At 49.5% G+C, this 227,798-nt stretch overlaps 7 protein-coding genes and 3 pseudogenes across 31 annotated transcripts; 7 read left to right on the forward strand and 3 right to left on the reverse strand.

Annotated features, from left to right (window-relative positions):
- Positions 1 to 2,675: 2,675 nt before the first annotated feature.
- On the forward strand, positions 2,676 to 10,922 carry Fdxr (ferredoxin reductase). Of its 4 annotated transcripts, XM_004860611.4 has the most exons (12): positions 2,676 to 2,857; positions 3,530 to 3,630; positions 6,871 to 6,966; positions 7,129 to 7,251; positions 7,361 to 7,474; positions 7,764 to 7,865; positions 8,641 to 8,748; positions 8,953 to 9,037; positions 9,161 to 9,360; positions 9,442 to 9,613; positions 10,165 to 10,335; positions 10,461 to 10,922. In XM_004860611.4, the coding sequence occupies exons 1-12, from the start codon at positions 2,779 to 2,781 to the stop codon at positions 10,589 to 10,591; spliced, it is 1,482 nt and encodes a 493-aa protein (XP_004860668.2). In that variant the 5' UTR covers positions 2,676 to 2,778; the 3' UTR covers positions 10,592 to 10,922. The 4 variants fall into 4 exon arrangements, with proteins under 4 accessions (XP_004860668.2, XP_004860671.2, XP_021096675.2 ...); XM_004860614.4 differs by lacking the exon at positions 7,129 to 7,251; XM_021241014.2 differs by lacking the exons at positions 2,676 to 2,857; positions 3,530 to 3,630 and adding an exon at positions 5,886 to 6,518.
- A 472-nt stretch (positions 10,923 to 11,394) lies between these two features.
- Positions 11,395 to 27,379, forward strand: Grin2c (glutamate ionotropic receptor NMDA type subunit 2C). 14 transcript variants are annotated; one of them, XM_087208525.1, is made up of 15 exons: positions 11,395 to 11,936; positions 12,988 to 13,207; positions 16,057 to 16,215; positions 16,581 to 16,682; positions 18,431 to 19,029; positions 19,538 to 19,652; positions 20,391 to 20,602; positions 20,767 to 20,932; positions 21,202 to 21,355; positions 22,244 to 22,369; positions 22,706 to 22,935; positions 23,319 to 23,479; positions 23,972 to 24,159; positions 25,294 to 25,526; positions 25,815 to 27,379. In XM_087208525.1, exons 1-15 carry the CDS (start codon positions 11,557 to 11,559, stop codon positions 26,949 to 26,951), a joined length of 4,182 nt encoding a protein of 1,393 aa, XP_087064651.1. In that variant the 5' UTR covers positions 11,395 to 11,556; the 3' UTR covers positions 26,952 to 27,379. The 14 variants fall into 14 exon arrangements, with proteins under 14 accessions (XP_087064651.1, XP_021096671.2, XP_087064652.1 ...); XM_087208524.1 differs by having other exon boundaries at positions 11,754 to 11,936; positions 15,802 to 16,215; positions 20,770 to 20,932; XM_087208523.1 differs by having other exon boundaries at positions 11,755 to 11,936; positions 15,802 to 16,215.
- A 2,301-nt stretch (positions 27,380 to 29,680) lies between these two features.
- Positions 29,681 to 84,032, reverse strand: Slc38a12 (solute carrier family 38 member 12). Of its 2 annotated transcripts, none has more exons than XM_021241121.2 (9): positions 83,925 to 84,032; positions 77,028 to 77,149; positions 74,271 to 74,352; positions 73,775 to 73,871; positions 72,959 to 73,039; positions 69,219 to 69,318; positions 68,764 to 68,869; positions 46,870 to 46,963; positions 29,681 to 33,257 (listed from the first exon to the last, which is right to left on the reverse strand). In XM_021241121.2, exons 1-9 carry the CDS (start codon positions 83,967 to 83,969, stop codon positions 32,497 to 32,499), a joined length of 1,488 nt encoding a protein of 495 aa, XP_021096780.1. In that variant the 5' UTR covers positions 83,970 to 84,032; the 3' UTR covers positions 29,681 to 32,496. The 2 variants fall into 2 exon arrangements, with proteins under 2 accessions (XP_021096780.1, XP_004860657.1); XM_004860600.4 differs by having other exon boundaries at positions 68,764 to 68,872.
- An 826-nt stretch (positions 84,033 to 84,858) lies between these two features.
- Nat9 (N-acetyltransferase 9) lies at positions 84,859 to 97,454 on the forward strand. Of its 2 annotated transcripts, none has more exons than XM_021241006.2 (7): positions 84,859 to 84,879; positions 85,464 to 85,633; positions 90,533 to 90,642; positions 91,340 to 91,483; positions 92,100 to 92,159; positions 92,314 to 92,408; positions 92,506 to 97,454. In XM_021241006.2, exons 2-7 carry the CDS (start codon positions 85,557 to 85,559, stop codon positions 92,635 to 92,637), a joined length of 618 nt encoding a protein of 205 aa, XP_021096665.1. In that variant the 5' UTR covers positions 84,859 to 84,879; positions 85,464 to 85,556; the 3' UTR covers positions 92,638 to 97,454. The 2 variants fall into 2 exon arrangements, with proteins under 2 accessions (XP_021096665.1, XP_004860654.1); XM_004860597.3 differs by lacking the exon at positions 84,859 to 84,879 and adding an exon at positions 84,886 to 84,981.
- Positions 94,899 to 112,509, reverse strand: Nherf1 (NHERF family PDZ scaffold protein 1). The gene is made up of 6 exons (XM_004860598.3): positions 111,828 to 112,509; positions 100,080 to 100,241; positions 99,166 to 99,319; positions 97,126 to 97,166; positions 95,984 to 96,073; positions 94,899 to 95,756 (listed from the first exon to the last, which is right to left on the reverse strand). The coding sequence occupies exons 1-6, from the start codon at positions 112,266 to 112,268 to the stop codon at positions 95,568 to 95,570; spliced, it is 1,077 nt and encodes a 358-aa protein (XP_004860655.1). The 5' UTR covers positions 112,269 to 112,509; the 3' UTR covers positions 94,899 to 95,567.
- A 169-nt stretch (positions 112,510 to 112,678) lies between these two features.
- On the reverse strand, positions 112,679 to 171,428 carry Rab37 (RAB37, member RAS oncogene family). Of its 4 annotated transcripts, XM_087208537.1 has the most exons (10): positions 171,083 to 171,428; positions 127,938 to 128,048; positions 118,867 to 118,977; positions 117,559 to 117,600; positions 116,991 to 117,057; positions 116,846 to 116,898; positions 115,947 to 116,012; positions 115,412 to 115,468; positions 115,258 to 115,334; positions 112,679 to 115,070 (listed from the first exon to the last, which is right to left on the reverse strand). In XM_087208537.1, the coding sequence occupies exons 1-10, from the start codon at positions 171,152 to 171,154 to the stop codon at positions 114,965 to 114,967; spliced, it is 762 nt and encodes a 253-aa protein (XP_087064663.1). In that variant the 5' UTR covers positions 171,155 to 171,428; the 3' UTR covers positions 112,679 to 114,964. The 4 variants fall into 4 exon arrangements, with proteins under 4 accessions (XP_087064663.1, XP_004860651.1, XP_012933694.1 ...); XM_004860594.3 differs by lacking the exon at positions 118,867 to 118,977; XM_013078240.3 differs by lacking the exons at positions 127,938 to 128,048; positions 171,083 to 171,428 and adding an exon at positions 121,959 to 122,126.
- On the forward strand, positions 137,698 to 152,352 carry Cd300lf (CD300 molecule like family member f). Of its 4 annotated transcripts, none has more exons than XM_087208519.1 (7): positions 137,698 to 137,899; positions 143,383 to 143,724; positions 145,341 to 145,482; positions 148,795 to 148,895; positions 150,511 to 150,533; positions 150,863 to 150,988; positions 151,477 to 152,352. In XM_087208519.1, exons 1-7 carry the CDS (start codon positions 137,857 to 137,859, stop codon positions 151,618 to 151,620), a joined length of 921 nt encoding a protein of 306 aa, XP_087064645.1. In that variant the 5' UTR covers positions 137,698 to 137,856; the 3' UTR covers positions 151,621 to 152,352. The 4 variants fall into 4 exon arrangements, with proteins under 4 accessions (XP_087064645.1, XP_087064646.1, XP_012933693.2 ...); XM_087208520.1 differs by having other exon boundaries at positions 145,353 to 145,482; XM_013078239.3 differs by having other exon boundaries at positions 145,365 to 145,482.
- Positions 171,429 to 175,547: 4,119 nt separating the features above from the next.
- Positions 175,548 to 176,566, forward strand: LOC106010728 (putative G protein-coupled receptor 160; annotated as a pseudogene).
- A 34,531-nt stretch (positions 176,567 to 211,097) lies between these two features.
- Positions 211,098 to 212,472, forward strand: LOC101725349 (S-adenosylmethionine decarboxylase proenzyme pseudogene; annotated as a pseudogene).
- A 3,299-nt stretch (positions 212,473 to 215,771) lies between these two features.
- Positions 215,772 to 216,077, forward strand: LOC101724969 (transcription and mRNA export factor ENY2 pseudogene; annotated as a pseudogene).
- Positions 216,078 to 227,798: the final 11,721 nt, after the last annotated feature.

Below are 227,798 nucleotides of genomic sequence, written 5' to 3' on the forward strand. Positions count from 1 at the left end.
GGTGGCCTCCGAGGCTCTTTGGAGTGGTAATTTATACAGCAAAATTACAACGTGGGTACAATGTAGATTCAACTATAATCAACCTATAGGATTACAAGTATAGCTGCTTAGCTAATATTGATTCATCAGGGAAATGAGTCATATGGCAAGGATACATGGAAAGAACAAAAACATTTTTGGGAAGTGATGGGTCCAGATGTCCTGGTCACCCACCTGGGGTACAGATGGCTATCTGGACTTACTGGACCAGGTGGTACTAATCACAATATAATCTCAAGTTATTGTTTACCCCTTAGGGAGCTATGTAGGCATGGCCACTCCATCTTTATTTTGAGGCCTGGCCTGCTTCAGATTTGTCTCCAACCACAATACCAATGTCTTTATTTTTGTGCTGACTTCCTTGAGAGCCCAGTCCCTCTCTGGCTGTATATTGATTTCTATTTCACTTAGCTGCCTGTAGTGCCCCATCATCCCCTGCTCATGTCACAATATACTTAAAATTATTTTTGCCATTAAAAAAATATAAGAACCAATCTTGTAGGTTGTACAAAATAAGCCTATGGGCAGCATTTGTCTTGCAAGCCATCCTTTGCCTACTCCTGATTCTGTAGGACAGGGATGAAACACAAGGGGATATTAGACAGCAGAGCAGTATTTACTTCTCAGTAGGAGGAAAGAGTGACTAGTAAGGTACAGGGGACTCTTGGGATACTGGGGATGTTCTATTTCTCAGTCTGGGTAATTATATGATTACATCTCATCAGCTCTATCTTATGATTTGTGAACCTTTTGTATGTTATATGTTACTTTTAAAAATCACTAAAAATGACAAGGAATAATTAAGATGTGTTATGTACATGTACCAACTCCCCATGATGAATGTAATCATTATGTATTGCAAACATATACTAATAAAAATTTTTAAGTAAACAAAAAAAATTTTTTTAATGACAAGGAGAGTAACAAATGTTAAACATTACAGGGGCCATTGCTTTGGACTAAACTCCTGCACTGGGCCTCAACAGACCAGGATAAAAGTTAAAAGAGTCACTCACTTTGAAGTTCACCAAGGTGAAACTAAGCTGTTTAGGGCCGGGGATTTAGCTCAGTGGTTCTGCCGCCTGCCTCGAAAGTGGAAGGACCCGAGTTCGATCCTTGGTACCAAAAAAAACCAAACCAAACCAAAAAAACCCAACAAAACTAAGCTGTTTATGAGACATTCTGAGAAATCAGCCAATTTCCTAGTCAGGCTAGTTTCAATTGGCATGAAAATAACATTCTCCTTTAATCCTTACACAAAAGAAGTAACCTGAGATAATCTGATGTTACCTAATCAGTTATTTTCCTATTATTCTGTTGTGTCCCCTCTTCCTCCCTCACAAGAAATCTCAATTTGGTTGTTGTTTTCCCTTTCAAGCCCTTGTCTGTCTATAAAAACAACCTTCTTCACTTAAACCAACCATCAGAACACGTTTTCTATTTTACAGAATTGTACTGTCCAAGTCTAAGAATCAAAAATAAAGCCAAGGGTTGAGTGTGTGTGTGTGTAGCTCAGTGGTTAAGACTGAGTGATTAGTATGTGTATGGGCTGGTGATAAGTATGTGTAAGGCCCTGGGTTCAATCCTCCCCCAGCAAAAAAAAAGCTAAATTAAGATAAGCTAAACTGTTGAGATTCTGACCTTTGATACAATAATAAAGTAAGGTTAGGTACTGAGGGGATGACAGGCCCCTAACTCCTTAGAGCTTGAAAGAGGATGGATTAGAGGTTTCTCTAAGGAACTGAATAGTTGACAAAACACCTTGGGAAAAGCAAAGAGGCAACATGTGTATTGTATCAGAGGTGAGCATGAATCCTGTACTTACTGCTTTTAATTTTTTGTTCATAAATTTTTGGCATTATTTTTTATCTTTTCAGACAGGTACACTAAAATATATAGTTTTTTTTAGTGTTATTTTTCTTGGTTACTGAATTTTTGGTGACCCCTAAATTCTGTACCCCAGGCGAATGTCTTGTCCAGGACAAGAGTTGGGGGTCGAGCTCTGCTCTCAGTACCTGGGCAATCCACTCCCCCCGTTTCCTCACCTATAATGGGGAAGGGGGTGAAACTGGACAAGATTTTCAGTGTATAATACTCTCCCTGGCAGGACAAAGACAGCATCTAACCGGGGCCACACCAATACAGCACCAGAGGTTGGAGCAAGCGTGAGTAGTGTCCGGACAGAGCTTCTTTCTCCAGACTTCCGGGTTCTGGGGCTATTACCCAACGGGCAGGGAGGCGCCCATAGAGATTGACTTCTGATTGGCTGGAATGAAACTACGCAGGCAGTGGGATAGGTTATCAAAAGGTGAAGGACTATTTTGTCATTAGTAAGCGACGGGAGCCCCTGAGAGGCTAAGTAAAATAAGCTCCTTTCTAATTGGCTCCCTTCTTCGCGAGCGACTGAAACAGCGATGGAGATTCGCTCTCCTCCAACTCTAGTCTTCCGGTATTTGGAGGGAGGGTGAAGATGGGAGCAATTTATTCTCTCAGGACTCGGAAGTTCTGGGAGGCGGGGCTTTAGCAGTACGGGGTGGTTCCAAAGGCGGGGTTCTTGGGGGCGGTATTCCTTCGAGGCTGGGATGGAGACGCTACACTACCGCTTTCCCAGAGCGAGGGGCGGGGATTGGAGGCGGGACTAGGACGGTGGGGCGGGTCCAGAACCCGGGCAGGGCCGGAGCTGAGCAGGGCTGCAACACGGGTAGTCACAGGGTCTCTTGTTGGTCGCTTTTCCCAGCCATGGCTCCACGCTGCTGGCGCTGGGGGCAGTGGTTGGTGTGGCCTCGGACATGGCCACCTCCCTCTAGGAACACCCTGAGTAGGAGAGGGCCCTTCGGACTGGATGGGAGCGCGGGGAGGCCTGCGAGCGTCAAGTGGAGGGAGTCGGAGCGGAGCTAGGGTTGGGCTGGAGAGGGGCAAGCCTGGAAGGGTGTACAGTATTCATGAGAACGAGTCGGGGGTGGTGTGGGGGACAGGTGGGGACCTGTGCGGTGAGGTTGAGGCCTCTAGGGTGAGACAGATCAGCAAAGGAGGTGGAAAGAGACCATGAAGTCCATGTGTGAGGGTGGCTGGGACAACATTCTGGGGACAATAGGGACATCATCTGGGGTGGAAAGGGGTGTTGAGGGGAGATCCAAAGGGGTGGGGTTGGGATGATAGGCAACCTGTGGGAAGATGCAGAATAACAGCAGTTAGGATAGGGAACTCCATAAATAGAAGAAAGATGTGCTCGGAGGGCTACGGGGTTCGTGGGCAGGCCATCCGCGGCAGTGTAGCGGGTTCATGGATGAAGTGTGGGGCTCTGGACGAAGACCAAGCCTTTAGGGGTTCAGGTGAAGTAAGAGACCCTGAAAATGCCAAAGCTTTGAGGCACAAGAGAAGGAAGGTGAAGGTGGGGTGAAACTTGGGGAGCTCCATCCCGTGTTGGATGCTGAAGTTGGGTTGGGATCGGGGAGAGGGTGTCGGTTTGACCTTGATCCCCTCTGTGCAGCCCCGGCCTTCTACCAGCGGTTCTCCACTCAGACGACCCCCCAGATCTGTGTGGTGGGCAGTGGCCCCGCTGGCTTCTACACAGCCCAACACTTGCTAAAGGTAAGCCACTTCCTCCAGCCTCCTCCTCCCTTCTCATTCACCTGCTGCTCCACTCCAGTCCTAAGGGCAAGCCTCACGCTCTTTGGGTTGCCTGATGAGGAAGGGGTCCCCACCCCATCTAGCTGCGTACTTCCTTCCTACGCCTGGGCCCCCATTGTGCGGTCAGTGGCAGAAGGGCAGCTATACCTTCTTGGCCAAGCAGTCCAGCAGCTTATGCAGACCTGCAGGATGACTTTGCCCTCCCCTTATCAGCCCTTCTTTCTCCTCTGAGCCCAACATCCCACATCTTGGGGCTAGCCCTTTCCTAGCTTCCTGTAACTTTACCTAGCTCCTGTGTCCTCTTCACCCACAGGCCCCTCAGCCTCCTCCTTTCCCACATTAAAGGCCAAGGTCTCCAAGCTTTCAGTTTTGGCCGTGGTAGGCAGATAGGCAGGGCTCCAAGGCTGCCTGATATACTGAGACCTTGAGAAGGAGGGGGAAGAGGAGACCTAGGTTGACAGAGATGATACAGTGGCCTCTCTTTGGAGGAGCTTGGAATGTCTGTTGAGACAGGTGAATGAATATATTACTGATACACACATAGAGGTACTCAAAGGTTGGCATAACCCACTGTCCTGGTTTACCTGGGTCACGGGGCTTTTAGTGCTGAAACTAGGAAGGTCTCATGGAGACAGGGATGGTTTGGTCACTGTTGAAAAGTGACATATGAATGCCTCCCAAGCAACACAAGGGACAGAGCTAAGTATAATGATGCAAGCAGAGTGAGTTGAGACAGGTGGAGATGAATCAGAAACTGTTTTCTGGAGAAAGTGCATTTGAACTGCACTGAAGGCCACGGGTTTGGCAAGGGGCTCTCTCTCTCTCTCACGTTGGGAGTTAGCCTGAATGCAAGGCCGCAGACATGGAAGGACAGCCTGGGCTCTGGGATGAGGCCTGGAGGGCCCTGTGTTTTGGGAGGGGGAGAGCAGGCCTTCCAGACAAGGTTCTTAGCGTTCCTCTGCAGGCAAGCCAGGCCCCTGGGCTGTAGACACATGCATGTGCTTTCCCTGTAGGCTGGGCTGGGCATGGACCCAGAGGCCAGTTATGACTTGACCTTTGCCCCCTGGGAGCTCCAAGCTATGGACACGTTTGGGGCAGAACCATTTAGCTTGAGTCAGGCACTGAGTACCATCTCATAGCATCTTCATGTCAACCTGTGAGGCGGTGTCATGACTCGCAGGTGAGGACACAAAGACAGAGGGAGGCTGTCTGAGGTCTCACCACTGTGCATGGAAGGTACTGGCATCTGACTTAGCCATTTGTCATCATCATCCAGTGGCCACTCACTGGACACCTACGTGTTCCAGGCACAGGCTGCACTAGGAGCAGGAGGTGAGGAGGACAGGTGTGGCCCCTGTGTTTAAGGGCCTCACATTCCAGTGTGAAGAGGAGATTAGTGGGTTACAAGGTAGCTTAAGGCTCATCCTGGGGGTGCAGAGAGGGATGCCTAAGCCAGAGGGAGAGAACTTGTAGTTTGAAGGGCGGTGGAGATGTCAGGTCAAGGGGTGGAATGGCAGGAATATCCCAGGCACAGAGAACCAATGGACAAAGGCTGGAGAAAGAAGAGGGTAGCCCTCCAAGGAAAGGACAAGTTTCAGAAGGAAGGCGTCTGCAGGAGGGGTGGAGAGAGAAAGCTAGGCCGGGGAAGAGGTGCAATCTAGAGCCAGGGGGCTTGGAAGCCACTGCCCAGGCTGTGGCCTTGGGTGACTTTCTCCGGTTGTCACCCCCTCCTCCCATCAGAGTCCTCTGGGAAAGGTGCGGCCCACACGTGTAAGCCCAGTTACTTGGGAGGCTGAGGCTGGAGGATCAAAAGTTCAAGGCCAGCCTGGGTAATTTAGTGAGACCCTGTCTCCAAAAAACAAACAAATAACAACAAAAATAAATAAAGAAAGCATTCTGACTTGATCAAACTCTGTGACTGGGGTTCTGGAATGGGCAACTTTAAACCAGTCCCCTCGGAGATTCTAATGCTCACTGCCGTGGGAAGATGGGTTCCCTGAAGAGTTTTAGACCAGACCCCAGCTGCCCCCATCTTTTTTCAGTGCTGGGGATGGAACCCAGGGCCTTGCACATACTAGGCAAGTGCTCTACCACTGAGGTACTCTCTAGCCAAGGGGCCCATTTAAAAAATTTGGAATGTTCTGTCTGCAGGGTGGACACAGGCGGGGCTGCTGGCCTGGAGCGCAGTGGGGAAGGGGGAGGGGGAAAGGTGTGCGTTTGATGGGGCAGGACGAGATGGGTAAGCAAGGAGCCCCAGGCTTGGGGTTGGGCTCTGAGCGGGATGGGTGGGAGCACAGGAGCACAAGGGGAGAGGTTTGGGGGACAAGGCCTTGGTTTTATCAGGATGGATTTGAGGTGTCTGGGTGAGGATGTCCTGTGGTCTCAGGTTTGGAGCTTGGGGAGAGGAGTGGATAGGAAGGATGGGGGCAGGAAGGGTGGGAGAAAGAGAGAGACGGACAGACAGACAGTCACAGAGACAGAGACAGACCCAGGGAATATAGGAAAAGAGCCCTGAGAAGGAACAGCTGGAGGCTAAGGAAGGAGGTGAGGGACGAGAGGTCAGTATGTGCACTGAAGGCTGTTACGATGGAGGCGGCCTTGGAGGGAGCCATGTGACCCGGAGTGAAAGGCACATAGCTGGAAAGAATGAAAGATAAAGACCGCAGGGTCAGGTTGTGTTAGGAACTGACCGCCTGCTGAGCAGTTTGAACTGGGTCCTGTAGCAAGGAAAGATTTTAAAGCAAGAAAAGAAGATGGTTTTCCTAGGACTAGGAATAGCCCTTTGCCACCTCCCTCCCGGTCTTGCTGGTCCCTGTTGCAATGGGACGATCTTGGAGATAAGACCTAAGGTGGCTTTGACTTTCAAAGAATGGCCTACAGGTTATCAGCCCAGCTGGGCCTTTCTAGAAAGTGTGGGTGGGTTGGAGGGGAGGGCTGTGGGTCTGGTCTAACCTGAGCAGATGAAGCTCCCCCGACACCCAGATCCAGGGCAGAGGAACTGTGAGCCTCTTTCACTGGCCAGGTCTCTCACATTCTCACACCTGGTAGTCTTGAGGCCTGACCTCAGCTCCTGCTGCCCCGTGTCCGGCTGTCTGGGCAGAGGTGCTCTTTGTCCTCACAGACGGTGGAGGCCTCTGTGTCCCCAGCCCACTGCTCTGTCTGGGGAAGGCAGGACCCCACCAGCTGTGCCCTTTCCCCCAGCACCACAACCAGGCCCAAGTGGACATCTACGAGAAGCAGCTCGTGCCCTTTGGCCTGGTGCGCTTTGGGGTGGCGCCTGACCATCCTGAGGTGAAGGTGGGTCTCTGAGCATGGAGGGTGGTGTTTGGAGCCATTGGGCAAAATGAGGGTGGGTAGAATGACCCTGGGGACATTGTGGGAGAAGGGGCGAAGGTGGCACTGACGTGGTCCCTGGACATCCCGCCCTCTAACCCCTCGCTCTCTGGGGCTGCCCTGCAGAATGTCATCAACACATTTACCCAGACAGCCCACTCTGAGCGCTGTGCCTTCCGGGGTAACGTGGCAGTGGGCAGGGATGTGACTGTGTCCGAGCTGCGGGAGGCCTACCATGCCGTGGTGCTGGTGAGAGCAGATGATGGAAGTTGCTGGGAGGGGACACTGGGAACCAGGAGGGGCTAGGAACCAGTCCCCCATGCTCGGTGCTAAGACTCTGGGCTCTGGTTTTCCTCAGAGCTATGGGGCGGAGGACCACCAGGCCCTGGGGATCCCCGGCGAGGAGCTCCCTGGCGTGTGCTCAGCCCGGGCCTTTGTGGGCTGGTACAATGGGCTTCCTGAGAACCAAGCGGTGAGTTTGGGGAGCACTCCTGCTGCCTCTTCCTCCCCACTCCTCTGCCTGGGCCAGGGCAGCCTGGATCCCAGAGAGAGCAGAAGAGGTGGTGAGAAACTAGAAGAAGAGACGGATGCAGGGCCAACTGAGGCTGGAGGTCAGCCATGGAAGGCCTCTGGGGCGGGGCTGGGTGGGCAGGGACAGATGGCTCCGGGAGGCTGACCAGGACTGGGCACAGGACATTTGCAGACAAGGTCAGGCTGATGGGAGCACTAGCTGGGGGTCTTTCAAGGCCTTTCTCCTCCAGCTGGCACCGGACCTGAGCTGTGACACTGCTGTGATTCTGGGACAGGGGAACGTGGCTCTGGATGTGGCCCGGATCCTGCTGACCCCACCTGAGCACCTGGAGGTGAGTGGTAGGTCAGAGGCTGGAGGTGGGGAGCTCAGTGCCTGTTTCTCCAGGGTGCCAGGCCAGGCAGAGGCTTCGAGACGGCAGCCCTGCGAGCCTCAACCCACACCATGTCTCCCTTTACTTTGGCATGCCAGCTGCATGGGCCTTTTTTGTTTGTTTGTTTTTGGGTTTTTTTTTTCCTACCGGGGATCGAACTTGGGTCCTTGTGCTTGTGGGGCAGGGGGCGGAACACTGAGCTAAATCCCCGGCCTACATGGGCCTTTTAAAAAAAAACTTCATTGTACCACAGGATCTTTGCACACACCATTCCACCTGCTCGGAACATTTTCATTTGACTCCTGCCAGTTAAAGTTGGCTCAGTTATTCCTTCTGCCAGGAAGCATTGCAGGGATGCCCTGAATAGGTCCATTTCCCCTGTAATACCGTTGTTTAACAGACCTGTCTACTTCTATTTCATGCATAGCAGGTTACAGCCCTGCAATTTTGCTCATTAATGAGATCCGATGAGTATCCTTCCACACCGATAAGAAGCTTTGTGAGGGCCAGGCACATGGTAGATGCTCGGTAAATACTCATCATCGGTGAAAGAGTCAGGGCCTAGTTTGCTACTTGTTGGAGCCCTTTGCTGAGTTGGCAGCAGTGCCCCGTCTGACCACTGGGGGTGGGGGTAGTAGTGCAGTTTCGAGCTACCAGCCTTCTGGCTCAGGGTAGAGACACCACTAGAGTCCCTAGGTCAGTGTTCCATGATTTCAAGGACTTCCTTTTGTACCAGAAAACGGACATCACGGAGGCTGCCTTAGGGTTGCTGAGGCAGAGTCAGGTGAAGACGGTGTGGATAGTGGGCAGGCGCGGGCCCCTGCAAGTGGCTTTCACCATTAAGGTACTGGGGTGGCAGTGGGTGGGAGGTGTCCCAAGGAGAGGGTGTCCCATGGAGGAGGCAGAGCCTCTGGGAGGAGCTGCTGCTGGGATGGAAGGGGGAGCAGGCCCCAGGGCCCTGTGCCTTCCATGTTGGTATCTTCACCGGGCTGGACTCTGGTGGACTGTGTTCAGAGCCTGACCTTCCCACTCCCCACCCCACCACAAGGAGCTTCGGGAGATGATCCAGTTACCAGGAACCCGAACCATTTTAGATCCTGCAGATTTCTTGGGCCTCCAGGACAGAATCAAGGGTGAGGTGCCGAAGCCTGGCTCCCGGCTCACAGGGAGGGGCTGACCTAGAAGAAGGCTCACAGAAGGCTTGGGGGAGGGCTTGTGGGGCAGGGACAGCCTGAGATGTTCTGCACTGCTGACAGAGGTCCCCCGTCCAAGGAAGCGGCTGTCGGAACTGCTGCTTCGCACAGCCATAGAGAAGCTGGGGCCGGAGGAGGCTTCCCGCCAGGCCTCTGCCTCCCGTGCCTGGGGTCTCCGCTTTTTCCGAAGCCCCCAGCAGGTGCTGCCCTCTCCAGATGGGCAGCAGGCAGCAGGCATCCGCCTGGCAGTTACCAGACTGGAGGTGAGTCTCATGTTACCCAAAGACACCCCTGTTCCCAGCCTCTCCCACCCAGCCTGGTGTTGCCCATCCTCTCCCCAACAGGGTGTGGGTGAAGCCACCCGGGCAGTGCCCACGGGAGAGACAGAGGACCTTCCTTGTGGGCTGGTGCTGAACAGTGTTGGGTATAAGAGCCTTCCCATTGACCCCAGCGTGCCCTTTGACCCGAAACTTGGGGTCATCCCCAATACAGAAGGCCGGGTTGTGGATGTGCCAGGTGAGAGGATATGACAAAGCTGAACATCTGGTTATGGTGGGAGGCTGGAAGGCTGGTGCTCCTGGGGCCATTCTTTTATTCTTTCCTCTAGTGGCATACACTGAGCAGGTATTCTAGGCAGGACCAGTCCTAGGACCCAAACCATCTTCCTTCTAGCACTAGAGGGGAGTCCCCAGGCTAGACGGAATATGTAGGACATATGTCTAATCATTAAGTCATTCAGTAAGCTCTGGGCTAGCCCTTCTGCTCACTGCTGGGGTTGGATATAAGGCAGCCCCTGTCCTAGGGAGCTTCCAGTCTGATTAAGTACCTAGGCACCTGTTATTCATTCATTCAGTAGATTTTGCTAAGGGGCTGCTGAATTTGAAGCAGGGACATTATGGTAAAACAAGTTGGGAAGAATCTGGGACAGCAGCCAGTGGACGTAAGGGGCCCAGGTGATGGGATCTGCTGTGAGACTGGGGTGTACGTCTGTGTGTGCACGTGTGCAGACTGGCACAGGATAGCCAGTCAGTGTGCAGTCACCTCTCTTCTCTTTGTTGCCCCCTAAGGCCTCTACTGCAGTGGCTGGGTGAAGAGGGGACCCACAGGTGTCATTGCTACCACCATGACCGACAGCTTCCTTACCAGCGAGGTGCTGCTGCAGGACCTGAAGGCCGGGCTGCTCCCCTCTGGCCCCAGGCCTGGCTACACAGCCATCCAGGCCCTGCTCAGCAGCCGAGGTCTGGGCCCTGAGGCCAAGGTTCTGGGAGGTGGGATGGGAGTCACATTTGGGAGTTGGGGGATGGTACTGGAAGGGGGATGAAGGAGAAGGTGGCAGCATTGACTTATCTCCCCTCTGCTTCAGGGATCCGGCCAGTCTCTTTCTCAGACTGGGAGAAGCTGGATGCTGAGGAAGTGTCTCGGGGCCAGGGTGCTGGAAAGCCTCGGGAGAAGCTGGTGGATTCTCAGGAGATGCTGCGGCTGCTCGGGTGCTGAGCCTGGATCCCAGCCCTGTCAGGGAAGGGAAGAATGCTGAGCAGGGGAGGGGTCTGGGTCAGTCTGAGCTGCACTCAGCCCCAGCTATGGTGTGCCTGCCCTGGCTCTGGCGGGCTTGGTTGCCACTCTTCTCCAGGAACCTCTCAGCACTGCCTCCTCCTGCAAGAAGGTTGCCCTTGCTACTGTGGTTTAGCCCAAGGAGGTGACCTTAAGTTAGGGAGGGCTGGAGGCACAGGCTGGCCCTACCCCCTTTCACCTCTCTCCTACTGGTCTTTGGAGGGAGGAGTCAGTGGAGTCAGGAATATTTTGGAAATAAAACAGCTGAAACCAAGGGCCATGGTGGATGCGCTTCTTTTAGAGCCCCAGGTCACCTTCTGGCTGCAGCTTGCCTGTGGTCACCAGGTGGCGCTGCAGAACCAGCTCCCGGATCTTGGGCCTCTTGGGGGTTTGAGGGGGGTTTGGCAGTCAGGCCTGGCAAGCACCACCCTCCCTCTCCTCTTGGCTCTCTTGCTGTGGCTTGCCCCTCTCCTGTCCACACTACAGTCACCTCTGACAGGTCCCCCAGCCTTCCTGCCCTGCTGCCCCTCTGGCCGGTGTCAATCAAAACAATGCAAAAAGGAAAAGGGTGGGAGCGGAATGACTGGACAGCAGCTTGCCCCCTGTCCCTCTCAGCGGCCTGGCAGGACTGGCCGGTGTCGCCTCTCTGCGCTCCCAATCCCTTCCGGTCTCCATCCGTTTCCAGCCAGATCTACAAGCCTTTTAAAAATAGTACCTCAATCTGTTGCAGTTTACAGTCTTATGGCAGCTCCGAGATGCTGCCTCACTTTATTAACTGATGGATCCTCGAAATTAACTGGCCCAAGGTCACACGGCTAGTGAACTGAGGGCTGGAACCCAGGGCACCTAGAAAGCTGGTGTTTCCTCCTAGGTCGAACTTGCCTCTGAGTGTTGGCTCTGGGGACACCATGCTGAAGACGGGAGAGGGGACCCGGACCTTCGGCCTTCGGGCCAGCAGGGAGGGGCCTGAAGGGGCGCGGGCGGCCCGCCGGCCGGGGCGGGGCGGAGGCGTCGGCGAGCGCTCCGCCACAGGCTGGCGAGCCCTGAGAGCCGGAGGCGCACAGCCCAGCCCGGGACCTAGAGGGGCGCTGGGTGGCTCCTGGGCCGGGCGCAGGGGCGGGCGGGACCCAGGCCGCGGCTCGGGCACTGGCCCCGCGGTGTCGGGTTCAGGCTCCCGCCGAGCAGGGAGCGAGCGCGCCAGCGCGCCCGGCCGAGGCGCCTGGACATGCAGCGCGCGGGAGGCTACGGGCGCGGGCTCCAGACGCGGGCGCAGAGCCCTTTCCCCCCGGTGAGTGCGGCTGGGGGCGCTCGGCCATCCGGGAGCGCCGACTTCGTCGCCAACTTGGGGCTGGGCTGGGGCGCCGCGCAGGAAAGAACGGCGCAGACAGACGCGGGATACCCGGGGAGAGTCTGGCCCGCGTACGGAGCCAGGGAGGGGCCGGCCCGGGGACCTGGGCCCTTGGGAACCCGGCCTGGGGTTTGGCCCCCGGCTGATGGAGGCGAGGAAGAGAGGCCGGGGAGACAGACTCGCGGCGGACACGCGGGAAGGACGCGGGGGAAGCGTCCAAGGCGTTTGTCCCCCGGGTCGCCGAGCCCTCCTCGTCCCCTTCGCACGGCTGAGCGACCCTGCTGGGCAGGGGGGGACGCGGGAGTCTGGGATGCCGGGGCCCTCAACTGTTGCTGTAGGAAGCTGCTGGGGTGAGGAGCGGGGCGGGGGCCGCGACCTGGAGCTGGGCATGGAGAGGGCACGGAGCCAGAGGGCGAAAGGCGGCTGTGGGCGCGCCGGGATCCCGGGCGCCGTGTTCTCTCCGCATCTGCGGCTCGCATCTGCCATCCCCGACCCCCGTCACCGGCAATGAGTCCCCCAGGGCCTCTCCTCCGGCTCCCATTCCTCTCTGAGTCTCGTAAAAGGATCCCGCCTCTGGCCTCAGGAAATCAAGGTGGACTTCTGGCGTGGCGGGGTCTTCCAGAGGCTGCTCCAAGCCCCGGGGGACCCAGGCTCGGAGGGCTGGAGAGGAGGGATGGGCGGGGCGGGCTGGCGACGCCTGAGCCTCTGCTCCGGGGCCCGGGGCCCGGGGCGGCACCAGCGGGGCACCCTGATTTCCTGGGCTTGGACCAGGATCCCCGACGGCTGGGAGCAGCGGCCGGCGTCTCCTGCTGCCGAGCGCGTTTTATGCCAAGGCCTCGGTGGGCAGCACTGGGAGGCGACAGCAAAGGTGCCCTGCAGCCTGAAGTCCCCCAGGGTGCTCCCGGCGACCCTTTGAAGTTCCTGCTGTGTGGCGAGGGGCGAATTCCCGCTGGGCCTGAAGCTCGTCCCCTTTGTCCACCGTGTTTCCCAGCCCTGCTCGCCCACCGGGACTTCTGACCCTGGCCCCCAGCCCTCGGATGGTGGCCCCGTCCTGGCTCGAGCACAGACCCCCGGCCGCGGGAAAATCGAGGAGAGCTTATCTGGACAGGGTGCCCTCGCGCTGGATATATCTTGGAGCGGGCCCAGGACGTGGCGGCCGTGGCTCTGAGCCTGTTTCTAAACTCGGAAGAAGAAGAGCGCGAAAGGGACAGGTAGGCAGGAAACTGCACTCCTGGGTTCGCTCCGGCACGGCACGAGGGTGTCCTGGGCTGAGACTTGGCCTGCAGCGCCTCCTGCCAGGCGAGCTCGGCCATCCCGCCGCGGGGCTGGAGGTGGAGACCCAGCTTGGGCGCGTGTGCGTGCGTACGTGCGTGCGTGTGTGTGTGTGTGTGTGTGTGTGTGTGTGTGTGTGTGTAAGGGCGGGGCCTCCGGTGAGGCGGGGGGCGCGGAGCGCGTGGTGCCCAGTTTGGCCACCAGGAGGCGTGGCGCGGGTCCCCGCACCCCGAGTCGCCTCTGCCGCCGCCGCCGCCGCCGCCGCCGCCGCCGCCGCCGCATCGCGAGTGTCCTTGAGCCGCGGGTGACGGTGGCTTTCGCCGCTCGCGCCCCCTCCTCCTGCAGGGGCAGCCTGATGCCACGTTCCCTATGAATTATTTATCGCCGGCCTAAAAATACCCCGAACTTCACAGCCCGAGTGTAAGAGATTCCTGCGGAGGGGAGGGGCCCCGAGCGGGATCCGCCGGGAGGGGGGCAGTTGGTCTTGGAGGAGCTAGAACTCAGGGCCGCCACTTGTGGGGCAAGATGGAGGGGCAGGCAGTGTCTCTCCTGGCGCCTGGGTTCAGGTTTTAGCTGGGCAGGGGAGAGGGAGGGAGGGAGGGAGGAAAACCCGACGGCAGAGGAGGGGCCACTCGCTAAGCGCAGTGGGTCCAGGCCCTCGGCTCCGGCTTCTGTTGCCAAGGGGCAGGGGTGGCCCCTGGGACCAGAGCTCCAGATCTGGGAGAGGGGGTCGATCAGCGTCCCACATTCAAGGTGTGGTGCCATCCCTGCCTGGGAGCCTGCCTGAGATGTGTGGAACCCCGGGGAAAGAAGGGTCCTAGGCGCGTGGAGGTCTGAGGCCCTTCAGCATGCAGTGTCCCTGGGGACTGACCACTTTGACCCTCTCCCCAGTCTTTGGGACCCGGGTATTTAGCCAACATTTCTTTACTGGCCACTGGTGAAAGGAACAAGGCCAGAATGGGTGAGCAGGGGGCTCCAAGACAACAGTGCTGCTCTCAAGGAGGTCCAGTCGGGTGAGGGAGGGGACATCTTGGTGGGTAACTTCCTGCCACGTGGCACAGTGGAGAGGTCACTGCAGGGGTCCAGCTCAGAGCTCCCAACCTGCAAGAGAAAAGGGGCTGTGGAACTGGGGGACCAGGGCTGGTCAGGGTGGGAGCCTAGGAAGGGATTTAGGTTGGACTCTAGAGGACAGTAGAATTTTGTTGGGAAGAGTGCTCGAGCCAGGGGACAGATCTGAACCGGGCTCTGCAGGTGATGGTGTGGGCCTGTGTGGCCCCTGGCCAGGCAGGGCTGGAGGTCTATGAAAAAGACAGTAGGTCAGGGCAGTGTGGGGGCCCTGTACCTGGGACTGCGGTGTCTGGACTTCGTTCTGAGTGTCAGAGAGCAGCTGTCCTGCTTGTGGAGGGGCCCAGGGAGCAGAGGAACGTTTCAGCAGCCCAGTGGGACAGGTGGCTGGGCAGGAGGGAGGGGGAGATGGGAGATGAGGTGGAGGAGACCAGGGGAAGGAGTGGCTGGGCCAGGGGCTGCGGGACACCTGGTGACCTGGTGAGACTCGAGCCCAAGTCCTAGTCTCTCTCTCTCCCTCCTTCCTGTAGTGGGGATTGAACCCAAAGCCCTCACACTGAGCCATTTCCCTAGCCCTTTTGATTTATTTTATTCTCTGATATTAGGTTAGAAAGATCCCGGGTACCCGTGATGGACTGGGAAGCGGCTCAGGGTTTCAGGTGCCCCGGGCCCTGGACAGGTCAGCGCTGCCTCGCTGCTGGGGAGAGCTGCTCCTAACTGAGCCAGCGGGAAGGGGGGCAGTGATGTCCAGTGTCCAGGAGGATGCAGGACAGTGTCTGCCCAGTGGAGCCACACAGGGGAGGGTCCTGGAGTTGGCTGTGTGGCATAGGTTCTGGTGAGGGACACATGGAAGATCAGTAGAGATGGCTGGGTGGGGCGTGGGGGTGTCACAGTGCTGCCTTCCTTCACCTGGTTGAGGGGCTGTCACCTACAGGAAAAGGCTGTGGATGACAGCAGGGAGTGTCTCTGCTGTGGGATAGAAAACCTGGCTCAGAGGGGCTAGGTGACTGCCTCAGGAGCACACAGGTGGCCTATCACATCTGGGACGTGCATTCAGGTCTGGCTGACCTTGAACACTATGCCATGCACCACACCTTGCATGCTGTGCACTTGAACACCGAGCTGGCATGTTCAGTGCCCCTTGCTAGGGCACAGCCTGGGAGGCTGGGTTTCCAAAGGCTGGGCCTTTCTCGCTGAGCATACTGTTTAGTGGTAGGCTGGAGGGTGGTGAGCTGCTGTCCCGGCCCCCATTCTCCCCCATCCCTTTCCCCTCGGGTGTCTTAGGGACACGCAGCTAACCTCTGTTTCCTTCTCTGTCTCTGTGTCTGTCTGTCTGCACTTCTCCTTGTGGAGGGAGGTGTCCCCCCTTTTCTGTCCCTCTCTGGATATGTGTCCTCTGACCCTTGCCCTCATCTCTTGTTTGTCTGTCCGTCTGCCTCTCTCTGTGTCTGTCTTGGTGTTTCCGCAGGACCCTCCGTTGGACATGGGTGGGGCCCTGGGGCCAGCCCTGCTGCTGGCCTCGCTCCTGGGTGCCTGGGCAGGGCCGGGCCCAGGGCAAGGTGACCAGGCTGTGACAGTGGCCATGGTGTTTGGTAGCTCAGGGCCACCACAGACCCAGGCCCGTGCCCGCCTCATCCCCCCGAGCTTCCGGGACCTGCCCCTGAACATCCAGCCACTCACTGTGGGAGTCAACGATACCGACCCCAGCAGTCTCCTCACCCAGATCTGCGGACTCCTGGGAGCTGCCCGTGTCCACGGCATCGTCTTTGAGGACAACGTGGGCACCGAGGCGGTGGCCCAGCTCCTGGACTTCGTCTCCTCCCAGACTCATGTGCCCATCCTCAGCATCAGCGGGGGCTCTGCTGTGGTCCTTACCCCCAAGGTGCCTGTCCAAAATATGCCCCCTCCTCCCTTGGGCTCAGAAATGGGCTGGGACTGGGGGTCAGGGCTGAGTCTGGCCTAGAGAGTGGCTTGGGGTCTGGGAAGCGGGGACTGGGTGGGACTAGCAGGAAGGTGGAGGTGAAGGTGTGACCCGGGAGGGTGTGGGAGCATGTTCCCAGGCCCCAGGAGACCAACTTTCTGGGCTGCTATGGAATTTGTCTGTGGATGCACTCCCCACACCCTCCTGCAGTGCTCAGGGCTCTGCCCTCTGCTTCTCCAGGCTTCCTCAGTCAGTCAGGCTGTAGACCCAGGGTACAGGGTCAACTGGGGATGGGAGCTGATGCAAGGCCTTCTGGGCAATTAAAGTTCATCCATAGGAGCCAGGCATGGTGGTGCACCTCTGTAATCCCAGCACATGGGAGGCTGAGGCAGGAAGATTGCAAGTTCACGGCCAACCTGGACTACATAGTGAGTTCAAGGCCAACCTGATCCGCACAGGGAGACCCTGTTTCAAAAAAAAAAAAAAAATTCACCTATAGGGGACAGCACTCCAGGGGAAGTCACTGTTCCCAGCAGGTGGGAGGCTGAGGTGACCTTCCAGGTACTTGCAGTCTCCTGGGGAGAACATTCTCAACAGATCACCTGCAGTTCCAAATTGGGAAGTGTACTCAGAAGGAAAAACCCAGGAGGCCACAGGGCAGTCTCACGGGGCTCCTGTTTGGATAGAGATCTCCAGAAATAATGTCCATGTTGAGACCTGGAGTATAAGAGGCAGGAGTCAGGGAGGGTGAGGGCTGGGAGGCTTCCAGACCAGGAGCAGGTAGCGATGTTAGAAGTGTTAGAGTAGAGAGAGTCTGGAGGAGGAGGTGAGTCCCAACCACATGGGAGGCACTGGACATTTCTTAAGTGGCAGCCAGGGAAGGTTTGGAGGGAAGAGGCTGATCTGATTTGCCTTTATTTATTTATTTGGCACTGGGGATTTAACATTCCCAGCCCCATCTGCCCTCTTTTTTGAGACAGGATCTTGCTAAGTTGTCCAGGTAGGAATCCACCTTGTGATCCTCCTGCCTCCACCACTGTACTTGGCTTGATTTGATTCATTTCACTACTACTTTATCATGGAGAATTTTGAGCCTAAAAGACTATAATGAATCCCCACCTACCTCCCACTCTCCTTGGCCAAGAACCCCATCTTCATGCCCACCTACTTCTCCCTCTTCTGTGCTCAACTGAAGCAAAGGTCAGTCATCCCACTGCTGCACCTAGAACTATTTCAGTACGTATCTTCAGCAGATAAGGGCTTTAAAAAGTAAAGCTACCATATGTTATCATGTCTAAATAATAAAAATTCCTTAACATTACCAGATACCCAGCCAGTGCTCACGTCTCCCCATTGTCTCATAAATCCCACAGATGTTTATTTTTAAGTCCACTCAAATCACGTAGGTCCACATGGAGCAGCTGGTGGATATGGTTGCTAAGTCTCAACTTGTAGGCTTCCCCTTTATCTCTTTCTCTTTTAACTGCAAGTTGCTTATTGAAGAAACTGGGTTGCTCGGCCTGTATTGCTTCTCTCATTGGCTTTTCAGAAAGACTGGAAGGTGGCAGTGTAGTGACATTTCTGAGGCGCTACAGTGCCACCGTTAGAGGACACTGTGGCTTCCGGCTGCCAGGGTCTTGGGCTTCCGAGGTGGCAGAGGCAATGGGCGAGTGGGAGGACCATTCTCACCCCTCCCAGTTATCTTTGCACCTCGGGGATCAGCTCTCAGGACAGTGGTTCTCAGCCCTCACAGTGCTTGCAGAAAAATACAGATCCCCCTCGTCCCCCGTCACACCTCTGAAACCCAGATTCAGTAGGTCTGGGGAAGCACTTCTCAAATTAGCGGGCTCAAGAGAAAGCAGAAGAGCTTTTAAAAGGCAGATTCTGATCCAGTCTGGGGTGCGGCCCGAGAATATGCATTTCTAACAAGTTCTTCCGTGCTGCTGTGTGTGGCCAGGAACGGTCGCATGGGGGCCGGGCGTGCATAGTTTACAGAGGTCCACAGGTGATTCCTATGGGCAGCCGGACAAGGAGCTTCGTGGAGCGGGGCACTGCGCTTCGGTGCAGGCGTCCGGAACCCAGAGCATCCTGCTAGGCAGGGGCTTCTGGAGCGGATGGAGGGGCTGGCGGGAGGGGGGGGCGGGGCGGGGCTCACGTCGCCCCGCCCCGCCCCCAGGAGCCAGGCTCCGCCTTCCTGCAGCTGGGCGTGTCCCTGGAGCAGCAGCTGCAGGTGCTGTTCAAGGTGCTGGAGGAGTACGACTGGAGCGCGTTCGCCGTCATCACCAGCCTGCACCCGGGCCACGCGCTCTTCCTCGAGGGCGTGCGCGCCGTCGCCGACGCCAGCTACCTGAGCTGGCGGCTGCTGGACGTACTCACGCTGGAGCTGGGCCCGGGCGGGCCACGCGCGCGCACCCAGCGCCTGCTGCGCCAGCTCGACGCGCCCGTGCTGGTGGCCTACTGCTCGCGCGAGGAGGCCGAGGTGCTCTTCGCCGAGGCGGCGCAGGCCGGCCTGGTGGGGCCGGGCCACGTGTGGCTGGTGCCCAGCCTGGCGCTGGGCAGCACCGACGTGCCGCCCGCCGCCTTCCCCGTGGGCCTCATCAGCGTCGTCACCGAGAGCTGGCGCCTCAGCCTACGCCAGAAGGTCCGCAATGGCGTGGCCATCCTGGCCCTGGGCGCCCACGGCTACCTGCGTCAGCACGGCGCCCTGCCCGCCCCTGCCGGGGACTGCCACAGCCACCCCGGGCCCGTCAGTCCTGCCCGGGAGGCCTTCTACAGGTGGGCACCGGCACAGGCATCAGGGAGAGAGGTGGAGGCCCTTCAGGGGGTCGCTGAGCTTGGGCTAAGCCCCACCTCCCACTAGCTGTGTGCCTCGGGTCCGGTCATGCACGGCGCCTCTTCTGGCCTTAGTGTTCTCATCTGAAAACACAGTAGGTGGCCGGGTTTGGCCAGGATGGTGGAGTGAATACAGGGAAACAGAACAGAAAGCCTGGTTTAGAGGCTTTAGAGGCATGTGCCTGTAATCCCAGCACCCTAGGAGGCTGAGGCAGGAGGATTGCAAGTTATAGCCTAGCCAGGTCAGTTTAGCGACTTAGAGAGATGTTGTCTCAAGGAGGGGGGGGGCACTGGGGATGTAGCTCAGTGCAGAGGTCCTGGGTTCCATTGCTAGTATGGCAAGAAAAAAGTACACAACAAATGTGTCTTGTTGCTTTGGGTGGTGATGGGGTCCTGGGCAGAGCCACAGGCTGGGGTGTGAAGACATCCTGGCCTCTCTTCCCCCTCACAGGCACCTGCTGAACGTCACCTGGGAGGGCCGAGACTTCTCCTTCAGCCCCGGTGGGTACCTGGTCCAGCCCACCATGGTTGTGATTGCCCTCAACCGGCACCGCCTTTGGGAGATGGTGAGAAGGGGGTGAGCCCTAGGGTCCTTGGTTCCTCTCATCCATCCCGAGTCCCGCTTGAGCCCACAGCTGAGCAGAGCCCTTGTGTCCCTTACCCAACCCCCGCCTTCCAGGTCTCAGCTGGAACCTCTCCCACTGGGAGGCCTTCCAGGGCCCCAGGGTGAGTGAGGCCCTCAGCTCCCCTCCACTGCAGAGCTCACGGAGCACACAGTCCTGGCCCTGGACGAGTAGCCTGCTCCGTGCGAGCCAGACAGACATGCAAACAAGTAGGGCATGGAGAGATCAGTGCTAGAGTGGAGATGTGTGCAAGATTCTTTGGGGCATGGAGAGGAGGAGCAGGAATTAGTTCCTCCTTCAAAGAAGGGAACTTGGGGATACTTCACAGAAGATAGGACATTTGAAGTAGGCTGTGGAGGGTGAGTAGGAGCCCCCCGGGAAAGGGTGCCAGCCTGCTATAGAGAGAGGAGCATTTTAAAGTGTGTGGCAGGTTGTTTGAGGAAACAGAAGTTGAGGAACAAGGCTGGGCTGAGCGTGAAGGGCCTTGAGGCCACACGGGCCACCCTTCTGACCCATGCTTAGCATGTGCTCTGTTCTCCAAATGCCCCTGCCCCTGGCCTCCCTCTGTCTGCCCCAGGTGTCCCTAGGTGACAGGGAGGATTCCTGGCCCTGGCAGACTGCATCTAGAGGCTGGGGTAGCAAGGCTACAGGTCCCGAGCTGAGGCTTTGTGTCCTCTGCAGGTGGGGCGGTGGGATCATGGTGTCCTCTATATGAAGTACCCGGTGTGGCCTCGATACAGTGCCTCTCTGCAGCCCGTGGTGGACAGCCGGCACCTGACAGTGGCCACACTGGAAGAGCGGCCCTTTGTCATTGTGGAGACCCCTGACCCCGGGACGGGTGGCTGTGTACCCAACACTGTGCCCTGCCGAAGGCAGAGCAACCACACCTTCAGGTCTGGTGTGATCTGGGTGCTACTGTGTGAGGGGCGGCTGTTGTGTGTCTGTGCCTCATGCATGGACTCTGGGGCAGGGTCTGCATGTCAGGTTGGGAGGAGCTGCTGGGGTTGCAGGTGACAGTGGGCTCTGACTCCTGTGATCTCTTGGGGTGGTGGCTCAGCAGCGGCGATGCAGCACCCTACACCAAGCTCTGTTGTAAGGGGTTCTGCATTGACATCCTCAAGAAGCTGGCCAAGGTGGTCAAGTTCTCCTACGACCTGTACCTGGTGACCAATGGCAAGCATGGCAAGCGAGTGCTCGGCGTGTGGAATGGCATGATCGGGGAGGTAGGACCTCCTCAGGCTGGCCCTGGGCCGCTTTGCCTGCTGCCAGGCCCCATGCCTGTCTCAGTCGCGCCTAGGGGTGGGAAGAACTGGGCTGTCACCAGTGATAACGCTCACCCGGGCTGTCAGTCCTGGAAGGTGAGCTCTGAGCACCCCAGGTGGGAACGACGGACTCTGCTGGTGGGTGCTGGCAGGGAGCGGTGCTGGGAGGGGACGGGAGAGAAGGCTGCGGCCCTGGGGAGCCCCTTCTCTCATCCCCACGGGGTCCCCAGGTCTACTATAAGCGGGCAGACATGGCCATCGGCTCCCTCACCATCAACGAGGAGCGATCTGAAATCGTGGACTTCTCCGTGCCCTTCGTGGAGACGGGCATCAGTGTGATGGTGGCGCGCAGCAATGGCACCGTCTCTCCTTCAGCCTTCCTGGGTGAGGCTGGGGGGCAGGATGGCTCCTGGGGAGAGCGCCAAGGGGGTGGGCAGAGGGGGGCTTTGGGGCGGCCCTGGGGCCGAGCAAGAAGCCTGGGAGATGGGGGGCATCGGGGGAGGGTGGATTGGAGAAGGAAGATGGGAAGTTGGAGCCGGGCTTTGAGCCTGGGCCGGCTTCTGGCTGTGCCATGGGCGGGAGCGTGGGCGGGGAGGAGCACGGAGGGAGTCGCGGAAGACAGGCGTTTCTCACTCAGTTGGGACCTCAGCGTTGTGCACTCAGCCTGCTGTGCCAGGCGGCCCCTAGGTGTGGGAGACCCAGCCACCATCCTGGCCTTCCTGGGGCGCCCAGTTGGGAGGCCAGGTGGGACTTGCAGTGGGAGGTGGCACAGCGAGCTGTGAGGACAGGTGGGGTGCTGAGAACAGGTGAGAGGCCCCTTCTCGCTGGGTGGCCTTAGGCAAGTCACGGACCCCCTCGGAGTGAGTTCCTCAGTCACAGGGAAAAGAGCAAGTCCCGATTTCTAGGGTGGCCTTCACAGTGCGGGCGCAAGTGCTCATGGCAGCAATGATCTCCTCCTCTGGGGGCCCTGAGACCTGGGGCCTCAGTTTCCACGTCCGCAGGATGAGGAGTAAGACCTGACCTCAGAGGCTCTGACTCCAGGCAGCGGGGCCCAGGCTAGGGTGCAAAGAGGAAGGAAGTCTCAGGGTGGGGCGTGTTCCTGCCCCTGGGCACGGGGGAGGCAGGAGACCTCCCTGGGCTTTCTGCTGCTCTGCTACCAGAGGCCCCCTTGGCTCCACCCACAGCCTGGCAGCCCCTCGTTTGACCTAGTGTCACCAGTCTCCACCGCGTGATGCTGGGCTGGTGGGCTCCAAGGTCTCCCTCTGTCTCCAGAGCCCTACAGCCCAGCAGTGTGGGTGATGATGTTTGTCATGTGCCTCACCGTGGTGGCTATCACAGTCTTCATGTTCGAGTACTTCAGCCCTGTCAGCTATAACCAGACCCTCACCAAGGGCAAGAGTAAGCTGTCACCTGGGCCAGAGGGCAGGGCAGGGGTGGAGATGGCCACTGATGGGGTCCCCGCCTAGGCTAGGGCTGGAACAAGAGCCTTCTTGTGGGCAAGAAGAGCCCAAGCAGTTGGGTGTGGTGCTGCATGCCTATAATCCCAGAAGTCTGGGAGGCTGAGGAAGGAGGATCACAAGGTCTAGCCCAGCCTGGGCAACTTAGTGACTGAGTGAGAGCCTGTCTCATATAAAAAAGGGCCAGGGATGTAGCTCAGTGTGAAGGCCCTGGGTTCAATCCCCAGCACTGAAAAAACAAATCAGAGCTTGAGCATCACCCCCTTTCACATCCCAGAGCCTGGGGGCCCATCCTTCACCATTGGCAAGTCTGTGTGGCTGCTGTGGGCTCTGGTCTTCAACAACTCGGTGCCCATCGAGAACCCCCGGGGTACCACCAGCAAGATCATGGTTCTGGTCTGGGCCTTCTTTGCTGTCATCTTCCTCGCCAGCTACACCGCCAACCTGGCTGCCTTCATGATCCAGGAGCAGTACATTGACACAGTGTCAGGCCTCAGTGACAAGAAGGTGCCAGGGCCACGGCTGGTGGAGGCTGGGAGGGGTCACTGAGAGTGGGGGACAGGCCTTGGGTGGGCAGACAGGGAGCAGTCGGAACCTGGGGAATTTGAGTTGGAGGCTGGAGCGGGAAGAAGCCGTGGGGCCTGGCAAGGAAGGGGCTGGAGGCAGCACACTGCTCAGGTCTACTGACGGAGTGGCCTTGGGTAAGTGCTCTCCTGTCTTGGGCCTGAAGGTCCCCATTTGCAAAACACAAGGGCAGCCAGGGCAGTAAGATGTTTCTACTGTGATGATGCAAGTCCGGGGCCTGGGCTCAGGCTCTGGGGTGCGCTTCGAGGCTCAGGTACATGGAAGACGGCACGAAGGTGACAAATGGTTGTTGCTCTCACCTGCAGTTTCAGCGGCCTCAAGATCAGTACCCGCCCTTCCGCTTTGGCACGGTGCCCAACGGCAGCACAGAACGGAACATCCGAAGCAACTACCGAGACATGCACACCCACATGGTCAAGTTCAACCAGCGCTCGGTGGAGGATGCTCTCACCAGCCTCAAGATGGGGTAGGTCCTCTGTCTCTGGCCACGGGTCTCCCCAGTGACCAGCCTTAGTTTTGTCCTTCTGGAGACACCCCAGGTGGGGACAGTGGCGCTGGGCTGTCCTGCACAACTCGTGGAGAGGGTGTGACAAGGTCTTGGGGCAGAGTGGAGCTTGAAGTGCAAACAGATGCCCGCCATGCATTCCAGAAACTCAGCCGTGGTGTTGATCAGAGGGAGGTGGTGGCTGTGACCTTCTCTTGGCCTTAGGGACTCAGAGAGGCAGGGAGAAGGGGACATTTGTCCTCTGGAGGCAGAGTCGCTGGCCTCTCTGAGGAGGAGGAGGATGGGAGGGTCCTGGCTACATTAGGACCCAAGGGCCCCAGGGAAGGCTCTGCCCACTTGTCCCTCTGCAGCAGTGCCCAGCAGGGTCATGTGTTCAGATCCCTGGCAGGCTCCAGGCTTGGTTTCCCCCTCTCTTCCTCATGGTCCCTGGCCCTGAGGACTGCGTGTCCCCAGGAAGCTGGACGCCTTCATCTATGACGCTGCTGTCCTTAACTACATGGCGGGCAAGGATGAGGGCTGCAAGCTGGTCACCATTGGGTCTGGAAAGGTCTTCGCCACCACTGGCTATGGCATCGCCTTGCAGAAGGACTCCCACTGGAAGCGGGCCATAGACCTGGCGCTCCTGCAGTTCCTGGGTGACGGTGGGTGCTGCCACTGCTGGGGACCATGGGGTTTCCATGGTGAGCCCCAGACACCAAGGTCATCAGGGTCTCCCCTTCTTGGTGTCCAGGGCATGTGGGTAGGGAGAGGTCTCTGCGCGTGAAGCTGGGCAGGGGTGTGTGTGTGTGGGAGGAAGTAAGAGCAACTGGATGGAGACCAGGGGAAGGGATTGGCTTGTCAGGGGGAGCAAGAACTGGAGCCGGGGAGTCCCCAGAGGGACGACAGGAAGGAACTCAGGCCACACAGTGGCTGAACACCTTTGCCCAGTATGGTCCCCCCATTTCCGCCTTGCGATTAGCTGGTATAGTGCCAAGGACCTGGGTAGTCCGGATCTGAGGGTCAGGCTTGCCCTGGCAGCAGGGGGCTCACAGTGTGAGTGGTCCGGCTCAGCCTGCCCCTAAACTTGAATGTAGAGGAGCTCCCCCCTGGTTAGGTAAAGCCCTGTCTGAATTCCCAATGGCAAGTAACAAAGAGAGCAGACAATGCGGGCGCTGTGGTCTCTGTGGCCCAGCTCCATTCGTGGCATGTAGATGGTCAGTAAGTGAATGAATAAATGAATGGATGCTGAAATTTACCCAGTCATCAAGCCTTTACTGGGCACACAGGTGCACTTCGCTGGGGGCGGGCAGGCAGGCAGAGGACCCAGAGGCTGGCTTACCCTACTCCATCCCACTCCCCATTCTCCTTTCTGCTTTTCTTTCTCTTCCTCCTCCTCCTCCCTGTCCTTCCTCCTCCTTCCCCTTCTCCACCCCTTCCTTTTTGGCAGTACAGAGCATTGAATAAGGGCCTTTGAACTGGGCAACATCCCCAACCCGTTTTTAAATATCTCTTAAAGACAGGGTATCACTAAGTTGCTAAATTGGGCTTCAGTTTGCAGTCCTCCTGCCTCAGCCGCGTAGAGTGCCGGGATTACAGGTGCGCATCGCCACACCTGTCCTTTTCCTTTCTTCTTGCTTGTTGTCTGCCCCCTTCCATCCTGGCTCTACTGGGCTGCGACCCTGGGTGGTCCCACTTGAGAAACGAGGAGGTGGCACACTGGCTGCAGACCCCTCCTCCGTCCAGGATTGTGGGCATTGTTATGGGGTCTCCTGAGCAGATATGTCCCCCTGCCCCAGGAGAGACCCAGAAACTGGAGACGGTGTGGCTCTCGGGGATCTGCCAGAACGAGAAGAATGAGGTGATGAGCAGCAAGTTGGACATTGACAACATGGCCGGGGTCTTCTACATGCTGCTGGTGGCCATGGGGTTGGCCCTGCTGGTCTTCGCCTGGGAGCACGTGGTCTACTGGAAGCTGCGCCACTCGGTACACAGCACGTCCCAGTTGGACTTTCTGCTGGCTCTCAGCAGGGTAGGTGACCACCAGTGCCCCAGAGCCCAGGCTGGGCAGAGCTGGCCACAGTCCCATTTGCCACGTACAGACTGAGGTCCGGAGGGTGGCATGACTGGGGTTGGGGTCCTCACTCTGATTAGGAGTTCGTCAGCCTGCAGAGGCTCAGATACCTCCTTCGTCTGCAAAGCAGCCCGGTGCCTGGCACCTAGGACTTCTCACCAGGAGTTGCTTCTAGGACTTAGAAGGCTGAGGTTTTGGACAGGGCGGGCCGCTCACGGCCCCTCTCCCTCTCCCTCTCCCACCCAGGGCATCTACAGCTGCTTCGGCGGGGTGCAGAGCCTCGCCAGCCCCCCGCGGCAGCCCAGCCCCGACCTCACTGCCGGCTCGGCCCAGGCCAGCGTGCTCAAGATGCTGCAGGCGGCGCGTGACATGGTGACCACGGCGGGCGTGACCGACTCCCTGGACCGCGCCACGCGCACCATCGAGAGCTGGGGCAGCATCCGCCGCGCGCCCCCGCCCGCCTGTGCCGGCTCGGACACGCGCCCGCCCACCCCCGGCCCGCCGCCCGAGCCCAGCCCCCAAAGCTGGGGGCTGTCGTCCGGGGCCCGCGCCACGCTGGTGTGCAGGGCCCCGGAGCCCCCGGCCCGCTCCCCGACGCCCAGGACGCCGCTGCCCGATGTCTCCCGGGTGTGGGGGCGGCCCCCTTGGGAGGCGTGGTGGCCCGTGCGGGCTGTGCCCCCGGGGCGGCACCTCTCGGTCTCCGAGCGGCGCGCGCTCCCAGAGCGCCCCCTGTCGCCCACACCCGGTCACTACAGCTCCTTCCCTCGAGCCGACAGAGCCAGGCGCCCCTTCCTCCCGCTCTTCCCCGAGGAGCCGGAGCCGGACAACCTGCCGCTGCTGGGGCCGGAGCAGCTGGCCCGGCGGGAGGCTCTGTTGCGCGCAGCCTGGGCCCAGGGTCCGCGCCCGCGCCCGCGCCACGCTTCCCTGCCCAGCTCAGTGGCCGATGCGTTTGCTCACTCTGGCTCGCTGCCCGCCGGGTGTACCGGCCACGCCTGCGCCTGTCCAGACGCCCGGCCGGCCTGCAGACTCGTGGCACAGGCACAGTCCAGGCGGCTCTTGTCCCACCGGGAGGCCTGCTGGGAGGGCGTGCCCGCCGGGGCCCGGGCCTGGCAGCCGAGGCAGCACATCTGCCTGCACACCCAGGCCCACCTACCTTTTTGCTGGGGGGCCGTCTGCCCTCACCTCCCACCCTGTGCCAGTCAAAGTCCCTGGCTCACTGAGGCCTGGGGCCCTCCAGCGCACAGGGGCAGGACCATGGGGCTGAGCACAGGCTACAGGGGCGGTGGGGTGTTGGAAGAGGTCAGCAGGGGAGCCTGTGGGACCCAAGGCTTTCTGGGACCTTGCACCTGGAGGCGGATCTCCAGCCTGGAGTCAGAAGTGTGAGGCGCCAGGTGCTCCGTTCCTGCTGCTCTGGATTCTCTGCCTGGCACTGCCAAGGGTAGGGGGCAGGCAAGATGGGTCTTTTTTTCTTTGCTTCGACTGTGAAATCCTGGCCACGGGACCCGATTGGCAGGCGATGGCTTCCACAGCCACCTCTGTGACCTCAGCAGGCTCAGGTCCTAGAGTGGGCTGGGCTGTTGCTGCCTCCATAATCACACGAAGTCCTGCCCACCCAGCCTGAGTCACGGGAGCAGAAGGAGTAAGACCCCAGAGGGTGACCCTGCCCTGATATTAGCCAATCCCTGGTCATGGCTGCTGTGGCCTTGGGTTGGGGGCGTGGAGGCTGGAACTTGGGGCTGGGACAGGGCCATCCTGCTTCTTGCTCCATCTAGGTGGTGTTTCCTCTGGGACATTAAACTGGCCTTTTCCAATTCACTGGTCCTGGCTGCCTCATTCTGCATCCCGGAGGGGGCACCATAGCCTGTAGGCAACAGGAGCATCATGGGAGTATCCTAGGTGGGCTGACTCTCTGGGGTAGCTGGGCAGCTTCCTCTGGGAGACAGTCTCAGGAGTGTGAGGGAGGGATGTGGGGAGTAGGTGAAGCTGAGGAAGGGGCTCCAGGCAGCAGAAGTCACATGTGCCGGGGCTGTGGCTGTCACTCCCTGCCAAGGACCCCTTGGGAGCCTGACACTGTCGAGGTGGGAAAGGCTGTGGAAGGTCTGCTGTGGGGAGCCTGCTGGACTGGCCTGTGCCCTGACTGGCTGCATTTGCCCAGTGGGCTCTGGATCTTTGCCAAGCACCATTAGGATCAGGTGAGGCTCAGGTGGGAGAATCCACCCATCATTCCAACCCTCTAACTTCTCTCTGGGGCTCCCGGCCAATCTCCTTTTGCTGTTACATGTCACTGGCCCTGCACCAGCTCGAAAGACAATTCTTGCTTAGAGTATGAAATGTTTTCACATGTGCAACTACATCTGTCCCCCACAGTAACTGTGAAGTGAAAAGGCATTCATGTGGCCATCCAGTCCACGCACACAGGAGCACTGTCAAATGTCAGAGCCTTCCCCAGCTGCTGAGGGTGTAAGGTGGAGGCCTGGCCATCCTCTGAGGTTGTGGGAAGCTGGGCAGATATTAATTCCATGGACATAGTCGAGAGGAGGAAGGGCCGAATGCAAAGACCACTGGAGTCTCTGGCCAGTGCCCTCTCCCACAGCTCCTTGCTGGTGCCCAAGAAGCTAGGGATACTTTTCATTTCCCAGAGACCCCACTGCTTGGGTGAAAGTCATGAGAACTGGACCTTTGTGTATTGGTTTAGGGATGAAATGGTAGGATGGGCTATACCTCCATTCATGGTGAGCCTGATAGCCCCAAGAACAGGTGACAGCCCCCGCCCCCATCCATTATGGTCAAGTTCACCTCTGCCATATGAATTTTCTTGGCTGGAGCAAGGTCCAGGATCAGAGGCTCAACAACAGGTGGGGAGTGTGAATCTAGGTGCGTGCTGTGGCCAGGGCTCTGGAAGGGAGCTTGACCTTGGGCACAGTCACAATGTGATAGAGTTAAGCGCTAGCCACTAGGCCCTGGACCTGCCCCCTTATCCTCCCTGAGCCAGGTTTGCAGTGTAGCTCTGGGGTGAAAGCTGAAGCAGGTGAGGGTGGGAGGAGTCATGAGGTCTAGGCTGCTCCGCTTGCTGCCCAAGATTATTAATAACCAAGAACTGGAAAGCTAATTAAGAGCCAAATGTGGAGCTGAGCCTACTGCTGGCTTTAAGGAGGGGCAGCTTCTGCTCACTGGGCCAGGCTCTGGCTGCCGTGTTCCTTCTCTAGGAATAGATGGGAGGGGTGAGCCTGGGCAAAGGAGAGACAAGAAGGACACTGACGTGGTTTGGAGATGGGGAGCGTCCTGGCTTCCTTCCCAGAGGGACAGCACCCTGGCTATCCTGAATCTCCCAGGGAGTCAGAGAGCCTAGCAGGGGAGAAGGAAGTGATGCCATGGATGTGACAGCATCCTAAAGAAGGGCCTGAAGGACGGGACACCCCAGGGCTATTGTTTATTTTGGTGGGACGTTGGGAGAGACCCTGTCACTACCCTGGCAGTAGGATCATCTTATAGTCTTAGCAGGTTCCCTGCTGCTACTTCCCTAGCTGTTTTCTCTCATCTGTCTTTAGCCAAAATCTTGCATCCACTCCAGCTTTTCCCAGGGAGCTAGGTTGGGGGGAAGAGGGCAGAGGTTCAGAAAAGGGCCAGTATGATGTCCTCTACCAGGACCCAGCCTCTCCTGCTTTGGCCTGTTCCCCTCCCCCCGATATTGGGGATCGAACACAGGGGCACTCTACCACTGACTGCTACATCCCCAGCCCTTTGTAATTTTGAGATAGGGCCTCACTAAGTTCCCTGGGCTGGTGTTGAGCTTTCGATCATTCTGCTTCAGTCTCCTGCGTAGCTGGGATTATAGGTGTGCACCACAATGCCTGGCTCTGCCTTGTTCTTTGAAAGGGGAGGGCTCTCCAAGTTTGCAGGGGGTTGGGGAACTAGAGCCAACCCATCTCCCCCAAAAGCTGTCTAGACCCTGAAGAATTCTGATCAGTTTCCTGCTTGTGAATTGCAGTAAGCAGTGGCTACAATCCTCCTCTCATTAGAAGACTATGAAACCACTTAGGTGTCTGGAGTCTTGAGTGAGTTCTAGGTCTTGGGCTACAAGCAAAGTTATGGTTGGCGAGTGACAAGGGAAATAAGCATCAGTAAATAGCTTTATTGAGCACTTCTATGCCAGGCACTAAGCTCACTCCTTTAATTCCCATGATGGCCAGCCATATAGGTGCTGTTACCCCACTTCACAAAGGAAGAAGAGACCCTGGAGGCTTGTGCAGGCTGTGCCCGGCACACAGAATGCCCTCCTTACAGGCTACTTCTTCAGTGTGCAGTTGACACTGCAGGCCCCAGGCTCAAGGGGGGAGACGGCAGGGCTCTCCTGCAGCCTGAATCTGGTCTCTAAGAGCCAGCTTTTCTGTGGCCCTTGATGGGAGTGAGCCTTGTTTGGGACTCTGATTCTGGGCAGGCTGAAGTCTCAGCCTTCTACTCTCCCAGGCCTGGCACTGCCAGTCACTTCCCCTGGGCAGCAGAGCAGCTCTGACATCAGCCTGTTGCTGAGGCTGCTCCTGACCTGTGTGGGGAGCACAGCTGTGTGGCCCCGGGCCTGGCCCTGTGCCCACGAACACCTTCCAACACTCAGCAGTGCCTCCCAGCCTGTCACCTGCCACCTGCCCTAACTCCAGGCCTCTGCCACCTCTCTAGCCTTGGGTGAAGAACACCTAGGGCTGCTGGCACCAGGTTCCAGTGCTCAGGTGGGCTTGGTGCTTTGGCAGGGAGTGAAATGAAGAACATTACGCCCACCTTGACCTTGCCGGCCCTTGGGACTGGTCCAGGTGGATGACATCACTGGAGGATGCTGGGTTTAATGTCTTTTCCACAGTGACACCTGTACCCGGGGCCAGGCTGGGCTGGCATCCTCTGGTTCCTCCCCATCACTGATCCCCAGGCCCCTCTGGAAATGGAAATCATGACCTAACTTGCCCACCTCACAGAGTTGACAGAAAACCTTGTAGCTGACTAGGTCTAATGTACATAGTGAGCATCACCCTAATATCTAGCTATTAGGGTCTTCTATTTCCTCCAGCCTGCCTGGCTGTCAGCGGCAGAGGCCTGGTGGTGTAGAAAAAGGTGACCTCTAGCAGAACAGACAGCAGGTGGAGATAGAGGAGCAAAGAAACCAGACAGTGGTAGTGGGAAGGGCCCCAGCTTGGCATCAGCCATGCAGTCACCTTGGGCCAACTGCCTCCAGGGCTAGGGCTGCCCTGGCTTGGAGGTGGAGGGGAACACAGCTACCAGACTCTACCGTGTGTGGCTCCAGATTGTCACATAAATCAACCTGGGCTTTATGATGCCAATAAATTTGCGCCCAAAATTTGGTTTGGAGCCTGAGGCAGCAGGATGATTTAATTTGCTTTGTCCTTAAGCAAGAGGGAATGTAATTGGAGAAGGGTAAGTACAGATGTTTTAACTGAGTTCTCAGAAAATAGCTGGGCAGCTTCAGGGAAAGCCCAAGCACACGGCGACTAGCAGGTCTTTGTCATTCCTGGCTTCCCCACCATGGTGCTGGCCTCTTGGTACAATCCGGGGCAAGGCCTCCTGGGAAGGTGCCACTATGGCAGATGGGGAAGGAGTGTTTCTTTTCACATGGATGGAAGCTGATGACATGTGGGGAAAGCTGTGAGAACTGCAGGCAGGCAACAGCGGTGAGAAAGCAGACTGAGGCCAGTTATGACCTAGGACTCTCAGAGACAGGGGTGCCAAGTCAGAGGTGGAGGGGTGCTACCTGCAGAAGCCCATTCCCTGCAACTCCTGCCCTGGGCCCCAGGACACCTGGCATCATCCCACTATCCAAGCTTTAAAGATGGTGAGACACAGAAGGGAGGAGGCGGGGAAGGCTCCCACACAGGGCTGGGCAAGGCACTGAAATCAAGAGGGAGGGGCAGGAACTTGAGCCCCCAGATCCTCCAGAGGCAAGATGCTCTGGGCTCCAGGATGGATGCGACCAGGCCCAGTGTCGGGGGAAGCCAGGGTCAGGAAAGACCCCCAGGCCTGAAGCAGAAGGCACATGGAAAATGCAGTTCACTGGAGTCACCTGTTTCCAAAGTGGCCAGCCCAGCAGGAGTATGTGTGATGGAGAGCAAGAGGTGACTGGGAACCTGGCCTCCTGCCACAGAAATGGTGGCAGGTGCTCTATCCAGCCTATGGCACCCAGGAATACAGAGGGAGTGACTGCCGAGCACTCACGGCCAGACTCCAAGGGGGCCGCCTTAGTGTTGGAGCAGAGCATCGTGGTGAGCTGGGCTGATGCTCAGGAGGCCGGACCTCCCCCAGCTTCAAACCCAGCTTACAGGCTGCTGTGTGCCCTGCGGAAGGCCTGTTCCATCTTCCTGCCGCCCAGAGCTGGCACCCACAGCGAGGGTCCTCACAGCTCTGGACTGGGGACCCTGATGCCAACTAACACTTTCTGTTCTTGTCACTGGGGCTAGCCAGGCTTACCCCTAGGAGTGCCACTTTGCAACTCTCAGGTGTAGCAGGAAGGTGGGCCTTGCCTGTCACGGGCAGGCTGAGTTAGGGTGGCTATGGCCTGGGATCGGCCCCTGAAGTGGCAGCAGTTGCTAGTGGACAGGCAAGGACGAAGGAGGGGCTGAGGAGGGAGGAGGAGGGACACAGGGTCTGGTATAAATAGTGGCAGTGCCAGCACTGCCTCTTCCACCCCAGAGGGAGGAGCCCACCTCCAGGGGTAGGGGTGGAGTGTAAAACAGAGGGGTACCTTCTAGAACCTGGGAGCAGCCACATGCTGCCCCAGTGGGCAACGCCAGGTGCAGATCAGGCAGATCCTGGCAGAGACCCCCAGCTGAGGAGGTCCCCTTGGGAGCCCCTGCCTTGCCTGCCCACGAAGGCCTGGTGGCAACTAAATCTTGCCCCCAGCCCTCTTGTCACCAGGAATGTCCTGCCATCAGAGCTTGGTCTCGCTGAGGACAATGTTGGCTGTGACGAAAATGAAGCAGGAGAAGGCCCAGAGGAGCACGAAGCCCACCCAGAATGTGTGGCGGAATGGGGACCTGTGCTTGTTGACAGTCCCGTAGCCGAAGGCCAGCTGAGTGTCCTTGCGGCAGAGGTACACCAGGAAGGCAGGGATAACGTACTGGATGCCAGTACCCGCATAGGCCCCTGTGATGCCCACCAGGGACTCCAGGTCATGGGTGCAGAAGGCCACCAGCACAGGGGGCACCAGGGTGATGGTGGGGAACACCACGCGGTCCACCACCCACGGGTACGTGCCGCCCTCTCGGTGGAAGAGTGTCTTCCAGTTGTTGCGTAGAGTCACGGCAATGATGGGGAAGTTGGTGCTGATGGTGAAGACAGGGAAGAGGCCCAGGAAGAAGCGGATGGCAGCCAGGCCTACGACATCACAGCGAGCAAAGTTGAGTGTGTACATGTCCATGAGGCTGTCACCACGGAAGCAGAAGATGGCAGTGAAGGACAGGAGGCCATAGAAGGCCAGGATCAGCACGTAGTCCAGGAACACCAGGTGTGTGAGGTGGCGCTTGGAGGACACAGGGGTGATGAGGGACGGCAGGGAGTGCTGGCACATGAAGGAGTACACGCACACCCCAAACAGGTTCCGGACCCCTGAGAAGTCGGCCAGGGGCGGGTGCCCCTCCCCTTGGCCCTTCCCGATTCGGACCAGGGCCAGGACGATCATGATGGTGAAAGCTGGAAAACAAGATAGGGCAGTCAGCCAGTGTGGATGGAATCACCCTGCCCCAAGCAGTTTTGCTGGGGGGTGGGGGGCAGCAAGAAAGAATCTTTAAATGTAGTTTCATGCAATCCCAAATCCATGTTCTTGGGCAGGTCAACAGTGGTTGAACTTAATGTTCCATGCATCCCTCTCCCTGTCCTGTTCTCCTTCCTTCCTTCTCCAGTGGAGGGGGAGTTTGGGCATGTTCCAGAGCAGGGAGGTGATCAGCACAGTGAACCAGCCCTAGCCAGCACTACCAGCTCCCTACCCCCAGTGCCAAGGGCCCTCTCGAGGGCTCTCTGCCAGCTCCTGGGTCTGCATGAATGCTCCTCCTTCCTCCCTTGGTTTAAAAGATTTCTGTCCGGGTGCTGGTGGGGTGCGGAAGGCAGAAGGGCACAGAGCATTTGGAAGAAGGTGTCCTCCTGGGCCGAGAGCATCTGCCAGATTTGCTGAGGGTAAAAAAGCAGGAATGCTGTGCACAGGTGGATGCCCAGGTCTAGAGCAGGCAGGAAGTGGCCACTGGCCACTCCAGGGAAGAAATGGCATGGAGGGGAAGTGCTGAGGACTGTGGAGTGCTGAACTGCTGCCAGTAAGGCTGGAGGCCAATGGCACCTGGCTCTGTTCTCCTGAGCCTGGTGGAAGTTGGGGGACGGGGGATATGCTGCAGAAGCAGAAGACGGCCTGGGACATTACTCAGAGCAGTCAGGCTTCCACTGTGGATGGAGACGGGGCTGGCTTGTAGAACGGCCTTCCTCTTGGGCCCACCATCAGGACACTGGCCCGCCAGCCTGTCCTCCAGAAGTGCTCTCTGAAGGTAGCTGAGTGAAACAGCAGGCTGCCTGCACACAGTGGTGTTCAGGAAGAGCTGAGCAACCTATGCATAAGAATCCCTGGCAGTCGGAGAAGATGGTACTTCTAGATCCTTCTGTGGCTCTCTGGCCTCTGTATCTGCTACCCTGCTTACCCAGAACTGTCACTGTTAGGGACTCAGCACACACAGAGACCATCAGTATCCCCATCTCCATTGTGGAGATTACAAACCCCTGCTGTCTCTGTTCAGAACAGATCTTGCAGCCCCTCCAGCCTGTGCCCTGGTCCCCGAGCCAAAGTCACGGGAAGATGTGACACTTCTTGGTGGGCACTGCAGCGAGCGTGAAGAACAGTGCGCCAGCAGAGCCCAGCAGGCAGCTCCTGCCAGTCCCAGCAGAGGCTCAGGGCTCTTCCTGGGGAAGAAGGCTGGGGACCTCCTCTGTCTCCTTCAGGACCCAACATGGCAGGGAGAGGTCATTCTGCCGGGACCCACAGGAAGCCAGGCTGATGTCTTCCCACAATGACAATGGAGAGGAGGGCAGAATCATCTATTACTTTTAATCAGAACTGCATGACACTGTCGGGGATAGGAAGGGAGTGAGGGAACAGCCCTGTGAAAATTGCCAATAAAAAAGATGATTTGTTTCCACCCTTCACAGCTGGCTCCATCCCACTACTCCTGTTGCTCCAGGGCGTCACAAATCTTCCCAGTCCTGGCTAGTCAAGGGGAAGCAGCGACCCAGTTCCTTGTGTCTTAGTCTAGGCCCTGGGGAATGTGGCTCATCCCAGTGATTCCTGGGGAGGCTGCAGGAGGATTGTGCTTGGCAGAGGTCTGTGAGGAAGACCTGGCCTGCAAGATGTGGGAGAATGGGCAAAGGCTAGTGGGGAGGGGAGTCTTGGGTGCCAGGGTTACAAAGCCACTGAGCAGGGACAGGTAATGGATCGGGGTAGGGCTACCTGGTAGACAGTTATCTAGGAGGCTGAAGCAGGCAGTTGTGCCACTACAGGCAGGGCACTCAGCCCAGGCCAAGGGGGCAGCTGCTGCCAGGTAAGATGCACATGCTGCTCTGCCTCTACCACACATGGCCCTGCTCCAGGACCTTGGCAAAGCTGACATGGATTTGGGAAGAGGCCAGTGGAGAAATCCTCGAGCTGTCTCTCTGCTGCTTGACCTCAGCCTTGGACTCTGGGTCCTGTGAGCAGGCAAGAAGGCAGGGAGGAGCTGGCTGTCTAGATGCACACATCTCCATCACTGCTTTCAGCCAGGCTGCCAGCTAGTGCTTCTCTGTCTACCTTCCTCCTCAACCCTAAATCTCCAAGAAGTTGGAGGAGATATGGGCAGAAACTGGCTTGCTTATTCAGGGAAGCTTTCTGGACAGCCCTGACTGGGTGTTCTTTATGAAGTTATGACGTAAGCTTCCAGAGCAATGAAACTGTCTTTATAAAGCACACAGCCTATGCATCGCCCCCCCCCGAACAGGAGGGATCTCCAAAGTAGCTGCCGTGGGGGGCTACATCTTTATGTCAATGATGATGTGGCATATCTTCTAGAACTTTCAGGATGGCCTACATCCTATGGTGATAAAATGGGTGATAAAATGCATTTCAGCTTCGAGTGGTGGCATACCTGTAATCGCAGCACTCGGGCAGGAAGATCACAACTTTGAGGCCAGCCAGGGCTACACAAGGAGACTCTAAAAAAAACCGTATCTGACAATCTTTTGATTAATGCTACTACCTAGATTAGGCTCCCAATGGGTTCTCTCAATTCTCATCAAAAAGTCTATTTCCAAAAACCAAATCTGCCCTTGAGGGCTTGATGCCCACAGCCATCCAGGAGTGAAAAGAAGATGCACTGAAAAACGACCACTTCATGGACTGGCGGCTCTGGGATAAGGACCTGGAGGGGACAGGCTCATCAGGGAGGGCAGGTCTAGAAGAACAAGGTCAGAACATCTGCTCTGTGTCGGCCAGAAAGGCTGGTGAGGCCTGAGGGTGACCCCAGCCAACCCGAGCAGAGGCACATGGCAGGCAGCACTGGCTGTCCCCAGGGTGTGGAGAGGGAAGGGAGGTATTCTTGCCTGGCCTCCAAACAGGCAAGTTCCAAGGAAACCTGTACACCCTTACCCCAGATTCTGCTGGATGGACAGAGAAAAGGAACAGAAAGGAAGTGAGAGGGCGGGAGCTGTGGACCTGCAGGGCTCCTGAGATGAGGGGCACAGGTCTAACCCCACTGCCACTGGCACCTTATCCCTTTCCCTGTCATCTTCCCCCCGCCCCGGCTGTTGGAGGAGCAGGGCTCAACAGCTACCTCCTAGATTGATCGCCCCAAACCTGGGAGGCAGCTGTTCCAAAAACTCATCAGGTCTGCTCATAAATCAAGGTGAAATGAGGGTGACAGACCGTGAGCGACAGACGCCACCACAAGGCGCAGCAGGGAGTGTGGCTCTGAGTGCACACTGGTGCCTGGCGCTCAGACGCCCACACACCGGCTCATGCCTGGCTTGGAGGCTGCGCAGGAGGCACAGAGGGGCATGGAGATGGGACAGAGCACTAAGCGATCCCCAGACATCCTGGGCTTCTCTGCCAGATGTGTCAGGGTCCGACCCTGAGCACAGCTAGCAGTCCCTCGAGGGCAAGGCTGGTCCTACTAATTCTCTGCCCTATCACATCTACCTGCGTTCCACACGGGAAGTCACACTCCAAGGGGTGAGGAGCCAGGGAGGACGCAGAGGTGAGAAGCTGGTGAGGCCTGACATCATGTCACATGAGGACTGCTGGGCCTGGGCAGGCTCAGCTGGAGGGTGACGAGGGGACGGGAGACTTCTAGTACCTGATGAGGAGCAGCCTACATAGACAGCTGTGGTGGCTCTGTGTAACCTGAGGCTCAATCAGGACCACCCACTCACTCATCCCCTCCATTCAACAAAGATGTACTGTGTGTCAGCTGGGTGCTGGCACTATTCTGGTCACCTGGGGACAGCTCATGAAGACAGCCATGGGCCCCTTCCTTCTGGGAACTACAGTCCAGGGAGACAACAGTAGAAGACACAGAACACAATTCTAACAAAACAAAGAACTGGCTAGTGGTCACAGCTATAGGATGATGACATGCTCATGGGGGGCCATGTCCAAACCAAAGGGCAGAAGATCGCCTGTTCTGGGGGTCACAGAAGAGAGCCCGAGTCAGAAGGGACCGAGAGGACCTTTCAGCTGTTCCACTCCCTGAGTCTGTGGTGGTCTCAACCTGCTCTGGCTTTAGGGGAGGAGCTCACTGCAGGGCAGCAACAAGAAGTCAGGTGCCCCCTCCAGGTCTTCCCCCAGTCTCTGGGCTGTTAAGTCCATGTGATGCTGTTCGCTGCTTGCACACAGACTTCCAACAGGTGATCTAAGCTCTACAAGCTGGCCTCGCCATACTGATTCACCTTGAGGCACAGCTTTCCCCTTGGGAGGGAGGAAGAAAGACAGGTGCAGAAGGCAAGTCATTATCTCGGGAGCTGAGAGAAAAACAGGTACAGATCCTGGGCCGGAGCAGCAGCTCAGTCAGAAGAGGCACCTCCCTTCCCTTTCGGGAGACATCAGGGTAAAAGCAAAATTCGCATGAGGGCTGTGTGCCCACTGCAAGACCGGGATGGCTTCCATCCCTCGGCAAAAGCCCATCCAGTTCCGGGTGGGTGTGGAGACCAGACAAGGAAGGCGGTGGCTTCCTGTGAACATCGGCTTCCACGCTCTAGGGGACAGCAACTTCCAGGGCGGTGGTCACGATGGCATCTCACATCAGGATTTATCTCACCACATTCAGCAGAGCCGTCGTTTCTCAAAGCGATGAGGAGAAGTGCTGCTCTCTGGAGAACCCCCACCCCTTCTTTTGCAGGATAAGTGGCCCTGGGAATTGTTTGTCTGTCCTCAGGGCCTTCTTGGCAGAGAGAGCATCCTTCTGATTGCCTGCCATAGGCGATGCTGACTTATAAGAGGCTGAGAGTAAACAAACACTCACATCTCTCCTGAACCTCTTGTTTCCTGAGCAGCCCCAGAACTTGGATGCTCACTTTTGGGGAGTCCAACAAGCACTCCTGTAATATACATGTTTCTGCCTACAGCACCCGGCTCATAAGTCCCTCCTTAAGGCAGGCCTGGAAACTAGAATCGGTCTTCCCAAGGCAGGTCCATATGCCCCTGCCTCTGGGTCTTGCAGCTGTCATAAAGCTTGTCTGACAGAGCATAAGACCCTCTTTTCCCAAGGGGTCCTGTCCCAAACCTGGGAAAATCCAACCAGCTGGTCCCCAGCATCCGTGGCCCAGCTTCTCCACAAGCCCATTGCTGCACTGGGCCTCTCCTTGGCAGGGCTGCTTCCTGGAGGCTGCGCCCTCAACTTTCTCACCTCTGACCCTGGCCCCTGGTGTCTCCGGGGCTGGGAACGGACCTCATGCTGTTCTCCAAGCCCTGTTTGTGGCTCTAGCTCCAGCCCTGGCACATGCCAAAGGAGGCCATCTGTCACGGTGGCTGTTGGCAGGGATGATGCTCTCTTCTCTGAGCAGAGAATCAACACGCCAAGGCTAATGATAACAAATGGCGGGTGTGTGCCCATTACCAGCTTGGGTACTGGTGCTCCAGACAGCAAGCTGGATCTGGGGAAGGACTTGGCACCGAATCTGTCCTTCGCTGCTGTATGGCCCTCACACAGTGCAAGGCACAGATCGGTCTCCACCTTAAGCTGGGTCGTCAGGAGGGCTGGGTGAGGCTGACTGGGGAACATCAGCTTGAGCTGAGAACCCTTGAAGACCACAGTTTCTCAGCACTAACACAGGAACAGCTGAGTGGGCATTTGTCCCTTAAATAATCAGAACAAATAGCTGAGAAATAAGAGACAGGAGGGGCAGACAGTAGCCTGCAGGTAGAGGTGTGAGTGAAGCCCTGGAAGTTGTCATGTCTTGGAAATGGCCAAAGGAAAGGAGGATTTTTTTTTTTTTTGCCCAAAACAAGTTCAAGTTCTCAAGTTACACTGGCTTCAACTCCTGACTGCCTTTTTTCTTTTCGTTCTCTATCCTCCCTTGTCTCTCTCCCTCTCTTCCTTTTTCTTTTCTTGTTTTCAGTATGGCGGATCAAATCCAGGGGCACTCTACTACTGAGCTACATCCCCAGCCCTTTTTTATTCTGAGATAGAGTCTTGCTAAGTTGCTCAGGTTTGCCTCAAATGAGATCCTCCTGCTTCAGCTTCCCAACTAGCTAGGATTATAAGCTTGTGCCACTGAGCCCAGTGATGGCTTTTAAGTGTGCAATCATGGCGTGGACTGTTACATTGCCTTTAAAAACGGAACTGACAGAGCTGGGTACCGTGATGCATGCCTGGAACCCCAGCACTGTAACCCTTGGAGGCTGAGGCGGAGGACTGTGAGTTCAAGGTTGGGCCTGCACTACATAGCGAGATGCTGTCTTCAAAAACCAAAACGAAAACCAAAATCAAACCAAACCAAGACAGAACAAAGTGAAACAAAACAAAGAAAGGTGATGATATGGGGGTGCCGAGGCGAGAAAACAAGCAGGCGCAGCGACTGATGTGGGCAGCTGGGCCCACAGCAACTGCTCAGACACGAGGCAGCTCTTATTACAATCTTGGGGCCTCATTTCCGGTTCCGAAGCACCCCATCAGTCCCAAGTCCTTGTCTGCCCTTCTTGGTCTAAGCAGGGGATCGGGTTCACACTGGTGACCTCACCCTCCCACTGGGTCGAGCCAGGGTCAGAACCCTCCCCGGGAGTCCTTGGCACTGGTGTCAGCTAACCTTTGGGCTTCTGCGGGGCTGAGGTGGGGAGCGGCCGAGGAGGACCCCAGACAGGCTGCTCACATCTGCTCTGTGGGCAGAATGACCCTCAGTTCTCGATCTTGCCCCTCCCAGTGTTCCTAAAGACACACCAGGTCTGGTGTCCCCCCAGTGTCGCCTGGGTGCATGCTCTCTCTGGACAGGTTTTTTGGTGCCTGAGTTGGTCCATCCTTCCTGGTCACTGGCCTTGCACCCAAGCACAGGCCGTGGGTGCCCGGGTATGTCCTCAGGACACCCTTGGGCTCTGCCTGGGAGGAGGTCCCCCTGCCTCTTCCCTCAGGCCTGCGTGATGAGCTGTCTGTGCTGGCCTTGCCTGTAACCACCTCCGGAAGTCACTGTGATTTCTGCTCAAAGGAGGGAATCTCTCCCATGCCTGTCGGCCCTTGTGCTTTCCAGAGGATTCAAGTTCAGGAGTAGAAGGGTGTTGAAATCATCCACTTCACAGGTCTAGGTTCAGCCCCACGGCGAAGTGATTCTCCCTGAGGGACTCGGAGCAGAGCTGGCTCCTCTCCCTGTGAGGGGAGGTGGGCAGTAGTGCGGGGCAGGCACGAGACTCTGAAGCGACCAAGTCGCAGCAGGAAATCAAGAGTTCTGGCTTTGTCATCCTTCACCTTTTCCCACCCCTGGAGCACGCAGGCGGTGCCTGGGAGGCCCGGTCTCAATTTTTTCATTCCTAAGCTGTCAGAGCAGCTCAGTTTGTAACCATGGGGAAGTCAGAGCTAGGGCCTCTGCTGCTGGCCGATTAATCTCCTTCCCGGAGATCGAAAACATAAAATTTCAGACACTGTCACTTTCTTTCCCTGAAAGCTGCTCGGCCCCTTCCTCCTGAGCAGACAGCTCGATGCACAGAAAGCCCGGGAAGGAGAGAAGACAGAGGAGGTGGAGGAGGAGGACAGGCGATACCAAGACAAGGATATCTGGATCCCAGTCTCAGCGTGAGCGCTGGAGCTCTGGAGCTGCTGTGGCTCACAGTGGCTCTGCAGGTGTGTGTGACCGCCAGACTGCCCTGGGCCCCTTGAGAGGCCCAATTCTTCACTGAAGCCAGGCCTGTAACATCACTGGGCCAGGCACCTTGATCCACTGAACACAGGTGACCTGGGGCTTATCCTCCCTTGCCACATCAGTGTCCACGGGGCTCCTGGGCAGAACAGGAGTCCCCATCTGGTGGCCAGATTGGCATATGTCTTGGCCACATGCAGGTCAGAGCTGCTGCCAATGAGTGCTGCTCAGAGGGGAGGTGTGGCCGCAGGAGCAAGAGTGGTGCCCAGCAGCCCGTCCGGGTTGGTCCTGCTGATCCCAATGGAGTGTGATCTGCAGGCGCTCGGCTGCCTAGGCTCCAGCAAAGGTCAATTAAGCGCCCCCTTAACTTAACAGCCTCAGCGCAGAAACTCTGCTTTTCTCTTATGAACTGACCTCTGCGTTTGCAGAGAACATTTCTAGAAAAGCAAGAATAAAGACCAAAATGAAACATGCCCAGGTTTCTCTGGATTCCTTTCACTCGAAGGGGTAAAAGCGGGGTCCTGAAAAGCCCCAGAGAACCCCGGAGAGCAGCTCAAAGGCTGGTGGGTAGCACTGCAGACACGGGAGGGCTGGCTGCTTGTGCGAGGGATGGGGTCAGCCCACCTGCAGCAGGGAGGCAGGGTCCTTCCCGGACCTCTGAGAAGCACCAGTTGAGTGGCTGTGAAAGAATTCAAATGGCAGTTGGCAGTAGTGAGCAACAGATGGCCAAGGCTCACAAGACCCCTGGCTGCTGGTGGTGACAGATCGCAGGCCCCCTGCAGGAACCAGACAGGGACCAGGGCACAGGTAAGAACCAGAGAGCCTGCTGTTCCCAGGTGATGGTCTCCTCCTGGGGACCTCTGCCTTGCCATCCACCACTGCCAAGTCCCACCTCTCCCTGTGGTTTGGAAAACAATCTGGGGCACTTGGGGGTGGGGTGGGGAGCCAGCTTCACAGGCAGCCTCCAGCTTCTCCACGGATGCCTGGAGAGGACGGTGTCTGACCCACTTTGAGGGGAACACAAAGACAGAAGAATGCTCGGTGTCTGCTCTGAATCCACAAACAGAGAGGGGGCGGCGGCCTGTGGGTCCTCAACAGCACAGACCTGAGCAGGGCGGCTGTGTTCCACAGCAGCCTTTATTAGAAAGAATCGGGTTTTGATAACACCAAATGGGCACCCTGAGCTGAGGCAGCTGTTTAGGTATGAGCCTGAGGGGATATACATAATGGGACTGAAGTGATGATGCCTCTGTGGCCTCTTCCAGGCTGACAGCCCCACACTGGGCATCCAGGGTGGGAGCAGCCGACTGGCATGGGTCTGGCTGCTTAAGGCTCAGGATCTGAGGCCATGGCTGCTGGACCTGTGGGCATGAAGTATGGTGTTTTGGTTGCCTCTCTCCTGTGTCCTGGTCCACTTGCTGCTGCTAGCTGGGGCCTCTAAGGGAGCCCTCTGCCTCCCAGGAGATGGCCTGCTTCTCATATCCTGGAGGCTTCCCTGAAGGTGGTGGGGGTGGAGGCTGGGGGTCGAGGGAGGGTTTCCCTCCCTGTGTGCACCAAGGAACCACAGTGGGGGCGAGGTGAGGCTGTGCAGATTTCAGCGTGGCCACCCAGTATGGAGACCCTGCACCACCACAGTTTCTGGACATGGCTGAGGTTGTGTCCCCGATCTCCTGGCCAACCTCTAGAGAGGCTCACCGTGAGGCTTCTCTCAGGCTGCAGCAGCCAGCTGAGTTGATAATGATTGAGATGCTCACTGTGGCTCCCACCGCAGCCTCAAACTGCTCGATGGGGCTTGTTCTCTTACATGGCATAGACCCTGCCTGACCCACATCAAAGGGAACAAGGTGAGGGGTGCAGTGTGACAACCTGGAGGTGCAGCACCCATCACCACAGCCAGAGCCCTCTGCTCAGACATGTGGGGCTGACCTGGAGTGGGTGCCTGGGGAGCTCACTGAAAGACCAGGAGGCTGGCCAGACACCTGAGCCGCTAATGCTCTCACTTGCTGGGGAAAGCAAAGTGAGACTTGCCTTGCACATGTGAATTCAGAGGCATCTGCAATCCAGGAATCCCAAACTGACCAGCCTGGTATCCTCAGACTTATTTGGGGCACATCAGAATCAACACTGACACTTGTCATTCACATTCTGACATTTTCTCTGGACAAGTGGCTATTTGCAAAGTCCCTTAACCTATTAAGTTCCATTCTGGCCGCTCAAGGGGGCTAGCCTGGGGCTCCTCGGGAGAGCTGGGGGCGGGGGCTGCAGTCTCCCCGGCCTCATTTCAACAGATTCCTAATTAGGTGCGGGAAAGTTTCCGGCTCAGCACATTCATTCATGATTTTCCGGTCCCTTTGCTGCTCATTCTTCCCCTTTGTCTTCCTGGCACCCCAGCCAGCTCATTGCCACCCTGAGCTCTCTGCTTGGCTCTCGGAAAGGCACAGCCCTCATCTGGGGAGAGGGAGGAGGAAGGGCGTGTGGCAGGTGGGGGTGTGGAAGGGAGGGTCGTGGCGGGACAGGCCACACAGCTGCTTCTCGGAGGCAAAATGAGAAGGGAGTTCGCTGCTTACTGACAACTTGGCAGAGGCTTGAGAAGACAAGTGAGGCTTCCGAGATCATTGTCTACGGAGTATTCCAGAAAAACTGCGGGGTGAGCTCGGGCCAGGGAGGGACAGCCTTGGTGGGGTCCAGCCCCTGTTCTGAGTTGGCCTGCAAATGTCCAGCAGGCAGACTGAGGAGGCTTCCACCAACAGGGCTGCTCACTTGGTGTTACTTGGTGGCCCAGGGAGGAGTCCATGACCTCCCTTCCCTTCCTCCCCTGCTGATGTGCCACAGAAGACGCCCACATCCGGTCTAAAAGAGAAAGGCCCCAGTGGTGCCACTACCCCAGCTGGGAACCGAGCCCTGGTTCAGTTTACTGAACTGAGCAGTCTTCCTTTTTCCCAAGAGGCTGTGCTACTGGGTGGCTCAAGGGTCTGAGTTTCTCATGGGGAAAAGTGACTGCTCGTACTGTCACCCACAGCAGTGCCCTGGCAAGGCTCCTGACACTTATCTCTCAGATCAAAGGGAGAGAAGAGGCAAACAGCTGCAAAGGCCACATGTCAAGACAGCCACAGCACCACCAAAAGACAAGTGCCTATGACCTTCATGAGCTGGTCTCTGCCCAGGCACCCGATTCACCCAAAGCCTCCCTCAGGGCCACAGGAACCCCAGGTGGGGGTGGGATCTCTTCCCAGGGAAGCGGGGGCCATGGACACAGTCCAACTGTAGTGCCAGGGCTGTCCTGTGGGGCCAGAGAAGGCCAAAGAGCATCACATCACGAGTGGATGGGCAGCCCACTGTCAGGGAATAGCAGCAGTGAATTTTCTAAGGCTCTTGCACTGCTGATTCCACCCAAGCCAGACTCTGGGGCAAGAGAGGATGGAAAGGGGGCAGGGGCTGTTGGAAGTCATCCTCTAGGACTCTGGGCCTGCTGGAATCTCTGACTCAAGTCTGGGCACAAGTGGGGACCTTTATTTGCCATCAGCTACCTCTTTTCCCTTTCACAAACTTCCACTTGAAGACAATGAATGTATCACTTGCCAGATGCAGAGAGGAACTGGTTGCACTCAACATTGCTTCTAAAGTCACAGCCATTATCTGCTGGTCACCCCCTCACAGCCTGACAGGTGCATCCATCACTCCAGTGAAGGCACGTGCATCCCTCCACCTCCCTGGTCCTCCAGGGCCAGGGAAGGGGAATAGAAAAGACCTCAGCTTTTGGGCCAGGGCTTACTCAGCTCCTTCTTATCACTGACAAAGTGAGCAGGGCAGGGGCCAAGTTTTCAGGGCTGCAGACCTGGCTGCAGGGACTGCCAGGCGCTGGCCAGGGAGGTGAGGATGGCGAACATCCTTCTCCAGATTCTGCTCACCCAGAAAACTCCTGGAGATCACCAGCGCTCAAAAATACTTCACATAAGCAGAGAAAAAGGGGGAGGATGCTCTGTGTTCCTCATCCCTGCTGACCTCAACTTCTGGACACAACGCCTCCTAGCACTTGGTGTGTGTGTGTGTGGGGGGTCTATCCATGCAGCTCACGTGACCCTTGTGCTCCAAGTAACAAGTTTTCGTTTCTTCCCAGGCGGTTGTGTTAACTTACCCTGGGGCTTTGGAGCCTGGGATGAAATGGGAGAGCCCCTGTTGGTGACTATGTAATCAGACCCTGTGGATGGGGTCGATCAGGAATCCGGCTCCATCCAGGTCCCCAGACCTGGAGCTGGGGCTCATCAATGGCTCAGAGCTGATCTTGGTCCTGCTCTTGTGTCCTTATGAGGACAGACCAAGAGCGGGAAGAAGGCACTGGCTGGTGAGTGGCTCGAGACAAGGACATGTGGCCTCATGGTGGAGTGGGAGCCTCATGGCACCCTGAGCTCCTGGCCTGGGGGCTGCATGGAAAGGTGGGTCAGCTGCCTGCTTGGATGGTCCCCTCCAACCAAGGATGCCAGGGCTCCAGTGTGTTCAGCTGCAATTCACACTGGGGACTGGAGAGGCCAGAGGTCATTTGGGTGGACACTGTCCTCAGCACATCATCATCTGCTCCAGGCCCTACAGGGAGGGAACCAGGGCAGCGGGCACCTGGTCCTGAGGAGGGAAATGGGCAACTGCGGTGGGAAGGGAGGCTGGGGATGACAGGAAGGTTCCCCTGGACTCTCCATGCCAGGGGGCAGGGCAGCTCTGGTGGCTGAACATACCCACCGGGTCCAGGCCCCTCTATCTGAACAGTAAAGGTCTCCTTTGCTTTTATTATTTAGTATTTATTTATTTATTTAAAAAAATTTTTTTTTTTTGGTACCAGAGATCGAACTCGGGTCCTTGCGCTTGTGCAGCAGGCAGTGAAACCACTGAGCTAAATCCCCGCCCCCTGTTATTTAGTATTTTTTTTAAATGGTAGGATAGGCTTTACACTTTTATCCTGACCTCTTCCCCGTTTTTGAGACAAGCTCTGGTGAAGTTGCTCAGGTGGCCTCAAACTTATAATCCTCCTGCCTACCTTATAAGTGCTGGGATTACAGGTGTGCACTACCTCAGCTGGTCGGTCAGTCGGTCTGCCTTTCTTTTTATTTTTGAGATGGGGTCTCCCTGTGTTTTCCTGGCTGGCCTTGAACTCTCAAGCTCAAGGAATCCTCCTGCCTCAGCCTCCTGCTGTGACTACGGGTGTGTACCACAATGCCCAGCCAGCCTTCTTTGCTTTTAAATACAACAAAATAAGTGTCCAACAGATGCCCAGCCCACACGCTGGCCAATGGAGGAGTAGGAACCCCACACCCTCTTGTCCTCGGGCCAGTTGCATAAGCAGCTGGCTCCTTTCCTCAGGTGGCTGGCAAGATGGCATGGCAGAAGTGAACCTACGACCACCCTGCTTTTGGGAGAAGAGACCTTCAACTGCAGCTGAGGATGACAGTGTTGTTTCTCAGCGTGCACTGCCTGGTCAGTGGAACCTGCTGCAGATGGGGCGGCTGTTCAGGCCTGACACTGGGAGGCAGTGGGTGGCTGTCGCCACAGCTCACTGGGCTTCATAGCTGTGCCGTATAGTGTACCCACAAGAAGACAGAGCACTGTTGCTCCCGTGCCCTCCAGGGCGCACGGCCCAACCCAGGCCAACCTGTGGGTTGGTGGGAACCCAGCGTGGTGTACGAACGAGTCTGGCCACAGAATCAGTAGATGGGATTCTAGCCCGGCTCCATCTATGCAACATGACCTTGAAAAAGCCACTTATCTTCTTTCGGTACTAAGTTTCCTCACCAGCAAAGGGCAGGCAGAGCACCTTGTCTCGGCCCCTGCCCTCTGGCAAGGTTGGAGGCCCAGGCAGGCCATGTCAACAATACCCAGCCAGCCTCGCTGGGAGCTTGCTCAGCCTCTGGAAAGACCGTGGAGGAAGGGACGAAGGCAGAAGGATGAGAACAGCGACGTTTCTCAGACTCACCGATCCATCTCATCAAAGAGGTCAGGATCTGCAGGTACTTGGTCTTCTGGACATCAAAGAAGGTGAACGGTCCCAGGAGGAGAGTGAAGGCAGCCTGGGGGAGGAACGCAGCGGTGAGAGGACACAGGGGCAGCTGCCCACAGGAAAGGAGGCCCCACCCTAACCCCAGTGCACACCTGGCCAGGCAGAGGCTCCCTGGGGTCCAACCGCATCACCATGGCCAAGTGCTAAGTGCCAGCGTGGGACCGGAGGTCCAGAGCCCTGCCTCTCTGCCACAGTTCATGCTTGCTGATCAGATGTTACTGCACTTCCTGGGCAAGGCCCAGGCATCCCCCTCTACTCTGTTCTCTGGCGGGCACTGGTAGAGGAGCCTGGGGTCCAGCACAGGACTGGCTGTGAGTGCAGATTAGGTACAAAATAGCAACAAGATGAGGAGCCAAAAAGAACACCAGCCATGCCCTCACCACTACTGGGGGGAAAGGACACGGTGAGGAGGGCACACGGGGGCTCTGAAAAGGCAGCGAGGGAGAGAGGATGCCCCTTCTGAAGGGCTTGGAGAAAGCTTTAATCAGGGTGCCACTCATCAGTCACATTTTCAGCTTAAATGGAAGGGGAGCCTAGAGAACAAGAGCCAGTGACTTCCAGGGTGACTCACGCAGGCACGTGTCCTGGATTAAGAGAAAAAGTGCTACACCTAGAGACTGAGACTGATGAGGCCTGAGCAAGGGGATGGGAGCCAGGCAGGGAGATGGGTGCCTGCACCCTGGTCCTCCTCAGTTTGATGCTCTGGAAACAAGAGGGGAAAGTGTTTACTTTAAAAAACCTGGCAGCAAATCCTGTCTTAGAAAACTGGTCTGTGGGAAGTGTGGACCATCTCTGCAGAAGAAATCAGGGTGAACGTGCTACAGTTAATGGGAGAGGAGTGGGGGGCAGGCTTTCCATGCCCAATCGGTTGCTCAGGGAGCAGAGGAATTAAAAGCTGCTTGCTGGAGCTAAGACGATGGTACCATTTCCAATCTGCTACTTGGAAGCAGACGAGGCGTTAGACCTTATTAACATTTACACTGTGCCATTTTATCACGTTAATGCTGATGACACTCACCAGAGATGCGGCAGGCGGCACAGAAGCCTGGAGGCGGGGAGAGGGACCTACTGTGGGGAGACCAGCTCTGGCCTTGTGCTTTGGGTGAATTCATCACAGCTGCCGAGCCTGGGGCCAGTCCCGTGACAGGCAGGCCAGCGGCGGGGGCGGGCAGGAGTTCTGAAGAAGGGGGTGAGCCTGCCCTGCCCCCAGCACCAGGAGCGCTGGAAGAAGCTGTGACCTCTTATCCAAGTCCATTATCACTGTGAGTTGAATGACAGAAGGACTCAAGTGCCGCTTAAGGAAAAGGCTCTAATTAGCTGGGGTGGGTGAAGGTGCCCTGGCAGCCACCAGGGCCAGGAGATTTCTGGAAAGAGATTTCTGCTGGGGTCCTCGGAACCAGACCCCCTCCATTCAGGAGAGGGGGAAGGAGAAGCGTTTCCTTTAAGCTGGGGTGACAGGGAAAGGCGGCGGGGGGGGGGCTCTTGTGGGTAAAGGATGGGAAGCCCCTCTCTGGTCTCTCAGGCCCAGGGAGCAGATCTGGGACTCAGTAGTAACTAACACCACCTCTGGCCCAGCCTGTCTGTATGCAGCACCATTGGTAAGTCATTTAGGAAAATTACCACTTCAGGGGAACTTTCCACTGATGAATTTCTCTTTTGAAGGATGGAGAAGGGGATGTCAGGTGGAAGGATAAATTCAAAGTCACTCACCACAACTATTTCCAGACAACTGTGGCCTGCTGGAAACCAGACTCCTGTTGTGCCCAGGGGGTTCACCTTTGACCTATGACCATTTGAAAACTCTAGCTTTGGGACGCATTTCCTGATGGTTTCTGCAGGAGTCAGATCCCCTCTGAGAAACCTAGTAACTACTGGTCTTTAGAGGATTCCATGACATAAGAAGGGTAGGAGTAGTAGAACTGTCCCCAAGGTCAGCAGAGAATCCTGCAACTGCAGCCCTCCAGGGTCGCTTGTTAGAGGCCTGGTCTATTTCCACCCTCCTCCTCAGTGCATGCTTGTCAAAACCCCAGGACAAGGAGACCCCACTGTGTAGCAGCCTGAGGGAGGGACTCCTGGCTGCTGAGGGCGTTCCTGAGTAAGAGGCCGGGCACACACTCCTCTAAGACACTGATCAAGAGACAGGGAACTGCAATCTAGAGTCGGAATGAGGGTCCACCCTCACTTAGTGTTCTCATATCCATCCTGGGGACAGCAGGTGGCAAAGGGCTTTTTGGAAGATTTGATCAACAGCAGTGACACCCACAGGGTCACCCACAGTGGCTGGGTTGCTTCCTTTTCATATCGAGGAGCACAAACCGGGCACTCCACTCAGGGCCCACCATGTCTCAGCCAACAGACAGACAGATGGCTAAACAGCAGCCTTGCACGGGCTGCGACCTCATGCACCAGAGGGAGCCCAGATGAAGACACAGACCCAGGGCTGGGGCTAATTAAGGAACAGGTGTCCTCTGCAAATTAGCTAGAGCCAGAACCCAGCAACTGCGGGAGCGGGCATCAGAGTGACAAAGGACAAAAGGCAGGAGTGGCGGAGGCTGCCCAGGGCTTTGGGAAGAGAGGGGCTTGGGCTGAAGGATAAGCCCCAGTGTCTTGATGGTCTGGCGGGGGTAGGTCCATCTCTGAATGCTCCTGAGCCAAATGTGGCACTTTGTGTTTTCTTTTTCCTTCTTAGAAAAGATGAAATAAAAAGCCAAGAGACAGCCTATCCTCTTGGGTCCTCCAGTCTAGCCCATATGACATTATAAATTAGCTGGCTCTGGAGCAATTCTCCAACCCCCAATGCCACTGATCAGTTGAAATTCAGTCTCTGTTCAAGGACTCTTGTCACCCAGCTCATTACGGGAGGCAGGGGCACCAGTCGCTGCACCCAAATGTGTTTTTAAAAAGAGAATGACTCTTTGATTTCTAATGAAATCTTCGAACAAGTCTCTGGGAGTCAAGTCTGGGACAGACCTGGGAAATGGAAATGGGGCCACTCAAACCTCTCTCTTTCTGGGCCAGTGAGTTTAGCTGTGGACCAAAGGCCCTGTGGCTGCCTTGCCGGCATCTTGATGGACAGCAGCACCTCATGTTCCCAAGGTGCTGCATGCAGCACTTGCACTTCAGCTCGCCAGGGCTGCCTGCCCTCCTGGGCTCCCCATGCAGATGGACAGCACCACCTTCTCCAGCTGCTCAGGCTCTGAAACTCCAGTTCCTTCCTTCCTCTCTGTGTTAGGTTTCTGTGGTTGCTGTAACAAATTACCACAAACTGAGTGTCTTCAAATCCCAGAATTTAGCTGGCTGTGGTGGCACATGCCTGTAATCTTAGTACTTGAGAGGCCAAGGCAGGAGGATCGCTGCAAGTTTGAGGCCAGCCTGGGCTACATAGTGAATTCAAGGCAAGCCTGGACCATGTAGTGAGATTTTATCTCAAAAACAAACCGACCAACCCCGGGATTTTCTCTCTGAGGCCAGACGTCTGGAAGCTAGCAGAACAAGGATCCCAACAGCACCATACCCTGCTCCCCCACCCCATGGAGACCTATGCCGCGCACACACTGAGGATGGAGCTGGCAGGAGCCACATTTCTCCAGCTTCTGCCAGCACTGAGACTAATGGACCCAGTAGAGGGCAGAAAACTCCTGATTTGCAGCTTAGCCTCTGCCCACCGGAGACAGGGGGGACACCCAGTCTTTAGAACCAAGGACTGAGGGCTGGGGATTTAGCTCAGTGGTTCTGTCGCCTGCCTCGAAAGCACAAGGTCCCGAGTTTGATCCCCGGTACCAAAACAAATATGACAGAACCAGGGACTGAAAGGGACTGGGGTGGGCTGAGCACACAGATGCCCTGGACAGCATTTGGCTTTGCTGAGACCCGGAAGTACTGAACCTCACGGCTGCTTGGGACGGCAGCATCTGGGTACTGGGGACTCAGCTGCTAACCGCAGCCTCCACTTTCCTTTTGGAGTGGTCTGGACTCAGCTGCTCCATTCTGGAATGGGAGAAAGGAATGCTGTCCCACTTCTGACAGCAGATCTCTAAATCTAGAACTCTTGATTCAGGTCTGCTGACCTGATCCGTGACACTCACAGAAGGAAGGCTCCAGCTCAACTCAACCCTGGCTGGATATAAAATGTGCCCGGCAGTGGCAACATGTGGTGTCCTTTGTGTAGCTGTCCCAACAAGGAACCATGAGCAAGTGTGGACACGAGAACGGAAAAGTAAAGCAGCTTGATACCTAACTCCCTGTCCCCAAATTTCTCTGCATATTTAGCTGGCCAGGAAAACAAAATGAAAATTTAAATTTGGTGCCAATACTACATTAAACACCCTAGTTTAAGAGGCTGCAAAATCTCAGGGTACCATCACCTGTCTGGTTCCCATCTCTGGTACTCTCAACCCTGTCATCCTAGCTGTTGGTATTTTTCAGTGCCTTATCCTCTCAAAGTCGTCCTGTGATAACATCACCACGCAAGGCCACGGGCCCCTTTGCATCCACAAAACCCTCACACCCAGATTCATTTGGTTCTTATGCCCGTCTACATGGTGACCAGGGCAGTGACAATGCATTCCCTTCCCAAAGAGGAGGCAGAGGTACTGGAGAGGTCCAGTGCCAGAGCAAACAAAAAAAGCAGCAGAACAGGTGGCTCCTGATCCCAGCTCTCTTTGCAGTGCAAGCTCTGTACAACTCATCTGTCCTGTTCCTCTCTGGATACCTCCTGTCCCCGTCAAGCTAATTCCCACTCTCATGTCTCTACCCTCCTGACTCCTCCTCTTGGCAGAGAATCTCTCTCTTTACTTTCCTTAGCCCCTGCCTTCTATGGCCTGCTCAAGTGCCAACTCCTTTGGAGTTATTTTCGTCCTCCCTGGGGGCTTTCGCCTGAAATACCAAGTAGATAGTCAGTGCCACATGGCTTCACTTTGGTAGAGAACAGGGAGCTGCTCCTTTTCCATGATTGTGCACCCCCAGCACAGCACCCGTACCGTGAGGGCAAGGACTGTATCCTCTTGTGTCCCAGCACCCAGGAAGGGCTCCATGCACAGATGCATACGCACCAATAAGTACTATATGTGCAGAATGTGTTGGGCAGTTCCTGGGGGAAAGGTGTTATCCTGGAATGAGGGAAGGGGCACCCCGGTCTTGCAGACTTTCTCTGTACCCCCTAGCATCTTCCTACCATAGCCAGTGCCTGAGCTGGCAGAGTAAACAGCACGCAGCTACACAGAAGTACTCCTGCTCTGCCTGAAACAGTTTACTCTGTTGTGGAAAATACTCCCACAATAGCTGAGAGGGTTAGGGGTATGGCTCAGTGGTGGAGTGCTTGCCTAGCGTGCACTAGGCCAGAGGTGGTGAACCCATGGCACGAGTGCCACAGGGGGCTGCTTGTATCAGTGAAACCTCTAAAAGGTTCACTAGCACTGCACTAGGGCCTGGCTTCTCCCCAGCGAAACACAGACACACACACACACACACACACACACACACACACACACACACCCCAACATGCTTTGATTTAGCAAGAGCAAATCAAATGAAAACAGCATTGCTCTCAATTTATGCCCTCTGGGGAGTGTCATATTCACTTGTCATGAGGAGTGAGGGGCACGTGACTGCTGCCATGAGGGTGCGCACAAAGGAAGGAATTCCTCATGGACTGGGACCACGCTGTGAATCTGCTTGGCCCCCAGAAGAGGCGACAGCTAAGAAAAAGAAAGGAAGAGCCAAAAGGTCTTCAAAGGGGGAGTTCTTTCACACCCACTCTTTGGAGACAATGGATTTACAGTCAAGAGCAGCCATTATTTCTTCTCCCAAGAAACAAAAAGAAAATCCCAAAGCCTGTCTTTCATCGTCTCTCTGCCGCTTAGTAGAGGTGGAGGGGCCTGCAGCTCCTAATGCGAACTTAAACTTTAGTGAAGTTCAACACACTGTTCTTTCTTGCTCTTCTCAAAAAAGGAGAAGAGAGAGGGATCCCATTCTTGGAGGAAAGGGGAGACAGGATGAAGTGCTGGCCACAATGTAGGACAAACATCCTAAGACCCTTCTGAGCAATGACACATCCACGCCAATCCCTGGAACAAAGCGGAACCCACCAGTCACCCCCTGCAACAAGTGACAGTGGTAAACCCCTGAGAGGGAGGCAGAACAGGCAGCACCCTGCTGATCCAGCCAGGGAAGGGCCCTCTGTCCCTCCCAGTTCTGCATCCCAGGCCAGTGGCTGGGGAGACGAATGCCAGACGGTGGAAGAAGTCCAAAGCTGTGTTTACACTGTCCTTCATCCCCGGAGCTGGGAGGAGGCTCAGGACTGAAGGAGACTGCACCTGTCCTTGCAGGCCACTCTGAACAATAACACCTGGGCAGTGGACTACTTCCTCATCAGGTGGGCAGTTCTCCAAATGAGAGTTTAAAGGTGAGTGTTGTGGGCCGGGGATTTAGCTCAGTGGTGCTGCTGCCTGCCTCACAAGCGCAAGGTCCTGAGTTTGATCCCTGGTACCAAAAAAACCAAACCAAAACAAAAGTGATTGTTGTTAGAATAGTGAAACAGAGCCTCTAAGAGCCGAGAATTCAGGCATCAGCAGCTTTTTCCACTCCATCTGTCAGCTCCCAGTGTTGAAAAACAACAGGCCAGCAGCCCCACTCAGAAGCTTCTAGCTCCAGGGCTGTGGTGAGGGAGTGACTTGGATTTCTCTTTAATTTAGCAGGGGTGACAAAGGCACCTGTTGTAAGGCAACAAGTCTTGGAAGGCTGAGTGGAGCTACCCTAAACATGGGATCTGGGGGTGCTGACGACAGGATACTCCAGCTTGGAGCTCAAGAGATCCAGGGGCGCAGGTTCAGGTGGAGATGGCCACATGCTAACCACACAGCTGAGCTCCCTGGACTGACCCTGGAGGGTATTCCACATGACAAGGAGGAATGCCTAGCCTATGAGGCTGCTTTTACTGGGCGCTAAAGGTTAAGAGCTAATTGGGGTTAATGGCAACTCAGCATGAACCATCACTAAATGGGAGCTGAACTTGCAATGTGTCTGTCCTTGAAGTGCAATAAAGAAGTGTTCAAAGATTCTATTTTTATTTCTCAAGTAGCTGTGAACATTTTGGTTTGGGAGTTTTAATTTTCCTAACTCGAATTACAGCTTCTGGGGATTCATCCTCCTAAAGGGGGTGTGTGTGAGCTCTGAGGCAGCATGGGATGGAAGGGCCACAGCTTTGGATCACGCAGACAGGGTGGGGTTACATCCTGATGTCCCCTCTAACTGTGATCCCTGTTGAGTTGCTGACCTTCTCAAAGCACATTTTGTACACACAGACAATAGATATTCAGCAGACACAGCTGCCTGACCCCAATAAGCATCAGCACACATGAGGCAATCATATCCTAGCCCATCTATCTGGGAACACTGCACTACTGAAGCCAAGCAAGACCTCTATGCAAAGAATTATAAGTGAATACTATTCTCTCACTCCTTTTTTGGTACCGGGGATCAAACTCAGGACCTTGCGCTTGTGAAGCAGGCAGCGGAACCACTGAGCTAAATCCCCAGCCCTCACTCCTTTTTTTTGAGGGATGTGATCTTGCTACATTGCCCAGACTGGCCTCAAACTCCTAGGCTCCAGTGCTCTTTCTGCCTAAGCCTCCCGAGTAGCTGGGACTACAGGTGTGTCTGACTAGGCCTGGCTAATATACCATTCTTATTTGATATCCATTACCTCCACCCACATTCAGCAATGGCCCAGACACCTTTTTAGCAGAGTTCAAAGTGTTCCTGACTAAACAGCATGCAGAAGATGGCTGCCAGAGGACGAGAACAGGGCTGCCTCAGAAACTGTGTCCAAGTTGTGTGTAACAACTCCAGAGAACCATTATCATTGGACTGAACCTTATTTACCCAAATGCCCCATAAGATTGAATCCTTTATACCCAAAATGCAGGCCAAGGGGCCTTATGCCACACAGAGGATATCTAGCTCTGCAGAAGGATTGTCTATTTACAGATAACCATTTTCAGAAACTCCCTTCCCAAGTCAAGAGAAGAGCAGTGACCCTTCTGAAGCCCCATCCAGTGACAGGCTCACCCAGAGAACTGGAGAAGCCTTGTCACGGGAGAGGGAACTTGTTCCAGGACAGGCTGTCAGGGTATAGACACCAGCCTGACCACGATGGAGATGCTGCCCAGCTTTCCTTTGCCAATTGTCAAATTGTATTTATCTGGTACAGAAACATTAATGGGGAAAGACAGAGGCTGGGGTCCCTCTTTTAGCACACTGACCCTCTCTACAGCAGTGACTAGTGTCTGCCCAACATCTGCCAAAATGTGCTGCCAGAAGGGGACTCAATGTCCCTGGTTCCAGCCCACCCTCCCAAACACCACACTTAGCTGGGGATTTAGCTCAGTGGTTCCGCCACCTGCCTCGAAAGCGCAAGGTCCCAAGTTTGATCCCCAGTACCAAAAAACCCCCCCAAAACAAACAAACAAACAAACAAACCGAACTCCACACTTAGAAGGTACCAGGGAGATGCCTGATGAACAGAGTAAGAGATTGAAAGATTCAGACAATAAAACCCAACAGCTGATATGTAGGCTATTTTAAAGAAGTATATGCTTCTTGAGCATTAGAAGTCTAGAAGTCTTGCTTTGATCTCACCACATTCTTCAAGAGAAAAGCATGTCTACTGCTGAACCACTCAGCCCCACTTTGAGTGGCACATGGTGGGGGGGAGTCTGCAGTGTTCATCAAAGGCGAGTCTGTATCGCTGGAGGATGCTGAGGGCCAAGCAGAGAGAATGATAAGCTGCCAGGTGAAGATTCCAGCAGGAAGTCCTCCAGCTAAAGCCCAGCTGCCTAACGGAGGAAAGAAACCAAAGCCACCAAGGACGAGTCCCACAACCTGGAGGGGACCTGTGCCTCCACCTGGGTAACTGAGACTTAGAGATGCTGGGTATTTGGTGCCCGAGGTCCAGATGCAGACTTGCCCATGTGGGGAGGCTGCAGCAACCTCCGCCGAGCTGCCAGTGAAAACGTTACTCCTCTCTGATGCTGGGGAGCCTGAGAAGACGACTGTGGAGGGCAAGCCAGGCAGGGCTGCTGCTTTCATGTTGATGCTGGGGACCTGACTCGGGGGGGCAGGGCTCCAGCTGCTGCAAGCCCAGAAGACCACCCCAGGATGCAAATCCAGTCTTGTGGCTGGGAAGGGGTCGGCACGGATGAGAACAGATGGGCCTCCTGTGTGTGCTGAGGGAGCTGGCAGGCCTGGGACTGTGCAGGACAGAGCTCCCTGGACTCCACCACGTCAGCTCCTCCGTGTCAGCTCCAAGAAGGGAGCGGGGCAGCTGACAGGAAGTCCAGCGCCACAGAGCACCGCCCACCGACTTCTGGCAAACTGGAGCACGGTGGTGCTCCTTGGAGAGAGTAGACAGGAGGTCCCTGGAAGGCAGTTCTTGAGTTTAGGCTTGTTACTCCTGAACACAGTGACTGAAAAGCCACCTCTGAATGTCTGACATTTGAAAACATCCCTAGGTCCCTTCCTTAAATCTTCTGCTTCCCCTTCTTCAAGGCAGCTGAAAGTGGGTCTAAGAAAGAACCCATGGAGGGCCGGGGATTTAGCTCAGTGGCGCCACGCCTGCCTCACAAGCACAAGGTCCTGAGTTCAATCCCTGGTACCGAAGGGAAAAAAAAAAAGAAAAAAGAACCCATGGAACTTTCTTTTCTGAACCAGCTTCTTGGAACACCCCCTTGTCCCACTCAGATCAGGCACTGGACTTCCTAGTTAGGGGTCTTGGGTTTGTGGCCTGTCTTTACGGGTGTTTTGGGAGGCAAAACAAAAAGCATCTGTTTTCCTCACCCCTCCATGGGGAAAAAGTGGAGAAAGACAGGAAACTCACCCCAAACCTCTCCATCAGGCAGAGTGGCAGAGAAGGAGGTGCCTGGCAGGGGCCCAGGGTCACTACACACTGAGGGCTACTGCAGCCCAGGAGGGTGATCTGCCTAGAAACCCCCGTGCATGTCCCCTGCCAGCAGGAGCCTGTGGCTGCTCAGGACACAAGCCACTGCCCCAGGGCAGCTGACCTGTCCACCATGTCACCATCTCCTCTATGCCCATAACTTTCGGAATCAGGGCAAGTCCCACACCTGGTACAGGTGTTGCCTAATACAGCACCCATCCCCAGACCTCCAGCTGGAAGTTGGTTGGGGGCTACATTCTGAGGCCGTGCTGTTGGCAGGGAGGGAGAGCTCTGCCCACTCTTCTCTACCTCGTGCTTCTCCCAAGCTCTCCAGGCTTCCTGAGACTCCCCGCATGGCTGACATCCCGCACTCCAGAGGAGCTTGGCTGTGGGAAGCAGGAAGAAAGGGCTGAGAATCAGCAGAGTGCAGGAACAGGTAAGACCTTTCCTGAATCCCAACGTCCTGCGAACTGACTTTAGAAAACTGTGATTAAGGGCGGGGAGTTAGCTCAGTGGTGCCGCCGCCTGCCTCACAAGCACAAAGTCCTGAGTTTGATCCCCAGTAGCAAAAAAAAAAAAAGAAAAAGAAAAAGAAAACTGTGATTGAGAGGAATAAAACACGTTGTTCAAAGTTTTTCAACCACTTAGACAGCAAGATTAGAGCTCAGGTTGTCTATATCCAAAGCCCTCCCTCTTTAGAACACTCAACTGCCTCCCATCATCATGCCCCAGAGAAAGGGCTGCCTCTTCCACTGTCCACTCTGTGGCCCCCTTGGAAATGGCTCCCTTGAGGTCGGAGGGCAGGGCCGGTCTGATCTGCTGGGCCTAGGCTGAGATGGCCACTGCTTCTCTTACTCTGTCATTGGAGGACACACCAACCTGTGAAGTCTCTTTCTTAGCTGAAAAGATAGATGGTGCCCGGTGGTGGGCCGAGTTCCAAGTATTTGATGCCAGAGCTGCAACTCTTGTGGTTTGGGGGAAAAGATAAATATTGTGGAAAACCCACATAGTCATTTGCTTAATGATTATAAGCCAACAGGGTTTCTAAAGGATGCCTGGGTCTTCATAAGCATGATGAGGAGAGATGGAATCCAGAACCCGCCAATTCAGGTGAGAAGACAGAACAGGAAGGCTTGGACACACGGAGTGGGAGTGGGCAAGGGGGTGTGCATGGAGTTGGTTCTGCTGGGGTAGTGGTCAACAACTTTCAGGAGGCCCAAGGTACAAGGGAGGGATTTGTGCTGATGTGTGCCCAGCTGAAAGTGGACTCATCACGCAAATACTTATGGAACTTCGATGGCTCTGGGTATAAGATAAAGGAGCCACAGCCCCTCCTGCAAGGAGCACCTGCCTCGAGGCCAAGTAACTGAATGATTCCATACAGCAGGGGATGGGAGCAGAGCAAGGGTGGGCCACAGCAGTGTCTCAGAGGAGGGGACCCCTGAACCCAGTGCGAACCAGGGGGCTTGTGGGACCGAAGGGAGGCCAAGGCACACTAAGGGCCAAGAGCTGTGAAGGTGGAAGACCCGAGGCAGTGAGGGTGGGCAGTGGAAGAGGGAGGGCTGCAGAAGGAGCCTGGGGCAGTCCACGCCACATGAGGAGTTCAGACTTGGCCTCACAGAGAGATGCTTCTGAGGGGCTGCAGGTAGGGCACGGGCAGTCAGGTTCACCTGAAGCCAGGCTTGAATGACTGGAATGACAGGAAGAGACCACCTCCATGACCTGGGGCAATGTTCATGCTGCAAGGTGGCTGGGCTGGACATGTACTCCCCGGGCTTAGGTCACAGGACCCAGGAGAACTGCTCTCTGTGACTTTGGAGCTCAACAGTAGAGCACTTGCCTAGCATGTGATGCCCTGGATTGGATCCCCAGCATTAAAATACAAGGGATTTTAATCATATGGATTGAGCATGGGGAGGAGCAGGGATATTCATCTCAGTCCTGTAGGACAGAGCAGTGAAAATATCGTCCCAGGCACTCCCAGGAGCCTGGTGAAAGGTAGCTCAGTGCGTGCGCACTGCCCAGTACAGGCTCCAGAAGACCCACTATGGCCAGCAGAAGACAGGATGTAGGGGAGGTGGGACTTCCGGAAGAGGTCAGGGTTTGGGAGCTCCAGAAGGGAGAAGCAGCCCCGCTCTTCCTGGCTATCCTGGGCCAAGGTAACAGGTGCAAAGACCAAAGTTCTTCAGCACCACAGGTTTGGGTTAATGGTCTCACTTTTTAGCTACTGGAGTCTTTCTACAGAAGCAGCTCTTAGCCTTGTTCATTCACGCTGTGCATCAAGGAGGGGGAGAGGATGTGATCTCACCCACATGAGAAAGTGGGCCACGTCTGCAGGGCCTGGGCGGGAGGGCATCTTGGTCCTCACAGGTCCAAAGAACAAGAGGACTCCAGAGGAAGAGGTGGGCTGTTTTGTGAGCGATGGAGGGATGGGGACCCTCTGGATCATTAATCCAGTCCTGCAGCTCCCTGAAGAGAAGGCACACAGCCCATGCACCCAACTGTCAAGGATGAACCCGCTCAGATACAGGGGCCAGTGGGCGGTGCAGGTGCCCTCGGGCCTGCACGGCTATTCACAGATCCCTGACAATGGGACTGCCCCCTTGCTCCTCTGCCCTGGAACAGCAGGGCTCTGCTGCCTCACCGGCCTGGCACTGGTGCTGCGCTCCCTGAGAGGCACCAGGTGATCACCTGAGAGGCTCCTGGCTTCCTCCCTTCCTCACTCCAAGCTCCTTGAGCAGGAAGAGTGGTGGAGGTGAGAACGCTCCGTGCTGGAGCTGGAGGGAGGCAGGGAGGGAAGTCAGGTGCCCAGAGTGCAGGAGCCCCGCAGAGGAGTACACAGGCCAAGCTGGCTCCACCTCTTCGCTGCTGACGTCTGACCTCGAAATAGATGGGGAATTGAGTAACCTTGGAGGCGGGGTAGGAGGAGAGACTGCACATCAAGCTGGCTGATAAATGAGCTCTGTCCAACTGGGTATAACAAATTATACTAACAACCCCTACCTTCTTCCCTACCTAGTGGTCAGCGAGAGAGCCCTCCATGGGGAGCCGGCCTGCTGTGCGATCTGCAGCCCACAAGCAGCGGATTCACAGGAAGCTATGGGGAAGCCGAGGGCACCATCTGGTAGGGACACAGGAGGTACCTGTGGGCTTCAGGTGACAGAGCAGCCACTGGCAAGTAGATACTGCAGTGCCCCTTTTCTTCTGAGGACAGAGACCGAAAAAGCCTGTGTGGGGATAGGTACTGCTGTTTCCTGTCTGCCCAGGAGCACCTTAGGTGTTGATCCCAGCTTGTCACCAATGGCACCAGGCTGGAGACCTGTGGATGGCCTGGCCACCTCCTTTTTCCTAGAAGTCGCTGACTGCTGCCTCCACAGTGCTGCTTTGGGAAGTGGTTCTATCAAGAAGACCACAGTGGCCTCTCCCTGGGCAACTGGGTACAAGACCGTTACCACTATGAAACAGATTCCTGGGCCTCCTAGCCTTAGACTCTGCTACATGAGGCCTGGTATGGGACCCAGGAATCTGTATGCTTAATGAAGGCCTAAGGGATCAGACAGTAAGAACCACTGCTAAGGCTCTTGCTCCTGATATAGGGAAGGGGAGCAGCTGGGAAGGGCTCCTAGACAGTTTACCTACCCCTCAAGCGAGCACAGCAACCCTGTAGCAGAGGGCGAAGGAGGCCGACCTGCGTGGCCACCACAGGCCAGAGGGGCCTTCTAGCCACAGGCAGGACTTGGTGTCCAACACCGGACCCTGCCTGCTTGTCCCCTGCTGTGGCTTCCAGAGACTGTCTCAATCTGTGGCTAAGGACGTTCTTGTCACAGCCAAACTAAACATGCCCTCAGTGGCTCGTGACGCGTCCTTCTAGATTCACACTGTCATAGCAATTGCTCGGCGACACCTCCCTCTGCACTTGGAGGCTTATTAAGATGTACCTTGGTCTCCTCTCAGCTAATCCACAAGACTTCCTGAGCTCATGCTAATTAATCACATGGCTTTATTAATATGCATCATAATTGTTTAGCTCTGCTTCACGCCCTTCATCCCCATGTTCCACACATCTTTCTGCTGTCTGCACACCCTCTGGGGCTCTGGGGCTCCTGGTTCCTCAGGGATGGGGACACTTCAGATGTGTGCACAGCTAGGTCTTCTCTGCACACCTGTGTGGCTTTCCATACTGTGCAGGATCAGTGTCACTGGCTAGGACACTGGCTACCCAGAAGAGCACGGTTATTACTTTAGAGTGAGTGCTCTACTTAATTAAACATTACTGTCAGGTTCTTTAGAAAGACACCAGGTTCTGCTTAGAATCTACACCCTGAAGCAGACAGCAAGCATCGTTCAGGGAGCAGTCAGCTTCCCCAAACCCAGAAGGGCCACCAGGTGCTATGGGCTAATCTGTGGGACAGAAGGAGCAGAGTGGAAGGAGAAAAGAGTTTGGCACATGGTTTTCACCCTACTCGCAACAAAATACTTAGGACTACTGGAAGTTTGTCCTGGACCACATTACCCGAGGACTACAGGAAGGTTCCTGGGTTCCAGAGACTGTAGTTTTAGCTGCATTTTTTTTAATAAAGAAAGAAAGAAAAAAAGAAGAAAAAAAACCAAACCATGAAGGAGAGAGATCTGAAATCAACAGCCAGGACATTTCCTTAGAGAATCTAAAGTCCTTGTTAGCTCTTGGCCCAGAAATAGGAGTTTTGGAAGCAGAGGGGGATGCAGAACATGGTGTGGCCTGGGCTACTGAGTTTTGGGGACCTGTCTGTGGCCCAATTTCTGGAGGCGAATGATCAGAAACACGTGTGTACTTGTACATACACACACACAGACATGGGGCAGAGGTAGAGGTCAGGCTGGTGGTGTGGGGAGCAAGGCAACCAGGTTTTTATCCCTATTGGGCTGCTCTCAAACAAGGAGGCCTCGTGCTTCAAGCCCGGGGTCTGACAGGGATCAGTGTGAAATGTGTATAAAAATGGTCCTGAAAGAGCACGGTGCAGAAGGTTCCCAGCAGGGATGAGCACTTCCCACGGAGACCTATTTGGAAGCTTCCCAACCAAACTGGCCCTGCGTGTGAGTGCAGGCCATGAGTAGATGCTACAGCTCCAGGATGTGTCCCAGTTCAGGAGCACATGTGCAGGGTGGGCCAAGGATGTTCCTGGCTACTGCTCTCAGGTGGGCTGCTCACGAAGCCCACCCAAATGCTGCCTCTGCCTGTTTCTCCGGCACCGGAACTGGGCTTTGGGCTTCTGCACTCAGGCACACGAATCCATGGATGCCTCCCTGTACACAAGGGATGGGCTCCTGAAGTTCTACTTATAAATGCTTAGTTTTCACAGAATAATATTTTAAACGCTGGAGGGAAATGGAGTACTTAAGGGAGACCTGCAGTGAGTCCTTCTGGGAAGGAAGCGATCGCTTTGTGACAATAATTCCCCCCTGCGCTTGTTTCACATATTTGGATTTTCAAATAATGGGGTTTCGTAAGGATGAGAGTGCTGTGGGTATCTGGGGTGGTGAAGGTTAGGACACATGAGATCACTTTTCTGTCTCCGTTTGTCTCCCTGGGTGAGGTGGGGGATCACATCGAGGAAGAGGATGACCAACCAGGGAAGTCCCACTGCGTCTCCCCGAGAGTGAGGTGGCTTGCTTTGGGTGCATGGGGTTTCCCAGGCTGTACCTGTCATTCCCAGGCATAGAGGAGGGGGCAGGGCCATGCTGACAGGGCTGGCAAGACACCATGCCAAGTAAGCATGGGCTCTGAGCAGATCACCTGGCCTGGGAGCTAGAATGCAAGTCCCTTTTATACCAAGGGACCCTGACCAGTCCCAACAAGTAGCTTCTGAGGCCGAGGGAGGGAGCAGTGAGGACAGCCCAGAAAGCACCACAGATTGCTGTCTTGTGATCCGAGTCCCAGAACCGACCTCTTTACCAAGACCGTGGAGGTGGCAGCACTGGGCCTGAGCATTGTCCTCTAATCTGGCGGGTCAGGCACTGCCCATGGCAGAGGCAGGATGTGGGGTATGATGGATGGTGGGCTTAATGCCAGGTGACAGGACCCATGTCCCTGAGAGTGTCATTAAAAATAAAAACAACAGTTCTCTCTCTCACTGAGAGGGAGGAGGAGGCCTGGGCCAAATACCTAAAGGGCAATGGGGAGGGAAGGGAGGCAGTCTCAGCGTGGCTCAGGGAAGCGTCACCCAGCAGTCCTGGAAAGGTGAGGGGAGGGTCTGGGGCACTGCTGCTGTACAAGGAGGACTGGAGGCTGCAGTGTGTGTGTGTGGTGGGGCTCAGGAGGTCCCTGGGAAGGGTTGGCAAGACAAGACAAGCCATAATGTTGGAGCGGGAGACAGGTAGCCTGAATTTCATTTAGAGAGGGCTGGGTGTAGAGGGGAAGGTAAGCAAACAAGAGGCTGCTCCCATAAGAGAAGCACAGACAGCTCTGGGAGCCCTGGGGAACAAAAGAGAAAAATACAGGCCTGTCCCTGAGTTACTGATTTCCTTGAAAAAGAGACAGGCTGATCCTTCCAAGTCTGTCGGTCAATCTGCTGGGGGCTGGGAGTATTCAGCATCAGGACCCAGCCGCTCTCTGAGCAGAGGGCGCCCACCTTTCTGGGAGTGGGGCAGAAACTCATTCTTCCTAAAGACTTCAGTTCTGGGACAAAAGCAGAGGGCTCAGCACGAGCGGGGACGAGCTGGACTCAGGGACCCGCATCCTCCCAGAAGCTGAGGAACACACCCTGAGGACACTGCCGCCCTCTGCCCCCGCTGGGTGGCGGTCTGTCTCAGCTGGGTCAAACCACTCCGCTCTCTGCACCTTGGGGGATGCTGGTCGTGACAGGCACCCTAACTGGGGAACAGTACAACAAACCCTACTTCCCAAAGCCTCAGAGGCATGCTGGGAAGGAGAAGAAAAGGATAGAAGATGAGCGTCCCTGGTAGTGAGTCCCCAAAGTTACCAACTTTTAAGGTGTCACTCACAGGCCCCAGATCCTGTAACATCCTCCCCACTCCAGGCACCAGGAATGCCCTCCTGACTTGTTCTGGGTTGGAGCTGGACTCAGTCCTAACTCACGGGGGTCGGACGGGAGAAAGGAAGCGCTCGCCAGACTGCCTGATCTCCAGCCTGATCTCCACTCTCTCGGTTTCCAGCAGGATCCCCCACCCCTCCAACTCCTCCACAGGCAGCTCCTTTGCCGAGTCCTCCTGAGGGTGCCCCTGTCCTACCTTGCCATGTCCCACTGCCATCCAGGTTCTGAACCTGCACAAATCGGGGCAGCAGTCACCTGTCTTCTCCTGCGGCTGTGCTCTGGGGGCACCAACCCGGGAGCAAACAACCCGGGTGTGCGACACATGACCCTGCCCGCGTCCTGAGGTCACTGCTGCTCCCGAGACTTGTTGCTTCACCTTAATTTTCCCTCCTCGCTGGTCCTGAAGGGCTCTAGGCCACCTCCTGCCCCAGACGAGGTAAGAAGAAATATTCAAGTGATGGCAGCGGTGACCCACTTATTAGCAGATGCCACAGCCCCGGGGCACAGTAGCTGATGCTGAAAGTACAGAGACCAAAGTGGGGGAGAAGGAAATGTCCTCGGGAAGAACACTCAATTCCAACCCTACCTAAGAGAGGTACTGGAAGTACGTGGTGACAAGAAAGACATGCCAGTCGGCGGGTGGGACGCGCAAGGACAGACCGCTTGCTGGACACACACTGGGGTGGTGTCACCTCAACCCCCCACAAAGGCCAGGCTCCAAGGGCGGACAAACGGGTGCTCCCCACCCCCAACCTGTGTGCCGTAGCCAGGGCCACCCTACGAGTGGAGTGCGTGGACCTGGGTGTTAGGCGAGCCCAGCAAGTCCGTCTGCAAGGCAAGAAGACTGGGCTTCTGCTCCAGCTCAGGGACCATCAGGGAGCCATCATCTCCAAGTCTGTTTTCTCTGCTGTAGGATGAGATGGTGCCACACACTATACTGAGTGGCTGGAAGACCTACACCAGAAACGAGCGAGTTACTAGTAACAAGCTGTGATGACATGCGAGGAACCTAGGCGGGGAGGTGTGTTTGGTTCTGGGCACAGCCATGGGGGTATGCTGCTCCTTCCCACACCCCCTCACCAAGAGGGTACTTTCCCCTTAGAAAGAAGCCATTCAGTTCATGAAGGGGGCTGCATGCCGTTTTAAGTGTTGCAGAGTTGGGAGCCAAGGGGGAATCAGGAAACACGGTCTTTTGATGGAGTGAGACCACAGAGCCTGAGCCTCAGGGCAACCTACACCACTAGGAAGTGGCCAGCCCTCCCACCTTTTTAATGGGGGTGTGTGAAGCGAAAGCAGGAGAGAGAGTAGCACGGTACCTAGAGACTGGATCTCTCTTCAGAGTCACCTGTGCTCCAACTCCTGAGTCCAAGGCAGGGAAGCAAACAGGGTGACCTTGTCCTATTCCAAAGCAGCCGACAAGGGGCCCCCTGCTCAATGCGGTCAGTTTGTGGCTGGGTCTCCAGCCAGGATAAGCTCAGCTGCACCATCTGTGCTCTGTGCTCTGTTGGGCCGGTGCCTGCTGGGCTGCCTGTGACCCAGCAGCATCTGCTCACCTGTAAGTGGCGGATGCTGCCCCCTTTCTGAACAGTGAAAAGCTTTCAGCATGCAGGGAGTCCCCGTGTCCTCTCAGGTCTTCCCTCTGACACCCTCTGGGAGGAGGGAAGGATCCTGCACAGGGATGGAATGATGGGCTGAGAGGTGCTATGGGAATGAGAAAGGGTGATAAGAGAGCAGCACCCAGCACCACCACCCCACCAGGGGTCCCTGGCTCCTTTGCAGTGTAGCACAGGAAGGAACGAAGTGCCCAATTCTGACTGTCCCTAGCAAAACCAGAGAAGCTTTGTGGAAAGAATCCCAAGATGCTCCTCAGCTTGGAGGCAATGTTACACATTTGAAAGAGCTGGGGTGCCCGACACTTTCCCATTTCATTCTTCAAAGGACCCCAAGGATGCAAGGTCAGGTGAAAGTGGATCCTGATAACCCTCATGGGCCCCAATCGAAGGGCCGGGTCACTGTTGGCTCCAGCTGTGGGGACACCTGAGAGCTCATGTGAAGCAGCAAGCGATTCAGGGAAGCCTCTGCCCACAGCACCCTGCTCTGTGGCTACCACAGGAAGGAGGAACTGACTCATACCAGCTGCGCTGGGAGTCACAGGATGTGGACAGGGGTCGAGGACGTGGGGCAAGGAGGAAGAGGAATTTTCCATTCGTTGAGGTCAAGGGCACAGGGAGGCAACTGGTAGCTACTGGTGGAGAAAGCTCCTTTCCTAGATGTAATCATGATGCTATACACAGGCTGGCCTCAGAGATGTTAGTATCTCAGAGATTCTTATTCTGTATGTGCTTCTCAGGAGCTTTCCTGGGAAGAAACAGAAGAGAAGGTTTCCACAGGACTTTCTGAAAATTAAGCCACAATATAAAAGCCTGTATCTTTATTCTACAGAACATACTGTGCCAGAATAGCAATGAAGACATGGTTATTACTAAGCCCTTCTAAAAATGCAGGCCGCGTAGGGGCATCATTCACCTGAGACCAAGAGATGATCTGTGCAGGGGGTGGGAATGTGCTTAAATCCACCCCACCTGCACCCTGCTCTGTGCCTGGAACATTTGAACAGAGCCCAGCCACTGGCAAAATCAGAAACAGCTGGTGGTGAGGGCCACCATGGAGTTGCTACAAGAGATGGGTGATCTGAACCTGAATCACCAGGGGCAAGGAGAAAGGGTGCCCCTCCTGGGATCCGAAGAGGCCACTTGCTGGAATCCAGCTCCCTGGACTTGGGAGGAGACCAGACCTGCAAGAGGGCTCCAGTCGGAAGGAAACCTGCAGCCTTGCCCCTCCCCCAAGTCACTAAAGGAGGGCGGGGCTTCAGAGAGACGAAAGCACGGGCATTTGGGGTCAGGAGGCCCTGGGGTTCTGCAAGACCACAGACCCTGGAAGCCACATGCAAAACTGTAAAGCAACTTTGGAAATGCAGACAGAAGCCCCACAATGGAAAGGGGTGAGGGCGGCAAAGGGGTGAGGGGAGCAATGGCCTGAAGAGAAGCCTTCTTGCTCCTTTTCTGCAGCTCCAGATCACTCTCAGGTCTGGAGTGTTTGCAGGCATTAGGACAATTAGTTCCATGAGTTATACATGCAATATCTGGGAGATGAAGGCAGTAATTAATGCCCGTCTGCCTTCCTGAGGGCTTCCTCCTGTTTGGTCAGAATTACTGAGACGGGGGAGGGAGGCTTCCATCACGAGGAAGGTTTATAGGAATAAGTGAAGGCACAATTTAACAAGGCAATAATAATGCTGCTGAATAATTTCCCAAGCAAATGACAGCAGCCGATTCTTGCAGTGCTTGGTCTCCATTCTGCTGGCAGTTGGGGGAGTGTGCCAGGCAGGGGCTGCAGACTCCGGGGGTTTCCCCGAAAAGACCCTGGAGTGACTCTGCAGCTGTTGCTGCTCCTCTCTGGACCCTCTCAGATTCCTCCCTCCCTCTCCTCCCCCTGCCACAATGAAGGGGAGAGATCTGGGAGGGCCTTACACTTACAGATACCCTGAGTAATTCCACCAATCATAGTGTGTTGAAATGCTAAGAGGTCAACAAGGCCTCCGTCCCTCCGCTCTCCTGGCTGCCATGCCGGTTCCTGTGCCACCATCCAGGCTGGGGGGTGGGTGGAGCAGGGCACCGGACAGTCTGAGCTGTGCCACATTCCCACCAGACCTGCCATGGGAGGGTCAGAGACCTAATTCTAAGACAAGACAAATGCTCAGCTGTGGCTGGATGTGCAAGAGGGAAACACAGACCACTGCCAACTGCTCCTAAATGCGGACAAGACATCGCTCCTGTGGTCTATGCCACAAGGCTCCTTTCATAGGGTTGTAAGTCCGGACTGGGGGCGCATAAAAAAACCATCCGGTGGTCTTTGGGGTTAACAAATCTGGACCCAAATAACACAGCTGACAGGGCTTGTGGAAGTCTCTGCCAGGATAGGGATGACGGAGTGGAGAGGCCAGCTCCTGAAAGGCTGGGCTCCCTCCTGGCCCCTGCCTCCCCCTTCGAATCAGCTAAGTGCCCACATGGCAAACTGTGGTCAACCTAGCACACCTGAATTTGTGCCAGGGCTGAGGAGAGCCAAGGGGAGCAGAAAATATTAACAGATGCTGCAAAAGCGGAAGGGAAACATTTGTGAGCCCCGCCCACGAAGCAGGCAGAGATAAATAGCTGCCTCTGGTCCGTGTCTTATTACCAGAGGCCTGACTGGCACAACGTTCAGTTCCACCCCCCACTCCACCATGGCCCAAAGCAATCAAAAATGAGCCTGGAGATTCATCTTCTTCCTCTGTCCACAGGGAGGCAAGCAGACAGGAAGATGGCTGCACCGTGCCTTCCCTGTCTGAAGAGCCTGACTGGTCAGGGTCAACTGTGAGACAGATCAGTCCTGCACACCCATTCAGGAGACCCAGCTTCGACCCGTGTGCTCTGCTCCAGGCTGGTGCAGGGTAAGATCAAAGCATGGAAAGCCCGGAGTGTGAGATCTGAGACTCTCAAAGCGCTTTTTGAAGAGCAGCCCTCAAACCCCGAGCTAAGTCCGTGACAGTTCACATGGCCCTGGAGCTGCCAGGGACCCGGATGACAACTCTAAACCACGTCTGACTTGAGGCCTGGTCCTCAGGACACTCGGGCTGGAGTCTTAAGTGACATGATCCATTTTATGCTGAAGCCTAGACTACAGTTTAGCTGCAGTACAGAGATGTGTAGGTGCTTCCTCTCGGTGTTCTCCCAGAAGGGAAGGTGGTTCAGAGCCCTCAGCCACTCAGGACAGCCCTAGCACCTCAGGCTGGGCGAGGACACTCACCAGGTAGATGCGGTAGGCGTCCACTCGGCGCAGGGGACCCCAGCACCGGTCAGTGTCGTTGTGCTTGGTGTCTGCCTCCATGCTGCAGGAGTCGTTGCCAGAGGCACTGCTGGGAGAATAACACCAGGCCCAGGTTCGGTTTGCCCTCCCCACCCTTGTTTTGGGATGAGACAGACACTCCCCCACTCCATAATCTGACTTTTCGTAAACCATCTTTTAGCATTTGCCCCACTTGTCCCCAAAGACTCAGGGGCCCTTGGTGGAATCTGAACCATTTTCCCAAAGGGGCAGGGTGGGGATAGCAGTGCAGAGTGTGTCTCCCAGGGACAGAGGGCGTGCAGGGCCTCAGGGATCTATCCTTTTCAGGTGCCATGGACTTGCTTGGCACTGAGCTTCTCTGATGGCTACCGCCATGGCTGGCTGGAGAGGCCCAGTGGGCTGATGGGGATACTCACCAGGTCACCTGCATGAGGGAAAAGGGCACAGCTGCAGCATAGATGGCCAGGTCCCCATACAGGTAAATGATGATGCAGAAATAGAACAAGTTGACCCCCACTGAAAACAACAAAGCCACCTGTCAGGGAGCCAGAGAGAGATGGCAGCATTTCTTCCTGACGACTAAATGTCTACCTCTTCTGTACCTTTTAGCTCCCAAGCAATTTACTTCCTACAAAAAGTGGAAAAATGACCCCCAAGTCCTGTTTGTTGATCTGGCTGGCTACACCATAGCTAGGAGACACATCAGCTGGGCACCTGCACTGGGAGGGCTCTGTGAGGCCCAGGCATGTGAGGATTCTGAATCTGGACCAGGGCAAGGAGTGTGAGGAATGGCTGCCCCAGAGGAATCGCTGGCCTCAGGTCCTTCGTGCTGGGGACAGGCCAGCGGGGCCGGGGAGGAGACGTCCTGAGTCAGGAGAATGAACCCCCTAGTGCACGGGGCCAGGGTCTCCTCTGCAGCCCACCCAGCTCTAGGACAAGCGACCACCACTGAAGAGTCAAAGCACACAGAAGTCGATGGAAAATGGTCCAGTTCTCCAAAGCCGAAATTGAGGGCATGGAAAGCCCTGCATTTCCAAAGACCTGGTGCCTCTTTCTGAATCTGATCAATCAGCCAGCACCGGGTGGCCCGGTGATGCTGATGTACTGGGGGAGACCGGGGTCACCGCAGGCTCCCTTTCCTTCTTGCAGGGGGTAGGGCTGACTCTGGAAGGTGCCTGACATTGGTGCCCCCCTCACTGCAGAAGGAGCCTGAACCAGAAGTTGGGAATGCAGGGCTCTCGTCTTAATCTCATCAGATTTCTTTCTCAATCCTGGCAAGTCCCTGACATGTCTTATCTTGTACGGTGAAAAGAATTCCACCCATGTTACCTTCCACATATAATTCCAGCTGTAAAAATCGGGGGCAGAGGGCTGAGGATTTAGCTCAGTGGTTTTGCCGCCTGCTGCACAAGCGCAAGGACCCGAGTTTGATCTCCAGTACCCCCCCCCCCCCATCAGGGGCAGAAGCCCTGGAGAAAGCAGTCAGGGCTCTATAACATACAATCCGTATGGTCCTTGACCACCAGTCTCAAACAGGCTCAGGCTAATTGCTCAGGTTTTTGATGTCACCAGTCTCAAGCTGCTGGCTTCTTGAAGAACGAGAAAAAAAAAAAAAATGAAGTGACAATTCCCTTCTAATCCTGGTGGCTCAAAAGAACCTGCAGTGTCCCCAGGGAAAAGCCTAGGACATGTTACTCCTCGGCTATGTAAGGTCAGCTCTGTTCCTACAAATCGAGGGGAAAAACAACAGCAAAACACACATTTTGCGGGGGAGGGATACTGGGGATTGGGGTTACCTAAGGCCTTTACACTGAGCTACACTTGTCCACTGCCTCCTTTGGAGACAGGGTCTTACTAAGTTGCTGAGTTGCCCAGGTTGGACTCAGATGCTTAAACGTATAATTCTTCTGCTTCAGTCTCCCAGAGTGTTGGGATTACAGGCCTGCACCACCACATCTGGCTGCACACACACGTGTTTTTTTTTTTTTTTTTTTTGCAGTACTGGGGATTGAACTCAGGACCTTGTACTTTCGAGGCAGGGTAGGCACCACTGAGCTAAATCTCCGGCTTTGCAGACACAAGTTTTTAAAGGACCCATTTAAGGTCTGGCACCTGCTTTTGAACACACCAGTTGGCATGTCCTTCCCTGACATGTCAGAGATGGCCCTGACTTCCAAACTCAGTGGCCACTGGGGCTGCCTGTCACTTACACCCACAGCCCATTTCAGCTTGCCTTTCTGCTCTGACACCAATGTTCTCAGGAAAGAGGCACTGTGCCCTCCCTGCCCCTTTCCCGCCAGCAGCTCTGTGCTGGCAGTTTTCTGGCTGTTTATAAACTGCCATGGGCTCTCTCTGATCAATAAAATTTCATTACTAGACACAAAGTGGGAGGATCAATGAGCTTCCTCAGAGGACATCAATGATGAGGCCTGGCGTTTTGAATCACGATAAATGAGTGGAGACCCCGAGGGAGCACTGGGGAGGGTGGCAGCCCTGCCAAAGGTGAGGGTGACAACGGAACAGTCTGTGAGCTATGAATAGAGAAGAGTAGGGGTGATTGTGTACCCCACGGCCCACTGGGGACATCTATCTGGAGACAGTGTTGACTGTCACAGCTGGGAGGTACTCTGAGCACCTAGATGCCTAGGATGCTGCTGAACATCGGCAATGCCCAGGACAGGTCCCCGTGACACAGTCATTGGCCCATCGCCAACAGTGCCGAGCTTGACACCTGCAGGAGATGGTAAGGGGGCTCCTCTGGGCATGGGGCTGCCTCCCCACCAGCATGGTGCTTTCTGTTAGACGTAGGTAAAGGGAAAGTCTGATCTACTGTGGGGAGGGGGGTAACAAAATGAGCCACTCATTCCTAGAATTCTTACAGAAATGGGGGCAGATGCAGAACATGAAAATGAGAGAGGAGGCTTAGAAAGATACACATTCTCCCTCTGATGTGCATTTTACTTTGAAAGCTTCCGTTTGGAAGAGGACTGTGACTGCCAGGGGGGAATGGTGAGGCTTTCTCAGATTGGTGCGATGGAGAGGGACAGAAATGGAACAAAGGAAGAGCACAGAAGTGGGTTGGACACGGCCAAATAGGTTTTGATGAATTCTGGGAACCCTCTCGGAGGCCCATCCAGAAGCCAGGCTGGATCCAGGCCTTGGGCAAATTTGTGCGGATAATCACCGCCTCCCGGACACACTGTCAAGCTGCACTGCCCCTGATAAAGCGAGTGCTGAGTGTCCCGAGGAGCAGTCAAGAAGACCCCATTCTATGGTCCTTACTCTACTCTAGACAGGCCGGATGGAGCCGCCCCACTCCAGAGGCTTCCACAGAGAGAAAATCTTCCAAGACAGCTGCAAAGGTGAGGGACTTACTGAGACTGCGCCTGACTCTCACGGAAGTGGAAATGTACAGGTTTACCTTAAAAACGAAACTCTTTCAATAGCTCTTCTTCTCAGAGCTCAAGAGGTATACTGCTGGAGTTGGATGGATCCCGGCACGAGTGCGTAGCCAAGTACCCCTGAGGAGCAGGCAGCTGGGAGGGGAGCACAGCACCTCTTCCCTCCAGGGCAACCCGGGCATGGGCTCTGAGCGCCCTCTGCTGGCCACCTGGAGGACAGGCCCAGGCAAGCATGTGGCAGATCCTCCTGCCAGAGGGTGTTGTCCCAGACAAAAGAGGCTACAAATCAGAAGATGCAATGGAGAGCACGTCTGTAATCCTAGCACTTGGGAGGCTGAGGTAGGAGGACTGCTGCATGTTCGAGGCCAGGCTGGGCTATGCAGCGAGACCCTGGCCCAAAAAACCAAACCAAACCAAACAACACAGTAGAGCAAACAAGAACCACAAAACTACCAGGTGGCCTCCTCCACCAGCTTTCTTTGTTGGAAAGCTGCTGAGGATTCCTGACCTCCATTAGGGTAGTTGCTTCTTTGTTCGAGTTGATGGGACAGGCAGGAATTTATGTAAACAGCTGGAAGCAGGACAGGGAGCCTCTTGACAAGGTGTCCGCTCAGGTGTCTTGCAGCAAGCGAACAATCTGTTCCACCCCATGGCCTAACCCATCCCTAGTCAAGGTGGAGTCTTCATTAGAAGGTCCAGGTCTGCAGCGAAGGACTTTCTCTATGCCCCACCCAACACCCCAAAGGAGCTGTTACCTTTATTGAAGAACATGGAGGCCATCTGTCCCATTTCCACCCGGTCTGTGATTTCAAACAGGTTGGGAGGTACACGTCTCTCTGTAGAGCCAAGAGGACAAGGCAGGGTGGTGGTTCTCCATTGGAAGAGCTCCATGAGGGGTCACTGAGCTCAGTGAAGTCTCCGGGATAAGGAAATCCCCAAGCATCTCAAACTCGAGAAAAACTTTTCCTAATGTTTCCTGCTTGACGCAGCTTATAAGTCGTGTTCCCCCCACCACTACTGGGGTGGAACCCAGAGCTTTGCGTATTATAGGCAAGAGTCCTACCACTGAGGCACACTCCGAGCCTCATGTCTGTATTTTGGTACCGGGGAAGCAAACGCGGGTCCTCATGCATGCGCAGAAGGCGGTGAAACCACTGAGCTAAATCCCCGGCCTCATGTCTGTATTTTTGAGTTCAGGGATGCACCTCATGGGGTCAGAGGGAGAAGGAGGACTCTCGGCTCTGGCCGGTGGGAGTGGGGATGAGATGGTGCGGCAAGAGCCTGTGCACAAGGGGTGAGGTGGGAAGCTGGAGCCAGAGACTCCTATTCACTCAGGCTCCCAGCAGGCACGAGGCACAGGGCTCAAATACTGTGCCAAGCTGCAAACGTCAGGAAGAGGTAGAGCCAAAGTCTGTGCTCTGCTTACTGTACCGTGGTGCCTTCCTAGGAACCAGCCTGAGGCAGGAAACAGCAGAGGAGGTCTGTGGGGGAGAATCCCCAGGGCCCTCTCCACCCAATCGAGCCCTGTGAAGCAGGGGAGCATGGGGCCTGCCCAGAATCCCAAGACTTACGCACAGACAGGATGGGCTGCTTCTCTGCCTTCACATAGCTGTCCTGAGTGAGAACATCACTGTCTGAGGCTGTGGAGGAGTCGTCATCTTCCTCCTCCTGGGAGGAGGTGTTGGGATGGATGAGGAGGAAGAGGAAAGACAAGGTAAAAGGATGAGTATGTAGCGCTAAAGAAACCCCAGGCAACAACGGGGAATGTACTTCCTTTGTTCTCTCTTTCCAGAAGGTATCTGATTGGGAACTTTCACACATCCTCACTGTCACATTAGAAGGTGAAGATATACCATACATAGTTCTTGGGGACAGAGCTTCAGAATGACTGTGAGGGACCAACGCTGTAAGGCTAAGGCAGCAGACGCTGCGCTCTTGCCTTTGCATGGTTATTAGGCTGCAGCTCTGGGGCTTGGGACCGGGTTCCTCACTGGGAGAAGAGCGGGCTGCTGCTGTCTCTTGGGCATACAACTGAGGAGAGGCCTGGGGAGGAGGCAACACACATACCTTGTGGGTTTCCATTCTCTTCCAGCGGAGCTGTGCATTGGCTGCGGCCATGGCCTCCACTACAAAGGTAGTGGTCACGAAGCTGAGGGGGGAGAGCGGAATGCTAACGACAGGGAGGAGGTCAAGAAGGTACACAGTGACCCAACCAGCAGGCTCACAGTGGCCTCTCTGAGCCATTCTGAGCTGGGTCTTTCCTGGTCAAAAATGTGCATGTGCACACCGGACACCCATCTGCTTGCTTCAGTAGCATTTCTGATGCCTAGGCAAGGGGGCAGGAACTAAGTGATGGGAGGGAGGGGGTTCACTCGAGAGAGTAGGGGCTGAGGTGGAGGTGATGCTGGGGGGCCAACGTGGCACGCACACCTGCAAGGGGCCTGCTGGGGCAGATGGTAAATCGGAGTTGGGGGGAGGAGGATGCACAGAGGGGTACTCAGAGCTGGAGGCACAGCAGGCAGCTTTACCTCTCCTTGCGACGACGTCACAGATGAGCAGTTAGCACCTAATTACATACACAGGTGCAAGAGGTTAAAGTGCGGCACGAGAATCCACCCCTTTTTACTCTTGGAATCATCTGGCTAATATTGAAATAAGCTTTCACTACTATGGCCTGCATCTATCTTTTTTTTTTTTTTCTTTTGGTATGGGGGATCGAACTCAGGACCTTGTGCTTGCGAGGCAGGCGGCGGAACCACTGAGCTAAATCCCCGGCCCAATGGTCTGCATCTAAAGGGGTTCTGGGCGGAAGTGGCAGACACTCACCAAGAAGTCAGAGTATAGCAGAGAAATCATCTCTTCTTTGCCACTTACAGAAACTCAGAGCCTAGGTGGGCACTGGAGCACACTGGAGTGTTCTTGTTAACAGGGGATGCAGGGTGCATCCTGCATCCGGTGGGTAAAACCTGAGGCGTGAATCCTTCTTTGCAACTCAGTAACTTAGGGCAAACTTAGGGCGGGTCTGGCTCTGGCCCTGTGTGGTCAGGGGCTGGGGACAGAGGGCTGTGACCGCTCAGCCTTGCAGGCGGGCAGCTGGTGGCAGAGGAGCTGCAGGGCCGAGAGCACCTCCCACATCCCTTTACCTCGGTGAGCCAGGAGGGAGGGGCAGCCAGGCTTTGGGGCTCCCATTCCCATGGCCTCAGCACCTCGGAGAAAGGTTTCCCATTATCTTGCCTAACTGACCATTTTAAGAGCTTTACAATTTCTCTTCTTTTTGAAAGTGAAACTAAAATCAATCTTAATTAAGGCATAAAGAGACTTCTCAAGGTTGTACAAAGCCAATTCATTGATCATGCTCAAACATAAATGGGTTTAGCAAAGAGGGGGCATGTCCCCCAATAATCAGTTCCCATTTAGACGGCTGCCTGTGCTGCAGGTCCTTCGAAGGGGACAGAGTAACGTTAGGACAAGGACTTCTACAGCTCCTGCCAGCCAGAGCTTGAAGTGCGTGACGAGCCAGTAGTACTCCGAGGTTCATCTCAGAACTCCCCAAAAGAGAAGCATAAAGAAACCGAAAAACCTGGACCCTTTTCTATCCCTTTGGGGTTCTGGGTCTCAGTGTGCTTCAACTACTCAGTTCTGCTTCATTCTTCCCACAGTGCCTTCTCCCTCCTCCTTCAAACCTGGGCTTTAGTGCTGGCCTCCGTGACCCCTATTTAAACCTGCAGTCCCCGACCCCCCCTCACCCTGCTGGGCTTTGCCATTTTTCCACACCATTCATTCCTCTGCAGTGTAAACACTTATCATCATCGCTACCCAGTCTGCCCCGTGAGTTACGGCCAAGCCTGTGAGGGCTGGGGTCTCTATTTCCCACACAGAGAATGGTGCCTGCTGTGGAGAGATGGGGTGTCACTTCTCAGAGACATGCTCTTTGGGGGGGGCCTCCCCAAGTACTCCTTCCCACCTCCTTTTATGTGGACGCCTAGCCATGCTCAGTCCTAAATCCCTTAGCAGCCTGGGCCTCTTGCGAAATGACTTCAGACTGCAAGCGGGGTCCCCAAGAACACCTCAGGTGGACTCTGCACACTCTCAAGCCCCAGCTGGGGTTCCCACACACCTGGCTGGTGGAGCAGGCGCCCTGAAGGCCTGAGAAGAACAAGGCAGGTCACTTAACTGACCGAAAAGTGAGTACCTTGCCTATTCGTCGCTTTCTTGGTGAATTATCTTTTTTTTTTTTTTTTGGTACCAGGGATCGAACTCGGGTCCTTGTGCTTGCAAGGCAAGCAACGGAACCACTGAGCTAAATCCCTGGCCCATGGTGAATTATCTTAAGCAAATTCTGAGTTTCACACCTGTTTTCCAGGTCACCTTAATGTGCGTGGGATGCCTTTTCTGTGGCTAGCTGGTATTTTCTGAGAGAGTAACAGTTATGGCAACAGTAACAAAGTATAGAAGAGGACGGGCAGGCTGCGGAATGCATGAGACTTTTCCAAGCTAGTCTGGTGTCTCAACTTTTGTTTTTTGGTACCAAGGATCGGACTTAGGACCTTGCGCTTACGCGGCAGGCGGCGGCAACACTGAGCTAAATCCCCGGCCTGTCAACTTTTAACTCATTAGGCTGTGCAACTGCTCCATACCCAGGAGGCACCTGAGAGACCTTTGTCCTTCCTCTCTCCAGGCCACCCTGCTCAGGACTCAGCTACAGGTAGACAGCTGCTTCCCACCCTGAAACCGCCTTCCTGTTAACTGAGGGACGTTCAGGCACCCTGGGCAGCCACTCTCCTGCTCCAGCCCAGGCCCGGGACAGCCTCCTGCAGCTCTTACCTCATCAAGCCCAGGAACACCAGGAGGATGAGACTGACGAGCCAGCCGGCGGTGGCAAAGGCCTTGGGCATGGTGAGTGCGCCTGTGCCCACAATGAGGTTGAACATGTACACCAGGCCCACCTGGAACCACAGGGGTGACAGTCAAGCCCAGGCGTTAGACTCTTCCCAAATGGCCCCCGAGGATCATCAGCCTTCCCAGGCTGCAGACAGGAGGCAGGCAAGAAGGGAGAGGGATACTGGGTCCTGAGGAGCCAGCTCTGTTCCCAGGTGTCAGGGAGCCAGAAGTTTAACACCCCAAGGACAAAACCCCCATGGTCCATCAGATCTTTTCAGAATGTATCTGAGCAACAGTTTGTTTATCTTTGAGACATAGTCTCGCTATGTGGTTCAGGCTGGCCTTGAACTTGCAGTGATCCCCCTGCCTCAGCCTCCCGAGTGCTGAGATTACAGGAGTGTGCCACCATGCCCAGCCTGAGCGAGTTTCATCTCTACTCTTGCTGTCATTTTAGCCAGCACTCGGCCAGCTGGACACTCTCCTCTGCATCCTGAGCCAAGCTGCTAAAGGCTCCTGGAGGTGTTTCCTTGAAATCACAATAGGTCCTACACAACAAAGGAGAGGTTCCTTTCCCTCAAGTCTGGCAGCAGCAGATTTTCCTTATTTCTTCTGGTGTTTCCCACAGCAACAGCTCTCGGACCCATGACCCATCTCTCTCTCCCTTTCCTGCTTTGTGCAGGGGAACGAGGCCATGTGGCATGTGTTCCCAAAGGCCCACTCCTTCCTGACTCAAAAGATCGCAGGGCCTATCTCTTCCCTGCCCGCCTTTGAGGAACATGTTGCTCCTCCTTGCTGAGGCCAAGGTAGCATCTCAGCTTCTCGGCTCATCCCGGCCTGGAATCCTCTCTTCCCACTGGCTCTTCCCCTTGGCCTACAGACTTTCTTGACGTCTTTAAAACATGACTCATCTCACTTTCCCTATACCGCACTCATCGAGGAGCTACGCTATCTCCTCTGCTTTCATTTCCCAGTCCCTGTAATCCCAGCACTTGGGAGGCTGAGGCACGAGGATTGCCTTGAGTTTGAGGCCAGCCGGGAGGTACACAGTGAGTGTCTCAAACAAACCAACACAAACATCGCATCTCTAGGAACCCCGTTCAATTCTCATTGTCACTTCTCCCTCTTAAAAAGATGTACCTTCCTATATCTATTTTTAAGATTTTCTGAGATAGCTCTGGCCTGGGGGCCGGGGATTGAGCTCAGTGGTACTGCACCTGCCTCACAAGCGCAAGGTCCTGAGTTTGATCCCAGGTACCATTAAAAAAAAAAAAAAAGAGAGAGAGATGGCTCTGGCTGGGGATGAAGCTCAGCAGTGCCACGCCTACCTGGCAAGCGCAAGGTCCTGAGTTCAACTCCCAGTATGGGGGGTGGGGACTAAGATATCTATGTATGAAAATTGATCAGAAATAGAGAAATCAGAACCATCTTCCCAGGCTCAGTCAGATTTTTTTTTAAGCATAAAGAGATAAGACAGAGATTGCTGGGCTGGGGATTTAGCTCAGTGGTGCCACTGCCTGCCTTGCAAGCACTCCTGAGTTCGATCCCTGGTACCAGAAAAAAAAAAAAAAAATAAATAAATTGAAAGCAAATAATTACACACACACACAAAAGACAGAGATTGTCAAGTACCACCATGGGCTCCTGGGCTGAGGGAGGGGTGAAAGTGGTTGGGGAGTGGTTAAGCAGGGATAGGCTTCCCAGCAAGTGTCAACTGGACAGCTGGGTGCTGGACAAATGGGTGGACGGACGTCCTAACCAGAGGAAAGAGCCCCATTGACAGTACATTTATACTCAGCACCAGGTACCAAACCCTCTTGTGCTTTCTCCTAGCTCCTTGGTTCCTACTTAGCTTCTGGGGCCAAATTCCACCACAAAGCCTTTCCCAGTCTCCCAAATTCATTTTTTTTTTTTTTTTTTGATTTTTTGAGACAGGGTCTCACAATGTAGTCCATGCTGGCCTTGAACTCACTATGTCGCCCAGGTTGGCCTCAAACTTGAGGCAATCCTCCTGCCACAGCCTCCCGAGTGCTGGGATTACAAGTGTGAGCCACCACACTCAGCTCCCAAATTCATCTTGCTTTCTACTTTTCTTTTTTGAGATAGGGTCTTGCTACATAGTTCAGGCTAGCCTTCAACTCACTATGGAGCCCAGGCTGGCTTTGAACTCATGGTGATCCTCCTGCCTCAGGCTCCCAAGTGCTGGGATTACAGCTGTGACCACCATACCTGGCTTGCTTTCCGCCTCTGAGTCCTTGAAACAGTAAGGCTTCTTATACCTTATCCTGGATTTCAGATACTGGTGTATTCATCTTTGCCCAACTAGTAATCGCTGGCTGTGGCAGTGGCCTGGGTCTTCTCAATCCATATTCTCAGGGTGCCTGTCACACAATCTCCACATGGGACCTCGACTGACTTCTCCAGGCACTGCACAGGTGACCTTGGCATGACAGCCCATTGTTGGCTTCCGGAATGGGAAGTGCTGGCTTTGTGCAAGTGACTGTGAATGTCGACAGCAAATGAATTTTTACTTTTGCTGGGGTTCATTTTATGCCTGGCACTTTGAGGCTAGTGTGTCCAGGCTAGAACAGATCGTCTAGCCAGCTCAGTGACACTCACTCATGCATGTATTCAGACTACCAAGAGGCTCCTGTGGGCCAGGCCCCGGGCTGGCCCATCTTAGGCCATGACCTCTGACGTGCTGGAGCTGTATCCACAGGAGGAGAGACACAAGAACAAAACAACATGTACAGCTTGAGAGGAGCCTAAAGAAGAAAAGAATCAGGGCATTGCAACAAAGAATAATGGGCAAACACTTGGAAGGGCTTGGAAGGACATTTAAGTCAGGTTCTGGTTTTTTTGGGTTTTTGTGGTACCAGGGAAGACCTGTACGGCAGGCAGTGGCACCACTGAGCTAAATCCCTGGTCCTTAAGTCGGATTCTGAAAGATGGCACTGACTAGGCAAGGGGCCAGGAAGAGTCTTCCAGGTACAAAGACCTCTGGTGGAAATGAGGAGAGGATGTGGGAAGAACCTTCCGGAGGCCAGGGTGGCTGAGGCACGGGAAGCTAGGCAGTAGGAGGCTGGAGGAGGCTGGAATCAGATTGTGCAACTCTTTTTTATTTTAATTTTTTTCTTTTGAGACAGGGTCTCCCTGTGTAGTTCAGGCTGGCCTTGAATTATGTAGCCCAGGCTGCCTTAAATTCTCAGCAATCCTCCTGCCTCAGCCTCCTGAGTACTGTGATTACAGGTATGCATCACCACACCCAGGTTGCACTGCCCTTTTGTAAGCATGGGAGTTTGATGTTTTGGAGGGTTTTAAGAATGACACTAACAGAACAGACCCAAACCGACCTTCTGGCCTCTGAACTTCCTATAGCTTGGTTCTCTGTAGTGAAAAACTGCTGCTGAAGATAGAGATGTAATGACACATGCATGTGCCGACAGAGACTTCAAATAAATCTCAGTGAAAAAAGAAGCTTTAACAACTTTATACAGGAGTGAATTAGGCAGTTAGGAGCAGAAGTGGGTAGTTATGTTTGTCTTGCTCTTTTGCTATTATGGTTTATATCTAGATGTCCCCCAAAGCCTCAAGTGCTCATAGGTGGGGCTTTTGGGAGGTGACTGGATCGTGGCGGCCGGGGGGACCAGCCACCTGTCCACTGATGAGCTTATAGCGAAATGTGACGTTGGGAGGTGAAACCTGCTCAAGCAGCTGGGTTGCTGGGGGTGTAGCCTGGAAGGGTCTCTCTCCCTCCCTCCTCCCCAGAATTCTCTCTCTGCTTCCTGCCTGCCAGGCCATGAGCAATCCTTGCTTTCCATGCTGCATGCCTTGAAGCCATGTGACTATGGATTGAAACCTCCATGAACCGTTAGCCAAAAATAAGCCTCTCCTCATTTAAGTTGTGGGTGTCAGATATTTTGTCCTAGCAATGAGGAAAGTAACGCAGATAGTTACTTTATTTTAGTTCCAAAGCAAGTGCTGTGCCCCTAGCAGGGGCTCAGGGAATCCTGCAAGACAAAGCAGGACTTCCCTGCCTTCTGAGGGCCTCAGCAGCAGTCCTGGCAAGCATTCATCCTTTTTACCGTCAGTAAAGGTAATCAGTAAAGACCAGTCACAAGGAGCGGACAAATGGAGGCGAGAAGCGGCTCTGAGCTGAGCCACAGGCTGTCAGGAGGAGTTGTGGGGAAGGAGGGAAAGGAAGGGTACGTTCTCTTCTGCTGGCCATGTGACAATTCTACAGGGCCAGCCTCCCAGGAAGGAGGGCATAAAGCAGAGGAATAAGACCCTCCAAAGGCAAGGCCCACATGTGCAGGTTAAACCAAGCCTCCTCTAACTCCCTTCTCAGTGGTAGACCTGGAGGAGGTGCAGGCCCACTCCCAGGATTGCTGACTGTGTTCTGTGCTCTGGGGACCTCAGTGCAGCATGACATCTGCCTCACCTCCACCCCAGCAGCATCACCCATGACTTGCAGGAGGCAGTGGTCACCTGTGCCTTTCAATGGCTTCCCCTCTGACAACTGTCAAAGGAAACAGGCAGCAACGATGTGCAAGAGCTGACTTGGATTGAAGACTGATATCAGGGTCCTCTCCTTCAAATGCAAGAGCGAAAACCTTCAGCAAGAATCAGCTAGCTGATGGGTGTGGTGGCACATGCCTGTAATGCTGGCACTTGGGAGGCTGAGGCAGGAGGATCACTAGGAGTTCAAGACCAGCCTGGGCTGCATAGTGAGTTCAGGGCCAGCCTAAACTACATAGCCACACCTTGTCTCAAAAAAAATTTTTTTTAAACCAGAATGAAATTTAGCTAAAGCAAATCTACCCCTGAACTGGAAAAGCACAACTCAACTCAATTGGAAAAGAATGGGCAATACAGGGCTAAAAGGAGGCCAGGTCTTGGGAATGAGCATGGGCTGATAGTTTTATGAACTATGTGCCTAGTATCCTGGTTTCCCTAGGCAGCAAGGACAGACTTCTGCTCACACTGAGCCAAGGCCTACAGGAGTCTCAGAGCAGCTTTGGCAGTCAAGGTGGTTCTACAGTTGATTTGGGCTCAGTGGATGACAAACCCTTCTTTTGGTCTTACAGGGAATGAAGACTCATCCTCCCAGGATGGTGGAGAGAAGGTGTTTTCTTCCCTGAAAGATAGAGATGACCACTATCTCCTGGTCACCACCACCTCATCCCACCACTGCCCATCTTTCTCCTACATCTCTCTTTACCGTAGGATAAGAGAAAACAGCACTTGTTTATGGCAACTGTCCAGTCCTGGCCCTCAAAGAAAGACGCTGAATAAAATAAAGCACACAGGAAATGGAGGCAAAAGAAAAAAGCAGTAGACTGGGCATGGTGGTACGCATGTTAATCCCAGCGCTCAGGAGGCTGAGGCAGGAGGATCACAAGTTTGAGGTCAGCCTGGGCTACCTAGTGAGTTCAAGACCAGTGTGATACAACAGAGCAAGTACCTATGTTAGCGCATGTGTGAGAGAGAGACAGAGAGAGAGAGAGAGACAGAAAGAGAGAGAGAGAAGCTTGTAGGCCTAACTTCTCAGTCTCCTATGGGCACATGCTGACACTTGAAATGATGACTCGAACAAGAAATGGGGGCATCTTAAATCCTTCCAAAACTCGGTTACAGAAATGACTCATTTTCTTACATCTAAGTTTAAGGACACTGTAAGAAAAAGCAGGAAGTGTGGGACTTTTAGGCATGGCCATGTCACTGCTGACATGGGAGACTGGCAACTATTACATAATTCCACATACAAGAGGGACACTATTCATTCCATTCCAGGGTTCACAGAAGACTTCCCTGGGTAAACTATAGAGGTGAAGGAGGCTCCTGTATGGCAGCATGCCAATGGTGCAGGCCCAACAGGAAGACCCTGAAGTGAGGAAGGTTTCTTCTGGTTCATAGACACGCTTCCTTATCCATCACACTGCAATGCTAGTGTCTGTGACAGGAGCAGAAACAGTGCACAGGTCCCCAGGGTAGAAAGGTGTGTGTAAAGCAGGCCAGCAGCTTAAGGCAGGTAATTTCTAGAAAGAAGGCCCTGGCTACTTATAGGAATGTTGCTTTTCCCTGGGATACTTGGTAGCAACAAGAGCCAATCGTCTGATTATTCAAGTGATTACCTGCCAGCTACTGATCCAAGCAAGAGGTTCTGTGATGTAACTACCATGACCAGTGGACCTTACACACAGAAGACTGAGTGTGGGGGGGAGTGAGGAGTAGCAGAGACTCATGACAGGTATCAATCATTCTAACTGTCCTAATTGCAGACTCCAACTAACTACAACTTGAAGCCTCTGACTCTTTCGCCATCCAAGGCCATACAAGTTGTGCAACTTAAAAGTTAGCTGAAGACCAAAGCATGTTCAAATCGCTGAGATGAATAAAACCCAAAGTCAACAACTGTCAATCACTGTCCATCTGAAGGGCTGCACCATATGCAAGTGGTGGTGGTAGCCCAGCAATAAATATAAAGAGTTAGCAAGGTAATTTTGTTGGGCTTGACAATCTCTGATACTCATCTAAAAAGGGAATAAACCCAATTCAATATTCTGAGCTAGAACAGAGGCAATGTGGCTCCTGCTTGCTATATTGGGCTCCTACTGTCTTCATCAGGGTCTTTCTTTCTTTCTTTTTTTTTTTTTGTCCTGGTACCAGGAATTGAACTCAGGACCTGTGTTTGCCAGGCAGGCACCACACCACTGAGCGACATCCCTGCCAATCAGGGTCTTCTTAAACAATCACTAGTATAACCCACAGGAAGTGGTGTGTGCTTCTGTACAGGCCAAAAGCATTGTGCTGAGCAAAACAGATTTCAGGAGGAAAACTCACATAGGGAGAATAGAGTTCTCCAGTCTCTGTGATTTCACCTGCCATCTTCAAAAATCGAGGAAGGGTAGTCAGCAAAGGCTGCTTCTGTTCAGGGGTGGTGGTCGCTGCAGGTCCCTAAGGCAAGAGAATAGACTTCAGCTTTCTGATAGACCAATATGGGGATGGGAGATATGCAGTCAATTCCCCTCTCCCTTGCACTTCAATAACAGACACTTTGGGCTTCAAGACTCAGCCTAGAGGGAAGGGTCTCGCAGAATGGGAGAAACCGGGCAGTTTCATTTAACTGGCCAATCTGTTCATGGCACTGCTCTGTGGATAGATGCTGTTCCGATCCTAAGTGACATAAGGGGCTTCTAAAGCCGCTAAGTCTCACCCACCACCACAACCCCCTTTACATACTCTAAGGTGCTTATGCCTACTTAATTCCAGGAACTGGGAGCTCACCACCACACAGGGCAGCTCACGGAATTGGGCCTCATGGTAGGGATCTGGGGCTTCCCAGGTCGCCCCTCCAACCCAACTCCTCGTCCCAAAGCCTCTCCTTTTTAACGGGGCCTCTACTCCTCAGCTCCCATCTGTCATCTGCCCTGCTTTTCGATTCCTCACTCTCAAATCTGCCTCTCTTCTCAAAAGCTCCTATCCGAGCCTCTCCTTCGTCCTCTCTCCTGAGGGAGCTCCTAGTCTGCCACCCCACTCCGTCCCATCCCACCGTCCCACCTGGCCTGGCACCTGCAGCACAGCTAGCTCGGGATCGCCGGGCCGCTGCTTGTAGCCACTCTGCCACTGCCGGGGCCAGCTGTCTCACACCAGTGCCCAGAGGGCGCATGCGCCGGCTCTCCAGCCCACCTTCCCGGCCCGGGCCTCGGGCGGGGCGCGGCACGCTGATTGGGCCCCTCGCAGGGGCGGAGCAGGGGTTGGACCTACGGGCTACCGTCTGCGTGGCGGAAGTGAGAAGGTGAGCGCATGCGGAAGGTGCACCGCCGGCCTGGCGGGGAAGCGTGGCGGGCTGGGAGAGGCGGGTCGCGGGTTCGCCTGGGGACGCTTTCCTCGGCTGGGGGTGGGTGTGTGCTTGGCACTTCCGGGATCTGGGTGGTTGGAGGGTCGTGGAGAGGAGCTTGTAGCGCCATCCAAAGGAGAGGGACCTGGGAGTTTAGAGTGGGCTGGGAGGCCAGGTTTAGGGGCGGGGAGGAGAGGGCCCAGACCTGGGTGGCGTGGACGCTGGAATGAGATACTGGAAATAGGTTTGACGCAGGGCTGGAGGTTGATTCTGGACTGAAATCCTGGGACTGGGGCAAGCGATAGGAGCATTGAGGATAAACTTTGGTATTTGGTGCTTGGGTTTGATGAATCAAAATCCTAAAGAGTAGACCAAAAGGACGGAAGGAACGGCAGCCCAGGCTTGGCTCTTCTGAGATGCGAGCCAATGATTGCTTAATTATTCCTCGTCAGCTCGACTTTCTTTCTTGCAAGAGTTTTGAGTGCACTTTCTCTTAAGTGTTTGGAAGGAAAGAAGGTCTAGAGGCCCTTCTGTCAATTTAGGTTCACCCCAGCAGGAGAGCCGGAGCTCCCGCCCCAAGTGAGAAGAAACAGCGTCCGGCAGACTCTGCTGTCCCCCACCTGCAGCCTGCTGCCATGAGGTTGAATCAGAACACCATGTTGCTGGGGAAGAAGGTGGTCTTGGTGCCCTACACCTCAGAGCACGTACCTAGGTAACTGTTCACCTGACTTGGGGTACACTTGTAAGTGCATGTGAGGTTGAGTGGGTCAACTCTCCATGGCACAGCCAAGAGCCTTCCTTAGCGCCATCTCAGAGTTATTTCCCTTGAGAAGAACAAACACTGGTTGTGAAAAGTAATTACATACAGGAAAAATAAAGCTGAAGTGAAGAACTGCAACTTCCCTGGAAGAAGTTGACCATTCCCTTGATTTTCTCTTTCCCCATTTCAACTTCCTTTTCACTTTTCAGTAAGGAATTATTTTGTCAACTAAATGCATGTAAGAAAGAAAAAGAAATGATATTCTTGCCCAGTTGTAAACTGACTTTCCTTGGTGTCAGCAAATATAGCAGTTCTTGGAGACTTACCCTTTATTTGTACTAAAATCTTCAGCTGATGGAATTAGGTGTTTATTGTTGTTTTTGAGAGAGAGGGATTTGCTATATAGTCCAGGCTTGTCTTGAACTCACTATGGAGCCCAGGTTGGCCTCGAACTTTCAGCAGTCCTTCTGCCTCTGCCTCCCAAGTGCTGGGATTACAGGGGTGCACCACCACAGTTCTGATGGACTGTTTTGATGTCGACTGCTTGAAAGGCTAGAACTATGCCATAGGATGAACTTTTGTAGGGGCAGTGGGCAGATGTCTTGTAACTGTGAAAGTGGTAATTATGGAAGTGTCCTCTACTTGCAGTTTTCCTTTGGGAGTCCCTGGTATCCTGCCTTTGTAGGGATTTGTCAGGCCGTCATTGCTGAGGTTGACTTGCCATATATTTCCCATCAGTAATTTGAGGAATGTTTGGTTTCAGACTGCTCCAAATGGAACCCTGAGCCAGGTTGGGAAACTGAGCAGATAGAACATCCCCTACCTGCTGTTCTTTTGTGGGTCTGGCTGCTAGGGGGTCATTTTCTGTGACCTTCTGTCCTAGGAACAAACATAACCCTCTTTGGGTCTTCTGTGACCCTGTAGGGGTCTCCTCCCTACCATCCACTTTTTTTGTTGTTGTTTTTATGGAGATTAAACTCAAGGCCTTTGCACTTAGCTACATCTCCAGTCTTTTTTTTTTTTTTTTTTTTGATTTTTTTTCCCCATTAAGTTTATTGGTACATTTTAGGTATAAAATACAGTTACATTCATCATTGGGATCTTGTACCATTACGTGAGTATCTTGGTTCTTATTTTTTCCCCTTCCCCTGCCCTCCCTTCACCCCCTCCACCCTTCCCTATTTGCAAAGGCTTTGTTTCCATTTTTTCCTTTTCTCATATTTTTTCTTTTCCCTTTTTTCCTTTCCCCTACCCCTCCCACTTCCCCTGCTTCTTTAGACCTTTTCTTCTTGTTACACAATATCAGTTATACATTTTTTTTTTGGTACCAGAAATCGAACTCGGGTCCTTCCGCCTGCAAGGCAGGAGTCAGAACCACTGAGCTAAATCCCTGGCCCATTTTTTAAATTGCAATATCAAGATCTAGGAGACATTACCACAGATTTTACAGAATTTAAAAGGATATAGCAAACATATTACAAGAATCTTTTTTGAAATAAATTTGACAACTTCTAAGAAGTACCTTGGAAGACAAATTAATGAAATTAACTCTGGTGGAAATATAAAATTTGAATAGCACCTATTAAAGAAAGTATATTCCTAGCTTGAAAACCTACCTATAAAACAGCAGGCTCATATACATTTTAACTGATAAATTATATCAAAGCAGAAAAAAGAAGGAACACTTCTCCCCTCATTTTAGGAACTTAACATTGTGCTAATCCTAAAATTGGATAAAGATAATAGAAGAAAAAAGTATGAACATAGATAGAAATTTGTTTAACAAAACAAACTATTAGAAGTCAGATCTGGCAGTATGTAGAAAGTGGTTTTGTTATAGGGATGGCAGTGTTGGTTCAGCATTGGAAGATCCACCCTCAAAAGTCATCATTTTAACAGAGGAGAGGAAAAAGTCATATGATTCTGTCACTAGTTGGAGTAAAAGTATTGGACTAAATTCCACAGCTGTTCATGGTAAAAGCTATCAGGAGTCTAGAAGTAGAACAGAACCTTCTCAACAGATTAAAGACATGTACTCCATACTTCCAGCGAGAATGCCTTACATGAATGGAGAAGATACAATGCTTTCTCCTTAAGGTGGGGAAAAGGGCAGATATGCTTACTCTTTATCTGACCATTAAACTTTGAAACCTAGGCCCCACCAAAATAGCCTGGCAATAAAATGACACGATTAGAATAGGATTGGCAAGGTAGAAGCAAAATCTTTATATGTAGATGAAATGATCATCTACAGAGAAAATACTAAGAAATCTCTAGGAGCCCCTAGAACTTGTATTTGAATTTAGCAGGATTAGAAAACACAAGATAGATATAAAAATTCAGGTCTGTGTATACTTGCTATAAATGAAGAATTGGATATTGAAATTTAAAAGTTATGTAGGAGTACAAAGGACCTAGAAAAGTAAAAACAAAAAGCAAAAAACAAAAACAAAAACAGTGTTGGAAGACGTTTAGTACCTAATTTTAAGACTTCTTCTAAAGCTACAGTAATCAAGGCAGTGTTGGTGTAAGGAAAGACGTATAGATCGTTGGAATAAAACAGAGAATCCAGAAATAAAACCACACATATATGGTCCACTGAGTTTTGAAAGATTATTTAACATTAGCATTTTATAGAATATAAACTCAATTCAAGAGCCGAGGAAGAGATAGTGTTTTCAGGAAACAGGACTAGAACACCTGGTATCCATATATAAAAAATTAACCTCAACCCTTTATTTCCATACATGAAAATAACTTGAAGGTATCTATGAACCTAAATATGAAAGCCTAAAAGTATAAAACTTTAAGAAGAAATTATAAGGGAAAATGTTTATGAATTTAGGGTAGGCAAGAACTACCTAGGGTACAAAAGACATGATGTATAAAAGAAAAAAATTGATAAATGCGATTCCATCAAAATTTAGAACTTTAAATGACATCATTAAAATGAAAAGTCCTTAACTAGACCATATTTACAATGCATATAACCTATGACCAGAATATATAAAGAATTCTTGGGCCGGGGATTTAGCTCAGTGGTTTCGCCGCCTGCTGTGCAAGTACAAGGACCCAAGTTCGATCCCCGGTACCAAAAAAAAAAAAGAGTTGTCTCTATAAAAGCTCAAGGACCCAAGTTCGATCCCCGGTACCAGAAAAAAAAAAAAATTCTTAGAGCTCATTAATAGACAACCCAATTAAAAAGTAGACATAAGATGATAAATAGTATAGCACAAGGAAAAGTGTGCAACTCTAGAATCAGAAAAATACTAATCAGTACAATAACAAAATTGACTTATACACTCAGTAGGGAGATGAAGTTAAAAGTTTTAAAAGCCGTGTCATGACTTTTTCTTTTTGTTGGATTCTCCCCCTTTGTGTTTAATTTGTCACGCCCAGTGGATTCATTCTGCTGGTTTCCTGGGGTTGTGATCCTCATTGTCTTTTCCTAGGGTATTGTCTAAAATTTTTTGGAGTGCCGGTTTGGTATTCATGAAGTTCCTGAGGTGCTCTTTATCATGAAAGTATCTTATTTCCCCATCAATTTTGCAAGATAGTTTTGCAGGGTACATCAGTCTGGGTTGGAGGCTGTTTTCCTTTAGGGCTTGAAATACATCACTCCAAGCTCTTCTTGTCTTGAGGGTTTGCATTGAGAAGTCTGCTATGATACTGACAGGCTTTCCTTTGTATGTGATTTGTTTCTTTTGTCTCACTGCTTGTAGAATATTGTTCTTCTATTGGGTTTCTGGAATCTTATTATATGCCTATGTATAGATTATTTTTGATCAAGGCTAGTTGGAGTCCTATATGCCTCACTTATCTGTATGTCAGGTTCTTTTCCCCTGCTTGGGAAGTTTTCTGCTGTCACTTCTATGAACAGTTTTTTTATGTCATCTGCACTCTCTCCTGTTTCTTCATTGACTCCAATCAGTCTTATGTTATTCTTCTTTGCATCGTCTAGCAGCTGCTGGATTAATTTCTCGTGGTCCCTTACAATTTTAAAACAAATTTTCTTTTCCTGGTCACTAATTGCAATCTTTTCTTCTTTATCTGAAATTCTATCCTCCCATTGGTTCATTCTGCTGTGTAGACTTTTGATGGAGTTTTTAATCTCCTGGAAATCTGTTTGCATCTGTTTTATGGATTCCATTTGTTTCCTATGTTGGGATTCCATCATGTTCCTCAGATCCTCTATTTTTTTTATCTGTGTCCTCTCTAGATTTATTAATCATGTCTTGCACCATGAGCAAAATCTTTGCTGTTATCTGAGTAATTATTTCTGATTTCATTTTTCCCAGATCCTCTTTTGTTGCCAGTTCAGGGAGTCCAGGTCGTTCAGTATCAGATTGTTCCATCTCGTTTCCCTTTGGGGTTGCTGCAGATGACCCAGAAGTCTGTTTTTGAGGCTTGTTTATGTGTTTTCTCATTTCCACAGAGTGTGTGTGTGGGGGGGCGTGCTCCTGGCGCCCGAGTGGCTCAGCTTCTCTGCCCCAGGAGCTTGGGATGGCGGTGGGGGAGCTTCCTTCCAGGTGCTGGGACTGGCTCAGCTTCTCTGCCCCAGGAGCTTGGGATGGCGGCGGGGGAGCCTCCTTCCAGGTGCTGGGACCAGCTCAGCTTCTCTGCCCTAGGAGCCTACATCTCCAGTCTTTAAAAATTATTATTTTATTTTTTTTATTTTGAGTCAGGGTCTCACCAAGTCCCTGTGTTGCCCAGGCTGTACTTGAAGCTGTATTCTCCTGCTTCAGTCTACCAAGTAGCTGGGATTACAGACACTTCTTCATCTTATAAAGCGTGAGCCCAATGCTTTTGAATCAGTCCTGCATGTCTAAGGCCATCCGTTTGTCCCTGCAGGTACCATGAGTGGATGAAATCAGAGGAACTGCAGCGTTTGACAGCCTCAGAGCCACTGACTCTGGAGCAGGAGTATGCAATGCAGTGCAGCTGGCGGGAGGATGCTGACAGTGAGGAATGAAGGCCCTGGACCTGCTCATGAGTGGGCTGAATCCAGAGGGAGTCTCTGTGTTCCCACCCTTTTCCATCCCTACTCTTAACCCTATAGGGGCCAGAAAAGCTTTATGAAAAGCTTGGAAGCTGGGTGCAGTGGTACATGCCTGTGTAATGCCAGCTACTTGGGAGGCTGAGGCAGGAGGATCACAAGGTTGGGGTCAGCCAGGAACCAGATGGAGATGTAGTTTAGTGCAAGGCCTTGAGTCCAATCCCCAGTGGGGGGGGCCGCTGGAAGGTGCTAGAAACCCTATCCTCATGCCTGGTCCCAGTGGTTGATCCTTCTGTCCTCTTTTCCACTCACTGCACCAGGCTTAGGATTTACAGAAAGTAAAGGATTTTGGGCTTTAGCTGTAGATTTAGGCCCTGCCCTCTTGGCCCTTGCCACAGCCTAATATGGTTACCATCTTCCTTTGGGTCTTCTGCTCTTTTAGAGTACAGTTGCTATTTGGAGAAGGCTATTTTTTTCTTTCGATTTAAGGCAGCTTTGGAGCTTTGTAATGAGCTGCATGAAGCTCTAGACCCCCTTACGCCAGCCAGGTAGAGAGAGAGAGATATTCTGTAATTTCTGGCTTGGGCACAGACACCCTCTATATCTTTCTTTCTTCTCTGGGGTAGGTAGCTGTAGATGGTAACTATCACCTCTTCCCTTAGAGTGCACCTTCATTGTGCTGGACACAGAGAAGTGGCGGGCCCAGCCAGGCCCTTCTGAAGAGAGCTGCATGGTGGGCGATGTGAACCTCTTCCTCACGGATCTGGAAGACCCCACCTTGGGGGAGATTGAGGTCATGATCGCAGGTTTGTTCCATGTGGCCCAGTCTCCTTTCCCTCCCGGCCCTCAGACCTGCTTAACTCAGAGAGCTCGGTGGGAGGCCGGCACCTGGCTGGGGCAGACTGCCCTCCTGAGTTCCCTCCAGCCTGCTGGTTCACCCCAGCATTCATCACTTTCTTCGTTATGCTTTAGGGTTTTAAATTTAGTCAGTCCTATCCTTGAGGTAGACAGGGGACCCTTGAAAAATAATTTCCAGAGTGTTTTCCTACCCGAGGAACCCTCCTCTTTATTTCAAGATAGGGCCTCACTGTGTAGTCTCAGACTCATGGCAAGCCTCCTGCCTCAGCCTTCCGAGTGCTGAGATTATAGGTGTACACCACCACACCCAGCTGCCTGTCCTGTTTCTGCATACCTGGTTCCTCAGCTTTCCCCAGGTACCCTGATTGTTCCCTCAAAGTAGTGTGCTAAGGTAAGGGGGTCGGCTTTGGAGTCAGATTGCTGGGTTGCAAGCAGGGACACTTGGCTGTGTTCTTTCACTTCTGCCTCTCTTCCTGGTGTGCAGAATGTGAACAGCACCAACCTCACATGTCACACACTGGAGCCTGGCCCTGGTGTCAGCCACTGTGTTGCTCTTTGTCCTAGAGCCCAGCTGCAGGGGCCGGGGCTTTGGCACTGAGGCTGCTCTCCTGATGCTGTCCTACGGTAAGATGGTCTGAGTGGGCCACGTGGGGAAAAGTGGCCAGGCCCCTGGGGGGAGGCAGATGACAGGTGCCTCCCCTGCAAATAGGGAGGAAGTATGGAGGTTTTAGTGGGAGCTTCACCCTGCCGGTTGCCCCTCTCCCTGTTATATCTGGAGGAGTAACCAAGCTAGGTCTGACCAAGTTTGAGGCAAAAATCGGGCAAGGAAATGAACCCAGCATCCGGATGTTCCAGAAGCTTCACTTTGAGCAGGTGAGGAGGTTGATGGGCAGGCCTAGTTCTGGGTGGTGGAGCCAGTGGTGTAGAACTCATGAGTAACTTGGTGAGCCCTGCCCTCTGGCTCGTGCAGGTGGCTGTGAGCAGCGTCTTCCAGGAGATGACACTTAGACTGACAGTGAGTGAGCCTGAGCGGCAGTGGCTTCTGGATCAGACCAGCCACGTGGAGGAGAAGGCTTATAGAGATGGGTCAGCAGAGCACTGATGCCAGCCAGGCCTTGGCAGCCACTCTGCAGGAGCTGGGGCGTTGGGGCCACCCGCTCCAAGGACCAGAGTTCTTCGCAGGAGATAATGTATGGTGCCTTTGGTCTCTGCTCCAAACTGGGAGTCACCTTCAGGGACCTCCAGACTTGGCCTGAGTTTGCCTGGACCTAAGCAGACTCCCCTTCCCTCTCTGCCAGACTGACTCAGATGCCCTTGGAGTGGATGGCAAGTATCTCCTGGGAAGGGCACGGTGGAAATGGGGATGGACAGGCCTCTCCAAGGCCAGAGGCACCACCCAGGGGCACCAGCCTGACTTGGAGTAAAGCACTGGGCTGGCCAGTTCCCGTTTTCATTTGGCCTGCCTGAGGTACCGGGACCTGTCTCCGTACCCATCCTGGGAAGGGCTAGCTCATTTCCATTGTTAGCAGCAGGCCAATGTGACCCTGGAGGCAGGACAGGCGGCTTGGTGAGGGAGTGGTCCAGCCCCTCCCTCGCCCAGTGCCTTTCCTCCTGCTTCCTTTTTTAGAGCCAGATAGCCCTGAATGTAGAGGAAGGAGTTTTGTCTGCAGCTCCTATGGCTGGAGAATACCCTGTTAATGAGCCTTCCACTCAGCTGCTGGCTGCCAGAGGAAAGCCACTCAAGCCCAATCCTGGATGACCAGTCTCCTGTCCCTGCAGCTCTCCCACTTCAGCCCTATAGCTGCTGCTGAGGCAGCTGCACCTGGCCTGCCCATGAGGGGGCAGTGGAGGCACAGGTTTGGGATGGCCAGGCTGCTGGCAACTGCAGTTTAGGAGTCACACCAGGTCCCTCGGGAACCCTTTACTCCTAACTGTCCCTCATGCCTCATCATCTGGGGTGCCCATCGAGGAAGGCTAGGCATGTTTCCAAAACAGCCGTAGAAGGCAGCTTGTGGGGGACCTTTGAGAGGGGAACCAATACCAGATACTTGAGGTCCCCTGGCTCCTGTCACCTCTCCCCAGATTGCAGTTGAAATTCTGTAGAAGCTAAAATATGCCTGAATCTAAAGGGAAAGGTTCCCTTTGCACCTTGCTCCAACCCCTTAGGGCCAGGAGTTTCCTCTGTGTCACCTTCCTGTCCTTGTCTCCAGCCTAATCAGTCAAAGGTTCCCCAGGCTTCTCCACCTAGCAGTTGAGAGGTAGGGAAGGGCCCTTCCAAGTCTTATGGGGCAATCCATCGGCCTGCTCTGGGGGAGGGGGCCCTCCACCAGGGGTCAGAGGGCCAGCCAAGGGTGGGGTAAGGGTAAAGGGAGGCCGGGCCCTGTTAAGCAGGGCACAGAACAAAAGTGCTGTGAGAAGGGTTCTGGATGGTTCCATTTAAGGCTAGTGGAATCCAAACCCTAAAGAACCAGACAGCCAGATAGACTGGCCCTTCTCTCAACCCTGGGGTCCCCCCCAGGTCCCCTTCCTGTTTTACTATCTTCTTGCCTATCTCGTTCCCCTCAGTCCAGGAACCTGGTTCCAAGTGAGTTCCCTGTGGGTTGAGTGGAGAGGAAGTAGCCCAGGGCCAGCTTCCCTTCCTTCTCTCTGAGCACTGCCCTGACCCTCACCCTCCAGCCTGGGTCACCCTGGTGGACTTATAGGATGTGGCCTCAGGCGCCACAGGTGTAAGGGACCTGGGCTTGACCTGCATTTTGCCCTTGGAAATTTCCCTCCATCCCACTTTGCCCCACAGCATGTTCTGGGGCTCAGTGGACCAGTTTGTTTTCCCCCAGTGCTGGACAAATGCCCTCCAATCAGGCTCGTGGCCAGATAAGATAAAGAGTATCTGGCGCCAGCTCAGCCTGCTCCTGGGAATCCTGTGGCCCATGGGCTCCTCGAAGAGTCAAGCCCAGTGCTCCAGCTCCCGAGCCCAGCTTCATCTTAGGCTTTATACTTGTAGCACTCTTGGAACGAGAGGAACCTCAGAAGCCTCTTAACATGTGGGCCTCAGGTGTTCCCTCCCATGCTCTCCATAGCCCTCACTGATCCCCCCCATACACTGACACAGTGACACCAAACTAAGCATGTGGGGCTGAGTGGGTCTTACTCCCTATGGGGTTCCTGAGCAGCTACAGAATCCAGGCCCTCTGGTTAAAGTCACCTGGGCTTGGGGCTGCAGGGAGCCTTTACGTGGTCCTTCCTCCAGTTGTGTCCTAACCTCAGCCAAAGGCCAGTCGGCTACACTTTCGCCACTTCCTACTTTCCATCTGGACAGTGTGAGGCTGAAGGACAAAGCTTCAAAGGAAGACACAGACGCTGACGCAGTAGAGGAGGAAGCTTGATTTCTGAAGCAGTTTCTTTACAGTGGTGGTGCCTGGCCTGGCTCAGGGATGGGCAGGGGGGAGCCGGATCCTTCCTATGCTGCCCAGGTCTCCAAGGGTGGGACTAGAAACAAAACTTTAAGGCTGAGGCTGCTGCTATGCCTCAGATGTTAATGACCAGGAAAATCAAGGAAACAAAAATCTCTCTGAACTCTGTCAGACTGCACTCTTGGGGCAAAAAAAAAAAAACCCAAAAAAACAAAAAACTGCCCGAGCCACAACTCTCAGGATGAAAGGTACCCTGTCCACTGTGAGTGGTGGCTGCTGAAATCAGTTTCCTGATCAGTTTTGGCCCAGTGATGACACATGAGGGTCTGACTCCAGGATCCTTGCTTGCTGTGGGTCCCAGTGATGTCCCAGGCTGGGTGGCAAGGGGTCACCTGGTAGGAGGAAGCCCTCAGGGAGGAGGGAAAGTATGCTTTTTGATTGGAAAAGGACAGAAAAACACCTTAAGGGAAGAACGAAGTGTCTAGGAAAATCAGATTCATCAAGAAGGGGGATGCTGGTGCTGATTGGAATGTCGATTGGTGGGTGGAGGGGCTGGGGGTGGCTAAGACTGGTAGGCTGCTGGCTAGAACCTTCCAGCCTTGGACAGCTGGTGGATGGGCCCTTAGAGGTTGCTGAAGAGTTCATTTTTCTTGCTCCAGTCCATCTGTGGGGCCCGTTTGCTGCCACGCTTCTGATGGGCCCTCTCTTTGGCCACGGCCAGGGAGATATTGAAGTCCAGGATGGGGTCAGAGGAGGAGGTAGACAAGGGCTCTGTGGAGTCCTGTTTCTTGGGGCTGTCTTGGGAACTGAACTGTAAAGAGAAAGGGGAGGCAGATAGTTGGGAGTCAGTGCCTGGGAGGCTCCCTGGTTCTCAGCCTGGGTAAGGTGGCTCCCTTGAGGCTGTGCCCAGGGAAGCTGGGTCACAAGAACAATGCACTTCAGCATGTGACATCAGAGGCAGGCTGGTGTGCCAGGAACCAGAGTGGCCTGGGAATCGGCTTCCCGTAACCCAGTCCCAACCCCTGCCAGGAGGCCTACCTCCTCGCTGGTATCGCTTGAGGCGGATCTTGCCAGGGCTGGCCTGGGGCTGTCCAAGGCTCTCTCACCCGGGGCTTCACCACTGTTCTCCTGGCACAGAGAAAAGGGGTGTGGGCTGGCAGGGAAGGGGGTAGGAAACTCCTGATTAGGAAACCTGGAGGCCCCAGTCTGAGAAGTGTCACGCCTTGGTCACCCACCCAAATTCCAGCTTCACATTTCTACATTCCTTAAAGGATCAGAGAGCAGCCTGGTCCCATCCATTACCTGGGTGGGAGGGTTGCAGACAGTGGGATTAGCTAAATCACTGTTTTCCCTGCCTTCCCTGATGTGGCTTTCATGGAACTGACTTGTCTTTTGGCCTGCTTTGGTGGGTAGGGTGGGGGGGTGTGCTGCTTGGAGCTTGGGGATACCAGGGCCCTCTCTGATAGTCATGGGGGACCATGTGCTCCCAAACCTTCTGCAGCCCTATCTGAACATTAAATCCAAAGCAGCCAAGCAGAGCCTTGAAGGAGTAAGATGGAAGGAGTGTTCTAGACCCACAGTTGGGGTGACAGAAGATTCATATTGGGCTTAGGGACCCTCCCCCTGGGGGTCCCCTGGTACAAACCCCTGGGGAAAGAGGAGACCCTGTGGACTCCTGCTCCGAGTGGGCTTGTTCAGGAGTGAAGGCTTTGGCTGGGGGCATCAGCTTGGCACTCAGCCTCTTCCTGGGTCCCTCCGTGGATCTGGCTGGCACCCTGCCTGCCATCTCTTCCTTTCTGCCAGGGGAGGAGGGGCTTTGTTCTTCCAACCCAGACTGGAAGTAGCAGGGCTGGCAGTGCACAGCCAGACACTAGAGCTCTGTTCTTGGGGGGAAGAATGGCCTCTTCTGTATGGTGGGGAGTTGGAGGTGGGGGCCTGTCACCCAGGATGGCGGGCTGCAGACGGGCCTGGCCAGGCCTCTCCAGTGTGACAGTCTTGGCCCTCAGCAGGGGTCAGGGGTGCGTTGTTAGTTCTGTATCTTGGAGCTCAGAAAGGAGCTGGAACCTGGCCCTGAGGTTTCAGCCCGAGCGGGAGGCTGACCCTCTCATTACACCACCGTAGGACAGCTCCCTCCCCCTATGCCATTGGGGCCAGAGGCGCAGTTACAGGACCACCCTTACCTTCTGTATCTCCCCATTGGTCAAGGGCTCAGGCAGGGGACCTAGGGTGGGGGAGAGCAGAGGTGAGGCGAGAGCTTTGGGAAGAGTAGTGCCAGGTGCAGCCTGCAGAGGCGGCCAGAAATGTTGCTTCTGGGGAGTTCATCAGATCTTGCACCCAAGGTCAGAGGTTAAAACTTTTTTGACTGCAATCCGTTGTAAGGACGCCTGACATTTTCACAACCCAGCACACACAAAAGACTGTGTGTATGACAAAATTTCATGAAACAATACTTACCCTTACAGCAGTGCAATGCTCTTTGATATTTTCTATTAAATTTTATTTTTAACAATGTGCTGGTTTCTGCTAAAGGGATCTCAAGAGGTATTGGTGGGTCACAAGTGGCTTGAAAAAACCCATACTAGACAGAGTGAAGTTCTAGGGTGGCTGCCTGACTCAAAACAGACTCCTGGGACAGGCCTGGGCCATGACATCTTTCACATGCATCCCAGGTGACAGTGGTATGACTGCAGAATTAGGGCCACACCCAAGATTATGGTTGGCAGCTGCCTCTGCTGAGAGAAAACAAGCCCAGCCCTACTTGCTATCTGGAACTGAAGGGACAGGAAGGCTCAAGGGCAGTGTCCTGGGTGTCCTCCCCAACCAGCTGGTGGGGCAGGAGGTGCCAGAGGGAGAGACGCTGGGCCTGGGTCATCCCCCATGGCTACCATGGGGCTGCTCCACTTCCAGGGACTGGGCGGGGAGGGGGGGTGTTGTTTCTCCTGAACCCTGAGCTTATATTCGTGTATCTTTTCTCTTACTCATCCCTGGTCCAGGCACCCCTGATTTACCTTTTCCTCCCTTTTGACATCTCCAGCCCTCCCGTGGCCATGGCGCAGGGGACTTGGAGGACACTGGGACACTCATTTTCCCCCTCCCTCTGGGGCTCTCCCTTGCCAGATCCTCTGGCTGGAGACTGTATGCTGCCAGCCAGAGAGGCATTTAAGGGGGATGACTTCCAGGGTGGAGAGGTGAGGAAGAGTGAGGGAAGAGGCAGGGCACAGTTCTGGGGAGCTGAGCGGACTCCAAGTTTCAGCTATGGTCCTCATACCAGGTCCCCAAGAGCAAGTCTGGGGCTTCTCTGGGCCTCAGTGTCCTCACCGAGGAAGGGGATTAGCTGAGTTACAGGGTTTCCATGAACCTGGAGAAGAGGTAAGAGGGAACCTGCACCTCCCATGCCCAGAGGCTAAGGATTTTCAGGAGCCACCCCCTCTTCTAGGAGTGCCCAGGACCCTGGATCAGGTCTGATGGAGACAGGATGGCCCACTGAGTTCCTCCAGTTAAGGGGAAGTCATGTGGACCTCCCACAAATAAAACCCTGACCTTCAGGGAGGCCGGACCCAATGCAAAGTCCAAAGGCATTCCACCCTCAGGATGGCCCAGGGGCACCCCACACCCTGAGCCATCTTCACAAGGAGAAAGTCCAGCCCAGGGAACAGAGGCTGTTGAACCCCTCCCTATTCTGGTATAGCAGCCCTGGGGCCCCCTTTTGGCTCTGCTTGGGTAGGGGGAGGTGCCAGGCTTGGCAGGGGTAAAGTGGGGGAGGGCAGGGGCCCAGAGACTGAAGGAGACCCAGGGCTCTCCGAGCTGTTTCCAAGGCAACCTGACAGAAGGGAAGGGAGGTTCCAGCCCCTGTCATTGGACTCTGATCTGCCCAGCAAAAGCTGAAGCCTGCCCCAGAATTAACCCTTGCGTGGCAGAGGCACAGGCACTGCCCTGAGAGTATAAGGGGAGCTTGGACTGCCCCCTTGGGCACTGCAGCGTAGGCTGGGGACCCTGAAGCTCTGTCCCATCCCTCCTGCCAGCCGAGCCCCGCCCCCCCGTCACGTGCCGCCTTGGAACCCCCCCCTCCCTGCTCCGTCTCCCCACTCTCAGCCCACCCGGAGGAGGGGGAGGGACAGTCAAGGCCGGGAAGTTGCCCACCCCACAGCTGGGACACAGTGACGCCGGCAGCACCGGCTGTGTCCCCAACGTGGGGGCAGCCCGCTGTACCGGTCACTCACCATCCAGATGCTCCTGAGATGGAATCACCTTGCACTTCTTGAAGAACTCATCGGTTTCCCTGTCTACCACCAGCAGCTTGGCCTGGTCCCCTCCAGCCTTGATGGCAGACACCACGTCCCCGTGCTGCTTGCCCTCCATGCAGATCCCGTTCACCTGTGGGATGGGTAGGAGTGGGGGTCACGGGCACAGGTCTCAGCTGTGTGGAGGGCAGGAGGAAGGATTTGGGGCCTCCCTTGCCTGCATAGTTCTGAACTAGGCCAGTGGTCCTCCCACGGGACAGCGGGGAGGCAGGACACGTGGGGAGAGCCAAAGCAAATATCCAGAGAAAGACTAAGCAAACACAGCTGTGAGGGACGGGGTGGAGAGGTTCGGAAAGCCAGGGCTGGGTGCCCCTCTGACTTCCCCCCTTTTCTCCTGTGTTAAATGAGACGTCCCGCGAGAGCTGATCTCCGGTGCTAAGGTTCTCAGACTGTGGGAGCAGCCCCAGCATTTACTTCACGCTTCCTCTCTCCTGAGCACAGCTCAAGAGCAGAAGTTATCTGAAGCCTAACTCAGGAGGGGGAGCTCCTCCCCAGCCCTGTGCCTGGCTCGTGTAGTGCTCGGGCAGCAGGGAAGCTTTGGGGTGGCATCTACCTGGATGAATGGGTGAATCATCGCTGTAGAGTGCTTGCTCAGGGTAGAAGGTCTCAGAGGAGAAAAGTTAACCAGCTTGTCTGTCCCTCTACTACCCACCCTTCTTCCTCCTCCTTCCCTTTCTCCTACCCACCTATGTACCCAATCACCCATTCAGTGTGTCTGGGTTGTTATACCCCATGGGCTAACCAAGCAGTAGGTGGTATGATGGTTGCCTGAGGAGCTAAAGGCCAGGAAGGAAGAGCAAGGAAGAGTCTGGGAAAGAGGGCGAGAACATCACCTCCACAATGCGGTCTTGGGCCCGGAGCCCAGAGGCCTCTGCTGGGGAGCCTGGGTCCACCGCTCGGATGAACTGGCCTGGCTTGGACTTGTCACTGTGCAGGTTGAAGCCGTAGCCGTTGGCACCCTTCTTCATGAAACAGATCCGAGGCCGAAGCTCGCGCTGTGGGGATAAAGGAGAGGTCATTCCACAATGCCCCTGTCCTCCCCCGCCCTCTGCCCGACCCTGCCTCCTCCAGCAAGCAAGGTTTGGAATAATGCAACTATGCTTGGATCCCACAGGGAATTCTGACTGGGGGTGCAGATGAGCTGGGGGCGGCCCTGGAGTAAATCCCTTCCCCCATGACATTCTAAGGTGAATCACAAGTCAGTTTAGTTCTACCCGGCCTCATCAACGACGCACTGTGGCCCTGGGATAGGAGGGACAGTGCGGCATCTGTCAGCCTGACTGGGAACCTGAGGGCTATGCGCCAGGACCCCAGCCCTTTTGTACCTGTTCTCCACCTAGGGAGGAAGGGGCAGGTGTTTACTGAAAGCCAGCCAGCGTATTTATAGTAAAGCCTTTCCTCACCCATGCAGGCTCCTTTCTGGTCCTCACCAAGCCAAATGGTCCAGTTCAAAGGGAGCTGGGAGGAGCCAGATAACTAGGAAGTGTGGGTTGCACAGTGGGATAGACAGGTGACAGAACCCAGAAAGCCTGTCACCAATCCCAAGGAGCCATAACAGGTGGCTGTGAAAAGCAGGGCTGGGCCCAAGGAAGTACGTGTGGTTGAGTCCTGGGGAAGAGTGACCTCTTAATAAGGCATGCGACAGTCTTCTCACGTCCGGACTGGAAGTGTTTTCACTATCCTCTCTCCGGCTTAATTAAGGCAGCTCAGTTTCACAGCTCCAGGACTCAAGCATGGCGGATGGACTGGTGTGTGGATGGAAGCCAGAGCTTAAGTCCCTTCCCCGTAGGCGTGGGGCAGGACTTGGCTGCTGTCCAGCCTGGTAGCCCTGGGTTATCACCTTGACCATCAGGCAATGAGCTCCCCTGCTTACTAGCTGTGTGACCCGGGGCATGTCATTTCCTCCTCCAAGCCTCAGGGTTCTCCTTTACAGGCCGTTCTCACTGCTACCTACCTCTCAGCGTTGCTGCGAGGCCCAAGGAGCTAATTATGTACGTGGGAACCCTCTCTAGCTGTAAGTCCCTGTGCTACCTGGACTTTATCTTTCTCCTTAACACTGCGGAACAGTCATGTGAAGCTGAGCAGTGGACTGGGTGGGAGAGGGTGGTGTGCCAGGTTGATCTGAAACCCAAATCTGCAGCTGGGAGTGGAGGACGCAAGGGAGGGGTGGGAAGGCATGAAGGGGAGGCCTCAAGGGCCTCCTGTCCCAACCTGCCAGCCCCAGGAGGTAGCTGCCATATGCAGAGCTGTGATCCCACCTCTTCCCGCTTGGGCTAGGGGCTAGAGGGAAGATTTTTCTCTTCCCTTAAATGCTTAGGCAGGTCTTTTGCATTGTTTCAAGATGGTGGGGGTACGGAGCCCAAGAGAGGAAGAAAGCACGTGACAGCAGGGACTTGCCCTAGCAGCCACTTACCCAAGTCTGGGCTAGGGGCTCCTCACCCAGACAACCATGGAGGCAACTAAGTGCTCAGCAGAAAGGAGGCACCCACAGAAGCACCAGTTCTTCTTAGCCACCCTGTTCCTCACCCCTCCCACACCCTTGCTGTCCAAGATCTTGTTCTGGGAGGGAGCAAGTCTCTTCTCCCCTGCAGCTAATCCAGCCGCGAGGCTGCCAGCTGGCCCTCCCCCAGGCTGCCTAGGTGAGGCGGGAACAGGTCTGACCAGTCGATACCCCCAGGATGGCTCAGCTTTCTGCCTCAGCCACACTGAGCTGCATAATCCGCAATCTGGTCCTTCACCCCAGAAAGGGGGAGGGTGAATCCCAGGGATGGGGAGGGGGCAGCTCCAATGCTCTGTCCCTCCCCACCTTCCCCTGAAGTCCCTCGCTCCAGAGAGTCTTCCCATAGCAACATGGCTGAGGCTTGTCAGCTGTTTCTGAGATGGGGAAACCAAGGCTCGGAGAAATCAAGCCCACTTCCTGACATTACACAGTCAGAACTGCAACCCCTGTCTGATTTGAGACCTACCCTCCTTACACCATACTGTGGGTTGATCTTTAAGGATCGAACTTCAGAATGGGGCAACCCATTTGGAGCTGAGGCCCCAGCAGGAGTTGCAGTGAAGGGCAGCCGGCACTGGTTGCCACCCCTGCAGGGAGGTGGCCTGGGAGGTGATGAAACCACAGCCTTCCTTCCGGGTATCAGGCCTCTTGCAGCTGGAGCTGCAGCCTGCGCAGAGGTATAAGGTTGGCCAGGGTGACGGGCAGTAAGCATGCCTGGGCTGGAGCTGTGGTTGCCAACAGGCCAGGGGACAGGCAGCTCTGGTGCTCCCTGACTGGCGGAGCTGGGCTCACTAACTCTGTGATACCCACCTTCCTATCTAGGTCTCTCTGCTACAGGTTTCCCTGTCTGTGCCTCAGCAAATCATAACAGTACCCCTTGCTTACTAACAAGTCATCAAAGCTCCAGGGCCTGCCTGAACCTTGTTCCCTCCTGCCATCCAGAGGATGAGGGATACAAGGGAGACCTGGCCCGAGAGGCTCAAGGCACTTATTGCTCCTTTCCCTCTGCACTGGGACCTGCTCCACTGGCCCCTGGCTGACTCTGTGGAAGCTTCAGGACCCGAATTTGGCAGGGCAGGAGGACTGGAAGCCTCAGGTAGCCCCTAACGTCATATGCAGCCGTTAGGTAACAGAGCCTTAGCTAGTCCCTTCTTCCCAAGTCGCTGGAGACTCCGACTTCAGAAAGGGTGATGGGGGCTTCCCACACTTCCAGGGAGACTGGCCTGTACCGCACTCCCCCTGGGGACACCAGGCGGTGTCACTGCAGCTGCTGATTCAGCCCATCAGGTGGCCCATTCTAGCCTGGGTGGAGCCAGGAGTCCCCTGGGGCAGCCCCCCGGGGTGCGGGGCCTGGCACTGAGAAGTGAGATGGGCAAGCACGGAGCAACTGGTGCAGCTGGTCCATCACTGCTGGGTTCTGCTTCTGCGGGAAGGGGAGAAACAGTGGCAAAGTTCAAGCCAACTTGGGTTTGCTGAGTGGCTCCAGGGGCTAACAAGGAGACTTGTGCCCTGGTGCCAGGTGGAGGGGTACAGAGCACTGGATGTTATGGGGAACGCAGCCCCAGACTCTGTGCGGAGCTTGGGTCTCCTAAGGAGACCCAAAAGGGCCAGAAGTAACCAGGATGTGCTCAGAGCTCCAGGCAGGAGGAGGAGCACAACGCAAGGGCTGAGTGGTGAGGGTCGGCCTGAAACTCACTTGCACACAATGCTGGACAGCTTTCCAGAAAGGGCCTGGCCAGAAGCGCTGTCTCCAGGCCCTGCTTACCCGGCCTTCCCTACCCTTGGGTTTTCAGGCTGCCCCTTCATCTCCTCCACCCTTAGTCGCCGCCCCATCACCTCCACCCACACAGGACAGTGGGCATGGAATTTAATAGGCGCCAGCAGCAGCCACCTGGAAAGCTGGGGAAAGTCGATACCCTAATCCCAGTGTGGTCTCTGGGGAGCTGGCCGCTCCCTGCTCCTCCTTGGGGGGAGGGCTGCGGGCAGCTGGGGGCCAACGCCCCACTGGGCCCAGCCCCTCCCTGGGTGATGCCATGGCGATGGGGCAGACAAACAGCCAGGCAGCTTCCACTGGGTTGGCCTGCATCAGTTCCCAAAGGCCAGCCCTCTCTAGGCCCCAGAGGGGTGGGCTGGGGGAACAGGAAGACCATCAGGGAGGCTAGGGAATAACAGAAGTGACCCCCACCTCCCACAAGACTGCCCTTCCCTCAGCCCAGCCCAGCCCAGGCCTGAGCTCTTATGTAAATAAGGCTGGTGCCCTGCTGCCCCATACAGGAAAAGCAGCCCAGCAACAGAGGGGCTGGGGAGAAAGTGGGGACCCTAGAGGGAGGAAGTGAGTTTGGGGTAAGAGCCATGGCTGCTCTGGGAGGCAGCTTAGTTTGTTACAGTCTCTGGGGACAGGGGCTTGGGCCTGGTGCTGTGCACTGGGCGGCATGGGACATTATCCTTCAGGCAGACAGGGAAGGTGCTTAAGCACTGGTCCAATGTCCAGATCTGCAGGCCGAAAGTGTCCTCATCCCAGGTGAGACACAGTGGGCTTGGCTAATACTGGCCTGAGCCCCGCGGCCCTGATGTCACCTCATGTTCCCTACAGGACACCCTCCCCTTGTTTCTATACAGGCCAAGGAAAGTAGGGCACCTCTGTTTGCAAAGAAGGTTGCTACCCCTAGTCCTTGATCTTGTACTTCCTGTTTCCCAGTGGGAAGGTTTTTTCCTGGAGCCAGGCAGGGGGAACCAGGAGAGTGACATAAGCTGAAGGACAGGGGCCCTGAGCCAGTCCTGCCTCTGGCTAGTAGTGTCTTTTCCTAGTGCCAGCCAATGCGGTGGAGGAGAATTTGGCTCACGTCTTCCCAGGGCTGGTCAAGCTTAGGATGGAGCAGGCCGGTACCTGGGCTGCTGCCTGGCCGGGCACCACTCAGAGCTGGCCTCCTCGTGCCTTCCTGCCTGGCCTGCAGACACCCTCCCATTATCCCTCAATAAGGACCTTCAGAGAGCTTGTAAACACAGGGCTCAACAATGAAGCATTTACTGAACAGTTACTATGTGCCAAGTGCTCCCTAGAGGCTTTATGTTTCTTTTTAAAAACCCAATTATAACTTTGCAAGGGAAGTATTATTCGCTGTATTTCACAGATGAGGAAACTCAGGTTTAAAGACACGGCGTAAACTGCTCAAGTATGCACAGCTGACAGAAGGTAGCATTTGAACTTAGATCCAAACCAGCACTGTGCAGTAGAAATATGTCAGCCATGTGTGAAATTTCAAAGTTTCTGATAGCCACATTAAAAAGGGCCATGGTTAGAGGTGTAGCTCCGTGGTAAAGCACAAGGCCCTGGGTTCAATCCTCAGCACCGAAAGTAAATTTAATACCTTATTTAACACAATGTACCCAAAATGTTACATTTCCACATGTAATCTATTTTTAAAAATTGAAATATCTGTTAGGTATCCCAATCTGAAAAACTGAAATCCAAAAGGCTCCAAACTGAAAGTTTTGGGGCATAGATGACACCACAATAGAAAATTATATATTATGGGCTGGGGATTTAGCTCAGTGGTTCCACCACCTGCCTCGAAAGCGCGAGGTCCCGAGTTCGATCCCCAGTACCAAAATAAAAAAAGAAAATTATATATTATGAAACTTTGTTTCCTACATTAAATTATTAAGATATTGTATGAAGGGGGGAGGGGGGACAAGTTTGGGTAGGAAAGAAGCATAAATGAACGTGACCCTAAGGTGAAGGGGTATATGAACAGCCTTTGCAATGTACAAAAACCAAAAACACACCACAAAAAAAACATCGAAAAACCAAAAAAATTGAGCAAGTGAAACCAAAAATGATGTTCTTGGTATTTTTCGCTAATGTAGTCTTGTTAGCTTTTTTGGTACCGGGGATCAAACTCGGGTCCTTGTGCTTGCGAGGCAGGCGGCAACACCGCTGAGCTAAATTCCCGGTCCTTGTTAGCTTTTTTGTTACTGCAACAATGCTGATCTTGAACTGCAGCAAAATACATGGAGAGTAACAAACAGAACCACATGGAACTTTCAAACTGAAAAAAGAAATCTGCCACAAAAACTTTGTCATAGTTGATTGTAGATGGTAAGTGAATATACTCCTTTGAAATATTTCATCAAGTATGTTTCCTGCTCATTGTGATACATTAAAAAAAATATGAGCAACAACAAAAAAAGATATTGTATGAAACTGCTTCCAGGCTATATGGATAAGGTGTATAGAAATCATACATGAATTCTGTGTTTAAACTTGCATCCCATCCTTGAGATATATATATATATTTATATATTTATGGAAATGTTCCAAAATACAAAAAAGAAAGAAGGGTGAAAAAAAAGAAGGCTTAAAAAAAAGGGGGGGGGGCTGGGGATTTAGCTCAGTGGTTTCAGTGCCTGCCTCACAAGCACAAGGATCCCAGTTCGATCCTAGGTACCAAAAAAAAAAAAAAAAAAAAAAAGGCTGAAAAGAAAGAAGGGTGTGGTGGTACATGTCTGTAATCCCAGCACTCTGGGAGGCTGAGGAAGGAGGATCAGAAGTTTGGGCCCAACCTGGGTAACTCTGAGAGATAAAATTTTAAAAAGGGGGGATGTAGCTTAGTACGAAGGCTCTAGGTTCAGTCCTTAGTAGCACCAAACAAAACCAAGAACCCCCCCAACAAAACCGATATCCAAAACACCTGGTCCCAAGCATTTTGGGTGAGTGAGACTCAATCAGTACTAAGCTCTCAGAATGGGCGACGGAGAGCCTTACGTGTCCAGTGGCAGCCACAATGGACAGCATACATCTACCAGTGTCAACTTTAACCACTCTGCTGTCAGAGTCAGCCCCAAACTCTGCTCTGGGCATTGGGTCCCTATGATCTGACAACAAGCAGAGTAGGCTGAGCCTTTGTGACTAAGTTAGAGCTCTAGCCTCAGTCGCTGAGCGGTGAGTGGGACTTGAACCCGGCAAATGTTTTTTGCTTGTTACTGTGCTGCTCTAAGGTGACCTGATCTCAGGAGAGAGACAGCACTTGTCCTTTTCCAGGACACAGCAACCTAAACATTGCCTAGGCATCTGGGGACACGGAGCGTTGTCCTACCCCAGTGGAAGGCTCAGGTGGCAGTCAAGGCCTCCGGGGGGCTCTTGGTGCACAGGTGACCCCAAGAACCAGCCAGCAAGGGCCAGAGACTTGGTTCCCAAGCTCCAGGCACAGCCCATGAGAAAGGATGGGAACATGAGCCTGCCCGTGTGGCAAAGCCTTCTCATCAGGGCTGAGGTACTGCTGGGGTCAGAGCATCTAGAATCCCTGGCCTCTTGTACTTACTTTAGCAGCACATATACTAGAATCTCTGGCCCCAGTAAGGGTCCAGCGACCTGGATCCCTATAGGAAACTGGTTCAGGCAGCCTGAATTCCATGTTTATTTTCCCCCGTGCTGGGGGTTGAACCCAGGGGGCCTGTGCATGCTAGGCAAGAGCTCTGAGCTACTACTCTGTGCCCTGAGTAGCCTGAATGTATGCTCTTGTCATGGTCCTGGTGTGCTTCAGAATGTAACGGATAGAGAGCCGAGTATGGGGCGCACACCTGTGATCCCAGCACTTGGGAGGCTGAGGCAGGAGGTCACCTCAAATTTGAGTACACAGTGAGTTCAAGGCCAGTGAGAACTCATCTCATAGCAAACTACATAGCGAGACCGTCTCAAAAAATAAAGTACAGCGGGCAGAGAGATTCTGCTGGAAGGCCAGGCACAACCTGTGCAGCTGAAGGATGTGCACACACTGGAATCAGGACTAAAACCCAAGATATCTGGCTTTGCCGGAGGGTTTCCTAGCTGAGATTCCTGGTGCTGGTCACCTAACCTGACTTAGCCTCGGTCTCCACAGGTAGAGAATGGGACTAATACCTGCTTGGGGTGGGAGTCATGTGCATTTGATGACATAAGGCCTGCTTATTTAGTACTTAGCACATCACCAGACTCAAATTAACACCTGTCCCGTATGAAACACTATCAACTTACAAAATGGAGAAAATGATACCTAATTTGCAGGGTTGCTGTGGGGGAAATCAAGGAAAGGCACATCTCTGTCCTCATGGCACAGGCTGGCCAGCAGCAGGCGTGCTGAGCGTCCTTCCCAGGTGGGCACTCTACCTCAGAAAGGCAGAGCACAGGAACACCTGTTACGGGGTCTAGAGCTCCGGTTTGGTTTCTGTGGGTAAAGAGACTGCAAAGCATTGACAGACCTTGGGCTTCGTTCCCTGTCCCTCTAATCCCTAAGTGGGAATTCCCCTCTTTCCCATGGACGCCTGGGATGGGAAGTTTGGGGAAGGACCCTTATCTTCCTGGGGTTCCAGAGAAGGAAGCCACTTTCTGTCTCCAAGAGAATAATTTCCCGAATGACTGATCTGACTTAACAAGAGCCTGAAGGTAAGAACCAAGGGTTCTGCTGCTTTATCAGTGGACTTGTGACTTAGGAGAATGAACAACACACAACTGCCATGGAAGCCTGCCCATTTCAAATCCAAGCACTCATAGATAGGGCTGGGGATTTAGCTCAGTGGAACTGCGCCTGTCTCTTAAGTGCAAGGTCCAGAGTTTGATCCTCGGTAACCCCCGCCCCCCCCCAAGCCTCAAATCCAAGCACCGAGCAGCTCAAACCCTGCTCTGTCTACTGGAGCTCCAACCTGGTTGTTTGGAAAAGACGGAGGCAGCCTGTCAACTAATTGTGCCCACCCACCTCCCTACCTGGTGTGCCTGCAGTCAGCCTGCCTCTGGGATCAAGTTTAGTGTCAAGGCTGGGGAACCCTCCTCAAGCTGAGAACTTTCACATTCCTGCCTATCATCTCAGGCAATCTTCTCAGCAACCATGAGCTGGGTAGGTGTTGGTGTTCCCATTTTACAGATGTGGAAGCGGAGGCCTGTAGGGAATAATGAACTCCCAGGGTCCCAGAGGCAGTAATCAGCAGAGCTGGTATTCAAACACGGATCTGGCCAGCCCGAAAGCCTAGACCTGGCTTCCTAGTTTTGAAATGGAAGCTGTTAGCAGGCAAGAAAGAGTAAGTGGGTAGGTTCTATCTGGCATTCCAATCCTGGGTGTGCTGGAAGCACAAACAAGCCCAGGTGTGCTGGACTGAGATGAACCAGGACAAAGGTCCCTTACAGCTGTTATGTGTTCATTCATTCATTAAAATATATTTATTGAGAACATCCCTACCTTGGGCCTGGCACAGCACTGGGGCTATCCACACAAATAAACCTCAGTTGCCCTGGGGTTTACCACATAGTGGAGGAGGTGGTCATGAACAGATGACTGAAATACTACCAGCGACAGAAGGACAAAGAGCAGGAGGAATGGAAAAGCTACCTCTGCCCCTGGGATCAAGGAAATGTTCCATGGAGCTTAGTAGTTGAGGAGCATAGGCCTGGTACAGAAGAGGACAGAAGATTGCCAGGTGTGATGGCTCAGAGGCCAGAAGGGAATTTGGACCTTTGGTGTGGTTTAGGTGGTCAGCAAGGGCGGCCAGATGGGGAAGGGCATGGAACAGCAGGTGATATTAAACAGTGACTATTGGGCACTTCTGAGCACTGCGTCTATGATCCTGACAACCCTGTGAGGTCACTGCCATCAGCCTCAACTTACACAAGAGGAAAGGGAAGCACAGGGAAATGAAATAACTTGGCCAAGGCAGCCCGGCCAGTGCAGCTCAGCTGGTTCAGACCTGCCCAGCCCTCACTTTGGTCCCAAGCTCAAGGGTTTGGGACTCCTCCTATACTGATGGGGGATGGGAGGAGGGCTTTAAGCAGGGGAGCAGCAGGGCAGGTGTTTTTGCTTCTCCCAGTCCGCAGGTGGTGGGGAAAGCAGCTGGGGAGGGCTGGAAGCCCACCTCCACCTCCTTGGGCCTACACAGGCCAGAGGGATGGCCAGTGCTCCAGGTACCTCTCACTTTCTCTTTGTGTCATTCCTGACTTGGGCTGGTCCCCTAAACAAGATGCCACCCAGCCAAGCAATCTCTGTCCGGCACCTTTCCACTCATACCTTCTTCACTTACGAGTACTGATGAAGGTACTAGAACTGACCCACTCTACAAATTCTGGGTGAAACTAATTAGTGAATCTCAATTAGATACCTTAGGCGGGAAAGGAATGTGTTTATTTATTTATTTATGTGAGACAGGGTCTCCCTATGTAGTCCAGGCTGGCCTTGAACTCATGGTGATCCTCCTGCCTCAGCCTCCTAAGTGCTGGGATTACAGTCGTGTGTCATCATGCCCAGCCCTGGAATGCATTTTAGAAAGAGAAAAAAAAAAACCCAACGTCATGTTTATGGACATTTTTTGCAGATCGGGGCGGGTCACCTGCAAGCTCACGCTATGAGAATATGGCAGTTTTCTACCAGAGGGGCTTAGCATTGCTGGCTGGCTATGAATAAAGCTGAAGGAGTTGGTTGCACAGAGCTGGGATCCAAATGCCTAGCATAAATGTGCCCAATTTAGCATTGAGTAGGGGCACCAGTACTTCCAATACTTCTAAAATTCTCGAGAAGCCAAGCATCTCATTGTCCAATGCTCCCAATGGGTGGATGGGAGGATCAAATCTCAGAGAATGTCTGACTTGCACGGTGATGGTGTTCCTGTGTCCTGGCCTAATGAACACACAGAAATGCAGGTGTCACCCCACCATCTGGGGGAGCCTGACTCTGGGGTCACCTAGAGCAGAAGACCAAAGCCCACTGCCTTTTTGGATGGCATGGTGAAGCGTGTGTGCTCTACATTCACCTCCCCAGGGCCCTCTGGCGCCCAGCAGCTGAACCAAAAGGGCAAAGGGAGGAGCTGAACACGACTGTAACTTGGTGGTGATGATGGGGATATTGTGTGGGTGCCAAGGTCCAACAGAGGAAAAAAGAGAATGACAAATCGATGGACTCAGCTCAAAGTTCAAACTGGGTTAATGCCTGGGAACAGAGGTCGTAGGTTGCAACCCCGCAGTGTCAACTCCCTGCCAGGGGTCCTGGAACTTCTCTCCTACCCCTTGCCAATGCCAAGTTGGCAGTGGAAGTGGGAGCAGAGTGACTGTGGCATTCCCAGCACCTGGTTCTGGCTGGACAAGGCTCCTGGTGACCTCACGTCCGCCAAACCAGTTGGTCCTCTCAGTATCCACCTTCTTTCTACCTTCATGCTCCACCCTGCCCTTTCTCTATCCAGGGACGATCCTCCTGGCCCCAGACAGCCTGCCACAAGCTGCCATCAGGTAGAGAAATGGTGCACCATTAAGAGGCCTCGGTCCCACAGCCTGCATCCCAACCCTCCCCGCCTTGCTCTCTGGGGACAGGAGGCTCAGCACAACAGCTCCTGTTTTGCCAGCTGCCCCTCCTGCAGCCGTTCCAAACACGGGCAAAAGCACCCAGCCTGCTGGGTGTCCAGGCACTGGAGTACGCAATGACAACACCAGGGCAAGGCCACCTGCCCTTGGTGGGCTCTGCTGGCCGCTGCCTGGCCATGTGCCCACTCCCTCCCCCAGCGTTCCTCCTCCTCCCTGATACAAGCGAGTGCTTACTCCTCACATTCCTGAGAATCATAAATCCTCCTGGGTGGCAGGGCCACCACCCCCAAGACGCCTCTGCCTCTCCTCCCAGCACCCCACCCCCACACCTCGCTCAGAGACGCTGGGGCTTCCTCTCTTTTTAGAAGTCACACTGGATCTCACGAGGCTAAAGTCCAGCCCCGGTGAAGTTAATGATACACACACCAAGAGGCTGAGGGAGATGCGGGCCAGCCTCCCAGGGACCCATCCCCACCGGGGGCGCGCGGGGGGGGGGAGGTCGGCACAGAAAATGGGTCGTTATTCTTCCAGCTTTCTCGTGTCGGGACTCGCTCGCTGCAAAGTTGCTCAGGCTCCCGGGCCAGGCCGGGCAGGGGGATGGGGTCCCGGGACGCAGCCCCAAGCCTGTCCAGGAACCGCCGGGGCGCTGGGTCGGCAGGCGAAAGCAGACTCCCTCTCCCGCGGGGCTCGAGTTTCAGAAGGGGCTGGACGTGCAGGGCGCCGGGGTCTCTCTGCGATCCCCCAGCCCGGGCCCCGGCCCACACTTACCCGCTCCGAGTGGCTCTTCTCGGCCTCGCGCGGCTCATTTTCATTTCCGTCCGTCTGCGACTCGTCGGCGGCCGGCGGCTCGGCCTGTCCCGGCTCTTCCTGGGCGCGCAGCAGCTCCTCCCCGACCTGGACGCCGAGCTTCTTCAGCTGCTCGTCGGTTTCGGGGTCGACCACCAGCAGGCGCACGGCGTTGGGCGAAGCGCGGATGCGGCTCACCACCTGCTGGTGGGTCTCCTTCTCCACGTTCTCGCCGTTCACCCCCACCAGCCGGTCCCCGGCCAGCAGCCCCGCCTTCTCGGCCGGAGAGCCGGGCTCCACCAGCCGGATGAACTGGCCCACCTTGCCCTTCTCCCCGTGCAAGTGGAAGCCGTAGCCGTTCGGACCCTTCTCCAGGCAGCAGAGCCGGGGCAGAGGGGCCCCGGCCGCCGCGTCCGCGCTCATCTCGCCCTGCGACGGCTCAGAGGCGCGAAGCGAGGTCCCGTCGAGGGTCCGGGACGCGACAGCCCAGCTTTTCTCCCCGCCCAACGAACCGGAGGGCGAGAAGGAACGCAGCAGGAATCCCCACGCCTGCAGAGGGCGCAGGTGTCCCGGGAACGCCGACTGCGAACCGCGGAGGCCGTACGGAGGAACACGAACTAAATCCCGCCCCGCGCGGCGACTGAGCTGCCCAGAAGCCCTCCGGCCTCTAATCCCGGGGGCGGGACCGCGCCGAGGGTGTGGACCATCATGGACCAATCAGAGACCACGGGCGGGGACGTTCGGGCCGGGTGAACAGCGAGAGCCAATGGAAAGACTCGAGGGCGGAGCCTGTGCTCGGCTCGCGGTCCCGCGGCGAGAAAGAGGGCTCAGGAAGTGGAAGTGTTTGTTACCAAGTGCCGGAGTTGAGCCAGGCGGGGCGGGGCCCAGAGCGAGTTCCAGGTATTGAGCAGGGTTCACAGACCGCAGTCCGGTTTACCAGCTGTGACCAGGGTTGATAGGAGGCATAGGACCCTCACGTCTTAAAGCCTTTAGCCAAAGCCTGGTGTACAGCTCCGTTTGACTGTAGCGACTGTTACCAGGGAAACCGCCCCCGCACTGGGGGCCTCGAGGGCCGGCAGTCTTAAGAACTGCACCGAGGTCCTCCTTGGACACAACGCAGTTGTTTGAATAACAATGTTTCCGTTTGTGGAGTCACTTTGTGCTGTCCCAGTACCTGAGTATTGGGCGCGGGCTCTGATCCCTGCTGGGAAGGCGAGTGGGCTCAGTAGAGAGCCTGAGGGTTCTCAAAGCCCACGCTGGACTGGACACCTAGGGCACTGGCGTCAGCGTTTGGTTAGGGAGGTGCGGTGAGGCGAAGCAGAAAGTCAGGTAATCAATCTCAGGGTACACTCCCCCAGGAAAGGAGCCCTGGATTTTTTCAACAGGGAAAGAAAAATGACTAGGAAGGTAAGATAAGCATTGTAGCTCTCTTGCCAGATATCTCAGAGGGGGGCGGTCACTTAAGGGCGAGGTGACCCTTTGAAGACACTGAAGAATGAAGATCCAAGGGTTCTGGCAGTCAAGGACAGTTGCCCCAACATGCAGTAACAACCCCTTTAACATGATCCCTCCTCCCATGCCCACTTCAAACAAACAGTGGACAGGGTGTACTTTCCAAAATACTGCAATTTAATTTTGAAAAACACAAATGGTAGAAGCCCAGAGCTGCCTATGTGCCCCTATCTTTTGCAACCTGCCCTGGTCCCAGAGGAGACCTGCAAGATCAGGCCTCTCCCTGCTCCACCTGGGAGATCCTAGGGAGAGTTTTGTTATCTTCCTTATCTGCCCAAGTGAGAGCTCAGAGACCAAGATTCCTGCCTTTAAAGCAAATGCAGTAGCCTCATAGGTGCCTTGAGTCCTTTCCTATCCTTTCTCAGCCCCTGGGCTGCAGGGCTGGAGGTGCCTCAAGGTCATGACCTGCACGTCTTGGGTTCACTTTCAAGGACTGAGATGAGGGCTTTGAGAAAAATGTGACCCTTGGCCTACACAGACTCTTTCTGGCCCCTCTCCTCACCCTAGGCTTGCCCACTTGTTCTTACAATCCTTTGCATTGGTTCACCCAGAAATGGATGACTCCACTCCCTAACTCCTGTCTCAGCAGGAGTGGAAATAAAGTAGTTTTGGCCCTGGTGTCTGAGAAGTTAAAGCAAAGGGCAAGGTAGTCAGATTGGAGGAAGAGCTTGGGTTTAGGGAGATAGACTTGGGGGCAGGTTTGCTCAGTTCTGCCTCCCACTTGCTCCAGGATCCAGGAGTTTCTCTTTATCTGGCTCTTAACACAGGGGAGCTAAGCACCTCTGCTCCTTGAAGTAGCCGTGCGGTTGCTCACCCTCCAAAGTATTGGAAAGGAAGAGAAATTTTTTCCTAGCTCTGACCTCAGGTGTCTAGGGACACGCGAAGAGAGGCAGAGAAGACAGGGATTCAGGGAGGGGTTCCTCGGATCTGAGGTCTAGGAGCCAATGTTTCCAGGTGCCCCAGGGAGCTTGTGTGCTGGAGGGGAGGGGTTGCACCTCCAGGAAGGGCTCAGGAAGGCCAGAGGTAGCCGGAGGACAGACCCTAGTCTCTACTACCCCTGCTGTCCGTCCCAGGAAGCAGGCCCTTTTGGTCTAGATCCCAGTGCAACTTACTGGGGAAGAGTGTTCCCTGGGGAGCTGGAAGACATGAAAGCCAGGGCTGTTTAGCCTTTCCAGGTGAAGGGAGGATGGCGATGGAGTCACTAGCAGCTCTCTCAGGGGCCACAGAGTCCCCTGACACCAAGCTGGGGCAATGCCAGCCTTGTTGCTAGGAGGGAGGCCAAGCCTCTCAGGTCCTAGTCCTAAATTCCAGAAGGCAAAAGGACTACCAGGTCTCTATCTCAGTTTTCTGGGCATCCTGTTGCCTTTTTCTTTTTCTTTTTGGTATTATGTTTCATTAAGATAAAGTGCAAGTATTTTACCCTCCCCCAGGATACAGGAAGCTACAGGAAAGAGGGTGGGACCTAAAATACAGCTGCCTGGGGGAAAGGGCTGTGTACTGGACCTCCCAACTCTCTCCCCATTGGCTCAGCCGCCCAGAATAAACCAGTGTAGGGAAGACAGCTATGTCCTGAGGGCCTCTGGGACTGCTTCTCAGCCCCTTGGAAGTCACACAAAGGAGCAACAGCTGGGCCGTTTCTTCTGGGACTCCACATAATCTCGGATCTGGAAGCTGGGCTCATTAGCCTGCCGCCCTGCCCGATGTTTCAGCTCCCTAGAAGAGGAGGCGCAGAGGGCTGGGTAGGGTGTGCTGCGCTGAGCATTCCCACCCCCATTGCCAGGGCTGGGGACAAACAAGAAGCTAAGAATGCAGAATGCATGTGGGCCTAGGGGCTGGACCAGGAGCTTGGACCCACTGGGTTCCCTGCCCTGCTCGGTCCCCTTCCCTGCTCAGCGCTCACTTGGCAATGGCCAGGAAGGCTAACTCCACGTTCATGCCGGTCTTGGCGCTGGTCTCCATGAAGGGAACGCCGTATTCCTGCCCGAGAGAGAGCGTCCTCAGGGCCAGCCTCTGGCTGCCCCGCCCCTTATCCCGCCCTACTGGGAGTCACTTACCCTGGCCAGAGTCTCTCCGTCCTCCGAACGGATCACCCTCTCGCTGCTCACATCCGCCTGTCAAGCCCATGTGGGTCACTCTGGGGAGGGGACCCTTGACCCCAGCTGGCGGTCTTTTGCCCCGGGAGCATGTACTGCCTGCCCTCTGCTGGTGGCCTGAGGGACTGCTGACAGGTGTGATTGGCTAGGGGCCAGGATGTCTCCCTGTTTTAGGTAGGTAACTCTTGTTGGCCAAGGTGTGGTGACCTACCTGTAGGGACGGGGGTGGTGACAGTACTAGCCCCTGACCCCACTCCCTATGATCTAAGGTGGGCCGGCACTGGGGGAACCCTCCCAGGCAGCAGCTTGGGGTTTCTCTGGGCGGGGCTATTTCCAAAGCTTTAAGAGGGCTCTGGGAGAGCATGTGTCTGACTCCCGAAGTGGAGACCAGGGGGTCCTCTATGAAAGGACGTCTAACTATTCTTGGCTGAGCCTGATGCCTAGGCAATGGGAGAGGAGGGGCAGGGGGGGCGGACCCTGCCACACAGCCACGCACCTTGTTGCCTAGCAGCACGATCACCACGTCCCTCTGGGCGTATTCATGAATCTCGGTGAGCCAGGCCTGAAGGAGAGACGGAGCTGAGCCAGGCAGAGGCCAGGCCATCCTCCTGGTGTGACCTATGGAGGGTTCTAAGCCCACACAGGGCTCAGTGACCAAAGATACTGTAATCTGATTGGTGATATCTGCCTTGAGCATGGGGTTGGAGGAGGCAGTATGACTGTCCTGGGCATCAAGGGGCCTCCAAAACCTAAAACAATGTTGTGTACAGAGTCAGCGCTTACATTTCTTTATGTATTGTACGGCTAAGAGTTGAACCCAGGCCAAGTGCTCTACTATGGAGCTATATCCCCAGCTCTTTTTGCAATTTGATTTTGAGGTAGAGTCTTGCTAAGTTGCCCCATCTGGGCTGGAACTTGTATCTTTCTGCCTCAGCCTGCCTAGCTGGGATTACAGGCGTAAGATCAGCTTAGTCTTTATATTTAATGAATTAGTGTCTCTATGCTCTAATGGTTTGGTTGTGAGGACACAGACACTCACTGTCTGCTAGAGCTGCAACTAAGGCTGGATGTACACGTAGACTTTCCTGGATGCCCCCCCACCCCAGGTCTCTATGGTTAATTGTCCAGGTTAGTGCTGGGGCTACTCTGAACTCTCTGACATGAAAACACACTCATGAATCATGGTGGCAGCTATGCAGGCAGCATGGGGGCACAATAGCCTGCTTGGATTCCATGGCCATATGACTATCAGATGCCTGGTGACAGCTAGGTGCTCCTTAGCAGGTGGCAGAATACTGTGGTCTGCCCCATTTCCAGGGCAGGAAGCAACCAGCTGGCACAGGCCCTGCCTTAGCTGTTTATGGGCGGGAGGGCATCTGGGGAAGGGGGACCTACCCTGATGTTGTCGAAGGAAGATTTGTTGGTGATGTCATACAGCAGGAGCAAGGCTGGAGGGGGAGAGAGACACAGAGGGGCTCAGAGCAGCAGCATGGGTGCTACAGAGGGGCTGGAGGAGGGGCCGGAGGGCACAGAGCCTTACCCTGGGCATCTCGGTAGTAGGCGTGGGTGACACTGCGGAAGCGCTCCTGCCCTGCGGTGTCCCAGATCTAGGAAGGGATGGAGAAAAGGTCAGAAGGAGGCAGGGCCTAGGGACTGCTGGCAAGAGGGACACACTGAGGGGTGACATGTGTGGGGAGGGGTCTGTTTCCTTCTGTAGGTTCTGCTGGGCATCTTAGGTCTGGTGACGTCCTGGACGGTAGTAGTTAATGGCTTCTCAAACCCACTCAGTGGTGTCTCCTCTTCCCCAGCCTGGGGTAGGGTGACCAGCCTCCTACGTTAACTGATGCCCAGGAGATGGGGAAGAGATGAAGGGAGGAAGGCTACACTCCTCTGAAGAAATTTTGAGCTACCTCTGATAGAAGAGAGGGTGCCTGGGAACTGCTTTTGCTGCAGACATCAAAGAAACAAAAGCTGTTTCCTCTTGTGGGCCCCACAGGAAATGACCCCAGGCTGAGGGCAGGACTGCAGGCCTCCCATGGTTCTTGGTTCAGGGTGAGGAGCAGGCAGACTCCAGCATCCTCCTTCCCCTCCCCAGCCTCCAGGCTCACCTGTAACTTCACCCTTGCACCATCCACCGTCACCACCTTGTTCTGAAAGAGAAAAGGGCAGAGGGTGGGCAGGGCAGGAGAAGCTCTGCCAACATCCTGTCCTGGTCCCTTTCTAGGACTAGAGGCGGTGTGGAGAGCCCCAGCGTGGTCTTCAGCCAGATCACTGCATCGGGGCAGTGGGAGCCCTGTCCCCAGACACCTGCACTGCAGAGTCCTCTTTTCCGGGGGCTCCATCTCCCTTCTCACAACACGGTAGGGCAAGGGAGCCTGAGAACCTGTCTGGCACTGTGCAGGGCTCACCTGGCAGCACAGAGTGGTGCCCCTGTCCCTACTTCAGTCTTCCTCCCCGAGACCTCAGCTCCATGACTGTCACCAAGCCCTTAGAGATGAAATGCCTGAACTGGGCATGGTAGCAGCATGTAATCTGTGATCCCAGCACTCTGGGAGGCTGAGGCAGGAGGATTGAAAGTTTGAGCCCAGCCTGGGCAATTTAGCAAGACTTCATCTCAGAAGAAAAAAAGGGGTGGGGATATAGTTGAGTGCAAAGGCTCTGATTCAATCCCCACTGCTGAGGGAAGAGGGGAGGGAAGGAGGGGAGGGGTCATGGAGAAAGAGAGCAAGAGCACACGGCCCTCCAGCATTCTAGGGCTCTTAGGGGCTAGACCTGCATGGCCACCTTCCCTCCAGCTACCCACAGACCTCTCAGTGCAGCTTCAGCATCTGCCCACTTGGAGGAGGCTCCAAACTTCTGTGTGGACCACCTGCCAGGGTCAGACGGTCCCTAGCCCAGACCCTCTGGTGGGTGGTGCTTAGCAGCTCAGAGGCCACTTGGTAAAGAGGGAGTCCTCAAGGCAGAGGGATGGCCTTGGCCAGCTGCTGTGTCCCCACCTGGCCAGCCCAGTGATGAAGCCTGGTTCGTGGCAACTCCAGGAGACTGACTGATCTTGGAAGCCCAGCCAGTGGGCATGGCTCACAGGGCCATGAGCAAGGGTCCTTTGGGGCTAAGAAACTCAGCTCACACAGTGGGACAGACCTGCTCTGCTCTGGGGCAACCCCCCACCCCCAGCAGCAGAGGACAGGAAGACCTAGTCTTGTTTTTCTTGTCCTGTAGGTGGAAAAGGTGCCAGCCCTGTCCAGACTCCTCCAGCCTGGCCATCTTCATGCTCCCCAGGGGCAGCTGCCCTGGTGCCCTCCAGTCAGTGAGACGGAGGAGTTTTCAGGAGCCAGGAGAGGACAATTCCCCTGAGCCTGAGCTGCCACGGGCTGGCCCAGCTCACTGCTTGGAGGAGGAACCTATAGCCACCTCACCCTGAAGTCTATGCCGACCGTGGCTATGAAGGTCCCGGACAGGAAGGCCCCGTCTTTGAATTGAATCAGGAAACAGGTTTTGCCGACACCCGAGTCTCCCAGAAGCATCACCTAGGAGATGGGGCAGAGGCAGTTAATGGAGACTGGGGGATGCAGGGGGTTCTGGGATTCCAGGGAGAGACAATCTGGAAAGAGGATCAGAGGAGAGGAGAGGCCAGACAGCAAAGGATGCCCACAGCACCTTGTGGCACCTGCCTCTGGGGAGCCTGCTGCTGTCCTCTCCCTGTCTCTCCATGATTCCTGGCTCACCTGACCCTCCTGGCCCTGTCCAATATCCTGGAAGCCCAAGTTGAGACCTCTAAATGTCCTCAGGGGCCCCAGAGAGCCTCATATTTGAATGACTATGGCCACATGTGACTAGCCACATTTATGTGTCACAGCATGCTGCAGGGATTCCCTCCCTTCTGTGTGTTTACCACTCAGGTGTACACGTGTGGGCGGGGCTACAGGGCTGGGAAGGGGAAACAATGCCTTGGCCAGGATGCCCACCCAAGGGAGCCTATCAGGACCCCACGGGGGCAGGGCACTGGCGCTGGCACAGGCATATGCTAAAATTACTGTTGTTTGGGTTTCGTTTTGAGTCACAGCATTTACTTGGAAGTATCTAAAGAGGGATTTTGTTTATAGAAGGGTTGCATGGAGGAGGGAAGGTTGAAATTTGTACTGTGATGGGGAGACTGAAGTTCTTTTGGCAGAAACCTTCCACACACACTCATGGGACAAATGTCACAAATTGACATGGCTGGGTTGCTGCAGGTAAGGAGGGCAGCGGCTCCAGGGAAGGGGTCTGGGGGTGGGCAATGACCTCCCCTTCGCCATCTGCCAGCCTGGTGCTGCTTCTCCAGAGAAAAGGTAGGGATGGGGGAAGCGCCCTTCACTCAGGCACTCCTCAGGCTGGGGGGAGTCCAGACTCAGTTCTGGGTGTTCCCAGTGCCCAGTTAGACTGTTCAGTGGGCCGAGCAGGGAGTAGGTTTGAATGAGTTTTGAGGCTCTGAATCTGACCATGGATCCAGAAGCTTCCCTGCCCCGGGGTGCAGTGTATTGGGATTGGCTAACTTTGTGGAGAGATGGGGGCCGAGCAGAAGCGTGGAAGGCTGTAGTCCTGGCTTATAAATGGCTGCCTGTGTGACTGTAGGAAGATATCCTAGCCTTTCTGCGGCATGGTCTCCACAGTAGATAGAAGGGAAGAGGGACCATTTCCTGGGGGCCATTCTAGAATCTGTCAGTGGCTAGGGCAATGTGGCACAGACCCCTTGGACTCAGAAGAGTGGTCGGGTAGGTACCGCCGGCCTGTGAGCCCCATCTCTCAAAGGAGCTCCCACCAGGCCAGGCTCCTCCCAGACTCTGTCCCCTGGGACAGACCTGGGCAAGGCAGTGGGTGGGGGTGGGGGGAGCCTACGACACCTTACAGATGCTGCCTGGCCAGGGGACAGATGGAGGGATGGGGGATGGGGCCCTCTGGAGCCAGGGAGGGAGGGAGGCAGGGCCACTGCCCGTGTACTTTACACATCACAGCTGCCTCGGGCAAATGATGCAGCCAATCACCCAGCCGGGCTTGTCCACCAAACACAAACAGCTGCTCGGCCTCGACACCTCCTAGGCAAACAGCTCAGCTGGCTTGTAGGGCAAGGAGGTCAGGAGGTCCGCATCAGCCTGGGGGCTGGCCATCAGCAGCTCCCCCTCCTCTGAGAGATCAGGGGCCCATTTCCTGCCACAAACCCACACAGGATGCCTATCTCAATGGCCCTGGGCGGGTGGCTGGTACAGTAGCTTCCCCAGCACTCTGGGGTGGAGGCCCAGTGCTCCCAGTGAGAGTGAGACTTGGTGTGGGAGAGGAGCCAGGGGAAAGAAAGAGGCAGGTGTCCTTCAAGGCCACTCAAGATCCAGCCCCCTCATTTCTCCCTCACCTGGCAGCGGCAGAGTGTGAGCTCTGGGCCTGCTTTTAGCATCTCTTTCAGCATTCCTTTTCTTTTGAGACAGGGTCTCACTATGTAGTTCAGGCTGGCCATGAACGCACTATGTAGCGCAGGCTGCCTCCAACTCCCAGCGGTCCTCCTGTATCAGCCTCCTGAGCGCTGGGATTACAGGTGTGTGCCACTGCGCCTGGCTTCTTTCAGCATTCTTGTACTTGCTCACTCACTCCAAGGACACATCGTGGGGGAGGCAACCTAGTGACCGTGCTGTCCCCACCTGCTTCCACACAGGGCACCTTGCAGAGCAAACGTGCCCTAGAGAGCAGCCTTACAGCTTTCCCAGGTGGGGCACCTGGTGACTAACTGCTGAGATCTTCCTCAGGTTCTAAACATTCCTGGGGGGCCGGGGATTTAGCTCAGTGGTGCCGCCTCCTGCCTCGCAAGTACAAGGTCCTGAGTTTGATACCCCGTACCAAAAAAAACCCCCCCAAACCCTAAACATTCCTGGGCCTGCAAGCTAGCAACCGCCTCCTGGAAAGAGGGGCTTGTCCTACTGCTGCGGGGGAGGGGTGGCAGTGCCTGGAGCCCTGGCAGGAAAGGGGGTAGGACTTGGAAGCCACCGACTGGGGACCTAAAGAGCTTCAAGCTTAAGGCCTTGACTGAAGAAGATAGCCTAGCTAAAGAAGGGTGCTAACCAGGAGCTGTCCCGCAGACAGGCGGCATCCTTTCTGGGTCTCCAAGGGTCCCCCATCTCCTGGCTTTTCCTAGCCTGTGCCCAGGAGGGCAATGAGCTTCACCTTTACCAAAAGCCATGGAGTTCCCGAGGCCTTTGTTGGCCAAAGCGTGGCAGAAGAAAATGGGCTGGGGTCTGCGGGGGGGAAGTTAGTCGATCGTCCTTTCCCTGTGGCCGCCCAGCCAGCCCATATCCCTGGAGGCTGAGCTGGGGCCCGGGCTCTATCTTGATCCTTCCTCCCTCCTCTGGGGGACCAGGCTGCCTGGGGATCGGCTGAGTCCCATCTGGATGCAGCCAGAGAGGGGCGTGGGCCGGAGAGGGTGCAGGGAGGGGTGCCCGTCAGAACCGGCAAGGAGACCCCAGCGCTGGGCGCAGCGCCCACCCACCTTGCCCGTGAGATCGTAGCTCGGACTGCAGGGCGGGGAGTGCAGGGAGGCCTCGCCATCTCCGGCGGCAGCGGCGGCGGGCGTGCAGGTCATCGCTCAGGACTAGAGGTGAGCGGGGCCGGCGGGCGAGCGACGGAGAGCGCGAGCCGCCCCGCCCAGGCTCCACCCACTCCTTCCTCCCCGCCACCCACCCGCAGGACCCCGATTGGCTCCTCCCTTCATCCCGCTACCGCCCCGACGGCTCGGGCCGCAGCTTCTGTCCGGCCGGGGCGCACGGGAGCGCGGGGTCTGCATCCGAGGCGCGGCCAGGCCGTCTGAGCAACACTGGGCCGGACTTCATGCTCTTAGGGCACCGGCCAAATCCAGCCCAGGAACCGTACCCCGAGGTCGCCAACCGTGCAGTTAGGGCCCGCGGGTTTACGCAGCGGCCCGGGAGACCCCGCCAGCTGCAGTAAAAGGTCGGGCCTTGGAGGCGCGCCGGGTTCCCGCTGCCGCTGTTCAGCGCGGCCGGCAGGTGGCGCCCGAGCTCCGGCTAAGCTGCGGGCCACAGTTAGCTGCGGGCGGCGAGGCTGGGGACCTCGCGGGACGCCGTGGGCGGCGATGCCAGTGAGGCGTGCATTCTGCGGATAGCACCGAGGCAGTTTCACTTTTGCTAATGCACCCCAGCCCGAGCTCATCTAAATATAGTTTTGTTTACTGACCGATATTCACCTAGTTGCACGTTTGCGCAGCAGGATTGTGGCGAGGACTTTGACCTTTACTTTAGTATGGATCGTGTCTCACTTTCCCCTGCGTTGTTGGGCTGCGCCCAAGGGAAATACTTAGCACGTGGGTTTTGGAGCACATCCTCCCGATTAGGGGTGGGGGTCGCGGCTCCTGAAGGCAGCGCCGGCCTTATTCGCGCGGGGCTCTCAACTTGCCACGGAGAAGGTGCCAGATGAATTAATAGATCTTGTTTTTGGTGGATGCGCGGTACTGGGGATTGAACCCAGGGCATTTGTGCTGAGTTACATCCCCAGACCGTATTTATTTATTTAGAGAGAAGTTCTTGCTGTGTCGCTAAGTTGACCATGCTGGGTTTGAACTTGCAACCCTCCTGCCTCAGCCTCCCTTGAGTGCTGGGATTAAAGGCATGCACCACAGAACCTGGCTAATGCATGTTTGAATGTAGAGTTTACAGTTCATCCTAGGGCCCTGCAGCTCCTGTTGAGGAAGGATAGATTGTCCCTAGTGGGGTTCAGGGCCTTGTGGCCTGGGCCAGCCATTCAGTTGCTCTTTTCCCAACGCACTGGGGGGACCATTTGAGGGGCATATAGGGAGGGGAGGGGGCACTGTGGGGCCCAGGGCGAGGGTGAGGACTCGACACTGACTGTATACACAACCCCACACACACCCGACATACTTGCCATCACAGAAACACATCATATCACTGCACAGATGAACCCCACACCCCACCGTACCCCCATGTGAGTCTCCTGCCAAATAAAACACCTTGTATTACTCCCCCTGTCATCACCCCCAGACCTGCATTGCATGCATACCCCTTGCTACCCCCCAAACACACCCCTGCCCTCCTGTGCCACAGGCCACACCCCACACAGTCACATAGCCCTCCCGGCAGAGTGGGCACTGAGCGGCACATGGCCCCTCATGCTGGGACGAGAAGGCCACCAGCGAGGCCTCCCTGACATCCAGGTGAAGGAGGGAAACCCCAGCGCTGGGGATCGGTGCAGTCAGCAAGTGCGGGGGTCAGGGTGTGGAGGGAGACCAGGCCAGGGCCTGGGAGTAGGGAGAGGCCTGGACTCAGGCTCTGTAAACCGTGGTGCATGGACCACCTGCCTGGGAGCCTGGGTGCTTGGTCCCCAGCCTGGCCCTGCTCAGGCAACTTGTCTGTAGGTGAGCTTGGAGGCTACATTTCAGACACGCCTCCCTGGAGGTCTTTCCTTTCCTTTCTTTTTCCTTTTTCTTTTCTTTTTTGTTATTGAGGATTGAATCCATGACACAGGACTGAGTTTTATCTCCAGTCTTTTTATCTCATTTTAAAATTTTGAAATGGAGTATTACTAAATTGCTAAATTGCCCCACCTGGGCTCAAATTTGTTACCCTCCTGCCTCAGCCTCCCAGAGTGCTGGGATTACAGGTGTGGACTACCAGACCCACCTGCCTTGGAGACATTTATGTACACTTAACAAGTGTTTGAAAATTACCAGCCTAAACTGTGTAGCACCTTGACCAGCACATGAAAAATAGAGGCTTTTTGGAAGGCAGTAATGAGCCACTGAAGGTTTCAGGTGGGGGATGAGCAGACTGTGACCTTTTCTTTTGAGTCAGAGTCTTGCTAAATTGCCTGAAACTTGTGATTCTCCTACCTCAGTCTCCTGAGTGCTGGGGTTATAAGAGTGTGCCACCATGCCTGGCAGAGCAAGGGTTTTGGAGATGAATTTTACCAACAGGAGACTTTGAGGAATGTTGGGGGAAGAAGTAAAAAGGAGGACCTGACCTAGGGCAGGACAGGGGCTGGGTGGAAGGCTAATGTTTGAACCCCACTGACAGGACCCCAGTAAATCCATCAGCAGGAGTCTGTAGCCAGTGCGACAGAGTTGGTGATGGAGGACTGGGTGAAGACCTGGATTTCATAGGCATCTACAGAAAACCTGTGCAGGGCTTTCTTCCAGAAGATGAAAGGTCTGGAAGTTTCTGGGTAAGGTATGCCCTGGGGAGTCACTCCACTCCCTCTGTGCCCCTGCCCTCCTGCTCAGGCTGCACTTGGCCCCCTGAGCTGGGCTGGTGGGAGCTGCTTTGGTTATTGTTACACCAGAGGTCTAGATACAGCTAGGCACAGACCCAAGGCACTTGCAAATTGCCAGCTCTGTGCTGTATTTAAAATCTCTGTGTGAGGGCTAAGAGACAACCTACAATGTGGGAAAAATATTTTAGCAGCTGTACCTGAGACAAAGGTCTACTATCTAGAATATATAAAGAACTGAAAAAAGGCAGACCCTCCAAATTCAAAGACCCAATTCAAAAATGGGCATCTGAAATGAACAGATATTTCTCAGACAAAGAAGTAAAAGCAGCAAATAAATATTTGAAAAAATGTTCAACATCACTGGTCATTTGAGAGACAGCAGATGAAAACAACACTGAGATTCCACCTCACCCCAGAAAGAATGGCTGCTATCATGAAATCAACAAATAACAAATTCTGGCAGGGGTGTGGGGAGAAAGGAACCCTTCTCCATTGTGGGTGGGAGTGCAGACTGGTGAAACCACTGTGGAAATCAGTATGGAGATACCTCAAGGAACTAGGGCTAGAGGTCCCATTTGACCCAGCTATTCCTCTGCTGGGGATCTTCCCCAAAGAATTAAAAGAATCATACCACAGTGATATATGTGCACCCATGTTCATAGCAGCACAATTTGTAATAGCTAAAACTTGGAAGCAGCCCAAGTGCCCGTCAACTGGAAACTGGATAAAGAAGATGTGGTTTTTTTTTTTTTTAATAAAATGGAGTACTACTCAGCCATAAAGAATGAGAAACTAGAGACATTTATAGCTAAATGGATGCATATTGAGGCCATACTCTTAAGTGAAATAAATAGGACATGTGTAAATACCGAATAGTTTCTCTAGTGTGAGAAACTGAAAGTGTGAATAAGCATTAAAATGAATAATTCATAATTTGAAATAGGAAAAGGTCCAAAGGTGTAGGAGTGGTGGGAGGGGAAAGGGAAGAAGGGAAAGGAAAAATTATGAGAAAAGAAAAAAAAAATGGAAACAAAATCTATGTAAATAGGGAAGGGTGGAGGGGGTGCAGGGTGCACAGGTAATGGGGAAAAAAATAAGAACTAAGATACATCACGTACAGGTACAAGCACCCAATGATAAATGTAAATGCATTGTATACCTAAAATGTACCAATAAAAGAATAAAAACAAAATCTCTGTGTGAGCTGGGTGTGGTAGTGCAACCCTGAAAGTCTAGCTACTTGGAAGACCAAGGCAGGAGGACTTCGAGTTTGAGGCCAGCATTGGCGAGACCCCGTCCAAATCAAACCAAAACAGACCAAACCAGACCAAACCAAATCCCTGCCTGTGAATGACAGATTGATAAGCAAGAGTCTTGTAGCCTGGTTGTGTGGGAGCCCTAGACTGTGGATATTTGAAGGGATCCCAATGTCATCCAGCCTTGTTGCTCAGCAGGACATGGGAGACTCACTGCTGTGAGGACCGGGTGTTCTGAATGGCAGGATGGGCTAAAAGGAAAGGAGGGTCCCTAGCACTGGGCAGAGGGACAGGAAAGGAGCCTAGGGGTACAGACACTGTTGTAGCCAGAGCTGGAGCTTTCTGTATGTGGGTGAGGGCTGTGGCTGGGCCTGCTGTGTGTCCTCCATGGGGTTCCTGACACACACTGTTACACAGCCTGCCACAGCCAGTGTGTGGGGTCCCCATGGATTTGTTTCACAGCTGTGGGCAGGCTTACACCTGTTTGTGGCCCTGGTCATGCCCTTGATCCGGTGTTGTCAGGCTCAGGCCTCACTCAACATAAGCCGCCAATTGTCAGGAGACTGGAAGAAGAGTCAGGAAGGCCATCCCAAGGACACCGGGGTGTCCCTGTCCTGGCTCAGGCTGCTTCGGACCCTCGATCCGATCACACACTCTCCTCTTTCTCATAGGAGCTTTGGCTCAGTTTTCTTTCCAAACTAGTGGCAGAATTCAGAGCTCTCACCCCTGCAGTCTGTGGAGTTCACAGACACACCCGTGTCTCTGGCCTCCCAGATAGGCAAAGGGACAGGAGACGGGGTGGGACTGTGAGGGCAGACTGGTTGAGGCCTGGGCTGGGAGGCCCCTGGCACCAGGACATCCTGTTCACTTCCCCGCAGCCCGGTCCAAGGCCTCAGGGATTCCTTGGCGGCTTGGGCCTCCTGGAACTAACCTCCGCCCTGTCCTGCCAGGCCTCAGCGTGTCCCAGTCTCCAGGGTGCTGGGATGCAGCAGTTTCAGGACAGATTCCAGGCCCTGGCTCACACTTACTAACAGTCTACACGAGGCCCAGTGCAGCCTGGACCCTTGTCTCCCTCACTGTGACTCAAGGGACAAGTCTATTTTCTGCTTTTCCCTCTTTCTTCCCATCAGTGTGGCATGCTGTGTCCCATCCCCAAGGGTGACCTCGAAGGCCCCATGCTCTGATTTGTCCCACAGATTCGCTCACAAATACCCACGCTGTCCAAGAAATAATGTCTGCTCTTCTCTCTCTCTCTTTTGTTTTTCTGAGATACTAGGATTCCATGGACCCAGCATCGTGAGAGAGGAGCGAACCCCCTTCCCCCATCTCCTTCTGGAACTCCCATGGGGTAACCATAGCTAGAAGCGGAAAGCAAAGGGGTGTCTTGATAGATTGCTCTGGTCAGCCACCTGGCCAAGAAGAATCTGGAGAGACACAGAAATGACAAAACTAGAAGCAAACTCAGCACTGTCACTTGTGTCCTCAGGAGTTGGCAGGCCAAAGATTAAAGTCTGGATTTTGGGGGCCGGGGATTTAGCTCAGTGGTTTTGATGCTTGCCACGCAAGTGCAAGGACTGAATTCCATCGCTGGTACCAAAAAGAATAAGTCTAGATTTTAGCCCTGCCTCTACCTGGGCATAGGATAGCGGCAGCTTCGATTAGGGTGATTAGGGTGCACTCCTATATTCCCCCAGGCACAGCCTTCTGTGCACTCCCCCCTTCATTGTGCCTGCAGCTTCCTTTGGGTTCCCTTGAATTCCAGTAATCTTTGGGCTTGAAGTGGAATGCACTCCCCTCCCTCCACACCACCCAGGGTGCTGCCCGCCCCCCCACCGGTTGCTAGCACCTGCCTGCACCTCAGAAAATAGTCTTTTCATCCGGCTTCCTTGAATGGCCCCACTGCAGAGCCCACCTATTCTGCTGGTGCCCAGGTAGAGACACGCGGGAGCCCCAAAGTGCCAGTGAGTGCTTACTGTGAATCCAATGCCCACAGTGGCTGAGAAGGAGCCCGGAATGAACTTGCCCTGGTCGAATTGAACCAGCAGAGATGTCTTCCCCACGCCACTGTCACCCACCAGGATGGTCTGGAAGGGAGCAACAGGAAGGGGAGTGAGGACTGTGGCTGGCTTGGCCCTCGAAATGCAGTTGTGGCTGTAAGAGCCAGTTCTTTCTAAACACACACACAGGCTCAAAGGCCCACATGGACCCACACGCATGCACAGATGCCCAGTCAGAGATGCCAGCCCCAACTCTTGACTTTCTACTGAAGTCACCGAAAAGCCGCAGAGCCATAGAGAAAATCTTCTAACCAAAGTTAGTGAGCATCTGAGTGACACCGAGAATGGGCCCTTCAGACTCCTAACCCCAGCTGACCCGCGGTCCCTGCCATGTGCCAAAATCCACCATTGCTGTGTCTGCAGAGGGGCCGTGCTTCCCGTGGGGAATTCCCAAGCAGAGGCAGAGTGTGGCAGGGACACTGAGGCAGAGCTGTCCTGGGGGACATGGGGCTCCTCTCCTGGCTGAGGATCCTCCCAGGTGGTATCTGACTTGCACTGTGGTCTGGGTCCCTTGGCCTCGCTGCTCTTACTTCATCCCTCTCATAGGTAATTTCTTTAATAAAATCTGTATCCATTCGCTTCACTTTTGACATCTTCTCCTTGGAAGACCAGAATGAACAGGATGTCCATGGATCTCGTGTATGTGCTGGCCAAAACAGCCGGTCTACGGAATCAAACAAAACCAAGATGTCTGGTGTGTGCTTGAGCCTGGAACACGGCTTGGAGAGGACAACATTTCAAAGAGAAATGGCTTTCGGGGAAGAGGAGAAAGGGCGACTTTGGGATGTCTGTACTGGGAGCAGTGAGGGGTGAGAATTAGCCCGGAAACTCAGGTGACATAATGAAAAGAAAATCCTGAGCAACAGAGAGAAGATATCTGTGCATTCAGGGGCTGCACCTGTCTGCCCTCTGTGAAGGGGTGAGCAAGTAAATGGCTTGGTTTCCAGGTGGGCAGTGGCCACTTTCCAAAGACAAGCATTGGAGGTCACTGGAAAGGCTGAGGAGGTGCAAACGTTAGTTGGATTCGTCAAGACGTAAAAGCATAAAGACTGTCAGGGCCTCTTTGGGTCAAGCCCATGGGCCCCAGCCGCTGTTGGGCTCTGAGTGTGGCATTGTAAAGAGTTGGTATTAGAACAGGTTGAACATAAGCTTGTCCATGATGTTGACTTTGGCCATTCTCCAACTGTACCATCCCTACCACCTGAACCAAATTGTTTGCTTTCATTTCCTCCTGGGCTACAGAGAACCACTGTATCTTATGAACAGTGGCTTTATTCATTTACATCTCAAATCTAACTTTTTTTTTTTTGGTACCGGGGATCGAACTCGGGACCTTACACTCGATAGGCAGGTGGTGGCACCACTGAGCTAAATCCTCAGTCCTCAAATCTAACTTCTTTAGGCTGTAAGAAGTACTTCCTAGAGAGAATATTTCAGAAGGTGAGGAATAAATCATGCATACTTACCTCATTCACTTCCTAAAGGGTATAGCAGATTCTTTCCCTTTACGCTTTTCCCTTTCAGGGTGAAGAATTCCCATCCCTTTCTGTGCTCATCATAGGAAATAGTCCCATCTGGGGAACTTTGCTGGCTCAGTGGGACTGGTCTAGGGGCCCAGGGGTGTGGACAAGGTTCGCTTCAGCACTTTAGATCCTACAGAGGGCGGGGCAGGATGATGCTTTCATTATTGGTTTTTCTGGCAGTGTTAGGAATCTATTGGCATTGATCCCAGCAGGTTTTTTTTTTTTTCTTTCTTTCTTTTTTTGGTCTGGGCCATCATGGAGAATTCAGAGCTGGTCAAATTATAAGCACCGCTAAATTATTTCCCCCCTAAATCCAAGACCTCCTGTTTTGTCTTCAGATTTTTCACTGTGCTTTCTCTCTTCCAGCTCATTTAAGAACATTTAATTGATTAATTAAAAGTTAATCATGGTTCTGACCATGTCAGCATCTCTGGGTCAGCATCATGAAGACTTGTGATTTGTAAAAGTGTCCCTGTTTGCTCTGCTTAAGTTCTTTTGCTTATGTCTGTGTTTGTGCACTTCCACTGTCAAAGGGGATTTGAGGTCATTCAAACTAAAACCCACTTTTACAAGACAAAGCCAAAGAGAGGGTGTCAGAAAGTGTGGAAAAGAAAGAGGGGCATGTGGTGTGGGGTCAGGTACGTCTCCCACCCACAGCGAGGTTGCTTATCTACGGTGTTTGAGCATTATGTTTGAGTCTAGGTTTCCTGGCAGCCAAAACAAAATGGGGAATTAGATGGTGTCTGTGACACTTGTACCACAAAGAATGCCTGCATTCTTTTGACGGTGTTCTCCTGACATGCCATCCTAAGAGGAATCAATTACATGGACTCCTGTATAAGGGACCTCAAGTAACAAAATGGGCAATTGCCTTTTTGGAGCAGATGCAAAGCTTTTCCTACAGCTGTTCTATCAACCATTGATAAAAGCAGGGGCCTCACGGTACATTGTCCTTCAGTGGAAGGCTTTTCTTAGGAGCCAGGCTAGTGCTAAGTGCATTGCTTTCTAGCATTTGGAAAACCTTGATGAACGGGTGATTCCCATGGCCCCTAAAGTGATTCAGAGTGACATTCTTAACCAGGCAGGAAATTCAGATATCATCAAGAAAAACATAAGTAGATCTGCTGGATAGAAATAAAAATCTTGGGACCAGGGATTTAGCTCAGTGGTTCTGCTGCCTGCCTCACAAGTGCAAGGTCCTGAGTTTGATTCCCAGTACCTCCCCCCACCAAAAAAATCTTGTAGTGGACAGATGATATTAGAAACAAAATTAAATGAGAAATGACATAGAAAAAACAGTTGGAAGACATGTAACAATGTAACAAAGTGTTAATATCTCTCACAAGAAGAAAACCTCAACAGAAAATGAACAAAAGATGAATAGGTATATTTTCTATGTGTGTATCTCTGATTGTCAACCTGGCTGGGCTCTGGACCTAGCTGTGCAATCCAACACTAATATTGATGCTGCTGTGGAGGTATTTTGTTGATGTGGTAAACATCTACAAAGAAGATCTTAAGTCTTCAATAATCTGGATGGTCCTTACCTGGTTACCTGAAAAGACTTTAAGAATGAAACTGAAGTTTTCCAGAGGAAGAAGAAGTTCTGCCTCAAGACTGCGGCATCTGCTCCCATTGGAGAGTTTCTAGCCGCCTGGCTTTCCTTCTAGAGTTTGGACTTGGCCCGACTTGACCGTAGTGTAAGCCAATTCCTTGGCAACAAATCAGTCTCTTCCCTCATTATCTGTCCGCCAGTCCGCCAGGCTATCATCTATCTATCTATCTATCTATCTATCTATCTATCTATCTATTTCCTACTATTTGTATTTCATTGGAGAACCCTTGCAGATACAGATACAAACAGGAAATTCATGGTTTTGGAGGATGGCTGGAAGTCCAAGCTCTTCTGCAGAGAGCCCTCCTTCTCGCTATATCCTTAAGTGGTAGAAGGGCCAAGGCGGTGCTTCTACAAGAGCACTTGCCTCATTCTCCAGGGCTCCACCCTTATGACCTAGTCACCCCCAAAGGCCCAAACCTCTTAATACCATCACATTGGCCATTACGTTTCAGCATATGAATTTTAGGGGAACACAATGTAGAATATGGTGGTTTTGATGGGAGTTTGATGATGGTCAATATTGGCATAGTTTTGGGGAGCAGGTACTCATGTGTATCCCATTAGTGGGAATGTGCAGCTTTTCTGGAGAGCAATTAACAATATCTATCAGAGTCAGTAATGAAAATTCCTTTGCCTTTCCTAGCAAAAGTCCACTCAGATATTTGCTGTAGGGCTGGGGATTTAGCTCAGTGGTGGCACCACCTGCCTTGCAAGTGCAAGGTCCTGAGTTTGATCCCCAGTACCAAAAAAAAAAAAAAAAGAAAGACTATTCACTGTAACACTCATAAAAGCAAATAATCCAAGTAGGGATTAGAGGAAAAAACTCTAGAATATGCATACCGTGCCGTACTGTGGAAATTACAAAAGGACAGGGTAGCTGTGTCTGTGACATTTGGGAGAAACATGTCATTCAGTGATGGAGGTTGGAGCAGGATGATGTGCTAGTACCTTGTTTGGGTAAATATGGTGTAGTCTGTACAAACGTTTTTCATAGTGGTCTTAGAGACCAGTAAGAGTTAACTTGATGCTCTGGAGTGATAGGTGGTTAATACAGAGATTTTTATTTTATCTGTTTCTATTTTTTAAAAAGTCACTTGCTTGTATTGCTCTTTTTTTTGTTTTTTTTTTGGTACCGGGGCGGGGGATCAAACTCAGGACCTTGTGCTTGAGAGGCAGGCGCAGTGCCACTGAGCTAAATCCCCGGCCCTCTCAACATGTATTACTTTTGTAATTGGAAAAATGCCTGGGGAAGCATGTTGTGCCAGGACAACACCAGAAGAAGCAAAGAGGAATGCCAATGTGAACCTAACTCCTGCTGAACAAATGCTTGTTTTATTTTTCCAAATAAAGCTAGCCCATTAATTGATGCTTTACAAAAAGATCAGGCTTTCTAGGCAGATGGAGCCTGAATCACAGTTACTCCACTTTGCCAATGTTGGCAAGTATTATACACCTTAGGTAGGAGAGGAGCTGTGGCAAAAATGACAGATCCTCTGTCCTGAAAACCAAGAGCACTTTTACTTTCTCATCCTTGCAGCCTTAACTCACTGTCTTATCCCTTCAGGCTGCTATAATAAAAGACCATAGACTGGATGGGTTATCGGCAACAGAAAGAAACTGATTTTGCGCCGCCATCCTGGAAGCTGGAAGTCCGTGCTCTTTTGCAGAAGGGCTCCACTCCCATGACTATGTTCTCCCAAAGGCCCCACCTTTTACCACTGGATGTTACGTTTCAGCATATGAGCTTTAGGGGGACACAAAATTCAGACCATAGCACCCACTTTTGGAGACCTATGTTTTCCTAAGAAATAAGCTTTGCCTCTGCCTTAGTTTCTGGACAAGAATTTGTCTGAGACCCAGTTTCCCATTCCATACCCTGCAGGATAGGGGCATTAGATTTGGAAAGTGTTCAAGATTGGTGTTACTAGTTACTGGCCTTGTTAAATCAGTTCCCAGTACTTTAATTGGGGGGAACTTGTTTTGTAAACAGTGTGGGTGTGGACACCCTGATGATCACTGGTTCCAGGATTCTCTATCTCATTAACTTATGTATTATTATTTTTTGCAGTACCAAGGATTGAACCCAGGACCTTTACACGAAGCTACCTTCCCCTCCTTTTGAAACAGGGTCTTGCTAAGTCACTAAGTTGTCCAGGCTGGGCTTGAATTTGCAATCCCAGAGTGGTGGGATTACAGACATGTGCCACCATGGCCGGCTTTCTATCTTATTAACTTCTTGATGCCACATTCCTTCACTGTCAGCACCAAATAGGATCAAAGTGCCCCCTTCTCTTTCTCCTTCTTTCTATTTCCTCCCTTACCCTCTGTCCACCAGAAGGCAGCAGGATATGCTTACATGGGCCAGACCTGGGTTTGAATCCTGTCTCTGCCATTCACTAGGTGACCTTAGATAACTTACTTGTCCTGTGGCAGGTTTTTTTAAGCTCACAAATGGGAATAACATCACCTTTCCTCTAGATTTGTAATGAGGATTCAATGTGGTAAGCATGTAAAATACAGAACACAGCACAAGTGGGTAGAAAAGATGACGTGCAACTGTGCCCAAGGGGGAACTAAGAAATTTGGGAGTGGTTGATGATGATAGTTATGATGTGTGACTGATTCTTAGGTGTAGTAGAGTAACTCAGCAAATGTACAAGACTGGGAGCAGAATGACAATGTAGTAAATTTAGTGCCTTTGTGTATTCATTCTCTCTCAGTATTTATTGAGCACCTGCTATGTGCCAGGTGTGGTTCTACTTATTGTCAACACAGTTCTCATGGACTGCTATTCCAAGAGTGGGAGAGACCCCAACCAAACAGCCCTTTCCATACAAAAGCTTCTCTGCCTATTGTAATGTCTTCTGTTTAGGTGTACCCCTAAAGCCTCATGCGGTCATGGGTGGGGCTATTTTGGGTCTAGAGAGTGTGATTGGAATTGATTCATGGTGTAGTGCTAGGCTGAAGGGTGCTAGGATTAAGGGTGGGGTGTGAGTGCTTCCTGGCCTAAGTAGTTTCAATAAGATAAAAGGAGCAGGGGCCGGGGATTTAGCTCAGTGGTTTCGCTACCTGCTGCGCAGATGCAAGGACCCAAGTTCGATCCCTGGTACCAAAAAAAAAAAGATAAAAGGAGCAGAAAGACTTGTTGCTTTTGCTACTTTGTGTGTGCCATGTTGTTTCTCCTCTGTGATGCCTGTTTGCCATCCACCCTGCCTTGGAGCCAGCGGGTTATGGACTAAAACCTCTACAAACTGTGAGCCAAATAAACTTTTCCTCTTTTAACTTTGGGTGTCGGGTATTTTGTCTCATCAACAAGAAAAGTAACTAAGACCCCTATAAAGTTGGGTAGTTTGCGAATCTAACTGACCAAGAGGAGTATAGGATTGCAGTCCCTGGATGTAGAACCACCAGATAGAAGTGTGCAGTGGCTCTCCAAAACTCTAGAACCAAACACAAGCTGTTTGTTTCTTTCTTAGTGATATTTATTTTATAGGCAATGTTTCTCCAAAGTTGACAATGTTGTGTGCAATGGAAATCTGTTGAGCACTGAGTGATATAAGCTTATACAACATATCTGATTTCTGGAACTAACCATACATTTTTACAGGAAGAGATAAAAGATGGGTGAAATATAAACCTGGATGTTAAAAATGATCATCTCAAAATGGTGAGATAAAAGGCAATTGAATCCCTCCCTCCCTCCCTCTGCCTCTCCTTTCTTCCCTCTCTCCCTTCCTCCTTCCACTTCTCCCTTCCTTCCTTCCTTCTTTCTCCCTTCTTCCCTCCCTTTCTTCCTCTTCTCCTTCACCAAGCTAGGAGGGGCCGTAGTACAGTGTTTTGCAGGAAAGAGACAGGAGGAGGGCTTGGAGTGTGCAGAAGCTGGGCACAGCTAAAGCTGTAGACTGGAAGGGCAGCTCTAGTTTCCATGGGGTCTTAGTTTTCTACAGCCACAGCACTGCTGCAGCAAACTGCCCAGAAGGCAGTGGCACACAAGTATAAGCCAGTAACTTAGTCCAGGTGGCTGCTCTGGCGTTAGCAGAGTTCCCTCACATGTTTGGGTCCTTTAGTTGGTGGTGGGGACAGCTTGGCTCTGTTCCTGTGTCCCTGATGTCCATTCAGCAGGCTGCCTGGCTGTTCTCCTGGCAGAAGCAGAGGTGGAAGACAGCAGGAAACAATGTGGGAGCCTCCACTGGCTGGGGCTGGGGCCTGATGCATCCTCACCTCTACTTCCTCGTGAGCAAAATAGGCCATGAGTCGAGCTCAGCTTCAAGGGGAGCTAGATGCTATCTCTTCGGAGAGAAAGACTCTGAAGTGAGAGTGTGCATCCAGGGCAGGGACCGCAAAGAGCCCTAAATTATTAACACAAAATTTGGATGAGGCCTTGAAAGGAGCCCATTCAGCTCCATCAGCTCCATAGCAAAGCCCTAGAGGCTGAGTGGGGAGCGAGGGACCCACAGTGTGTGAGGGGTCAGGGTCTTGATCCCCAGCAAGCATCTCTGCAGGGAAGTGTGGCGGAACCTGTCTCTCTCTGGTTTTTGTAATTCTCAAATGGCCCATGTGGCAAACTTCTTGTGGAATTTCTGTTAGAGTGGGAGAGACCTACCAAAACTAGCCTTTCCACCAGGAGCTCTTCTACCTGTGAACACTTTGGCTTCTGAAATGATCATCTGCAGCTTGAGGAAGTTTCTGCCCTTGTAACCAGGAGAACCCAAAGCATCCATTAAAATACACACACACACACACACACACACACACACGCACATTACAGTACTTGAATAGACATATGCACACACAACACACATATCAGTAGTATACATGTGTAATACATACACATCTACACACAGCTCCCTCCACAAATATGAGCACACACATATATGCATACATGCATGCACACACACAAGGACTTGTGCACGGACACACACAAAGGTGCTTTAGGACAGGGAGAATCTTGGATGATTTGTCCAATCCTGTCTTTCATAGATGGGGGTATGAGATCCAGGAGGTAACAGAGTCATGCAGAAGTTAATTGCATTAATTGCCTAGCCAGGACTTGGGCCTCAGTGGATCTTTGAGAACTCAGCACCCATTCCCCAAAAGCCTGACCCTTGTATTCCCTAGAGGCCCTTGTTTTAGGCCACTTGGATAAGTCTCTGTTCTTGATTTGGCGGGGGGGGGGGGGATTCTCCTTGGATAGGCCAGTCTACCAGGTACCAAGATCAAGGATCTGGCCACTAGCAGAGCTCCTGGAAGACAGTTCTGTTCACACCTTGTTGTCTATGCTCAAGAAAGAAAAATAATTCTAGGACTTTTGGCACATCTGCCCCCTTGATTTTTTGTTTTTTTGGTACCAGAGATCGAACTCAGGACCTTGCACTTGCGGGGCAGGTGGTAGAACCACTGAGCTAAATCCCTGTGCCCCCCCCCCCCTTCATTTTTAAGGCTGCCTCAGCCAGCTGAATTCCTGGTCATTGGCCTGGGGACCAATGGCTCCCCTGTTGCCGAAGCTGATATCTCTCACTGTATCTGTACAGTGCCCAGGACTGCTGAGCCCAACCCCTGGCTTGTTGACCTTACTTTATGATCTAGAGATGTGTAAAGTGAGAGGCCAACTCCAGGTAAACTTCCAGGCCACATCCTGGAAAAGCCACTCCTATCAGCTGCTGTGTTTTTCAATGCAAACAACTGTCTATATACTTACTCATTCCTAATTAGGGTGTGAAGAGCTGTGTCTGTCCTTGAGACTCGCTTGTGAAGATGTCACAGGTTGTGTGTAACACACACTAAAAGTGGCTATAGGTGCAAACTATGAGAAAGTTTTCCATGACCTCTGTGTCTTGCCTCAAGGGCTTGCTGGGATCCTGATGTGGAAGGAGAGATCGGGAGGGAACATGGTGTCAGAAGGAAGGGAGCAGGATAGGCAAAACTGGGCCTTCCTTCCTTCCTTCCATAAATAGTTATTGTAAGATGGGTGTGGAAGTGAGGGGTCACAGTCATGAGCTCTGGAGCATCTAGGCCGAGTCAAAAGCCATAGGATCTCAGCTGCTGGGCCAGGGCACAGCAATCAGAGGTGCCAGTGTGCTCCTAGGCAGTGTGTTCCCACTGGGCCTGTAGGTCCTTTTGCATCTCCTGACTCTTTGGGGCCCTCTCACGCAAGTCTGGGGTTTGACAGCCCCTCAGCTTCCTTATACCCTCGTTCCAACCTCTGGTCTGGAATCTCTCCTCTAGCTTTTGGCTCAGTCCTGCTGAACTCCTGGTTTTCTGGGCCCCTGAGAGTCTGGCCACACCCAAAGGCTCAGCTTTAGGGGATTCTGGCCATCAGCCTTGGTTTTCTGTGACTCTCAGGGGTCCAAGGGGATTGGGTAGGCGCTGGCCAGTCCTAGTGGCTTCATATCTACAAATGTCCACAAGACAGAGAAGGAGCTTCTGAGTTCTATTTTTAGAGGAGCTTTGTGGCTGTGGACAGGATGATATTTCTCAAAAGCGTTTTCATGATCACTTTGGCTTCTTGCATTGCTGCCTCGAAATTTCACCCATTCTACCTCCTTCCTCTTTCAGTTATTTACTAGTGGGAAGTGGCTGAAGGAGGAAGTGGTAGGGAGAGTGAGCAAGAACAGAGGGCTGGAGATGAAGGAGTGGCGCGTGTAGTGTGTCCTTGCTGACAGCATCCACCTTGGAGAACCGGCATAGACAGAAAATGTACCTGCTTCAGTTCTTTCCCCTCCTCTTCTGCTTCTCAGGTGAGTGAGTCCAGGTCTGGACTCATGGGTAAGGCTTAGCCCGAGGAAGTAGCTGCAGAGCCGCATGCCACAGCAAGAAGGTGTCCTGGATGTACAAACTGTGCTTCTCCTACTCTCCCTATAGTGTTTCAGTGATAAGGCAGAAATATGGATATCTTCCGCAGGAAGCCAGCCTGAGGCATAATTCCTGCCTCCTCAGGGGTGATCGTGTTTAAAACGGACTGACTGAAAAGTAAAGAAGCCATGGTTGCTCAGGAGGAGTGCAGGGTGCCCGGTCCTGGGCTGCACTGCTACCTTTGTGGCCACCTTATGAGCTGGGAAGGCTTCTGGGAAGAACAGAGGGAGGAAGAGATTTGAAGGAAGAAAGAGAATTTACCAGACCGGGGAGAGGTGACTCCAGGTATCTGGGGCAAAAGGAAATAATAGAAATAGTTGATGACCTGAAATGGCTAGGAGGAGGCAGGGATGAGGAGGAAAGAAGCACTGAGATGTGGATATCACTCTGATTAAAAATAAGGTTTTTGGGGGGCGGGGCGGCGGGGGGAGTACTGGGGATTGAACCCCAAACCTTTGCACTGAGCCACATCCTCAGGATTAAAAAAAAATTGTTTTCTGAATCAGAGTCTTGCTAAATCCCTAAGTTGCCCAGGGTGGGTTTGAACTTGTAATCTTCCTGCCTCAGTCTCCCAGAGTGAGACTGCCCAGCTGAAAGGGATTTTCTGGACTTGTAAATATTGCTGGGCTCCAGGGCTCAGGCCCTGATCTTCCCCTTGGTCTAGAGTCACTCCTTTGTTGATCTAATCTGCTCTTGTGTTGCAATACTCATTGGCAGATAACTTCCAGTTATACATTTCTGGCCTGGATGACTCCCAGGACTCCAGAATCTTAGAGCTAACTGTCTCCTCAACATCTCTGCTCAGATGCTGAAATTTCAAATGAGATCTTATCACATCTCCCCCTGCATCCCTTTCTTCCCCAGCCTTCCCCACCTTTGCATTTGGGAAGCCCATCTTTCTCAGTGCTCAGGCCAAACTTGAGGGGCATCAGTTTCTTTCTCCATCACCCTCCAATGGCCTCAGGGTTAAAATCCAAAGTCCTTATGAGGCGCTCACAGACTGGTTTTCCTAGTCATCATCTTCCTCGCCTCACCCTGTCTCTTTGGCTCAACCCACTTGGCCACACTGGCCCCTTATCTTTTGCTTTTTCCTTTGGTACTGGGGATCGAACTCAGGACCTTGCGCTTGCGAGGCAAGCGGCGGAACCACTGAGCTAAATCCCCAGCCCCACACTGGCCCCTTAGATGTTCTTTGAACATGCCAGGGAAGCTCCTGCCACAGGGCTCTGTACTTCCTGTTTTATGCTCCACGTAGCCCAGGCTCCAGTCCTTTTCACCTTTGCTGCCTTTCCTTCTCACTACCCCCTTCGTGGATGACTCTTGTTAAAACTGCAGTTTCCTTTTATTATTTTTCTTCATTGTCTGTCCCCACCTTCACCTGGAAGAATATCAGCTTCCAGAAGGCAGAGGTTTTTGTGAATATAGCCAGAATCAGTACTAATTGGACAGTGAGTATTGAATGAATACATGTATACATTAAGAGAGAATACAATGGTGGTTACAATGTTGTCCTTTCCATCTTTCTCTTTCTACTTTCATAGAATGGAACAATTAAGACTCTTAATGTTAATTGAAGAAGACATAAATTTCTTGTCTGTGTACAATGGTGAAGCCACTTTGGAAAACAATTTGGTGATTTGTCAAAATGTTAAAATGGAATTACCACATGATGCAGGAATTCCACTCCTAGGTACACACTCAAGAGAAGTGAAAATTGTTATATGACCATGTAAAAACTTGGACTAAGAACATAAATGCTCATAACAAGAATGTTCATAATCTCTAAAAAGTGGAAACAACTAAATGTCAAAGCGAAACTGATGACTGGGTAAATCAAATGTGGTGTATTCATTCAGTGGACTATTACTGAGCTCTAGAATAGTTTAAGCCACCGACACATGCTACAACTTGGATGAATCTTGAAAACATGATCCAAAGGAAAGAAGGCAGATGCAAAAGGCCATATGCTGTATGATTCCATTCAAATGAAATCTCTAGGGTAGGCAAATCCATAGTGACAGAAAGTAAATTAGCGCTGTGGGGTGCAGGGAGGTGGTGGTTAAGGGAAATTACTAATGACTATGAGTTTTTTTTCCGGGTAAGTAAAAAATGTTCTACAATTAGGTAGCGGATGATGATTGTACAACTTTGTGAATGTTCTGAAACCCACTGAGATGTGTACTTTAGAAAATGAAATTTATGGCCTGTGAATTATGTCAGTTTTTTGTTTTTGTTTCATTTTTGATAATGGGGTTGGAGGAGTCTGCCACTGTGCTACATCCTCAGCCCTTAATTATTTTAAAAATTTTGATCCAGGGTGTGGCTGAGTGGCCCAGGCTGCTCTCAGACTTGAGGTCTTCCACCTCAACCTCTTGAGTAGCTGCGAGTACAAATGTGTGCCACTGCACCTGGCTTTGTATCAATTTTATAAGTGGAAAAAAGTAAACCCTTTGCTTTACAATGCTTTAATTAATTTTAGAAAAGAAGAAAATAATTATAGTTTTTTTTTTTTTTTGGTACCTGGGATCGAACTCAGGTCCTTGCTCTTGCGCAGCAGGTGGCGACACCACTGAGATAAATCCCCGGCCCCTCATAGTTTTTAACATAGTAAATTGGCATAGCAAAAAGATAAAAAGTAGTAATCCAAAGGAAATAAGAGGAAGAAAATTACAGATATGAGAAATTAATAATTTAGAAAATAAAATAGCAACATTTACCAATTAAATTCTGATGTGGGAGAAAGGAGAAGAAACAATTATGAGTTAAATCTTCTGGCACAGGTAATCACTAAAAATAAAATAGTACATGTAATTAAAATGAATAATTACAATATGTGAAAAATGTAATTCAAAGGGATACTTTATAATTATTATGCCCTATGCCAATATATACTCTATGAAACAGATCACTTTTTCTGGGGAAAAAACATAAGTCAATGCAATTGATTCAAGAGCAAGTAAAAAACCTGACTAGACTGATAATCTCAGGAAAAAAATACCAAAGAATTTACCCCAATAAAGACCCTATTGCCAGATAGTTTTGTAGATAGTGTTTTAAGAGTCTAAAGAAGCAAAATTCCTTTGCTCTATTTATGTTGTGTTTCGAGAGCCTAAAATGTATGGAAATTGGCTGGAGTCGTAGCTCAGCAGTAGAGTGCTTGCTTAGCATGTGTGAAGTCCTGTGTTTTACACCCTGTATGGGAAAACTTTTTTAAAAAAGAAAATCTACCAGATTCATCTTGAGATACTGGCATTTCTCTAGCATCACACATTGACAAAAAATGATAGAAAAGAACTTCACACATGAGCACAGAGCTGAGTACCGAGAGTGAGACTCAGCTCTTGGATGGGTTTGTGTGACCTACATTTGATTGTGTGTGGTTTTTTTTCCCCTCATGTTTACAAAAGGAGAGGTTTCACCCAAAATCTAGATTTCTGGTGAGTCCAAAGAAATGAAAAGATCTGAAATCACAGAGCCTGTTTCTTACATGAGGACCGTGGGCTGCACTGAGACTGAGGGTGGGCCTGACACGGATCCTCTTCCCTGCAGGTCTTCCGGACCCATACCACTTCCCAAAGTCTCTTTGGTACTATGGCCTAGCATCACTGGACAGCTTTGTTTGGAGTGCAGTACCGGGTCTTGAACCCAGGGCCTTTGCATGAACGACATCTCCAGCCCTTTTAAATTTTTAAGTTTTGTAATATGCTCTCGCTAAGTCACTGAGTTGGACAGGTTGCCCTCAAACTTTCTATCTTCCTACCTCAGCCTCTCAAAGTGCTGGGATTACAGGTGTGCACCTGTCTCTGGCCATTTAAAAAAATCATGCTTGCAAATAAACATTTTCCTGTATCTTGCATCTTTCAAAGGTGAGAAAATAAAAGAACAAACAAGACAAATGTGTATCTTAAGAAAAGTTGGAACCCATTTGAGACCCCTCCTGTCTCCCAGGAGCTATTCTTATTCCCAATTCTTACTTTCTATTCTTGTTCCCCAATAAATTTTCCTACTCTTAACCTCTGTTGTTCCTTAGACAAACGTGGCATATCTGACATCTAGCATGGTGGGAATAACATCTATTCCCCCTATGTCACCCCTTCTGTCTCTCTTAGGAGCTGTCTTTCTCTCAATAAATCCTTCCTAAATATGGTATTTATACACAATTTATATATTTATACACAATGAAGTACTACTCTGCTCTAAAGCAGGATAAATTTGAGTCATTCGTAGAAAAATGGAGACACCTTGAAAACATACTATTAAGTGAACTACTATAAATCAGACGCAAGCTTAAATATTACATGGTTTCTCTTATATGAGAAACCCAAAGTATAAAAAAATTTAAAGAGCAAGTAGATAGATAATAGGAAACAGAGAGCTAGATTTTTTTGCAAATGGAAAAGGTACCAAGAGATAGATGGAGATGAGAGGAAGAGAAGAGGAAGTAAAAGGAATTAAGATGAGTTTGTTATGTACAGGCACCAATTCCCCACGATGAATGTAATCATTATGTACCACGAACATGTGCTAATAAAAATTTTCTAGGGCCAGGGATTTAGCTCAGTGGTTCTGCCGCCTGCCTCACAAGCAGAAGGACCTGAGTTTGATCCCTGGTACCAAAAAAAAAAAAAAAAGAAAAGAAAAGAAAAAGCTGCTTCATAGTCTACAGTACTTGCCTTACAGTGAAGTTATAGTAATCAGAGCAGTGTAGGGTTACCATGAAGAAGGCTAAGGCTAAATCAATCAACGGAACAGAAAGGAATCCATGAATATTTTACTAATTTGCTATTTGACAAAGACACCAAAGCAATTTAGTGGAGAAAATGAGTTCCACCGCACACAGAGGCAGTTGGCATCACTGTTTTGGTCAGTTTGGGGTGGTTTACTCCAGAATCCCCAGAGCATTAGAACCATCAAGCACAGCCTCAGCACGGCCATCTCATGTGGGTCAGGGGTGCTAAGAGTCAAGGGAAGGAACATCACTGTACTGTGAACATGGCTCTTCTGTTATTTCCTCCCCTCCTAGCCAGCAAAGCACAAACATGTCTACAAAAGGGCACTCCTCAAAATATTTGGATTTATTGACCATAGTGAGGTAGAGAAGGGCGAATGACAGAAAGCTATTATTGCTGTGTTAATACTTTTGTTCCTTTTAAGAGCTGTAGTTGTGCTTTGTATGATTTTTGTTGGGCCTTTGGGCCTGGTGGAATGCTGAAGGACAACAGGTCTGTCTTGGGGAAGGTATACTCTTTCTTCCTTGACCTTTATTTAATTCAGGACACACTTGGATTTAGAAGCTCTTCTCAGTGCAGGATGCTGTGTCCCTGCTCTTGGGGTGGGAGGTGACAGGTCATGAATTTGTGTTTTCCAGGCTTCTCTGCTGCCTGGAAGGATATCACTGGGCCAGAGACAGTGAGTGGCCTGGAGCGGGGCTCACTGACTGTGCAATGTCGTTATACCTCCATGTGGAAGACCTACACGAAGTGGTGGTGTCGAGGAGCTGTCTGGAGTAGCTGCAGGATCCTGATTAAAACCAATGGATCAGAGAAGGAGGTGAAGGAGGAGCGTTTGTTCATCAGGGACTACCAGAAAAATCTCATGTTCAGTGTAACCATGGAGGATCTCAGGGGAGATGATGCTGACGGTTACTGGTGTGGGATTGAAAGAACTGGATCTGACCTTGGGGTCCAAGTTAAAGTGACCATTGACCCAGGTAAAAGTGTATATGTGTGGTTGTGTCCCCGGGGTCCCACATAAGTGAATTAATTGTCACTCAGAGTGACTGGTCACAGAACGGGGTTGAGTCCTGAGGTCTCATAGAACCTCGAATGGGCACTTGGGATTGGGAAGGGAAGAGCTTCTCTTGAATACTCCCGGGTCCCAAGGTCTTTTCCAACTCAGGATTAAGCCTTCCCAGGCATGTTTTCCTCACTGCACAGCTCAGTCCTGGGTCTATTGCCCATAGAGGACAACATGGTGGTCCCCTATTTCAGTCCTTGGGCTAAAGAGATCCTCTTCCATGGTTCCCAGAGATCCCAATCCCTGCCACTTCTTTCTTGGGACTTCAGTGCCTGAGGATAACCTGCTCTTTGGGGAGCTCAGCTTTCACAACTGCTGTTCTTACCCTGTGTTGTCTGGCGCTGTGGTCTTATTTCTGAGGGCTGGAAAACCTTCACAGTGAAACAGCTGCATTCCTGGTGCCTGAAACCCCTCTTGGAGCCATTGTACCTTTGAGCTTAATTTCATTCTCTTTCCAAGTCCTTCTAGGATGCAGACATTCCTGGAAGGGTTAGCTCGAGGTCCCAGTGCCTTGGTTTGGAGGATTTTCTCTCTCAGGGTCTGTTTCTGCTGCCTCTCAAACAGGCAACACCAGCTCTAGCACCCCTGGGGGTGTGAAGCCAGTATCACCATTGTCAGGGCCCTTGCCAGTCTGGGAGTCTCTGCTCCTGTTCTCATTGGCACAATGAGAACTTGCACTGGTCTTGAAAATACTGTACCCCCAGGGAGGGAGGTGTCTCTGTTATTGGAGCTTCATATCTAGCTTGAAGTAAAGGCCTTCCTGAAAGCTATCATTTTTGTTCAGGGAAGGATAAATTAATCAACAGAACAGAAAGCCAAATCCATAAATAATTCAAATTTGCTCTTTGACAAAGACCTCAAAGCCATTCAATGAAATGGGATCTGTGCACTATGGGTTCCACAGCACAAGGAGACAGTTGGCGTCACTGTTTTGGTCAATCTGGGGTGGTTTACTCCAGAACCCCCAGAGCATTGGAGCCACTAAGCGCAGCCTCAGCAGAGCCATCTCATGTGGCTGCATCAGCTGGGCCTTCTGAGGGTCAGGGGTACTAAGAGTCAAGGGAGCATCACTGTCCTGTAGACATAGCTCTTTTAAAAGTCTGACTGACCTTAGAAGTCTGGTGTGGGATATATGTTAGTCACCATGAAAGTTCCCACTCTGCTCTTGTTCTTGCTGGGTAAAGGAGCCAGGTGAGAGGTATTGGCTGAGGCATGACCATCAGCAATGGGTTTGCTTAACGTCTAGCTGAACTCCAGTTATCCTTATCCCAAGACTCTTCCTGGGCCCTCTATTGCCCTCCCAAGGCCTATTCCCTGTCTTTGGACTTGTGCTCACCCACCTGCCCTGGAGGCTCTGGACTCTCCTAGAAGCTCTGGGGATATGAATGATACAGGGTACAACCCCTGTACACAGCCCTATTCCAAGCACGTCTGGCTGGGGTGGCCCATGCTCCTCCAGGCTCAGACTCAGGTCCTGGGCTATGGGAGGGCTGGCAGGAGAGTAGCATATAATCTGATCTGTATGCCAAGCACCAACTACAGTGCCCACCACAGTCCCGACCACAGCCCCCACCACCTCTGTCTCCACCATGAACACATTTACAGCGCCAGCCACCACAGAAGAGACCAGAAGCCTCCTGACTCCAACCAATTCCTATCATTCCAGTGACAGGTAAGCCAGATCCCATGCTGCTGTCCTCTCTGGCTCAATTGGCCCAAACCCTTCCAATGGGAACATCTTTGAAAACTCAGTCCTCAACTAGAGCTTGGCACTGGGCCTGGAGGCTCTTTTGTGAGGGTGAGGATCTTGGGGACCTTCTCACTTGGTCTCAGCTCCCATAGATTCTGCATTCTGGAGCACAGAAAAGTCTAGTTTTCATTAATTAATTAATGTATGTATGTATGTATGTATGAATGTGTCCCACTTTTACTGAGTTTTATGTGGCAGGAGTGTGCTGGGCTCTGGGGATCTAGATGTACAATTTGAGGTGGGGGCGTAGGTGGTCTGTGAGGACAGTGGGTGGTGTGTGTGTGAAGAAGTACAGAGAGGTAGGGCTACTGGATGGCTCTTGGTTCAACTTCTGTGTCGCCAACAAGGGCTTGGGGGAAGTCCCATTTCCCCTAAGTACTGTGATGGCAAGCCCAGTGACACTGGTAGTTCAGGTCTCTAGAGCTTATGAAGGGCTTTCTTGTCATTATTTTCTTTGACCTGGCCCAAGACCACCCATGAAGAGAAATGGGTAGACATGAATGTTCCTTTTCTTTGGTAGTAGTAGGGAACAAATACAGGGGCTCTCCACTGAGCTACATCCTCAGCCCTTTACAACAATTTTTGCTTTTTGAGACAGGGTCTCATTATGTCACTAAGTCACTAAGATGCCCAGGCTGGGCTCCAATGTGTAATTCTCTTTCATTATCCTCGCAGAATGTTGGGATTGTAGGTATGCACCACCACATCCAGCCTAATGTTCCCATTTTACAGAAGAAGAAACTGAGTCTTGGTCAGTTCTTTGGTGGGGGGTGCTCTGGAGTTTGGATGGAAGTATTTGAACTCCAGAGCTTGGTTCATGCTCCTTAGCACCCTTCCATGGCATCTGCAGTCAAAAGGCTTTCTAGAAGCCAAGAAGCTTCTTTCATTTCCTTCTTTCACTTTCCTTGACCCCCTTGACTTTGCTTTTAGAACTGGCAAGGTCTTTTATTGCTGGGACCTTGCCACAAAATCCCCATGGCAGATCCTTAATCTTTTCACCATCAGGGACTCTTTCTCTTCCCCCTCTCCCATTTGCCCCCTGTTTTAAAAAAAATAAATAACAGCTAAGTAGTTTCATCATTTTATTAATCTAAGCTTTATTAAGGCCTTTGATTAGCACAAGATGGATAATTCATTTGCTTACTCAAGAAATAGTTACTTAGCATCCACTCACACCTATTCCTATTTTAAGGAACACAACGGGGCATAAGGATGACCAAGATAATCAAGGCATTTGCCCTCAAGGCAATTACAATCTCAAGATAATCAATGTAACCATTAGTTGATATAATTAATTGAGAATTTTATCCTTCATACTTCTACCACTTCAGTGATGAGTAAGAGTTCTTTCATTCATTTACTAGGGCTGCCAAAATAAAGCACAACAGGCTGGGGGCTTAAAAACAGAAATGTATTTTCCCCAAAATTCTGGGTGCCAGGAATCCAAGCTCAAAGTGTCAGTGTCTCCCGAGGTCTCCCTCCTTTCCATGTAAATGGCTGTATTAGTCAGTTTTCCTGTCACTGAGAAACAATACCCGACACCCAAAACTTAAAGGAGGGGAGGTTTGATTTAACTTATGGTTTCAGGGGATTCAGTGCGTAGTCAGCTGGTGCCAAGGCTGAACCATCATGATGAAGTGAAGATGCTTTTTACATGGTGGATGGGAAAGGGATCAAGGGAACAGTGCAAAAGAGGAAGGGGTGAGGGACCAGATACATAGTTCAACCTCCACAACCCACGCAGACACACCCAGAAGTGTGCTTTCCTTGTACTAATCCCCTAGGTGGCTCCCAGGCCAATCAAGTTGACTCACTTGAGTTTAACCACCACAGTAGCCATCTTCCTCCTGGGTCCTCACAGGGTCTGCCCCTTTGGGCGTCTGTGACCAGTCACACCAGGTTAGGGCCTACCCTCAAGGACCTCATTGAACCTTAACAAGGTCTTTAAAGACTCACAGTCTGAAGTATTGAAGGGAGAATCTGTCCCAAGCCTGTCTTTTAGCTTCTGGTGGCTGCCAGTTGCACCACTCCAGTCTCTTTCTCTGCTGTGACTTGACTGCTCCCTGTGTCCCCTGCCCCCCCCGCCCCTGTCCAGGGGATCAAATGCAGGACCTTGTGCTTGCCAGGCAGGTGTGGCGCAGCACCACTGAGCTACATCCCTGGCCCATGCCCACATTTCTCTCTGTGAGGATGGGCCGGGGATTTAGCTCAGTGGTTTCGCCGCATGCTGTGCAAGTCCAAGGACCCAAGTTCAATCCCCAGTACCAAAAATAAACCAAAAAAAATGTTAAATCTCTCTGTGAGGATAACAGTCATTGGATTAGGAATCACCCTTGTCCAGTGTGACTTTGTCTTAGCTTAATTACATCTCAAAGACCTTATTTCTAAATAGGTCACATTCACAGGCTCCGAGTGGACACAAATTTTGGGGACTGTATTCAACACAAGTATCGAGACATGATAAAAATATATGGTGAATGTTTAAATAAAAATCATTACAGTAAAAGACACAGTGCCATAATTTTCCCTCAAAATACTTGCTCTTGCTTCGAACACACTTATACCATCATTCTTACTGTAATTAATATGCTTTAAAAGATTTAAACATTCACTATGGGTTTCAATCACCCTTTGTACAGGAGGAGGGAGGCCTGTCAGGAGCTACTGCCACAAGATTTCTGTCAGGCTTCTAGCTGCACTGGAACTACCTTGTGGAACCCTCTTTTTATTAAAAACCATCTTTTAAAGATGGTTTCTTTTAAAAAACTTTCTTTTAAAAGTTTTATTAAAAAATTGAGGGTGAGGGCGAGTTCGATCCCCAGTATCAAACCAAACCAAACCAAACCAAACCAAACCAAACCAAACCAAACCAAACCAAAAAACTGAGGGTGAGAGTTCCTGGCTGTAAACCACAGTCTTGCAGTCCATGAGGTGTGTTCCTCTCTCCTGCTACTGGGTGGCTGGGATAGGGCTTGGGGTGGAAGGTTAGCCTGGGTACACAGGGTTCTGTCTCCTCTCTCTCTCTCTCTTTCTAGGGCATTAGACCCAAGGCCTTTGTATTGAGCTACATCCCAAGCCCTTTTCCTCCTTTCACTTTTTTTTTTTCTTTTTGGTTTGACACAGGGTCTTTTTAAGTTGCTCAGGCTGCACTTGAACTTACGACCCTCCTGCCTTAGCCTTCTAGAGTGGCGGGATTACAGGTGTGAACCATCATGCCCAACCCTCTGTTTGTAGGTACAGCATCATAGACCTCAGGGTCCTCCTCCCGCTCATCTTTGCAGTGTTGCTGCTTGTCTTGGTGGCGGCCTCACTCCTGGCCTGGAGGATGATGAAAGGTGAGAGGGCCTGGCCCTGTGGGGCCGGGCCTAGCTGGGTCAGAGTGTGTGGGGCTGATGGATGGCATCATCCTTCAGGAGCTGGGTGGACCAAGGCGTTACCCATAGCCTGGAAGGGTCACTGTCCCAAAGGCCACCAATATCTGGCAGCCTGAGGGGTTAGGAGTGGCCTGGAGCTTGTAGATGAGCCCAGTGAGGTCCGAGTTGTGGTGTCAGCTGCCTGCCCTGCACATGCCTCCTGCCCTTCTCATCTCTCTGACCCACTTTCTTTTGTTTCCTGGTTTGGCTCTCAGGGGCAGAGGTGGCAATGGCAGCCCATTTTGGATCTGTGTGGCTGTCAAAGAGGTACTGAGTTGAAATGGGGGAAGGGAGAAAGAGCCACACACTGAGAACACAGCAACCCCCAGAGTACATGCACAATTGTGAACTTGTGTAATACAGGCATGCGCATTTTCACATGTGACACACGTTTGTGAGCACATGACACAGTCCCCTAGGTCTGACCGGAAAAGTCAGTATGACTCTTTCTTCTGCTTCTCTGCTGCCCACAAGCCTTGCCCAAGCCAAGCTCCTTGCTCTGCACGACCTTGCTTTTTCAGGGAAGAGGTCTTTGCTCAGAGATCACGAGGTATGGCCTCAACCAAACGTTTTCCTGTCTGGCTTTACTTCCACTTTCTCAGAGAGCTTCACCCCGTTTCCTTCTCACAGTGCCTGGGGCCTGAGCTTTGAACAAGCCTTCCCACTGCCATGGCCCGGGGGTGGGGGTGGGGCTCCAGTCGGGGAGGATGTGAGCCTAACTCACATTTATCACTTTTCCTCCCAAGTGTGCACTCCATGACCCTTGTACATCTAAGTGCTTTCAGTGTGCCTTGGGGTCCAGATGTTTGAAACTGAAAACTGATGGGAGAGACTCCCTTGTTTATTTATTTTTTCTCTGGAGCAGGGAGCGTGTTGGTAGGGGAGAGTGAAGGCAGAAAGAAATGCAGGAGCCAGCAGCCCCCTGAAAACCAGTCCACGCTATGCTGAGCCAGCTTGCAGGTTCCATTTGGGGGCAGTGTGGAGCAGACCTGCCTCTGGTTGAACACCCACCTGCCAAGCCTGTACACGCACATGGATACCAGGAGGGATTGGACCTACCTACCATCCTGTCTGAAGACAGCTGGAATTCAGTGGGATAAATGGGACAGGAAAGACCAAAGCAAGTGCCATACAGGGAGGGAGTAGACAGCAGGCATGACTCTGAGACCAGTCATGAAGGATGTATCAGGTGGAGCAAAGTGCAGTGGGCAGAACTTCTGTGACCATTTACAGGCCATGCCCAGGACTTTGCAGAAAAAAACTGAACTCCAGGAGCCAAAGGCTGGCAGGGTCACCTGACCACTTGATTACGGCTCTGTGGTTGGGTCGTCTGCTTTTTAGGTGGAGCAATGGAAGCTCAGAGAGGTGATGTGACCAATATCACGGAGTGATAGAGAATTAGAACCAGGTCCTTGTCACTGAGACTGGAGCCTTGTTCCTCCTTTTGCGCCCCCCCATATTTCTCTTTTCTGTGCGTGGGGACCTCTGTGAATCTCAGGGATGGGCTTTCTAATTCTGGGTTGTTTTTGTCTTTTAGCTGCTGCACTGTCCTCAGAGCAGGTAAGAGTCCCTGAGCTTGGAGCAGAGAGACCAGTCAGCTCCTTCTCCCCGTCCTTGTTTTCTATTTCCCAGGAGCTCAGGCGTCTACATGTTTCACATGATCCATGGGCCAAAGTAGTCATGTACTCATGGCCCCTGCAGGCCTGGGAGGCTGAGGGGCCTGGAGACAGCCAGAGGGTGGATGCCTGGGGGACATGGGGGGCTGAGAAGTGGGAAGCATGCAGGGAGCTGGAGGGAGTCATAAGAAAGCAGAGAGGCTCTTGTCTTTCCATGGAAGAGGAACCTGTGCCCACAGATCAGGTGACTCTAGCCTGTGTTCTCACCTGCAGCCCGTGGAAGGTGACCTCTGCTATGCAAACCTGTCTATGCATCAGCCTGGAACCTCCTGGCAAAAGCCTTCCACCAAGTCCTCCTCTGCCCAGGCCAACCAGGGGGAAGTGGAATGTGTCATCATGGTGTGTCCTTTGTGGGGGCTGCTGTGGGGCTGGGGAGGGCAGATGTGTCTCTGGATCCCTTTGGAGGATGGGTTTTCTCATGCTCATGTGGGTACCACTGAGGAGGGTGGGCATTGGGCAGAGCCTCAGTAACTACAGTACTAGCCTGAGGAGCCCTTAGGCTTTCAGAAGGGTCTGGACTCCAGGTCTCAATGCTGGGGACTCAGGGATCGTCTGATGTGGTCCTTGTGCTGGGCAGGAGAGAGCCAGGCTGGATGAGTGGTGCCTGATTTTATAGGAGGCAGCTGCCCCAGGGCAGAGGTGGGCTCTATGTGTTGTGGCTGCAGATGGTTGGGGTGCTTGGCAGAGCAGAGGGAAGCTGGAGTACTCAGGAATGGACTTCACAACCCTTGAGCTCCCCACCTTTCTCTTCTGGGTTATTTTTCATCCTGACCCATAGTCACAGGCTCCTGCCAAGCTCTCTGACCTTACGACCATGTCTGTTGCAGGCTCCCTTTCCAAGAGAAGAAATTTCTTATGCATCTCTGTGTTTGGACATCTTGGATCAGGAACCAACCTACAGCAACACTGACCACACTCCCAGCAGGGCTTATGAGGAGTCTACAGAGTATACCAGCATCAGGAGGCCTTAGCCTGTGTTTGAACTCCCTCTTGGACCTTGCACAAGGCCATGGATCATGTTGCTGCTTATCTGTTTTCTGCCCTTGTCCCTCACCAGGACCAACCAGTGACTGAAGCTCTGTTTGATCAGCCACCATGGCCCCCAACTCTGGCCTGTGCTTGGAGACCAGTTTTGGAGGACTTCGAGGAATTAGGGCTCTTTCCACATTCCCCTCACTCCTCATCTAGTTTGGGAGGAGCCTGGAGATATGGTCTGGGACCGCATGTGAATAATAATGATAACGATGATGATAATAATAATTACCCTTTATTTATTGCTTACCATGTGCAGTGAGCTGGAGAATAGCCCCCAAAGATGTCTGCATCCTACCCCCAGAACCGGCAAATGTACCATACATGGCAAAAGACAAAGAGGACATGTGATTAAGTTAAGGATTTTGAGACGTGGAGATTATTCTGGATTATCCAGGGGGCCTAAAATATAATCATCAGGCTCCTTCTAAGGAGGCAAGAAAGTCAAAGGGGGAGAAGCCAATGTGATGCCAGAGGTGGAGGCTGGAGCAATGTGGCCAGGAGCAAAGGAACACTGCAGCCTCCAGAGGCTGGGGCAGGCAAGGGAAAGGTTGTCCCCTGGAGCCTCCAAAAAAACCACCCTTGCCAGCGCCTTGGGTTGAATTCAGTGGAACTGACTTTGTAATCCTGGCCTCTGGAACTACAGGAAAATAAATTTGTATTGTTTTTAATTAAGTCACTAAATTTGTGGTAATTTGTTGCAGCAGCAATGAGAAGCTAGGTGGCAGGTGTTCTTCTCTAAATGGTTCATGTAGAATAACCTGTTTCATTTTACAAGGGTGCTTCTATTATTGGTCCATTTTACAGATGAAGAGCTGAGGTCCGGAGAGACTCAGCGATGTGTACCAAGTTTAATGGGCAGTGAGAAGGTAAGTGGAACCTCATTTGGATCCAGAATCTGGAGTCTGGGCCACTACCTGTCCTGTTTGAATAAGCAAGATAATGTGTATATGCTCACACTAGCTACTCATGCTGGGACAGTGAGTATTTAGAAGCTGGACTTACTATCTTTTATTCTAGGGTCCTTGCAGTCTCCTCTCCAGCATACATCCTGAATCCCATGGCATCTCTTTGTTTCCATGGTTACCAATGTAGTCCAAGCAACCACCCCATCCTGACTGTTCTCCCTCTTTCACCCTCAGCCTCTGAATCCAGCAGCCAGAGTGATATTACAAAGCACAGAGCTGATCACCTGCTGCTTATGAACTTCCAGTGGTTTCTTCCTCAGCCTTCAGGGCTCTAGGGAATCCACACGCTGCTGCCTGCCCCTTGGGGTCATCTCCATCCACTCTCCCTCTCCCTCACTGTGGTCCAGCCACACCAGCCTTTCCTGTGTCCATCTAACAAGATGCTATGGTTTGAATCTGAACTGTGTCTCCAAGGCCATATGCTAAAGGCTGTCCCCCAGCCTGTGGTGCTCTTGGGAGGAAGTGAAGACTGTTGTAGGTAGAGCCCAGTGGAAGGAAGTGAGGTCCCTGAGGGCGTGGCCTTGAAGGGATAGTGGGACTTGGCCCTCTTTTTCTTTCTGCTTTCTGGTCACCAGGGGGTGAGCAGCTTTACTCTACCACGTGCTCCCCACTGCAGCCCCAAAGCAATGGCTCTAAGCAACTGTGGATGGAAACTTCTAAAACCCAAACCAAAAATAAACCTTTCTTCTTATAAACTGATTTAGCTCAGCGGCATGGCACCTGCCTCGCAAGCACAAGGTCTTGAGCTTGATCCTGGGTACAAAACCCAAAAAACAAAAACACCTGATTATCACAGGTATTTTGTCACAGTGATGGAAAGCTGACTAATATACAAGATCAGGCTCACTCCCTTCTCAGGACATTGGTACTTGCTGTTCCTTCTCTCTGGCATGTTCTGCCCAAGGTCACATAGTTGCAAAGTGACTGGGCTGGATTTCATTCCAGCTCTGCCTCTTTCTACCACTTCTGTGAGTAGTTAGGTCATTTTCCTCATCACATTGCAACTCAAATGTCACCTCTGAGTGGGGACATCCCTGACCACAACCCATGCTCCCCACCTGTCTGTCTCATTGCCCTACTTTATTTCCTTAGTAGTACGTGATCTGCTGTGAAATTACTAATTTTATTGGTGTGTGGGTTTGTTGTTTCTCTGTTCCCACTAGGTGGCATTCTCCCAAAGGGGACGACTATCTCACTTCTTCCTGTATCCCCCTTGCCTAGTAGAGTCTACCATGTGGGAGATTCCCACATGTTTGTTGACTCAATGAATAAATAACACAGATGGTTCAGACTTGGGAACACAGGGCAAGCTCCGAGGAGCAGGGACAGCAGCATCCATCATTCCAGGAAGGGAGTCCTGGCCAGGCAATTTAAGGAGTTTTGGGATTCACTTTCCTAAAGCGCGCAGTAGAGAGATCTCTCTCCTCTCCTGAAAACCGGGGTGGGTGGTGGGTGGGTGGGGGAAGGGCAGTAAGATCCATGTTGCTGGAGACAAAGGACTTTACGTGGGTCAATTTTGGTGGAGGCTGAGGATAAAGTGTCAGAGAAAGGCACCCTGGCTTTCATGGGAAAGAAGGACAAGCTAGGTCTGAGGGCCACAGCAAATGAGCCAGCAAGGGGCCATAGAATGTCTAGTGGGACATTATCAGGCTGTCCTGGGGTTTGCCTGGCCGCTCATAACTCTGGACAGCCCAAAGGGACCTGGGACAGATATCCTTGGTGGGTGGTTCCGGTATCCATTGCTCCAAAGATGATTCCCTTTCACCCCCACTCCCCCAGGGATTTTGCACTGAGCTACATCTTCAGCTCTTTTTTGTGTTTTTAAGTTTGGGAAGGAGTCTTACTAAGTCACTATGTTGCCCAGGCTGGGCTTGAACTTGGGATCGTCCTGGCTCAGCTCCCCTCAGAGCTCTAGAATTACAGGTGTGCACCACCTGTCCAGCCTGCCTCCCTTAAGAGCCTTTTCTTCTTGGGGGGACTTGCAGACCCCTAAAATCTCAACATTTTTTTGGTACTGGAGATCGAACTCAGGACCTTGTGCTTGCAAGGCAGGCGCAGTGCTGCTGAGCTAAATCCCTGGGCCTCTTGACTGTTTTTGAGCTGTTCATTTAAGCTGGTCAGGTCAGAGGGAGACTGTTTTTGACCAGTCTGTTTGAAGATGTACAGAGCGAGATTGACTACAGAGAGATCTATAAATGGAAAAGCTCAAGGGAGAGCAAAATTAGAGTGAGATGAAGTATAAGTGTAAAAGTCATAACATATAGCCTCACTGTGCTGTTTTAATGATTGTGCATAAAGTGGCTTTATTTCTGAGTCTAAGTAGCCTGTACCAAACAGAGTATATAGGTACAGGCTTGTCTTTCTGGTGATACATGATCACAGAGCATTACTGCCATGATGCAAATAAGAATTTATCCCAGTTTAACTTGGCTGGAAGAATCTAGACAGTAGACACAGGCTGAAAATGGAAGTTTCTGGCAGCCTGGTTGAGCAGAGGAGGAGTAAATCAGCTTAGAAAGACTGATCCTGCTCTGCTAACTTTTAATTGCCTTAAACAAGCTTTGAAAGGTGTCTCTACAAAACAGATATATTGCTGGATATGTTGTAATCCCAAATCCCAGCCATCTGGATTGGTGGCTGTTTGGAAAGTCCCCTTCCTGCCTTTTTAAGTCCTCAGAGTTAGAGTTGCCCAATTCTTTTTTTTTTTTTTTTGGTTGACCAATTCTTGACGTTTATGAAGCAGTGCAGTCAATTCCCTAGCAGACAGAGCAGATTTCTGACTGTGTCCTGTTGGAAATGTCTGGCTGGGTTCTTTATGTGCTGGGTTGTAACAGCAGGAGTTAGCCTCTAATCCAGCCTGATTTGTTTAAGCTTGAACTAGAGTTTGGAGAATGCTGGAGAAGTAGTCAGGGTGGGGAAAGGGAGGCAGACCTAGGAAAGAAGACAGAAGGGAAACGGTTTCACAATGCTCACAGATCAGTACCTGAGTATTGTCTCAGCCATATCTTGCTGCTCCATAAAGATTTTCTAATGCAGATTTTGGGTGATTGGCCAGCATCTGCATTGCAAGACAGAGAATCCAGACATGGTTCCTCTGGTCTGAATGAGGGTGGCATTTACTATCTTGCTGTACTGTTTCCAGGAAGGCACATGCTGTTAAAACAAGCTCCAGTATATTGACATTCTCAGTTCTGACGGAGTGTCTTATTATTTATCGACCATCTAAAGTTGCTGGGGTTTCCCTCCTTTGGTTTCTGAATTATTAATATTTAAAGATTCCTCTTGATAAAAATTGGAGGATTTGGACTGTTGCCTTTGGAGAACTATGAGCATATCATTGGCTTCCAGAAGACGGATTTTATTTGTGTGTCAGTTGAAAGAGTACAAAAATACTCCCGGTAAGTACTGGATCGATATCTTCCAAAATATATGATTAAGGTAAATGTTGGATTGAAGTGTGGCTAAAGATTATCTTTGCTTGAGACTTAGCCTTAAAAATTAGGGGACATTTTGGCTGGGAAGGGCCAGACTACTAGAATCAGTTAATTTCATGTATCAATAATTTTTTAGATTGGAAGAGACAGATGGAATGGTTGGCCTTTTATTTTACCAAGTAGGTGCTTGCCTGCCTGCCTTCCTGCCTTCCTTCCTTCCTTCCTTCCTTCCTTCCTTCCCTTCCTTCTTCTCTCCCTCCCCCTTTCTCTCTTCTTTTTCTTTTTTTAGTGATACTGAGGATTTAACCTGGTACAGGAGACTGCCCTGAACTACATTCCCAGCCCTTTTTATTTTTTAATTTTGAGCACTAAATTGCTACATTTCCCAGGCTGGGCTCAAATTTGTGACCTTTCTACCTCAGCCTCCCAGAGTGCTGGGATTACAGGTGGTGCATCACTGTGCCTGGCTCCAGTAGGTACTCTCTTATCCAATGTAATCGGGTCGGTTAATTATAAATGGGTCAGATCATTGACAACTAGAGAATCATAAAAGAGATACTGTATATCTTTCCTTCAAATGTTTTATTTTGACTCAAAATATCTACATTGTAGTAATCTGCTAGTATTTTTTTTTTTTTTTTGAGGTACTAGGGATTGAACTCAGGACCCTGTGCTTGCAAGGCAGTTGGCGGCACCATTGAGCTAAATCCCCGACCCTAGTCTGCTAGTATTTTGATGTTGATCTAATGCCTTTTCTTCTGGGGATAATGAAAGATGGGGAGGTCTCTCTTTTTTCTTACCTGAACCACCTGAATTGTATTGTCCACTTGGAGTTTCAGTTTCTCTGAAATGAAGCAAGATGTTCAAGCCACTTATGAAGCAATCTGTTGCAAAAGCTTTCTTTGTTTTTATATTTTTCCTCCCAGTATTTTATAGTTCTCTCACCCATTCCTAATTTGATAGCATTTAAAAAAATGATAGGTTTTAAAGTAGAATCTTTTCAAAGGAGTTAAGTTTTGTAGAAATTTCAGTCCCTTTTTTGTTTACATTCTTATTCCATTGATTAATATTCTTTTTGGTACCATTCTTCATTAGTTTATGGGTGGAATTCAATTATATCATAGTAATTAATGTGTATTAGTGGCATAAGCAAACTTGGGCCTAAGCAGGAGACTCTTGCTATCTGCACACCTTAATGGATGGGCATAGATGTAAGTGGTCTCTCGGGAAAGAATCTCCCTGAGGAGATGTGTGATGAACCACACACACAAAACCGAAATCTTCCACCAGCAGACTGAAGGTGCAGGTTGGATAAGTGGGGAATTGGCTAAGAAAGTTTCCACTGAGCCACTGTTATCACCATGACTTCATAAGAGAAAGGACACCTGAGCACCCTGAGTCTCAGAATAACAGTGTCCCCGAGAGAGGACCTCTATTTCTGTTGTGTGTCTGTAGTTCTCTACATATCAACTGCTCTGGTCCTCGCATGTGCATAAGAATCAGCAGTCACTGATCTGGCTTATGCTGATCTCTAGACCTGGCTTCTGTCTCCTGAGCCTCAGCTGCTACAGACCCCCCTGAGGGCCTAGGACGTCACTCGGGCCCATAGGCATTAGCCAGGAGCGAAAAGGGCCCCTTTGCTCAGTGAGATTCGCCATGGCCAGCGCAAGTCCCTAAGTGGATAGTTCACCCTGACCACATCCTTATGTGGCCCTGAGCTGAAGGTTTTCAGCTCTTGTATTAGGAAAGGGTGATTGCTAGCTGGGTGTGGGAGGCACATTCTGTAATCCCAGCACTCCAGTAGGCTGAGGCAGGAGGACTGCAAGTCCACATCTTACTTGGGCAACTTAGAAAGTCTCTGTCTCAAAATAAAAAAATAATGAAAAAAGGGCCAGAGATGTAGCTTAGTTCAGAGCCTTGGTTTAATCCTCAGTACCACCAAAAGAGAAGAAAAAGGACAAGAAAAAGAAGAAAAAAAAGAAAGGATGACAGCTCATTTGTTTTGCTCATGGAACAGGAAGACTGTTCTCAAGGTCAGAAATAAAGAAGAGAAGTTTGGGACCTTGTGGAGTAGAAAAACCTATGAACAAAGCAGAGTGAAGCCTTCTTTCCTGTCCACTGCAGATCCTAGAATCCAGATGAGCCCCTTCAGAGATTCTGAAGGCTCCTTATCCCTCAGACACCCCATCCACCCCCTAGCACCCCCCGTCTTCTGTGCCTCAAACCCAGTTATCTCCATTTCTGTCATTTACTAACTTTTAATTGAAAACTCTAATTATAAAATATGTGATGCACATTATATGTATAATATATATATATACATTATATATAAATTATGCATATATATAGTATGTGTGTGTGTGTGTGTGTGTGTGTCTGTATGTTATTCAGGACAATAAAATACCCATGTACCCGCCACTCTACTGAAGAAATGGAACATTGCCAAGACCTTTGATGACACACAGCTTATTATTTGCCCTTGTTTTTTCTGCATGGAAAAATATACCTGCACATGGTAGCTGAAGGGTCCATGACAGCCCCTGGTCCACTCTCCTTGCCTTCATGTGAATTGGCAAAGTCATCAGCTGTATCTGGATTATGTGTCTTTCTGCACTGAACTGACAAGTCTCCGTACCTCTTCTTATTTTAATATTATTTGTTGTTCCCAATAAAACCATAAGCCAAGGACTGTGCTTGTGTGTTATCTTAAAATCTTTCCCTTGCTGGCATTTCTGTGAGGAATGCTGTACTCTGTCAAAGTGCTAAGGGTTTCTGAGACAAAGAAGCAATAGGTCACAGCCCCTTTTCTGAGCCCAGTGTCCCCTGGCCTCTAAAAGAAATTGCAAAGTTCAGATGGTACATGCACTTTGAAACTGCGCACAATCTTTGCAAAATAATAAGCCACAAAAGCAGAAAAATGAACCCCAGAGACTTTCTGTCCCTGTGTGGAAATACTCTGTTGTCTAGCTGCAATGAGCGAAAGAAGAAGCAGCAGAGAGGTAGGTGAAGTGTTTCATCCTAAGATACAGGAAGGCATGAGAGCAGATGAGAGAGATTTGGGGTAAAGTAGGGGGAGACCCCACCCAGCAATGGCACTGGTGTCAGTAAACCTTGGCCTGGTTTCCTGGGCTTAGGATCTGTCCTGCAGCTGGCTTTGATGGAGATGAATCCCCAGAGGATCCTGTTGCTTGGCTCCTCCACCCTGAGACCCGGTCACTGGTGACTCATTGCACTCAGACCTATTGAGCAGCTCTGGAAGCAGTGTCCTGAGCCTGCTTTGTGAATGAATGTCCCCCGTTGGTGTGGAGGTCCTGGGCTAGGCTGAAATTGCCACTAGGACTTCACTAGAAATTTGGGAGGTCTGTAAGAGTAAGGGGTTCAGGGAGCTTCTAGTCCCCTGAGAACCCTGGGAGTCTAGGGAGGGTTGTGCCAGTGTGATAATGGGGAGGATATGGGGTCGAGTCAGAGCCTTAGGTTGGGATTCTGTCTTTGTTACCTCCTGAGTGATCTTGGACGATCACCAAAGGTCTCCCAAGCCTTGCTCTTCTGCAAAATGGGCCTCAGGAATTCTCCTTTATCCATGGTGGGTATGTTCCCAGACTCCCAGCAGATGCCTGAAACCGTGGATAATACCAAACCCTATGTATACTATGGTTTTTCCCATATATACATGCATACTTCTGATAAAACTTAATTACAACAATAATAGCTAATAATAAAGAACAATTATTATACTTTAATAACAGTCAGGTGAATGCAGCTTCTGTCTCTCAAAATGTCTTATATCTTCATTGTACTATAGTAATATTTTCAGACCGAAGTTGACCACAGATAAATTGAAACCATGGATAAGAGGGGAGTGAAAGTGCCACAGACTCCATAGGAATAGGATTTCAAAACAACCTTCTGCCCCACTGGTTGCTCTCAACGTGGGTCCCAGTTATCCACCTGAAGTCCACTTCTGAGAGTCTCTCAGGAGTTCCCTCACACAGGCCCAGGGAAGGCTCCTTTTAAAAATTAAAGAAAAGTGTTTTTGAGACATGGTCTCACTACATAGTCCAGGCTGGCCTTCAATTCACTATGTAGCCCTAGCTGGCCTTGAACTTGTGATCCTCCTGCCTCAGCCTCCTTTTTAAAAAAAGACAAAATGTAGCACTTAGTAAATATGCATGGTACATACATGAGCATTTTTTTTTGCAGCTATTCTATTCTCTTTGCCCTTTAAGTTTCAAAATTCCAGAATGAACAATGAACTTTCACATTTATGTATAATGGAATACTAAGAAAGAAGAAAATGTGTGTGACAAATGCTTTTATGGATCTATGTATTATGAAGCAGTGGCATCATGGGTAACTTTTTTCTTTCTTTTGTATCTTCCAAATGTTGTAATTAAATATATCTGAACAATTGTAGCTCCCTTTATTCATTAATAGCCACCATGAAAAGCTTATTGCTTGTCCAGTTCAGTGCTGGACTGGTTTACTTCTGCCTTAGCCCTGTATTACAGCCATTCACCCCAAGGACCTGCCCAAGGCTGGGGGCCCTCCTGTCTACGTTTTGTGATCTTCCTTCTGTGCCACCCTTCCTGCTGCCTGTGCCTCTTAAAAATGGTGCCAGCTGTTCCTGGCCTGCAAACACCACTGTTGACCCAGGTAGTTCTTTGGGAAGAGAGCTGGTCACCCTTGTGCCATCCTCCCCAAAGCAGATGACTCATGGCACATCTGACACTGGGTGTGGTGTGAGGTCAACAGGGGGAGATCTGCTCCAAGGAACACACAGAGCCAGGCTCAGATGCCTTTGTAGCTTTTATCTGACAGTAGGATGGCTATGTCATTCATGGAATCAAGTGCAAAGTAAGAAGATGTGCTCCTTGCAAAAAAAAAAAAATTACTAAGACTTTCATGTTAGTGATGCAGAGCATTAAGTCAAGCATGGGCCCTTCTGAGTGCAGGTGCTGTGTGTCTGCTCAGCTTCCACACCTCTGAAGACAGCTTTTTGCCTCAATTCTCAGCTGCTTCTTGTAGCCTTGGGCTGCTCAGGCTCTAACTCTCGACTGGAAAAATCTACGCTTCTCTGTACTAGCTGATGTGGTCCCAAAAACAGGAAGAAGGGCTTCCTGTCATTGCAGCCCAAGCTCCAGTACCTGTGTTCTCATTGTCTGCCCCAAATTAACTTCTTCCCCAACAGCTGGATCATCTGCTTCCTTTAGGGCCACTTCTGTTTGTAGCTGTAGGGTGAGATCAGACTCCACAGCTCCAGTGAGCCGACTGCCTTATAGGGTGACATCAATGTATCTTCTAAGTCTAATAATTAATAAGCTAAGTCTCATAATTAATAAGCTAAGTCCAATTCTTCATAGCACATGTGGGGCACAAATAGCCCAGTTTAGGTTGAACAGTGACAATTTTAATTCATTTCTTCTTCAGTCACTGCTCATTAAAGATTTAAAAACACTGAGATGATGGATTATCATGGAGCACCTTTGCTTTTGCATGACTAGCCTACAGCTACCACCAGCCCCATTTTCCTTTTTTTGGTTTAGTACTGGGAATTGAACTCAGGACCTTGTGCTTGCAAGGCAGGTGCAGTGCTGCTGAGGTAAATCCCTGGCCCCCCATTTTCCTTTTGAATCCATCTTCTACTCTTGAGCCACAGGGCTGGGGTGTGACTGGTTCCACCTTTGAGGGTGGCCTGTGTCTCAAGCATAAACCATTCATCTTAGTCTATTCACCAGCCACAGTAATTGGTTCAGGGATGGACCTGTGATGATTTCAGTCTCTGCAGTGATTGGTTCAGGGAGGGGCACAGGACCATTTCAATTTCCAGTGAGTATTAGTTCTAGGATTTTAGTTGAAACTAGATGCTATGAGGTTGTGATCCTGGAGCTACTGGTAATAATGTGACCCATGTGACCCATGAGAATCTACCTCCTTGTGAATCAAACCAGCTGGAGGGAAGAATGTTGAGGGATGGAGAGGATGAGACTAATGTCACTGTTTGAGCCCATGGATCCAACTACACTGGATATCAGCAGCACCTCCAAGTTTTTCAAGTATATGAGACAATATTTTTTCTTTCTTTCTTTCTTTCTTTCTTTCTTTCTTTCTTTCTTTCTTTCTTTCTTTCTTTCTTTCTTTCTTTCTTTCTTTCCTCTCCCTTCCTTCTTTTCTCCCTCCCTTCTTCTTCTTCTTTTTTTTTTTTTTAGTACCAAGGATCAAACTTGGGACCTTGTGCTTTTGAGGCAGGCCGCCGAACCACTGAGCTAAATCCCTGGCCCTTCCTTCTTTTTATTTAGTCTGAGTTGGATTCCATCACTGGCAACTAAAAGCGTTATGACCACAAGAGCCCTCTTTTTTTTTTTTTTTGAAAGTGAAACAGACCTTAGTCTGGCCAGACGGCACTCCCAAAGCAAAGTAGCTTAGAGAGGCGTAGTCCAGAGTCCCAGGGAGAGCCCTCTTTTATAGTCGATAACACTGCATGGCTGTGTATGCACAGTGCATGGAAATCAAATGAGACAGTTTATGTGCAAAGTGCTCCACAAAAGATAAAGGGCCATTTGGAACAACCAAGAGCATGGAGTTGGTTAGTGGCAGAGGCAGGACAATGGCAGAGGCTCTAGTGACATCACTAGTGTAGTCCTCTCTTTTTGCTACCAAGTTGGCTCCTCTAAGAAAATCAGGGAGCCGAGCAGGGAGGAGTCAGGGAAAATAGTTGTCAGGCCAGGTGGTGGACTAGACAGGGAGTGGTCAGGGCAAGGAATGGACAGAGCAGGTGGTGGTGAGGACAGTTGGTGAATGGGGCAGGTGGTGGTCAACAAAGCCAGTGGACAGGCCCGGGGACGGACAGAGCAGGGGGTGATCGGGACTCTGCTCTATGGCTTTCTTGTGTGCTCCTGGTGCTGTCCAATGCTGTCTGCTGGGGACCTGGCTCAGGGTGTGGAGGAGTGAGGGTTAGGGTATGACCGCAGAGTTCACTTGGCCTCTGCCTTCGTTTTTCTGAAAGGTCTCTTCACCAGGTGTGGTAGCACATGTCTGTAATCTCAGCACTTAGGGAGGCTGAAGCAGGGGGGTTTCAAGTTCTAACCTAATTTGAGACTGCAAGTTCTAGCCTGGCCTAACTTAAGCAATTTAGTGAGACCCTATTTTTAAAAAAGTGCTGGAGATGTAGTTCAGTGTGAAGGCCTTGGGTTCAATGTTCAGTATGAAAGAAAGAAAGAAAGAGAAAGAAAGAAAGAAAGAAAGAAAGAAAAAGAAAGAAAGAAAGAAAGAGAGAGAGAGAAAGAAAGAAAGAAAGAAAGAAAGAAAGAAAGAAAGAAAGAAAAGTTCTCTTTGTGAACTAAGGGGTCAAGGCTCTGGTGTTTCTGAGTTTGGGTGGATGCTTTTCAGCTAAGATCTTTGGAGGCTACAGAGAGAGAGGCACCAGCTTTGTTTCTACATGGTGGACTCTGCCAAGCTTGGGTCATGGATCCTTGCTCCAGGCACTTCTTGGAAATGACTGAGAAACTCCTTTCTTGCATGTGGGCATCAAGGGATCCTTGACTGGGAACCCAGAGTCATTCTGACCTTCACAGTTGGGGCCCCCTTATGGACCTGTGGGTTTTATGGGCCCTCACATTGGTTGACTCAGCTGGGACCCAAAACAGCAGCTCCAGAGAGCTGTGAGCATTGGAGGTGGCCCCAAGAGTCAGCTTCCCACCATGTGACACAGAGGTCCTTGACCTTTAGGGAGTCTTCATGGGCACCGTGTGTCACATGGGCTGAAGTCAGATGTGATCGGAGTCATTGCTCTCTGAGCCATTCCTCTGATCTGCCAGCCTGCTAGACTCAGCTTCTTGAGGGTAGGAGCTGGGTCTTGGTGCTGTAAATGTTTGCTGAATTTATTCTCAGCCAGAAGCATCAGATTTCAAAAGGGGGCACATTGAGTGTGGTTAGTGGTGGGGTAGCACAAAATGGGTTCAATTACCATTTTTTCTCTTTCGTGCTTCTTGCCCCTGAAACCTGAATCCCCAAGAACTTGACATAGGCTCTGAATGAGATGAAGACCGAAATGTGAGACAATAACTCCAGTGTGACTGAAGGCAGTTTCTGAAGAGGAAGCACCCCTTCCTCCCCCTTCTTCTCTCTGAACAACCAGGTCAAATCCAGGACATTCTTAAGCTCAAAGGGAAGTGGCTCCTTAAAGGATCACAGAAAATATAGACGCAGAAAGAATGGAAGGCCCATCCAATCCAAGTCACATTTAAAGGTAGAGACCGGGTGGGGAGCACTCAGGGGTCAAAAAGGCCAAAGGGACTGTCGCTTGAGGCTGTCCTTAGAGGGTAGCCAACTACTAAAGCAGATCAACCTGATGGCAGCACACGCTGAAGTCTCCCATCAGTCTCCTGCAAGTCTCCTTCCCCCAGATTTCATGCTCAGCAAACAATCTCTTGATTATAATGTGGCTTGGCATCTAGGGCAGTACAGGAGTCTTGTGAGTTTGATTAACACAAACCTGCCCAGAGAGATGGAGCCACTCTTGGGTCAGTGAGCAAAACTGACTCTACAGAACCGAAGGCCACACTGTTGGGCATGCCCTAAAGTAATGATGATTTGTGACTTTCTTCATGAAGCCCTTGCCCTCTCCTGACTCTATCCCTCTGCTTCTCCATCTTGGTTGGATTTGACCTTAGATAATTTTTAAAAAATGTCCTTGTGCATCATTTTGCTCCTCTGCAAAATACAATTAAAATAGGATTGTTGTAGGATTAAACAATTTAATAGCTGAAAGTAGTTAGAGCAGCTCCCAGCATGTAAGTGCCATATAGGATTTGCTGTAATTATTTGGATTTCCATAATATCAGCTTGAGGCCTTTGGTAACTATTTTTTTCCATCTGGTCTCCATTTCCCATCTATATATGGAATTAATAATAACAGCTACTGGAAAAAGCATGTGGTAAGCATAAAGTGTCATAGCATGTATGAAAGGCTTTTTTGGTAAGCTAGAAAATGCTGTCAAAATCAACCATATGTAGGTGTGATTTTAGTACTAGCAAGTTCATAAGTTAACAAAATCAGAGAAAAGGCCCCAAAGAAGGAGGAAGAATCTGGGTTCTAATGTTTGAGACAGGAGGGGTTTGAGACATTCCTGAGGGGCTATGTCTCATCAGGGTTGAGGGTGTTCTAGCAGGTTTTATGCCCTTGCAAGGGTCACATGGTCTTTCAGTGTGAGCTTGGGGACAGGCTAGAAGAGATAAGGGCTACCAGTTCTTGATTGGCCCCTGGGAGTATTGCTCTGATCATGACAGATCTGCTTTTTGATAAACAGAGTTGCTAGGGAGTGATGGGGATGTAAAATTCAAACAGAGAAGGGAGAAAGAAGAGGATGGAAAAGGTTTGTGGCTTCTTTGCTCTTAAAAGGCCCACAACAAAAGATGAGGAGAGAATGTGAATACTTGATCAGTGGCCCTGCCTACAGCTTATGAGATGTGTGCGTGTGTGTGTGTGTGTGTGTGTGTGTGTGTGTGTAGGTGTGTGCATATGCATATTTGTGCATGATGATCAGGGGCAGAGGACTAGGAAGAAAGAGGAAATATGAGCTCAAACACAACCAGGTTCAAGACACCTAAAAGCATGCCAGCAGCATTTGCAGAAGCCCCGATTATTAAATAACTTCCTCCTGTGATGGCTAAAAATTGTCTGCTAACAATCAGGCACACAAATAAGAAAGGAGGGAGCAGCCTTTGGTATCAAGGTCAGGGAAATAGGAATGGCTATTGGCTAGGGGAATTCTTAGCCCCTCTTTTCTCAGAACAGTTATGTTATTTTGACTGCACCCCGTAGTACCTCACTATCTTCAGAAGCAGGCTGAGGTGTGAGCAGGCTCTGATTAGTGCGATCACTTGGGGATTGAGGTTTCCAGATCTGCTGTTTGCTGCTGGCTCACAGTTCTCTCACTTGGCTCAGGAAATTTCCTCTGTGGGAGAATGCTCCAGAACTGGTCTCAGTGGGGGACTATAACCCCTATGTTCTGCAAGTTAGCAAAAGAGCTGTGATCTCTATTTTCACTTGCATCTGTAGGAATTGTTTTTCTTGCCTGAGAAGGGCGAGGAAGGAAGCAGGGAGTGTGTTGGGATAGGGTTAGAGCTACTTCAAGTGTCCATTTCAGCAATCCCCAGCCCAGATCTCGCATCTGGCTGTTTATTCCAGCAGAGCTGAGTTTCCTGCCCCAACAATGCAGGAGGTCCAAGCCTCTCCCCAGAATAGCTTATAAGGAAAAACATTCGCTTCCAATTTAGTGAGTCTCAGACATTTTCTCACAAAATACCCTAGGGAGTCCAAATTAAAGGGCAGAGTGCTCAGGAAAGGAAAGCCTGAGGATTTTGGAAAATATCTGCAATGCTGGCCTGAGTCACCATCATTTCCTGCTCAAGTTACCCCAGAGAACCAGCCAGTTCCACTCCCCAAGTAGCTGGGAACTGGGCAGGGCTGGCCACTTAGTCCAAGAAATCCCAGATGGCCCCATCCTGACAGTGATGTCATATGCACTTCATTTATTTATCCATGGCCTTCAGAGCAACTGAGAGAAGGAAACAAGCAAATGGAAACATTACACAGGGAGAAGCTAGCTTTATTTGGCTTTCTAGTTCGTTTCTGAGCTGAGGACAGAAATAATCTGGCCATAACAGTAGCTTCGAGTGTAAAAACTCTTCCCTTACGGGGGGACACATTTGGCTGTGGGTTTGGATTTTTGGACTACAACACTGTAGTCCATTAATATTGTGTACTTGGGGGAAAAAGCCCCTGGGGGACACAGAATGGTAGAGGAAAACAGCATAGTGGGTATGGTCTTTTACTAGTTTATTTGTCCTTACCTCATGAATGTTCTTTGGCAGGGAAGAACAAAGGTATTGTATCCAGACCCTTTTCTAGGATCAGTGGGGGACAGTGCCATGGGGGAGGGAGGCTGGCTGGTGTGTGGAGTTTTGTCTCTCTTAGATTCAAACTTCCATCAAAGGCCATAAGTGTGAGAGAACATTTCAAACTGAGGCCATGAGTGACCTCTTCTTTTTGAGTCATCCCTCTGCATCTGCCTGTGCCTTTCTTAGGGCATTTCAGAGACTATCAGCACAGTATTATAGCAATTTGTGTGTGCCTTATAGGCCACAAGCTTGCTAGGGGAGGGAACAATGTTCTGTCTGTTCTCTATAATGCCCAACATAATTGCTTATGATTTGGAAATGCTCAATTGATGTTTGCTGAATGAATAGGTGAGGCAGGTGGGATATGGAGAGATGTAGTGATCACAAGGTGAACAGTAGAAGATGGAAGTGAGGGACAAGCACAAGAGAGAAGGAGAGAGTGTGGGAAAGATTCCCCACTCGCTTCTGCCCTTCACCTATAGGAAGTATTGCAGCAGACTCAGAAGAAATGAAAATCCTTTGGAAGACAGAGAACCTTTGCCTTTATTTGCTATAATTCTCTTTTATTCAACAAGGTCCAAGCCCTGGATCAATGGATGGAGAACTCATGTCTTTCTGACCCCTAGTCTGTCTGAGATGCTGCAGAGAAAACTGACTCCGTTCCTCTTGGAACAAGCTTGACCCGTGGGTATTCATCAGAATGCTTAGGAAGGAAGCATTTGAACTGAAGTCCCTTTTCCCGACTAACTACATCCGGGGCAAAATCTTGCTCTTTGTGTTAATTTCCCCAGAGCTCAAGGACAGATCTGCCACAGAAAGGACCCAAATGTGGGCTGTTCCTGAGCTCCAGTGGCATCACTGTCCTGGGTGGCTCCTGAGACTCTACTGGTAGCAAGGCAGGACAGAAAGTTCTCTGAGGTAAAGAGCAGCACAATTGCTCACATGTTTTAAATTATTTAGTTGCATCAAATATTCAGACTTGTGAGAACGACAGCCACTCTATTTAAAAGCTCCAAGCATGTGATGGATGAACTGAATGTCTTTCTATAGCTTTCAGGATCCAACTCACACTCCAGGAACCTCCTAAGAGTTATTCAGGCTCCTCTGGGTCGGGCTCCAACTCTTGGGATGAGCTAAGTACAAGTGCCATCCCATGCCAATGATATTTGACATGTGCTCTTCATGCAAGCGGATTTTAATGGCAGGTTTCATTGTGTCCCATACCTTACCTCCCTGAGAAAGGAGACAGTCAACTTGGAAGTCAGGGTTGGGATGTTTACACAGAAGTCAGGTCTTTTGTATAAGTGGGTTGGAGACCTAATTTCTATAGAATTTTGCCTGTGAAATGTGTGTGCTATTGAAATTTCTGTGTGTGAAACCGCTGCTCTTTTCACAAAGTTTCATCATTTTAAGCGAGACCAAATGTAACACCTGCTGAGGTTGCTTTAGAGCCCAAGATGTGTGCCTAATAACAATCATCATTTATTAAATGCTTCCTGTTTCCCAGATATTATATGTGTGGTTAACATTATATTATCTAGGGCCGGGGATTTAGCTTAGTGGTGCCATGCCTGCCTCGCAAGCATAAGGTCCTGAGTTTGATCCTCGGTACCAGAAAACATTATATTATCTAACATTCTTGCTCAAAGAACAGTGAGCCAGGTATTGGTCTTCCTATTTTATAGCTTGAGAAAAGCAAGGTTCACAGATGCTGTTCAAAGTCACATCAAGGACTAAATGATTCCAGGCCTGAGGTTTCTTTTCATCACATTACGTTTCTTCACTGGCAATACTTTAGGATCATCCTGCATAGAATCTAACTGCCCTCTCAAAGCCATAAAGGGTACTTCTTCCTCTGTGAAGGTGAAGGGGGAGGAATGAGAGAAGGGAACAGAGAGGTTTCTGGGAAGCTGCCAAGGTTCCATGTTTTCATTTTGGCAATGGTTGCACTTTGTGTTCACATGTTCAATGTATGATAATCCATCAAAGGATACACATAAGAGTCAGTATTTTTGTGTGTGTGTTGGTTACATTTCAATTAAAAGTTTATTTAAAAAAAATCCTTCTTTTTAGCAACTAAGAGGAATCTTCTCTGTTATGGCCTTTATGTACTAGTGAATCAATAGAAATTCCTTTGGGTCTATGTATCAAACCTAAAATACAAATATATTGATACTCTGACCCTTACAAAAATACTTCTAAGTTGCTCGTAATGAAGAGTCATGCACAGTTATAGAATAATACTAGGAGGGGATTGTCAGCACTATATAATAAGAACTTTCCTTGCACACATGGGGCACTCTGCTGGGTACCACAGAAAGTTTAAATCTAGCATCTCACCTCAAAATGCTCACTACCAAGCTGAAGAGATCAAACATTTTTTGTAGTAAGTAGATACTTGTCTTCAAATGTATTGGAACTTGTTGAAACAAGTCTCTCTCTCTCTCTCTCTCCCTCTCTCTCTCTCTCTCCCTCCCCCCTCAACCAATAAACCTGAAGGAATCAGAAGTTTTCTTGGGCTTCATCTTATACTTAATGTGTAGATAATTGAAGTAGGAAAGACCACATCTGGTCAATAATTTGAAAAATCTGACCTCCCAATCCTGAAGCTTTCAGAATAAAGATTTTAATTTTTATATAACAGTTTAAAATTAGAGATACCCATATATCTAGCCACCAGGATGACTTTTGTAATTGATCAAATTATATTCCTTTGCTTGTGTGTGCATTTTCCAAGGCTGGATTCACGGCCTCAAAGAACACAGATATTATTCTAGGTTACTTTAAACTGTGATGGGAAAGTTGTTTACACATTTTTCTGCTTCTTTTTATCCTAGGGATTTAGAGATATGGCTGGAAAAGTCATGTAAACAATTCAAGCCTATAGACTTGGTTTCTTCCATGGCTGATTTTCTTTCATTTGTACCAGAAATAGTCAGCATGGCACAGAATAATGCATCTAAAACATTATTATGCATATTTATTTCCCAAGAATCTCATAGAAATGCAGATCCAGGTTCAGTAGGTCTGGGTTCAGGGTGGGGAGCTTCTAACAACCTTCAGGTAATGGCAATGGCACCAGTTCATGAACAACTCTTTGATGAGAAGCTTAGAAAGGATATAGAGAAAAGGATTCCAGATTTGGAACTACAGTTCCTGGTTTTAGTGCCAGTTCATTTACCAGCTTATTTTCTCAGAGTTTAACTTCTTCAAATGTGGACTATATAATAGAGGAAGTAGGGAATCAAGTTATTTCAAAGCTTGCATGATTGATTTTTCGGAGCGATACTTCAGTTAAAACCCTCAAGTGTAGGACATGTACAGCCTTGCAGGGGACTGACAGATAAACTGACATAAAGCTAGCAAAGTAGAGAATGTAAAGACTGGAGCACGAGGGCGTGGCCAAGTCAGGAGAAATTATAATTTCTCATGGTACACGAGAGGCTGCGATTTTCCCTGCAACAATCACTCCTGGAGGAGACCTACATGGCTGAAAATTGAGTTGCATTAGAAACTTGAATGAGGGGAGCAACAGATGTGTTGTGGCTTTGAAATAAGAAGCACCTTCAGAGAGCTATGAGTGACTCATAAGGTAGAGGACAGCTTTTTGGAGCTTTGAGGGAGTCTGGCTTGAATACAACAATTTGTCTCCGTTGCAGATCATTCCTGTCCAACTGGCCAGGAATGCTGATCTTTGACCACTGCTGCCAGACCAAATGGGGCCAGAGCTTGTGAGACCCGGCTGGGAGCACAAACGCAGTCGCCCACAAGGGTTAGGGGGAGCCTAGCTGCCTGCCTGGGTGTGCCAAGGAGTTCAAATTGACGAGGAGCAGGAGGCGATGAGTCGGGAAGGGACACGGGGCATTTAACTGAAAGAAGGCAGCGTGTGTGTGTGTGTGTGGGGGGGGCTGAGCCAACGGTGGCAGCCCCTCCCCCAGCGCTAGTGCATCTTTTTTTGAGCAGTAAACGGGATCAAAAGGAAAGAATTCCCCAGGGTCAGAGACCCGGCTAGTTTCTCTTTAAGTCCCAGAGCAAAGTCAGGGAGTAGAGAGAACCGGCGTCCTCTCCCAGCGTTGGGATGGGGGCCGGAAGGTTTTTACCTTATGCAGGACGTGCTCGTTGAAGTCGGGGCCAGCTCCGCCCTGGTAGGAGTCCAGTCTCTGCAGGTCCATGCCCAGCGAGGAGCCCACTGCTCCCTGCTCTCCCAGCGCCCTGCGTCAGCTCCCAGGGGCTGGGTCCGGCCCCGCCCGTGCGGCAGGCGCGGGTCTGAGCCCCGCGGGCCCGGCCGCACCCGTGTTCAGCACCGGACAGCTCCCGCGGCGGCCGCGGCGGTTCGGGTTGAGCGCTGGAACAGCGCTGTGCCTCTGCGCCTGGGACCAGAGTTCTGAGAATTCGTCTTCTCTGGCTCTCCTGTCTCTTGACTCCAGGGAGCTGGGAGGGACGCAAGACTGGAGCCTAGCCGGTGGCCTGTGCGTACCGTCTTTGGCTCCCCGACTCGGGAGGCTCCGCGAGTCGGCTGCGTTCCCAGGGCACTGCGGTCCCGGGCGCTCGCGGTTCCTGGGCGCCCGGAGCCGGCGTCCTCGTCACCACGCACCCGGCTCTCCCCCGCGGCTGCAGAGCTGAGTGAGCCCTGCGCTGCGGGCGTCGCTTCTCTTTCGGTCCCCGGACCGTTCTCTCCAGTATACAGGAGACAAAGGGCGCTTCTAAGCTTGAGCTTGAGCATGAGCACAGGATTCAGAATTCAGTCCTGGACTCTGAAAACGATTAGTTGTGTAACCTTGGGTCAGTTGGTTCCGCTCTTTTAGGGGCTCAACAAAAGGAAATAAATACCGTATCTACCTCACAGTGTTGTTCTGATGATTTAATGAGTCAGTTCAAGTAAAGAGCCTACAAGGGAGCCAGCCATATACTGAGAACAGAGGCCCCGTGAGCTATTAAGCTCTCTCGGCAAGGGGATGGGTGCTCTGGCTACCTGTCCTAAACATCCTGCTGTGGGGCAGTCGCTTCTCAGGACTGCATCGCCAAAACATGGCGCTGGAACTGTGGTCTCCGGTTACCCTCCAACAGCGACTCTGGTGTTCAGCAGGTGGATACCTCACTGGGGACAAGGTCTGTTGTCATTACCCTTGTAGTTACTACCAACATGGAAGGAAAGAGCCAGACTCAGGCTTAAAAGGGCGCATTTTACTTCTGGGTTTCAGTTATCTTTTGACTTAGCCAAATCATTTATGTTCTCTCAGCTTGCTTAAATTTTTCTCACCTTTAAAGTATGTAGAACAGCTTATGCTCAATTCATTTTTTTGTGAAGTAAAAATGATTGAGTTATGTGTATGTACCAAATTCTCAAGATGAAGGTAATTACCATGCACTGAAGATGTATACTAATGAAAAGAGAAAAAGACAAAAATAAGAATATAGGAATAGAAAAAAATATGGCTCTGGCTACTGTATGGAGCATAAAGATTCACTTGATCTTAGTCAAAAGGCTAAGAAGTGATGGAGAATAAAGACTCAATAATAAATGTGCTCATATATTCTTATTAATTTATAAAATCTTTTATATAATGGGCATTAATTCTTTATGCCATAAATATTACATTTTTCTATGGATTTTTTGGATACAGGGTTTTGCTACGTAGTTTTGGCTGGGCTTGAACTCACTATGTAGCCCAGCCTGGCCCTGAACTGGCAGTGATCCTCCTGCCTCAGCCTCTTGAGTTCTGGGATTACAGGCATGCGCCACCACACTGGAATTTCTATAGATTTTTAAATGATTCACTTTGTTTGCACTTTCATTATACTGTCTTAAAGTTTTCAGTGTTTAAGTTTGGGCTGAGAATGTAAAGGCATTAGCCAGGCAGAAGAGATCAGAAGGTGTGTTACTGAACAAACAATGAAAGGAAAGGAGATTGATATTCATTAGGGAATATGTCCATTAACATGTGACAGGATGGTAAATCAATTTCTTCATTATAGGGCTATTTGTGTTCAAATAATGGATATTATTAACTTGGCATTGCTTTGTATTTCTTTTAAATTTGTTCAGGTGTGTTTTGTGGTCTGTCTTGGTGAATGGTCCATCACTGTTCGTTGCTTGAGAAGCTTGTGTATTTTGTTGCTGAAAACAATATTCTACAAATGTCTATCAGAGTCATAGTGATCTTCAAATAAACTGTCTCTTTATAGATTTTCTGCCTGCTTTGCCTATCAGTTATTGACAGAGGATTTGGAATTCTCTAACTATAATTGTGGACTTGTCTTTTCCTCCCTTCAGTTCTCAGTTTTTGCCTTATGTATTTACTTTGACATTATGTATTTAGGGCATACATGTTTCTTGGGAAACTGGTTCCTTTATCATTATGTAGTGTCCTTTTTATTCTTATGATTTTCCTTGATCTGAGTCTTCTTTGTCTGACATTAATGTAGCTACCCTGGCATTCGTCAGTGTTAGTATATAACAGTGATGGTGAACCTTTTAGAGCTTTCAATGGTAACAAACAGCTGGCTGCAGCATGTGTGTCATAGGTTCACAACTACTGGATAACTTCCTCTATCCTTTTAGTCTTTTATATTTAAAGTGAGTTTCCTATAGGCAGCATATAATTGGATCTTTAAAAAATTTTGCTGAAAGTTTCTGTCCTTCATTGCTATATTAATGTATTTGGATTAATATTAACCATGTAGCTGTTTTGTATCTATTGCCAGGTGCACTTGCTTCTGCATTATTTGAGCAATTTGTGAAATTCCCATTTTATCTCATCTCAGAATATCTGTAAAAATTCTCCACAAAAGCTTTTTTTCTTTGTTTTTTTTGAGACAGGGGCCTTGCTATATAGTTCAGGCTGGCCTTGAACTTGCAGTGATCCTCCTGCCTCAGCTGCCCAATCCTGGGGTTACAGGTGTGCATGTGCCACCCTTCCTGTCTCGTCTTAAAGATTTTTAAGCTGTTTATTAAAGCTTAGAGTGTGTTTTAAAAACCAAACTAAATGCACTTCAAATAATAGTATGCCTGCTTCATATGTAGTTCGGGTACCTTAAAAACAATATACCCAATTAATTCATCCCATCCTTTCTGACACTGCTGCCATTCACATCACTTTTTCACATGCCATGGTCACCAAATGTACCATCACCTGTAATCCACCAGCTGGAGTCCCATTAGCTGGCAATAAGGTTTAGCTCATGGGGGGTTCTCAAAGTTTCTTCTTCCACTTCTTGATTTCAGGGTCATAGAATTCTCTATGCTTTGTTTCCTCTTTCTTTCTTATTTTTTTTTTTTTTTGAGAAAGTGTCTCACTAAGTAGTTCAGGCCAGCTTTGAACTCATTATGTAGCACGGGGTGGCCTCAAACTTGCTGTGATCCTCCTAATTCAGCCTCCCAAGTGCTAGAGTTATAGGCATGCACCACCATGCACAACTCCAGTGTCCAGCAGTGTTGGGTTATATGGGTTCAGTTGACAGCTTCCTTCTTACATTTATAGCTTACAGTCCACATTTTTGTATTAATAATGGTTTATGTCCTTCCTACTCTGTTAGTATTACTCTAATATATGAAACTCTCAAGGGTGCTCCTTTATATTTTATATAGAAGCTCTCAACCCTTTCAAAATTATAGTATCTATAATGGGTTCTGTTTCCATACATGTCTTGATGTAAACTAGAAAGGTTAAAGTTCTTTTTAAAAAGTTCATCTTAAAACTTTTAATTGAATCAGTGGATGCACATAACAAAAAATGCTATGAGAAGGCTTAAATATCCCTCTTACCCTCACAGTCTCTTTCCTCGAAATCAAGCCCCCCCTTTTTAGCTCTTTCTTAAAAGCAAAAAGCAACAAAACAAAACAAACTCCTCATCACCCCCTAAAACACTGAAAAAACCTAGAAGCATTCTTATAATGCCAGTTTTTTGCTAATCAACCACAAACAACTTCTGTTCGTTAATACCCCATATGTCTTCTACTGTTACTTCTTACTGTAGTTATGCTACCATATTTCTGTCTTTCCACAGTCAACGCTACAATTTTATGTAACAGACTTCAACCCCCATTTCTTGCTTCATTGACCATAGATTGCATGTTTTTTGAGTCATCAAGGTGTAAGATGGAGGGTTCTGTGCGCGACGCAGGGTGCGAGCTCCGGCCCGTGGTTTCTGTTGGTGGACTCTGGAGGAAGGTGCAGCCGGGAACCCCGCGAGGAGGGCCAGCAACCCAACTTCCAGAGATAACCCACACCAGCAGAGGATGGCTTACACAGCATTTTGGCATAGCATAATGAAATGCAAGGAACCAACAGTGACATAATTGAAGGCAGCAAAATCAAAATAAAATAGGAGGATCATTGGTTAGGAAGAGTCTCTGGAAAGACTCATCTGGTCATTCCATCTGGGCCTCCTCCAAGCAACACCACTTGGCACTCCTCAGATGGGCAGCTATGCTTCTGTGTCCTTGTACCACGAACCTATGATGGAACTTTTTCAGATAAAGTCAAGTTAAACTACAGTATGTGAATGGAAAATAAAATGAAGCAGTGTTTTATCATGCATTTTTCAGCAGATGTTCTTGAAATTTAAAAATATGACATCTTTTTCTTCAGACTACTGCTCTTTTCAGAACCAGTTACATCAAACAAATCAGCCTCTGGATGCTACTTCTCTGTTGTTCTTGATCGTACTTGGGAAAATATTACTAAATATTCTCACATTAGGAATGAGAAAAAAAGCCAGCTATCAAAAGTTTATGGACTATTTTTGTTTCATTAGCATTTGTTGATTTTTCATTTTTGGTAAACATTTCCATTATATCCTATTTCAGGGATTTTGTACTTTTAGGTATTAGGTTTACTAAATACCATATCTGCCTCTTTGCTCAAATTATTTCCTTTACTTATGGCTTTTTGCATTATCCAGTCTTCTTAATATCTTGTATAGATTATTGACTGAATTTCTCTAAACTCACCAAGCTGTCATCTAAATGTCAGAAGTCATTTTATTTCTTTGCAATCATTTTGATTTGGATTGCAGTCCTTGCTTATGTTTTGGGAGAACCAGGCATCTACCAAAGCCTGAATCCACAGAATATTTATTCTTACCAATGTCCTGTCTATGTCAGCATTCAGAGTTACAGCCTGTCACTTTCCATGATGATAATTTTATTTATGGCTTTTATAACCTCTTGGTCAGAAGTTATTATTTTGGTACAGGCTATTCAAATAACTTCCTATAGGAATGAGACTATCTTATATTTTTCTTCTTTATCCCTCCCTAGTTACATTGTAAACTAAAAGAATACTCTTGCCCAAGCTCATTGTCTGTTTTCTTGGTATCTGGATATCATTTGCACTGCTTCAGGTACTCATTCTTTTACTTAAAATACAGATTCCTGCATATATTGAGTTGAACATTCCCTGGTTGTACTTCGTCAATAGTTTTCTCATTGCCACCATTTGTTGGTTTAATCGTCACAAGCTTTATTTAAGAGATACCTCATTACTCATAGATCCATTCGTCAACTGGAAATGCTGTTCATTCCACTTACAATGCATAATTTTGGACAAATTGGAAAGCCAATATCAATAATAATTTGTTGATATGTTGCTATCTTAAAACTAAACCAATTACAATAAAAATCATAATCTTAGAAACAGGAAAGAATGGTGACTCAGGACATACCAAAAAGTGGCATTAAACTTAAAGCTCTTTGTCCCCTCTAAACTTTCATACACTTCCAGCATACTTTGGGGGTTGTGATATAGTTTAGTAAATAATGTTTTCTTTTAAAAACAAAATAATGCCAAGAAGTTCTTATGGCTATTCAGGACTACTATATAAATAAATTTGTTATTAATACAAAAGTGAAGTGAGTTAATATTTGACCATACTGATGTTTTTGTTGCCCAGAAATACTGGATACAAAATGTTATATAAAGCTGAGATTTCACCAACTTTAAAATATGAACTTAAACATTTTATCATATTTAAAAAATAAAAACCATTTTCTTAAAAAAATGTAAGATGAAGCATTAGCAGCCTGTTATTTCTTTCATTTTTCCAACTTTTACAAGTACTTAAAAAGTGTTATTGTAGAATTATTTTATTTTTGCAGAAGAGTTGCAAAGTTGGTATACAGAGTTCCTGTATACCCCACATCCATTTTCCTCTACTAGTAACTCTCTCTCCATTTCTCTCTTCAGGTGCTAGGGATCAAATTGAGGGCTTTGCATTTGCTAGGCAAGTGCTCTACCACTGAGTTACAACCACAGTCCAATATTTATTCTTTTAAATAAATATACCATTGGTCCAAACTGTGCATTGTTTTAATCTGGACTATGCCTTTATGTATTTGTTTTCTTTGAAGTTTATGATGGTCTTGCTTTTTTATATACCTCGAGCCATCCAGCTTTTTACTTTCTTTAGTGTGAATTCCATTTTTTTCCTTGAATCTCAGTGACTTTGCATTTTGATATGGACTGACTTTTTTGTGTTTCTATATGACCTCTTTGTATTTAGATAATAAGTTTCTCTTTCCTTAGATTCGAATTGTTTTTCAGAATTGAATTCTGGGCCTTCATCGTATGCTCAAGGTCCATTTTCCAAGGTCCCATCTACACTGTCTCATCAACTTCTCTGCTGCTGTACTTTATCTGCCAGTTCCAAAGCCGGGTGCTTTCTGGGCCTGCTGTCTAGCCCCTGACCTTTTCCCTCAGTTGTTATTACAGATTGATTACTTCCTGTGGTTCATTTATTCCTCTTTCTTGGTTTATTTTCTCAAAAACATGGTTTACTTTTCTTGGTTTGTTCCTCATGAATAAGCATTTAAAGAAGTTAAATACTTGAGAATGTACTCACATAATCTCTTAAGAAAGGGGGCATAGGAGGTGAATTTTCTTACTGCATGTCTGAAATGTGCTTGTTCTACTCTTACACAATCTGCACTAGATTCAGCATTCCAAGTTGAAGACTGTGTCTCCCAGTTTGGAAAACACTACTGCACTGTCTTATAGAAAGTGTATAGGAGTTGGTACTCATTTCACTCATTTTTGTTTGTTTTTTTTTTTTGTTACCGGGGATCGAACTCGGTTCCTTGAGCTTGTGCAGCAGGTGGCGAAACAACTGAGCTAAATCAGAGGCCCAGCACTCTTAATTAAAGTGTTGCTGGTGGAAAATCTTTTGCCAGGTGAATTCTTCTGCCTTTGGGAGAAAGCTTGTTTTATTATTTATTTTTCTGGATACTGTTAAGATCTTGTCCTTATTCATGACATTAATTTATTTAGTTGTATCCCTTTTATATCTCTTGTACTGTACACTCAGCAGACCCCTTCAATTTGAAGGTGTTTATCTTTTCTCCTCTCTGGGACATTCTGTTGATTAAAATTTTTTCTTTCTTTTTGTTATTACTATTATTTATGAAGTTTCAGCTGGTCAGGTATTGTACTTCTTGGATTGTTCCTTTTGTGACCTTTAAAAAATTCTCCTATTTCCCATTCTTTCTTTTTTTCTTTTTTGTTCTAGGAACTAGGATTTTTCCTTTGCCTCATCTTCAAATCCTCACTACACATTGTTTTAGCAATTTTATTTTGTTTCCAATAATTACTTTTATTTTCATTAAATATTTTAACCTGGGCAGGGGATTTAGCTCAGTGGTGCTGCTGCCTGCCTCACAAGCACAAGGTCCTGAGTTCGATCCCTGGTACCAAAAAAAAAAAATTTTTAACCTGTGATAAAATAAACATAACATAAAATTTACCATCTTAACAATGTTCTTTCTCATAGTGCTGGGGATTGAACATAGGGCCTTATGCATACTCTCTCCCCCTGAATTACACTCCCAACCCCATCTTCATTTAAGTGAACAGCCTAGTAATGTTAAGTATATATGCTGAGCCACAAATACCTAGAGCTCCTTTTGTCTTGCGAAAGTGAAACGTTATACCTGTTGAGCAAACACTCCTCATTGTTTCCTCCATCCACCCTCCAGCAACCATTATTCTATTTTTAGTTTCTATGCATTTGACTAATGTAGGTACCTTGTATGAGTGGGATCTTTAAGTCTTTTTCTAACTGGCATATTTCACTTAGTACAATGTCTTCAAGGCTTATCCCTGTTGTGGCACATGTCAGACTTGTCCTTTCTTTTTAGCATATTTTTAATTGACACATAATATGTGTCCACAGTTATAGGGTACTGTGTGATATTTCAGTACGTATACTATGTGTGATGATTAGATCATGATAATTAGCATATTTATCACTTTAAACATTTATCTTCACTGTTTACTATTTTGAAATATACAATTAGTTCTTATCAGTCACAGTTATGCTATTGTTCTATAGAGCACCAGAATTTATTCTTCTTATCCCAACCAGACCCCTGTTCTCTCCATCTCCTCTGCACCTTTCTTAGGCTCTGGTAACTACGCTTTTACTCTCTACTTCTTTTAGATCAGCTTTTTAGGTTTCACATATGTGACAAGATACTGTATTTCTTTCTGTGCTTGATTTATTTCACTTCACAGTCCTTCACAGTCCAGTTGCTGCAAATATCAGGATTTCATTCTTTGTTTTTTAAATTAATTCAAAAATTTATTAATACATGTTTGCAGTAAATAATGATTATATTCATTGTGGGAAGTTGGTATGTACATAACATATTTTAACTCTTTTTACTTCCCTTTCCCATCCTCAGTCTTTGTTATGGCTGAATAGTATCTTATTATATATATGTACCACTTTTTTGATGGCGGAGATATACTTCAATTCCCCGGGCTCAATCTCCAGAATTATCTTTCTTTCTAAGGCTGAACAATATTCCATTCCAGGTATGGACCACATTTTGTTTATCCACTTATCCATTGGTGGACACTTGGGTTGCTTCCACTTTTTAGCTATTGTGAATAATCCTGTTATAAATATGGCAAGTAAACAACTATCTGTTTGAGATCCTGTTTTTCTTTTTTGGGGTGCAAATACCCCAATGTGGAACAGCTGAATCATATGGCAATCCTGTGTTTAATTTTTTGATAAACTGCCATTCTCAGTTTCCTTTTATCCTTTTGTTTTATGGGTATATTTTAGTGTCTTCTCAAATCTTTTGCTAGGCAGGTGGCGGAACCACTGAGCTAAATCCCTGGCCCAAAAATGTACTTTCAAAGAATAAATTTTTTTTTTTTGATACTGAGGATCGAACTTGGGTCCTTGAGCTTGCGAGGCAGGTGGTGGAACAACTGAGCTAAATCCCCTGGCCGTTCTCAAATCTTTGGAAGTATTCTAAAGTTATCTCTTATTCCTTACATCATCTTTGTTTCATCTCGGGTCATTTTTGTTACATATGTTGGTTTTCTTTTTCACATTGCAGATTTTTTTTCCCTCTCAAATGCTTGAGAATTCTTGGTTACAAATTAATGTTTCAGAATGAGACATTAAAAAGGCTGGCTGGGACCTCTGTATGTGGCCAGGATGTGTGGAAGGTTAAATTTTTGTGGGGGCGATCAGGGAGTTTGCTGGTAGTCTGAGGAAACCTTTAAACTAGAGTGATCAGGATTTATTTTGGAGATAATAGCATCTATGCAGCTGCTTGAACTAGACCTGACCTTAAAGCATTAGCATTTATTAGGCATTAGCTATGTGTTAGATACCAAGCTATGTGCTTTATGACACCATCTCATTTAATCTGATCAGTAATTCCATATAGTAGTTATAATTGTCCCTGTTTTAAAGAAACAGAAATGTAGGGTCAGAGAGTTTAAAAAAGCTTACAGTGCTAGTTGGAATTTGAACCCAGGAATATGTGACTTTAGAGTTTCCACTCATAACCAATATACTATTTTGTCTCTGAAATTTTGAGCTGAACTTTGTGTGGTGATTAAGCAACAGCTTCATTTTGGATCACTAAGGAAATCATCTATAAACCGCGGTGACAAATCTGAGGCAAGAGAACTGCTGAGTCGAATGGGCAGGATTTGGAGAAAAACACCCAGAACAACAACAACAAAAGTCTCCATGAGGCTTTCAAGTTGGGAGGTGGAGATGGCTTTTCTAGAACTAAAGACCCAGCAACATCTCTTATCTTGGAAAGGGCTTGGAACACGTTTAGTGGCTGAGCTCTGGGCTCTTGGAATGAGTGAAGGTACATTGTAGGGAAGGGGCAGTACTGCATACCTGTGTCACTCTCTCCTAGCTTGGATGGGATGGAGGTTGTGGCTCGTATTGACCTAGAAGGAACAAATGGTCCTGTCATCTTACCTGGGACTTTGGGGAAGGTTATTCTTCATCCATTCATTCATTCTTAGCCAGACACTGTGCCAGACACCAGGCTAAATAGAAAAAAAGAGCCAGAGTTCTAGACACTGAAGAGCTGGCCATCTAGGACCGTGAATAACAGGGACAGAAATAGCAGGGTCATGAGAGAGACAGTGTAGTGCCCTGGCTGAAACCAGCATCGGGCCCAGCGGACGCTGATCTCAACCCCAACCTGGCCATTAGTTATGTGTGTCTTAGTCTATTAATTCCCATTGCTAGCCTTCGCTTTCCTCCTTCACAGGATTGTTGAGGAAATTAAATGAAAGAGTTCATGGAAATGCTTAGTGCAGCTGCTGTTATATACTGAATGCTAAGTATGGCAGTTGGGGTTATGACTGCTATGGATCAAGTGTGCTGTGAAGTCTGGAGGAGAAGTGAGCTCCTTGCTCTATCTGGAGGGAGGAGGGAAGTGGAAATCAGGGAGGGTTTCACCCAGGACATGGCCACCAAAGACCAACTCTTCCGTCCTGAGAAAGGTCACCACCTGGTATTGCCTCCTGAACCGGTACCCTAAAAGGGTCATATTTTTGACAATTGAGCAATAATCTCCAAGAAGTGAGTCTCTGGGAGGCTACCTTGGCATCTTCCCAGCATACTGGATTTCTGCTGCCACATTTCCTCCTACCTTCCTTTATTGGGTGCTTTTTGGAGACACAAGGATGAATAATGAATAAAGGAATCTGTATTGCAACCACCGATGTGCCAGGTTTCTTTGTGTGTGTTATCTAATTTAACTTATCCAATATTCCTCTGGTGGGGATACTATTCTTCCCATTTTGTAGCTGATAAAATAAGATTCAGGGACAGTAAGTTATCACCAAGATCATGCAGATGGCAGACAGAGCCATATTCAGTCCCCAGATTTAACCCCTGCTTGATATACTTTCCATCAGTCTTCAGCTACCTTTTTCACATGGATTCATCACCCAAGAATTATCATTCAAGAAGGGACTACAAAGATTCACTTGGAGATTTTAGCTCTGTAGTAGGAAACATTCTCTGATATACAGGACTTTTTGGACTCGAGTTCTGACCTTTCTTATTGCTCAGTCAGGGTCAGGAGGAGAAGAAATAAGGGGATCTGTTGCTCCAAATGTACACAGGAAGTGCTTAAGACATTGTCAGATCTACTCCAACACATTCATTACATCAACCCCAACACCCTCACCCCAGGAACGTGCATGGAAATGTCACAGAGTACGCAGCAGTCTTCCAATGCCAGGCACAGAAAACAGCCACAAGACTGGAAATCTCAACATTAAGACAACCCGTGTGCTAGGACTCTATAAGCCTGTGATCCTCACAATGGTTAACCAGTACTACAGCTCTCTCCTACCTTCCACCCAGCCCAGAAGTGCAACCCATGGGAGAAACCTAAAACCCAGGAGGCTCCTCTACTGAACGTTTGCAACCCACTGGCTCCTCCTTGTGGCCATTTGTCCCCAGCTGAGTTTCAGATCCTGGTGACTGCAACTGGAGAACTATTAAACTCATAGCCCCAGGGAAAAGGGGATTCCTTTGCCCAATACTTTGGAAGGGCCAGAAAAAAATGAAAAAGTTATTAAAGTTTACTTGTACCTCTCTTAGCTCCTCTTTCTGCTGTATTTCTTCTCTTTTGTGTAGTGTAACTCTTTCCACACAAGAAATACATTTTTGGGAAAGATGTTGGTAAAAGGGAGCAAAGGTTTTTAGCATTCAATGTGTTCTGGTGATCTATTGCACATCATAGTGACTATAGTTAATAATCATATACTATCTATTTCAACACTTCTAAAAGAATAAATTTTAAATACTCTCAGATTTAATCATTCTACAATGTACATATTATGCATCATAATATGTACATTGTACTCCATAAACTTATACAATTACTTGTCAATTAAAAATAAAATAAATACCTGGCAAGCACAAGGTCCTGAGTTCAATCCCTGATACTAAGAAAACAAAACAAAACAAAACACCCCCCAAAACAAAAAAACTATGGTTTTTAAGGAGGTGTCTGTCTTCTATATCTTACTACAATTTCATATAATGTACTACTTTTTTTTTGAGGCACAGTCTCACTATGTAGTTTAGGCTGGGCTTGAACTTACTATGTAGATCAGGCTGGCCTCAAATTTGCTTCATCCACCTGCCTCAACCTCTCAAGTGCTAGGATTACAGGTGTGCTGCCACCACACCCGGCTTTCAAATGCATGTATTGTCTTTAAGGAAGAGATTTGTTCTTTAAATTGCAAGCTTGACTGTGTTACAGATATTTTATCCCTTAGTCAACAGCAGATGAACATGTGGGTGTGTATGAGTGCAAGTATGTGCATACATGCATGTGAGGCATTATATTTGTGAGGTCTTTTCTTTGCTGAAATCACACCTCAGTTGGTCAGGAGCCTGTCCGGGTAGCCTCTCCTACACAGCCTGCCACCAGCTTGCAGGGATTAGTGGATTCAATTTCAGGTATTTTCCAAAAAAGGCAGGAAGGAAGTACTCTGGGATCCTTCAGGCTATGGTTTGTGATTGTTTTCATTAAGGCACACAACTGAGCATCAAAACTGGGAAAAGAATAAATCAGTCCCTCCTCTCAAGAAAGAGTCATTTATTAACTTTATTTGCTTTAAATTGGAACTCAGTGTGCACAGAATTGGGTTGGTCATAGTAATTGAATTCTGACACATTTGTCCTTCAGCCATGACCTACCCACCCCACCCATTTATTTATTCCAATGTGATAAGAACTGGTAAACTTTAAGCAAAACCAAAGACCTTGACAATAAGTAACATTTAACTGTAACTCACCTGCTCCATTCTTTTGCTTCCTGGAGTAACAATCATCCTGATTCCTGCGTTCAGCACTTCCATATTTTCTGTCTTAGTCTTATTACATCTATTTACAATCATAAAAATGCATTTTTAATTTTAGGGGTCTTTTTTGACTTAAGATTATACTGCAGAAGTTCAGCAGGCTGCTGTTTGTTCTGACGCTGGATCATGTTCAGTTGCGTGTATGCACCACATTTTTTTCATGCATTCTCTCTCCCAGTACATGTGGCCTGTGCCTGGTTTTTATCTGTTGAGAACAGCACTGCCATGAGCTTTCACACACATGTTTCCTGTTGTCTGTGTGCAAGAGTTTCTCTTCCTATCTCCATCTCAGAAGCACTTATTCAATGCCTGCTGCGGGTAGCGCCCATGGCTTAGTGGAGAACATGGCATGGCCTGTGTCAGATATTGCTGAGTGCTGGGGGTACAGGGCTCTCTGCTGGAGCGCTGTGTGACATATTGAAATGAACTTGAGATTTTGATCTAGACAAATGTGATTTAAAGTTTACATGGGCCACTTATAAGAGATTAACTTGGACCACTTTCTTAAAAATTTTGAGTACCACTTTTCTCATTTTAAAATTGGGGAGCAATAATACTTGGCTCGCAGGACTGTGAGAACTAAATGAAGTGAGATGCCTAGAGTGTAGCAGGTGCATTCTCGATGCCTATTCTTTCATTCTTCATTGGTTTTGAACCCCAGATCTACAGTTATTATTGTATTGTACCATGTATATAACATATAATACAATGTTAAATTATTACTCCTGATAACTGATGTAAAATATGCAACTCTCATTTTATAGGAATTTGTGATTTGTTTTGGCTTAATAGGGACACCCAAGAAATCATAAAACATCCAGGGATAGCTGGGATGATGCCTTCCAAGCTAGGGACATGGCAGGGCCTGTCCACTTTGGAGGCAGCACATTGAAGGCCACATGCACTAGCACCTCCTCTTTCCACCTCATGTCCTGAGGCAAATACTTAACTTTCAGAGTCTCTGTTTCCCTGGGAAGGGTAGGAATTGTACCAAACTCTCAGGGTTTTCATGTGGATTAAGTGAGATAATCCACCAATCCTTCCTGGAGCTTGGCTCACATTTTGAACTGCTATTATCAAACCTCAGATGTACTGTGAGCTCCTTATAGAGGTCGAGTGTCCACTGGGTGGGGACATTGTAGAGGAGATTAAAATATCAGTTTTGTATGAGCAGATGTCTATTATTATTTTCTGTGCAGTCTTTAGATGGAGCTAAAGATTGATGGAACTCCCTCAGAACTTTGGAGGTGGGTTTCCTTATCAAAAATACAGATTTCCCAGTCAGGCGTCGTGCTGCATGTCTATAATCCTAGCACTTGGGAGACTGAGGCAGGAGTATTGCCCACCCTAGACTACATAGAAGGTTTCAAGGCCAGCTTGAACTACACAGTGAGACCCTGTTTAAAAAAAATACAAATTTCCCCCAGATTTTCTGATATAGGATCTCCTTAGATGAGGCTTGGGGATTTGTCTTATCATGAAGTTCCAAGGATGACTCTGACATGAAGACAACTTTAGGAGCTAGTGGGCTGATGTCTGTTATTGTCCTTCCAACCAGCGTGTCCCAGGACACAATTCAGAAAGGGCTTTAGTTTCCCAGAAGAGATGAGTGCAGGAGCAGGGAACTGGGTCGAATTCAGAACAAAATCTGGACTTCTCAGAAGAATCTGTGCGTATAGAAGACAGTGTAAATGACACTACTGTCGCCCCCAGAGCACAGTGTTGTGGTCTAGGAAATGTGTTTTCCTGAAATTGGGCAATTTATTTCTAAATTATCACACATAACATTTATTTATTTTTTTCTCTTTGCATCTTATCCTTTCTTAATCTTATTTTCATTAAGTTTATTGGTACATTTTAGGCATACAATACAGTTACATTCATTGTTGGGATCTTGTATCTTTACATAATCTCTCTTGGTTCTTATTTTTTCCCCATTCCCCTGCCCTCCCTTCACCCCCTCCATTCCTCCCTATTTACAGAGACTTTGTTTCCATTTTTTCCTTTTCTCATATTTTTTCTTTTCCCTTCTTTCCTTTCCCCTACCCCTCCCACTTCCCCAATTCTTTTAGACCTTTTCTTCCTATTTAACATTATCAATTATACCATTTGAACCTTATTTACACTTTTAGATTTTCCACCATAACATTTATTTACATTGTTTCTTTCTAGAGAGCAAGATTTGGATCTGGCTACCTAGCTTTGGATCTGGGTCCATTCTTTTACTAGCTGTGTGACTTTTTTTTGTTTTTTGTTTCTTTTGCTAAAATAACCTTTATTTTCCATGTTTCCCCAATATATTTGCCTTCACACAATTTGCCAATCCTAGAAGCTCTGAGTCCTCTTCTTTACCTTTTCACTTCTCTACACACTTTTCCTTTTGTTAGGAGACTGCGTAGATCCAAGTCTCACCACCTCTGAGTTCATGGATGAGACTTCCCATGTGTATGCATGACGTACATGTTAATAAGCTTCTCTTTCTTCAGTCTAATTTGTGGCATCACAGCCTATGAACAACCTAAAATGGTCTTATGAGAAAATATGCTGCATCCATTCATATAAGGCTTTTTTGCTGGAAGTATGGAGTACATGGCTTATCTGTTGAGAAGGTTCTGTTCTGCTTCTAGTCTCCTGATAGCTTTTACCATGAACAGCTGTAGAATTTAGTCCAGTACTTTTTCTGCAACTACTGACAGGATCACATGGCTTTTTCCTTTCCTCTGTTAAAATGATGACTTTTGGGGGTGCATCTTCCAATGCTGAACCAACACTGCCATCCCTATAATAAAACCATTTTCTACATTCTGCCAGATCTGACTTCTAATAGTTTGTTTTGTTAAACAAATTTTTATTTATGTTCATACTTTTTTCTTCTATTATCTTTATCTAGTTTTAGTATTAGCACAATGTTGATTTCCTAAAATGAGGGGAGAAGTGTTCCTTCTTTCAGCTGTGTGACTTTGATCATGTCACTACCACCTCTTTGTGTCTGTTACCTCATCTATAAAATAGGGAAAATAATAATGTATGTCTTGTGAGATTGTTACAAGAATGAAGTATTTATATATGGTTTAATTAAAATTAATTTATATATGGTTTATTTGTATGTCATTTAATTAATTAATTATGATTTAATTTATATGTGGTTTAATTATACATGGTATTTATATACAGTTTATATGGAGTTATGCTTTGCACTTAGAGAGTGATATGTAGGTGTCAATCATCTTATTTTAACCATTATCATGTTCATTGATTTTCTGGCATAAATTCTACTACTCATAAACTATCATCTAAATTGTATAGGAGAAGAATAGCTGTTTCTCTTTCCCTACTATTTTGAGGAAAAAGAGGTACTACTTTTCAGTAGAATAAGAATGTGGAAAATACTGCTAGTTATCCCTTCTTGTTGTAGTCATTAGAAGTTAGCTGGGCACTTGGTTGGGAAGTCAAAAAAAAAAAAATGCATTGCCCAGCTTCCCTTGCAGCTAGGTATGATGACAAAAACTAAGTTCTGGCCAGTTGAATGTGTGAGCAGAGAAAGAATTTAAAAAGAAAGGAGTAAGTCGTCCCTCTGCCTCCCCACTTCTTCTGGCTGGAATGTGGAGGTGGCAGTGGAAGCCAGGACAGCCATCTTTGGCTTAAGATGGATGCCATGTACTGAATATTAGAGCCATGGCTAAAATAACTCTGAGGCCTGTGGAGCTGCCATATTGGCCTTGGACTGCTGACCTGTGGATGTTGGAGGGAAGATGAATGAAATTTTCTTTTCTCTCCTTTTTGCAATGTTGAGGATCAAACCCAGAACTTTGTGCATCCCAGGCAAGCACTATAGCACTGAGCTGCATTTCTGGTCTTGCTGGTCAATAAATTTTTATCTTGTGTATGCTGTAGTTAAAATTGTCTTTTAATAGAGTAGCTGAATGGATATTCTAAACAATATAGTTGTTATAGGTATAAAGAATAAACACTGCACCAGGTGGTTCTAAGAGCAAAGAAATAGGGAAGGATGGGAGAAAAACCCTTGTATGAGTTGTATAAAGATAAAATCACAGGGAAGGAAGGAATAGGGCCAGGTCTAGGGTGAAGCAAGAAAGATATCCAGAGATAGTTAATCCCTCTTAAGGCTCTGGAGGCCTCCTTATATTTTGGGCCCCCAGCACCTCTCTTGCTTCCCTATGTTCTTGACTGTGGGAAGGGCTGGGTCATAGAGGCACAGGAACTGAGGAAGAGAGCTAGGTAGCACAGAAAGAGGAGAGAGTGGGGATGGGGTTGGGTGGAGAGGAATAAAAAGAAAAGAAGAGAGGGAGGGAAAAAGAAATAAAGAGTATCCTTGAAGTTAATTATTCAAAGTGGAAAGTTTTTAATTTAGAAAGAATATTTCTTCACACCTAACATTTTAGAGGTGGGAACAGATGGAAGGTCTTATTTCATCCACCTGCTCTAGAAATCAGGTTCAAGTAGGGAAAAAATATGACTTCTAACAGGAAGAAGGTGACAAAGGACAGGGACTTGTGATAGTCAGGTGAGTGTCAGCAACACAGACACCTCCCAGCCGTATTTAAAGTGAGGTCACCAGGCGGTGGATGTGGCTAAATCAAGGAGAACCTATTTTTAAGACAAGCTCTGAGGATGGGACTTTGGCCCTATGTATTTCCCATTTCCCTGAGGCTACATGTCAGGTGTCCTGGCCCTATTGTGCTGTCTTAGCAGCTGTGGCACCATGGTCTGCCAGGTAATTAATGGGTGTGGGACACGCTAAATAAAGCCAGCCTGGAATAGTCCCCCAAAGTCTATCACCATCTATGTCTCTTACACACCCAGTCATTTTGTGACCTCATCATCACCCTGCAGTTTTCCTGCAGTGTGAGGCACAGAAAAGGGAGATCCAGACTCCAAGGGTGGGGCCAGAGAGCAGCAGACTGCTCATTGTGGTTGCCTGGAATTGTTGTTTGATTCAAAACTAATGGTTGTGCCTGAAAACATAGTTCACATAGGGCATTATTTCCTTCAGAGAGCCTAGAGAGGGTTTTGGTGGAAGGGAGGTAGGTGTTTGGTAGACAGGAACAGATAATTTTTCTTTGAGGAAGTTCCTAAGTCTGAGAAGAGCTACCCTATGTGACTCCATGATCTTCCTCTGGATAATTTATACCTACATATTTCCTCCACTTTGGTGGTCAATGGGGAGGTCGTAGAAAGAAAGAGTATGAGTGTCAACTTGAGTTTGTGATTTATGACAATAAGTATCAGCTATTATTATCAGAAACAGTTTCTTATATCATATAGCATGAGCCCTTGATGTGATATTTGATTGGATAATGGGAAAAGAGTTGAGCGTGAAAGGGTGTCTGACACATAAACTCACATGGTTAAGGTGGAGGGGACTGTCTCCCTCTCACTTTATCCCCCAACACTTTCTCACCTCCTATGGCTGTATTTCCTCATCTTCCACTGGCTCCCACCCCTACCTCTCCACTGGAACGTGGTGTGGATAGATCACCAGCGACTCCCATGTGGCCAGATCTGCATATCTCATAAAGCCTCATTGCTCCTTCCTCCCTCAAGCCCTACTTTGGCCAGCTCCCATGGCTAGTGCTGCCTTGGTTCCCACCTGTCCTTTCAGACATTTCCTCTTTCCTTCTGAGTTCCTTGTCTTCTTTTCACTTCTATTCCTGTCTTCTTTTCCTCCAGGATTCTGTCTTTTCTTTCTAGGTGCTTACGGGGTGATTCAGCCACTTTCATGATTTTAATCCCCGACTTATTATCAGCTATTACTCTTAGTGTCAGATATCCCTCAAGCTCCTGATTATTTATACTGGAGAGGACGTGCCCCATCTTGCATGGTCCTGGCCAAAGTCAGGCTGACCTTAGTCCTTCCCAGGATTTCCTTTTTTCTTTGAAATGAAACTCAGGAAGGGTAGGCTTTCTCAAGGACAGCAATCCTTAGATAGAAAACTTGGGGGATGTTATGGATTGTGTCTAGATGTCCCCACAAAACCTCATGCAGTTGTAGGTGGGGCTTTTTCAGAGGTGGCCGAATCTAGAGTGTGTGATTGATTTCATCAGGCAGCACTAGGCTCAAGGGCACTAGGATTAAGGATGTGAGTGCTACCCGACCTAAGAAGTCTGGATAAGATGAAAGGGGCAGAAAGACGCTGTTCAGCTCCCTTGTTGCTTTTGCTCCTTTCTGGCTTCCATGAACTCTTTCTTCTTTGCAAGTCCTGTCTGCCACTCCACCCTGCCTTGGGGCCAGCCAATTACGGACTGAAACCTCTACAAAATGTGAGCTAAATAAACTTTTTCCCTTTGCGGGTCAGGCATTTTGTCTCAACAATGAGAAAAGTAACTAAGACGGGAGTGTTAGTGGTTATATTTTTCTCCTCTTGGAGGAAGCTGTCTCTAGGGAGATGGAATAGAGCCCACAGAGGATAAGGAAAAGAGGACTGCGGGGCTGTTTGGTTGCCTGGTTCCCATTGTCCCCAAGACTTGGGCAATATCCTTCCTTTTACCGTGGATTGTCTTTGCTGAATTCTTCTCATTCTTATCTCCAGAGATGCCTCATGCTTTACTAGTATTCTTCTCATGTAAGTTCCCTTTTGCTAAATGTGGTGTAGGTAGGTTGATGACAACCAAAACAGTCCTGATCAGGCCAGATTCTCAGGAAACAGGCTTCAACTAGGTTTGGCTTTGTGTCTGATTCCGACGCTCACTGGAATAAGCCCCAAGTCTCAGTTTCTTCATCTATACTGCAGGAAAAACAAAATCTAGCTGATTGGCCAACATAGTCCTAACTAGATGGTTTAATAATATATTAATGCACTACCCACATTGTAAAACACTGGAAGTGTGAAGTTTAAAAAAATGTATGATTTATAGGAAACTTCTCAGAAGCCAGTGGTGTGGGACTGCATAACCTTTGTTCCTTTTCTCCAGCCCCATTGTGATTAAATGTGAGTCAATGGATAAAGATGCTTGTTAGTTTTGGGACACTAGATAAAATCTGTAACAGACCTAAAGTCCCAAAGTAAACTACTCAACTCCTTGTTTGCCTGGAACTAATGTTCCGGACACCACAATCTATAGAACAAGCTGCAAATGTCTGCTGACCATCAATACATGACAGTCAACCACTAACCTTTGTCCCTTTTCTTCAATTCTATATGTTAACTTCCCCCTCAACCCCCTGTAAGAACAGCCTCAGACTCTGAGCCAGTTGCCTCTCTAAGCTATTTTGCTTTGGGAGTGCCGTCTGGCCAGACTAATAAAGGTCTGTTTTATTTTCCAACTTGTCCGGTGTGTTCCTTCCCGGGTGTTCTTCGCTGCAGTCAGCTCCTCGGAGCGTTTGGTAAGGCCCTCAGTCTTACAGTGGAATTTACAGCCTGAACTTGCACTTGACAGAATTAGCTTCCTGGAAGCTGGAGCCCGCCGTGAACCCAGGGCAGGAAGGCATGGGCTGACAGCGAGACCTCATAGGCGGAGTGCTCATGGCAAACAGCTAGTGACGTCCGGTGTAGTGGAGTCTGCAGTGAAGCTTTAGAAGCTAAGGAAGCTGTGGGAGACCCAGGCTCCCATGCTCATTTATGGAAGCCCTTCTGGACCTTGCTTTGGGATTTTATTCTAGTGACCAATCCAGGTGGTCATGAGTATGACCCACAAAAGATAGTGGAGAGGAGCACTTGGGTTTGAAATAGGCCAGGAAGGCTCTGGGAGGCATCTGCCCTAGTGAGCACACCCAGTATTTCACTCTGGACTTGGGGCCCAGAGGCCAGAATTCCAGTTTCACTTTGCTTCTAACTTCCTGGTCAAGATACTTTATTTCCCTTCTGAATCTGTCTCTCCATCGCTCAAATTGGACATGGGGTAGAAGGAAAGAGATAGTCACAATTATACCATACACTGCAACACCTTTGCTGCTCAAGTTCATTGTCACATTTACAAAAGGAAACAGATTGCTGTACAACATGAAAATCTTGTGTGATGATTCTCGGTAAGAATAAGAAGTAACACCTACAGTGAGGTCTCTTACCATTCTGAGGTCCATGCTGTAGTAAAGCCTCATGATTCTTCTACCTCTGTAACAGAATGCTCCTGAACACTCTCACCTCCCAGGCGTAGTAGAGCTCCGTGATTCTCCTACCGCCATAAGTAGGGAGCTGGCCTACAAGGAGGCCTCTTGTCCGCATTTCCTACCTTTCCCACTAAATTGTTACCTTCTTGGCAGCAATACATACCCCAGGCAGCATCCTCTTTGCTTGTTCAGAGCACTCAGAGCTATGCTTAATTCTCTGGATTAATGATGTTTGAATAGACAGAGGCACAGGCAACATGAGGAGTCTTAGTATGTCTCAAGCATCCACCATCTGCCCGGTTCTTGACTGGGCTGAACAGATGGTTTCTAGGGCATTTTTGCTTATGAACTTGCCTGCTTTCATTTTCCCTTCTTACATCCAGAGATGCCAGATTCTTTCAGCCTCATGAGACACAACCATCAATCAACATTTACTTGCCACATTCTGCCCTGCCAGACACAACAGGATGCGTTTTATCAACCTCCTAATTTAGTCTGTTTTCGGTAGAAGCCAGACAAGAGAAATTTCCCCTATTTATCAATTCCTGCTTCTGCTTCTACTTGCAAAACCAACTATCAATTCAAAAGATGAGGGTATTTGGGGATCATTTTCTTGGAATCTTGGAGGTGGAAGGGTACTAAGAAATCAGCTGATCTAAGGAAAATGGCCGTGATGAAAGAGAAACCAATTTGTATCATAGAATCTCAATTTCAGAAAATGAATGTACAGGTGGAAAGTTCTGTTCAGTGAGGCCAAATGCTCATTCTGATAAAAACAGAGTAAGTTGGCAGAATGTGCTCTGTCAAAGGCTTCCTGTGGCAAGCACAGGCAGCCTGCTTTGTTTTTCATTGTTCACTATGTCATCTTCTGGAGAGACACTAACACACTGTTACTCACAACTATTTTTTTCTCTTTTGGATAGAATTTTGTATCTGCTTTTATACCACATACATTCCCAGAGGCATCTTAAAATGGACATGATTTTATAAGTCTTTTTTTAGTAGTCTATGTTTGCAGTGAATAATGTTTACGTTCCTGGATTCTTTCTTAGTTCTTAAAATAAACTTGTTCATCCATCTCCAGCCTTGTGGCCCAGTTGCCTCTGGGTGGGGAGATGAATGTGGGCTCTGGAATCTGGGGGGCCAGCATTTGAACCGTAACCCTACCATGCACTATAACCTATGCAAAACACTCAACTCCTCTTTCTTCTGTGATGGGCTGAGGCTTCTCCTGGGGAAATTCCCCGGGGTGCTCGTGTTGAGAGTCTGAGGATCACTCCAGATGGGTCCGAGATGGCCACTGGTCAGAGACGAGGGTAACTAGGGACAGGACTGAGGAGACACAAGATATGGAAATGCTGGAAAATTCCATATCAATTAGAGGAATGACCTTTGGCTTCCTGGGAGGATCTGTGAACTTTGGGGTTCAGTTGAAAGGGCAGCTAAATGAAATTGTGATGAATTCGAAATATATGTAAAATAAATATTCCAGAGTGGATGTTTCTAAAGAAGGAAGGGACAGGATGGGATTTGGAGGAGAAGATAAAGCAAAATAAAGGTTTAAAAAGGACTCAGGTGTGGTGCTAAAAGTCACAAACTGAAGTTTGTTTATTTATTTAATTTTGTGGAGCTGGGGGTTGAATCCAGGTCTGTGCATGCTAGACAAGTGCTCTACCACTGAGCTACATTCCTGGCTCAAGCTGTTCAATTATTATGCATCTGAGGTTCAGTTTCAGAAAATATGGTGAAAGGAAGACAATGCCATAGGACCGATGTAAGGAGATTACAGTATAAAGCTCTTGTGCAAATGCTCAGTCAACATTACAGCTCTTTTAATGTTACACGTGCTTTACGTTGACTACTTCCTGATGATGCTGATACTGTATTCCAGAGGAAACCGAACTCCACAAATATACTGTCTCACATCATGGCCTGAGAGAAATGAGTTGTGAACACCCTCTTTCGGGTATTGTCATTGGTTTTACAGAGTAAAAGTTCATAGAACTGGATTTTATAGTAGCGAGATAAGAGTTGCTCCAATTTACAGACAAGGACATGGAGGCCCAAAGAACAAATGGCTTTGGCCAACACTGGGAAGCTGGTCCATGGAAGATTGTGGCCTTGGTCATATATTAGGCATTTTGGGAACACTTGCCATTGTGAGGAACCCCACTGGGTGCTGGGTTCTGAGTGTACCTGTGGGAACAGAATAGAAAACTCAAGTATAAAATGCTGACAATGTTAGAATGGAGGTAGAGGAATTGAAGACTGGGTACTACCAAGGCCCAGAAGCCACACTCCTAACTCACCTGGGTGGGGTGGGTGGGTCAAGGGAGCTCCACAGAGGAGATGACGTTGAGCAGGAGGCCTTTTGAGGGATACCAGGGCTAGGGCTTGGAGTGGGTGTTGCTCCAGGCTGTGGAACCTGTCGTGGTGTGGTGGGAACAAAGGGTTTAATGTCAAAGCAGATGGAACACAGAGCATAGGAGAGGCAGGCACCAATGGCTTATGAACTTGGAAACTGTGGTGGAGGCTAGTGGTTCTCAGACTTTTGGGGGCTTAAGAATTATGCAAGGCTAGAATGACTGTAGAGTTCATTCCATAGTCCAGTTGGTAAACTCCACGGTGGAATATACACACATGCTTTCTTGAGGATGGAAGGGGCATTTTAAATAATAAGTTGGGCCAATGTGCCCATACCAAGGCTGTCCTGGTTGACTTGGTTTGTAGTACTCCAGTTGGGGATCTTGTTAAGATTATCATTCTATGAAATTCTAACCCTAGGACTGTGGTAGAAATAAGAATCTAGACTTTAAAAGGAAAGAAGGGAATGGAATTCATATGAGAAAATGAAAAAATGGAAACAAAGTCTTTGTAAATAGGGAGGGATGGAAAGGTTGAATGGAGGGCAGGGGAAGGGGGAAAAATAAGAACCAAGAGAGAGTATGTAAAGGTGCATATCTCCAATGATGAATGGCATTATGGTGTCCACCTAAAATGTACCAATAAAAGGATATACAAAAAAAAGAGAATCTAGACTTTAAAAAAAATGAGCACAAACATTTGTTGTGTGTTGGTTCCATGAGAAGCAGTGTGTGAATGATCTCCATTGTCCCTCACAGCAAGCCTTTGAGGCAAGATTACTACACTGTTTTTCCAGTTGAGCTAAGGCTCAGCATAACTTTCCCAAGATCACAGTGGAAGGATTTAAAATTAATAGAACTCCTATTTTTAAAACATTTAAAAATTGATGTATGATTTAAACATTATAGTGTACAGATTTTAAGTATTCAGCTTGATGGGTCTTGATGGTTTTATGCACTTGTGCAACCATCATGCAAAAGAAGTCATTAAATATTTCCACCTCAACCCTGAAACTTCTCTTGTTCTCCTCTCTGGTCACTTGCTACCATCCTACCCACCCAGGTAATCATTTCCTGATTTATAACCATAGTTTTTGGGTCTGCTTTCTTTTTAGATTCTTGCTTTTCAATGTTTGTATCAGCATTTCTTTTCTTTTTCATCGTTGAGTAGTATTCCTTGTATCTTTGTATCACAATTTGTTAATCCATTATCCTATTGATGGACCTTTGTGTTGCTTCTAGTATTTAGCTATTATGAAAAAGTTTACCATGAAACTAGATGTGGCAGTACACATCTGTAATCCCAGAACTCTGGGAAGCTAAGGCAGGAGGATCACAATTTTAAGCCCAGCCTGGACAATTTAGAGACTTTGTAAGACCCTGTCTCAAAATAAAATAATATAAAGGTCGGGGATGTAACTCAATGTGAAGGCCTTGTGTTCAAATCTGCAGTGCAGAAAAAAGGTTACTATGAATATTCTATGCTAATCTTTTTGTGGACATTTAATGCATATTCACACTTCTCTTTCATGAATCACTGGGAGTAGGCTGAGTCAGTATAGATGTGCATCTAACTTCATAAGGCCCAGATGGTTCCCTCATGTGATCATACCATTTATACCTCACTAGCAATATTCTATATGAGAGTTCCATTTAGTTCACTTACTTTCTCACACTTGCTATTGCAGGAATTTTTAATTTTAGCCATTCTAGTGGCTGCAAAAATGGTATTTTATTGTTTTTTTCTTTCTCATTCCAATTTTAGTATATATGCTGCTGAGGCCAGCACATTTTTTTTTCTTTCTGATAGGTATATTTAAAAACTTATTTAAAATTTTCAAAAATGTTTGCCAATGCCTTATCTCAATACCTTATCTGTTGATTCTGTTTTATTTATGTTAATATATTTTTGAGCAATAAATCTCTAAAAATATTAAATATAATGATGATACTAACTTGTTTTTAATTAGGAAGGAAGGTAGAATGAAGTGGGTGTGGATGTACAAATGGCCAAGAGTTTTCAGAGGGTTATGGTCTTCCTAACTGAGCTAGTTCTTAACTATTGATGTGTCTAGTTCCTGTAGTTTTTAATGTGGTAGAATTCACATAACATGAACTTCCCGTTTAATCATTTTTAAATGCAGTATGGTGCCATTAAGCAGATTTACATTTCCACACCATCACCATTATCTTTCTCATCGTGGTTTTCCATTGCATCTCTCTCATGACTGATGATGTTGGACATCTTATCACGTGGTATTTAGATTTTCATTTATCTCCCTTGTGAAATGTCTGCCTAAATCTGGCCTACTTAGAACAACTCAGTTCTCCTTCTCCTTTTTTCATTGGTAATTTGTAAGAGTTCCTTTCTAGATGTCCAAGGTCTCTAGTCCATTGTGAGATACAGACATTGCATATTTTGCCCCCAGTGTCTGGCTTGCCTATGCACTTTCTCTGTGATGTCTCTTGGACAGAATACAGTATTTAAATTGTGATGAAATTCAATCTGTAACTTTTGGAGGAGTGCTTTGTGTCCTAAGAAAGTAATTGCTCGAGCTGGGTATGGTGGTACATACTTGTAATCCTAGCTACCAGGGAAACTGAGGCAGGAAAATCATGAGTCTAAGGTCAGTATAGGCAACTTAGTGAGACGCTGTATCAAAATTTTAAAAGGGATGTATGTGTGAGGGGGTGGGAGTGGCTAGGGATGTAGCTCAGTGGTAGAGTGCTTGCCTAGTTTGCATGTGACCCTGGTTTCAATCCCTAACCCTGAAAAAAAAGTAGTGGCTGTAGAGATATTAGTGTGCGTGTGTGTGTGTTTGTGTTTCCTAAAAACCTGTGGTTCTAGCTTTTTATGTCTAGGTCTGTGACCATTTTTGTTTTGTTATGTTTTTTTGAAACAGAGTGTTTCTCCATAGTTTAGACCGGCCTTGAACTCACTATGTATAGTGGGCTGGCTTCACAGAGATCCTCCTACCTCAGCCTCACAAGTGCTGGGATTGGAGGCATGCGCTATCATGCCTGATTAGGTCTGTGATCATTTTTAAATCAGATAATCAGTGAGTTAGAGTTACTTTTTGTGGATAAGTGAGATAAAAGTCAAAGTTCCACACAGCTATTCACTTGTTTCAGCAATGTTTGTTACAGAAGCGCTGTCTCTCCCTCTCTTCAGTTTCAGTACTGGGGATTGAACCCAACACTGAGCTGCATTCCCAGCCCTCTTGGTTCTTTATTTTGAGACAGGGTCTTGCTGCATTACCGGCTTGCCCAGACAGGGCTCAAACTTGTGGTCCTCCTGCCTCAGCCTTCCAGAGTGCTGGGATTACAGGAATGTACCACCACACCTGGCTAAGCTTTCTTTTTTCCATTCAATCACTTTGGTGTCTTGGTCAAAAATAATTTATTAACCTCATTTAAGTGAATCTATTTCTGGACTCTACATAGTTCCATGGATCATTTGTCTCACCTTACTCATAGATTCAGGGGAACAATGAACTCGTGAATACGTAACCTTCTAACCTTTGACCACAGAAGCCCGGAGCTGCTCTTGTGGCCACATCGCCTTTGTTTACACCTTTCATTTGGTAAGACCCCTCCCCCCTGGCCCCACCCACACATGAGCTCACCCAGAAACTTCTTGGAGAGGGATGCTGAAATTGCAGCCATGCTTGGAAGGAACTGTGCAATGCTGCCTATTTCCTAAGAGTTTTGCAGTGTGCTTCACTGAGCCTACTGAGTTAGAAGCTGGCTTCCTGTTGATTTGTTTCCGACTAGTTGTATGTGAGGGAGTGTGAGTAAAAGTGTAGGTATGTGGAAGTTCTCTGCTTTGAGAGTGAGCATTGGTATATACTCTTCTATGGGGCTTACCAAGCAGAAAAGTGGGAACTGCAGTATACTGTATACTTCCACATAATGTATAATCCTGTATACTTCCCTGAAGACCTGGAACCCCCTTTTGCCCTCTGAGTTTCATCTCTTGGTACTTCCTGGGATTAGCAAAAAAGAGAGCAGTTGCAGAAGGTTAGGGGAGGGCAATAGGGGAGTCTCTGTTCTTTCATCTTCATGGGCCTCCTTTGCCAAACAGATTCAGAGTCTTAACTGGTTAAAAGCACAGGGTTTGGCAGCAGAGGAGATCAGAGTTTGAACTCTGACTTTGCTACCTGTGGCTGGGGATTGAACTCAGGGACTTCACACTGGGTTCACCATCAGCCATTTGTTATTTTTTATTTTGAGGCAGGCTGTCACTAAGTTGCTAAATTACCCAGACTGGGCTCAAACTTTTGATCCTCCACCTTCAGCCTCCAAGGGTTCTGGGGTTACAGGTGTGTACCACCACATATGCCACTTGTTGGATTTTGTTCTTGAATAAATCACTTATTCTCTCTAAGCCTCAGTTTTCTCATTTGCAAATTGGAGCTAATATTTGTACCTTCTTCATAAGGATTTTGTCAAGAGGAAATGAGATAATAGACACGGAAGCAATCTCTCAGTAAACAGAGGTTCTTATGATTATTAATACACAGCTCATAATACACTTTCCTTAAGGGATCCAATAGTCTCAGGCACTCCCTTTGCCTTATGATGCATTTTGTTGATCAAGGCATAAAGTCATGCAGTTGGTTTGAATGTTCCCCTTTCACTCTGGGTGAACTTGGACATATTGTTCAACTTCCCAGAGCCTTAGTTTCTCCACTGGTAGTAGGTAAGGTAACGTCCCCATGGAGAGCTGCTGTGAAGTCTCCCATACCGAAGGCTGTAACCTGGAGTGGTTCTCTTGCTCTTCCTGGGGGATCTTTCTCCATTCTCTGTGTGGGTAGCAATTGGTACCAGAATGTGGGATTTCTGGATCCCAGGGAGGGCTGAGAAGACAAAGACATTTGTTTTTCAGGAGCGGCCCTGGCTGGGACAGTGGCTAGAAGAGAGGGTCACAGGTATTGGAAAGCAGTGTGCACTGGGCTGGAGCGTTGTGTGAAATACTAGTGCCACTGAGCAGTCAGGGACTCCTGTTATTACTCTTCAGGCTCAAAGGAGCTGAGAAAGAAGATTAATTGACTGTCAGGACTTCATTAAGGATGAGCACAGTTGTTGGACTTTTACTGTTGCCATGGAAAACTTGCAGGAAGGTGATGCTGGCACTTACTGGTGTACAACAGAAAAACATATGAAGGACCTGGTGGGCCAAATGGGAATCATAGCAGTTGTAGGTAAGAGTCCTTTCCAGATAGGTGGGACTGTGTGTGTACTTAAGGATTTGCATGTATGTCTGAGTTTGTCTCTCTCGGAGAGTATACTGAGTCTCTATATTTGTATTTGTGTTTGTGTATAACTATTGTATATGTGTATGTTGCATCCATTTGTGTTTTCTGTCTGTGTACATATGGTATGCATGCCTGTGTGTTTTGTGTATATTTCTTGTATATTGTGTGCGTATGAGTTTTGTGTCTATATGTGTTTCTGGGATTTATTGTGTATCTGTTATATATGTGGATGTTGTATCTGTAGGTGTTTTGAGTTACTGTACTGATGGGTAAGTGTGTTAGGCTTGCAGTGTGTTGGATTGTGTATGTGTCCATGATATGCATATGTATTATATGTAATGATGTATTACATGTAACATGTGTGTGCATTGATCCTCGCTGCTGACACAGGGCCTGGGGTGAATCTTGGTGAAGTGCAAGGTGAGCTACGGAGAGGTGGGCTTGGGGGTTGGAAGGTGGAGTCTTGGGTGGGCTGAGGGCTGAGCCTCTTGACTTCTGCTTTCTGAGAGATTGGAGTATCAGAATGTGCCTCCCATCTTAGTGTTTCTGTCTCTGCTGGGTTCCTCTGGGGACAAGTCAAGTCATGGGATGGGGGCAGTGGTAGGTGCCCATGTTACACTTTATCCATGGGTTGGCAGAGCAGTATTGGAGCAACTTGGGTATCAGGTTGGGCAAGCTGGTTGTCTGGACCCAACCCAAATACCATGCTTCTCTAAAAATAAGACCTAATCAGAAAATAATAAGCCTTGAAACCTAGAGATCGAAAATGCCAGCTGCAATCAGCCTATCCTTGCTTTATCTGCCATTATGGAGTAACCACCAAACAAGAGAACAGTGAGGTATAATCTTCTGCATGACACTGGTCGTCACCACGATAATGACCGACTAGGGTTTATTTTCCAGTTAGGTTTTATTTTTAGGGAAACATGGCAGCCTCTGTGTCCCTGACCAGAGAGTAAGTCCCAAGTGTGAGAAAGAGCCACAGGGCCCTGGGAGCTGAAGGCCAGTAGCAAGGTTTCTTCTACATGGTCCCTCTCGTTGCACTGTTATGGTTTGTTGCATAAACCTCTGCTTGCTGCATTTTGCATGTCTCATGAGGGATAGGGGCTCTCCTGTTCATCCTTGCTATCCCCCACCCTTGACATTGAGCTTGCCTTGGAGTAGATAGTCCACAAGCATTGGTGAATTGTTGCTGAGGGAGGGATACTCTTAAAGCATATACAGTAATACCTCAGTCCATGAATGCTTCTATTCACGAACAACTCCATTTGCAAATAAAAATGTTAGACAAAATTTTGCTTCTGTTTGTAAACTCTGCATTGGATGACAAACACAACCATGGCCATCTTCCCCACACAAACAAACAGTTCGTTCCAAAAATTGTAAAACAGGGCTGGGGATTTAGCTCAGTGGTTTCGCCGCCTGCTGCTCAAGTGCAAGGACCTGAGTTCGATCTCCCGTACCAAAAAAAGCCAAAAACCAAACAAAAATTGTCAAACAAATTCATTTCATAAACTGAAGCACCACTGTACTTCCAACATATTTCTTTCTATATTGCATCCCTGTTACATAAAGCCCAGTCTCTTGACAATTCAATGATAAGCAAGTGGGACATAAAAAGATACAGTAAAATCGGTCTGCTTTCAATAGACTTCACTCCTTTGGCCTTGAAATGAGTTATCCAGTGAATTCTGGCACCAAAACATAGATTTCTTGGCCATAGGGAAGAACTGAGAGGAGATGTTCATTGGGGAGTTTGCAGCCAATGACCTCCAAATAGATTTCAGATGGAAAAATAGCTTTAAAATAAATTTCCAGGAAAGATGAAAAGCTTGAAAGTGATGGTTTTTGAGAAGTCATTCTATCCTGGGGATTATTTGTGCTGAACTAGTGACTCATGGGGTTACTGGGAGGAGAAAATTAGATAACAGATGCAGAAGTACTTTAAAACATCCAGTGTGCTGTTCTAATGGAAGACATTATCCGATGAGTGGTTTGCAGTGACCTCCTGGGACCTGGTGTAGCCTCAGTGACTCTCTAGCCTGCAATTGGCAGAGACGCCTTTGAAGTAGAGATGTCCTTGGTTTGAGGGTCACTGTTAGTATCTTCCTCACCTGCTAGACCTCCTCTATGGCTCTATCTAGGCCAGTCATTAAAGTGGGCCTTGCTTCTGGGCACTGAGGAAAAAATAGGGGAGCAAATGGGCAGGTTGCTCACCTCCTGTCCCCATGTCCCTCCTTGCTCCTGGTCTTCCTGAAGGTGACCCCTGCTTGAGCCTGCTGTGCTGTGATCTGCACGAACCAGCCTCAGTCAGGCTGCTGGGGAAAGATGGGTTAAGGACCCCCATTTCCTGTCCAGATCAGCTTCTGATGCCAGTTATTTTTTGAGCCTCAACACTGAGCCCTTCCTGGAGGGGCTTGAGAAGATAATCAGAGGCTCCGATGTGTTTACACCTGTGGCCCATGATGAGCGATTTCAATTCTGCTTGACCAAAGTGGAGAAGGTTTCCACTTATCTCCCCAGGGCTCCAGATCTGGACCATTTCCTGTCCCAAAGTCTCTTGGGGAAGCAGTTTTGCCTGCCCCATCCGCTTTTGTGATTGTGTGTGTGCTGATGGGTATGTCTCCTTTTGATGTTAACTGCCCCTGCCTCTGGGTGTTCATAACTTCCTGTGGGATAAACTCAAGAGAGATGAAGTTGTGTCTGTATTACTCTCTCTGGGTTCCCAGAGCCTACCGGTGCCCGAAGTGGCAGGCATTGAATGACTGCTTGGCCATGAAGGAACAAATGAGTTGTGCTGCTGCTTGTTCCTGAAGCTGAAGGCACAGGAGGGAAGGGAACAGGGATCACGACTAGCACCGGATCTCTCATTTCCTGTAGCCATGGAGGTTATAGACACTCACATGTGTACTGCCTATGACTTACGGGCTTAGTCTTACAGAAGAATTAGCTGTTATGTTTCTTGATGGAAACTGAGGTCTTTACCCAGATCTCTTAAACTTACCTCTCTCCTAGCCTCAGCCAGCCTCTGAGGGCTGATGGTAGTGAGAATGCACACATTCATTCTTGGCATTGGACTTCTGATTCCATTGGAACATCACTCAACCCTCCTGGCAGTACCCAAGGGGTGTCTCAGGGCTGCTAAGCACAAAGCCTTGGCCATGTTCTGCTCCTTCCCAGGTTGCTTGCTGATGCCCACTGTCCTTGAAACCACCTGAGTGGACATAGTTCCTGCACACCAGCCTCTGTGCTTGAGGTCCCCAAGACAGCCCAGCCTTGCCAGTTCTGTGGTGAAGCGATATGCTGTGTCCTTCCTCTCTTCTCTGAGTCGTGCTCTGCAGTAGGCCCCCAAACTACATTGCTTGTGTCTCTGCAGGTGAGGACAGCTCTGCCACCTGCTTCCTGTGGCCATCTCTCTTTCAGCACAGTCCAAAGCCCAGGAGCAGGGAGAAGGACACTGACCTCTGGCTGCCTCTCTACTTCCCCTCCCCTGTCTTTTTCATAGGCTCCCAGTTCATCAGACAGGACTGGACATGTCTGGACCCCAGCTCTGGTCAGTCAGAGCTGAGACAGTTCATACTTTCTTATGATCTAGAGGTCTCATGACTAGTGTCAAGGTAATCTACTTCTGTAGGGCATCTATGCCTGGGGTCATCATCCTGTCTTACACAGATTCTGAAGGTCAGTATCAGCCAATCACTGTTCTCTGCCTGTGGTTGCCAAGTGGATGGACATTCATTCATTCATTCATCCATGCATTCATCTATGCAAACAGCACACTTTACAGAGCTCCTTATTTGAGCCAGTCAGCATGCTCAATGCCAAGAGTGGAAAATGAATTGGGCATAGTGCCTGCTCCAGACAGGAGGGCTTAAGTAATTTTACTCTGGTTTCTGGCTGGGATCAGCTAATGGGCAGCACCAGCAGGAGGTAGGAGGGCAGGAAGCAAGACAGGTGAGGGCTTCTATTCCCCAGGTGCCAACCTACTGGGTTGACAGTTCTGTGTCCCTTCACTGAGTCCCCACTGGGTTCTGGGTAAGGGCTCTCTGCTGCTACTAAATCTAGATTTTTTTCTGTTTATGTTAAGTCTTTTAACTTTTCCCTTACTTTTGCAAATCTCCCCTTCATTACATTACTCTCAGTTGTACTACCCAAGTGTACCATCTACCTGCTACTGGGATCCTGGCTCAATCATCATTTCTCACTCATCTTTGTATCCACAGTGCTCGTACTTAGTATATAGTCATTGAATGGGTGTCAAATTAATAATAATAATAACGTATCCTTAGCCAACTTTATCAGAAAAAGCAAAGAAAAGGCCCAAATCCATGCAATTAGGAATGAAAAGGATGAAATTACAATGGACCCAGCAGAAATCCAGAGGACCATCAATACCTACTTCCAGAACCTATATGCCAATAAGATGGAAAACACAGAAGAAATGGACAGATTTCTAGATAAGTATGAATTACTAAAGTTGAATGAAGAAGACCTAAAAATTCTAAACAACCAAATATCAATCAATGAAGTTGAAAATATAATTAAAAACTTAGCAAATAAGAAAAGCCCGGGTCCTGATGGCTTCACTGCTGAATTCTACAAGACATTTAGAGAGGAACTACTGCCACTACTGTTTAAGCTCTTCAATGAATTTGAAAGGGAAGTAATATTCCTGAATTAATTCCTGGAAGCAAGCATCACTTTGATCCCCAAAGCAGAGAAAGACCCAACCAAAAAAGAGAACTATAGGCCAATCTCACTAATGAACATAGATGCAAAAATCCTTAATAAGACATTGGCAAATAGAATCCAGAAGATCATCAAGAAGATCATACAACCTGACCAAGTGGGATTCACCCCAGGGATGCAGGGATGGTTCAACCTATGTAAATCAATAAATACACTATATAATATAAATATACTATATAATAGAGCCAAGGACAAAAACCATATGATCATCTCAATAGATGCAGAAAAAGCATTTGAGAAAATCTAACATGCACTTATGATAAAAACCCTACGAAAATTGGAACAGATGGTCTCTACCTCAATCTGCTAAAAGCCATCTACGAAAAACCAACAGCCAATATCATACTAAATGGTCAAATACTGAAATCCTTTACACTAAAATCAGGAACAAGACAGGGATGTCCACTATCACCACTCCTGGCCAAGATAGTCTTGGAACATTAGCCACAGCAATTAGACAAAAGAAAGAAATAAAAGGAATAAAGATAGGAAATGAAGAAGTCAAATTGTCATTATTTGCAGATGACATGATGCTTTATATAGAAGACCCCAAGAACTCCACCAAAAGTCTTCTAGACTTCATAACCAAATTCAGTCAAGTAGCTGGATACAAGGTCAACACACAAAAATCAATAGCTTTACTCTACACAAACAACAGACTCACTGAGTGAGAAATAGGGCAAACAATTCCTTTCACAATAGCATCCAAAAAACTGAAATACCTAGGAATCAACCTAACAAAAGAAATCAAAGACCTGATTCCACGCTCCTAAGGCAGAGAAGGTGAACCAATCCCAGTGCCCAGGAGCAGGCTCCCCCACTGACGTTCCACACTCTTAGGGCAGAGAAGGTGAGCTGAGCTGGTGCCAGAAGCACCCCCACCCCATGGAAATGAGAAAACAAGTAAACAAGCCTCAAAAAACAGACTTCCAGATCACCTACAGCAACCCCAAAGGGAAACAAGATGGAACAATCTGATACTCAACCACCTGGACTCCCTGAACTGGCAACAAAAGAGGATCTGAAAAAATGAAATTAGACATAATTTCTCAGATAACAGTAGAGATTGTGCCCATAGTGCAAGACATGATTAATAAATCTAGAGAGGACACAGATAGAATCCCAACATAGGAAACAAATGGAATCCATAAAAGAGATGCAAACAGATTTCCAGGAGATTAAAAACTCCATTGAAAGTTGATGCAGCAGACTGAGCCAATGTGAGGACAGAATTTCAGATATAGAAGATAAGATTGCAAGAAGTGACCAGGAAAAGAAACATTTCTTTAAAATAGTAAGGGACCACGAGAAATCAATCCAGCAACTGCTAGATAATGCAAAGAAGAATAACATAAGACTGATTGGAGTCAATGAAGAAACAGGAGAGAGTGCAGATGACATTTAAAAAACTGTTCACAGAAGTGATGTCAGAAAACTTCCTAAGCAGGGGAAAAGAACTTGACATACAGATAAGTGAGGCATCAACTAGCCTTGATCAAAAAATATCTATACATAGGCATATAATAGTTAAGATTCCAGAAACCCAAGAGAAGAACAAAATTCTACAAGCAGTTAGAGAAAAGAAACAAATCACATACAAAGGAAAGCCCATCACAATCACAACAGACTTCTCAATGCAAACCCTCAAGGCAAGAAGACCTTGGAGTGATGTATTCCAAGCCCTAAAGCAAAACAGCCTTCAACCCAGATTGATGTACTCTGCAAAACTATCTTTCAAAATTGATGGAGAAATAAGATACTTTCATGACAAAGAGCACCTTAGGAACTTCTTGAATACCAAACCAGCACTCCAAAAAACTTTAGACAATATCCTAGGAAAAGACAATGAGAATCACAACCCCAGGAAGCACAGCAGAATGAATCCATTGGGCACAACAAGAAAGTACATGCAAAGGGAGAGAATCCAACAAAAAGAAAAAGTCATGACAATAATAAGTCAATTTGTATCAGTTATAATCATCAATTTTAATGGTCTCAAATCACCAATCAAAAGAAATAGACCGGCAGAATGGGTCAAGAAGCAAGATCCAACAATATGCTACATACAAGAAACACACAATTCAAAAATAAACTCATACATTGAAAGTTAAAAGATGGAAAACAATACTCCATGTGACAGGAACCCGAAAAAAAGCAGGAGTAGCTATCCTCTTTGCAGATCGAGTGGATTTTGAACCAACACTGACTAAGAGAGACAAAGAAGGACACTACAACCTTGTAGAGGGAACAATCCAAGAGGAAGAGATGACAATCATAAATACAGATGCACCAAACACTAATGCACCCAACTACATAAAACAAGTACTAACAGACATGAAAAATCAAAGAAGCACTAATACAATAGTAGTGGGGGGCCTCAATACCCCATTGTCGCAAATAGATAGATCAACTAGACAAAAAACAAGCAACGAAATACTACAACTCAATTCAAAACTTGAACAAATGAACTTAACAGATGTTTACAGAGTGTTCCACCCTACAAAATCAGAATACACATTCTTTTCAGCTGCACATGGGTCGTTCTCTAAAATAGACCACATACTCACTCATAGAACACGTTTAAGTAAGTGGAAAGGAATTGAAGCTATCCCCTGTATATTTTCAGACCATAGTATGATGAAATTGGAGATCAGTAACAAAAGAAACTGCAAGAATTTCATAAACACATGGAAATTGAACAACACACTTCTGAATAACCAATGGGTCACAGAGGAAATCAGACAGTTCCTGTAATTGAATGACAATGACAATACAACATATCGGAATCTATGGAAAACAATGAAAGCAGTCTTACAAAGGAAATTCATAGCAGTGAATACTCATATTAGGAAAAGAGAGCGGGCCCAATTATACAACCTGATGCTAAATCTCAAGCTTCTAGAAAAAGAAGAGCAGGACAAACCCAAAGCTCATACAAGGGAGGAAATTATAAAGATCAGAGCAGAAATCAATGCAATGGAGACTAAGAGAATGATACAAAAATTAATGAAGCAAAGAGTTGGTTCTTTGAAAGAACAAACAAAATCACAAACCCTTAGCTAACCTTATCAGAAAAAGCAAAAAAAAGGCCCAAATCCATGCAATTAGGAATGAAAAGGATGAAATTACAATGGACCCAGCAGAAATCCAGAGGATCATCAATACCTGCTTTGAGAACCTATGTGCCAGTAAGATGGAAAACACAGAAGAAATGGACAGATTCCTAGATAAGTATGAATTACCAAAGTTGAACGAAGAAGACCTAAAATTTCTGAACAACCCAATATCAATCAATGAAATTGAAAATGTAATTAAAAACTTAGCAACTATGAAAAGCCCACGTCCTGATGGCTTCACTGCTGAATTCTACAAGACATTTAGAGAGGAACTACTGCCACTACTGTTTAAACTCTTCAATGAAATTGAAAGGAAAGCAGTACTCCCGAATTAATTCCTGGAAGCAAGCATCACCTTGATCCCCAAAGCAGAGAAAGACCCAACCAAAAAAGAGAACTATAGGCCAATTTCACTAATGAACATAGATGCAAAAATCCTTAATAAGATACTGGCTAATAGCAAGCAGAAGATCATCAAGAAGCTCATACACCCTGACCAAGTGGGATTCATCCCAGGGACACAGGGATAGTTTAACATACACAAATCAATCAATGTAATACACTAACTCAATAGAGCTAAGGACAAAAACGATATGATCATCTCAATAGATGCAGAAAAATGCAACACACATTTATGATAAAAACCCTACAAAAAATTGGAATAGATGGTCTCTACCTCAATCTGATAAAAGCCATCTATGAAAAACCAACAGCCAATATCATACTAAATGGTCAAAACCTGAAATCCTTCACACTAAAATCAGGAACAAGACAAGGATGTCCACTATCACCACTCCTGTTCAATACGGTCTTGGAAACATTTGCCACAGCAATTAGACAAGAGAAAGAAATAAAAGGAATAAAGATAGGAAATGAAGAAGTCAAACTGTCATTATTTGCAAATGACATGATACTCTATATAGAAGACCCCAAGAACTCCACCAAAAGTCTTCTAGACTTCATAACCAAATTCAGTCAAGTAGCTGGATAGAAGGTCAACACACAAAAATCAATAGCTTTCCTCTACACCAACAACAGACTCACTGAGTGAGAAGTAGGGCAAACAATTCTTTTCACAATAGTATCCAAAAAACTGAAATACCTAGGAATCAACCTAACAAAAGAAATCAAAGGCCTCTTCTCTGAAAACTATAGCACTTGGAAAAGAGAGATTGAAGATGATATCAGAAAATGAAAAGATATCCCTTGGTCCTGGGTAGGAAGAATCAACATAGTGAAAATGGCCATACTTCCAAAACTGCTATATAGATTCATGCAATCCCAACTGAAATCTAAACGGCATACTTCACAGACCTTGAGAAAACAATCAAAAAATTCCTTTGGAACAAAAAGAGACCTAGAATAGTGAAAGCAATTCTAGGCAACAGAGACATGGCAGGGGGTATCACAATGCCTAACTTGAAACTATACTACAAAGCTACTGTGATAAAAACAGCATGGTACTGGCAAAGAAACAGGCCTGAGGACCAGTGGAACAGATTAGAAGATGCAGAAACAACACCAGACGCATTCAGCCACCTCGTCTTTGACCAAGGAGCCAAACAACCTCACTGGAGGAAACATAGCCTCTTTAATGAATGGTGCTGGAAAAATTGGGGTTCAACTTGCCAAAGATTAAAACTAGACAAAGATCTCTCACCATGCACTAAACTAAAATCAAAATGGATTAAAGATCTAAATATTAAAATAGAAACGCTCAACCAGCTGGAACAGAGGTTAGGTAGAACTCTTGAAGACATTGGTTTAGGAAAAGATTTTATACACAAAACCTCAGTTGCCCATGAACTAACACAAACAGTCAACAAGTGGAATCTGTTCTTATTAAAAAGCTTCTGCATGGCAAGAGAAACCACCAACAGTGTGAAGAGACAACCCACAATGTGGGAAAAATTTTTCACCTGCTGTTCCTCAGACAAAGGTCTACTATCTAGAATCTATAAAGAACTTTAAAAAATCAGACCTCCCAAATTTAAAGACCCAATCTGAAAATGGGCATCTGAAATGAATAGACATCTCTCAGACAAAGAAGTAGAAATACCAAATAAACATATGAAAAAATGTTCAACATCACTGGTCATTCAAGAGATGCAAATGAAAACAATGCTGAGATTCCACCTTATTCCAGAAAGAATGGCTGCTATCATGACATCAACCAGTAACAAATGTTGGTGGGGCTGTGGGGGAAGAGGAACCCTGCTCCACTGCTGGTGGGAGTGTAGACTGGTGCAACCACTGTGGAAATCAGTATGGAGATACCTCAAAGAACTAGGACTGGAAGTGCCAGTTGACCCACCTATTCCCCTGCTGGGTATCTTCTCCAAAGATTTAAAAGAATCATGCCACAGTGAAATATGTGCACCCATGTTCATAGCAGCACAGTTTGTACTAGCTAAAACTTGGAAGCAGCCCAATTGCCCATCAACTGGAGAATGGATAAAGAAAATGTGGTTTGGTTATAAAATGGAGTACTACTCAGCCATAAAAAATGAGAAACTAGAGACATTTATAGCTAAATGGATGCACGTTGAGGTGATACTCTTAAGTGAAATAAATAGGACATATGTGTGTAAATACCAAATAGTTTCTCTGGTGTGAGATATTGAAAGTGTAAATAAGGGCTACAAGGTACAATAGATAATATGAAATAGGAAGAAAAGAGGCAAAGGGGAAGGGGAAGTGGGAGGGGTGGGGGAAAGGAGAGAAGTGAATGGAATTATTATGAGAAAATGAAAAAATGGAAACAAATCTTTATGAATAGGGAGGGATGGAGGGGTTGAAGGGAGGGCAGTAGAATGGGGAAAAATCAGAACCAGGAGAGACTATGTAAATGTGCAAATTTCCAATGATGAATGTCATTATATTGTATACCTACAGTGTACCAATAAAATAAAAACTTTCATCAATGTTTTCTTCTTTCCTTCTTTTTCCTGACTCTTAGAGGATAGTCTGTCTACCTGGGTTATTGACATCCAAAGAAGGGGACAGTTTTGCTGAATGCTGTTGGAAAGATGTTTATGGTCTACTGATAATCCTACATGAGTTCATGCCATATAAAATGATGATTGAAACCTTTGCCATGCAGAAATGTTACTGATGTCATGTAAAACTATTCTGGAGAGGCTTACACGGTATGGCCGGCGACATTAGCTAGCGCTCGCTCTACTCTCTTAGTTCTAACGGGAAAGCAGCAGATTACAAGAGACTGAACTGTATCTGCCTCTATTTCCAGACAGACTCAAGTTCAACTTTGGCTCAAACAAAAAAGCCAGGAAAATTTTATTAATCCCTTTAAAAAAAAAGTTAATATAAAATTATAGCAAAAAAAGAACCAGATAAAGTTCATTATAGCAACACAGCTGGAACAATCCGCAGCGGCAGCGGCGGCGGCGGGAGAAGAGATTTAATTTAGTTGATTTTCTGTGGTTGTTGGTTGTTCGCTAGTCTCACGGTGATGGAAGCTGCATATTTTTTCGAAGGGACCGAGAAGCTGCTGGAGGTTTGGTTCTCCTGTCAGCAACCCGACGCCAGCCAGGGATCTGGGGATCTTCGAACTATCCCGAGATCTGAGTGGGATGTACTTTTGAAGGATGTGCAATGTTCAATCATAAGTGTGACAAAAACTGACAAGCAGGAAGCTTATGTACTCAGTGAGAGTAGCACGTTTGTCTCCAAGAGACGTTTCATTTTGAAGACATGTGGTACCACCCTCTTACTGAAAGCACTGGTTTGCCTGTTGAAGCTTGCTAGGGATTACAGTGGGTTTGACTCGATTCAAAGCTTCTTTTATTCTCATAAGAATTTCATGAAGCCTTCTCACCAAGGGTACCCACACCGGAATTTCCAGGAAGAAATAGAGTTTCTTAATGCAATTTTCCCAAATGGAGCATCATATTGTATGGGACCTATGAATTCTGACTGTTGGTGCTTGTATACTTTGGATTTCCCAGAGAGTCGAGTAATCAGTCAGCCAGATCAGACCCTGGAAATTCTGATGAGCGAGCTTGACCTAGGAGTTATGGACCAGTTCTACATGAAAGATGGTGTTACTGCAAAGGATGTCACTCGTGAGAGTGGAATTCATGACCTGATACCAGGTTCTGTCAGTGATGCCACACTGTTCAATCCTTGTGGGTATTCAGTGAATGGAATGAAATGGATGGAATTTATTGGACTATTCACATCACTCCAGAACCAGAGCTTTCTTATGTTAGCTTTGAAACAAACTTAAGTCAGACCTCCTATGATGACCTGATCAGGAAAGTTGTGGAAGTCTTCAAGCCAGGAAAATTTGTGACCACCTTGTTTGTTAATCAGAGTTCTAAATGTCGTACAGTGCTTTCTTCACCCCAGAAGATTGAAGGTTTTAAACGTCTTGATTGCCAGAGTGCTATGTTCAGCGATTATAATTTTGTTTTACCAGTTTTGCTAAGAAGCAGCAGCAACAGCAGAGTTGATTAAGAAAAATGAAGAAAAAACGCAAAAAGAGAACACACATAGAAGGTGGTGGCTGCTTTCTAGATGTTGATACCAGGGGCTGTGCTTTCCATAACCAACACCTTGTAGCTGCAGAAAGCCCTAGATGTAATGATAGTGTAATCATTTTGAAGTGTATGCATTATTATATCAAGGAGTTAGATATCTTGCATGAATGCTGTCTTCTGTGTTTAGGTATTCTATGCCACTCTTGCTGTGAAATTGAAGTGCATGTAGAAAAATTTTACTGTATGAAACTTTACAACACTTGTGAAAATAATTCAATCTGGTTCATGCACAGTGTAATATTTCTGCAAGTATCGTCCAAGATTCCCCACAGACAAGGCTTTCGTCCTCATTGGGTGTTGGCCTCGGCCTAATAATCTGGGACTGTTCTATTAAATTGCTGCCAGGATTTTACATCCAGTTACCTCCACTTTCTAGAACATATTCTCTAGTAATATTATTGAAACCAATTTCTACTTCATAAATATGTTTTTGCAACAGCATTTAAAGTTTTTCTTCCATGAGTCAAGTCCTCCTAAGAAAATGGTTTCAGTTACTCATTGTGTGTATTACTGTTTTAATAATTGTTCCTGCATTTGTAGTCCTTGATTTCTTCCCTCACCATGATGTCTTTCCCCCACCTCCAGGCCCCCAAATAAAAGCAATACACTGTTATACCGTGGGTTTATATATTAATCTTATGGCCCAGATTGGGATGCGGGAAGGGTGGGGTATGGTCCCTTGGGGTTAATTTTCTTTTAAGGGGATGAGAATTGGCCTCCTTTTGAAGATGAGGGAGAAAATTGAATGTCTCCCCCAAAGAAACATCTCCACTGTTGATTAGCAAGCAGGGAAGAGTAGATCCATAGTTTGTAGATTGAGATAAGGGTGTACTGGCTGAACTGTGTGAAAGCCATCTGCTATTCTGTGCTTTTAAGTCAATGAAATTAAATTCTCATGGAGTACCATGCCTTTATTTACTTGCTAAGTAGTGGTATAAATGGATTTTTGTTACCAAGTAGATATAAGCAGGCAGATTTAGCATGAAGACTGTCCTTGATTCATTCAGTAAGTCCAGTCAGGTTGGATCATTCACTCTTTTAGCAGTGATTGCCACTAATCTTCATACACAGTATAGTATAAATCAATTCAAAGCAGAATTTTGGTGGCTTCTTCATTTGTTACAAAGTTGCGTGGCTTTGTGGTGCATGAGTGTTCTGACTTGATCTATTACTGTACAATTTTCGTTTCACCATGGCATTCACAGGATCAAATAAATGGCTGTCCAGGTTTTTCAGATCTAACACTGTACCAGAATGTATGGATGGATAGATATAAAACAATTAAAATTCCAAAAATATCTAGTAGGAAGTGACTAGAAATAGAAGCTTTCAAGAGTTGGCGTCTTTCAGCTATATTTGCAAATACTGTGATTTAAGCAACTGAAAAGATAGCAGAATTGGCTAAATTTTGAACTCATAATATTTTCTTGATAATGTCTGGATTGATGCAATGGTGTTTTTGTTCCTTCCGTATTTATAAACGAAACACCTTTTTTTAGTGTTTCTAAACAAAATCTACTTGGTTTGAAATCAAGTGGTTGGAATACTGTTTTGACTTTTAATTTTAACACCATTGATTGAATGTTTCATTAAAGAAGCCTTCAGTCAACTTGATCAGTTTGATTCTGTAATGAGCACAGCACCTAATGTTTTGACTTGCTTGTTTGTGAGGACCAATGCTCAAGGTAGATTTTGTTTTTGAACAGTATCCCAGTAGCTTTGGTGACTATGGCTTGGGGCCTGATTCCCCCTCCCCCGCCATACCTAAGAATTCTAATGTTAAACTTGCCCAGATTTGTGTGGAACAAACCCTAGAAAAATGAAAGTTGTAAATTGAATAGTAATCCTAGTGTGGTAGAGGAGGGAAAATTTTGGTGCCATAATTTCTCTTCTTTGGTGTTGGAGTAAATCATCTGAAAAATATTTCTGTACCACAGTTTAAGCTTCAATAAAAGTTTAATTAATTTTCAAAAAAAAAACTATTCTGGAGAGAAACCAATTCAGTTTATCAGACATTTAGAGGGCCTGGAATCCTCTAAATGTCTGATATAACTTGCATGTTAAGTGTCTGCTTGGAGACAAAAGGGTGAACAGGGGTAGTTCTTGGCCTTAAGGGGCAACCAATTTGATGGAGATATAAAATATGCTATAAGGTAACCATAAAGCAGAGCAGAATAAAATAAATGCTACATGGAGGTATAAACAGTGTGCTTTGAAACGAATTCCAGGGAGCAGCACTCCAAAACCTTTGATAAATAAAATGGTAGAAAAAAGAAAAAAAAAAAAAGAAATGCAAGGGTAGATGTTGGCCTGGGCCAGCGAGCCTTGGAAGCTGGTGGGGTGGATTCATCTTGGCCTGCTGAGTCCCTGCTCAGGGTGCAGAGGGAGGGCCATTTTAGGAGGTCTCTGACTGAGGGCTCTTCAGTCAAATCATTCTACGTGATTAAACTAGGAAACTATTCCAGGGCTTTGGGATCATGACACCAAAGTTGAGCTGGTGAGTTGGATGGGTGAGGCGCAGACATCTCAGGAGGTCAGAGATTTCAACAGACACTCAAAACCTGAATGTGGCATGGCCACTTATGCACCGTCAAGGCCGTAGGGGAGACTGTCTCCTGTGCCCACAGGGCAGTTTATACAGACCCTGATGAAGGGACATATTCACAGAAATTGGGTTTTGTGGGCTCATCTTGAAGGAAATACCCCTAACCTCGCCATGTTGGTCTGAAGAGTTCCATGAGATAGTGTGAAGAATAGTTGTGGGTGGCTGGGGGAGGGATAGATACCCTTGAGAAACAACATGGAGCCTTCCAAGTCTCTAATGACCAACAGGAGTACTTGAGGCAGATTCTACATGGCTGCACATTGCTTTTCTTCCGGCTTCCTCAGGGACAGACCAAGAAGTAGCTGAAGGAAGAAGCAACCCCCCCCCCCACTTGAGAGACCAAGGTGGAAATAGATTTAACTATATTTATGTCTCAGTAGAATTTTGATGATTTCTTTCTGCAGTTCCTACATGTTTATTGTTGCACATATTTGTAGGGATTTAAAAAAATCTTCATTTATGGAGGAGGTTCTATTTCTTGTAGATTCAATTCTTTTCCTCCATGGTACTTTTGAACTGGCTGCTATTTGTGTATAAGAAAACTACTGATGGTTAGATATTGTTTTTGTGAACAATAAGCTCATTGTTTAGATTATTATGAAATTGATTTTCTTGGGGTGTCTGGGCATAAAATACTTCTATTGATAGTGTTACCTTCCCTTTTCTTGTGATGGTGGCACTTGTGTTTTCTAGCTGATGGCATTGGTCCCAGACATGCTGGTGGGCAATCTCAAGTCTTATAAGTACAAGTGGGGTTGTTTGTCTTGTCTCTCAGCTTTTAATGGTGGCTCACCATGTGTGATGCTGGGAGACAATGAGAGATGAGAGACAACATGAAAGACAAGGGGACCAGATATCTCTACTGTATTAAGGCTATTTTATTGGAGGAACTGGGGATGCAAGTCTGTGTAGCTGAGGACTGTGGTTAGCAAAATGAACACAGATATACAGATGAGATCAGCTATTAACCAAAAGTCGATGGACGGGAGGAGGAAGAGACCACCACAAAGAGTTTCTGAGAGCTAAGCTAGTTGAATATGCCAGGAGGGATCAATTGAAGGCACCCTGTGAAGAGGGAATTAAAGAAAAAAGACTAGAATGCATTACTATTGATGACCTGGGGGCTGAAATTACTTGGAAAGGCAGAGTCCTGGTACCTGACAGTGTGAAGAAGGAACTCCTACAAAACTAAGGGCATTCCTTGCCCCACCTGCCAGCCTTTAAGACTGAATTAGACACTGCTGTTCTGTGGCATTGATTCTGAAATAAAACTGGCCATAAATCAGAAGTCAGTTTTCCAAAATGACATTTTTGTGTGTGTGATGGTATATAGCTTTCAGTAATGATTCATGCATTATATTGATTTTTCCCTTAAATGTGTTATTTTAATAAATATCTCATAAATGAGCTTGAAGTTTGCATGGGAAAAAGGCAGGAATGGATTTTGAATGTTGTGAATTGCCTTTTCTTTTTCTATGGAGATTATACTTTTCTCTGTACATTACTCAAATGATTAATAATACTAAAATAGTTGCCAAATGAGTCATGCTGACATTCCTAGAATTGATTCCTTGAGTCAATTATTCTTTTAATGTAGTCTAGATTTTATCCTCTAATATTTTATTTAAGAGCTATTGCATCAATATTTATAACTGAGATTGTAATGTTTTCTTTTCCATGTATGTGATCTTGGTCAGTTTGTAATATCAGTACTACGTTGATTTCACCTAAACTCATTGAAGTTTCTCCTTCTACGTGTTCTAGAAAGATTTGCCTAGTACTGGAAGTACCTGTTCCTTGAAAGGTTTGGGAGAATTCACTTGAGAAATTGAAACAAGTTAAGATCTGGACACACCTGTATAAAAATTACTCAGCTAACAAAAGGCTTAAGATGTTTTTCAGAAAGTGCCTCCAGAATCTATTTAAGGACAGTTTGAAACCAGCTTTTCAACAATGGACTTGTGTGGAAGAAGCCAGCTGGGCTGGCCAATGGACTCTGACCTCACAAACTCAAAATCTTCAAAGCTGATCATGATAACTCTGCAGAAAACAAACAGGTAACCTGTGAGGAGACAGGATAATAACCTACATCTGCTCAAAAATACCCTAAAACTTTCTCTAGCCAATCAACAAGCAGCTTTCTCTCTCTCTCTCTCTTCCCATGCATTCTCCTACCAACCCATTAGGAGAGTAGTTTTCTTTTGTAAGAGTAGCCTGCTGCTTAAGCCACCTGCCTGTGATACTTGTTATGGCAGCTCAACGTGGTTTTCTACACATTACTTTCAAAAAAGAACTGAAGGGCTGAGGATTTAGCTCAGTGGTTTTGCCACCTGCTATGCAGGTGCAAGGACCCGAGTTCGATCCCCAGTACCAAAAAAAGCAAAAACAAACTGAAGAAGGCTATAAAGCAGCATTAAGAAATTCTGAGATTTTTTTTTTTTTACCATATAGCATAAGAAGATTGCAATGTGTTGTGTATATTTACAAGACATTTAAAGATTTGGATGACAGTGCTCTAGAAAAACCTTTTATATTCCCATCAACTTATTTATTTAACCAAAATTCCTCAACTTATAAAAATGAAAAAAATGGAAATTTGATGCTGCATCTAATCTCATTTGGGCAGATAAAATCTATCCATGGATATGTGAATTAACTGAATAACAGAGCCCCACCAATTTCAAGAGGGGATGCAGTTAAAATATGGTTTTATACTTTTATAAGTTACATATAGATTTCTTGATTAAAGTTACACTGTTTTGCTCAATTACATATTAATAATTGGTAGTAAAAGTCTAGGTGTTTGGGCGCTTTGGTTTCAGAGATGTTGGGATACGACTCTTGGTTAAAGACTCCCTGCAACACTTAACTCAAGGAATTTATAGGAAAACAGTACATCGTTCTTCAGATGCTCCACCTGCTCAGTGCTGCTTTAGGTTTCTTTTTCTTCCCCTTCCTTCTCTGCCTCTTTCCCCTCTTCTCCTCCTCCTCCACCTCTTTTCTCCCTTCCCCTCCTCCTCCTCTGCGGAGCTGGGGAATCAAATCCAGGGGCTTCCTCATGCTAGGCACATCTTTTATTACTGAACTACACCACAGCTCCCTTTTCAAGCAAATTCTTTGCTGACACAGGGTCTTGTTGTGAGAAACAAGGTCTTTTCTATAAAAAATATGAACAAGAGAGTTCCTCCATCTTAGACTCTGTTCCATCCTAGGTGGCCTTGAACACACTAAATTATGGGAAATGCCTGCTCAGTTGGAATTCTGGGAACATAGCTGCAAACCAAAGATAGCTTATCAATAGCCCTGGACTTTCTGTTCCCTACTCTTCCCTCCCTTAACAATCCTGCCCAGCAACTACTCATGCCTACCCTCTGTGCTGCCTAAAGTTACCAATCAGGGTAGACTGTGAACCTTCAACCTAGCCAACGGGAAGAAAGGTCAGCTGCTTTTCTTGCATAAGGAAAAAAATGAGCCTGTTGTGGCCTCCCTGTGTGCTTACTACCTTGCCTTAGAGATGTTGCACACCCTTCTGCAGAAGAAAAAAGAACAAAAAAACCTTAAAACCTTGCCTTGTTGAGATTTTTTGACATCTGCGTGCTTCATTATCTGCACTGGCAAATTGAGTCTGGGGGCTTATTTCTAACATTGCCGTGTTGCTCTGGCTGGCCCTAAACTCCTGGGCTCAAGGAATCTGCCTGCTGCAGCCTCCTGAGAAGCTGGGACCACAAGTGTTTACCACTGTGTGCCCAGGTTTCTGACTGGCATCTCCTTCTCATTACTCATACGTCCATCCATCCTCCCTCCCTCGCTCCTCCAAATGAATGCTGCTTCCTGGTAGCTCATGGGAGTCACCTGAGGCAGAATTTTAAAATGCCACCTAGGCCCCACCTCAAGCCAGTTGTGTCAGAATGACATAGGATTGAGAAAGGCATTTGTGTTTTTTAAAAAGCTAATTGGAAGGCTTGGGTACGATAAACGCCAGGAGCTTAACTCTGGACTTCCTCTCTTACAGTCCCAGCTAAGAGCAAGGCAAAAAATGAGGCAGTTCTGCCAGCAACCAGCAGATGGCAAAAGGGGACACCCAGACTGTGTTCCCCAACTCTCCCAAACTGCTTCTCAACCACTCATTGTGAGGTAAGTAGAAGAAATAAAGATAATTAGAAAAGAAGGAAGAAAATTCTAACTTTAAAATTCTGCTTTTAAGAAGACTGCAACTTCAGGACACAAAGATATCAAAGGTTATTCAGATCAGCACTCCACATCTTTCCTCCCTAGGCTTATTTCAGAAGTTCCTAGGCTTGCTTTCCTTCCAGGCCCATCACACCCGAATCTGTTAAACACACCGGCCAGCTGTGAATGTAGGATCTGGACCACTGCACCTCCTTGCACACTGTTAGGTGTCCTGTCTGCTCTTGGCTATAGTGTTGGGAATGGGACTGCTTTGGACAATGAAATGTGAGCCGAAGCGACATGTTTTCCTTTGTTACCTGACTCCTGGGCCAAAGACCCACTCTAGGAGTCCAAACAAATCAGATTCTGGCCATTCACACCAAAAAGCAAATAGGAAAAGTTATGCAGAAGTTGGAATTTTATCAATATGGCTGTATCTGGAAGATAAGTGAGATCAAGGGTCTCAGTCTTGTCTTCAGGGGTATTGAGCTGAGCTTTGAACTTAAATAGAAGAATTGTGGAGGGAGGGGAGAAGAGGTGTGTATAATTAAACAATCTTGGTCAAACCATGATCTGGCTGATCTTTGTATCAGTACTTGTTTGGTAAAATGGCTCCAAAGAAGTCATTATGTCTTAAGAGGGTGATCTGTTCCCAGGAGATGATTGTCACTACTCAGAGGGGCAGCCTCAACTCTTGTCATTAGGGTAATTGCTCTTATTTAGGATGGTGTTCTCATCATGGTTCCATCTGTGTATGCTGAGGCTCTGCTGGAATCCAAGGTGACTGCAGGTTTAGGACAATGACTGGAGACTCCTCCCGGGATGTTGCAAAAGCTGGCATTGAATGCTCCTGCAAATCTTGAAAATAGCTTACTTCCTCTTATCTTGGTGTCCTCAGTCTTGAAGGGGGATGAAGTACGTTAGGTAAATTTCGGGCTAATAATAAACAGATTTTTTGTTTGTTGCTTTTTTTGTGGTGGGTAACAGTTTTCAAACAGACATTCCTTAAATGATTAACATGCCTAGGTGCAGAGCTGAGCAAAAATCGGATGCAAGGTTTAAAGTAACAAAGGAGACAGGCGTAAAATGAAGGCAGAGATCCCAAGCTTTATCTTGCTTTTAGTTATCCATCAGGCATTTGAAGGCCCAAATGGAGACCCAGTGCTTTCTGGTAAAAACATCCTCCAGATTCCTATGATGCCTTCTGAGCAGAATCTGTAGGAGGTTTCTGGTTGCCTATAGCAGATGGGACAGCGCCTGTCAGCCTTGTCCCAGAGCAAAGCTGACTCACTGCTTGCAAGGATGAGAAATGAACATTTATGGCTACAGAAGTAAGAGATTTGGGAGTTTGGCGATTGCAACATAAACCAGAAAAGCTGCCTGATGCAGTCTCTGTGCACACAGGCAGCTTGTTGGGAATAAGATTGATGAGCATGCCTTTCTGAGAAAGTCCATAGCTATGAAATCTCTCACACATGAATGTGCACTCTCAAATCCGTGCTTCCAAATGGCCTAAGGAGCAGCCCTCTCTGCAGCTGCTTCACTTGCATGGAGCTCTTCCCGGGAGGCTGAGGCTACATTTTCCTTACATCCAACTTGTGGGGCTCCACCCTTCAGATTTGACAGTATGAGGTAGGTAGTCAAGGCAGGCTGGCCTGTCACTGACTGACAGTTACACAGAAAGTGCAGGTTGACCGAGCCAGCTGGGTCAATGGTGATTGTAATTGTCATCAGACAGTGTCTTAGTTATTTTCCTCATTGCTGGAACAAAATACCTGACATCCACAAGTTAAGGTTAGTTTTGGTCTACAGTCTGTAGTCGACTGGCTGTAAAACAGAGAGACATGGCAGAGGGGCATTGTAGGAAGGAAGCAGAGAAGGATGAATGAGGAAGAGGGATACATACTGTTCCAGACCACGCCCACCGTGACCCACCTGTTTCCAACAGAGTTCATCTCCCAACATCACACCGGGATATAAACCCATCAGTGAACTAATCCAGAATCACACACCCATGACCCAGTCATCTCCCAAAAGTCCCACCTATGAATGGACGAGACTTGCAGGAGGATCTAGATATAAACCATAACAGACAGGGGCTGAGGGAGGCCCCCCAAAAGAAGATGGGAATTAAACTCACTAGATTTGCTGATTTCCATCACTGAAAAGGAATTTTCAAGACATGTCAGTGAGAGGCACAAAGAGGTTTATCAGGGAGAATTTAAAAAGTACACACTCAGAGATAACAGAGTGTGGGGCTTTAAGACAGAAGTGCATTATGGTCTGGGGTTGGGGCTTGTTTCATGGTCTTACAGTTGTCCTCAAGATAGGCGATGGAGGATGTGTGCGCCTGCTGTGTGTCGGTTACTCCTTTTGTGGGCTAGGTTAGAATGCAAACCGTTTACATGTGTCTGAGCTTGAGATATGCTGCCCACCAATGTTGCTGCTTCCTTGAGCATGGCAGTCTGTGGGAGGAAGGACAATTTCTAAGTGAAAAATAACGGCCCTAGAGCTTAACCCACAGGCTTAAAGACAATTAAGACCTTTAGGAAATTTTTGGAGTGACTTTTCTGAAAGGGAACAAGGCTTGAGTAGCTTTTGTGTCCTGAAGCTGTAGTTTTTCTTAAAAGTAGTTTTTAAATTATGATTTTCCTTGTCTCCTTTCCACTTACCTTTATTTATTTTATCATAACCACCTGCCCAGTCTGAAAGGAGGGATATGGTTTATCAGCTCCCAGGTCCTGCTTCCTCCCATCACACATGCATATACAACACACATACACACACCACACCTACACACCCCCCATGGCCTGTAGAGCCTCTCCAAATGTGAAAATTCCAAATGTAGCAAAAAATGAACAATCATGAAATATTTTACTGAAACGTTAAACTAAGAGAAGCAGTTTAAGAATAGAACATCCAAAGGGCCGGGGATTTAGCTCAGTGGTTTCACCGCCTGCTGCGCAAGTGCAAAGACCTGAGTTCAATCCCCGGTACCAAAAAAAAAAAAAAAGAATAGAATACCTGAATTTAGAGTTTTCCAGTTACACGACTCTAAATTCTTGAATAAGGCATTCCAAATTTGCATCTCCATTTATAAATACTCCAGGGTATTTTGTGCCTATTGGGTAACATCTGAGTTTCCTTTTGAAGTATTGAAAAGTTTACCTCCCTGAAAATCTTCGGCAAAAAGAAAGAGCCGCTCAGATCAATGGTGAGGCTTTGGGGAAGGAGTGTGTAATGGAGACAGGAATTCATCCTGGGCCTCTGGAGTGTGGGGAGGGCCAGAGCAGAAGATTAGAGCACCCAGAGGAGCACAGAGTCTGATCTGTACTCCCAGGGCCAGAGATGAGGCCAGTCTCACGGGTGGGCGCTTGTGCCAGGGCCCTGGGTGAGCAGGGCCTCATGCTTGGTTTGCTTTTGCTGTCTTAAAATTCTTAAATTTGGAGCAGAGGTTCTGTTTTCACTTTGCACTGGGCCCTACAATTAACTAGACTCATCCAGACAAGGCCAGGCTGTGCCTGTATCACATGGGATCGCTGACACTGCCTACAGGAAAGGAGCTACAGTTGGCCCTCGAGTTATGACCGCCCTGATATATGAACAACTTGGGTTATGACTGGAATTTTAGTTTTAACTTATGACTAAAGTCTTGAGTTATGACCCAAATGCCAGCTGCTTGTGCTTCCAGATGGTCTCAGATACAGATTCGGGAAGGAACATGACAACATCCTTTCCTTTGTGGGGTTAATTGAGAAATCCTGGGCCAATGTCTCTCTAAGGACCCTGAGATTTGTCTGTGTACAGGAGAGAGACTTTGAAGGCTGTGTAGAGGAGCCTGAGCCTTCATTGACCAACTTGAGTTACTGTTGCAGAAATCTCAGAAAGAAATACACAGAGACAAGGAATTTGGATAAAATAGTAAAATTTCTTCTCACGAGCGGACGGGAATGCCAGAAACCAGTCTGGTCAATATCCGCCCCCGCTTTGTTCAGCGTTTCCTTTTTTATATCCTTTTTAGCCATTATCTCATCCCTAGTGGTCTTTGATGTGTAAATACAATTCCAGTTCCTATTTACAAGTCACAGACACAAGATAGGCACACATACATTGTAAATTCACCCTGGCATGGTAACTTTGTTAGGTTAATGAAGTTGCAGGTTAGAGTCAGATAATCCTCACCTTGAACAAGGAGTTATGGGAAAAGCAAATCTTAAAAGAACACATTACTTATTTGGCTTCTACAACTACCTTAATATGCAATCTATTAAGTTATCTAAAACTTTTCCGCAACATGACAACCACCCGTAGAGAGCAAATTGAGTGTGTAAGTCAAGAGTCCACTGTATTTTTTTCCTCCAATTTCTCTTTTTTATTACTTCACCTTTGCAAGTCCGTAATGATTACACACTCACTGTGTTGGTGCATACACATAACACACCCTGATTCTCTTTTCATCCCCTTTCCTTCTCCATCCCTCCTCCCCCATCTCTCAGCCCCCTTCCCTTTTGTAAAAGATTTACCTTCCTATTTTCTGTTATCTATTGTCTTGCTCCTTATATTTTGAGTTTCTCACATAAAAGAAACCACGCAATGTTTAAGCTTGTGTGTCTGATTTATTTCACTTAACATTATGGTCGCAAGGTACATCCATTTTTTTTTCCCCACCAATGACTCAAGCTTATCTTTCTTTATGGCAGAGTAGTACTCCATGGTATATAAATGCCTGGGACCTCGCTACTAGAGAAATGGCCCAGGGGACCAGGGTTCCAGGGCTGCCTTCTGCTCTGCTGTTTTTCTGGGTTCAGGGTCAGTGGGTAGATGCAGGGAGGCTGCTCTGGCAGTCAGAGTGAGGACACAGAATAAGATGAGGGACGGGAAGAAATGAAGACAGAAGGGAGGGGAAGTGAGGTGTGCACATGCATGAAAGTGCTTCATGCTCACCCTATTTCCTATCAGGATAGGATGAGGATTAGATAGTAAGATGCTGGCTGGGGATTTAGCTCAGTGGTTTCGCCGCCTGCTGTGCAAGCACAAGGACCCGAGTTCGATCCCCGGTACAAAAAAAAAAATCAGTATCCTGCATGATAGTAAGATGCTGCCTTCCCAGTAAGCTATGCATAAATCTGACAACTTTAATCACTATCACCATCATTGTTAAGATCAAGAATGCAGTCTTGTACATCAGGGGGAAGAAAGAAAGGAAACCCAAACTGATACTTACTGGGATAATTACTGCATTACGTGGCATTCCCTTATCTAATTTAATCCTTATTGCATCCCTAATTAAAGCAGAGACTGAGACTCAGAGAGGTAGGAATCATTGACTCTTGATCAAATAGTGAGTAAAAGGCACAGCCAAGAATAAATCCTAGATACTCTGATTTCCAAGATCGCTGCTCTTTTTACAATACGATGGCATCTCTCCTTGTCCTCCTTTAACAAATGCATTTATATACCCCAAGATGCTGAACATTCCCACTGCAGGATCTTGCTTGTCCCAGCTGCTCTACACAGTGGACCCCCAGAAGGTGAGACTGCAGGGAACTTTCAGTCAGTCCTGGTCCGGGAGCTTTGATTAATGATAGCAGATAGAAAACAGCTACCAGCGAGTTCCTTGCAGTGTTTTTCCATCCAGACTTGAAGAAGGAGCACCAGATTTTCACAGGAGGGGCTGAGGAACCTGAGAGACAAAGCCAGACAGTAGAGTCCCACCGTGAACCTCCAGGGCTCCCCAAGCCTGAGCTCAGGACAGCAGCTTTCATCGAGATAGGACTCGGGATCGCCATCCTGCATTTCCCTATGCATGGAGGTCCTCAAGCTGGGTAGTGGGTTCCATAGGGCAGGGCTGCTCAGTCTCAGCACTGTTGAAACTGGGGTGCTGCTCTGTGCATGGTACTAGAGTGTTTAGCAGCATCCCTGCCCTCCACTCTCTGTTTACCTCCTCTGCCCCCAGGAGAACCATTGCTTTAGAGGGTGTGTCGGGGGCCACTTGCAACTGCTTTCAAGAAAATAAAGTGAGATATTGAAATGATACAAAAGATGAGATTTTTCTTTGATTTAGAACAAAAGTAGCAAAGGCTCACATTCGGAGGCTGTCAATATATAGCCTGGATAGATGGATGTGTGGGTGAATGGATAAATAGATAACAAGCACATAGATCATAATACAATTATTTTTCAGGAGTTTGGTGTTTTGCCAAAATTATTTCTCAGTAGTTCTTTGCCTGGGGTAAAGCCTCTTCCTATTAAAAGAAGACGAGATAGCAGTTGTTCCTCAGTGATAAAGGGCACAGTTATGGCTTGTGTCTAGATGTCTGCCCTAAAGCCTTGTATGATCATAGGTGGGGCTTTTCGGATGTGGCTGGATCTAGGGTTTGTGCAGCTGGGAGCATGGATGTGATGCTAAGATCGAGGAGAGTGTGGTACTGACTCATGACGCAATTCAAGGATTAAGGGTGCTAGGATTAAGGATGTGAGTGCTACCCCCACTAAGGGCAGGTAGCCTGGATCCAGTATAAGGGACAGAAGGTTGCTTGTTGCTTGGACTTCCTGCTTCCTGCTTTCTGCCTGCCCTGCTTTGCTGTGAACTGTTTCTCCTCTGTTACGCCCCTCTGCCATGTCACCCTGCCTTGGAGCCAGCCAACTACAGACTGAAACCTCTATAGACTGTGAGCTAAATAAACCTTTCCTCCCTTAACTTGTGAGTGTTGGGTATTTTGTCTCAGCAACAAGAAAAATAAGTAAGAATTTGGTACCAAAGAAGTGGGGTTGTTGTTGTAACTATGCCTGACCATGAGGTTCAGGAGTCTGTGGAACTGGCTTGTGGGAAGAATTTGAAAAGTTTTGGAGATGCTGGCTGAAAAAGCAGCCATGGAATGCCTTAGGCTGTACTTGATGAGAGATTCTGGTCAGAGCTCAAAAGATCAGAATGCTAATAGAAATGTTGCTGGCAAAGACCAGGATCAGGAGGTTTCTGCTGGAAAGAAGGACTGCACTGGCTATTGGACTCCAAACAATATGTGTTAGGGTTTGGCAGAAAGTTTGTCTGCATGCATCTCATGTCCAGAGACTTTTCCTGAGACTGAGATTAAGTGTGGCAGACTAAAGAATCTTGCAAAAGAAATTACAAGGCAGTCTAATGTTAAGGCAATGGTTCGGCTGATGTTGGGGACTGTTAGCCAGATTTATGTTGAGAATCAAGAGCTAAGAAGAGCCCAGAAGAATAATTTAAAACATTTTGAGTTTGGCCAGAAGGGAAGCTCCAGTAAAGTTCTTACCTGCAAAGATGAAACAGGAGAAATTGATCACTGAAAAGACTAACAAGAAAAAGCTGGGCCAGGGATTTAGCTCAGTGGTTTCGCTGCCTGCTGCATAAGCACAAGGACATGAGTTCGATCCCCGCTACCAAAAAAAAAAAAAAAAAAGCTGAGTCTTTCAGAAAACATGGCCTGAGGACATCAAAGGAACCAGCAGGATTCCAGCCTTTGCCACCTCCAAATTGCAAAAGTGAAAGACTTTGCTAAGAAGAGAGCTCCACAGCACCATGGTCCAGAATGGTGGCAGCCTAGGGAATTTGTTCCTCATGATTGGGTTCAGAGTGCTCAGAGATCCAAGCACTTGAGCCCTACAGCCAAGAGAGAAGGAAACCTGGCTGCTGCTTTAGCCGGCAGCAGATCCTGGTGTCTTCCACGTGGTGCTGGTTTTTGGTGCATACAGAATGCAAGACTTGTGGAGTCAGGAAGGCTTCTACCGAGATTTCAGAAGGCCAGGCAGGGTGGCGCTGAGAGGGCAGTGTGTGAAGCTGTGAGTGTGAAGCCAAAGGGGCAGTGGAGACCCCAGAAGTTTGGAGGAGCCAGGAATGTGGATGGTTTGAGGAAAATTGCAAGGAGGGAACAGAGCTGGCCCCAGAGAGAAGCTGTGGGAGCTACAACCACCTCTGCCATAGGGGTGGGGCCACCCAAGCCCTTTGGAGTTCACATCTTGTCAGATTGCCTTGGATGCTGAACGTGGAACTATAGGACTTAATGTTTTTTGGGGTTTTTTTTGGTACTGGGGATTGAACTCAGGTCCTGGTGCTTGCAAGGCAGGCACATTGCCACTGAGCTAAATCCCCGGCCCAGGACTTAATGTTTGTGCTGCAGGATTTTGGACTTGATTTGGTCCTGTTCCTTTCTATCCTCCTATTTGTACCTTTTGGAATGGTAATGTTTATCTTGTGCAGGTCAAGCAAGGAGAGCAGGTTTGGTTGGAAGGGCAATGGACAAGGAAAAATGCTGCTACAGACTTGTGCTAACATTCTCACTTGCCGAACTGGAGGGAACAGAAAGAAGGAGAAAAGAGGAGAGAAAGAGAAATGTCAGTGCACATGTATTATGGCTGAGATTTGAAATGTTCCCACAGAGAGATACTGTTAACCTCTCTCTTGTTGCCTTTGCTGCTTTTTGTGTGCCATGTTGTTTCTGCTGTGCCATCCCTTAGAGTCAGCTGATTATGAACTAAAACCTCTAAGAACTGTAAGCCAAATAAACCCCTTCCCTTCTAAAATAAAAACGTTCCATAAGTCTCACATTCAGAAGTGGGGTTGAGGGTTCTTTTGCTTGATCCAGATAAAATCATGAATCATCAAAGTGCAGTTCTGCTAGCATCTCCAAGCTTCGAGCACTAATGACACTTAGCCTTTAGTGCTATGGCTCTGGGATCTGATGGTGGTCAACACTAGTTAAGGTAGCATCCATAGGTCAGTACTGCCAGCAACAGATCTCTGTCGTTGCT

The sequence above is a fragment of the Heterocephalus glaber genome, unplaced genomic scaffold (genome assembly GCF_053883595.1).
Source record: "Heterocephalus glaber isolate CG9 unplaced genomic scaffold, H.glaber_assembly_v1.0 deba00000937, whole genome shotgun sequence".
NCBI classification, from domain to species: domain Eukaryota; kingdom Metazoa; phylum Chordata; class Mammalia; order Rodentia; family Bathyergidae; genus Heterocephalus; species Heterocephalus glaber.

What these genes read in the sequence shown, in the direction of transcription:
- Nherf1 (XM_004860598.3), bottom strand. Translation starts at nt 112,268, where the DNA reads ATGAGCGCGGACGCGGCGGCCGGGGCCCCTCTGCCCCGGCTCTGCTGC. An exon ending in AGAAGAGCCACTCGGAGCGG is followed by an intron (nt 100,242 to 111,827) that starts GTAAGTGTGGGC and finishes TTATCCCCACAG; the next exon opens with CGCGAGCTTCGGCCTCGGAT. An exon ending in CAAGCGATACCAGCGAGGAG is followed by an intron (nt 95,757 to 95,983) that starts GTAGGCCTCCTG and finishes TTCTCTTTACAG; the next exon opens with TTCAGTTCCCAAGACAGCCC.
- Grin2c (XM_087208525.1), top strand. Translation starts at nt 11,557, where the DNA reads ATGCTGAAGACGGGAGAGGGGACCCGGACCTTCGGCCTTCGGGCCAGC. An exon ending in CGGCCAACCTGGACTACATA is followed by an intron (nt 16,683 to 18,430) that starts GTGAGTTCAAGG and finishes CCCCGCCCCCAG; the next exon opens with GAGCCAGGCTCCGCCTTCCT. An exon ending in TTCTGCTGGCTCTCAGCAGG is followed by an intron (nt 25,527 to 25,814) that starts GTAGGTGACCAC and finishes TCTCCCACCCAG; the next exon opens with GGCATCTACAGCTGCTTCGG.
- Fdxr (XM_004860611.4), top strand. Translation starts at nt 2,779, where the DNA reads ATGGCTCCACGCTGCTGGCGCTGGGGGCAGTGGTTGGTGTGGCCTCGG. An exon ending in CTGACCATCCTGAGGTGAAG is followed by an intron (nt 6,967 to 7,128) that starts GTGGGTCTCTGA and finishes GCTGCCCTGCAG; the next exon opens with AATGTCATCAACACATTTAC. An exon ending in CCTCCAGGACAGAATCAAGG is followed by an intron (nt 9,038 to 9,160) that starts GTGAGGTGCCGA and finishes CACTGCTGACAG; the next exon opens with AGGTCCCCCGTCCAAGGAAG.
- Slc38a12 (XM_004860600.4), bottom strand. Translation starts at nt 83,969, where the DNA reads ATGGCAGGTGAAATCACAGAGACTGGAGAACTCTATTCTCCCTAT. An exon ending in CTCCATGTTCTTCAATAAAG is followed by an intron (nt 69,319 to 72,958) that starts GTAACAGCTCCT and finishes TGTTGTTTTCAG; the next exon opens with TGGGGGTCAACTTGTTCTAT. An exon ending in ACGCCTACCGCATCTACCTG is followed by an intron (nt 46,964 to 68,763) that starts GTGAGTGTCCTC and finishes TTCCTCCCCCAG; the next exon opens with GCTGCCTTCACTCTCCTCCT.
- Nat9 (XM_021241006.2), top strand. Translation starts at nt 85,557, where the DNA reads ATGAGGTTGAATCAGAACACCATGTTGCTGGGGAAGAAGGTGGTCTTG. An exon ending in CTGGCGGGAGGATGCTGACA is followed by an intron (nt 90,643 to 91,339) that starts GTGAGGAATGAA and finishes CTCTTCCCTTAG; the next exon opens with AGTGCACCTTCATTGTGCTG. An exon ending in AGAAGCTTCACTTTGAGCAG is followed by an intron (nt 92,409 to 92,505) that starts GTGAGGAGGTTG and finishes TGGCTCGTGCAG; the next exon opens with GTGGCTGTGAGCAGCGTCTT.
- Rab37 (XM_087208537.1), bottom strand. Translation starts at nt 171,154, where the DNA reads ATGGACCTGCAGAGACTGGACTCCTACCAGGGCGGAGCTGGCCCCGAC. An exon ending in CGGTCGGCATAGACTTCAGG is followed by an intron (nt 117,601 to 118,866) that starts GTGAGGTGGCTA and finishes TTTCTCTTTCAG; the next exon opens with AACAAGGTGGTGACGGTGGA. An exon ending in GTGCAAGGGTGAAGTTACAG is followed by an intron (nt 117,058 to 117,558) that starts GTGAGCCTGGAG and finishes ATCCCTTCCTAG; the next exon opens with ATCTGGGACACCGCAGGGCA.
- Cd300lf (XM_087208519.1), top strand. Translation starts at nt 137,857, where the DNA reads ATGTACCTGCTTCAGTTCTTTCCCCTCCTCTTCTGCTTCTCAG. An exon ending in TAAAGTGACCATTGACCCAG is followed by an intron (nt 143,725 to 145,340) that starts GTAAAAGTGTAT and finishes CTGTATGCCAAG; the next exon opens with CACCAACTACAGTGCCCACC. An exon ending in AAGTGGAATGTGTCATCATG is followed by an intron (nt 150,989 to 151,476) that starts GTGTGTCCTTTG and finishes TGTCTGTTGCAG; the next exon opens with GCTCCCTTTCCAAGAGAAGA.